This window comes from Gallinula chloropus (assembly GCF_964237585.1).
Source record: "Gallinula chloropus genome assembly, chromosome: 7".
Classification (NCBI taxonomy): Eukaryota; Metazoa; Chordata; class Aves; order Gruiformes; family Rallidae; genus Gallinula; species Gallinula chloropus.
In genome coordinates this window covers 22,619,440-22,899,086 of record NC_140092.1, presented here as the reverse complement: position 1 = coordinate 22,899,086, position 279,647 = coordinate 22,619,440, and the positions used below count along the sequence as shown (strand labels likewise).

Sequence of the window (279,647 nt, the reverse complement as noted above, 5' to 3'; positions counted from 1 at the left end):
TCAAAGGGACTTCAAAGCCCGTCCAGTTCCAACCCCCTGCCATGGGCAGGGACACCCTCCACTAGCCCAGGTTGCCCAAAGCCCCATCCAACTTGGCCTTGAACACTGCCAGGGACCCAGGAGCAGCCACAGCTGCTCTGGGCAGCCTGTGCCAGGGTCTAACCCCCCTCACAGGGAAGGATTTTTCCCTGGTATCTAATCTCAACCTCCCCTCCTTCAGTTTAAGGCCATTACCACTTGCCTTATCACTACAGAAACATTCCTTCTCCAGCTTTCAATCCCAAATACTTTTGTGCATGTAGAGTGATCGTATCTGAAAGAGAATCATGAAACCTAATTGTAACTCTGCCTGCAGAAACTACTGGTAGAAGCAGGACTGTTCCTAGTGTGGTAGAGGAGATCAGACTGCTTGCAAAAGCACTGCCATACAGACGGGCACGTGAGCGACAGTGAATTTCTGTTCTGTGCTTTGCCATGGTTTTGCACATTCCACGTGTAGGTCTGCCACAGGTTCAGGTAGGCTGATGTATCCATGCTGTAGCTTCCTGACGTTTTAACTTGTTTATGGTAAGATATAAAGAAACTCTCCCTTGACTCCATGGGAATTAATAATGTTTACAGATATTATCTACTTGAACCTTACAGCAGTTAAATCCAATTAATGAGCAATAATAATGGCAGCATATTTGATCCTTGTACCGTAGAGTGGGTGGCCCCTCTCCTTCCATGCTATGAGAAGTACAACCCCAGAGCTGTAGGAACACAGGAATGGAGGAAATCCACCGATTCCTCATCTGCCACCACAGGCAACCGTGTCATGTAATCACTTCTGTAAATGTGTGGACCCGGATCTTCAAATTAATTAGGTGTTCTGTATCCATAATTATGAGAGTGGCATTACAGGTGGGTAAGCTGCAATTTAGAAGATTGCTGATAGGATCATTTCTGGTCAATTTTATACCAGTTTCTTCTTGTATCAACACTGAGATTTTGCCGCTTTTTGTAGCGTTTGCTCTCAAGAGCCGGATGTCATGTCCCCTGCAGCCCTTCTTCAGGAGAACAGCGCTCTCTCATAAGGTAGGGATTATTCTGATGACTGTTTTGCTAATTTTGCTCTATGAGTTCATGCTTTATAAAGGCTGAATGACCAGAATGATATACAGGACTCGCGGTAAGACTCTGAACATTGCCTTAGACAGCTGCATGAAAGGAAGTGGCATGTTCTGGAGGTTGTGAGATTTAATTTCTATAGTAAATACCTTTTCTTCAGTAGTTAAGTTTAGAAGTTCAATTTTAAAACCTCATCTCTTTAACAAAAGGTTTTATTCTGGTCTTTCCAGATAATCTGTGTTCTAGCCCTGTTTCTGTCCAGAGCAAGCAGAGTACTGCTGTAGAGAAATGCAACTTGTTTTTTTTATTAATGCTCTTTTTGACACCAGTTTCTCTTTGCTGCTGCATCATTTCTTGTAGTAAAGACTGAACATTTACTTGAAAAAAACAGGTTCAGTGATTTTTAAATTTTTTTTTTAAGGTAAGCACAGATTTCTCATCCTTATGGGACAGTTATTTGTAGGTAAAGATATTTAAATGTTTTAGATATTCAGACCAATTATAACATGAAAGACCTGCCTAGAATTAAAATGCTTGGTAGAATTCCTGGTTTTGCAAAACTAAGATGCTGCCTCTGTATCTATTTGAGTGGAGAGTTCAGAGTGTAGTAAGTATCCAAGGAGAGCACATCAAGGGTTACTGGAGTTTATCACTGTGACTATGACACGACTCCCTCCTGGCTTCTAGAAGTGCGATCAACAAATAAACTGTAGCACAGGAAAACAAATTTCTTATTTTCAGGGCAGAAGGGGAGTCAGCCCAGTATGATAGCACTTTTGCTAAATGAAGTGCCTGTATTACATATATACACACACAGATGGTGCAAATGGAAACATAAATAGGGGAGGAAATACACTGCCTGGAGGTAGGTGACTTTGAAAGAGATGTAAAAATAGAATGAAAAGCAACCTGAGGAGACAAATGAGAAAACAAGACGTTGAGAAACGTGCAGGCAACTGAGGAGAAGCCACTTGTGATGTGAGATGGGAAAAAAATATAATGGTCAAAGTAAATGCCTCCAAAGAAAATCAGTAATTACAGGGAAGAGAAGGAACACAACATTTAAAAAGATAGGAAAATGAAAACTGAAGATGTTGAAGTTACAGTACGAATATAGAGAGCTAACAATAGTAAAATTCCATATAGTTTGAATAGACAGCTCCTAGAGATAACTTAAACAAGTTATAAATAGCATGCAGCAAGTAGGGACATTTTTTTTTCCCCACCAGGGAAAACTAAGTCTCTGGGCAAGTATTTGGAAGCAAAAATATTTTTCATAAACTAGATAATTTACTAAATCTGTAGGAGGATTCAATAACTAACAGCATTTTCCTCACATTGGCATTTACAATTTCCTGGTTAAAATAGTTTGCAATGAATTTTTTTGCTCCTTGACTTCAAACTGGAGAAGCATTTTAAGATTTCAGTTTATTTCAGCCTTGCCAACTTTAACACTTACCCACAAAACCAGGCAATGTATTAATGGATATGGAATGTAATTTACTATTTTCTCTGAAAATGGTGATCACTTTTGCAAAGTACAAAACCAGCAGGAAAGCAGATACACAGAGTTTTTCCAGACCTAACCTGCCCAATTCAATACAGGCAAAACAGCGTTTACAACTCTGTAGATTACCCTGCCACCCCAGTTCTGTGAATATTCTCTTGCAAGGAAGTCAATGGGAAAACTCAAATAAATTTATTGAACTCTGTATGTACATATCTGATAATGTAATGTGAAAGGCAAATTTGAAAAAGAAATCTAGGAACATTTGGTGATGTTATGTCAGCAAGTAAATACCAACCATCTGGTCTCTCCATTGCTAATCTGTCTCCTCTGAATTCACGGGTACCATACTTCCTGTGTGTGCAAGCCCAAGCCTACATCATTAAACTTTTGTGTTGATCTTTTTTAGTGTTTTAACAGAAACATTTAAATTGATTTGCTATATGGGGTGTGTGTGTGTGTGTGTGTGTGTGTGTGTGTGTGTGTGTGTGAAATTTTGTTCCTATGCATAATTTTTGAGGTTGGACATTTTTTGTTCTTCTACAGCTTACTGTAAGGTGTTTTATTGAAGCACATTTCTAATAAGGATTAATAATTTCAGGTATTTTCTTTGAAAAACAGACCAGTCATCTGCACTGAATGACATCCAGTTGTCTAGAGCTGACTAATTACTACAGAGATCTCAGTTTGATTCTGGTTGAAAGTTATGTCTCTGTAAAATATTTGCAATGTAGTGAAGGGTGTTGCCTGTATTCCACGTCTCTTGTTCAGTACTAAAATATATTTAAAGTGGCTCATATAAAAATAGATTTCGAAGGAGATGCCTTGTGTCATCTGAAAACTACTCCTTTTATGACTCTGTTTTCTTAAACTGCTTCTCCCATCAGGATCTAAGATTTTGGCAAATAACTCTTAATATGTTTAAGATGTTACACCATATACATCTGAATTTGGGTTTGTAAACGTGTTGCTAACGTTTTCATTGAAAGTCTGACTTCCAGGAGATGCCTTCCTAACTGTATGTTGTTATCTTAGGGGTAAGTTCTGGATTACTATGTATTGTAAGAAAAAAATGAGTTGGTGCATACTATTAAAGGTATAAAATTTGCTATGCACTTAAATGTTGAGAAGTACTTATCACAGCTTGAGGAAGGCTTGTTTCACTGAGGGAAGCTATAGGAATATCAATTTTCTATGAACTGCAAAGTAAACATAGTTAGAAAGTTAATTAAAAATACTTTAAAAACTCTTCATGATCCTCATTCTTCCCCCCACAGGTTTAGCTATAATTTATCTTTAATTCAATATAATTAGATCAAATGCAGTCTCCCTTATGGAGGCATAAAACCTTGCCCACTTGAAGTTGTGTGGTGTTAACTATTACAGTATACTTTCTTTAAATTTATATGAATAAGATTTTTATCTACTTATTTTTCAGTTAGCTTAACTTGGAACTTTACCAGATGAAGAGGAGATGCACCACTGTTAAGTCTTTCACAGAAAAGAAATGGTCCACGTAGGGTTTAAATCCACATCTCATCTGTATTCCAGGATTGAAGCCTCCTTAAAGCCGGGTCGCATTCGTTAACATTCAGTAGAAACTATGACTAAATTTCACCACAGTTGACATGACATAACACAAGTCAGACCAGTAATTATGCCACTGGCAAGAACTTGTTGTGCTTTGGTTTATGCATTCTCACACGAATCAAGCCATGACCTTATTCCTGGGAGGGGGCTGAAGAAGACACAAAATACGTTGACGAGCTCTGTTCTGAGGGTAGAATTTCCTTCCGTTTGACTGTCTGACCTCATGTGTTCATTTGTGCAATGAACGACTCCACGCAGCATCCCACATGCATCCCTGTTTCCTCACAGAAGGGTACCAGCATCTGCAGCTGAAGACAGCTAGCTGAAACATCAGGAATGGCTCAGCACCCAGTGAAAGCTTAAATTGCCCCAGCACTGGTGCAGCACTCCTCAGTGCTAGAACAAAATTCCTCTCTGATAGTCCTTCTGGTCGGTCATCTGTCTCCAGGTACAACCATGACTCAGTCCCTTAGCTGGAGACACAGAGAAGTCCTGGGATCTTGTCTTGCCCACTCCAAATAAAATGAAAATATACTTGATGTATAAGGTATGTGGTTCAGGTTCAGCCTCAGCCTTAAGAATAATACTGCTTATGAAAAAAAGCACAGGCTAATTTTCTATTTCAGGTGAAATTGGGATGTTATGCCAGGCAACAATTTGGACTAAGCCAAGGAAAGTAAATGGAGGAAAGTATGTAAATGGAGGATCAGCCATAATCAGCAGGATTTCAGCAGGAACCCCCTGCATCCCCTGGCTTGTGAAATGACTGCCACAAATAGCCTATCCTAAAAAAGGTGAAAGAGGAAGTTGGCTGCCACAGGTTCAAAGAAATAATCCATCAACATTCAAGTTTTGCCACTGAACAGAAATTTGAGCAGGAGACAAGACTTTAACCTAGTTCTGAGAGGGAACCTTGAGCCGTGCTGAGGGCACTGAGAAGACTTCCACACATGTCAAGGCCCAAATGGCTCCTAACAAATGCACATCATGGAGCAATCAATTTCTTTTAATTCTAAAATGTTATTTAGAATAACTGCACAGCTAGTCTTAACTGTAACCAAAGTTTTGGTGGAGTACAAAGAAATTCTTCTACTTTATGCAGGTATGTCTTAATGAGATTTTATACTAGTAAACACGATTTTTACCCAGAATGAGAGGGTATCTTCTAATCTTAAAAGCAATCCATAATCTAGTTATGAGGTGGAGGAATATGAAGTCAGCCTGAGTTAGGTAAAATTTAAGAGCCAGGGCGGAATCCTGTAATTCTGTGTTATTAATTAGGCATGGAAACTGTTAGCACCCCTCTGCCAAGGGGGACCGAAGCACTGTGGTCATGCCATGCCCTTTCAGATGAACTTTGGGAGAAGAGTTTACCACAAGCAGAGAGCAGAGCAGTGGGTCTGGCAGGGATCTTAAAGACAGACCTGGACTAGGTCCAAAAGGACCTTCTGCTTTCTCCAAAGCCTGGAGATAAAAAACTTGGATGAGGAAATGTGAAATTGCTTGGACTTGACTTTGTCACATCCCAAGTGGAGAAGTGGCAAAATGTGTTCTCCGATTCCAGGGTTAACTACTGGGATTAGGGGTTCCCTCATCGCTGCGTAGCTTGTCCTGGAGCCAGGGTCTTTTATGGGAGATATTATAGCAAATAGAGAAAATGTTTGCGTATTCTTATTAATCTTGTCACCTCTTCAGTGCCTCAGACTTCCATTTTCACTCAGTTTCTTTTCGTGCAATTATGTGTGAACTTGGAGAACACTTAGGTTTTGGTATATGAGTGGCACTAATTACTGATGTTAGTACCTCATCACTTGGAAATGTGTTTACCAATAAACTTGGCCAACAGAGTCCTGGTATGTCACCCTTGTACGGTGCATGAACCTGAGAGCCACACTGAAAATGTCTTCAAAGAGATGAAAAAAGGGAGAAGGGAGTAAAGCACTGGTAGATGTCACTCATGATTATAATTCAACTCGCTGTTGGGATGCAAAGACAGAGCTGACTTCCTCTGTGAGAAGCTACTGCTGAATACAATGAAAATGACTTTTGTTGGGATGGTATTTAGAGCCACGAGGAATGCCTCCATGAGGTACCCCTTTTCCTTAAAGCACCAAAAATAGACAGTGCTTCTTCAAACATGTAAATTCCACTGCTAGATGATACACGTTTTTAAGCCCAATGGGACTGAAGATAGTCTGCTTAAATGAGCCCAATGGGGCAGAAGACACAGTTTAAATGGAGTAGCAAGGCCACGGCAGGTTAATCAGTTGGGCAATTTTGAATTATAAGATTAGAGCTCTGAGGCTTTAAGAAGAAAAAACAAAAAACCCCCAAAAAACCCCACCACCAAACCAAACAACCCCTTCAGTAATGTCTCAGAGATCTCCATTCAGAGCAAAAACACAGAATGTAATACACTAGAAAATTATTTTTTGTGTATGTTCTTTAACAGCATTAGAAGGTGCCCATGACACAATATGAAATTAAAGGTTTAAAATCAGTCTGGCTCAGCATGCTATTCCTCAGGAACTGAAGAATTTAGGGCAAATGCTATTTGCTCCTAAGAAATGGTGGGTTAGAGGTTTCTGTGCTTCCACTGACACCAGTAGGCCAAACCCAATTCTTGGATCTCTGGGTCTTGGCAGAAGCATATTAGGCATGTTTGCGTACTTGAAGTTTTGATTATATATGTATTAGGGTTGCTCATTCAGCATTGGAGATTTAATGTGACACCAACTTTAATCACATGTGTTTATAAGTAAGAGAAGAAAAATGGAGATCAGTGAGCAGTAATTTGTATTTTCTATTTCTGTATACAACAACATGCTTAATTTGTGTCAGTGATTTTAGGAAAATCGATGCAACACATTCTATTTAGGGAAGAAAATTTTCTTAAGGTACTAAATAATTGTATTTATATTGCAGTGCAATCCAAAGGAACAGTCTAGATGTTCCTAATTTCCTATACAGGAAGATGTTCCAGACTGCTTACCTTGTCAGCCTTCAATTCTGCAAATGGTACCATACACGTATTTAAGAGCAAGGGCACACGAGAATCTTTTAACACAAAAGATTTACCTGTATTTTAATGTTTAATTAAATATTAGATAAGGACACAATTACAAAGCCAAGTAGATGCACAAGGTCTACAGATTAATCCTTTCATGTCTAAATAGGATTTGAAAGGATATGTTCTCTGTTGGCCTGTCAAGATTTAACAAGATCAAGGCACATACTGATGGCTGTGTGTTCACCTTGCAGTACTCAGTGTGGAAAACATGGATTGGACCCTGACAGCCAACTGCACAAGGACACTTGTGATTGTGATTTCAGGTGCGGTACAGTATTTTTAAAAAATACTCCAGAAATTCCACCCAAACAATAGTTATTTATGGCTTTGACTGGGGAAGATTTCACAGGGACAAGAACTGTGCTCCCTGAACAAAAGGTGGTGCTTTGGATTGCCATCTTTTAATAACCTCATATGCAAGCTGGGAACAATCGGGCTATAAAGTCTATCTGTCTTTTGCTGCTATTCCTGCTGCCCACGGTGCCTTGACAGATCTAGCATTGACTTGAGCTGCTTCCGTCTCTACAGATGGCAAGATTCCTCAACCAGGTATTTCAAACAGCCCAGAGGCATCGTGCTATATTTATGTTTTGAAGAGGAGGGACACTACAAGTGGCATTACTCTACTATTACTCCATGGCAGCATCATAACGCCCTCTGCACAGATACCGAACTGGTCCTGTTTATGATAGCCAACAGAACTGACAGGACTTTTGTAAGAGCAAGGGAGTATCTAATTAGTCTGACTTCACAGAAGACTTCTCAGTAGTAGAGCAGATTTTCCTGTGTGAGGATTGCTCAGGAAGAAGTGAACACCCAGACTGACATGGTGTGCTCACACAGCCTACCTGCAGTCACAAACACCCAACTCAGAGCCAAGGAACTCAGTGGTTTTCTTCAGCACTGTGGATATATAGATTACAACTTTGTGTTAGAATTTGGAACTATGGGATTAATGGCCCCTCAGAAACAGGCACAGGGTTTTAGCTTGTAACTTTTCACCACTATTTGAGACAATGAAGGAAAAAAAGGGTGAGAAACAAAGTGATAAGGATTTGTGGCTTTTGGGATGTAAAAGCTTTGGCTTATAAACCTAAGTAGCTTAATGTTGGGTGCAACAACATCTCAATCAGTGAGGATGGTTGTCACAAAACAGCTAAACAGATTATCAGATTTGATCTGAAGAGGTTTACAATGCATACTGTAATGAAACACCAGATGAGAACTCAGAAAACAAACTAAGTCCAACAAAATCTATATTTTTAATTGCAATTATTTAATTAGCTTGGTTTAAGAAATGAGAGCGTTGGTTACTCCAAAAGGTTTTATTTTAGACATACAAAAATATCCTCACATAAATGTCAGTTTTCTCATTTAATGTTTTCAAAGTGTTTAAAATAATGTAATTGTTCATAATGGTCATAATTGTTCATAATTGTCATCATTCTTCCGTGTAGACACTTCATTCTGATTTTCCTACCTTAATTTGGTTCTTAACATCAGGGAAAATTACATATATTATAGTTGGCTTGTGTTGGCCAAACAATATGTAGTTGGAAGCAAAATCCTTGTTAATTAGGAACTTACCTCATAAATTCAAATTTCCATTTTAATGTTTTGAATTTTTAGCCTCCTCAAAGCATCGATAACTACTTTTGGTGGACACCCTGTGCTTGGAGGCTTATCATTTTGTAATTTTACACTGACCTGCCAAGACGCCTTCGGTGGGGGTGAGGAAAAGAAATAATGCTTATTTTGTTATTTTCCCCTTCAGAAGTTTTGACTGTAAAACTTGGTGAAACAGATAACAAGATTGGGTTTTGACTTGCTCTGAAATGTTTCATGTTGGTAGAAATGTCCTCAGGACAGACAAAGAAAAAAAACCAGCAGAATGGGAAGGTGGACGTAGGAGTAGAGGAGCCGGATTCTGTTTTTCCAAAGAGCTTTTTCTTCTGGCCTGGCGTTTTTGTCCAGAAGACTCCTTTACACTGTAAGCATTTCAGAACGGGAAGGAGATAATGGCAGGACAAGGGGGAATGGACTAAAGCTAAAGGAGGGAAGGTTTAGATTAGATATTAGGGGGAAGTTTTTTTTCCAGAAAGAGTGGTGAGGTGCTGGAACAGGCTGCCCAGAGAGGTAGTGGATTCCCCGTCCCTGGAGGTGTTCAAGGCCAGGTTGGATGGGGCCCTGGGCAACGTTGTGTAGCTCCAGGCCTGGAGGTTGGTGTCCCTGCCTGTGGCAGGGGGTTGGAGCTCTGTGCTCCTTGGGGTCCCTTCCAACCCAGACCAGTCTGGGATTCTATGATTCTATATTAAGAAAAAGTTTCCTAGATTGGATAAAAATTAAACAGTTTACTGTAGTTAAACCACCAAGCCACAGTTTAAAATTATCAAAGGGTTTTTTTTTGCTGTTGTTTTGGGGTTTGTTTTTTTTTTTTTTTTGCAGGCATGCCAGCAGCAGTGAAATGTGAGAGATATGTATCCTATCCTGGAAACCCGAAAAGATAACCTTAAAGAACAGGTGAGCATCCGCCTACACCATGTGACTGGTGGGTTCAGTTTATTTCAGGTTCCAGTGCAGACATTGACCAAAGGGCCTCTGCCAGTCCCTGCTCACAATTAACGACCACAACCTCCTGCAAAGAGCGTGAGCTCTTCCCGGGTTTTGTAGGGAAGTCAAAAACATTTGGTTAACGTTCCCCTTGTTCTGGACCTTATGTTCCTTGGAAACAACTTCACGTTTACGTGGACCATCTTCCCCGCTTCTTCTTTTCCCTATTTAAAACAAGGTTTTCCAGTACCACCCTTTAGAAAAAGGCCCAACAAAAGCTGTCCCCGCGGTATTCTGAGCGCTCGCTGCCCGGGCCCTGCTCCATCGGTGTGGCCAAACTTCCCCTCCACGCGTTCTCTTGCGCTTTGGATGCCGAATTACTACAGAACGCCCGCCGGACGGGCTTCACGGTTGAACCCAGTGCCGCCCCGCTGCCTCCCGCTTTTATCTTTACCTTGTAAGGTCTGTCTCTCCCTCTTCCTGGGCTTCAAAGGCACGGCACGCCTGTTTGATGCGGCTCTGAGCGCCTCCCGGCCCGTCCTCCCTGACCAACCTGCCCCATCTCCTCGGTGCAGCTTCAGAGCCGCAGCCGATTCCAATCAGCCTCTCTCTCTCCCCGCCAGCTCACCGCGCAGCGCTGTTTGCGTGAGGACTGGCTCGGCTTTGTCCTTCCAACCCCGCGAAGAACCCAACACACCGTCGCTACCGTGCTATAACGAACGCTAAGTGCCCCCTCACACCCCTCCCGCAGACGCCGGGGAAGTCCCGTTCGAACGAGCGCCGTGAACCCGCGCCTGCGCACTCCCGTCCCCCCGGAGGCGAAGGGGCGGAGCGCCCACTGCCCACCGCGCCCCGGCGAGGCGGCTTGGGGAGAAGAACGAACTACGAGGCCCGGCATGCCCCGCGCGCCCCGCTGCCCACGGCCTCAGCGAGCGGGCCGCTCGCAGGGTCTGCCGGGAGCTGTAGTTCTTTGGCCATGGGTATTGTCTCTCCCCTTTCTCTGTCCGGGAACCCGACCGCCACCCCTGCCGGGTGAGCGCGGTGACTGACAGCTCTTTGCAGCCAGTGGCCGAAACGCTGTGTGGCGGAGCCCGGCGCCCGTCTCCTCGGTGACCGGGGGAGTTGGTGCCTCAGTGGAGTAGCCGGAGTCCTGGGGGACGAAGGTGAGTGGGTCTGAGCGGGGAGCGTCCATCCCTGCCGCCCAGCCTTGCCCTCCCCGTCGCCGCAGAGCGCCCGGGCCGGAACCCCACTCGGGTTGTGGCGGGAGGAGGGGGCAGCAGGAGAGGAGCAGAAGGGGGGAGGGGAGCGGCGGAGGGAGCTGAGGGGGAGGGAGGGCAGGCAGCGGCCGCGCCGCCCCCTCTGCGCGCCCCTCGGGCTGCGGCGCTGGCCACGACCCCCGGCGGGCAGCGCCGGGAAGGGCGGGAGGATCCGCTCGCAGGGGGGGGGTGAGGGGGGAGGGGCGCGGGCACTCTGTGCCCTCCCGGCGTTTTTGCCGCTTCACTTTTCAAACTGTGGCTGCGGGCTCAGGTGCCGCTTCTCCCCTCCCCGCAGCTCCACCCTCCTTGGTAGCGCCTGTCCCGCCGGGCGGTTAATGTGTAACCCCGCGGACCGTTGCTCGAGGCGGGTAACGGTGGCGCGGACCCACCGCCCGCCCCTCCGCTCCGTTCCGCGGCCTGCCGGCTCCCCCTCCGCCCCGGCGCCCGCGCCCCGCGGAGGGCAGCGCCCAGCGCCCCCAGGCGCAGGAGCCCTGCCCAGGCGGCGGGCTGCCGCTGGGTCGCTTCTGCCGCCGCAGGAGCCGGGAGCGTAACTTTTAGAGCGGCTCTCCAGCGCTGTCCCGGGGGTCGGACGTGCCCCTGCTGGGAGCGCCGTGAGCCAGACCGTCCCGAGTCCTCTCCCGACCGCTTTTATTCTCGAGCAGCTTTGTCGTGTCGCTGCTTCGGGCTGAAATGCTGCCCTTTCCCGCGGCGCCCCAACAGTTCCGAGCGTATTTGCAAGAAAAGAAAGGGGGGAAAAAAATCTCCAAGCTACCAACAAAACCTTTTCGCGTTCCTAAATGCAATCAATAATCAATCTGAGTTGTAAACACATGACTGCTCATACAATGGCTTCGGAAAACTTGGTCCTTGGTCGCATGAGCCTTGTCAGACAAACTCCAGACGTCCTAATTGTGCTCTTTACACTTCGTGAACTGCCTTCGGTGTGAGAAGGGCTTTTGTTAAGAGCTGGGTTTAGTCTGCTGATATTAATTAAACTCGGTATTTTTTGGAATGATTGTGCTAGGTCCACCTAATTGTTTTCTGGCAAAGCAGTTCTGGCAAAAACGTAGAGGTATGTTTTGCCAATCGTGACATGTCTCTGAAGTTCTCTACTGAAATATCGTCCTGCCCAAGTTCTCAGACAGCCGGTAGCTGCCTTCTACAGGTTGAGCTGTTACATTTCTCGTGTAACTTGTCTATATACATGTACCACATTTGAATAGTGAGTGGAATTCAAATTCTGTAACTTTTATTTGCTCTTTGTAGTGGCATGGTTTGTGGAAGCCAGCTCTGCCTTTAATGAGTGGCACCCATGCTGAAGAGTCTTTTACGCTACTTCCAGCCAGGTGCGAGGGGTGAGGGAACAGTCTCCCTTCTCTCCTGTGTGCCTGTCCACTTGGCACACTTCATGCTATTACAGCCTCGCTACTGAAAAACCATATGAAGCCAAACAGTTGTCTGCTTTTCAAAAAACAACGCATTAACATGGGTAATGTAGAGCTGAGTATCAGCTCATTTTCAAAGGCTTTTCAGAACTTGACGTGCTCCCCTACTGCCCGCTGTAGCTGTTAAGGTTATAGTCTAACAGGGACTATGCCAGGAGTATGCCTCCTGTTTCTGTTTGCTCTTTTTGTTGCTATGAGTTAGCAGGAGCAGAAACAGGAAACAAACCACCTCTCTCCCTTGAAAGTATGCAAATAAGTATTATTTTCTTTCTAGCAGAGAGCTTGAAAATGACATGAAAAGCTAACATGGGTATGTAAATACATTACATAAAGAAATGCAGTGTTTGTGGGATAAAGTACAAGTCCGCAGGAACTGGTGTTTTTGGTGCTTTATACTTTATACCACAAAGATAATTGATTGAAATGGTAGAAGCTGGCAGAAAAATTCAGATGTTTCTTTTTGCTTTGCAGTTCTGTGACAAAGCTGATGTATATGGCAAAATAATGTTATTTCACAAACTTGAACAACTTTTAATTTGTAGATGTTAGTGTTGCTGTCTGGAATGTCCTGTGAGGTATTTCGTAGTGATTGTTCTCTGTCATATTGCTAATCTGTGATGGTACAAATTGTGATGAAGATTCTGAAATCATAGTAGAAATTTTATATGTGTAATGTTTTTCAAAGGATAGCAGGAATTCTGTATTTTCAGTGTTTTTGTAAGTATCTTGAAATGTCCCAAAACTTGTTTAAGATTTAGTTACTATGTATTAGAAATTATTCTGCATCTACAGGCCTGTTTTCTCCTATAAAATGCAGATATCCGCCTGCCTGATCCTCACTCATGTGTTCTGCTCTTGTACAGACTTTCTTCGTCAAGGCTTTGTTTATCACACTTTAGGTTAGCAGAAAGCCAAAGTCAGCTTGGCCGTGTGTAGTATTGTGGCATAACTTTTTTCAGACCTACTCTATATGACTGAATGTAGCTGTGCTAGGAAGTTAATCAAATCAGTGCTGGAATTGTTAGCAGTAACTATGGTAGTATATTGTCGGTAGGCTCAGTAAGGTTCAGTATTTAATTTGTACTGAAAATCAACAGCTCAATTTTATCTTTGGTTGCTCATGACAATTATCACAGGTTACATAGTTCGCTAACAATTTCATTTTTTAGTAAGCAGGCAAACACCTGCAGAGCTTCGTATCAGTGCAAATGAAATGTTTCTTTCACTGGATACACCACACATTTTGTAATCTGTTACAGGAAAAGGATATTCAGCCATATGATTACGTTGAAACTGTGAAGTTTGTGCCATTTTGGTGCCATATGTTTGGCTCCAGGTTTCAAATCTGCGAAGACATTAAAGTAAAACTCAGGCAGTTAAATAATTGGATGATTTAGTTTTGAACTAGTTTTTTAGTGGCTTGTAACTCAACTAATCTATGTTGGAGTCTCTCTGGTTCTGAGAAACACTATTTTTGTGAATTGTTTTTTTTCCCATTTTGCTGTCATGCCATTGTTGCAGTAAAGCCTATTTGAATACTATGGGTCCTTAAAGAAAAGCTACTTTTGTCCTTTGTCTTGAAGCTTCCTTGATAAATATAGTGAGCTGTTATTTTTCATGGGTGTAATTGGCACAAAAAATGCACAATAATATTGAGCTACCGAGGGAGGGAGGAGATTGCTTTTTCAGTGATGTAACACAGAGGTGGTTGGGGTTTTTTTGGTGGGTTTTTGTATGTTTTTTTTTAATGTGTATAGATACATTAATAACATAAAACCCTTTAGTGTTGAATTACTTCCTTTACACTCACAAAATTACACGAATAGATTAATAGCTTGAAGTCTTTACACCTCTGGAAAGTCATCATTAGAGAGAAGTAACATATTAGCAGCCTGCTGGTTTGTTGTTATAATGGTCAGGTTTTGGAATAACTTTCCCTTATGGGTCGTTATCATCTGGAGTAAATGCCTGATGTGTAAGGGGCAGAGGTTAGGAAGGCAGATGGATTAATTGACTTGTGAATAGAGTGGAAAGAAATCCTCCAGTAGCAAATGTGGAATCATGAGGTAAGTCAGTGCTGGGGTTTGCTTCTTCCCAAGGGCAGCCTAACTACACTTTCCATTGTGTGGTTTTTATAGTTGCATTTAGGGTATATTTTATAGATTAGAAAGATAGTTGGAAAAAAATCTGCTTTTCTTGCCAGGCACTTCAACATCATAATATTTTTTGTAATTACTGCTTTTTATTGTATGTATTTTATCAGATTCTTTATGATCTAATACTCTAAATGTTTCTTTTCCTCATGCAAGGTAGTAGCACACTTTTAGGAGCCTGATACTGCAGTGCTTTATGTTGACCAGGTTAGCACAGTTTTGGAGGGTACCCAAGGGACCATCAGGAACAGAAATACTCACTGTGGGGCAAATTAAAATGTGTATATGTATATGCTCCTAGATAGCAGGATTTTATTGGCTGCTGGGCATTTGTTGGTTTATTTTTGTTGGAGAACAGTAACTTGAAATGTTTAATAATTATTCCTAGCAAGTACCAGACCTAATTAGAGATAGTTGAATGCAAAGCCATCTCTTGGTTCACAAGTTGAGCCTTATCAGAAGGTCAGTCTATGTTGAAGGCAGGAGACCTGAAGCAAGCTGATAGGGGGCTTCAAGGTGTGAGTTAAGCTAAGTGTTTGCAAAGCACTTCTTTTTTTTGTTATGATTTCCATTAAGTGTGAAGTTCCATGGCTTCTTAAAGCTAAGTTATTTTTCTCAAATGATAGGGGAACTGTTGCTATTGAAGCTAGGTAATTGATGTGTTAAAACAATTTGCAAACTCTGTACTACATAGAACAATCAGCTGCACCATGGAGACACAAAAACCTGGTGTCCCTTTGTTCAAAAGGTACAAACTAAAACCCAAAAGTCAAGCCAAGAGAATGTCTTCTGTAGTATCATGAGGGCTGTCCTATTTAGGATTTGGAAGGGTCCTAAGGGAATCCTTTAGTCGAGTATTTAGCAAAATATTCAAGAAATAAGTGTTTGGGTTTTTTTTTTTTCTGTTTAATTTGGTAACGAAAGAGCTCATGCTCAGTAGTTCAGACTTTGATCCTAAATTGTATTTTAGTTGTGTTGGAACTTTTGAAGTCGTGGCCCTTCTGTTTGTTCCGTCCCAGGCAGAAACACTGAAAGTACTGAAGATGCTGTGGATCGTGGCACATTTCGAGTGTGGGGTTTTTGTTACTTCTGAGAGCAATGTCAGAAAGGTTTCTTAGTAATTTAATACTTAAGGTATGAGAAATGTTTATGCATCTCTGTGTGTATATCTGTTTTTTATGTGTATCTATCTAAAACATTGTCTGCATTTTGCCCACATATGCACCATACTTGCTTTCAAGTACCTTATACAGTTTAAGTATGTTACACTGTGACTGAGTTACCAGTAAGCCCATAGACTAACTCAGAGAAGTAATTATTTTCAGATCAGTCCTCACTTGCTCAAACTGAGTTTATTGCAGTTTTATGTAGCTGAAGCCCTCCAGTTATTTCAGTCACCCTCCAGACCCGTGCAAGAGTTCATATCATGCAATGGGGGGATAGTTTCAGAAGTGGAACAAGTTGTCATTTCTGTTGTGCTAAAATATTTTTAATGCATTTTAATCTGCTTAGTGGAGGAAACCTCTCTAAAATAAAGGCATTTACCTTAGTATAGTTAGAACGAAACATCCAGACTTCAATGTTAACACCAGATTGTACTGAAATCTACTGTTTCTTGTTTTATTTTCATTCTCAAGTCATGATTAGATTAATACTGGCAGCATGTAGTTTCCTCTTTTTTCCTCTTTTTCTGGAAGTTTTTACTTAAACCAAAACACATGGATATTGGAATGACTGACTGACTGAAATGCATTTCTGTAGTGTTTGCTTTCTGACAAGTTATTTTTGAGTAGATAAATTGACGAGTGTAACAGCGTAAATCTGATTTGGATCCCTTTGGGCTAATACATGATCGAATGTCCATTTGGTGTTGCACACAGAATTGAAATGTATGTGTGAAAGTTAAACTTTGATATACTTATTTTAAGCTGTCCTTACTGTGAGTGGGGACATACAGGCAACACTCAGGGTAATTTTCTAACCTGGTTTACATGGATACATTCATACCTGTGTCTGTAGATTGAGTATAAAGGGGGGTGGGCTATAGCTGAGTTAGATACTCTTGAGCTCTAACTTTTGTGTTGCTGGGAAGGATAGATGAGCTTTGTCCAGAATGTTCACCGTGATGTAAAATGTGGTGGTATTGCACTGGTGCAGTAAGCCAGAAGTTAGCTGAATAGTAAGTGACATGGTGCAGTTGAGGAAGATGTAACATGCTGTATTACAAAAACACCAGCTGTACATCAGAAGACTTAGCTTCTGTTCTTAGCTTTACTGTTAGGTTACTTTGCCATTTTGGACAGCCACTTCATTTGCATTTGCTACTGCTTGCTCATCAGTAAAATTAAGACTGCGGTACTTGTTCTTTTCCAATTGTTTTGAGGGTTGTGTTCATTCTCTAGCAGTTGTTTTTGGTACAGATCACCAGGAATGTTTCTGAACAATAAAGGGAATACTGGGTACTAAAAATTTTAAATATGATTGGGAATTAATATTTTTCTCTTTTTTTTTTTTTTCTTTAGAGCTTAAATGGACGGAGTGATATTCTTGAAACAAGACTGAAAAATGGACTAATGAAAAGTTTTCCTATTTCAGGAAAACCCCCAAAATGTATAGGCCAGTGGAAACAGTCAAACGCCGACTCAACATGCATGCTCCTCCTCGGATAAGAAGCGTGGAAGTTGCTCGAGGCCGAGCAGGCTATGGGTTTACTCTTTCTGGACAAGCTCCTTGTGTTCTTAGTTGTGTTATGAAAGGAAGCCCTGCAGATTATGTTGGACTTAAAGCAGGGGATCAGATATTTGCAGTTAATGAAATCAATGTGAAAAAAGCCTCTCATGAAGATGTAGTGAAACTTATAGGAAAATGTTCTGGGGTCCTGCACATGGTCATTGCTGAAGGGATTAGTCATATAGATTCCTGTTCAAGTGATGAAGAAGTTGGTTTTTACGATGGGAAGGGGTGGCTGAAGCCCAAACCTGACTCGAAAGCTCTGGGTATAAACAGAGCAGAGAAGGTTGTTGAAGAAATGCAGTCTGGTGGCATTTTCAACATGATCTTTGAGAATCCTACTCTTTGTGCTGGTAACTTGGATAATTCTGCACCAAAACAAAGATCGTTTTCTGATTCTGCTGCTATTAAATTTGAAGCTGGAAATGAAAGTGTAAGCAATCCAAACTTACTGTCAAAGGGAGAAATATCCAAAGTCCTGAATGATGATTCAGTTTTTAGAATTGGACTGGAGAGTGCCGATGACTTTGGATTGGACGCAAGCATTTTAAATGTTGCCATGATTGTAGGGTACCTAGGCTCAATTGAACTTCCTTCAACGACCTCAAATTTGGAAAACGAGAGCTTGCAGGCTATTCGTGGATGCATGAGGCGTCTGCGGGCAGAACAGAAGATCCATTCCCTGGTGATGATGAAGATAATGCATGACTGCATTCAGCTCTGCAGTGACAAATCGGGTGTCGTGGCAGAATATCCTGCAGAGAAACTGGCATTCAGTGCTGTTTGCCCGGATGATCGGAGATTCTTTGGACTAGTTACAATGCAGACAAATGATGATGCAAGCTTGGCTCATGAAGATGAAGGGGTTCTGAGGACATCTTGCCATGTTTTTATGGTGGATCCTGATTTATTCCATCATAAAATTCACCAGGGCATAGCAAGGCGTTTTGGACTGGAATGTACAGCAGATCCAGACACAAATGGCTGTCTTGAGTTTCCAACATCATCTCTACCTGTTCTTCAGTTTATTTCTGTCCTGTATAGGGATATGGGGGAATTAATTGAGGGAATGCGTGCGAGGGCTTTTCTTGATGGTGATGGAGATGCTCTTCAGAATAACAGTACAAGCAGTAACAGCGATAGTGGAATTGGCAATTTCAACCAGGAAGAAAAGAACAATAGAGTTCTGGTGGTTGATTTAGGGAGCAATCCAAGTAAACACGTTCCTAACAGCATATGGGAAAATCCAGTAGGACGGGGACAAAATCAGCCTGCTTCCCATTGGAATGGCTTCTGTCATGAGCAAGAAGGAAACATTCCTTTAGAAGTAATTCAGAATGACAAGTCCCAAAACGTTAGCAAACACTTAAGTCCTTCTGCTCGTATTGAAGTTCCGCTGGTTTCCTCCCGAAACTCAGTACCCCCATCAAAGAAAAATGCAGCAGGCATAGGCAATCAAAGGTGGTTGCCTGTGCATGTGTTACAAGAATGGCAGCATGGAAATGCTAGTGACCAGGAGTCGTACACTGATTCCACAGATGGCTGGTCCAGTGTTAACTGTGGAACTCTTCCCCCGCCGATGAATAAGATTCCTGCTGACAGATACAGAGTTGATGGCAGCTTTGGTCAGCCACAGTTAAAATCTCATAAAAATGAATGGTCTAAGAAGATGTTTTGCATGCAGAACAAATTTGCCCCCCCGCACAGTATTAGGAAGTCTAAAGAAGATAAAAAGGTAAGACTATGTTGATACTGGTTTGTAAAAAGACATAAAACCCAACAGCCTGTGGTGGTATTACAGCATGATATTTGCATACTAAAATTTAGACCTGTATTACAGCATTTATACAATTTCAGATGAAGAACATAATATGGTTCTTTCTCCTGTGCAGAAGCTTTGCATATTCCTGTTTAATTGAGTGCAGCTCTGGAATTGTCCTGCTGGAAGTGTTGTCTGTTAGAGCTTTCTCACATTTCTTCTTGTCTCTTCATTGTTTCCAAATGCTGGAGTGGCATTGCAATGAAAAGAGACATGACATTCCAGCAACTTCAATTCCTTCTGACCTCCAGCAGCAAAAGAATGGAAACAGTCTGGTTTCTTTTTTACAGAATTCTGGCTTCCAAATGTTGTTATTTTACTGCTATCTATTTTTATAGAGAAGTAGTCTAATCATTAGTCAAAAACTTGTCTTATGCACTTTTAACTTGTAACTGAGTAAGAAAATTTTATTATCATAAAAATTCACCCCAGCAAACCTCTCAATACAAGTAGCGTTAAACCTATATTAAAGGCTGGTTGTTAGTGGTGATTATAGTGTCCACTTTTAGAGCACAAATCTAACATTCTGCCAGAAAGCTGTAATTCAGATTTTTTTCCCAATTACTGCTTCATCTACGTGTTTTGTCTACTATTGGAATTCTATAAACCAAACCAAGAAGCGTGGGACAGGTATCCAACATAATTACATACCGTTCCCTTTGCCACATACATGTTTTGCTGTTGAGGGAACTAATCTCATGGGAGTCTCTTGTTGACAACTGGGATGCTAGTAAAGTGGAGGTCATTGGTCTTACACTAAAAGAGTGAGTAGCAGAGTTGTAACCAAAACATTAGCTGACTCCAGAGAAAGAGAGAACGTTGTACTCCAAATCAGATTTCAAGAAGCATTGTCCTTCCATATTGCTTATATGATTGGTTCAAGTGTCCATTATACTATCCAAATGTGTTTGAAAAAAAATGTGGTTTTTTCACCAGATTAAAAATATCCAACTGCTGCTCAAGTGGATGACAGCAGATTCATTAGTTGTTTCACACTATTATAATCAAAAATCTTCACATTGGTATGACACTCAGGCATGGACTTTTGGGGGATTAGAATGCAGAACTTTGGGGCATTTCAGTTCTGATGTGGAAAGAGCAATTATTTTTTTATTGCTTTTCATGCATTGTGAGGCCAACAACTTTGATGTATGCTCTTCTGAACACTTTTTGTGCTGAGAATAAAAAAACCTGCCACAACTAGTATATATTAGTTACACAGTAGTCTATTTTTAAAGTGACTAGTAAGGCAGCAATGTTTTCCAGACCCACAGTAATGTATTAAATTTCAAATGATCTTAAATAAAATGCGATTCACACTTTTCGAAAACCAAATAGAAATTATCCAGACAGAAACACTGAATGTGTAAAAACTGCTTCCACAAACCACCTAACAGTCTGCCCTGAGGATCTCTTTGCTGATGGACCAAGGTTAAGGCCTCTTGTTATGCATTATGGATGTTGGTCCCAAGTGCTCTTTGGGAACTGGACCAGTGCTGTGGGATGTTGTTGAAATTCCTTGAGGGTCTCTGCAACAAGTTTGTCTTGGCAGTGTTTGCCATGATAGTAATAGGGATTTTTTTTTTTCTTTCCCCACCAGAGATTTAAGACAAGCAGAAATTTTTTTCAATGTTTGAAACATTTATTTCTTGTAAGTGCAGAACATACTAATGAATATGTCATAGAAAATTTTATACTTTAAGATGAAAGACATTCTATATGTGGGTAAACAAGTAATAGTATTTCACCTACTGTATCACTCAGTTCAGCATACACCAGACTACACATTCCAACACTAAATGTCTCAATCTTCTCTCTTAAGTCTCTTTACAAACAAAACAGGCATTTTGGTCTGATTAATAATAAGTTTGTTTGCAAGGCAAATTTAAAATGTTCGTGGCTTTAGCATTTAGTCTCCTCATTAAGGCTACAGAACCTCTTTTGCATTCTAATTTTGTTTTTCAGTGTCATTGAAGGCTATTGAAACTGATGAGGAAAGCTCATGAAAGCCTTGAAATCACTTGCAAGCATGAGTTGCAAGCACTTAGCATTATTCAGAGTAATTCGTAAAGATGAAGTAGTACTATGTTCTCATCCTAAATCTGTAATGAAAATAGTCAGGGGATGTCATTATTGATGAATGCACCTCTGTACGTGTTTAGGTACTGCAGAAATAGGGAAAATCCATATTTGTGCATATTAGAACACTAATTCATCTTCATAAGAGGATGATATTCAAAAATCCAGACTCTCTTTTTGCTTTGTGTGAAAAGAAGAGGTAAGACCATCTATTCCAAAACATTAGTCCTATGGGTTAGGTGCTGTGTTCTAGAGAAACTGTGTGTCTTCAGCTTCCCGTGACCCTTTTCGGTGGTTAGGTACTGATTTTACACAGCATGCTCAAGAGGCAGTCAGGGAATGAAGTATACAAAGAGTCCACCTGGGATTACAGTCATACTTTTACAACCTAGTGACTGAGTCTAATGCTTCATTTGCAGAGCAGTCCTTAAATTGAGTTTTAATTAAGGTGGGCTTTTTCTGTCTTCCACATTAATGCTGAAGGCTTTGTTTATCCTGCGAGCGGGAAGGCGCAGAAGCCACACGAAGGAGAAGAGGTGACCAAAGCTGGAGTGTTTTGTGATGGACTCTACACATCCATGTTAAGTACATCTTCCATGGAGCTTTTGTGACACACTGGGGAAGGGACGTGAGTCCCTGGATGCAGGTCTGATCTAGCAGAACTGCTGTGCAGCAAAGCAGTGATAATCACTGCGTGTAAGACAGGAAAATGTGCTCGACTGTGCAGTGCTCGTGGGGGGTAAAAGAGGTGCAAACTCTTTCCTGATTTTATAGCTGCCTGATAACACACTTGTGAATTGTATAATGTGCAAGAGCAGATGTGAGAAAGCTGTAGAGAACATATCTATTTAAAATTATACCTTCAGAACCCGACCTGGGAAGTGTTTCTTGTGGGTAGCAATAGATACGGTGTTTCACACTTCAAGGTACAAGGAAGTAAAAGTGTTTTCTGAGCTTTGTTTTCCCATTAGTGTTGTAGTCCCTTTTGATTATGTTTTCAGCTCACAAATCAGACCTCTGGTTAATTTTGTAATAATTGGTAAAAACACTTCATACTACAAAGCATTTTAAAGTTCAATGTAAGTGTGAATAGTGAGTTGTATTTTTCTTTAAAATGTTGTAAGGAATTTATCCCTAAATTATTGAACTCATACTTTCACAATTGCTGTATTCTTTAATTTTTATAATCTTTGTTTTTTAAAATGGTGGTTGTATGTGGGAAGAGAAGCAGCAAATCAGGGGAATTTTAATTCAATTCTGCCTCTTGTGATTGAGATTTACTGGAAGGTATCTCTGTTCCTGTCCACCTCTAAAATTGCTTTTCCTGTACACAACTTCAAGTTTCTTATGATTCTTAAAAGTTTAATATGAGCAGATCTCTGCTGAAGCATCTTATGTGACTTCTTGGGGTGTCTGTTTGGCTAGTGGGAGGTCTGATGATGTTGCTGAAACTCACTGAAAAGGAAGATGACGGGAGGACATTATTAATGTTTATAAATATCTTAAGTATGGGATGCAGGGGGAAATGGCCAGCCCCTTTTCTGTGTCTGTGGAGACAGGACAAGGGGCAATGGCTCCAAGTTGGAGCACAGGAAGTTCCGCACCAACATGGGGAAGAACTTTTACTCAGTGAGGGTGAGGGAGCCCTGGGACAGGCTGCCCAGGGGGTGTGGAGTCTCCTTCTCTGGAGAGATTCCAGCCCCGTCTGGATGCTGACCTGTGCAATAAGAGCTGGGGAGCTGCTATGGCAGGGGTGTTGGACCCGATGATCTCTTGAGGTCCCTTCCAACCCTTATGATTCTGTGATTCTATGATCACGGAAGGTGGTTTTGAATCTCAGAACGACTCAGGATGATTTCTGGCAGCGAGAAGCCTCTGAATTGCTATAAGGCTGATAGTGGTTGGGGGTACGTGTTCTAATGATGTCTACAAGACTAGCAGATGAAGAGACTGGTTATGGTTTTAGTGCATATGGAATAATTCCTGCTTTTTGGTTATTCCTTTTGCACTATACTGCTTCCTGTGCAATTGCCTGGTTATTTCTGCCTTCTTGGGCATCCTGCTAAGTTTCAGTCACTTACCTACACATCCTTTTGTGTGATTTTGGGTTACGCAAAAGAAAAGCACCATAAGCAATATGAAAACATCAGGGGATGTTAGGATTGGCAAGGGACTTGAGAAACTGCTGAACAGGGAAGCATTCCTTTCCCTCTGGACTAAATTAATCTAATACATTTCAGTTTTTTTACTCTGTTTTTGGGCTAGCGCCTGGCCAAAAATGTCTATCCGTTACTGTTTTAAATTAAGTTCTACTGGGAAAATACTACACTGGAAAGGTTTATTACAGTCAGTTTAGTCTTAGAATGTTCTCTCTACGAGCACAGAAACCTGGGCATTCACCTTTCTTTCAAAAAAAAAAAAGAAAGTCTGTTTTAATATTGTGGAGGGAAGTAAAACATTTATGATCACAAGAAGTTTTACAGCCCGAGCTTACTAACTAGTATTTGGGTACTAAGTCTATTCCAAGTGAATATGACAAATCTATTAAAGAAATAGTTAAAAAGCCTTTTCAAATTTTGAGTATTGATTTTTACAAACCCTTTTCTGCTTCATATTTGTTGTAAGACTTCTATCTTGAGCACATGAAGTGTGTGAGGTTTTAAACAGATTTGTAGATCTCAGAGGAAGAAAAAATAATCTCATTGTCTGAGACTCACTGGACAATACTATTGCAAATATCTTTTTTTAATATCAAATAACTTATCAACTGTTGTGTAACCTTTGTGACATAATCTACTGAAAGCACTGTAAAAATGTAGGTGAGAAGACAGGTAAGCAATCCTGTGGGCTTTGCTAATGTATCTTTCTGTACTAACACATTTCTGAGTTACTATCATTACTCTGTTTTGATCAGAACTTTAACTGTAACTCTGAGTCCTCTTTGTTTCCCAGGCATATTACTAACAAAGATACACTGTTCCAGTTAAAAATGGAATTTTTTTTTTGGTGAAAATTTGTAATTTGCTTCATAGCAAAGAACTGCAGTTTTTAATGTTGGCAACTGGATGGTTAACTGACTGAAAGGCAGAAATTTCGGATGCAAAGACAATGTTGAGAAAGCTGTGTGGTTCCCATATTTATTTTTTGTTGTATAATTACATGTTTTTTTCCCCTTTCCTCTACAATTCTGTTTGCTCCCTAGCTTAAATTGTTCCACCCCAGCTGTTTATAAAGCAGAATTAATGGCAGCTGGATTGCTATTCTTATGCAGTACGATTTAATGTTCACCTTCGGAATTATAGGCTTTGATTTGATGTACCTTAAAGAGAACTCAACTGAAATCCCAGATACCAAGCTGGATCTGAGAATGTGTTAATGTGAATTAATCCCCAAAGGGGCATTTATGTGAAATAGGCAACTGATAGTTTTTGCTATGAGAAAAAGCAATTATGTGTTTAGTAATTTCATGCAGCCTTTTCATATGTATTTCAGTTTATATAATTATAAATAATTCTTCAAAAAAATGGTCAGTTCTACGATCTTTTGAAATGTATAAAAAGCAAGGATAATGTTGGGTGCTTTTTTCTGGAAAGAAATTACATAAATGGTAGTAGAGCAATGCTTGCTTTGTGAAATTTTCTCATTTCAAATTTATGTGCTAGAAATTTAGAACTTTTCACTGTACCTGAATGTACAGGTTTTCTAGATCAAGTGTAGGTGTGGACTTCAATTAACACCATGACAACTGGGGGAGATGCAGTCATCTAAATATTTCTAGCTGGTTTTGAGTTGCAGAGTCACAGGAGAATCTTCAGAAACAAAGTGAAACAGAAGAAAACACTGTGGAAAAAATAATTAGCACAGAATGAATTGAAGTAATTAAAAGTGGGTTTAAGTTTTAAATATAGAAGCTTTGAGATAAGATATAAAATTATTGTGTGAGCTTTCCAATTGTATGAAGATAGAGACCAGTAGCTTGCAGTTGAGAAGATTTAGGGAAGAAAAGGAGCTGTAAAATACCAGTTCCACAGAAGAAATAGATCATTATGGAATAAAGGTCTTTAATTAACAAAAATAAATACAGAGTTGCTAAAACTTACCGAAAGCATTGAAACAGAAACATGGAGAAATGGAGCTTCAAGAGAAAGACTTGAAACATTCATCCCATCCACAAAATGGCCATTATGGCCTCAATGTTTGCAAGGATAGTTCCAGGGAAGGATATTCTGCGTCATCCCACCAAATTCTGACCATTTAAAGTAATCATGTGTGTCATGCCTTCTGTACATTTAGCAACTACACCTTTGGAAAAAAAGTGTTTGCACCCCAATTTCTACAGGAAACATATTTAATCACTGTTATGCTGTTAGAAACTTCTGGTTGTTTGCCAGTCTGAATTCTAATCATGGCCACCTTATGCCCATTTCTTCTGCTAGTGGGTCTTCTAGTGCAGGTGACTTTCATTTTTGTTTGATGTACAGGGCTTAGTCTCTCAGTCTTCTGGGAAGTAAAGTTTTCATTCTCTTGCTAACTTCAGTAGCTTTTTTCTGAAACTGATTAGCTTAAATGCTTGTTTCTTGGAGCTGGGTTACCAAAATTTTGTGCTGATACCCTGCTCAGGGTTTCGTAATTGTTGTGTACGTTGTCAGGTATTTCTTGTGAATAACTCATACAATTCCTCTTCATATATTATATACCCTTTTCATCGCTGTATAGCTGTGGTGAACCATAATAACCATAACCATTGACAGTTAATGTTTATTTTGTAATAAGTGAGTAATAAACATTCATGCATCAGATGAGGTATCCAGTATATATCCTATTTTGGACCGTCCAGGAGCAGCTGCTTAGAAGAACCATGGAAGAGCAGTGAAAAATGTATCATTGTAATCTTCAGCAGGGTCTGGTGTAAGGACTTTCTTCTGGTAGGGACAGCATGCACATCATTGTGCCTTGTGAATTTCTGCTCTTGAATTTGTTGTTTCTTAAGCTCAGTTGTACTTTTGACATTCCTGTTATCATTTGATTGACGTATTTTGCAGTTTAGTAAAGTGTAAAGCAAACAATACTTAATTGTACTTTCCATATAGTTTCATTTCATTCCTGCTAATATTTGTCATGAGAAGTATTGAACGATCTCACTCCCTATTTATTTCCTCTTAGTCACTTAATTTTATTGTAAACCTCAACCACAAGTCACTTATTTTTCAGACAGAACTGGGCTTTGTCTCTTCCCATACAAAAGTTTTTTCATAATTGTAATCTTCCTCCCTTCTATTATTTTTGAGATGAATTGACCAGAAGTGTAAGTAATCTTACAGTGTGGGCAGGAAATGTATTCATAAAGCTGATGTCTTGATTGCCCTTTCTGATGATTCTTCATTTGCCTTTTTGATTGTTAGTGATTATTGGGCCATACTGACTTAATGTTTCCAGCTAATTACTGCCTAATGTTCGAGGTGATTTTGAATCAATTGTTATTTGTGTACTTGTAATTTTCTCCACATTTTCCCCTAGCATATTTGGGTCTTTCTGCTCCTCTGCAATTTCCAACAAGAAACTATTCATGCAAGAAACTATTATCTGGATATATTGAGAAAATCATCTTACTATTCCATCTGCATTAATACTGTCGACACGTGTGAGGTTTTTTTAAAAGGATGTAGGATAGTGCTGAAATGTAGGTGGTCGCTGTTCTGTGCCTAGTGTCCTTCCTTAGTCCAGGAGACAAGCAGTAAATTATTTACTTGGATGCCCAGTGTGACAGGACAGCCTCTTTTCTCTTAGATGAAATTCTCTGTCTCTTAGACGAAATTCTCTGTCATTTTTGATTGTGTTATGGTCCTAACTGCCATTACAGATGTCACTGTAATGGTTTGAAGGCAGTGAAATGTGTCATTATCATCTGATTAGTAAAGAGGTATTCTTAAAAGTGATCAGACCATTGTCCAGTAATGGTGAATGCCACCATTGGAACCCTTTGTCGTGCTGGTGCCAAAAGAAAGATAATAAAAATCATGATAGGAATTGCAGTTATTATTAAAGCCTGGGGAAAAGCTGTCTGTGGTTTGAGTGATGCTAGACCTTTGTCAATTAACCCTCCCCCACCTAATCCAATTTTGCGAGGTGCTGTCAGCCCACGATGGTGGCAGCAGTGCATGGCAGCCTGAAGGGTGTTGGTTCTTCTTTTGTTCCATGGCATATGGAGCCCTCTCCCACGGTGTGCCTGCCTGTTCCCCAGGACTTACTGCCTCTGTACCTGTTATGGTCCAGAGAACTGGAGCACAGCAAACTCTTTTCCTGTTTCCCCCCTCAGATTCTTTTATGTCTTTAAGGGTGCGAGAGGTCCTAACCAAACATATCCCCAATTTTCAATCCATCCCATTCTCAGGCCCCACAGACCCTCCCTTTACAAGTCCTGCAAGCCTATGCTGTCTGGTTTTTGGATGGCAGAGCACGTGATGCTGGCTGACGGGATGAGGGATAAAGGCAGGTCATTGCCTGCTCTGCATTGCTGCAGTGGGGTGCTCACTCAGCTGACAGGACCCGTAATCAGGTGAATTTAGCATAGGGAGATGCCTACTAGTTGAACTGACCCTGGAGAAGGATGGCCAGTTGCTGTCTGGGCCATGATGGTTGCTGCTGTTGTAAGTGTGGTTTAGCTGGATTGTATAAGATTCCCCAAACTGTTGTTCTGGTGAATTTTTCTAATCTAAGTGACCACTATAAGCGTGTGTGTGGTTCTTTTGTGCTGATTTTCTTAAATGGTCAGAACAGAAGATTGTTTACTTTTCTAGCAGAAAAGGAGAAAACAATTGCTATCAAAATTATGGCATGTCAGTAACTATGTTTTTGTTTTAGAACCTCTAGAACTTTGTTCATGAGTTAAGATGACTTTCTTCTGCTTTTTTCCTCAAACGTTAAAAAAAATTCATTCTTCTGCCTGTGAATCTTGTGAGGACTTTCATTGTGAAACAGTTTTGAAAGCATCCTTCTATAAATATAGATGATCAGACCCTATAGTAGCATTTTTAAAACATTTTAGATTAGTTTCCTTTCTTGTATTTTACCACTCTCTCCTTGCTCTTCCACATAGCAGCCAAAAATCTTTGTCCTGTAAGATTCAGGCCCTTTAATTTCCCTTCAAGGTCACGAATTGTAATGTGTTTTCCATGAAAAGATTAAATTTGCTGGATGTTTTAAAGCTGACCTAAGCCTTACAGTTGTTTGGGGTTTTTTTTATTTCCACCTCCCACCCCCCCTGCCTCCTGCTGCCAGCTCCCTGTATTTTGTCATTGTCAAGGATCCCTGAACACCTAGCAAAAATCTCCCACTTCCTTAGCCTCTTGTACTTAAGGACTTGCTGCCTCCTTCCTGCTTCTTCAGCTTTCAAACTGTTGTGTCAGAGGAGAGGAATCTCACTTTTGGAGAGTGAGACAAAGACCGTGTAGTACCAAATGGAAATTTCAGGTTGCTATGATGATAATTTGTTAAAAAGTTACACTACTTGCTAAGTGCATTTGCTAGAGTATGGAAGAGCATGATACAGCTAATGCAATAGCTACGAATTTCTTTAGGCTAATTGAAGATGTTTTCTAAAGGTTTTCTGTTTCTTTGGGTTCTGAATAATTGATAAGGTTTCATCAACCTGCTTCTGTGCACTCATGCTGCAGGTCAGAGTGTCGTATCGACTGTCATAGTTTCACATTGCATTTCTTTGGCAGTAAAAACATAAAGAGTTCCTGTCGTGCTTAGGGGCCAGAGTTGGAAGTTAGCATCACCAGTTGTGTTATCATGACTGCCTGTAAATCCATGTTTGAAACAGGATTACTTTGTTTGTAAACTACAGTTCATTGTTAGTGGAGATGAGGGGGTGAGTCTGCTGCAGTTTGGGAGCTGATGTGAATGGTCAGATATGTGCAAAGTCCTTTATACCAACACAGATGATGAAAAAAAAATTATATAGAAACTAGTGCCTAACTTGTTTTGTTAGGTAAAATTATTTCTAGGAGCTCATCCTCTTCCTTTCTGTCTATAAGAACTAGATATGTGCAAGTCACCTTGTACTGGATCACTTTCGTTCTTTCTGTCCCTATGTGTGCAGTCTAGCATGAGTCGTGCTGCTTCATTCCATCCTGCTTATACATGAAATACAACATTTTCCACTTTCTCATTTGTACCTTTCTTGTACACCTTCCTTGTTATCAGACAGAGATCATTCCCACTTGCACACAGTCACAAACTTCTGCTGTATCGGTCTTCCCCTGATGACTTAGTCTTTTAATGTCTTTCTTTTTACATTTATTATCCACAAGGCCATTACCAAATAAGCAGGCTAATAAATAAATAAAAATATTATTTGAGGGGAAGAAAGACTATAGTTTGCTCAGTGACTGATGGTTATTTCAGGGGAATGTTTTTGCACTTGCCATTTACTGTTAGGCTAAGGAAAAGGGGTCGTCTACTAATATATTCAAAATATATTTATGCAGACCCATTAATTGTCCTGGTTTGGTTTTTTTCCTGCTTATGATTATACATTTAACAGGTATTTCAGTCCATGCTAGTTCATAATTTTTACTTTATTGTAAGAATAGAAGGAATGGATGTTTTTAGAGCATCACTATTTTAAATCCTTTAATCCTTTGTTGTTTTTCCTCTCCATCTGCCAGATCATATCAGGATAATGCTTTTAGAGATAGGTTCTTCTGTGCTTTCCCTGGAATAGATAGTAGTGGCAGGGTTGTAAGTGTCTGTATTGCAAAATGCAGAGGCTGTATTGCTGTATAGCATACTTTTTACTAATCAATTTGTTTTCACAGATTTCCGTGCTTTTCTGTTTGGTTTTGGGTTCCTAAAACAAGATGAAATATCAGATTCACTTTCTAAACTGTTCTGTGAGAGGATTTCTTAGATTTTCTTGAATATAATGGTATTTTTAGTTTTCTTTCATAGATTCAGCAACACGCTGATGATAGCAAATGGTTCTAGGCTTTATAGGCATTCTGTATTTAAAAAACCCCACAGCCCAGTGTTCATGGAGCAAATTTCAGTGGGTTAGTGTGGCAGCTGGCAGTGAATCAAACAGCATGTTGTTGGTCATACAGTATACTGTTTTGAAATCTTTTATGGTTCATTTATTTTTTAACATCTGTTTAATAGCATAATAGATACTTTTAGAAGTATGATTATTTCTTTATGGCTAACAGACTGCAAAATTTACATTAATGGCAGTCAATTGCAGTAGGAATCTCTCTTTGCTCAAATCCTGTGACTTTCTTTAGCCATGCCGATTACTGCATTCAAGTTGCAATGGCTGTTGTCTCTTCAAGTCATGGATGCTTTTATTGCCAGCCCTTCAGAGTCCCATGAAAAATACTTGTCATAATGTTGCTGCTGTTTGCTTAAGCTGTGTGATTATTTGTGTGCATCTCTGTATGCAGGGCAATTTTTTAAACTGGTAGGCAGGAGGTCTGCTTTCATAGTCTCAGTGCCTGAGCAGAGTCAGTAAAGGCTATAAAGTGAGTTTCTCAGCACCCTCCTTAATTTCCAATGTCTTCCTTAATTTCCTAGATTATTAATTTGATTCTTCAGAGCAAGGAAGAGATTTTTGTGACTGTTTCTTAAGCACTTATTCTCAGGGTCCTTTTTTTTTCCCTGCTCTCATCTTTACCATTCCATCCAGAGCTCAGTACTGAATTTTGTATAAGAATGTCAAAAACTGTAAAGAAAAAGATGTCTTGAATTCTAATTTACTGTTCTCTTTTCTACTACCACACAATTTGCAACTGGGTTTGTGTCCACTCTTTCTCTTTGTTATGTTTCTGACCAGAAATAGGTAAGCGGCATTTACTTCTAAATTGGGGCATCTGGTGTTAATTAATCTTATCTAGAATCTGCTTCTCAGTTGAATCTAATTAGATTTGTCTTTAGGCAGTTTGTTCCTCTTCCTTCAATTTGTAATGTTACTGGTTCAAAATGTTTTTTGAGCGTATGTTCTCTAGTTATATGCCTTAATGTCCCAGAATCATATATGGCAATCTCCACTATTTAAACATACACTGCACAGTTTATATTCTTTTCTGGATGAATTAGAAAGACAAGTGAAAAGATAGTTGTTATGCAAAATAGATGTGACTGCTATTGATAGCTTTTTTCCTTTGTTTCCTTTCACTAGTTTTCTTTTATGAAAGACAAAGTCCTCTGAGGGATGCATCTCATTTTTGAGAAATACGTGAGAGATGATGAAGCAGAATCTACACTGTAATTATTTAATTAGTTTCAAAATACTCACTGTGCTTGCGCTAAGGATGTCATGAATTTCAGTAGCCTTAGAATTCACTCAACTGTTCGTAGTCTAATAGTTCTTTCCACTAATTCACAGATTAAAAATTTTAAAATTGCAAAACTGGTGTGGTCGTACTTGACTAATGGAGAAACCTCATAGCTGTACACATGTATTCATGCTGCTTTACCAGGAGCATGTAGGAGGGGCCAAGTCAGTGTTTTGATAATTTATGCATTAAAAGTAATGGATACTGCTGAATTTAGGCAAGGGTTAATGTGGAATTCATTGTCTGACACAGATTACTGCCTTAGGTATAAGCTTTCAGTTTAGACTGGAACGACTGCGGGGCTCATAAGATATGAGCCAAGGGGGAACCACCTCAGTGGTACCTCCCTGGCTGAATGGATGACTTTAGAAGCTGCTCAGAAAGAGCAGAAATGTCCTTTCTATAGTGGGTGCTGTCTGTGAACACTTACAGAGACAAACTTGTCCACCTTCACATTTAGTTGTGGAAAAGCCGTTTTAGCTTGTTTATGCTGCACTTTTAATGGTCCCTAAAAAAACCTTAGAAACTAATTGCCAGCAGCTAGATTTCCAGTTTTCTGGCAGAAAACTGCCCAATTTTCTTCCCAACCAATATTAAAAAGAAAACTTAGGAAATTGAAAATTGTGAGGAAGGGAGATTTAATAAAAAAAATGATCAATTTTAACAGTGAATGGAGAAGCTCGAGTCTCAGCCTGTTGCAGTGATGATCCCTGCACACTGGATCCAGATTTTGTATATTGCTTTATGCCTTGACATTTCTGAGGGCTTGGAAATGGTCTGTTGTGAATATTGGTGATTGTCAGAGCCCTGTTGCTAAAACTGTTGACTTCCTAGGAAAAAGGAAACAGGCAGACATATTCTGTTGGATACCTTCTCTTTTATTGTCGTAAGGAGGCTGTAGAATATTTTTGATGCTCTTCTCAGCTTTCTATGAGTTGTTGGTAGCGTGAGATTATAAGAATGTGAAATTTATGATGGGTCTTCTGGTTAATGTGACGTGTATAGGCTTTCAAAAATGTGGAAAAAAAAAAAAGTATTTTAGAACTGAGGCCTCAGCAACTTGCCCAAAGGAAGAAACAAATGCAAATATAAAAATTAATAAACATTACAAAGCCGTCAATAAGTAATTATAACTGTACTAATAAATATATTTATAAGCTTACTGTGCTGAAGAAAGATGCTGAAATCAAATAGAAGAAAATGTACTCTGAATTAAACTCCGTTGCTCTCTGAAGTGGGAAAGCATCAGAAGACAGGGAGGAATTTTTCCCACATTGAATCCTGCAGTGAAAGGAATCCAAAATTTCAGGCACATAATCACAAGTTTTTATAATGTAGTGAGTTTATGTACATCTGCTTAGCACCAGTCACTGACTGTGTGCCTACTCTTAGGTGTAAATGTACACTTGGCCATTTGGCATAAACGGGGTGTGTACATGCTGCACTGTTGTAGCTTAACTGACATCTGGTGACTTTTTAAGGAGAAAGAGAATGATTATGGGGAAAAGAGAAAGCTGTTTGATTTAATCACTGCAGGACCAATTGTCATTGAATGTCATTGTCATTGAACGTGTGAGTGAGGTGGTTTCTTCCCTCAGAACAGAAGTTCCAGCATTTTGTACTGTGTGATTTAAGAAGTTGGACTTCACAGTACGAAGTCTAAAAAAAGCCCTAACAAACCAGTGGTGAAACTAAGATTTATGAAGTAGGAAGAAAGATTCCAAAAGAAACTGGGTGAGATGATTTCTAGGATGGTAATTTCCTACAGAAAGAGCAAATATTTTGTTGTTGTATTTTTCTAGTCAGGACAGTAAAGAGCTAGAATTGTCTTGCTTTTCATTAACCTCTGTCTACTAATAGTGACATGTAGCATGTGTGCACTTTAGCAACCTAACTGATGACTCACATTTATACAGTAACTTGGTGCTGAATATTTATGATATTTGACTTGAGACCGGAAAAGTCCTAACTTCAATTGTTTTAGTACATGATTTTACAGGGGTATCACAAGTGACCAACTGGTGTTAAAACTGTGGTCCTGTGACAGGTTTGCAAGTCCATCTGCTTGCAATTCTGTACCTATTGGTGGTTAAAGTTCAGATGCTGTCGCTACAAACAGCAACGTGCTAAAGAAGTAAAATAATGATATATATATTTGTTTTTTGTTTAGGGTGCAAAATTTGGACATCCCGTGGGATTAAATCAGGCTCCTCCGCCCCCTCGTTCTTCTGTTCGAAGATCATTTGGAAGATCTAAGAGATTTAGTATTACTCGTTCCCTGGATGACCTTGAGGTAAATAACTTTCACTTAAAACTTAGAAGACCTGGAGAGGAACTTACAGTAGTTAATGCTGATCACTAATGAAAGTAAGCAAGTAATACTGCTAGTGTAATAAAGTTACTAATCATCATATGACATTTATGTGAGAAGAATACAGGTTTCATGTATCACCTCACTTTTTCAGTGTTTCTTTAATATTTTACATTGGTGCCAGCAGAGTCTGTTCTTTTTGTGGGGAATTTTGACTTTATTTTGCCCATCACAGCTGGTCACATTAAGCAAAATAACAGTTTTGCTGATGCAAATGTTCATCATATCTTAGGAATCATTGTATCATGGTATCATGTAAAAAATCAAATGCTTGCCATATTCTTATTTTCATTCCGCTGATGATCACTGCATTGAGAAAATTTTGGGAGGTTACATTTGTGGCTGGACTAGGCTCTTTACATAACTTCCTAAGGAATGTAACTTACTGAGTATGGGAAAGTTTTTAAAGATATGTAAATAGGTTTTTCCTGTTTTCAGCAGTTGAGAAAAGGAAATTCTTTATCAACTTGGAATTGCTCATTGGTTATGGTGATTCTGGATTTTTCTGAATGTAACATCATAATACTGTTTCACATCTGATATAACACCAGCTGGTGCCTGGTCCTCAGTGGCCAAACCTTATTGATTTTGGTGAAAGGAATGAAAAGGCATCTGAATTAAAAAAGATGCCCCTCCTGCTTTGCTGTGAGCCTCCCTCAACCAGCTGTAGGAATATGGCTTCTTTGTATCTTCTGTTCAAGTGTGCTTCCTCAGGAAAACCTGACCCATCGTGATGTGAAGGTGAATAGAGGTTTTTCCTTTGCACCTTTATCATACTTATCTGGAAGAAGGATTGTGCTTGGGGAGGAACAAAAATATGTGCAGAGCTCTTGGCATAGAACCATGTATGATACTGCTCTTCAGCATGGGAGGGAATGTGGCGTGCTGATTCTTCTAAATGGGAAGGAGGTGTTTAAGAAGCGTTTTGAGATGGGAGGAGGAAAGAAGGAGATATTCTGAGTTTCTTGCTTTGAGAAAATGTAGGAAGGATGGCATTTCATTGACTCTGAGCTAAAGGAGAGAGAAGCTCGGTGCGCTGGATTTGGGGGTGAACAGAATATATGGAAGGAGCCTCTGGTGTGCTTAGGGAATGCAGGTAGGAACTGATGTTTTAATGCACACTTTTTGTTGTGGTGTCTTTCTATCATGTTATCTGAAGCTTTTAAGTGTCATTTTCTTTCTATTCATGGAAAATACTGTATTTCTTTGCGCTCATAACTTTAATACAGTAATTGCATAGCTTTAACAAACAGAGCAAGATCCTTTGGATAAAGCTGCTTGGGAACCATCTAGCCAGATCTTTCTGCATCAGAAAATGGTGATTGTTCTAAATTATAACAGCTTTACCAGTTTTGTCAGAATTTCTGGTCACAGTAAGAGAGAATACTCTCAGAATATCTAAGAGCCTAGTGCTAGTAATTCACATGCAATAGGCAAAACCATGTTCTTCCAGAGTCAGAAATCATAGAGATTTATGTGCACATCTCATTTTTGAGAGGGTGTTTTAAACACCAAAATTTCTGTTGTAGGAGCTGGTTTACATTGTATAAAATATTCACTAAAACAGGGACATAGTAGTTACTTTCTGTTAGTTTCAGAAAGATGTCATAGTCACTGGCCTAAAAAGTCCATTTTTCTTTCATTATGTCTTAGTTGCTACTCATTAGTGTCTATAAATTGAGTCCCACCAACAAGGGGGATTGAGAGGCTCTCTGTGTTACCCAACATCCTAAGTCTTAAAGTTTTTACTTTGGATGGGGAAACATGTTCTAGGTCACAGTTTGAATTGGATAAAGAAACAATCTTTTAAATTCTGTGTTTGGATGAATGCCCTTACTACATGTAGCTATTTGGGCGTGGACCGTGCTCTGTCAATTGCTTCTTCTCACTTTGAAATCCCTATTATTTTTCCCTCTACATGCCCTTAGAGAATGATGCCCTAGCCACCAAGAGAAATACCAACCCAGAGAAGAATTTCAAAAATTTCATGAGTCAAAGTAAAAGAGTGTTGAGGTGATTCAGTTTTGCTTCTAACTTTAACATTGCTACTGCAGCACTTTTCCCAAGTACTGTTACATGAGGTGTAGTAGAACACAATGTTGTTAGTACATGTTAGATTATTTCAGGCCATCTATTTAGAGTTGCTGGAAGGGGAAATAACAATACCAGGAAATTCTTAGAGACTCCACCTTTGGAATAATGATCATGAACATACTACATAGGCTACTCAGTTCCTTTGGTGTTCCTTCCAGTTATCTTAACAGAATAGATAAGGTACTAACCCAAACATGAAGTTTAAAACTGAGTATGCTTCTCTGAGCTTGTGGGTTTGATTCCTGCTGGCATCCAACTTAGTATTCTAAACTGAGCAGTATAAGTAGCTTCTATGCAATTTCTTTTCTGGGCATATGCTGAACACTGTTTCCTTATGGGCCTGAAGAAAGCTGTATTTGCATTCTTTGTGAAAGTATGAGCTTGCTCCCCTTGTCTTTGGAGCAGTGGTGTATGAAATACCAGCCATTTGTTTTGCTGTCTTCTGCCATAAGGTGGCGTGATTTCTTTGCAGTTTGTTTTATTTTTTTAAAAAGTCCAAGCATAAACCATATTTTTCTATGTATTATTTCAATAAATAAAAACAACGATTTCAAGAGAATATTTCAGCTTTTCTTTTAATTTTTAATGTTATATCTGGCTAGAACTGTGCAGACAGTATTCTTCTATCATTAGAAAGAGCTGTAATGGTACAGTTGCCCTAATAGAACCTGTATACAAGATCATTTTAAATCTGGAGGGATGAAAATAGGATGAGAGTGCAAAAATAATGGACACATCTATGCCAAGACTATGGCATAGAAATTGAAGAGACCAGAACACTGCCTTTGTAAAAATTTACATTAAGCAGAGTAATCCTTTTACTCATGAATGGTTTTGTAACCAGGTTCTGTTATGCTTTCAACTGTAGCTCATTCCATTCATATCTTAATTTTGAGGTCTATAAAAATGGGTTTCCCTTGCAGTATTCCCTGGAAGTCAACAAATTTAGGTTCCTCCTCTCCAAGGTGAACATTCAAAGCTGTTGTGTTGGCTGAAAATCATTGTGGCATTGGTGCTTGGTATTTGTCTGTAGGGCAGAATAATATCATGAGAGACATAGTATCTTAGGCAAACACATGTAAGCCCTTTGAGTTTTGTTAAATAATCTTTTTAATATAGAGATCTTTTTAAAATTAAAGACTAATTAATTCTTTTAACTCAATATCAGGACAAAAAAAGATGACTGTTGCTGTTTTTCTTTTTGTCCTCATCCTGTATTGGAAACCTAAACACTATATCCTATGAAAAAGAACATTTATTTTCTAGTGTTTAGTAATTTTTTCCAAGTTGGAATGTATCATACATTCCTTTTAAAAATCAGTGTGAGGAATTTTGTTAGAATGTTCTATCTTAATTATAACCATTAATAATGTAGTATTATTAGCTGTTATTATAGATAATAATGCCTGATTTTTGCCTGTTTTGTTAATTCCACTGAAGCAACTTTTTTGCATTTCATCTACTAATTGAAAGCATACAACACATCTCTTTGGTATGAGGTTTTTATACTAATGAATGACATGTCTCTGCTGGATATTAGCTTTGGCATCTGTGGGTGGCAAAACCCCCTAAATGCTCATTTGACTTAATAATGAGTTTTTAAGTGGGTACCTGTCTTTGTTTGACTGATTTAAATCATCAGACAAAGCTTACACAGGGAGATAATAGCTTATATTAGACCAACTAGTACACTAGGAAAATCAAGACAAGAAGAGCTAAACACGCCCCAAACTTTTCCCACCCTGTCAGTTGATCTAATACAAGGTATTAACTCTCCCTGCGAGGTTGCTTCACTGATGTTCTTGGATCATCACCATGACCACAATGCCACCACGCTAACATTACTGCTAGTATGATTACACAGTTTAAATTAACAGGCCTCTTCACTCTCAGCTTATACTTGTGAATTTAAAATTTTAAAATAATGTTTATTTTCATCTTAGGTTTCACCAAATCTTTTAGGCTGTGATAACTTGCCATGGGCTGCCTGTATACACAAGTTCCACCGTGTACTACCTTCAAGTATTGTATTTTTTTGCAAGTACTTATCTATTTTTATCTATGATGTAACTGACCAATTGACAGTTTTGCCATCTGCTTTCCTGAAGGTGGAGAAAAGGCCAGTTGTGAAATTAAAACCGCATCAAGAATAAAATCTCCATTTTTGTATGCAAGAAGTAGCTCTGTATGTTTAGCATGCTAACAAGAGACTTCTTGAAAGGGTACTCTGGTCTCATATACAGATATTCTGAAGGATGAAAGCTAACACAGTCCAGCCCCTAACGCTGCTGTTTTGGAAACCTCATGGAACTGTGACCACAGGCGAGGTTGTTTCTCCCTTCCCTTTGCCAGAACCTGCCTGGTGTTGCTTTGTGGAGTGGCAGTGAATGGCAGTGCCAGGAGGGCTCAGCTTTTAAAACAGCATGAAGCTTAAGATGTGCACTTAGTGATTTTACAGTCGCTTGCTGTAAAAGCCCAGACCTCTTGCTGAACTACAATATAAAGCTTTGAATAGTGTAAGTTAATCATGGCATTAAATATTGATTTATTTACCTTGAATTACTGTAGCATGTGTGATCATGGAGCTCATCAGTAAGGCTTTGAAAGCAGTCAGTGGCTTCTGCCAGGCATTCTTCTGCTCTGTTCATACCTTTCACTGTTAGAGTCCTGGCTGTGCTGCGCAGTGGCCGCACACCTGTGCCAGGACACGGGGTCAGGCAGCGGATGGCAGTGCTTGGACTGTCACATTGTTGGACTTGCCATTTATGTGGCTTTGTCCTGAGCCAACTGGTGTATTTTCTGAAATGAATTTGGGTGTGGTTTAGAAGTTAGCCATAATGGCTAGCATCACTGCCCTGCAGGCAGTTTGGATGCAACTAATTGGATTGATAGGAGGTTGTGAGAGAGCTTGGTGGTATGACAATGCCTAGAAAGCACTGGCTGTCTTCAGAACAACGCAGTAGCTTATGGCACTATTTATTTGACTAGTACAGACAGAGCCAGTATGTCTGCAGGTTACTGTCATCTTGTGCTTGATGGGTGCCTATGGTATCCCTTACTAGGTTTTTGGGTGGGGGGTTCTGACATCATTCCTAGTGTGCCTTAAACATTTCCAAGAGTATAATTTTTTCACATTTGGTTTTCTAGACTGCTCTATTAAGATTTTCAAACTCTTTTCAGCATACTCCAGAGGATCTTCTGCAGGCTTTTACTTTGGCATGTGTGACCTTATCAGGTACTTAGGTAGTAACAACGGATATAACTAAAAGAAGGACAAGGTCATGCTAGCAGTGTACATTTATTTATTTTTTCCACAATGCACTAGCATTAACCTTAAGTCTTTGATAGTATTTTATACTGTACCATAATTATTTAAAGGTTACTAATATGCACTCTGTTTTCCTTACATTTATAGAATTCATTATGGAAAGTTCTTATGCTCTTCACAATGTTTTGTGAAGTATCTGACAAAGGTGGCTTGGTCAAGAGATGAGTACAGTTGTGTGTAATCTCCATGTAAACAGCTTAGAATGTGCTGGGAGTTGGATCTCATCTCATCTTTCTTTGTGAGGTGCATATGGCAATGCTTGTCACAGCACTGCTTATCCCATAAATTGATGCCTAAGGAGAAACCAACAATGTTGTCTAACATGGATTCCATAGAGAATTAAGTCCTCATATGTGCAAAGACAGTTGGCACTGTATGGAGAAATTTCCTCTCGAGGAAGCAATCAGTACATTGTCTGACCTGCCACTTAAGTGCTCTCCGAGCCTTATGGCCTCTGAGTTTGGCTCTCTAACACAAGCAAAGTTCTGTCATGGAACCAGAAGCCACAGTATAGGCTTTCAGGGAGTAGATGAGAACTTGTGTCTAGCTTAAATCCTCAGACATCAGGCCTTACTTCATGGCAGTAGCTCATATTGACATTCTTGAGATGTATGATTAAATGGACACGTTTAAATCATAAGGTATCAACATCTCTGATGTTTGTGGAGCTACAAGGACTAGCCAGGGTGAACAAGTTAAAATAACCACCTGAAGCTACAGAGGGTTCACAGCCCTTAGTTCAGCAATGTGAGATATCAGACCTTGGTTGTGGCTCTGCTCCTTTGGTTCTGGCTTCTTTGTGTGACAAAAGTCTGTGCTTGCTGGATTGGGACACTTGGTAGGCAGGCAATCTCTAAGAGATGGCTTTCTCCATAACTTTCAGTACCTAGTGTTCTTTTAAAATTGGGCTTGCTTGCTTTGAACTAAGAGTCTTTGCTCTCCTGGGTCTAATTCATGAGGCATGTTAACTCCCTCACATTAAGGCAAAGTAATAGCTTACAGCACTGGGGTCTGGTACTGAAACCCAGAATTATTTGCTGCTTAAGGCTGGCCCTTGCTTCAGTTTCTTCTGTTACAGTTGTTGATTCAAGAGCATCTTTTAAGGCTCCTCCCAAGAAGGTGAGCAGTGAGGTGAAGTTACTCAGGGTAATAAGGACAAGAGCAGTCTCTGAAGATGAGAGCAGGCTGCTTTTATAATGCTGGATGACTGGACAACAAAATGGCAGATGAAAATGCATGCAGATAAATGTAAAGCAGTGCAAATGAGGCAAAATAGTCCTAGCTACATGTATAAAATTATATACATACACGTCTCTGAGCTGACTGTTTCCTCTCAGAAGTAAGGTCTTTGAGTTACAAGCTCAATACAGTAGCAGTGAAAGAAAATCTTATGTTATGGATTACTAGGGAAGGAATAGAGGAAAAAAAATGACATCATAATTCCATTGTATAAATCTATGATTTGCCCACACCTTGAGCGTTACATTCTGGTCTCTTTAATTCAAAAAGGTTACAATACAGTAGAAATGGAAAAAGTTCAGAAAGGCATAGCAAGAGTACAAAACCATGGGTGGCATAGGAAAAGTAGTTGGGATTGATTGCTCACCGTCTCCTTTGGGACAAGAAGTCGGCACCATTAATTAAAGGTAGCTGGAGCCAGGAGCAAAACAAACAGAACACGATTGTTCATGCAAGAGGTGTGTCGGTCTGTGGGACGCCTCACCACTGAGTGCTGTGGATGCAAGAAATTTGCATGTCCTGGGGGGAAAGTGGCCAAGTATTTGGAAGAGAGACCCACTGGGGATTGTTAAGAAGACAAGCCGCACCAGGTTCAGGAAATCTCCTGAGCTGAAAATACCTGTAGTCTGGGAGAATGTCATCAGGGAAAGGTCCTGTATGTTGTCCTGTGTGTGGCCACTACTGGAAACATAATACTGGGTTTGATAAACCTGTGTTCGGAACTGATTGTGTTCTTTGACTCATGGACAGACATTGCATCTCCTCAGCTTGGGGGTCACGGACTTTCCACGCAGGAAGCTGTGTTTCCTTTCACTTGGTGTAAATATGTCTGTTTGCAAAGCCTGGGGCTCGCTGCCCATAGTATCTCCTAGTGCAGCTCAACTGCCGTGGGCTCTGGGCACATTCGCTGCGTGTGCTCTGAGGGAGGCCGCACCTGCAGCCTTCCCAGCTAGAGCTGCTGCTGCCAAACAGGTCGCCCGTGCAATTCCCGGGTGGAAATGGGGAGCTGGGTGACTGTTTTTACACCTCTCTGTCCCTGCCCTCCCTTGCCTGCTGTTCCTGTTACCTGCATGTCTTTTTTTTGTCATGCCATGTGCTAATGGGGGTGAAGAGGGATTTCTGCTTTGTGAGACCCAGGTAATGTTAGGGAGTGAATTAAGGCCTTATTGAATGAACTGACTTAATATTTTGGAGTATAATCAATGAAGTGATAGCGCTGTAGCTATCCGAATTGTTCCTGACCCTGTCTCCATGCTGGGATTTTAGCTAGGAGTTGGTACCGTTTAATTTTCACCATCTCATGGCTTTCTCAGTCCAGTGAAGGTTTTTTGGGGGGGCAGTTTTGGTGGGTTTTTTTGTTAAAGTCACTTGTGAAGCTTTTACTAGATGAGCTACTGGTTTTTATTCAATATTAAATCATCAAAACATTTAATCTGTTTTTCTGATACTTAACCCCAGTAAAATTTCCCTGGATTGGGGAACTGCAGAAGGATGGTGTTACTTTTTATGCAGAAAGCGTGTGTGTTTCTTTCTGAAAAGGCACCGATCTTGCTGGTCTGTCTGGAGAATAGGTGTGGTATCGAAAATTACGTGAATCCTGTTTCACTTGGAACGCGATCCTTGTAAATGCCAGTGCTCTGCTTGCTCAAAAGAACACGGAGCGTTTTGGTAGGGTGAGATAGATTGCATAATGTGCATACATGTGATTGTAATCATAGGGAGACATGCACCTACGTGCCAGAAACAGCAAGAAATTTGTTGTGAGCCTTGCAAGGTATAATATTTAATTTTTTAAAAAACAGTTATTTTAGGTTATGTTTTAAGTATTTTTAATAGGGATTGATGGCCTAGTTCATTCCAATAATATACTTATCATGGGGGAATGCATTAAAAATGAGAATACTTTGGAGGAAAAAGAAACGTTGACTCAATGCTTAAACAAGTTAGTACAAACATTTAAGATGAGTGTGAATGCATGCTTCCCAAATGAGTTTTACTTTACCAGATTCCTCAGCAGCATGCTGTTGTCTTTACAGCAGCTGCATTGTTACACAGGACCCGCCTAAACACCAGTTTAAAAGCTGCCTGTTCCTTTTGATGAGAAGATAGGGAACCAGTATTGAGGGCGGAGAATGTGCTGGGGAGGGAGGAGAATGGGAGAGGTGTTGATAGGGCAACAGACAGAGAAGCGTCATTTTTTTACTGGACTCTGGAAGAAGTAAATATGTGTTCAGAAAGAGCGTAATAATTAAGTTGGAGGGGCTGTTTCTTAACAATGAGCTTTTAAACTGTTTATACATGGAGAAAACTTTTACTGATAGTCAAGTGTCTGTAAGTATAAAGTTTTGTTTGTCTAAAGCGAACAGAAAAGAGGAATATGGTTTAATGAGTAATCTTCCGAGCTAAGAAATCTTGCAGTGAAATATGATAAATAATGCTTCTAAGGATTCAATGAGGTTTTAAAGAGACAAAGTTCGTAAGTATAAGTGTTTAAATTGACTTTCTATATAAGCTCTGTTATGAAATTAAGAATACACATTTTTAGAGATGTGTTTTAAATCTCTCTTTAGCATTGTATTGCTTTTAAAATATAATAGTTATACAGGTACTTAGAGAAGTAAGCTTTTTTTATAAATCTTTCACTTACTTTTCAGTATACTTGCACGTGTTTCTGCAAAGCAAGAGTGCTATGTTCTAAGTTACCTTCAAATTGTTACAGCATTTTTAAGGTGTGCTTAAGTGAGGGTTTTTTCCTTCCAGCTGGATTTGTATCCAATAAAACAGAATCCAGATGGTATAGATTATTGAAGTAACTGAAAATAAATGAGTATTTATGGAATATAAAATTTTTGAGGTGTGGAGAGTTCAGACCAGTTTTAGCTTCTCGTTGCTCAGAAAACACATAATTTGCCAGTAAAGGTCCTAGCTGTATAATCAAATTTTGATATTATCATCTTATTCTTTATGTCTGCATATCTCAGAGTATAATTTGTGCTTTAATGCTAAAAGTACAGCAGCAAAACTATCAGTTTTTAAAATGAAAAGGGAAAGAAACAATTGTTAAAGGTTTTGGAAGATATTTGCATCGTTTACTTAAAAAATAATAGTTTTCATGCTCAGTTTTACATTACTGTCCTCAAAATCTGTTGATTCTTGGAGGCTGTCTGCAGTAGCAGAAAATTCTGAGTGGCTTAATGTGTTTCAGTGATCTGTCACTTAACCATATCCTTCTTAATATGTAATTTAATTTTAATTTACTGTTGGGCTGCAAGTCACCTTCCATCTGGGTGGGCAAGCTATGCTGTTTCTGCATGTTTTTATTAGTGGAAAGAATTCAGTTGTCTTAAAATGTTGATCAACAGATGGAAAAAATATTAATTTAAAAAAAAATTTAAAAGAAATGTATTTTCTATTGCCAGTACACAGTTTCTACAGAAGTGTTTATCAAAGTTTACATGCTGTTTTCAAAACCAAATATTTGTTTTTAGAGTAGCTTTCTGGATGGCAAGTCTTCCTGAACTTCATACTTTAAAACAGTCTCAGCAGTGTAGGCAGACACCAGAGGGCACTCGGAACAGCAGTTTGCATCCTGTCGCTTTGCTTCACTGAATTTAGTGTATGGGAAGTTTTGGTATGTAACAAGGAGGCTTGCATTTCAGTTATTTATACACAAACAAATACCAAATAGTTTGGCTTGACAAGTTTTTTCATTCGTATTGCCTTGGAACGGGAAGGACTTGTACTTTATAAATTACTAGAGGGAAACCACAATATTGGAAATAGGAGAATCGTCCTTTTGATCAGTCTTACATATGGGGTCTCTTATTGTCGAGCAGCTGACAAATCATTGACAAAAATGTATCTGGACAGATTATAGAAGATTTGGAGAATTAGGAAAAGTTCTCTTAATTTGTGTGTAGGCTTCTGATACTGATTTTTATTTCAGCAACTAGGGTCAGTGAGATAAATCACCTTTTTCACAGATTTTTTTTTTCTCCGGCTTACAGGCAAATAATAGTTACTTTCTTTAATATGAAGTAATAATAAAAAGGATACTTGATGAGATTTAAGATTTTTTTATGGTACATTCTGCCATTATCAAATTTACTTTAGGGATTTGTGTAACCACAGCTGAACCAGGGGATTGCCTCTTCCTAGTTGCCTGGCATTTTTTGCGTGTGTTTGTGTGTGTTTCATTTAAGAGTCAAGAATATATTAAATCCTATTCATCTTTTGACAAGTTAAAACTTATCCAGGCTTCCTGTCATTCTGTCTTTCTCTTCAGCTTTTTCTGCTCTGAAAACAAATGTACAAAAGAAAATAAGAGCAGGAAGTGAAGGGAGGGTAGAAGAGAAAAACAGATCAACCTTATCTGGGGTCTCTACCCCTTCCCACAGTTTTGCTTCTCAGCAGATGGATGTGGGTTTACAAATGTCATCTTTGGTATATCTGAATAAGGTTTTTAAAGCTGTCATGTCATATTTTAACACTTTCCATTAATAGCTTTGCAAATTAACATTCCTTCTGCGTTTGACCTTTGAACTTTGAGTTGCCTGCCTGGCTTACAAATATGGTACACCAAATCATAAGATTTTCCATCTGGCAGCTGCTGAAATAACCTGTGAAAATGTAAAGGGATATGAATTTTTTTTAAAGGGCTTTCAGAGTCACGTGACATTTCATAGCCATTATCATAAACTGGTACTAATTGCTAGAGCTTATTTGCAATGCTTGCAGAGTCAGTGTATGGAAAAAATGTGGCCATGCAATGCTTAGTTCAATGAAATAAAATCAACAACTCTAAAGGTCTGTTTAAAGTAAGGGATTATTAGGTTTATAACACCAAGTATGACTGCCTACAATGTATAAAACATTGCCCACACACATTGTTTGCAACAGTTGCTCCTGTGCTGTTCTTGCTGCTATGTCCCATTGCATGTGGGGCTATTTTCCTCCTGATCATTCTTGTGTTCTTGTGAATAACCCTCCAAAACTCTCCTGGTGCATTTGGTCTTTCTAGGTAATTCCGAATAGAACTGATAAAAGTCCTTTGTTGTGTTACCTGAAAGGGGTGCTCACAGGACAGTTTTCTAGGCTTTTCTGGTCCTTTTGTGCTTTTTACTTCTCCAATGTAAGGGTTATGCAACCTGGTCACCCAGGTATTTGCAATGGTGTTCCTGTTTGGTTAAGGTATTGACAGTGAAAATACATTCTGCATCCTACTTGGTTTAGTAGTTCAAAATGCATTATTTAAATAGCTCTGGCATGTTTTCTTTAGAAAAATTCTAATACTTACCCACACATAGTAAAACTGCTTTTCTGTGCAGGTAGGATAAGGCATTTGCTGCTTAAGTCCTCCAATAATGGAGGGTGTAATTTGTAAAACACATTCCTTCCTGTCTACCCACCCATTTGTTTCCATTGCATTTCTTTATGGTACTTGTAGAAGACAGCATTCAGAAGTGCAGTGGTGTGCCTTCTCAAACAAGTAATCAATCATAAAATGAACTTTGTCCATTGCAGTAATTTCCTTATGTCTCTGGAATGCTTGTTAAAATATGCTTCCTCCATTTTCATCTGCAATTAGCTTAAAATTTCTTCTCTGATCGCACTAAATTAAATTGAGAATATTGAATTTTCCTGTTAACCATCTGATATCCAAAAATGGGAAGATGTGCAGACTTGGACTGTCTTTTGCAAGCCAATCTTGCCATGAGATCTTGAGTAAAGGCTCTTAACTTCTTATTTACTCATTTTCTCTCCGTTTAAGTTCAGACTAATAATTGCTTTATTCATAGGGTTGTTATTATATTAGGGGCTCAACCTAGGAACTGTGTGGGTGTGGGGGATTCCACATGTCACACTGAACAAGGGAGAAGATTCTTTCCTGAACTACTACTAGTAAATTCCCCTTGGTTTTAAGGACATCCCACAAGCATAAAAATGCCCACTAATCATTCCCAGTTTTCAATCATGGTCTCTATTAGCAGAAAATTGTATTCCAATTGTTTAAAAATTAACAGCAATGAATGTTTTAGGACCTATCTCTATTTACTCCTGAGTAGCAGCTAACTTCATGAAGTCCTGTACTTTCCATATACAGTTTCTTGAAGACACTGCTGTCAGAGGCAGGTTAATAGCACTTCCCTCTTGTGCTGCAAGGAGCCTATTTTGCTCTCTGTTCCCAAGGCGCCGTGCACAGAACTGTCTTGACATCACTTGAGCACAGGCTCGGGTAGCGAGGAAGGAAGGAAGGGCAGAATATCAGTTGGTTTCTGAAAGGGAAATTTTGTCTTTAAGTGAGGATGGGCTGCTCCTAGGTTTAACCAAATATGCCAAGTTTCCTTGTCCTGCAGATTTTTGCATGTGATTTATAGCGTTAACCACTGAAAAGTTAAAGGGAATAGACCGTTTGAGGTCCTACTTTCTTCTGGCTTGCATTATGTAAACCTCTGAAAATAGTGGTTTACTATGTAAATGTTTCTATAACTAATGTCAGGGTGATTAATGCTTTTCTGAAAACTGTCTTGGAAATCTATTTTATTGAATACAGGACTATCACACAATTCGAAGTCATTTTATTTTCCTGATTTGTTACAGGAAATGTTTTAAACTACAATCAGTGTGATTTATTCAAAATGATCTATCTTTTCTGGTGAGAGATAATTGAGATCTAATCAGAATCCCTGACGAACCACAGCTTCCTGCATTGGCCTGTTGCTATGGGTAACATAAAGGGAGTAAAATAGAACTTCATACGAAATGCCTTTAAACTTTACTGGCATGTACAGGCATGGAACGGGGCTGAATTTTTTAGTTTAATCTTTGAGAAGCTGGTGTGTTAAGGAAATGCTTTCTCCATATTAAGTGAAGATGAATTTAGGAAGAGTACTGTTAGGAAAAATAACTGCTGTTTCTTACGAAGAGCGGGTAAGTGTTATGAATTATATTTAGCTAAGGCAAGGCATCGTTGCAGTGAGAAATTAGAAGAGGCTATTGTTATTGGCAAGAAATCAGAGAAGAACATTATCAGCTTCAGAATGCTTTTTGCTTAGCCTTTAAGCCATTTTTACTTTAAAGTATTTGAGTAAAATTCCTTTGGAAAAGCAAGCATTGGATTTTATTACCAGAGAAGAGTAAAGGGAATCTTATTGTGCCAACTAGCATTGATCAGATTTTGAGATGTATTTATGAACTGTGCCCAATTTGTATGAAGCTAAAAAGTCAGTATGTTTATAATTGCCTATTTTTTTTAATTCTGTGCAATGTATTTATAGATGCTTTCTGTACATCACTATTATATCTTTGGGCAAAACTGTATATATTTTGTGTACATATGTTTATCAAAATAATTTTAGGGATGGATTTGGCATTTATGGCACTGTTTTTTGGGATAAGATTTGTTTGTGGTAAAAAGTTGAACATTTATTTTTTGTAGGAATTGTAAATGTCATATCATTCACTCTTCATATGTTGTTTTTATAGAATTAAATATTTGACAAATATTTAACCATCAGAGAAGAAAGTGTTCAGTAAAATTATTGTACAGTAGATGTACTGTATTTTTTTTTCTTGGGAATTCTTTCAGCTATAATACTTTTGTATTAACTGTTGTAAATGCACTTTGGTGGTAGAGAATTGAAAAGATAAATTATGCAATAAATAGCTCTCTTTTAAGGGGCATTCTGAAGGGGCATCCTTCTCATAGAATTCTAAATTGCAATAATATTTTGAAACAAGGATAAAAATAAGATATTACCCTGATATTAATTTGAGAAGTAAATCTGAGATTTTTCCACTAGAATGAAAATCTAGCAATAATCTTATAAGTAATGTGGCTTTATCATTTACTTAAAATGTTAGAACGGTGTCTACTATATTTTGAGACATCATCTCCCTTCCAGAGATCATTTGAGTTCATGGCATTTATACAATGTTAATGCTGTAATGTATTTTAAAGGATAGAAATACGTGTATGTAATGTAAGTCCCGGAGGAATGTGACTGAAGATCTAGGGACCCACTCATAATTCATACCTTGGCAAAAGGAGAGTTGCTTCAGGTGATTTACCAAGGAATTTGAACAAAGCCAGATGCAAGCAGACAGTCGGCTGAGTGATGGGCTTTCCCTGAGCTAAGTGACAGAATGTTTGAAAGTTGGCTATTTGTATTCAGTCTGTAAATCTTCAGTGCTTCATCTCTTAAAGAGCACAAGTTTCCCAAACTTCTTTTGTCGACTGAAATCATGTGAGAAGATCGGTTGGGAAGTGTGGTAGAGCTAGGTATGCTATTCCAAGCTGAAAGGCTTAATTAGATAAGCTTTGGTAAAATCGTCTGTAGTGTAATATTGTACGAGGCGAGTCTGACAGATTCTGAAGGCAGCAGTCAGAGAATTCTTTGGGCACAGCAAAAAGTCGATGTCTGTATTAGAAGAAAGCGTGCTTTAGAAAGGACACACAGAGAAGTCATTTTAAATCCCTTTTTCTCTGAAAAAGAGAAACAGATCTTTCTGTTTAGTCTGTGCTTTAGTCATTGCGAGGTTGGGAGAGAGGAATACTTCTTCACTCTCCTTATAGATGTTATCCCTGCATCTCAGAAGGAGTTGGAAATATATATGTCTCTTTTTGACTCAGGAAGGCACTCACCCACATTCTATTAGTACAGGTGATTTCATGTTGCTTCATTTTATTGCTAAGGCCTGGCATTTCCTAGGTTGTATCACCCATCCCTGTCTTCCCTATTGTTCTTCTCAAGTACTTGAGCATGACTATACTTTGAATAACAAATACTGAAGTGTAGGTAAAGGGTATTTTTGTACTGTGTTACCTGGGTAGTCTGCACATGGATTTTTTTGCTCAGTGCAATGTCTGGGGTATGGGTAGGGTATTTTATGGGCTGCATCATGGTTTTATGTCAGACTTTGACAACACTTACTAAGTTTCCTGGCCCCTGACCAATGTAAAATGGGACTAAGTGGATTTTCTGGGTAAGAGTCTGAAAGATGTCATCAGACTAGTTTCATGCAGTGCTTCTCACTTCTAGCAGGTTATAGACCATGTAAACTGAATGATGTAGGGTGTTTGAACCTTATTGATTACTCTCCTTTAAGTCCTCTCTCCCTTTTTACCCCATAGTTGGTGCCAGGTACTATGTTGTCTATTTCTGTTCTGGAACAAAAAGTCGATGTAACCACAAAGTAGTTTTCTCCCTGTTCGTTGCTGTAAGCTATTAATACTCTCTTAGATTTGTTGCAAGAACATCCTGAATGGGACATCAAAAAGCTCATGGGCCTTTCTGGTTTTTCCACCTAGCAGAGGGAGATGGTGCAAAGAGAAATTTTACATGTTTTCTCTTAATCAGAACTTCATGCTTTCTAATACACGCTGAAGCATTTGCCAGTTTGCAGAGACATAGAACATCTTTTTGGTGCATAATAACTGGGAAGCTTTGCTGATCTCTTTGCCTGGATCACAGGGATCAAGATCTTGCCCTGAAGTCTAGGGAAGAGAGTTGCATCCTCCACCATTGAGGGGGGGCTGTGTGTCTGTTTTCTTTGGCTGCTAACCCAGCTAGATGAGCAAGCAGAGCTCCTGTTGAGAGATACACTGGAATACATTTTATTTTACCTAACCTAGATTTATTTTTTGAATTTTGGTAATTCGTTACCATCAGACTCCAGGCATATGCCATGTTTTTTTTCCTAAACCAATTTGGAAGTCAAGGTAATTTGAAGAACTAATTTGAGTTCTTATCTGTTTGTGAAATATTTGAGAGTCGAATACAATTAGATTTTATCTCTGGGTGATAGTTCATATGTACATTCACAAAATGAATACACATATGTCCTGTCATTTGGAATTCAATATTTAATTTTTTTTTTTTTTGTAATCTTCACATTAGCCCAGGCTGGCACTGGGTCATAAATGGCTATATGCAGGATCTGTTCAGTTTTATACTTTTTTAATACATATGGTTATAATAGGTAGTTCTTAATGCATATGCCGTAAGTCCTAAAATTCATTTAAAAAAAATCAAACTTTACATGTATAGTAGACCAAATTTTGTCCTGAGGAGCCTCCAGTGGTGGTGAGAACTGAAGAACAAAAACCAGCCCCCAACATAGAGTGATTTTTTTTTAATGAGATCATCATAGTATTTAAAAAAATCTGGTCTTGCAACTTTTACCCTTAGACAAATCTAGACAAGTTTCGTCTGAATAGTTTAGAAGAGAAACTCCTTTGTCTAAATGTGGACTATGTGCAATTTCTGACAGGTTTATATTAAGATTTCTAGCTGGTGGATTAAGTGGATTTAGTTTAGTTCCAAAGATGAACTTAAAGTCCTGTTCTTAAAATAAATTTTATTCTGTGATCTACAAAAGTAAACTGATGATGCTTGGAACAGGCAGGGTAGTTTTAGTGACACTGTATTTAAAAAAACCCAGAAAACATATCACTGGGATAGAGCAAAACCAAGGGGAAATTTGGAATATCTTAAAAGCACAAAAATAGGTGGTTGATATTTAGGTAAGAAATTCTGTTCTTCCTGGGGTACTATTTTTATTTTTTAAAAAATGTTTAAATATAATAATTACTAAGACCTTGCTTAGAATGTTTTTAAAGGTACTGATACATGTAATGTAAAGTGCATTTGGCAAAGCCTTTGAAATAAACACACAAAACCAATGCATGGTGCTCACTGAGTTAATTTATGTTGAATGGATTGAGGTAAAACTGTATCTCATTGTCAAGAGATCTTAATTAAGTGGTACGATTACTATAATGTTTGAGTTTTTCTATGAAATCACACCATTTTTCCTTTAAAATTATATTTTGCAGTTGTTACCTTCACAGTTTTTGAAAAGAAGTTGTGTAAATGTTCTTTTGACTATCATGAGAATCCTACTCATTTTACTTGATACCTTTCAAAATCATGGAGACTTGTATTTGATGTTTGATTGTAGATTCATGCAAGCTGCTGAGTAAATGTCCATTCCTCAAGTGTATATGTTTTGAAAGTATTTTCATTTTTTCTGTCTAATATGTAAACTGATATTACTTTGAGTCATCCTTCATTCTTTGACAAATGAGATTGAAATTGTTTATTCATCTGCTGTTCTGTACACTATATGAATAAGAAATTAGAAGCAATCATATTTATAAAACAGAATTCAGGAATGCAAATTAAATTTGCTAAATTGCAAGCATGAATTAAGTTATGGCTTCTGAATGCATAAGACACTTGCTGGACTTATCTGCAAGATAGAAGTAGAAATGATGTCCTAAGTCTCACTGAAGAACTGTACCCAAATCAGTACTTTTTGGGTACCTGGAACAGTGCTATTAAAAAAACAGTGAGGGGCTGAGATACACTTTGATTTTACTTATTATTATTATGCTGCACAGATTCAGAAGCATTTATTTTTGTGTACTTGAAGAAGTAGTGTTATCATTTTTTGGATCTTTTTTTATGAAAGATGTATTTATGTTTAACTGAACTAACAACAGAGGAATGATGTCAGTAGAGGTGAGTTTAGTCTGTGAAAGTTCCAAAATATTTGTATTAAAAATGAGATCAGATCCTCTGATGATGATGTGAATGGTGAGGAGGGTACAGCAGTTTGTAACAAGTGACGTTCTTCAGCTGTTATCATTAGCAGTGAGACCCTGCAGTAAAATTAAGAAAGAAAGAAAGGAGAAGCCTAGAATTCTTTGGGTTGGAAGGGACCTCAAAGATCATCTAGTCCCAACCCCGTGCCATGGACAGGGAAGTTTTCCAGTAGCCCAGGTTGCCCAAAACCCCATCCAACGTGGCCTTGAACACTGCCAGGGAGGGGGCAGCTACAGCTGCTGTGGGCAACCTGTGCCTCACCCCCCTCACAGGGATGATTTTTTTCCTAATACCTCATCTCAACCTCCCCTCCTTCAGCTTCAGGCCACCCCCCCTTGTCCTATCACTACATGCCCCCGTAAACAGTCCTTCCCCATCTTTCCTGTAACCTCTTTCAGTACTGGAAGGCTGCTCTAAGGTCTCCCTGGAGCCTTCTCTTTGAGCTGAACAAGCCCAATTATCTCAGCTTATCTTCGTATGAGACGTGCTCTGGTCCTCTCATCATCTTCACGACCCTTCTCTGGACTCGCTCCAACAGCTCCATGTCTGAGAGCAGAGTAGATGGGGAAAATCACTTTGATCTGCTGGTCAGAAGATACTGTTCTTTTAAGAATTACTAAAGGTTCCTTGTGGATTTTGGAGGGGAGAGGGAATGTTTGTTGCCAAGGCTGGAAAATACAAACTATGGAGAGATAGCTTTTCTCCAAGTTGTGTATATGTGTGTTTTCTTTCTTTTATGCATTTTCCATCTTGAAGAAATTGTAGATATGAGAAGACATCCTTTCCTAGTTTTTTAAAGAGCAGTAGAAAATAGTTCGTTTTAGAAGGTTGATTCAAGGTTTAATGGCACTTCAAGTGACCAAGAAAAGATTCCCTAAGTTAAAATACTAATAATTTTTAATAGCTGTTAAAAATCAATATAAACTTTAATCTAAAAACCAGCTGTCCTTCGAGTCTTTCTCTTTGAATGTCAGGATGCAAGCTCTGGAGAACATGTTTGGGAAATGGTCACCTACTTGGTTTTAGAGAAACGCTAGCTGCCTTGAGGTGATCAAAGGTGAGAACTTTAGGGTAGATAAACACATAAACTTCAAGAATTCACTAGACCTCAGTCCTAGATTATTGGAAACACTCTTAAATCCTTTTGGCTCTGTTGGAAGTCAGAAGTTGTCATCAGGGAAGGTTTTCAGGGTTATCTGACTTACGAAGTACCTGCATCTTGATTTTCTGCGTATTGCGGCAAAATAACCTACATAAGCTGGTGGTTCCACTTGAGGTTTTTTTCAGGACACTTCTAAGCTGTGTGGTTTCTCACCGCTACCCATCAATTGACTTTATCCGTCTAAGGAGGACTACTGGAAACAGTGCAGCTACTAGCAGCAGAAAGTATTTCCTCCAGTAAATATTGTGGGATCAAGTTCCAGGACAGTGGTTAAAAGGCCTGGGGTGAATCGCAGATTTCATGGTGGGGAGGAAACACTGTTTCTTGGTTTCTTTAGATTTTCCTCTTTTGTGTTATGTATTGTTAATAAGATGATAAAAGTAGCTAACACTTCACTATGTGAAGCATATATTTCTAATACCATGAAACTCAACTAACTGATTTCTCTCTTTCTTATTGCAGTCAGCAACCGTTTCTGATGGAGGTAAGCTGAAGTTTGTTTTTACTTTCATAATGAAAAAGAGTAATTTTTCTACATTAAGCAACACAATATGTGGTAAATAAGATGATGTATTACAAAGTGTAAGTCCAAAGTGGTGCAGAACTCTGTGACTTTCTTGGGAAGCGTGCCACATACTTTCACTGATTTATTTGCTTGGGTTTTTTTGGTGGCACATCTCTGTATGTATGCCTGGTTTTGTTATGACTAGGCTTCTTCATTCATAATAATAAAGAGGCAGAGCTGGTAAACTTTCATATCATTGGATGGTGCATAAAATCTTGTTCTGTGTTTTATGGTCCTTTACATACCCCGTTTGCTATTGAAGAGACGTTCTCTATCTCCGGTTGTAAGTTGCATTGGTGCATTTGTTTAGGTTGAAATTTCTTTACAGCGTGATGCATTTTGAGTAGGGGGTAAGTAATTTGACGTTTGCAAATCACAGCTTGGAGCTTTTGCAGTTCTGGGTTACTTCTAAGTAAGTTTCTTATGTCACCTCAGCTTGCTTGTTTTGATTTTAACATGGCTTTAATGTTTTAAAGGATGTCCACTCTTTGTTAAACATTAGAGGGTGATTTCTCTGAACCTCTGAAGTTAATTGAAACAGTTAAAGTATGCTTGCTTAATGGAATAAAGGAATTTGGATACTTAGAGTGTACAAGAGATGGCTTTTCTCACTTGTCTTGCTTGGCAGGAGTTTGTTTACTTGTTCCTGAAAAAAAATTCATACATATTATTACTTCTGGTATTCTTTGACAACAGTAAAAAGATAATTTTATGAAATAAAAAGGGGTCAAACTTGCTCTAACTGGTTCAGTGAAATTGAAGAGATATTTCAATGGTAAGGATAACTTTTGTTACTACATGCAAATGTAAATGCAAAACTGGCAATGCAATTCAAAAAACTACACTATGTCCTAACGTCTGATTCCTTGCAAAGCTAAAACTGCAGTTGACAGAAACATTACTGGTTTGGTCCTTTTGATAGAGCCATTTTCCAATGTCTGGCTGACTTTACCAGGTATTCTCTACTGCTGACAGAGTCAGCTGCTGTGACAAGTACTTCTGTCTAGATGAGATGATGGACTCTGTTTTATCTGTCTTTTCTACAAAGTGATAAAAGAATGAAACAGAAAATAATTGTGGCTATTCTGCTTTCTGTTTCTAAAATGTAGCCTATGTTTTATCAGGATTCTTTTCCCCCAGTTGTTATCTGTTTGATTTAAAAAAATCAAGACTAATCACAGACTCTTTTGTTTTTATATGTAGCTGAATTAAGTTCTGGGGCAATGGGGGGGGGGGGGGGGCAAAAAATTTGACTGACTTTTTTATGTATGGAATGTACATGCATAGTGACTCCACTAAAGTTCTTGCTACATGTTAATGAAAATTATTTTACTTTTGTTGCCTACCCAGACTTGGAGATCCCTGTGATCAATGATAGTAATTTTGAGCTCTTTATGCTTCCAGCTGAAAATTTATTTTAAAGATCTGACTTATTGTCAGTTTTCCCAATATGACTTCTGTATTTCATTCCAATTCCATAGTAATTCTGTTTTCACAATTAATTCTGTACAGTTTTGTGAAGTCATGAAATCTAAAGACCATCTAGGTTGCGGAGGGAAAAAACCCCAGACAAAAAGTAATACATGTTCTCCTGCTGGGTTGTAGAACCTTTTTTTTTTTTTTTCAAGTACTGCTAAAGACTTGACAGGGACTCTTCATTGCTGAATGCTACTAAAGAGGGGAGGGGTTAATTTATGTAAAAAGTGGTTATTGAAGTATACTGAATAATACTGAATCAGTGCTTAAATACCTTGGAAGTAGTTTGGAGAAATAAGAAACAGACTGTAACCAGAAAAAGTGAAATGAAATAAAATCCCAATTCATTTCATTTAGAGCTTCACTGAGTAAAGAGCTCCAATTCATGTCTGAATTACATTTTAAGACTTTCACTTTTATTGAATATGTCACAGCACTGAAAATTTTCCGATCTTCTCTAATCTTACTAATTCATTAATAGATCCATAGATTTACACATTTTAGGGCATGTCTAGATAAATTTGCAGCAGTGTAGCCATTAGTAGTAGTGCATACTTCCCTTCCTAGGTTAAATCTTAATAATTGTAATTGTACATACAAATATATTCTATAAATCCTGCTGTTAAGCTTTAGTCTGGGAAGGGAAATTTATGTGTAAGAAGTAATTATTATGTGTTTATATACATCCCTTCAGTGTAATAGGAGGCATAACAGCGCTCTCTACATTTTCTTTCCAATGAAGCATCATGTCATATGGCTTTTATTAGATTAGAGCCAGGCACTGGAAACCAACTACATCCTGTGTTGCATTTATTTTACATGGTAATTTAGCTTGTGCAAGGCTGGGATCTTTTCATTAGCCAAAACCGTGCGCTTGGGCTTTGCAAGGTAGGTAACATGTAAAATGTAAAAGTACTTGAATTAGTGGTGTTTCCAGAGATGCCGACCAGTAGCAGCTCGTAACTGTGATCGGTTTGCTTAATGAATTGCAGGCAATCAGAATGCAAACTGTAATAATGCTTAGATGCAAGATCTCTGCTCTAGATCAAATAATCCGCAGCACCTGTGCTCTAGAAAGAGCAGAAACCATTTAATGTTGCTATAATGACCCTCAATTAGCAGGTTTTTCCTCCTTCCCATCTCGTAAACTGTCCGTTCCTGCTGACTGTGTGAGTAGAGAGAGTGTGTATGCTGCATGCAGGCTGTGGCTGGTATTTTGGGCACTGTGCTGTCTAAATCATCACAGGGGTGATTGATAGTCCCCAGCTAATGTCTGGCTTTGGCTCTTGAGACCTAGATGGTATGTTACACAGGGAAAACTTCAAGGGAAAAGGACATATAATAGATGCATCATTCATATCCCAGACAGACAGGTGGTGAGGTGTTTGAGCTATTAAGAATCTTGAAGTCCATTTCTTACCTGCTTCTCTGTATGAAGACCAGTTCCACAAAGCTGAAGTCTTATTTCCAAATGCTTAAATGCAACAGATAAAATATGCTCATCTTTTTCCCAAGATAATACTTTGCTTTAGTTCCTGCTGAGTTTTTGTTTTAGTGTTCATTACTGGCAAAGAATTTTCATAAGGAAAAGCATTCTTAAGGCCTTCCTTTTTTGAAAGGAATCAGATGTTTACAATAATAAATAATGTAAACCTCTGTTTTAACGAGTAACTAAAGAAGGTAGAGCAGAAAAGTATGCAATGAAATAAAAAATAGTACAGAACAGTGCTGTTTACACTGTAAATACAGATGGATTATTTCCTCCTACAGGTATGTGAGTTATTTTTCAGTTATGTTGGCAGCGCATGCTTGTAGCTGTGTTCCACTGTAACATAAATAATTCAGGTTCCTTTAGCAGCAGTGGCAAAAGGTCTTTTCTTTAAATTATTGATGTAGCATTTTATAATGCTTCGTGTTAAGTATACTATTGCTTTCCTCTGCTTGAAGCCACGAGGATAAAGAATCAATTTGTTTAGAATGGTGTTAGAGGATACCAGGAACTGCTGGGGGAAATGCCCTAGCGTCCCTTATCCCAAAGTTGCAGAGGAACGATGTGCCATACTGTAAGACTAATCCGCACCCAATGGGTTCCGGGATGTTACAGCTGAACTTGGTATGGATTCAGAAGGATGGCTTTCAGTAAATGGCTGGAAGTATTTGATTAAGTGGCACCACAGTGGTTCTTACCAGCTTTATCCAGGTAACGTACTTAGTGATTAACTGGATTATTTTAATTATATGCATGTATGAGTTTTGATGATTACAAGGAGCATGTGTAGCTTCTCGCAGTAATGAAAAGTATTTGTAGGTTGAAAAATGCATACAGTTTTTATGAATGAATGCATACAAAAATATCCTTAATTAATTGTATTCAGACTTACTGCTTTGTATTATTTAGACCAAAACTTTCAAAGCCATCCTATCCTGTATACTTTTAAAGTTTTTAGCTAATTAGATACTGGCCTTTTCTAATGCTGGTTTTGTAAAACAAAGCCAAGAACCTCCACAGACTCTGTAACACAAAAGATGAAAAAGATTGTTTTCTGTTGACTTTTAAAAAACCTTCTGTGTCAGATGTCTGTTTGAAGAAGGTAATACATGAAATGGAATGAATTTGGACAGAAAGTGCTGCTTCCTCGCTAGGTATGGTGGCTCTCAAACAGAACAGAAATAAATTTAGTTTCCTGGGATTCAGGATGCTGAGTAAGGAGCCTTCTTGTACAGGTAATGCAAGATGAGTTGCTGCTTCTGTGTAGTGAGGGGCATTAGGGAATGCCACAGCACTGCTAAGTGTGCCGGACACCTGAATTGGAGTTTTCATGGTGAACTCATTAGGTATCCTGAGATTCCCAATAGATAATCTTCCCTTTTTAAACACTTGACAAGGAGGAAGAGGCCACTTTGCACAACAGACTTGCAGTTAGAATGTCTGAGGGTGGGAATCAAGGCTCTACACTTCTTCTAATGACCATCACAGAGTGATTATTAGGCAAAATACGTGACTTGGTTGGAAAGCTTCTCCATTCCTGCTTTCCACGGTGGGCTGCGTGTTCCTAGGAATGCAGGGGTTGTGAGTCAGGAAACCTGACACTGAGCCTTACATTGGAAACATTCCTCTGCAAGGGGAGCAGAGCAGGAGGTCCAGTTTATACAATTTTCATTTACACGAGATTTGGATAGATTGTGTGCTGGTATTATAGCTGGTGCGGCTTCTTCTTTCATCTGACCTTTCTTTACACACTGGTATACCTGCACTAGGCTGTAACTGCTTGAATTGCAACTGCTGGTATGTGTGGTAAAAGAGACTAGACTAACCATACCTTTCCTGGGAAACAGCCTTGTTCTGTCCTTTTTTCAGGTCTGCACCCCAGCAGAAATCTGTCCAGATTTTAAAAGCAAATTGACTGCATTTTTGTTTCAAGGGAGAACAAAGCGGTGTCAGAATTCAGTGTAATTCAAATAGTTCTTTCTGAAAATACCTGAATTAGTTAAATAACATCCACTAGAACAGAGATTTTACTGTGAAGGTGTAATCCCTTAATGCTGCTGACACTCTGGAGGACATGTGCCAGTAGCTCTTGAGAGTTGTTGAAAATGCCATCTTATTGTGGACCATTTATTTTTGTGGGACCTCCATGGTCAGCAGCATATCAGAGGAACAAGAACCCAATGTAGTTTAGAGCTGATATAACTGACAGGCTGGAGAGTGCAAGCAGCAGCTCGTACTCAGAAGAGGGAGGTGAAGCTGACCTGGTGAGGTCTGCCATGCCCACCATCCTGCAATCCCTTCCCAGTCCTAAGGGACTGTGACTCGCAGATGTAGAGTTGATCACTTTGTGTGCCTACTCCCTAATTTGCCTGTGTCATCCAAGTAGGTTTAAATGCTTTGGCATGTGGGGTGAGTTTTCCCATCTGATTTTGCCTGAAAAGAACTAGGACATTTTCATCATTCATCGCTGGAGAATACTGGGGATTGAACCGTCTGGGAGTGAGGCAGTAGAAGTGGGTGTCTGTTTATATCGTGGACTGTAAAATAAAACGTATTCACCTGCAGAGTTAAAGCAAAATACTTCTGATAATAAATTTAGATGTAATTCTTTTCAGATTCACATTAGCTTCTTTCACAATAGTTTCACCGTGGTGACAGGTATTCTCTAATGAAGCTAGCAGTTATGCTCTTTCATATGTCTTAAGGGAAAAAGTGAAAAAATATTTGTTATAGGAAAATTTGGCATTATTTGCAAACTGTTTTTAATTAGCTTTGATTAAGTTGGTGATTAGGCAATAAAAATATTTATATACCTGATGTTTTATTATGGTCCTTAAATGTTATCCTCGTTTAAAAGATAAAGTTATGATTTCATTCTTCTCTAATCTAATTTTCAGTCTTGTTTTGTCTTATTTTTATTAGAAACAATAGCTTCCCATACAGAAATTCTCCGTAGTTAACTGTTACATCTTGGTAAACATCTCTGAGCTACAGAATACACTTAAAAATTAACTTTCAAAACTATTTTTTAAAATCTTCTTATCGTTACAACTATTTTTGTAACTTTTTCCTATGTTTGTAAGTGTCTTTTGTCCTTTTTTAAAGTTCATACTTCCAGGGAAGAACAGTAATGTTTTGTAACAGAATTTGGAGATGCAGTGTGCTTTGAAATTTATATAATAGAAAAGGAGACCATGGGAGATCTTATAAAGTACTAATTTTGGTGAAATTGCTCCTTGTTTTAGTTAGTCCAGGTGATTAACCGAGGGAAATAAACAACAATAAAAATGTCCCTGTGATGAATTGGCCACTTCTTACTGGTGGTGAATTCTGTTTTCTCAATTAGTTTATTTTTATAGTGAGCTGTATATTTGCTTTTCCATTTAGCATAGAATTATTGAAGAAATAATCTGGTTTATTTAGGATATTATTTTCTAACATATATTATTACTAATTTTTCAAATAATTGAATGTCTGTTTTTTCTTGTATCCCTTCATCACAGAATCTCATTCAGTTTGGCATCTAGTGCAGCCTCTCCTGCTCAGAGCAGGGTCTGTTATGAGATCAGAGCAGGTAGCTCAGGGCTCCATTTCATTGTGTCTTCACAAATAATTAAACCTCAGCTCTGTGAAGGGGGTATTAGTGAGTACAACAATACCAGTTCTACATTTGTGTCAGCTGGTATTGATGGATGGAGATAGTAGTGATTTGTAAAAGGGCATGCAACAAATAATTGACAAGTTTGTGCATCAGACCATGTTGTATGCAGCCCCCTCTTTTACTTAGAACAGCCATTTCTTTCACCTTTCCACTTCTGTGAACAAGTGGTGACTTTAAGAACTCTTTTGTGTGTGTTCTGTTTACTGGTAATGTGACAAAGATGATCTGGGGTTAATACTTGAAATTGTTACACTGCTACTCAAGGTTGTGTTTTCCTGAATTCTCTGTCGGTTCTTTTTCAGAATACAAAAAGTACTTCTGTTTTTTCAAGACCTGCAGAATCTGGTTGTTTCTCAGCTTGGGGCCCTTAAATTATTGTACTACTTTGGCTCAGGTCTGGAAAGGAGTCACAGATCCCTGTTTTTATCAGGAACCATGATAAATTGAGGATATATGGTTTGATACTTGCCATGGATGAGGAAGAATTGTTACTAGCTCATTTTTCTTAGTATTTCTTTCCTCGGTTGACTTCTAAATTTTCAGCATTTAACAGGAATGTTTTATTTCCATGAAAAACTTCAGAGTCCTCATCTCTACTGATTTCAGAATACATGAAATTTTTCTGTCTCTGACCACCAAATAGGTTTTTCTTCACTTTGTGGGGAATGGGGGCTTCTTGAAGGTCTACTTTTCTACGGTAATCTTACAAAGGAGTGCAGTCGTTGGGGTGAAGAATGTGAGCCGAACATCTTGTCCAAAGGAAAAATACTTTTAAGACACTAATTTATTTTTTTTTGCAATGAAACATGAGAAAATTGAGAGATGTTTGGGGTTGATTTTTATCTGCAGGTGCTCCTCATAAAAATGGGGAGGGATATTTTGAAGTCTGCACCACTGTGAGTTTGAGGAGGAAGTGTGATAAATCAAGTAAATGCTTTTGAAGAGTAAAAGTGAATAATACTTTCTAGACAAATTAGTTGGCCGTTTCTTTTTTTTTAACAGAGCTGAATAGTACTGATTTAAAAGACTGCATCAGTGAAAACAGCCTCAGTAGCAATGCCAGTCTTCCCAGTGTACAGAGCTGTCGACGACTTCGAGAAAGAAGAGTTGCAAGCTGGGCTGTTTCATTTGAGCGTCTTCTTCAGGATCCTGTTGGTGTTAAATATTTTTCAGTAAGTATTGAGGGATGGTAAGAGGCCTTTCAAAATATCTGATACTGCTGCAGTAATTTTCCTGTATTGTTTTTTCTTTCTTGACACTATCCTGACATAGGACAAGAGATAGAAGTTGATTCTTGTGCAGTTGTTATCTGAGCACATTTCTGAGCTTAAACTGGTTCACAGTAGAATAGTTCATAGTATAACACTTAATACTATGCATTTCTGGATTAATGAGACTTCTACTGATCTGATGTTACACCCCACCTGAAAAATTCTGTAGTTTGTGGGGGTGCTACTAAAAGTTTGTCTTTTCCTAACTGTTAAGGAAGGTTTGGGACTGTTGAAATTTATTATGTGCACTTGCTTAGATTTATTTGCAATCTGGCTATCATAACTGTGCAGTTAGACAATTCTGCCAATATTCCAGAACACTGGAGCGTCAGCATCTGATTCACAATTACACAGTTAAGCATCTTGGTGCATTTGCTATTCAGTGTGCACAGACCTTTCCCAAGGACAGCTTTGTCACTGAGCAGGAATTACTCTCTAAGAAGAGGAGGTTTTGCATGCTTTGCAAATACTCACATTTGGCATAATAGTCTGCTGATGAAAGGAGCGATCCAGGAAGTGAGAGACCTGATTGCACATTCCTTCCTTAAGTGGTTTGGACCAACATCTCCAATTTGGTTCTCCCTCAGTGTGTAGCTACATATAAAATGCAGACACATCTCGTGACTATTTTATATGTCTTACACATTTGGTGTCTTAGGTTAGGTATTTTAAGAACTTCTAAATTTAGAGCTTCCTGGTGGATTTAGACTCCTTGTATTGTAGTCTATCTCAACTGATTTCTTACAGTTGGACTCCCTAAACTCTACGTAAATCTTGAAAACACAAACTAATTTAAGTTTTAAGTATTTCTGTGAAGGTTCCTGCTGTGGTGCTTTCTGAGACTGCCTTGTATGTTAAGGGATCTTGAGCAACACCAGTGTTAGACACATGAGTGACAGTTGTTGCTTGTGGGCTGATTTAAAATTCCCAATTAAACACTGATACTATAAAGTGTAAACAAGCGTTGTTCCGATTACATGAATGCCTAGATATTTTTTTTAGAGTACCAAGTTAATTCTTTTATATCTCCCTACCCCAGTGGTTAAAATACTTTCAAGAAACGTTGTGCTGAGAGAACATAAAATTATATGGATTTTAATCGGGGACAGTTTGTGGCTATGCAGTTTCCAAGTTGACAGGGTCCGAGTCTTCATTTGGACCTTTGGGTGCTATAATATAAACCTCCTGATTTTTGTATGTTGTACTGGGAGATTATGCTTTTTCTAAGAATGCATTTTCCAAGGAGAACCTGTGTAACCACATCAGCAAGGAGTGGCAAACAATTTTTTGTAATTGCCATGTGATGCAGAAAGACTCTGTAATGAATACAGAATTGATTATGAGCACTGCTCAATGAACAACTACTCTGTTATACTAGCTGGAACTGCAACTAAAGGCAGCTGATTTACAGTGCAATTTCTAAATGCAATTATAAATGATTTAAATTTTTATTACGAATTAAAATTAAAAGTTTACACATTGCTTGACAGGAAGTTTCAAACTTTGTCTTTGTACCTGCAAATGATTTGATTGTAGCATGAAGGATTCTTCTCATTTGTTTACATTTTACAAGTAATGAGACCGAGGAGAAGCGCTAGGCTTATATTGGGCACTCATTGCTATTTATTTTAGAGGAAAACTGGACTGTGAGGCTGATTGAAATGTTACTGTTATGCAAACTTTAATATTCTCATCAAGCATTATAAGTAAGTTGTTTGAAATGTCTCATAAAGAAAAGAAGCTAGTTGCCATTTATTTCTTTGTTTATTTTTTCCCCCAGGAATTTCTGCGGAAAGAATTTAGTGAAGAAAATATTTTATTTTGGCAGGCCTGTGAATATTTTAACCATGTACCTGCACATGATAAAAAAGAGGTAACTTCAACATTCTATTTCAATGTAGGCCTTTGCTTACTAAAAATAGTTACTTCTTGAAGATTGTTGAAATTATTCAGCTGTGCTTGGTCTTTGTACTGTGACCTCAGTTGCATATGTTGAGTATAGTTAGATGGCAGTGAAGTACAGACATAGCTCTGTAAAAACAAGCTACTGGATGTTGAAAAATGGTTGGCTGCAGTAGCCCAGCACAAGAGAGTGCAGAGCAAGTTAGTTGAACATGGCAAGAAGTGGTGAAAATTAGCCTTTTTTTGTGCTCTTTCAGCTAGACTGCTCCATTAGGCATGACAACTAACTTAGATATCTATAACTAACTAGCTTAGATATATCTGCTGCTGTAAGTGTAGTCATGTTTCTTCACAGATTATGAGAATCTGCATCTCATCTTTGTAGGATAGTCTGTGCGGGTTGGCAATACCTCTACACCACAGACAAATCTATACAGGTTTATGTTACGGAAATGGTTTCATCTTCCAAGTCCTTCTTGAATCTTTTGTAGACTGTTGAAGTATTTTTCCCACCTTCTTTGGTCTTTGAACAATCCATTTTCTGAACACCCCACTGAAGGGCTCTGAGCTCAGTTTTTTCATTATTTTCAGAATGTGGACTTTTTGAAGTAAACAGGTTAAAAATAGAACATGAATGTTTTCCACAGTAAATATTCAAATATCTGTTTATACTTTTCTAAACTTCTAGAAATTGAAGCTTAGAGGCTTAAATAGTAACCATTACATAAAAGGTCTAAAATATAAAAAAAATTTATTATCCCTCTTAAGACAGTGTTTAAAGTGTTTTGCTTTTATTATTTTCATAGTTGGATTATTCTAAGTTTTATTTTTATGGCAACAGATCTTGCTTAAGAAATACGTGATGAATATATGTCATTGTAAAGAAAAAAGACCCTATTTATATTCCTAAAATTAGCAAAAGCTATTAAATGAAAAATGCTTATATACTAAGAAAATGCAGTGGCTGTATTTTTTGTGTAAAAAAAAAAATACCTGTCTAAAAATACATTTGCAAAGCAAATACACATTTAGCATTTATTTTTTGTAGCTTTCTTACAGAGCTCGAGAGATCTTCAGTAAGTTCTTGTGCAGCAAAGCTACAACGCCAGTTAATATTGATAGCCAGGCACAGTTGGCAGATGATATTCTCAATTCTCCGCATCCAGATATGTTCAAGGAACAGCAACTTCAGGTAAACATAGAAAACATTCTTGTACATTTATGTTTTCCTCTGAAGTGCTTTAAAATCACATGCTCTATGTTTTACTATGCATAAAATGACAGAGAAGTCATGATTATATAGATTTTATTAGCAGAACAGAAAGAGGATGTATAACAGAATGCTTTCAACTGTTTTTCTCTACATTTGCATATGTGTGGAAAATCAACATTAACTAAAAATGATCTGAAAATCCCATTATTGAAACGAAGGTGTAGTGCAAGTAAATAATGCCATGTGGTATAACAACACTACATATGGTGTTTGCATATGGTTGCTTATTCTTTTCTTTAGTGGACAATTGTATACACAAATAGTGTCTAAGTTTGGTTAAAGTGGTTTGTAAAAGATGTCTGTTGTATTGTAGGTGTCCTTCCCTTGTGATTTACAGAACTGTTGAACAAAGAGTTTGATAAAACTGATGGTGTTTGAAGACCTCTGAGCTGGATGAATTTTAAATAATTTTTGATGTTCAGAACAGTTGTGTAATGACATTTCACATTTTCTGTAGAATTTAAGTTTCTAGGTTTTTTCTCCTAAGTAATCTCTTTAGTAACTCCTAACCTAATAATTTATTAGTAGACAATTTTGAGATCATGTTATTTAGAAGTCAAGCATGTTATTTAGCTATATCAAGGATATAGCTTTAACTGCGTAAATCAAGTGAATCACAGTCTTAGAGCAACCTCAGATTACATGCTTTTGGGGCAGAAAACCTGGTGGTTATAGGATCTTCCGCCTGTGACATGGAGACAAAAAGGTGGATTTAATTGCTGGTCTAGTACAGCAACCCCCCATGTACCTGAGGCTTCTGTGGGAATTACCAGCTGTCGTCTTCCCCGAGATTTTTTCATGCATTCCTCATCTTGACTTTATGGAGCCCATGTCTGAATTCCTCTGTCTGGTGGAGCAGATGGCGTTCCACCAGATGGGCTGATGTAGACTTTCTTCTTTCTTTCAAAATGCTGTGTCCTTAGGCTGGAGGGCTCATAAAGTGGGTGAAAATACTGAGGTGAAATGCTGCAGTGGGTCTAATCACAACTGTGTGGCCTGTCTGGATCTAGTCAGGTCTCTGAAATCATCAATACTCTGTATCAATTCTCCTGTCAGATCCCTCAGCCAGGCCCATTCCTCCTACTGAAAAATGAGGTGATGCATGATGAGAGTTATTTCTGCCAAAGTAAGCAACCTTGGAGAAGGGTGTGCCAGCTTGAGGTACTAAGGGTGTGTTGTCTGGCAGAGTTTGGTGCTGGGTAATCAGCTGCCTTGATGGCCCTTCATTTCTTGTTTTCACTAATTGGTGGTTCTGCAGTAGGTCAGCTTGTGGTCCCGATGGGTGGCATGACCTCGGGAACACAGTCCTGCAGGCTTGTGTAGTTGTTACAGCACACACAGACTTAAAAGGTTCAGCTCATGGTGGTGACACTGTCTTAATAATGCCAAGGCTTTGCATTTGGGTCTTTCAGAAGACTTTTGTAGGCTTCAACACTGAGCTGTGCTGATCAGTGTTGATCAGTGGTAGTCATTAGATGTTATCTGATGATGGGGAGTAGGGAGTGTTGCTGTAAGGCTGCAGTGGAGCTGTGGAAGTGTGGGAATGTGAAAGTGCCTTGTGAAGCACTGCTGAGGCTGTTGGAATGTGGGAATGCTGCTGGAAGTTGATTCTGTTCATATCCTGACACATTTACCCTTGTGCCTGTTGTCAGAGGTGGTATAATACAACAGTGTGAATGCAGCCACAATACCTAGTTAAGATTTCACGGTTTACAGTGTTTCTGGATCAAGCCAGCATAGGTCACTTAAAGCTACTAAAACAAGAATAAAATGTCATTTGCTTCATACAGTGTTTAAATGGATGTAAGGGTTTTTTCCTACTCTGCTTTATGTGTAAAATTCAAATTATGCTTTTATAAGCTATATTTTATTTCTCATTTGCAAGAACAAGAAACAGCATCTGCTAGATTTTTCCAAATAAGCAGAAGTCATTAGCATGTATAAATTAATATGCTAATAATGCTAAATATAGGAAATTTGGTATGTAGTGTGGGCTAGCAACATAGCAGGGCAGATGATGATCAGCCTAAGGTAAATTACTTAAGCTGTCATCACTCTGTCCAGCAGAGTTAGAAGGTTGGAATGTTTTTGCTGTATTATTTAATCTGCAGACTTCATCTGCGGTAATTCTCCTTGTGTCTCTTAGTTCTCTGCAGTATTTTCCTTTATTATTCCTACCAAGTGTGGAATAACCATTTTATCTTCTTTTGGTGCTTGATTCTGTAACAGGAAGTAACTCTAAAAAGCTTTGGTTTTCATTCTGTATGTGTATTACGCTGAAGTTGTTAGTGTTACCTGTGCTCTAGAATCGTGTCTTATATTTTGGGGCGCAAATTGCATTTAGCTTAAAATACTGTGATTTGTTGAGGAGTCTAATCTCTGTAAGTTTCCTTTCTGTCAAAATCTCCAGGATGGCTATTTTGTATTTTTCTGTTAGCTTGGTTTTTGCGTCTGCGTTGGTGGCTTTTTTCTGTAGCTTATCATGTAGAAAACAGTTTGTTAGGGGGCCCAACAAACACGACTGGTGGCACCTGAGAAGGAATGAGAATATGTGGGGGCAGGCAAGAACGTGGAAGTTGTCAGGCAGTTCATATTGGGTTTCTGTGACACTGCAGCATCTTGCTGTTTGGCAGAAAAGATTTGGGCTAATAATGCTTCTTGAGAAAGGTGTCTCTGCATGTTCTGAAAAATTATTTCCATCTGCAACTGGACTACTGTGGCTCACTGGTGGGCTTCCTTGTAGACACTTGGGAATGCCGTAACCAGTTGGTGGCACGTACTGTTCTTTGCTTTAGGGAATTTGTCATGGCCAAAGAAGGAGGCATTCATACTGGGCTTTTTTCAGATCAAATGAATCACTGGAGAAGATGCAAAAGTAAAACTACAAGTTTGCAAAAGTGGAACAAGAAATTCAAACATCGTTTAGCATTTAAGAAAGAACTTCTCTTCCTTTACTTGAGGAAATTTCTCTTTGGCTAAATTCACTGCAGGCATTTGCTCCAGGCCTGGTACAGAGCTGCTTCCTTCCAGTGGGAAGATAAATCTTGGTCTTGCCCAGAGCAGCTATTTTATGTAAACTGTTCTTTCTCAAGGTCTTGATTTTATGGTACCTTGATTATTGACGCTTCCAAAGGTACTGATTTTTTTTACCTTATGACTGGGCACTTGAACATTGCATAATACTGTAAAGGACTCTTTGCTCCACCCTACGTCATTAATCACCTTTGTGCATCTTATATCATTGCATAAATCTTTTTCTTGTTCATAGTTACCTTAAAACACATTTGTATAATTGAATCCTGTCATGTATTACGGTGAAGTACTAATCTTTAAAAAATACTTGAAATGCCTAGCTTGTGACGTGCTTTGCATAGAGTGTACAGAAACATAAATGCAATAAAAGACGGATATGAGGATGGTGTTGTCAAGACTTTACATCATCTCAGCTCTTCATGCACTTTGGACAAACCATGGCATTTTTCTGAACCTTTTATAAGAGAATAGATCAAATTATGTTTCGCTTTAAATTGGTGCAATTAATGTACCCAAGTCTAAACAAATCTATGTCTGCTGCTGTTTGCAGGTAAATGTCCAGAATTCTGTGGGAATTGGCTGTTGCAAAATAGCTTCATTTCCTCAATGTGTTATTTAAGCTTATGTAACCATTATCTGTTGTGGTTTAATTTCAGATATTTAACTTGATGAAGTTTGATAGCTACACGCGCTTTCTCAAATCCCCCCTTTATCAGGAATGCATCTTAGCTGAAGTGGAAGGTCGTCCTCTTCCTGATCCTCAGCGTGTTCCCAGCAGCCCCACTTCTAAACACAGTATCAGTTCGGAGAAGTCCAATATCTCAACACCGAAAAAGGTTACCTTTATGTTGTTGCTATCTGAAAACTGTCTTCTTAAATAATGTTTTTCAAATTCTTTAGAGGATCACAGATAATATGTGAAAGACAATTAGTTAGAATTAGAATTGCGAAATCTTTATGTAGTCAGGAAAAGACTATTTTTGAATACATACCTTTGAGTCAGATTTGTAGCTACTGATATCCTGAATATAATTTTAAATCTTTGTTATTATTTAAATACATGTGTACAAATAAAAAATGGGGATTATGTGAACACCTCAGTTCAGGAGCTTGAGTGAATATTGGAATTAAGTTGTGAAGAGTTAACCTTTGCTGCAAGCAGACACTTTATCAGAAGTTACTGGAGAAAGCTTAACCTAATCTAACTCATTTTTGTAGAAGGTAGTTTTTTCTTAGCCCCTAATTAACTAATATAAATCTGTGTAAAACAGATCCAGTTGCTTAAAAATTAGACCAGTACTCTTACTGATCTCCTAATATTATTTAGAGTTATTTTTTTCTTCATGTATGTAGTACCACCTTGGTGTTACATAATGGTATGGGTAAATGATGACTTTCCATTTTCATGTCAATCACTACATATTAGCCCATCTACTATTATGAATTTTTAAGACTAGTAACCTTTTCAAAAGTAGCATTTTAAAGAATTCTCTAACAACCTAACAAGAATAGTAGCTTCTTAAAAGCAAATTTAGTTTAATATCAAACATTGCTGACGTTTGTATTCTTCAGCACTAATAAATACTTTGATTATACTTGTAATATTAAACAGTACTTTGTCATTGTCTTTAAGTGCAGTTCATATTCAAGCCCAGCCTAGGAAAAATACCTGAAATACTGAAGTTATATTCTGTGTTTTAAAAGCAAGGCAAATGGCCTTTTCACATTAACTTAGGCGTTGGTGGTAAACTGTGGAAGGTTCTTTCATGTTTGCAGGAGCTCTCTTTTGATTGTTTCCAGCTTCTCTTTTGTGCTCCCTACCAAGCAGCATATTTCCATTTATATATTCTTGTTTCTACTGGTGGGGGTTTTGGGTGGGTTTTTTTGTTTATTTGTTGTTGGTATTGCTTGGGGTTTGTTTTTGGTTTTTTTTTTTTTTTTGATTGCAGCTGTGAGGGATGCTGGCATACACACTTGTGAGTGGGTTAAAGAAGACAGCTAACCTGACCTCCGTAGTCTCGTTTTGGGGAGGTGTGTGGGAAGGTTTATTTTAAATAATATACTTAAAACTGTCATCCAACCAATTACTTACTTGTGTTTTGGTGATAGTTAAGTGGTAAATCCAAGTCAGGAAGATCTTTAAATGAAGAGTCAGGAGAGGAGGACACTGAGAAGAAAAAGAGGGGAACTTTTTTCTCATGGTCAAGAAGTAAGAGTTTGGGAAAATCTCAGAAGAGAAAAGAAAATGGCGATTATCCAAATGGTGAGTATTCACATTCCACTTGGTTGCAAACTTGTTTCGGCAAGAGATGTGGCTAATCTCATCGTATTACCTTGGCATCATATTTAGTTGGCTCCTTGGGGTTGACAGAGGGAAAAGAAACTGAAGTCAGAAGGCCATAGTGTGTCTAGTGCCACTGGGAGGATTTTGGAAGCAGATATACAAATCAATGGGTAAAAGTATGAAAATATTTACATTTTTTTAATTGACTTCCAAGAGACTTTTTTTCTGCTTTCCAGTAGATTCACTGACAATTTTTTTTCAAGCAGAGGGCTATTATTTTTATAGGAAGATAATTTCAATCCTTTACAGAGAAGTTCTGGAGCTGTATCTACAAATTGTGCTTAGTTACAGATATGTAAAAAGTCTTCCATCTGCATTATCCTACCTTTCTTTTTTATATTGGTACCACACAGGTATGTTCAGTTTTGAACATACTTATTACCTGTGTTCACCTTTCCTGACTAAAATGAAAAAAGAAGAGTCAGAATTCTGAAAACCCTTTTACCCTTCTGTTTTGTTATTTAACTGTGTTTGTGATTTCAAGGAAGAGTTCCTCTGTGAAAACATATACATGGCCTCCAGAGGAAGAGTTTTGCTTTAACTCGTTCCATTGAGTTAAAAATAAGAAGAGAAATTCCGCTGAATACCAAATTCAGACCATAATGTTACCGTGGTTTCTTCTTCTCTATTTTCTAGTGAAGCCCCAGACCCATAAGGTATCTTTGATCTTATGAGATTTTAGGTGTTCTCATTGTACATCAGAGGCATTTGGTAAGGTTATAGACTTAAACTTCTGAAAGTGACTAGTGATTGCCTCAGATTTTAGTTTTCTAACACCATACTTGCATTTTTAAAATTATTTATCTCCCTTCAAAGTATCTTAAGAGCTAGATTAATTTTTAATTTTTTAAAAAGACATTTTAAGATTAAAAAAAGTTAGGATTTTGATATTTGGGGTTTTTAATATAGAACGTGGGTGTTATTCAAGGTTTACATTGCCAAGAAATACTTGACCAAATACTGTTTTGGTTTTCTGTGCTTCACTGCACATTATGAGGATTTGGTGATTTTCTTTTGTGAAAAAATATTTTTCTGACCACAAGAGCTAATATTTGAAATAGCTTTCTGTATTATAATAAATAATGAAAGCTTTTTTTTACTGATTGCTGATTTTTTCCACAAACAGATTCTATTCAGTCCAATGGATTATCATACAGACGGGAATCACAAGGTTCCATGTCATCAACTGCTAGTCTTGACTTGGTAATGGCCGGCTCTTAATAATGAAGAAGTGGGGAAGCAGTGAAAACAGTGAATTACTAATCTTCTAAGTAGTGTGAAGTAATTTGTTTGAAGTAATACTTTGAGAAAGGGTCTTTAAGTGATATAGTTAGAGGGCAAGATGTAATATTAAGCAATTTTAGAATCTAGAAATGTTACAAAGGTTCTGTTCTGTTATTGCTGCTTATGTTGTCCTTGTAACAGAAAGATATCCTTTCCATCTTGTCTGTCACCTTCAGGCACCCGTAAACTTGCAGAAAAAGTTTGCCTTTCAGAGGGAGCTTCTGTAGCTCTTTATAAACAGGTTTTTTTCTACCTAACAGAGCTTTGCGGTTCTGTTCTGAACAACCACGTTAAAGCTTTCGCTCTGCTTGTCCTGTGCCCCGGTTGTGTTAGGCTGATTTCTGTAGTACCAGTGTCTGTTGTGCTCCCTTCCTCTCCATTTCATTTGAAGTTGTTGGTTTTTTCTTCTTGCCATTGTGACTTAACTGCTCCTAAAATCTGAGAAAACAGACGTAGGGAATTTCATTGCAAACACTGATTTTGTCACAGCATGTAGGAAAATAATCACTGAAGACACTGATTTCTAATCATCAAGTTCTACCTTCACCATCAAGTTCTACCTTCACAGTGTAACACTGATGAAATGCAAAATTAAACCAGTATTAATCATAGAACATAAATGCAATGCTTTAACTACATTTGTATGGAGGTAGAATATGAAAAAAGAAATTTTTAAAAGTATATTGTAGTCTTGATATCCAATAGACCAAATTCTAGCAACTATGTAGTTTTACCTATGCTACAAATATTGATCAGGGAAGCAAGCATGAGTCGTGTTTATTTCTGTTGCAGAAAAGTCTTATCTTAGAAACAGAAAATGCAAAGCCTCCCTAAAATAACAACCCCTCTTTTCTCTCCCACTCCAACTGATTAAGTCAGAAAGTTACCGTGATCTGATGAGAAGCAGCAAGTTAGAGAAGAGAAAAAGCATGATGAGTACCCTAAAGACTGTTGAAAACAGTATTTTTGTAGTGTCCTTCTTGGTTATAAGTGAGCTTTTTGTTAATTTTTCAAACATACTTTTCATATTTTGTAGTAGTGTTTTAACTGTTCTACTCTTACTCTAGAATAAAGGTTAATCCCATGCCTTTTAGCCTTTAACCTTCTACTTCTTGTTCTCGTCAATGAAAAAAATCATATCCATTAAGTGAAATATTTTAAAATTTTAATTTGTGGTGTAGATGTATGTGTAGCATTCAGATTATGTTAAAAGAAGAGGAAATTTTGTTTGAGGAACCTGGTAAAAGCTGTTCCTTATCACTGAAGTGTTGATTTGTAATGTGTCAATGGTAATTTTTACATGAGCAAGTCATCATTCAGTGTAAACACTTAACTATTTGGAAGCTAGATATAATTTTTATTTCCTTCTTGCACTTTTTTGATAGGGAGTTATTTTCTGTAGTTTGAGAATTGCATAACCTGTTTTACACACTCTGTGTCTAAACCTTCATCTGTTCCTGAAATACATTTAGATTTGTGTAGCCCTCTTATCTTTATCTAAATGATGTTTTTCAGAATTTAAATTTGTCTGATATTTGGGATATACTAGCTAGAAAGCAGTAAACATGCTAGGAAGTAGGTTTCTTGGCTTGATTTGATTTGTATGGACTCTAAAAGTTTATGTGTGTTCATTCTTTTCTCGTTGGGCACTGACTTTTCCTTCTTTCTCCTATCAAGTCTGAAGCCTCAAGATTACCTGCATTTGCACCAGATAAAGAGAAGTCCCCCAAATACTGCTGTATAAACCTTCCAGATGGTTCATCCAGTAAAATGGCTGTTAAATCTGGATTTTCTATCAAAGAGGTGCTATCTGGGCTCTGTGAGAAACATGGCATTAACATAGCTGCAGTGGACCTTTTTTTAGTTGGGGGTGATAAGGTATTTCATATTCCTGTTCTTTTTTAAAGTGTTTTCATACTTATTTTGCTAATAAGGAATTTTGTTCTCTCAATAGTAATACATATCTCCTGGTTCAAATTATAGGTTTACATTGGCAGCTCTAGTTAATTGAAGATTTTTAGTGAAACTAGAACTGGTAAAATACTGTAGTTGTGGTATCTACATTACAGAAGGCAGAAGAGATCTTATGACAAGGATGTCCTTCTAATAAGAAGTAATTTAGGTATCTAGGTATCTAGTCCATGTAGTTTGTTCAGGGGAATGATGGGCTTACATTTAATTAAAAGTATCCACAGAGAAAATAAACATGTTGTAGCAGACAGTATTTCATTAAAGCAAAGAAACATTATGACATTCAGTTGTTTGAAGGTGAAATGAGAAAAAAATGATGTAAGAATTAAGGTACATGTTTTAATACTGAGGAAAATTTCTAAGGCAGCAGTTTACATTGGTGGGGAGTGATGGCTTTTATTCCAACAAAAGTATCTCCAATTCATAGAGAAGCTGTTGATGGGAAACACTTAACTGTCTTAAATTTGAGCTTTTGATCAATCTAGATGATTACAATGACAAAAAGTAATGAATGTGCATTGTATTGTGCCCATTCTGTTAAGTATTTTAACTTGCCATATTTTCTCATGCATCATTCTTTGTAATAATTTATTCAAGTTGAAGAACCCAGGCTTCTTTTAAAACACTCAAGTAAAGAAAACCTGCTGTGGCATGAGGTCCTCTCTCTGCGTGATGCAGGTCCTGGAGTGCCTGCTCCAATGTGGGCTTCCCATGGGGTCACAACCTCCTTTGGGCATCCACCTGCTCCAGTGTGGGGACTGCCACAGGCTGCAGGTGGATATCTGCTACACCATTATTCCTTAGGGGACTGTGGGGTACAGCCTACCTCACCATGGTTTTCTCCACGGCTGCCGGAGAATCTCTGCTGCCGTGCCTGGGGCACCTCCTTCTCCTCCTTCTGCACTGACCTTGGTGTCTGCAGAGCTGTTCCTCCCATGTCTTCTCAATCCTGTCCCTGGCTGCAATTGCTCCTGATTTTTTCCTCCTTAACTCTTTTATCCGAGAGGCGCTGCTACTATTTCTGATGGACTCAGCCTTGACCAGCAGCAAGTCAATCTTGGAGCCAGCTAGTATTAACTATATTGGACACAGGGGAAGCTTCTTGCTGCTTCTCAGAGAAGCCACCCCTGTAAGCCTCGCCATTCCCCCCAGCTACCAAAATCTTGTCATGCAAACCCAATAAACATGCTGGCTCCAGTGGAAGTTGAAGTTTGATCATTGTCTCACAATTAGCCAAAAATAAAATGTGTTTCAATCATGCTGCATATCGAAAATGAGTATCTACTAGAATGCATACAATTTCTGAGTTATCTGAAAGTTTTGTAACTACTCAGCTATTCTTTTCTACATATTTTTACATTAATATATTCTTTCCTCTTTTGTTCCTGACATGTGCTCTGTAGCCACTTGTATTGCACCAAGACAGTAGCATCCTGGAGTCTCGGGACCTACGTTTAGAAAAACGCACTTTATTTCGGTAAGAGTCACAAATACTATTTTGCTGTAGCATTTTCCACCACATTTTCCATTTTACTATTTGTAAGTGCACTAAAGTGTATTTCCAGTTACCTGTGCAGGAAAACAGTAGTTAATGCAGAAAAGGATTTGTCTCAATCCAGTAAAAAATCCAGGTAACCATGCAGTTGTGGCTGCCCCTGGGTCCCTGGCAGTGTTCAAGGCCAGGTTGGATGGGGCTTTGGACATCCTAGTCTAGTGGAGGGTGTTCCTGCCCATGGCACGGGGTTGGGACCGTATGATCTTTGAGGTCCCTTCCAACTCAAAACCTTCTATGATTCTTTCATTCTGTGAGTTCTAGGGTAAGAGTCACTGGGAGGCCTACAGGGGCATTTCAAACTGAGCAGACCAGAACTGATGAGTTTTAAATGTTGCAAGAGGAAGCTTTTTGAATTGCTGTCTTGGATACTAGTGAGATTTTGATGTGAGTGTTCCAGTTTAGGGACATTTAAATATCATTATGACGTCCAGCTGCTTGGGCTGAAGCAGTTGTGAATAAGCATCTTGGACAGATCTGCAAGCCTGGAGGGATCTTCCACATCAGGAACAGACATGTTTAGTAGGTTGAAGCAGCACAAGAGTGAGATGTAAATTAAATTCCAAGTGTCCTAGCTTAAAAAAAGGCCTTTAAGATTAGATGGATATATTTATTGATTACATATTCCCATTCAGTTACATCTGTAATTATGTGCCTAACTTGCTGATTGTATTAAGACTAATTATATAAATATGGATGCATCTAGGAATAGATTTATAACCCTGAATCTTAAACTAATAAATTGGACATTGTTATTATTAATATGGGTGTAATATAATTCAGTATGCTATTTATTTAGCATGATGTAATATTATTTTATAGTATACATGTTTTTTAAATCATCTCTTTCTATTCTTTTTCCAAGTGACAGAAAATGTTCTGATGTTCCTAAATTCTAAAAATCCAAAATCCAAACTAGTGCTATGAAATATTTCTTTCAGGAATAAGCAGTGGAGTAGAATATTTCTGTTCTAGTATGGATTTGTGCTTTTCAATTGAATAAAATTTATTTTGTCAGCCCCAGAAAGGGCTACTTCCTCTTTTGCAGTACTTCAGATTAATGAATAGGGTATAGTACATTCATTTTTGAGATTCAGATAGAGCAGTCCTTTATTAAGTGTGAGTTTGTTGAGTTTCCAAATTACAAAGGAATTTTAAGTAGGCAGTATCATATGTTACTTGTTTGTTAATTAAAATGGAGAAATGTTCTACATTAATTCCTTCTGTGGGTAGACACTGTGTAAACAAAAATGCTCAAATATTTGTAGTATTTTCAGACATAAGACAAATATTATGTGGATATACTTGGTGATCTGAACGTCTGCCACTTTGTCAATTACCAGCTACTGATTAAAACTGATCATTTCTATTTAGTAACTGTTGTAGCCTAAGAAAATACGAAAGACAAAGTTTCAGTTATTCAGGTTTCCTGTGAAAAAGTCAGTAAGACTTAACATCTTATATTTAAGTAATTTGTATTATTTCTTACTTCATTATTTTTTTGTTTTGCTGAAATGATATAAAATTGCAGAATACACTCTAAAGAAGGGTCTAGAAATGCCAACTGAATTGCTTTTCATCTTTTGCCTGTAAGTTTCTCTTATAGCAGTTTTTTGTGATAACAGTGGCAACTAGCCAGGAATCAGCATCACCTGGAATTCCACCATATTTGTTCCTGTGCTTAAAAAGGAAAATGCCTGTCCAATCCCACCTTAATTAATTGAACAGGATGCTGTGAGTCTCTCTTGTGGAAGTGGGAAGAAATATTTTTCTTGCATCCAAGGCTGCAGTGCAGGCATGGAAGCACTTTGGAAGCAGTCCTGGACCAGAATGGTCAGAGCAATCTCACTGTAAAGATGAAAGAGTTATGGGATGTCTCTAATTGGTCTGAGGATCACCATGCAATTAGAGAGGCTCATGGTTTCACTCAGGTCTGACGAGCGAAGCAGTGGAAGTTTTATTTGTATTAAAAGTGCTTTATACCTTAGGATAGCTGAGGATAGATTTGTGCTAGTGAAATTTGAGGGTCACTAGCTGTAAACTAGTATAACTTGGCTGTAGATCGGATTTGAGATATTTTACACATGTTGTTTATTGGAGTGTTTCGAACTTAATGTTACAATTGGTATGTTTCAGGCTGGATCTTGTTCCAATCAATCGATCGGTTGGTTTGAAGGCTAAACCTACCAAACCAGTAACAGAGGTCTTAAGGCCCGTGGTTGCAAAATATGGTTTAAATCTTAATGAACTTGTGGCAAGACTAGTAAGTATCTTTTGATGTAATTCAAGCTGCAGTACTTTTTGTCTGGAGAATATCATTAAGATAGTCCCTGAAATGATTCCTGTCCTTATAATTAGGCTTTAAGATCTGTACTTACAGCTACGTGTTGAGATGAAAATGCATAGTAGTCATAATCATTATGCTTAATAGTAACTACCTCAAAGCTTTAGTCTGCATGTGTTTTATACTCTCCTTCAGAGTAAGTCAAACATCCTAAATAATAGAACCCGAACATAGTTTCTTGCAGAGCTCAACTTTTTCAATTAATAACAAGGAAAAGTTCATTGAGAGTAGCTGTAGTTTCATTATCCTGGGAATCATGAGATTTGCCTTAAATTCCCATATAGAAAACTTCCATGGAAGCAGACTGATGCAACTTCTCTACTACTAAACACTTGGCTAGCATTTTCTCTAGTCTGTTGTGATGGAATATCGAGAAATGGAAAGTTACTTTTGTGGTATTTCTAGAACGTATAGTGTCTTGGCTGAACCAGTCCATGTATTTAAAATAACTGAAACACATGTTGGTATAAAGATTACTTCATTGAATAAAATAACAAAATTTACAAACAAATTTAGAATGTAAAATAATCTCAGACTTCCTCTGAAAAATACGATTTCCTGAACACACACCCTAGTTGTTCTAGAGCATTTGTACGTGCTTGCAACTTGGGCGGAACGTTTTTCTTTTTCTATCTTCTTTTCCCCAAATGCCATTCTCCTCAATTAAATGAGGTACACTTACTGTAATCAAGGTAATTGTATACATCTGGAATAAACATTTTTAGAATGGTGAAAGAAAGATATTTTGAGGCTACACTGATACACCAAAATGCTCATTTTCTTTCAAAAATGTTAGACTGCATAAATTTGTTCTGAAAACAGCTTTTTCCTCTGTTATATACAAACTGTGATCCGACTTTAGAATGGTGAGCAGGAACCACTTGATCTTGGTGTCCCTATATCTAATCTGGATGGTCAGCGGGTTGTTCTAGATGAAAAAGAGCCAGCAAAGGGTAGAGGTAAGTTGGCCTAAAAGTTTGTATTTATGATGTTAAGCCAGCTTCATAAACCCTGACTTTCATTAATTTCTTCTATTGATGCAAAGATGAGGTAAATGTGAATAGATTTGGATATGTCACATATATATCTTTATATGATACTACATGTTACTATATATCATAAGGAAAAAGGAGTGCAGGCCCTAAAGATTGAAGATTAAATTTATCTGTTCATATCAAGTACTGTACTATTGCTGTAAGAAACCTTTCACCAATAATACTTGAATATTCTACTTGAATATTCAACTGAACAGCTGATAATCTTTTGGCACAATTAACACACTAGATTTTTATGTAAGCAGCCTTAATCAACAGTTTAATTAGGAAACCTTTTTATAGATATAGAGCATTTAGTTTTAAAAATGAAATTAGATGTGGTTAAATTACATTGACTTAGAGATTCTCTTTGAGGAAGAACTAGGAGAATAAAGATGGAGGTATTTATTGAGAAGAATCAGATATGTCATTTTTATAGCAAATGGAACCAGTTGTCATTTTGAAAAAAGATATTAATCTAAATACTTTCACAGATAATTAATTACAGATTACAAGTAAAACTAATCCCTGTGTGCTGCCAGCTGCTATAAAAGCTTAAATCATAGACGATCATTCTAGCAGCAGGCTGATTCTGTGACAGTATACCAGTGAAAAAAGGCCATGATTCTTTGTTTGCGGCTCCAGTCTTTGATTAGTGTATTACTTGTAGGCAGATCTCATTTGAAGGAGCCACTCCAGTTATGTGGAAGTAGACAAGGAGGATATGGCAATATTTAGAAAACAATTGATGTGCAAAACAGGTGGAAAAGATTTAATATGACCTTTCAATGCTGAATTTTTTTAGCTGCTTAAATTCTAAATTGGAGAATTAAAGACTAAATTAGTAGCTGGGATATTAAAAGCTATCTGTTCTAAATCAACTAAAATTCATGAGAGCTTAAATAAAACCAGCATTTTTAAACTTTTAAAGTATTGCCATTATTAGGAAAGTGTGAAGTTGTGAGGGAAATGATGGTAGATTCTGACTGAAGAATGTCAGGGATATCAACTATGCTCCCTCTTTATTTTCTGAGTAACTCTTTGAGAAATTTTAAAGCAAAGAATCTGGTTTGTTCATCATTTTCACTTAAATATTACTTCTCTGGGAAATTATGAATTGTAGTTATAGAAGGTATGTTTGTGTTTAGTGTTTACAGATAAACAAAAAGGTGCATTGGTAAAACAGACTGCAACTGTAACTACTTCAAGAACTCAAGTATCTACTGTAAGTCTTCTGCAATGATTTTTGTCCCTTAGATCATGTTTTGTTTGCTCTGGAATTCATTACTAAAAGCTGAATTCATCCACGATTTTGAATCAACCAAATTATGTAACTAGATTAGCTATAGCTGTAATTCATTTGATTTTTTTTTTCCTTCACTGTCAACAGCATTTATTTGTGAAAAGTTTGTCTTCATGATGAATCAGATAGCTCTTTCACTGTGTTGTATTTGTTGTTTTGTGTCTCACTGGCTTATCTGTATTTGAAAATGATTGAATTACTCTGAAATTCAAAGGCCCTTTCTGTAATGTGAATTATCTAGAGTAAACAACACTCTATTTATACTTTCTTGAGAAGTGCTGTGGCAAATGTTCTTTGCAGTCATCAAGATGAAACTAAAGCATTTGTTGTGGTGGTGTTAGAGAAAAATGTTTTCAAAATAACTTTTTTATTCACATAGACCATTTTATGTACACAGTGCTATAGCCTAAATGTAAGTAGTACTTAACTTTCCTTCTAATGCAGGGAGAGGGAAGAACTCTAGGAAAGTCTAATTCTATCAAAATGAAAGGCGAAAATGGAAAAAATGCTAGGGAAGTCCGGCTGTCAAAGAGAGAAGACTCTATTGCAAAGATTGGGAAAAAAAAATGTCAGAAAATAAATTTGGATGAAGCAGAGGGTATGTGAACTTTATAGTTTATGTATTAACATAAGTAGACTTAGAAAAATGAGAATTTTGTGTCTGTGTAGGAAAAGGTACTGTGTGTTTAATACTGCATTGTGAAAATCATAGTCGTGGTCCTTATCTTTTTGTGTGATGCTGTGTTTGAATTATAAAGTCTTTGAAGCTGAAGATAAAATTTTAAGACTACCTAAAGATAGATGTAGGTCCCTGCTGGGATTTTCAAAAGCAAAAGCTACCTAATTCCAGGTAAAATAAATAGGAATTAGTTACTCAATTGCAATTGAATATCCCATTCGATGCCCTTTACAAGCTGTAGAAGCTTGCCTTTCTGTTCACCTTTACATAAGAGTCTTTACCTCAGCAAAAGGCTTTCTGCACCATGGTGTAGATCCGAATTTACTCAGGTAAGAGTTTTGAAAATTTTCTGCTAAAGTCTGTGACAGTCAGGGCACTACAGTCTGAAGACTGTGGAGGAGCTGTGATGGGCAAGAGTTTACATTCTGTAACTGCTCTGAAAAGGTTGTGAGAAGTAGAAATAAGCAAGGAATTTATTGGTAATCTTGTATATCACAGAATCACAAGGTTGGAAAAGACCTTTAAGATCATCAAGTCCAACCGTTCCTGTCCTATGCTAAACCAGATCCCTAAGTATCTGATCTACCCTTTTTTTAAACACATCCAGGGAAGGTGCCTCAACCACCTCCCTGGGCAGCCTGTTCCAGGCCCTGACAACTCTCTCAGTGAAAAATTTTTTCCTAACATCTAATCTGACCCTGCCCTGGCACAGCTTTGTGCCATTTCCCCTTGTCCTGCCGCCTGTCACTTGGCTGAAGAGACCATCACCCACCTTTCTACAACCTCCTTTCAGGTAATTGTAGGCAATGATAAGGTCTCCCCTCAGCCTCCTCTTCTCCATGCTAAACATCCCCTAACATATTCTGAGTCCTATTTTTACCTTCAATTGCATCTTGGTAGTTTTTTGGTGGTAAAGAATTCATAAAGAGAATTTGCTTTCTTAGAGAAAGATGTCCGTAGGAGAAAGAGGAATAAAACCGATATAGCAGCAGCAATCTTGACATACCACCTTCTGCCCTAAGGCATTAACTGAAGGAATTAGTTATGTTGTCAGCCCTACACGTTCCTCCCTATTTTCCCAAGTAGAAAAAAATCAGAGGACATATTTTACCCACAGATTAAAATGTACAGCTGATGTTACTTAATATGCTTATCCAAAACTGGGATATGCAGAGTTATTTAGCAAATGAATGACCATCTGTGAATGAATGTCCACTGACTGGAATGGAGAAAAATGCTCTGAGTGAAACTTTTATTGCAAAATAGATGCTTGTTAATATGTTACTACAAAATATTGCTGGATTTTAAATTATTTTCTGTTGCTTATTATTTTCTTAACTTGTTTTCCATATTTTAATATTTTCATTTTTCTTCCTAGGGCTGAGTAAAACATTAACATAATTTGAAAACTTCAGAATTCGAGGCTTTCACATTTTATTTTGAATTTTGTGAAATTTGTTCAAGTTCGGAAAATACGTACCAAATGTTGTAGACTGTTTTTTAATGAAAAAAACCCAAACAACTGTTCTATGAAGTTTGAAATTTCAGAAAGGAACATTTTTGTATGAGACATATTAGAAATGTTGCATGTTTTAATATGCATACTGCCATTTTGCAAAACTTTGGCAATAAGAAGCATTTTGAAGCTTCCATCTTGGCTACTTTCAGATTTTATGGCATTTGACAAAGCATGTTTTTACAAATACATTGCAAAGCCTGCCAAATATACCAGAACATTAGGAATAAGGTCATACAAGTGTTAAGCGTATGACTTCGTGTTATGCTAAGTTAAAGCTGATACTAACTTTTTGTGCTTTGTTTTGTAATGGCTCTTGCTTCAAACAGTATTTATAAGCTGGGTTGAAATCATTGTTTTTAATTCATCTGTTGGAGATGGCCTTTTTAAGCGTCTTTAATATTCAGTAGTTTCAATGCTCTCTTCTTGAAAAATTAGGACATGCAGAAACCCTATATTAAGAGTTACATATTTTTATATTTATATGTTTTGTACCAAAGAGTTTGTTTATTGTTGTGATGCTTCTTTTTTGAGGAGTGGTGTAATTCTTGGCTTAGGATTGACAAGTTTCTTGTTGCCAAGTTTTGAGACTTTCTAGAACAGTGGTGATTTACTATGAGTATTATTTATATAAAGAAACATACTAAACCATTGGACATCATTAAGGACATGATCAGAAATTCACTTCTAATTGTGTTAAGAACTCTCTGAATAAACCCCAAACAACTGCTCCATCGCTTTTCATAATGGTTGCTTTGGTGGCTATTGACTACCTGTATGCTACTGATTCATTGCAGTGCAAAGTTAAAATGGGGTTACTTAAATCAACATCTGATCATGCCATGCGATGGTAGTAGCCTGGGTGAAAACTACACCATGAATTGAATTTAAACTGTGATAAGATATTATTAAACTGAGAGAAATTCGATATAACAAGGAAGCTTGCAACAATTTGAATCTTTAAAAATGGCATGGCTGTTTTTGAGTTAAGATGGGTAAAAACCATCCAGAATATAAAAATGTGCACCCATTGTCAGTAAGACCAGAGCCTTGTTTTGTATAAAGCATTAAAAATCCTGTGTGTGTGTGTACAGATCTATTAACTGCATAACATAGAAGATGTGTTCAAGGCTCAGTGAATTGCAGCTGTTCTAAACTGCAGAACTCTTACAATAGCAATCCTGATGGTCTTAATTATAGTGATGCTAGCAAACACTGCTGCAATTGAAAAAGTTCCTAATTAACATGGGATCTTATTTCAAGGCAGCATTGAGAGAATTGAAGATCTTCATGGAAAATAAATGTGCTGAAAATTTACGTTTTAATGACATTGCACTTTCTGACAAAAACTTGTCAATTTTGGGTTTTTCCCCAATAGAATTTTTTGAACTCATATCCAAAGCTCAAAGTAACAGAGCAGATGACCAACGTGGACTGCTAAGGAAAGAAGACCTTATTCTTCCTGACTTTCTTCGTTTACCACCCACTGGTCCCGAACCATCCTCGTCTACTCCCACAGGCCCTAAAGGGCGAGTTTCAAAAAATGATGGCAAGGATGGATGTACATCACCAAGTGGAAAACAGGAGTCCCTACAAAACTGTAACGACAATTCAGTTAAGAAAGTGGGTTACTCAGAAAATAAACATAAATCTGCTTTGGCAGCACTTCACAGCCAGAAGACTATCAGTGTTCCTTTTAATACCCCGTTGTCTCCAATTCCGCATGCACAGGAAAACAGTGCAGCGATATGGAAAAGGCAGTCAAGAGAATTGCAAGCTGAAGGCATACAGATGGTAGATGATGAGAATGTGGCAGACTTGACTCTTGTGGCTGAAGGAGATATTAGTAGCCCTAACAGCACTTTGCTACCACCGCCACCACCAACACCACCGTCAGACATCAGTAAACTCACAGAAGCCAACTATCCACCCCCAACTCCTTTTGCAGGTAATCAGGAAAAATCTGGATATCAAAGATCCAATTCAGGTATTTCTAGATTTTAATAGTCTTTCCTTTTATGTAAAACTACTTTTCCTTGGCACTGTTGATCAGTATTTGGCACCCATTAAAACAAGAAAGAAAATTCTCTGTGCACCTTAGTTTTTTTATAAAAGGAGGAAAAGAAAAAAAAAAAAAAAGGATTTTCATTGCCTTATTCTGTGCTAACTGTAAATTTTCTGGTTGCCTTTAACAGTGAGCTTTTGTTTGGATTTGGCATGTGGCCAAAAATGGACACATGCAGACAAACCTTTAAAATCCATCCATCTGCTATAATTATCTCATTCTTTACCCTAGGAGTACAAAACAGGATATCAGCATTTTAAGCTGCAGAACACTGTTGCGTTCCAGATTTTCTGATCCATTTGTCATAATGAGATACATGATCAGGGTTTGGAAGCTTAAGTGCTTTAGTGGGAACCCTAATTATGTGTTGAGAACTGTGGTACCATTTGTGATTAAAATTTGAAATCGATAGACCTTACTTTAAAAAATATTCCTCTGATAAATTAGATATTTGTGCATAAAAATAAACATGGTCCAGGCTTTTTTTAACCCATACTTTGCTACACAGAGTAATAGGTTGCATCTATCACACTTTCTCCCAAAATATTCGCATGTGAAGTAGCTCTTTCTATTAGATAATTTTAAAGAAAATATGTAACATTTTTTAGGCTGTAAGTTTCATGGTCTAGCAATATCACAGAGCAATATTAGCCCAAGGCTGTAGTATGGAATTTCTTTCTAAACACGGACTCTAATCATAATTGCTATTCCCAGAAACAAGAGCTTGAAGACGCTGGGTGTTGTGACATTGACATTTTACAGTCATTGTACTGTACATTTTAATGTAAAATATAAGAAGAGGTATCTATGTGCTACATTTATTTTTGATGTTTCACAAACATATGGTGCCATAATTTGTATGATCACATTTCTTTGTGATGTGGGAATATACATTTTAATTATTTATCTTTTTACACAGAGTATTTGATACTGTTCTGTATGGTTGATGATTTGTAAATACTTATTTGGCTGTTGGATGCTTTTAAATAGAAGTGCAAATTATTTCATCCTCTTGGTATTTTAAATGCAAATTCCTTTATTAGTAGTATTTGAGAAATGTTCTATAAGCACTACCACTTAATTTCTGAACCTGAGTATTGAGCAGACCTGTAACCAGTGCCTACAAATAACGAAACCACAAAATGTACTTCAGACGTATTGATGTGCATATGCATAGATTTGTGTTGGTGTCTTTCTGATAATATGACAAGTGTACAACATAGGTATCAATTTGCATATTTTTCAGTGAGAACTGTTAAAAAACCATTTGCACTTAAAAAAAACTTCATGAATTTACAGTATTTTAATGCATGCCATACATTTCTGTGTAACCACTGAACTGTAGCTTTCCCTTTTCCCACTTTCTACTTTTTACTTTGTAGAAATCTTTGTGTAGTTTTCACATGTATTTTGTATCTTTGTTCTCTCAGGAGTAATAAATTCTAGACCTAGTTACACAAACTGGTTTTAAGCTTTGATTTTCTTATTTTAAAACAGTTCTTTCAGTCCCGGATTCAGAATTTTGATCGAAATTATCTTCTAATAAGAAACAGATTAATACATATGACAAGTTGACAAACTTTATATTTGCTAATAATCTATATATCAAAGGGCAAAACACTGTCTTGAGATGCTGATGGGTCACATGTGAAATCCATAGCATTGACATGTGCACCAGAAGCCAGAGAAGACAGGAGATTTCTTTTAAATGAGTCACAACAGGAACTCCTGAAAGGAGAGTCTCTTCTGTCTTTGGGTTCTTGGGCTAAACTTTGTATTCATTACTTTCCTTCTTATTTTAAACTAAAGCAATTCTTCCCTGGTCTTTTAAGAAATGAGCTGGTGATCTCAGGTCATTTGATGTGGAGTAACCAATATAACAACCTCTTTATTTGGTAGTCCTGGGTAGGAAATGAAAGGTTGGATGGGTTCTGAAGTCTGTAGTACTCTCTTCATTCGGGGAGATGGGTCCTATGTAACAGTACTGTGACGCCTAAGTAAAGAAAAAGTACTGCTGGGAAGCTTGTGGTGCTGTTACCTAGGCCTCATCATATTCTGGGGACTGAAAATGTCATTTTTCCAAAAGTCACTGTGTTCCCTCTTGGTCATGGGCTTCCATGAAAGAAAATGAAGCAGCTGAAAGTCCTGCAGCAGTTCCCCTTTTAAAATTATTCAGACTTTTTCATAACAAGTAACTAATATCCTACATATTTAGCATTGTAATTTTTTTTACACTGGTGATTGTGTTTTATTTTTCTGCCATAGTGATCTATGAGAGATCTCTAATCAAACAGAATAACTTTGCAAAACTAAAATTATAGTTTCTCTTAGCTTTGTGACAAACTAGACTTATTTATTTATTTATTTAGGAACAACAACAAAAAAGATGTTAAACACCTTCTGGTTTTGCTACAACCTTATTGTATACACTAGTAGAATAGTACTATTCTACACTCCTCTCACAGTATACTAGTATTCTTTGGGAACTGTATTCTAGAAAAGAACGGTGATTTTATGGAAAAAGTGTGGGATGAAACAAAACTTTCCTGTTTTCATGATTTCATAGTTTGCATGGAAAGACTCCTCAATGACATACAGTAATTGCAATAAAGACTGCTGGAAACTATCTCCAGTCAGTAATTGGTATTTCCAAGGACTAGATCATCAATAATGGTTGCTTTTTTAAGTGCTTTAATGGTTCTCTGTTCATAAGCTGCCAACGATGGAAAATGCATTTCTGATTGGTTTATTGAATTAAAATATTGGGATCAAAAGAAAACTAATGACTCCATAAGTTGAAGTGGTCTATATTCTTGGTTTCAGATTGGCATAAAGACAAATTACATGCATGCTTACACTCCATGTTGGGCTTTTGTACATCGGGTTTATATATGTTGGGAAATGGGCTGGGGGAATGGGATGAAGCAGTCCCTTACGTTCTGCAGGAGGCGATTCTCTAACCACGGACTGATGTAGTCAAGCCAGGACAATATTAATCACTGAAACAGGTATCTCATGGTTTTGGTTGTTTTTTTTTTTAAGATCTAGCAGTCAAAATATGAATAATGGAAAACAGAAAAAATGAGGTTTGCAATTGCTCAAAGCTTTTAGAAAAAATTTTCAAATCCAGATCTTAACTTTCTTAGATAAGTGAAACATCTTTATACTGTAGTAATATTTATGTATGAGGTAAATACCAGTTTGCAACATAAGAATCATTACTGATTCTAGTTGTATTACTCATCAAGAAAAAAAGGTCTTTATTTTTGAATGATCCTGCTAGTTCTGGAAGATTTCCCACTATAAAAATCAGAATCTGGAATCTGAACTAATTCTGAAATGCACTTACTGAATTCATGTCTGTATGTATAATGGTGTGGTACCCATCTGTGGAAGAAATAACTTCATTATTGTGGGGCAATTGGCTTGAAGCGGTCCAGTCATTTTTGAAAGTGTTAAGATAGAGATCTAATCTCTTTGGGGCTTTTTGTTTGCTTTGTAGTTGGATTTTTTTTGTAATTGGATGATATGGTCTATGGCCCAGGTGGTGAGGCACGTTCATTACGTCCACGTGAAAAATAGCTGTCGTGAGAACAGGGAGCCTTTCAGACCTTTAGTGCCCTCAAGAGCTGTGACTGTCAGACCAGAGGCCTTGCAGTAGCCTATTTATTCCATGGGGCCTGTTGAGTTGTTCATAGAGACTGTTGCCTCTACTACAAAGTAGGTGAGCATGTAGTTGTAGTAGCAATCGGGCTTTTTCAGGGAGCCCCGTGTCTTCTTTAGCTTTGACAGCAACCCAGACTGAAGGTGCACAGACTGTAGATTTGATTCAATCAAATTGTTCTTCCTTCTGTTATTAAAAAAAAAATTCCCCTCTTCTGGGTTTTTTTTTCCTTTTAGGATGAGAAATATTCTTAAAATTAAATTACAATTACAGCCAATGGAATTTTTGCCTTCTAAATAAGGTTTGTGGGGTTTTTTTCCAGTAGAGGATCCAGCAGTTCAGTTGAAAGAAGAGCTTATTTAAAACTCCCTTTTATAGATACATAGTGTAATTGGTTAAAGTAGAGAGCCAGCTAGGGAAAAATAAAAGCATGGTGATCTCTCTGGAATCATGTTTGAATAGTAAAGCTATGGAAGATGAAGGGTGAATTTAGACTGTAATAAACAGTTCCTGAATTTGTTCTGAAGATACCGCTTTGTTTCTGAAATAGATGGGCAATGGCAGCCTCAAAATAAACATTCTTCTCGTACTGGAAAGCTTCCAGAAATGGGATAGTTAGTGCCAGTTCTAGTGGGCTTTTTTTTTTTTCTCTGCAATATAAATTATGTAGAAACAAAAAGCAGGGTGGATGCTCAGAGCCTGGGGCTGGCTGTTGTTCTCAAAGATCAAACAAAAGTAATTCCCAACTGCTCTTTCTTATTATTCACAGAGACGACGCAGTACGCTACAGCTGAGGAGTAGAGATCAGAGAGTAGCAGCAGTATTTCTGTGACTACTAAATGGCTACTAAACTTTTCAGTTATAAGGGTAATGAATTCCATGTGAAATAAGCTTTGTGATAGTTACGGAGATCATGCCTGTATATTCAAAAATTCAAAAGGAACCTTTATTTTAGTAAAAGAATTGATAGCATTTTATGTAATTAGAATTTTACATAATCCCTTGATCACATTGCATATTTTTGAGAAAATACAGTGGTGTTTCCTATGTAAATCAAGAAATGAAAACATAATGAAGTAAAAATTTAAGAAGAGGAAGGGATTATGACTAAATGATGTAAAAAATCATATAAATCATTATTTTTAACAAAGGCTCTTGTCCTGCACTTAATTACATCCTTACTGTTACTGTGTAATTTTATAGAAGTTAATTGGATTCTGGATCAATATTAAGAAGTACTCGTGGGGATCCAGTAATACCAAGGCCAGAATCTGCTAATCCTCTTTTAATCAGAGCATGATTAAATGGGAGAACTACATGTAGTACATGACTGGGATCAATAGTAAACAAAGGAGAAGGAGTGTTATGTTAAGTGTAGACAACTGGGAAACAAGGAAGGCCTTAAGGGATAATGATTTGAAATGTAAGCTTATTTCAATCAAACAGCAAGATACACACTGTGGAGAGAATTGTGAATTTTATCACTGACTAGATAAAATGTTAGAAAAATTGCGGCTGCTTTTTGAAGCAAAGGCACACAGGCTAAACCCAGATCTACTCATATACATGGCTTTTATTTGGACAGTGAAATGAATTTAGTTGAATTATTAGTTGAAATGTAACTGGTAGCCCTGCTAAACCACATTTTAGAATTTCTTAATTGACAAATAGCATAATGAATGGCAGATTAAATTAAAGCTGATTCGAGTAATTCAATCCACTGTTTCCCAACATGATACTCCCCGCAATAATTAAACCTGCTGTTACTGACTACTGACGGAAAGGCAGACCCAACTTTAACAGTAAATGCTGGAAGATCAAACTGAGGGCTGAATGCTTGCAGGCTGTTGCAGAGGTGTTTTGTCACACCTAATGCTCGGAAAGTGTTTGGAAATTATTTCAAGGTTAGCAGTGGAGAAACAAAGTTTAAGCGAATTGGACAAGTGTATTGAGAGGGTGTGTGTCACTTTGGATCAAAATTCAAAACTTCCTATTTTACTTCCAGCATTCCTGGCTTTTAAATGCTATTGTGTGCAGCTCACTTCAGCAGCTGTTGGAGCCAGGTACATAAAAGGTCCCTGTCCCTGGTAACCAGTGTACAGTGGTTCCTTTTTTAATTCTATATGCCACTGGTGAGCAGTAGTAGCCTTACCAGCTCCTGACACATTCAGAATTTGTCTTTCCAAATAATGTTTTGTGCTTTGTTCTTATGATTGCTTTGGAGATGGCTGCAATGAAAGAATTTCTATCTGCCCTTCTTTTCAAAACTTAATGCTGCAAATGTATTCCAGCAATTCCCAGGACAAAAGTAAACAGATTGGTAGTGCAGAGCATTGGTGCTTTCTGGATTAATACATTTTCTAACTCGATGCCCTCATTGTTTCATGGCCCTGAGCCTATGCAGCAGTTGGGTGTTTCATCATGCAAGTGAAATATGGCGTATAAAATCAAATTTCCTTTGCATAAATTGGATAGGTAGGAGCATTTTATTAAATCCTCTTTCTCCTCGTTGTTGTATCAATTAGGAGATAAAAAGAAGGAAACTTTTGAAAAGAATTTAACTTGCGGAATTCTAAATCTTAAACGTAAAGTATCATTTTCCCTTCAGAAGCATAAATCACTTTGCAAACTTAAAAGGAAAATGCTTACAGTACTAACTGTAAACCAACCAGTGTGGAAATCATTTGTCCACCACTTAAAAGAATCCACGTCTGGGAAGTCTAAATTCTTGAAGTACCATTTCCCAATAGTTTAGGGCAGGAAGAGAGAAGTGTCTTTCCCAGAGCGAGTCTGCCAGGTTACATTTATCTTAAGGAAAAGAGTTGCTCATGCTGAAATATTTCCAGGACATCGAAGTAAACACCACTGTAGAAGTGACCATCACAAAGCTCCGTTTTTTAGAGTTTCATGTAAAAAATGCTGGCTCGGGCAGCAAGCTAGCACCTTAGGAGACGTTGTTGTATAGAATTGGAGATGAGAACAGGATCTGCCTGATATCCTGGACTAAGGAACACACCAGTCTAGGAATTCAGGGACTGAAAACGCCCGATGGCATTTGGAGGTGGTATATGCCAGTAAATAACCAATTCGAGGAGTCGTTCCTGAAAACTTGTGTGATTTTTTCACAAGGGTTGTAAGTATTATGAAATACTTCAAACAGACCCTTGCCTGTTGTAAGTCAGCACAAAACCATGAAACTGGAGCTCATTCTTTTTGACCGAATATCTGATCTTCTCTGACACAAGAAGTTGAATGCCTGGGACCAGCGGTGTTCCTGCTATCTCTCAGTAGCACTGAGAACCGTCTAAACAGTAAATGGGACTGACCAGAATGGTTGGATTTTAGCAAAGGTAGGAAGCGGAGGGGCTGGATCTGTGTGGAAGTGGTGCCTGTCTGTATGGAAACGGGGTTGGGGAAATTATGGAATAGAATTTAACATGCTGTCACACATGAAATCCACCATGTGTGTGCTTACAATAACAGAGCTCATCTCTTACATCATCTACTTTTATTTAAAAAAAAAAAAAGGTGCCAAAGGAGTGTTGATCACTTAAAAATAGAGGTGCTGATTTTCAGAACCGATTCAAACTACACTTTAATAAGTGAATAGTAACTAAAATTAACACATTGAAAAATAATGGATCTAATAACTACGGTATAGTAATAATACCATTGCAAGATGTTGTGGGTGGACCTTTAAATCCCAAGCATCTGCACTGAGTTATGGTTATTTGATTCGATCATCTGCATTTGACAGTGCTGCTCCTTGCCTTTGCCTGGAATTTGGCTAAATGCTCCCTTGCTCCTAAACTACTTGGAAAGCAATGTCTTCCAATATCTCACTTAGTTCTTAGAGCTCAAGGAATATTTTCTCCTTGTCTTCCTCTGTCAAGACACTTTTCCATAATCATAATGTTAAATTCAGAGAGCTCAAGGCTATTACATTAAGTCAAAGTTACAGGAAAGGAGAAATAGTGGTAAAGGAAGTCAGGAGATCAGCCCAGACGCTGCCTGACCATTTACCTTTTGAAAAACACTGACTGGTACACCCAGCCTTCTAAGCAGCTGTTTAGCTGCGAGTCTATAAAGCAGCAGATCTCCAGTTTACAAACAGAAGGTGACGTGCATCTACCCATCTTTAAACCAGCTGGAACATATTAATGGGATCAGATGCACAAGGCAATTCCCTTAGAGCTGTGTGGAATGCTTAGCGGGGGAGCTGAAGTTTGCCAATAGGCATGATGATGCTATTCCAGTCTGTTTGGAAATGAATCTCTGTGACTACTGCTCTAAGTACTGCTTCCTTCTCCTTCTGAAGTTAGGTAGGGCATTTGACAGGTTAGATTCGGGAAAACGTAATTCCTGACGTGCTTTATGTAAGGCCAAGCAATTGACAGAGATGGTCATGGAGGTTTTCATCGTTTGGTGCAAGAATATGTGAAGACAAATTTTATCTGTGAAAGCTCTCTGCACCTTGGGTGGTGCCCTGCATAGCAAAATTTGCTCAGGTATTTGTTACTCAGAATATGAGAAGGAGACCGGTGTGGAACTGTTATAGGCATCATTTAAGCTTCATTATAAATCTCCAGTGAGTACATGCAAACCTTGTTCTATTTTCAAGCTTGCAGGATACATTTATGCACAACCTGGTTTGGGGAATTTCTCCTATAGCTTTGTTTCATAAATGCTGTGTGTTTACAAGTTAGGAAGAAAAAGCACATTAAAATAGTTTTTTCAATGTAGTGTTAGTAGTGCAACCAACTTTCTGTTTGGTGTAGATGAGCCAAGATATTTTTTACCCTGTCAAGAAAAGAGTAATAATTTCCCCTGTGTCGTCCCTTAGTAATTCTATATTCTTTTGAAACAGTATTTTAGGTAAGACCTTCTCTGTTACTGCCCTGCCTCTAGTAGTAATTTCTTAGATGCTTGAGAGGGATTGCTTCTGAGAAGGGCATTAATAGAAAAAAACTGCCCATAGTACAGATTTACTTCTCTTCAGGTGGGGTTATGTCTTGTGAAGCCCAAGAGCTAACGCTGGCCTTATTTTTGCTTTGTTCTTAAGACAACTTCCAAGCCCAGTTGCTCTGTGTGGTGACTTGGTGACATCATAATGCCAATCCTTGATGACATTTTTCATATTTAGCTGTGGAAAGACTCAGCAAGCAAATAAATGCAGCAGTACCTGCAACTTCCATAGCATTCCTCAGCAGGAGTTTCCAGCTCTTTGATTTGTTGTATCCTATTAATATAGTCTGTATCTTTTGAACGTGGAAGGTGTTTCAGCTTAGTTCAAGTCAACAGAGAGATGAGACCTTACACCACCATGAAAATTATTTCTTTACATTTGGTAGAAGGGTGTCTTCTCAATGCTAGGACAACTGGATGACTTGTGCTCTCTCAATGCAACTATTTGGTGTAATAGATCATTAGCATGTGGGGTTTTTATTTGTTTTTTTTTTTTAATTATTGCATCTTTTAAACCAACACAAAAGGATAATCTGAGATTTTCCTCAACAGGCATAAAATCATACATTAAAAAGATCAAGAGTGCACTTTGGTACATTTGTGCTAAGATAAATGTTCTAGAATAGAAGAGGAGTGTTTTACACCACTGCCATGCAAACAGCAGTTGCAATTAAGCCAATGTTCAGCTGCAGTAGGAAGATGTAAACCTGAAGTGTAATACAGTCTAATTAAATGTTAGCTGTAATTTAGTAGGCTGGAGTCGTGCTGGGCTAGCAGGGCTGGGGAAGCTTACTGCCTCCTCTCTGCTATTGCTCAGCTGATTTTTTTGGAGTTTGATCTAATTCCTCTGGGTGTGAAAAAAGGCAGGCGTTACTGATGTGGAATAGCCACATTATTAATCTGGGGTTCCACTGTAGATAAAGCACTACAATAATATTGCACTACTTTTGGAGTATTAACGTATTTTTGATAAGTAGAAAGCTTTGACCCTTCAGAAGACCCAGGAGTGAATGGAGCAAAACATTATGAAATACAGTTTTTGGTCTTTTTCATTTGCATTTTCCCCCTGCTATCTATCAAAAAGTTCTTGATTGTGATGATGATACATTGAAATGTCTTTTTCTTGCAAAATACACTGTACACATCACTTTTTGGAGCAAACACAAATAAAAGATTTCAAAGGCAGCTATAGGATTTAACCACTGGTGTGGTGAAATAGGCTAGCGTGGCAAGACATTTAGAAATGGTTTAGGTAAGAGGTGTTGGACAAGACAGTATCTTTTAAAGAACAGCTGGTATAGGTTGGAAAAAGAAATGAAACGTGAAATGGAAGCCCTTACTCAGGTCTGCCTTTGTGTCTTCAAAGTCTTTCTATGTTTTTCTTGGATACCAGTTGGTCTAACAAAAACAGTTCTCCCTCAATGCAAATTCTTCTCCCTTTTTGTATCATTATGTTGAGGAGACCTTAATGCCAGAATCATGTTGATAACCATGGGGCGAATCATGACATCAGCTCATTCTTGTTCCTTTCTCATTGCCTGTTGCAAGAGGCAAACAGATGTATCTGCATTTGCATTAACAAGCGCCCAGCAGTTTGCAGTGTCATACCTAACACACAGCGACCTTTTGGGGAGCTCAGGGCTTTAATAGAGGGTTAACTTGGGATAGTAATGATGTTGTGGGTAGTTCTATGGAATAGGCCTAAATCGTAACGATTGTGATTGTAGAAGCACTGGACCAAAAAGAAACTTCAAGGTTAAAGAAAATAACCACGTCTCAGGTGTGTCTTGAGCATTTAAAGCCCTTCAGCAAATTAAGTCGTTTATTTTCTTCTTGTCCTCTAAACCATGGCCCAGAATTGCTTGGTTACAGTTTAGGACAGTGAACTGCAACTTCAAGTCATCCTTTCTCCATCTGCTAGAGAACTAATCTCTAGCCAGGTAAAAATAGTATCTGAGCAGGGACCTGGTACTGCTGGGCAGCTCAAGCCAAGGAACATCTCCCATTGTGCCCCAGTATTCTGTGCTCTGTATTCTCCTCCCTTACCTTTGGGTTTGCTGGTGAAGGAGTTTTTGTTCTAGAGGTGTGCAAATTTATACTAAGTGGTTATTTTTAATGGAGTCTTTTTAAAACCTCTGAAAAAATGCTAAATTAAGACAGATACATTAATATGTATGCATGTATCTTTGAGGTCTGCTGTTTAGTTGCCTACTTCATACATCGAGTCTCCTGGATGGGACAAAGGACTATCCCAGCTGATAATCTACCATTGAGACCTCAGAGGAAGCTGCAATATTGAAAAGTGCTGAAAGCCAGGAGAGACTTAACTCTTCTGTTTTGTGTTTTTCTTTTTAATTCCTCTGATAGGTGCAAACCACAGGAAGCAAAAAGATTTACAGGGAAACTCTTGCGAGCATACCTCTCACAAAGTGAAGACCAGCAGAAGCTTTAATCCTCCTGGGGTGAGACAGAACCCCAGTATGGAGCTCCCTGTGAACAGGATCATCGATGTGGATGGAGTCAAACTGGAAGACACCGGCACACGCTCCTGTGACGATTCTGAAGGGAACCTCAGCTTTGAAGGTTACATTTCTGAACTGAGATCTTGCCAAGGGAGGATGAGGACTGGAGTTTATAGGACATCAGACCTTCCATCCCTGATTACTGTCAAGAGTGAGAAGAATAAGGGCACTGAAAATCAGTATAAAGCTACTTTTGTTTAAATTGCTGGTTTTAATTAAGAGTTCTGGTATTTTTGCCTGGAATCAGCAGCAATGGACATACACCTTAGACATCTTTCTGCAAGTCATAAGTTGTTTTCAGTACCCATTGCCTTCAAGAAGCCTGGGAGACTGTCTCTTCTGGTATGAGTTAGAACCCATAGAGTGAAAAAAATTGTATTTCAATGAAAGCATTGAGCTATTTGGTTTTGCTCTCTTACCTTTTCTATATCATTTTCCCTGGGAAGATTCCATTGCACAGTGCAATTAAAATTATTATTTCCACACCTACCCTTCTTGTCTTTAATAAAGACAAACTCACTTTAAATTCCCCTATCCAAACTTTTTATTTAAAATAATTTCACTTTAATCTTTTAATGTTTTTCCTGGTCTGCAGTATTCCCTGTGTGTCAGCAGACTTTTGAAGTGGAAGTAAAATCAGTTACTGGTGTAAAAAGATTAGGATTCATTTCTTAATATCTTCTCATAACATTTGGGAAGAGGTCCAGGGGGAATTCAGTCTTGTCTAATGCACTGCCTGGATGGATATATGCAGTAAGACCATTGTAAGACAAGTAGTAAGAAGAAAAAAAAACAACCCAAATGCTGTGAATTTCCTGTACAGGGAATAATAGCTGCTCCTGTAGCCAACACTGGTGATGTTTCCGTACCAGAAACGTATATACTAATGACACAGTGGTGTGTGGGTCAGCCAGGTCCCTATTCCTCACTGCTCTTGGTTTCTTAGCTTTGGGGGAAGGGGGATTTTGTTACTGCTCTTTCAATAGGCGGTTAAGTGCCACTCATTCTTTTTGTCCTTAATTGTGGTTTCAGTTATTCTTCTAGCCTTGGGCAGAGTTTTGAGAAAGAAAAGATATTTAGGGAGTACTTAAACGTGTTACTTTTGCCACTCACTCCTTTCACCTTTCCTGTTTCCTGGGAAGAGGTGATGAGTCTGGACAAGGGAGAGGGTCCACAAAGAAATGAGAGCGTTGGACCTCTGCTCATTAATGTGAAACAATATTGAATGTATATTTTGAGACCTTGTGGTGGTTCACTGCTTTGAAATTATTGTGAGACCTAAAAAGTCATGTTGCATAGCCCCTAGACTGCAGATCCACACGGGTAAGTCTGAAGTCTTCCTGTAGTTATTCTTCAACATCTCTTTCTTTGCTCCTAGAGCCTACCAATAATTGTGAATTTTCTGAATAGCCAAGAATTCAAATCTGTAAGATGAGAAAGAGATACAGGTGATTTTATAACAGGAAAGTAAGATTCCTGAAGACTGAGAGTTCTAGATCAAGTATTTCAGTGATGTGACTGCGCACAGCACCCATTAGCTTTAATACTTTAATTCATCACTACCGCTAAGTGATTTTGCTCTTGATGTTGAGGAAGGCCCTTGTCAGCATTAGGCACAACTCAGTCAGTGACTGAATGAGGATATATCCTATGAAATAGATGTGCTTTAAAAAACTTTCAAGTTTAAAGCCAATTTGCGAATCACGCTATAATTATATAGTGGTGTAACTAGACTTGGGGAAACACAGCGGGCAGCAACTGGGATCAGAACTAGGGGTGAGTAAAGAGGCTTGGAAACTGTTGTTGCTGGGTACCATGGTGTAACTGCCTGTGCTGTTAAGACACTGCCGCAGTATGCCATGTGCAGGCTGACTTTGCAAGCACTCAGACTGTGCCTCTGCTGAGGATAAAGGGGAGAAAGCTTTTCTACTGATCCATATTGTATTGTTTTGCATTGTACTATATATAACCCGTGTGGGGCTCACCATAACAAAATGGTCATAGCCCAATGATGTGAAAATATTTAAGTCTCTACGTATTTTTAAAGCAGGGTTTTTTGGAAGTATTTTGCTAATATTTGCCCATGAAAGGATATTTCTTTACACAGATAAATGGCCACATTTGTTCCTATCTTCTGGGAAGTTAATAGCTGTGTTGTTCTAATAAAGACCAATATTACACCAGTGAAACTCAAAAGATGCCTTTTGGACCCATGATATGCTTTGCACTTTTTGACTGTCTCGGAAAATCAAATCCTGACTTCATACAGGTAGAAGCTTGAAACTGAAGTGCAATAATTGCAGTTTTGTTAATCTCTGATCAGTATTTTAGATGGAAGAAGGTTGCTTATCTTACATTGTGCAAATGTGCTTAAGTGACATTTTAGGTCTGAAAAATCTTGTGTGCCATGGAAGGGGACTGACTATTCACACTCTTTTCTCATATGAGAATTAGGGACCATCAGATGAAGCTAATAGAAGCCTGGTTCAAATCAAAAAGTTGGTTCTTCCCCTTGTCCTGTTTTCCTTCCATAAGCTGTTGTGCTCAGAAAAAAAGGGAAATGAAAACGCTGCTTCTAAATTCTGAGTATAACAAACTGGATTTGATTGTATCAAGGAGTCAAAGGGACTTTGATGGCATGGGACAGTCAAGCTGTGTACAGGGAAATGAAGGATGTCAAAGGACAGAGTTTTCTTTACCATAGGGAAAAATCTTGGCACAATGCCTGGAAATCCTGTAAGCAAAGGGACATGGGAAAACTCGCTCCTCCCTGTGCTGCACTATCGTGCCAGTTATTGGCATATTGTTTAAAACAATGGCCTCTTAGCTAGGACTCATGGAAATTCATTACTTAGACTTAGAAATAATTAACAATATTAGGTCTTCTATTCAATATCTGGTGAAGTATAAAAGCTAAACCTGCTAGGATCAGTTGCTACAGATCATGGAGTTAATAAAAATGAATGTGGACAGCCTGTCTCTGGCCGCTGTTTTCTAAGGTTTAACTAAGGATGTTGTCCAGTTTTAATTACTGCGTGACTTCAACATTATAATATGATTTAAAGTTGCCTCATTATACTGTGATTTCCACTACTAATGAAATCTACTTGCAATTGAAAAAGCAGCCCAATTGAAGTGCTGCAGGATAGCTTAATCCTTTATCTTGCCAGCTAGTTCCTAATCAGATTTTATGTGGTTTATTTCTCTTTTACTTTTCCCAGTTTTCCCCTGTTGAAAGTCCACATGTACAGAGATTATTCTTATGTCTCCTTAATGCCATGATGATAAAAAAAAAAGGGGAGTTTGGTCTCTCCATCCTCTTCTGTGGAAGAGAGAGATCCACTGCCCTGTGTCAGTACTTAAACCCAAAACTGTAACAACCAGTGACATAAAAAAAAACCCAACCCAGAAAATCCAGTATCATCCTAAATCTTATTTAGTACACCAGGTCTCTCATATTTCACTTGTTACAGTAGCTGATCAAAATGGTAGTGGTTTCAGGCTCACAGGCTCTGCGACAGTCAAGGTTCTGTTGGGTTTAAAAATTTTATTATTATTTTAAAGGCTCTGTGAAGAATAGAATGTATCTGTATAGGCAAACCTGCAAAGGGACTTCCCCTTAGCGTTACTGTAGCAGTGCCTTGTCACCAGCTTTGTGATACAAGACACATGCGTAGTAAATCACTGCACAGTTCTGCTCTGGGGGACTGCATGTTTTTTGAAGGCACATAATCAGGCTTTGCAAAGAGACTTTGCAAGAGGTTTACTGCTTTGCGGGAAGGAGCTGGTACCTGACTGTACCATGTCCCTTCTCATGGCCCTGAAAGTCTTCTGAGCGCTATTTAATGTCTTTAGAGGTTGTTGGGTCCTTCGTGCACTACTCTGCTGGAAAGCTTGGGCCTCTTTTCCTGCCTTTGCTGCTGCGCACATTGCTTTATTCCTCCTTTTCTGATGCTGGACTTTACTGTTCTTAACAGAAAACTGTTAAAAAGATGTGGCTCAGCCAGTAGACTCCTTATCTCATTGTAGAAGAGATAATCAGGATTTATGAGCTTATTTTGATTTTTTGGAAGTAGCTCGATTTTTGCCACAAAACTGCAATCCTTGCCTGTAGCTGTTTCTCAACAGTGGTGAAACGGCTCATCCCAGACCTCTCCAATACAGTATAGCAAATGTTGTCATTTAAAATTGTCTCCCCTAAGATATGCAGTAGCTGATAGACTGGGCGAGTATGTGCCGTGATGGAAATGCCCAGGAGCATATTTGCACAAGTTCTCCAAAATTTGTAAAAGTCAGCCACAATGGCAGTTCCTTATCAAGAGGTGTGAGAAGCCAAAGCTTTGCAGGTCTAAGGCAATCCTCCTAACTCTCAACCACAGCTCATTGTGCTGAGTTTAGAAACAACTGTGTTTTCTGCATCAACAGCCAGATTTCCAAGCTTTGTGGGAATGTGGCAAACCCGTGTGACAACACTGTTGCTCTGTAGAGAGTGTGGGTGTTTACCCTGCAGGCAAAACCCAATTGGCGCATCCAAGTACTTCTCTCTGCCTGTGTTCTTGGAACAGCATCCCAGACTTAGTATGGTAGGGTGCTGAACCACGGGGAGATGCGTGAACACTAATCCAATACCAATTGAAAGACAGGGAAAGCTTTCATTCTTCTCACTGTACTATTTCCTTGCTGTAGGTCAACTGTCACTTTTAGCCAGGTTGCTCTTTATTGTTTTCTGAAGACCTTTCTTCGCTGAGAGGTGTTGGATTATCAGGTGTCTGCACATCTTGCCTGCATTACTCAAAATGTTAGCAAATCCAATGTTACACGTGAACCAACTTGTTTTCGGAATCTTTGTGTGGAAGATAAGGAAAGAATATTGTTTATATCTTTTCATCCCAAGTGATCATTCTGTTGCACACTCTAGAAAAGTTGTACAGACTTTGATTTGTATTCTTGTTTTATTTGTGGTTTTGTCTTTAAACTTCTCTCTAGTGGCTTTCTAATAGGAAAACGCACATTGATTTTATTTCTCATGCCTTCTCTCCCCAAAATATTGAGAAATCCTATACTGCACAATAATGTTTATGGAATCTTAAGTGTGTCAAACATTTAAAATGTTATTGTGTATGTAGTAAGTAAATAATTTATAGCACTGGAACTGGTAATGTTTCACCGATCTCTAATTTCAACATAGGGAAAAAGATGTGAAAAAGCTTATTTCAGTTATTTTGGGACCTGCTGCCATTTGGACATCACGTCAGTGGAAGTAGGAGACAATATGAAACTAGCCTGCATTTCATTAGATTTTGTGAAGATGTCTTCTTGAACCTAGCTTACATAAAGAAATTCCTTTAAAAGATGATTGGTAAGAATTTCTGCTAAATATTTATATACCTTAAAAATAGCTCATCCTCTGGAATTTAATAATAGTGGGTTAGGTTTTTAGCCTTTAATTAATTCCTTTTGCTCTATTTGAGCATCACAAAGGAATTGCAAACCTGAGGTAAGCAGTAGCTGAATGCTTTCCAGGTACAGCGTAATCCTCCTCTGGCTTCCCTTCTGAACAGTGCTTGTGGGTTATCAGGCTCTGTTTTCTGAGTGGACAAATGCATCAAAACTGCTCTGGTCTTGCAGCAGACACCAGGAAAATATGTGAATGCTCTGTTGACCAGAGTAGAACAAACTGGGGGACCCAGTGGCTCAGTATCTGTGTATGCTAACCCAGATCAGTGGCACAATGCTCCTTAAAACTCTGCCAGAGCAAGTGGGGATGCAGAAGTTCGAGTACCAACAGTAGAAAATAGCAACAGATGGGAATGGCATGAAACGTAACCCTTCCAAGTCCATGCTGACACTGCATTTCTCCCCATGAGAATCTCATTCCAGTTTCCAGTGATGAAGCTGAATCCCACCCCTGCAGGTCCACAGAGCTGCAAAGTCACTAGAACGCTTCCAAATGCCCATCAAAACTCAGGGGGAGTGCTGTAATGACCATTTCACTCACCTGCCACACTGGAGAAGACCCTGAAGTCCAAGACTGGGAAAGGTATTCTTAAATGCTTTGTGTTTGCTTTGGCAGAACACACCGACCTGCCCAGCATTTGCATTCTCAGCCTGCAAAGATCTGCTCACAAGCTCGAGCCGTATGTAAGCCATTGTGCAGGCTAGAAATTTGTCTAATTAAAGCTAATTCTCTTGGAGTGGCATAATCTTAGATCAGGATACAAAAATGAAACTAATTCCTCTCCCTGTTCATGTGAGAGACAACTGGGATCTGTCTTAATGATCCAGGTCTTTCCTGGCAAGATGAAACCATGTGATGAGGGGAGACTGCCCTTCAGCTACTGTTCTTCCTTATTTATTGATCTGCACAAGCATCCTTTTCAGTAACTTTATTTGCTAGTATATGAACAACATGAACTCAGATCCCAGCAACATGCACATAACTTCAACCTTTTCTGTGCTCTTAAAATTTCTGGAGACAACACTGAAACTGGGATGAAGCAATGCCTGGCTGAGATCAGTCTTCTGTACTCAAAGCAGTTAGATGAAACTTCTTTGCAACCAGGAGCTCATTGGTGATGGTGGGCATGTGTCTTTGATCTTGTCCTTGCTCATTTGAGCATTGAGTAAAATGTGTGCATATGAGTATTAGAAAATCCAGAACAACGCATTCCACAACTTCAGTCTCTGGTGAGAGGGTGAAGGAGCAAACAGGCAGGTGTTCATCTTCCTGGTGGAAGGTGCTGGCTAGCTAACTGTGTAGTTATCAGGATTGGGCCCTGTTTAAGCAAATGAAAGCCTCATTGTTGCAGTTTTGTGTAGCTGTGCTGCTGAGATGGCTTCTGCAAGAAGCAGCTAGAAGCTCTCTGCAGGCTCCAGACACTAAACATCAGCCAATTCAAGGCCAAAGTTGCTGCTCACCAGGGCTGAGCCAATCGGAGATGGTCAGATCGCCTCTGGGAATCACATAGAGGAGAAAAAAACCTGCAGGCAGATGCATTTTGCCACCGGAGAAGGGAGTAAGATGATGTAACAAGCTGCACAGACACCAAGGCCAGGCCCGAAGGGGAAAGGGGAGGGGGGATGAAGAATGAGGTGCCAGAAAGAGAGATTCCCCTGCAGCTTGTGGTGAAATTCATGGTGAAGTGGGTGTCCCCTCGCAGCCCATGGATGAGGACGGGGAGCAGAGACATCTATGGCCTGTGAAGAGGTTGATCCACGCCACAGCAGGTTTGTGGGGGACTTTTGACTTTGCGGGGGACCAGGCAGGGGGAGTCTGAGCCTGAAGGTCAGCACCCATGGAAGGGACTCCTGCTGAGAGACCTGCGGTGAGGAGATGACTCCCCGGTAGAAAGAACTCACGCTGAAGAAGTTGGTGGATATGACTCTCACATGCGTGGTGCTGCAGGGAAAGTGTGTGTGTGCCATTTTGGGGGGGGAAGAAGTTTATCTTTTAAAATCGTGATGAAGTTTAAGTCTGCTAAGAAGGGAGGAGCAGGAGGGTGAAGGTGCTTTAAGACCTGGCCTTGCTTCTCATTGCCTGACTCTGGTTCACTGGGTGTGTAGTTGTAGTAGTGATAAATCACTTTTCTTTCTTTTATTCTGTGTTGAGTTTTGCCCATTGCACTAACTGGAAAGTGAGCCTTCTGTCCCTAAGCCTCCTGACATATATTTTCTCCCCTTTTTGGCTGAAAAGAGGGAGTGAGCGAGAGGCTTGGTAGGCATTTGGCCTCTAGCCAGGGCCAAACCACCACACTGGTTTAATTAAAAATAGACTTAAGAGAGCTGATCTCAAAAGTCATGATTTCTCTTTTAGGAGAACCCAGCCTGGGATCTTCTTGCCTCAGTTTAGGTGTGTAATCTAACCCTGCCGTTGTATCCTAAACATGGGTGTTGCTTTATATATTTGTGAGAGATACAGTTAATGCTGTGTATGGATATAAAGACTTACTTGTTTAATACTGTCCATAGGTATAAAGTGGTTTGTTTCATCCTCAAGTTGAAACATACTTTTGGACAGGTGACTTGTACCTTAATTTTCACTCTTCTCTCTTTTCTAGGCCTTCATTGCCTATACCAGGGGCCTTGATGCCTACTTCAGATGTACATATAGATGTAGCAGGTCTCTGAAGCTAGATAGGGTGACTCTGATCTGCCAGTTTCTGGTGATGTGTGAACAATGCAAGTCAATGACAGCTCAGATTGTTTCTGCAGCAATTACCCAGAGCAGCAATTACATTTCTGCAGCAATTACAGGGAGTGGCACTGGAGGTACAGGGAAAGGAGGGGGGAAAAGGAGAGAGAGGGATATGTAGTAGGGATGTTGGCCACCTTTTGAAATGGTTACCTGAAGTGGTGAGATAGCGAGTGGTTCATACATCACTTCTGAAGCCAGGATTGTGCAGTGGGGAGAGGGCTGCTCACCAAGAGGGACCCACACTTCTTCCTGGTATGTCTCTGCCTGCCTTACTTCGGGGAGTATGGGGAAAAGGCCCTTTAGGTCTGGCCAGGGGCAGAATCACTATTTATTTGGGGAAGAAACTGCAGCAGTCTCCAACAGATGAGACCACAGACAGGTGAGAGTAGGGGGAGGTAATAGAGAAGAAGACCCTATGAGTAGTGGGGTTGTGTATGTAGCCAGAGGGGGACCCTGGTAAGGGAAATCCGTGTCCTAGCTTCCAGAAGGCAAACTTAACACTCTGCCTACCAGTTACATCCCCAGCTCTCCCAGACACACCCCAAGGCATGGGACTGAGGTCCAAGGGTCCTGCTTCTGGGTAGGAACAAGAGCTCAGCAGCAGGGAGACCAAGGCAGAAGGCTGGAGGAGTCCCATGGAGGTTTGCCTCCAGATCTGTCATGCAAACATCCCTCGGGAAAGCCTAGGCAAACACTATGTTGGATTAACAGCTGACAATACAGATTGATAGATCTAAGGTGAGTATCCTTATGGTGACACTGCAGAATCCAGTGTCCAAGGACTCTTGCTGGCCCTGTGCAGCTGCCACAGGGACACTGAGTGACAGGAGCTCTCCCTGTGCCCCATGCAGGTTTAGCAGAGGGCGCCTCATCATGTGGCTTCCCCCGGTCACCATAGCCAAAAGGCTGCTCAGCTGGGGTCACCTGGCACTTCACCCTTGGCGTATGAGCTACCTGCAAAGCAAAGGGACATCTGGTTCCCATACACATATATATGGAGAAAAATGCCTATTTATGTGCCTGTATCTACAGGCTCATATACAGGATGTTATTAGGTTTGCAATCAACATTTAGAGCACTGTTTGTGAACTCTGCTCTCCACTCTGCCATGGGAAATAGCCCCTAAGTCGAGGCAGGCGGTGGGGCTGTCGTCCTTCCCGTGGGGCTGGCTCTGCCCATTTGTGCTCTTTCCCACTTGGAAAGGGAAGACTTGAGCTGCCTTCAGCTGCAGCAGTGGAGCCACCTTCCCTCACACATGCCTGACTTATAGACCATTTTAAAGTATGCCATGGGGGCGTCTAATATGCTAATGAAGAAAGTGGGTGGAATAGCAGGAATTTGAGCACAGCTAAAAATGTATGTGCTTAACAATTGCAAATCAGCCTGTGCTGAAGATACCTAAATGGGTTGGCATCGGTGGAAGGTGGGTGCCTCTACACCTCTTCTTGTCAGTTTTCAGTGAGTACACAGCTAAAAAAAAATCATACGCCTCTGTATATGGGCCTACTGTTTCAGCCAGGGTTATCAGCAAAGGTTTATATGAAAGTCCTTGAAAAATACAGTTACCTACTTTCCACTCTTATTCGTACTGTAGGAGGAACACTGTCTTCATGCAAACACATCCTAGACTAGTTGCAAGCATAGTATTTTAGGTATGTCATGACATCTGGGTGTACGAGGAGAAACTAAGTATCATCTTGAAATGGACTTCCAGAATCTTGGTTATTTTCTGCAAGGAGATCCATCTCTGGGATATGTCTAAATGAAAGTTCTGCATACCATGGCTTGTAGCAGAGCTTTAAATCACTCACAGACTTGTGTGATTAGGAGTATAAAATCACAGTCTGGTTTTGTTTCTGCAGCTCAAGTCCAGCTCTTCCATCGCTACTTTTATATGACCTGATTTTTAAGATGAGAACTAAAATTTTCTGGATACATGAATGAAATGTTTGTAAGAACAACTGCAGGTAAAACGTACACCTGCAACTGCAGTGGCTGAATCTTGCTAAAACTATGGTTTCACAGAGAAGAAAGCACGAAGCCCTTACAGAATCAGTGCCCTCAGAGGTGGTCAATTGAAAGGAGAAAGTTCGCTGGCAGAATATTGTGTCATTCTGCATCCTGCCAAGACAAAGTCACCCATGCAGATGGGAAAAAGGATCCAGGAGGTTGTGCTTGCAGAGTTGCATCCTGAGAAGTATGCCTCTTGGAGAAAGTAAGCATTAGCAGGAAAGTGTGGTAGGGAAATGGCTGAAAGGGGGCTACATCTAAGTACAAAACCACAGGGACAGTCTTCTTAGTGCTGAAACTGGAGGAGGAGATGCCATGGGTGTTTGCTGCTGCTGCAGAGAGCTTGTTTGAAAGGCTGCGTCTTCTGGGTGCTGTGCTGTGGAGGGTCCTGTGCCTGCTTCTGCTGGATGCAGGCGATGACGAGCTGTGAAGCTCTGTGCTAGGGAAGGAGGATGAAGACAACCCTCTGACCAGGGAGGTCAGATACTTTCAGCCAAAGGTAGGTCTAGTGCTGAGTGCAGACTGAGTGGTATGGGAAGAGAAGCTACTAATGGAGAGCAAGACCAAAGAGGCCACCTCCATAGGGTAACAGCGCAATAAGGGGTAGAAATGGTAGGTAAGCACCGGGATGTGGAGTTTGGTGGTGAGTGATGTTTAACAAAGCCATGCCAAGGCCAACAGAGGAACCATGGGTAGAAAATATGGAGGTCAGGGGCAGATGCATATCCATGGGGAGCTGTGATGGTAGTGTGAAGGTCTGCAGAATTGCTGAGGGAGGGCTCTAAGCCCTGCAGAAGGCAGATGCAAGGGGAGAACCCAATAATGTGATGAGACCTGCTCATGTGTGGAAAGCAGGTGTTTGCTTTGCTGTCACGTGCTGGGGAGGCAATGGAGGCCACTGACAAGGCTGTGGTGCAGGATAGGATATCCATGGCCAGCATGTTGCAGGGGGGCAATGGTGGTGAGGGAGATGAAAAAAAATAGCATCATAGATCTGAGAATTGTTTCAGTCCCTGAAGAGAAGAAAAGGAAATCAGTGCAGAAAACCCCAGTGCTGTAAGCTTGTGGGTGAGGGAAGCCAGAAGAGCTGCTAGAGACGCTGGAGGGATGTGGGAGGTGAGAGGAGTGAGGAGGAGTAAACATTTGGGTGAAGGCGTATCTTTCTGTCCCAGGATTATCTGCTAAAGTGCAGCAGTGCCAAATCAGCATTTGCTGGATCCAGCTGCCCAGCAACCAGCCTGTTGCTGCTGGGCTTTTACCAGCTGCTGCCTCTGGGAGAGGCAGGGATGGTTTCTCAAAGGTTGTGTTGGCTTTGTTAGGGTATAGCAGAGGTTATGCGCAGGTTGGGGGCTGTGAGTATGAACAACAAAGTCTGGTGCAGGAGAGTTGAACTGGGACTCCAGTCCTCTCTGAAAGCCAAAACCATGTAGATATTTCCCCCTCACCCCAGGATTTCAGAAGCTCCCAGAGATATGAGGGGGTGACACCCAGAGGTGTTTGTGTTTGCAATGTGTCTGTGTGGAAAACCGTGAATTCTGGGTGCTACACTGTTTAAGGTCCATATGAATAACTCAGTTTTTCAGCTTGATTTGAGCAAAAGCTTTTGTTTTTTTCTAGTGGAAATGAGTGAACAGGCAAAATGATCTCAGTTTTCCTTTGCACGTGACTTTAACGAGATGAAAGCCATGGCTTTTCTCTAGAACAGAGAAGAGGAGGTAGAGGCTCATTTCTTGCTCAGTGTTGAAGATCCTGGTTTTAGGTGTGAGTGGCCAAATTGAGATTGGACCATTTCTAAGGACAAGTCTGACCTGCACCCTCCCACGGGTTGGTGTTAGAGGGAATGGAAGGTTTCCTCATGCAATCCCAGAGCTGTCCTACCTTATTTTAAAATCTTTAAAACCTCACTAGACTTGGAGCCTGTGAGCATTAGTCTCAGTGCTGGTGATCAGGTATTTATTAAGTAACAGGGACAGCTGGGTTTTGGTAAGGGGTCCCAGGACCAGAGGATGGGAATGACCTGAGGTGAAGAGAATCAACTGAGATGAAGGGAATCCCATCTGTCAGTGGCAGCAATGTCTGCAGCATGGCTTGCAGCTTCCATCAGAGGAGAAGAAAGGAGGGTTTGGATGTTTGTCTCACATGGGCACTGAGTCCCTCGCTGATACACAAGGAACAGAATTGCCATGCATGACTGCTTGCATCCTACCCCTCCCTGAAAGAGAAACTGAAAGTTGAATTTTCGTGCTAGAAATATTTCTAATTACTTCCAATTCACACGCATTCATCAGGTTCTATAGATATCTTGGACACAGTAGTCTTCCAGAACTTTATGTCTAGCATTAGTTCCTTATGTCAACGATGCCATAGCCTGTAAATGTCTCCTTACCCACGGAGGTGTGTCTGGGTTTTGTAACAATAATATCAACTAAAGCGTGGAAATCAGATCATCTCAGGAGGCAACACAGCCCTGTTAGTTGGCTGCCATATATAACTTTCACAAGGGATGAAGAACCTGGCTTTGAAAGAAGAAATCCCTATTACCTTATTACTATGAAAAAAGCATAGAAGGTTGCAAAAATATATGGGGGGATCAGTTAGGCATTAGAAAAGATTCTAATCTGTCTTCAGTTTTGCAGTAGCTGAGTGGTAGATTTCTCAGAAATATTTCCAATGGCAGGAAATAACAGACAAATGTTCATCACAAACAGTGATGGACTCGCAGTCATGGGACAACCCTCCCCCATCCTAATCGGTAGCTGATGTACAGGAACGAGTGTAAATCTGGTGTGTGTGTGTTTAAACCTGCCTTTTCCACTCATGTCTAGTGAACTAATTGATGAAAAAAGAAAACTTCTTATTTCATATCTGTGTCTTATTCAATTTATTTTTGTTGATATTTAATGGCTTAGGATGGTTATTAATATTATTTCATTATTACAAAGTAGTTCAGAGCCTGGGCTTTCATCAATTATTGTTAAATTTACAGAAGTAAAACATACTGCAATGTGGGAAGTGAGGAAAAGGCAAGCCTATGAGGCAACATTATCAACGTTATCAGTATGGGCTGTACCCCTCCAGCAAAGATTTCTGTCTCTTTCTGTTCATTTGTTGTGTGTTTATTTGCCTTTTCATTTTTCCATGATGATGTCAATATAAAGGGGAAAATGATTACTGAAAGTGAGGGATTTTAGCCTTTGATACAGAAGGTTTACAGCCTGCAAGCGTGATGAAGACTTCCTAGTCTTATTTGGAAACCTTTTGTTGACTACAGCAGTAACAGAATCTGGCTCTAAACACATTTGGATTCTGTGTGCTCCACAGGAAATGCTCGATATTATGTGCAGCAAAGTTAATAATCAGAATGTGCCTTTCTTTAAAAAGGAAAATGAAATTTAAAAAAAAACCCAACAAACAACAAAAGAAAGCAAGAACCAGACTCTAGCTACAGTTTTGCTGATGGGATGAGCTGCAGTACAGACTCCAGGCGTTAGGAGCCCCAAATATTCTGTCAAAGGCCAAAGCCAGGTCTTCCCTCTGGCTCCTATTTCCAAATTTCTTCTCTTATATATATATGTACACACACACATACACTTTTTATATGTATTTGTATACATGTTTATATCTTTATTTCTATTTCTATTTATTTAGTGTTTTACAGACCCTCATTTGAAATGAATGCTAAATGAAGTCTGAAATACTGTGCTAGGGACTTTATCTTCAGTGCCATATAGATTACTTCCATATCTTTGCTGGTTTTCTCATTGTTTTGATGGCATTTGCTCTGTACACACCTGAGTGCTTTCTCCCTTTATGGAAAGTTTCCTTCAAAATGCTGGAAATAACAAGTCACAGGTGAAATGATGTGAAAAAGTGAAGGAGAGCACTTCTGTGGGCTCATTAGCCTGACTCACTCATTAGCCCTACTCTACTCTTGTGGGTAGAGCCTTGGCTCCCACAAGCTGGAGGGTTCTTATCTGCAGTGATATAAACCAAATAACATCTCCTCCTTACAGCAGAAGACATTTCTCTCATGTTTGGCATCCCCAGAGGTCTTAACAACATGCTATCTGGCGACATCTGAATGTGAGAGTGGCTTCTTGGTCTTTGGCAGGAGCAGAGGGCTGCTGTGGGTGCAGACCGTTCCATGCTCTGCCTGCTGAGGAGGTGGCTGTATGTGTGCACCCGTTCTACTGTTGTCTCTGGTGAGTACATTCCTGAGGTCATGCTGTGATTCCTGTAAACCAGAGCAGCAGCGATTGCAGCAACGGTGTCCATAAGTAAATAAAAAAGCTTGTGCTTGCTGCAGCTCCCCAGAGACTGTGCTGCTTAGTTTTCTATTGTTTTTATTATCTTCACAGTGGAAACCTGGCCACAGGCATGAACATGTGTTAGGGGAAGGGATGGCCTCCCTGCTTGGTGCCTCTCTGCCTTTGGGGGTCATTCCCAGCTCACCCAGGGCTCTGCTGGTGCGTGGCTCTATCTGGAATGGCATAACACTGGACCAGAGCAGGGAAATCGTGTGTCTCAGCTCTCCTTGCCCAGGTTTGCTCTCCAACTGTCCCTCCATGCACACTTCTTGTGCTGCTCATGGCCAAAATCTTCCCATGACGACACACAAACATCTGCAGCCAAGACCTTGTTCTTCACCCTTATGAACTCCCAAGTGCCCAAAGACCTGAGAAGTTTATAACAATTCAGTATCAAAATTGAATCTTCAGTTGTCTGGGTAGTTTCTTGACAATGAGATAAAATGTTTCTCCAAAAGTTGTGCCATTTTTACTGGATCTAGGACAAGCCCAGTGAAGGCAGGCAGACTTTCTTCTAGTTATAAATAGCTGAAAGAATCACTGATCATTTAACATAATTTACAAAAAACCCACACCTTAAATCCTGCCTTTTCTCTGTGGCCATAAGGCCTGTTCAGACATATCTCTGCAGAACCAATGCAGGCAGCATACATGTAGTAGCTAGGATTTTTTTAAATGATTCATATCTGTCTGAACCCTGAAATCACTGTTCAGTCGTTACTCAGACCTTACTCAGGGGTAATTCCCATTACCTGGTGGTGCTTCTCTGGCAGCTGTTGCAACTCCTGGCTTTGATGTCTTTTTCCTTTTGCTTTGGTCCAGCCCCATCTTAGCAGCTGAAGTGGCTCCTGGTGTTGGTGTTTCTTCCTTTTTCTTTTGTTGAGGAATTGGTTTGAGCTAGAAGCTAAGAGTTGTGACACAGACACTGCAGCTCTTGCTTGTAGTTCAATGCCCACACACTGCAGCAATCAGGAGCAAGCATGTGAACACAGAATGCATTCTTGCTTTTCTCCTTTGTTACTTTGGGTATGGGAAAATGCTCTCATACAACTGCTGTGGATACTGCAGGAATACAGTGTTTCTGGCCCTGGAAGTGGAGAGTTTTTATACTGGAAATGGGTAGAAGAGGGTATTTCTGCAGCTTTGAAGCTGTACGGTATCTTTCTCCTTCTCACTGTCCAGTCCTCACTCCCCCACTCATCCCTTTCCACAGAGCTTTGGGGAACTCTGAATGAAATAGCAGGTAATGACTTTTTTTGGGCTTGCTTTGCACAATTTCAGGGGCCTGGATGGTAAGCAGATGTTTACAACCCATTGTAGAAGCATTTCTGGTTTGAAGCCTGATGGCCAAAGTCAAGAATGAGAGTAGGAAATGGAAACCTGCGTGCCACCTTTTCTAGGTGTCTCCAGGCAGATCAGACTGCTTGTATATCCTATTTCCAAATTTGAAATAATGAGTGAATATGAGACAAATCTATTCCACAAGTCTATTCTGAACTTTATTTCCCTTAAATCTTCAGTCAATAAACAGAACATAGAGGTGAAGATTTTTTTCTGCTTGTTTGCTCTTTGCTGGATTTTGGGGGGAGAATTCCCAATTTACCTAATTCCCATTGTTCCAAAGCCATGATTAGAAAGTTTTGTCCATAAACCTCTATATGCATGATTGTATTAAAAGGGGCTGTTGCTGTGATGATAGACTCAGAGGCTGTGATGATAGACTCAGAGGTGTGGTAGCAGAGCCAGCAGAAGTCCCCTCTGACTTCATGAACCATCATGGCAAACTTATACTGGTGTAACTCCCCTGCATGCTGGGGCCCTACTGGGGTCTTGTTGGGTTTAGAAACAACAAAATCATATCCTTTACGTAGCTCTGCTGGCGAAACCTTAAAGGGTAGAGCACAACTTAAGCAAGGACTACAGTGTTCTGTCTGTTGTTGTGGCTCTGGGGATTTTGGGTGTGAGGAGGTGTGGTCCCTGATTGACAGAACATGGCTGGCAAAAGCCTCAAGCATAGACACAGCTGTATACCAGCCAAACCTGTGGATTTTGGTTGTGGGGCAAGGTGGGGTTGAAATAGACTCCACTGGTGAAATCTCAGTTATAGCAATACCTCTGCATCCCTATTAGAAATGCTTCTGCGCTGGAACTGCCCCAGCCAAGCACACACAACACACAGATGGGTTTGCTCAGGCTGCTGCAGAGAAGCTTTTTGGTACACTAAATATTTTGTCAGAGTAATGCCTATTTTCTTCCTCTTTAATTTTCCCAGTCTCTTACTGAAAGGCTGCTTTTGTAAGTCACTGCTGGGCAGGTAACCATCTGTTAATGAGTAATTCTTGTTTCTGATATCAGCATTGATCTGGTCTGTATTTTGCAATACAGTGCCATCTCCTGAGTGGGCTTGGAGCTCCTTGTTATTGTTATGCCATGCTTTTAATTAGCTCCTGAAGGAAAAGAGATGGGAAACTTCTGGATGATAAATCATCTCTGATTACAAACATCATTGGATCAGCTCCTCTGGGGGTGCTCTTAAATGCTTGCTGAGTACACCTGTGATCATCTCTGAGGGTCAGGCACTTTGCAAACTCTTCACTCACTGTGGTTTGAGGAGAGTATCTCACTACATGGCATTCCCATCTACCCACAAAGACATTAATGATTAACAACGATAATGGCTCTGCTTACATAGAAAACTAAAATACCCTGAAGTCAAGCAAATCACAGTCCCTTGCGAAAGGTTGTTGCTGATTCACCCTCCTGCTTCAGCCCAGCCCTGGAAGTTTCCCCCTGTCAGGCAAAACCTTCATGAGAGGAGAGCAAAGATGAAAGTCTGTGCTCTTTTCACTGTTGTCTTGGCTCTGACTTTGAGCAGTGACTGTGCAAGGATGGTAAGTCTGATTCTTCTGTTTTGGAGTGATGGATCACCTACCTGCTGGCTGGCAGGACAACGCTGCCTTGGGGTTGGATGAGGGAAGCCACTGACCGGACCCAAGAAAGGGCACTTCAAATGAAAAACAAGAGATTTGCTAGATGAAGGCTCACGCAGTGCTGACTAAGCAGGGGGACCTGTAGGGCAGCTGGTTCCCGTTTGGAGAAATTGTTTACATCTGTGTCCTGCTAGGGAGGAAGAATGGGAGGGGAGAAAGGACCAGAAAAACTGAAATCCTTTGAAAATGCATCTCAACTGTGTTGGCACAAGCTGGTACCTGCAGTGGCATGGAAGGGGAGTGCTACCCCACCAGGCTTCGCTGGTAACTGAATGTGCCAGCTTAGGTAACCATTTCTTTCCCTTCAAACCTCTCCCTGTTTTCATGCCATGCCTTTCAGTACTTTCATTGTGTGCTTTGTGCCTTGTTTTTTTGGGTATGTGCATAAAGCAACCGCAGCAGTGCTGAGTGTGGCTGTCACTGTTTGGCTTTGCTAGTTCCTTTAAATCTCACCACGGCCTAGCATCTGCCATGCACTGGCAGCCCCAGTTGTGTGGCTATATGATTAACTTTATTTCACTAGCTAGATTGAAACTAGCTCAAATGTACGTAAATGATGACCAGCTCAAATATCCTTAACTGCTGCTATAATCCTAACTATCCAAGTGAGGAGCAGAAACTTCCACTTAGACCTTGCAGGTGGGAACAGAGGAACATTCATGGTGCCTGGGAAAAGGTCAGTCCTGGCTGAAGCCCCCGAAGACTGCTTGGTGCTGGCACAGCCAGTGTGAAGTACAAAAACTGTTTCTGCCTCAGAACTGTTCAAGCCCTCACTTATATATCTTAGCAACAGCTTTGTCTCTTCCCTTGCTTATTATATGTCCCCTCTCCAGTTCTACATTCGTGATGTGCTGCTTCCTTGACTGCTTTTGTGATATTTCGATTTTGCTACAGTTCAGCTGTCAGCACCTTTGGTGGCAGCAGCATTTTATGTGTGTTACCATTTTTTATTATTTCCTGTGGCTCAGCCTAGCGCTCTTTGCTTGCTGATCAGCGAACCCAAATAAAGTAGAGGTTGCTCTTTTAACTAAAGCCCTGGGGATAATATGGCTAAATGGCAGGAAAAGTCAACTGCTGGGCTATTATTTGTAATTGTGAACGTGCCCCAGAATGCATATATGCTTCCTGCCATGAGAAACAGGAGCTGTGTTCCTTGGCAATAAGAAGATATAATGGAGCAGAGATTTGGCCTTTTTTATGCTGCACTGGGTTTTCCTGATGTAACAGAGATGTTTCATGAGCCCAGTGTTGATCTACCTTCTTTCACCAGGCTGTGCCCCTGCAAAAATCACACTGAAATATTGAGATCTTTGCAGAAGCACTGGGAGAAGCACAATTTCAGGGCACCCCGGAAAGCCTGTTTGTCTCTATGGATGGTTCCCAGAGTGAATTTGTCTCCAATCCACATTTTTTTTCTTCTCTTTGTAGCACTACAAATCTGGGGCAGGAAGAGGCTCAAAACATGCGTTCCCTCGCCCACAAGGTACAAAGTCAAACCCAATAGGTTTCATGACAGTAATAACGATCTGCCTGTGTATCCATGCTGTGCAAGTCCACAGTAAACCTGTCTTTGTTTCAACATGAATAAGGATTATGGGATGGTTATGCCAATATTAATTTCATGTAGAGGGGAATTTGGGATGAGCTCAGGAAACTCCGGTAATTTTCCTTCGGGTGCAGATTAATGGGAAGGTTCTTGATGGGGTTTTAGTTTGTCTGAGCTGGAGTAGTTTATATTCACTCATAACACAGTGTGGCTGTAGATGTGCAACTCCCTTTATTTTAATCAGAGTGGCATCTGCCCTGTGACTTTCAAGTATGTATGCTCTTTGTGTATATAGGTTCAATTTCTGCCACAGCCCTTGATCTCCCTGTGGAAGAAGGGATTTTGCTGGCCTGCATTTATTTTGATGGCACCTAAACAATCAGACATCCTGGCTGTGAGCAGGCATCGCAGACTTCCATTTGTAAAGCTTTTGTTGTCCTGCACTTTCCCTGTTAGGGATTACATGAATCGGGCCATTAGTGGTGCCTTTATAGCTTAGAGCAGTCTTTAATGGCCCGTGGGATGCAATATGTCTTCTGAATGGATGTATTTTCACAACTCTCTTAACTGCTTATAGCTGAGAACAGAGAAGTTGAATATCCAAACGTTTGCCCAGTTCAGGGAATGAATACCAGGCTTGGAACCAGGATAGCAGAGGGGCTGGCAGTAGCTACTTCACGTGGACAGATAAAAGAATAGTCAGGGCAAATGGAGTAACCATAATTTTAACAGGTTAGGAAGGGTTTGGACCACAGGGACAGATTGGTTTTTTTCCAGAATGCTAATAATTGGGCTCAGCCACTCTTTGAGATGATGAGACTGGGCTTGTGAGAGTTAACAGATATTGTAGGGGTGTGCAGGAGCCCCAGACATTGTGGAAGGGAGTAAGCTCAGGACAGGGAGCAATCAGTTGTACACTGTCACCAAGAAATGGGAATGTGCTGTGCTGCCAGATGGGTGTATGCCCCATTTCTCTCCTATGGCAGTGGCTGGCTTCTCATTCACCCTCCCAGCTCTCAAAACTGTTTTTAGTTTAGTGGCTAAAAATGCTCTGAGAGTTTTTCATTGCCTTTATGTTCAGTCTCTTTCATTCTCAAGACTCATCTTGAAGAAGGTTTTTCTGCCAGACTCCCACCACCCTTCCTTAGGCTCCCATCAGTGACATGGTGAATGTAAAACTTGCCCTTTTGAGACACCAGTCCCATCACTTTCTCCCCACTTGTAAGGACTCTGCTTATGCCAAGTGGAAGGTGGTATAATCAAAGTTTTCTGTCTTCCCCCAACCTTTAAAACCTTCCTTCTCCTGACTGTTTCTATTTCAGTCTGTGCTGTCTGGTGCCTTAATTGTTTTAAACAGATGTTACAATGTGATATAGAGCCTGAAAGGATACTACTTCAGAAATCAATTTAACGTGCTATTACAATGCTACATAATTAGAAATGATAATTGCAATTAATGAATATAATTGGCATTTGCTGTACCAGATATTGCAATATATTTTCAACTGAAATGATCCAAGATCTTTATTCTACCACAGAGCCTATGAATCTTTGTTGATTCAGTCATTGTGTAGGGTTTTATGGCTCTTCTTGTGCACTAGAAGTTGTAGACACAGAGCCCAGAGTACAGCTGAAAAACTTTGGAGATATCTATCTTCATAATATCATATAATACATATACCTGCGGGCTGGATTTCAGCTGCATGATGAGGTTTTATTTTGTTACTCTTGTATTTCAGTGTTTACGGAGGATGGAAATTTATGCAAATTTCCTTTCCGGTACGGTGGAAGGTTCTATCACTCGTGTTTATCAAATGTATTTTCCAGAAAGAAATGGTAAGTTAACATTGCTCATAAATTAAGACAGCATTCAAGTGTAAATGTCATATTTTTAGTGCTGTAATCTTGTTTTTAGAATAATTAATTTCAGCTTGATATTGTGCCCAAGCAGTTCTGCTGGTAGGCATGGCCTTCAGGTCAAGACTCATGTTCAGATGGGAGGGAGCATGTGCTTGGGGTCTCCAGAGCCACAGAAAGCTCTGGAACAGCAGAAAAGTTTCTTCCTTAGCCTTCACATTGGAATTGCAACTTATAGGAGTGGCAAGAGCTTGTACAGAAAGGGCAGGACAGATGGAGCGAGCTGGTAGAAACCTTCTGCTGGGAGACAGGAGAGACACAGACACCTGTGAGAGATGATGCTTGGTTAAGCAATGGTTTGATTTCTGTGGGCTGTACTTGTACTGCAGCAGAGACCATCTGACTGTTGAGCAAAGTTTGAGGGTTTTTTCTTTCTTTCCCCCACTTTCTATCTCTAATTTCTATCCACACTGGCACCAGGCTCCTTTTGTATTAAGAGGCAAGATATTACTCCCGTTACTCTTGTTGAGTAATGATATTTTCTGCTAGTGTGTTTAAGGACAGATCTCCTTATTTGGGGCAAAGGTTATTCTTTTACATATGTGTAAGTTGTTAGAAGTATTCATTATTTGTTTTGAGGTAGGGGCAGTCAGGAGGGAACCCTGCTGGGGTTAATCATGTCTAACTTTGTAGATGAACCTATCCGGTGGGCATATATTAATAGAAATCAAAGGCAACAAAGCAGGGCATATATGGGTAGCAGTAATGTAAAAACACATGCCCAGATGAGCTATGTGAAAAGCACATGCTAGCCTGTTTTCAGGGTGGAAATAATATTTTATAGCTTAATTTACTCACCCATGCAGGACAGAACTCTCATTTTTTTTACACCTGTCTAACTTTTTCATAATCTGTATCATCTTTCTGATGGCACATCAGGTTTAGGTGTAAGTGCCAGTGTAATGTAAGCAACACAAAACATGCCTTCTTGCACAAACAGACTTAGAGATTCAAATGAGAAGACTATTTCTGAATTTCCCCAACATCAAGATAGAACCCAAACAGAAAAGCTTTAATGAGCATGTGCCAGACTGATGCTGAACAGCTGATCCCAGGGGACCTGGCAGGCAGCAGGCAAGGCAAGGTTTGTGTCCCTTCTGCTCCTCCCTGCCCACAAGCTGCCTGTAAGGATGGAGATGATGGGAGGCTGGATGCAACCTGCCTCTGTGGAGGAAAATACAAGTTGATCAGATCAGGAAGAGTGTTGGATTATGCACTTAATGAGTCCATGTCCTTAATCCTCAAGTCATACAAAGACAGGACTACAGACACAACTTTATAGTGTGAGCCAAAGCCTGCTCCAGTTTTCTTTAATTTTATTATGTTTTCTTATACCACATATGACACAGATATTGTGTGCTAACCCATTATATGAAGTTTAATAAAAAGATAGTCCTCCTGCAGAAAGCATTTAACATCAGTGTCTATCCTAATACAGAGCTGGACATCTCATTTATGAAAGCTGCTGTGTTGATTCAAAGGGCTAAATGTGGCAAGGCAATCAAGCATGACCTTGTATGTTTGTCACATCAAATGTTTCAACATAAATCAGAGTCCTGACTGCAGAAACCTTTCCCTACTTTCTCTAAGAGCAACAAACAAGTTGTGTATAAATGTTTATTGAAAATAAGACAAAGTAATGTCAGCATTCAAATAACAAATTTCCTTTAGCAGCATCCTGTATTGCATTTCCCTTTAATTATAATCTGTTTTCGTAGAAAAATTCTTATTTAGAAGCCTCTTACCAGATACTAAAGATACTATGTAAATTTTCCTTTTGTTTTGAAGAAAAAAAATTAGCTGGAACTGTTGCTGAAGTTTATCAGTATCTCCAGAAAGACAAAACTGGGGGACAGACAAAATGAGAGTGAAATGAATAACCATGAGAGTAAATGGGATGGGTCATCCAAATTGCAGCCAAGCTGTGGCTGTGGGGATGCAGCAACCCATGGTGGGTTCTCCTGAGATCCTGCTCAAGAGAACAATGGGATTAAATTTTGGCTTGGATCTTGGCTTTGAGTTGGAAGGTGTTGACTCCTACCCTGGAGAAGCCTTGTCCTGCATTTGAGTGCTGTATGTGTGGGTCCTCACTGTGTCAGGTTGCAAGGGCAGGCTTTGGTCTGTGTAGGAAGGACATAATCTTACAATCTTCTCTGGAAGCAGAAAGTTTTCATACTTTGGCCACAGACTGAAAAGAACAAAAAGGAGGGATTTTTAGCCAGCTGGATTACAAGCTGGAGAATTTATGCCATTCCTGGAGAGAAGAGGATGGAGTCAGGAGATACTAAGAATCAGGCTCTGGAGGTTTCTGGTGTTGGTGATTGCTCTGGTTTTGTCAGGCAAAGTCTGGTCATATCTCATGGTTAGGGTGACACCTAAAAGGTGTCTGAGGGAACCTCCAGGCACTGAGCACAGGACAGCAAAGAGCCTGATGGCAGAGCTCTTTCCTTCCAGAAATCTAACTCTAGCCAGAAGCTTTGCTTGCTCTCTGTGTTATCCAATCATTAAGGCCCCCAGTGCTCTTGATGGGTAAAATAGCCTGCTCTCCACTTATCCTACCTACCAGTCAGGCCTCATCTGTCATACACCATTTTGTATGTCCATTCCCATGTTGTTTACCATGCATGGGTTTAAAATGCTGTTTAAATCAACCTCTAGTAGTGGGCTTTTCTGGCGCAATTAATTCAGTATCAATGTGTTTAAGTTTTCACTTTTTAAATAAATTTGTAACAGTTTGATGTAAAGTTATTTGATACCTTGTAAGTTTAAAGAGTGGAGTCATATACAAGTAGCAAAAAGAAATAGTAAGCCCCTTTGGTTGGTGTTGCTGCTGGAGATAATATGCTGTGAGACCAAGTTTTTGTCCCATTTTTGGTAAGCCTCTCAGCAAAGAAGAGATTTTAAAAAGAAAAGGAGTGAAACTAGTGAGGTAGCTTTGAGGAGGTGCTGAGCTTCTCCCAGACAGTGAGAGATATGTGGTGGAAGACAAAAGGTTTATGTAGATGTGCAAGAAGCCTGGCACTGAGGAGGCAGCCTGACATATGAGGGGAGGACCAACATCTTTGTAGTCACTGTGAGGTGACAGAGAAGGAGGGGACTGGCTGTGAAGAACATTGGGTGGGGACTGGCTGTGAAGAACATTGGGTGGGAGGACCAGTGAGTTGTGGGAAGCTGGTGGAAGAAGCCTCTCTCAGAGCCTCTGTTAACAAAAAGCATTTAAGGGGGAAAAAATTGTGTTTGCTTAGAACTTGGCTGCCACCGGACAGATTCCAGAGAGTATTCATTTGCATATAGATTGTTTTTCTCCCCCTAACGATCAGAGTTTGCTTGAATTCTTTAGGTGTGTACAGGGCCTTTTACATTTGTCTCTTCCATGCTGCCCAGTGTAACATCACTCTGCTAAATTGTTAATTATGTCAGTCAGAACAGTTAGAAAAGTTTGGATTCTCCTTTCTCGTCTTTGCTGGCACAGATTAAGTGTTCAGTCAGAGGTAGGTTTCCCAACAATGACACAAACAGTGCACTGCTGAGAACCACTTTTAACTTACTCCTCCCCTTAATCCTCACACTTAATAAGCCATCCTTTAAAAAAGCACCATCCACTTCCTACCAAAGGAGCACAGAGAAGTTTCCATTAACTCCCAGCAGAGTCACACTGGCCTTAATACCTAGGAGAAATACCATCTTTGGAAAGGAGTCAAGTTAATCTGCAGTAGGCTACCAAGCACCTTTCTTTCTGTGCTTGTATAATTGAGGTCACCAAACTTAATATGCATGAACTATTCAGATGCTCCATAGGAGTTAAAGCATTTTAAATACTGCATAGCATCTAATTAATAAACAAAGTAGGGCAGTTAAAATGGTAGACATATTCTACAATAAAATGTCAACCCAGCTTGTGATGTCCTAGCATGAAAAAACATTTGATAACACAACTGTTCAATGTATGATAAAAGCACACATAAAAATAGATTATCAGGCATGTTAAATAAAGTGAGCTTTATTCCAATGCTATGTAGCCACTCATGTTCCTGTGTAGTGCCAGCTGATATTTATCGTGCTGCATTAGAACTCGTTGGGGAGGATGTTTTGGTGGACAGTGCATTGGGGCACAATATGGACCTCTGAGGTCCAGCCTTGGTTCAGCACCACGCTTCCCATGTGGCCTGGAGGAAGCCTGTGAGTCTACCTCTGCAGATGGAGAAGAGTAGCTCAATGCTCCTTGGAGTGCTATGAGCCTCACGTATAACAGACAGATGAGGGCAAGGAAGGTGTGCACTAAGAGTTATTAAAGTTTGTCTTGGTAGGACTCCCACAGGTGGTGTGGCGTGCAGGATTCAGCCCACTGCTCTGCAAAAAAGAGAGGTTTCATCTGTGGACTTGGAAATCACCCCGGTGTCAGTTGTTTCCTCATTTCGTCTGGCAAGTTAAAAAATAGAAATACTTTAAAGGAACTGAGTACAAAATACATTTGCTGCTGAGAGGCAGGAAAAAGCCCCTCTGTGGACAGTCTCCTGCCTCCGTGGCATAAAAAATGGGTTGGGTCCTTTTTTGTTTGTTTTATAATGAATAAAGGAGTCATAATTTATTTGCATTGGTTTGGGGTTTTATTTCTGTATTTTGTTTTCTAATCTTAGAAATAGAAAGAAGGTTGGGTTTTTTTGGAGGCTTTGTTGGCAATCTCAGGTCCTGCTTCCGCATCTCATTCTTAATCTGTATTTTGTTTGAGAAACAAAATGGTGTTAAGAGATTTTTGAATGAAACAGGTGATAATTAGGGAAAAAAAAAGATTATTTCCTAGGTTTCTGAAGAATAAAGGCCATGTAGTTTCAGTGCAAGTATTCAGGTTGTTTAAAGCTGCACTAAACTGCACCTTTAATTCTTTTCAGGTGTTCAACAACACACAACTATGACCGGGACAGGAAATGGGGATACTGTGCTTTGTTGCCCAAAGACCACTCAGGTAAGACAAGCCCTTGCTGAGGTGCTCCAGATACCTGTCTCCTACTTGGCCACCTGCACTAAGGAGGGACACTGTCTACGGTGCTACTTTTATTTGGTGTACACAGATTAACCCTTACACTAGATGTTTCCAGGATCTCACTGAGACTCTGCATAATTATAACATTGGACTGTAAATGCCATGCAGTCTTTAATTCCTTCTCTGTTGACCAGCTTGAAGTCATGGAGATAAATTGTATTAACACCAACACAGAAATTTGAACTCCTGCTGGAGCTGAGCACAGAGGTGATAGTCTCCTCCCTCGTGGCTTGGATGTGCCTTTTAGTTGTCCCCTCATTTAATCATCTACACTTTGACCAGTTAATTTTTTAGAGGGCACAGAAACACTTCAGACCTTCTACAACACATAGCCATAATTTTCAGCTGTTCTTCCTTAACATCTCAGGGTAAAGAGCAGACCTTCAAAACCAGGCTTTCTTGGGCTTTGGGTTGTGTCAGAGAAGACAAGAAGACAGATGCATTTGCTGCAGGAGAACCAAGGGACAATGAAAGTGTTACTTGGCTGAGCAGTGATGCAGCTTCATGTGCTCACCACACTCCCATGCTATAATTAACTCATTGTGAAAGTCTGTCTAAAAAGGGAAGCCAAGGTCTGCAGCAAACTCTTCTTTCTATATACGTCCCTTTAATTAACATATTGGGTGAAAGCATCATGTCTCAAGTGGTTCAGTGGGGAACATGCATCCCTGTCCTCAGCAGTACCTCAGTGGCTGGCCCTTGCTTGTGTCTGTCCCCCAAACTTGGTGTTTCATCAGCTGGGTGCTAGGGAATCTCACTGTTTAAGGAAGAAGTATGTACTGCTCAAGTTATATGGTGACAGACCGGCACTGGAAAAATCAGGTGTTGCACTGATGAGACTTGGTGACCCTGAGGGCTTTTTTTGGATCTGTGTCTAAATGCTGATCATGTTCCTCTTTTCTCCTTTGGACTGCTACCAAATGTGAACCGCCTTGTCTGGGCTGCGGGATACGACCGGATGCCCTTAGATGTTTGCTTCTCACTTTTCAACAAAGGGCATTTTCCACCATCCCCTTGCAGGGAGTTCTCCATCGTGTCAGGAGACTCATTGCCAGACTGATTACAATCTACCAGAGCACTTGAAACACCAATGTTAGCTGAATCATGCTGCGAGTCTAAAATTAAGCAGTGCACAGCATCATCATTTAAACTTAAGAACTTCAAATTATTTTCCAGCCTGGCTTTAAACAGATTAACAGTAGATCAGAGGCAAATGACCTAACCCCAAACAAGCAGCAATGCATGTGCCTTTGTAATGCAAGTATGTCAGACATTAATGTAACTTTATAGACAGTTCATGCTTAGAAGAGTCAGGTTATGAGGGCTGAGTTTATTCATGAGTGCCCTCCCAGAGTTTAAAATGTCGGAAGAGGTACCTCATGTCTGCTTTAATCCTCCATTGAAAAACTGACTCTCACATTGGTGTCTGGCTGACTCAAAGAAGCTCTTCCAGTAGCTGAAGGAGCAGCTCTCCAAGCTAAGAATTGCATTTTTGGGGTGTCTTGTGCACCCTTTGTCCTCTCAGCCCATTGCTGTGGCCCTGCCAGCCCCACGTGCAGCCATCTCTGCAGTGAGCTGGATGCTTGCAAACTCTTTTGAGCTTGCTTGCTCTGTTTTGCATGTTTACTCACCGCTGCATTGGATAGGTGGTTTGCAACAAGAAAGACACCCTGTCTGCCTGCCCCTTGCTGAGGGTTATCTCTGTCAACACACCCTAAAGCCAGTAAGGGCTTGCCCGGGCTACTGTATTTTCTCCAGTAAAAAAGCTCTATGTGTGAGAGAGGAAAGAGACAAGAAGATGGGGTAGCTGGAAGAGATCACTGCTGGCTATATTTCCTGAAGCATTAAGATTATTATAAAATTAAATAAAAGTTCTTTAGTGCTTTGTTGATATAAATATTTAAAAATTTTGAATAAATATTTTTTTTAAAGCAGCAGGCACTGTATTTGGATTTGGAAAACACATCACCAGCCATAGCTCAAAGAGAAAAGGTTTATGGTGAGGTTGAATGGAAGGAGCAGCATAACAGATGAAGGGAATTCCAAGCAAATGGGAGGCAAGTTTGCCTCCTGGGGAAAATAGCCAGGCAGAAAGAAGCAGAAAAACTGAATAATTCTGATCTTTAAAAAGTGGAAAATATATGATTTTATTGTGAGGAAAAATCCACCAAAATCTTTGGGGGAATCTCAATAACCTTATAGATACTTGAAAAACAAACAAGTAAAAAAAAAGAAACTTTAAGGGGAGGCAGTATCCTTTGGCCATGAGAGTTAGGACTGAATGTCTGGAAATGTTGAACAAATGGCAAAAACCCCAGGGAAGCCCAGACTTGGGAGGAAAGCGCTTGAAAATGAGGTTTTTAAAGAGACTGATATGGAAAGAAGAAGTAGAGTGATGTGGGCTGTGCAGGCAGGAGGAAGAGGCATCATCCCGGGGCAGCCCTGGGGAAGAGCAGTCCCAGTTCTGGGAAAGGTGGGTGGCAGAAACAGCAAGTTTTTGTGGGAAGATAGGTTCAGAATTGCTAGACAAGGCCACTGCTCACTCAGCAGAGCCTCAGTGAAGCTGAAGTCTGGTTGATTGCTAGCAAGCATAGAGTGTTTTTACCATGATGTTGGGGACATACTGCTGGGTGGCTTTAGACATCATCTGAGCTAGCAGAGACTTGACACTCCACAGTTAGTGACTAGTTAATGGTGGGCAGGATTCCCTGCAGGGATCTGTGGTGTGTTCATGTGCTTATGAGTAGAAATTGTTCCTGGACTCCATGGAAGGTAGGGAGAGATGCAGGACATACCCTGTGGCAGTCAAGCTAGAGTACTCATGGGATATGGTGAAGGACTCAGACTGGGAAAGGAATGGAGGGCTGGAGCAGACAACAAGGTACCAAATATTACTTTGGCACCACTGTAGCGGCAGATGACCTACATCTAGTTATGGTTTGGATGTGATGGCAATAAAAATACAGGATTTTCCTTTGAGGAAACATCACACCATTAAAAGTTTCATAACTATCAAGTGGCAGGAACAGCAGGAATGCCACTGCCTTTACTTGCTTTCTCCTGATGTTATCCTGGAGTGAAACTACTAGTGAATACACCCAAGCCTGCTATCTGGTATCAATTACATCACACTATTCTGGAATAAATATTTTGATCTGTGCAGGGGAAGCTTCACATGCACACTGCTGCAGGAAAGCTCAGGATGTGCCTTTTGTGTGTTGTTTCTATGTTGTATGTGCTGTTTCTACATGTTGCATCCCATGCTGAGGACCCCATGTTCAAGCTGAAAGGGTGCCTGGGTTGAGCAGCTCTACAGCTGCTCTCATAGTAGTTTGACTAGCATTAAAAGAGAGGATCTGAATGCAGGCAAGCTCTTGGGCTAGCTCTGCAAATAGGTGTAAAACGTGATGTTACTTGATTTCAGGGGAGATATACCCCCTCGACTCTGCCTCAAGTCAGGAACAGCAGGTGGCCAGCAAGATTACACCTCCTGCCTTGCAGGTTGCAAAGTAAAGCTTCCATTGCATGGATGAGAAAGTTGTCCTGGCACATCCCTTCCTCTCCCACCCTATTTTCCCATGATTGAGAAAATTCCTTATAAAGCAGAGATACACTCTACTGGTCCAGTTTAATCTTGCTGGGCTTGATTTACTTGGACGTGCCGTTGTTTTGCTTCGTTTCTCCCCTGCTTTGTTCCAACTGTCCATTCGTTTTAGACAAAATCCAAAAAAATCCATAGCGAATTCTTCTGTCGAGGGTTGACCTTTGTGTAATTTGAAATAGAGATACATAATCCCGGTCACTGACGTTGAAATGTGAAGCATGCAGGGCAGCAACCCGGGCAGAGGCAGAGCTGCAGCCTTCCCTCCACAGTGCAAAGGCACAGCTCCATCTTGTGGGCATCGCTCCCGCCGTCTTCCTCACCACGGTGGCAGCTCTGGCAGCCTCACACGTGGGTGGACCTGCCACTTTCCCAAGTTACTCTGGGGAAGACGGTTCAGCTCAGTGATTTACTATATGGTTTTAAAAAGCTGGATAAATATAGCTTCTGTACAGATGGAAACAAAACTGACGCGGATCGGTTGGATAAGGATTGTTTTAGATTAATAAAAATCTAATAAAAGTAATTTTTTAATAGAAAGGGTGTTTTGGAAACCCTCAGGCATTGAACCAAAATGGTTCACGTAACCAAGCACCTAAGACAACAAAGCATGTCTTATCTGGCACCTATTAACCAACAACTTCTTCCATGGCATGTCTAGATCACTGCGCAAACAACCCTTGCCAAAACGGAGGGACCTGTTTTCTTGCTTCTGGCCACAGGATGTACCATTGTGCCTGTCCTGAGGAATTCATGGGTGAGGACTGTGAGATGAGTAAGTATCTTGATCTATGAGTGTTACAGTGTGAAACATGAGCAGTAGGTAGAGCTTGTTAATGTTTCTCTAATGAAAAGATAGTGCTGCTGTGATGAGAGGGACCACTGCAGTATGAATGTTTGTGTAGGCGGATTTCCAAGTGGCTGTGACAGACAATCCATTATAGACAGGACAGATGAAAATAGCTTAATTATACAGTTATAAATCCAAGCATGCTCTGAGCGAGTGAGGTATTAAGCTATGGTAAACACAAAGAGCCTGTTTTCCTCCCTTTGCTGTTTTTAAGATTTAAATATCCCTTATGTGTTTGGAAATTGTTAATAATATAATCTAGTAGGTAGGGCAGGGAGACATGAAAAAGCAGGAAAATTTCAGGTGATGCCTTATCCCTTATGCATATGCACACATGGGTCCATTATGACTTTGGGTCCATATCAGCTTTGCGCCTGGGCAGCTACTCCACCTTCAGGGTAGTTATTTTCAAAGGAGGAGACTCAGGCCAGAAGGCTTTGTTTGGTGGTATCACTCCCAATGTACAATGCTTCAAGCAAGGAATTAGGCTTTTATGGTGAGAGCTTTCAGTTCTGTGTGTGCTGTTTTTAAAGAAGGCTTTTCATAGAATCATTTATGGTGGAAAAGACCCTTAAGATCATTGAGTCCAAACATTAACCTAACATTACCAAGTCCACCACCAAACCATGTTCCCTGCAGCTCTAGACTTCTCCCTCATCAATAAGCAAAGAAGCCTTTTTCAGTCCTGGACTTCCACAATCTCTAGCAGAGCCCATCATCTGTGGATGATGCAGTAAAGCAAGTATATAGCACTGATTTGATTTTTGTGTTTGCTCAATGAACTTCTGCAAGGGCCTAAGGAAACGGTGATGCTGTCATGCTCATAGGGCTTTAGGTGAAAGACACCTCTGCCTTAAGCAGGGAATGATGGAGATTGTGGTCCCATTCCTCACAAGAGGTAACCTCAGAAACTTGTGTTGTTTTTCAAACTGTCTTTCAGAGAAATGTTTTGACGACACTCTCTACATGTTCTTTGATGTGGGAATGAGCTGGCCAAGAGTCCACCATGGAGCTGTGGAGCAGTGCAGATGTGTCAATGGCCAGATTGATTGCAATAGTGTTGAACACAAAAGTAAGGCACTGTTTTGTATTACACCTATTGGTCTGCATGGAGTAGGGATAAAAGACAGCAAGGATATCAAACACTGAGCGGTGTTTTACACAGTAATGCTGCTCTTGCAGCTCAGATACCCTCCTCAAAAGAGAACTTTCTGGCTTTCTTTTCTATATGTGAGCAGTAATGTTGACCCAGGAAATCATTTCAATCTGTCCATGCTTATTTGAGAAGGCAGTTATATGCATTAAGCTGAAAACATCTCAGTGTATTCTTTGAGAGGGATGTAATCCTGAACTGCAGCACGTAAGAATATGCAGCAGATTATATAGTAGAAGTGATAAACTTTCTCCTCCAAAACTGTAACATGTCTGAGAGGCACACCTTCCTCTACTCTTCCCTGCATGCCAACAAACACTTCATATTGCTGTGTCACTTGTGGGTTTTCTACTCAAGCCTATCACACTCTTGAGCTGCCAGTATGTAAACCCTACCTGTCTCCATGACCCCCGAGTCACCATGACTTTTGCCCAACATCCCCATTCCTTGCTGGGGTGATGCTTATGTTATTGTAGAATCATAGAGTGGTTTGGGTTGGAAGGGACCTCAAAACCCATCTAGTTCCAACCCCCTGCCATGGGCAGGGACACCCTCCACTAGCCCAGGTTGCCCAAAGCCCCATCCAACCTGGCCTTGAACACTGCCAGGGACCCAGGGGCAGCCACAGCTGCTCTAGGCAGCCTGTGCCAGGGCCTCATCACCCTCACAGGGAAGGATTTCTTCCTAATATCCCATCTAAATCTCCCCTTATTTGGGTTAAGGCCCCTTATCCTGTCACTCCCTGCCCTTGTACACAGTCCCTCTCCAGCTTTCCTGTAGCCCCTGTAGGTATTGGAAGGTTGCTCTAAGGTCTCCCTGGAGTCTTCTCTTTTCCAGACTGAACAAGCCCGATTCTCTCAGTCTGTGTTCATAGGAGAGGAGCTCCTGGCTAGATATGCTATTACAAATTTTAATGCAGCTTGGGCAAACTTGGAACTGGCAGAACCTTCTGTACAGAAAGAAATGCTAATGCTGCCACCATCACCACCAGTAATAATAATCACCACCCCCATTTTACTTATTGTTCATTGATAGTATTTTTCAATAGCTAGGCTGACGCTATCCAATAAAAGTAAAAACAATGAGACAGACCTCAGTGGGAAGAAATCAGCAGTTTCCTTTTTTTCAATTTGTATCAAGTTCAGGTCTGAAAATGAGTAAAAAAGAAAAAACTTCCTCAAAATGTATATGCACAGGGAAGGTGTACCAAAATGAATCGATTCTCTTGAATAGTTTGTATCTTTGGTTTGATCTTTGGTTTCTGCTTGTAGGTTGTATTCATGATCCTTGCATGAATGGTGGAGAATGTAAAATGGTTACCTTCAGTGGGAAAATAGTATGTGATTGCAAAGAAAATTATGCAGGGAAGTTTTGCAATATTGGTAAGTATAACAACCTACCAGCGGGCAGAGAATTTAAAATTTTCATCTAGGTGTGAAGCTGATGGGTTTTGCCTCCGTGTTGTGCTCTTCCTTGGCAGACATTTCTTGTCATAACTGAAGAGTTGCACAGAACAAGTGTTTAATGTATTCCTCCAGTGTAAAACATAACACACTCTTCACCACCGAGACCCTGATTCTAAAAATATTTGTTCATGTCCTCAACTCTATGGAAAATTAAGCACAGAAATTCTAATCCAATTACTCATGCCAGCAAAAAGAGTGCGTGCTTCCCTTGTGCAGGATCACTCACAGTTCTACTGCTGTGCAAATGCTTCCCCACCGACCCGTGCTTCTTATGCTGTCCCCTCCTAAAGGGGTTTTGCCCTGACAAAATCTAGCAGCTGACAGTATTTGATAGCACTAGATTGTTGTGGGAAGTAGACAAAGATAAAATGCACACCCTTTGTTTGGGTTACCTTGTACTTATTAATAGCCCATTTAGCCCAGTACAGCTTACCAAAAACCCCTTACTTGCACCAGTGGGTTAGGGCAGAGAAATCTGCTTTTTGGTGCCTACATGTTAGTTCTGTGTGGCTTCCTATTAGATCTACATGCTTTTAGATTTAACATTTCTTAGTGCATGTAACACTTAACAGGACTTATATCCATTCATAAAGCTTTACCTGCATGCTAAATCCTTAAGTTATGCTTTTCAAATATAGCAGGTTTTAGGCATATATTATAACAGACCTTTAGTCATACTATTCTGTGTTCCCATCAAGTCACTGCTTATGTCTTTCTGAGTACATAAATTCCAGGGCTCATCAAAATTGCAGACAAGACTCCCACTAGCTACAGTGGGCATCTGGTTGGTCTGAACGGGTGGTAGGGTAAAAAGCTATGGTAGTGACTACTGGAATTGGTCTCTGGTATTCTTTTTTTTTGTTATTCTGATGGTTACTAAATGGCATAGCCATCTAGTCAAGCTGGAAAAATAAGTCCATTTGGGAGACCAGCGATACAGCTGGATTAACATATAGCAGGAGTGAATTTGCAAATTGAATGGTGAGTGAACTAGTCCTGAATCTTCACTCACCGGGTACTTGTTGAATCATATGAAATGGGCTTGAGACTCTTTTAAGTCCCCCCTGAGGAGCAATATTTTGACTCTGTCATTTTGTCCCTTAGATGCCCTACTGAGATTTGTCCCAGGCTTTGCAAATGCTGCTGTGATGATTTGGGCAAGGGGCTACATGTGCATGGCACCCGGTGTCCCAGGGAGGACTGAGTGCTGCTTCTCTTCAAATAAAATTGCTTTTCAGATTCTTTTTTTGTTTTCAGCTTCCCCTGCCCAAAGCAGCAATGCTGTGCATAAACATCCACCCAGCACGGCCTGGATTATAAATATCAGGATGACAGTGTTATAGCTGTAATACTGCTTTCTGTCTGACTAGCTTAGAATAAGAAATAAGCAGGTGCTCTTTGATTACTTGAAAATAATAAAGCAAACATTTGGTTTGCTAAACAAATGGCTTTAGATGCTTCCAATCCATCTGCATTCAGCTGCCTAACACCCCCACATAAAACAGGAACTGGAGGATTGTGAAACAACCCACCCCTCTTTGCCAGGGTTTAGTCTTATAAATTAACACAAATAAATTACTGCTGGGGTCTATAGACCTGGTACTGAAATCACACAAGGGCAGTGGCATTCTGGTGAAAGTATTGGGAGCTTATATTCTCAGAGCACAACCAATTTTTAAATACCACAGAATCATAGAATCACAGAACACCAGGTTAGAAGGGGCATCAAAGATCATCTGGTCCAACCTTTCTTTGCAAAAGCATGATTTAGACAGGATGGCCCAGAGCCCTGTCCTGCTGAATTGTAAAAATATCCAGTCTTGGGGCATCCACCACTTCCCTGGGGAGATTAATCCGGTGGCTCATTGTTCTCATGGTGAAAATTTTTCCTCTAGTGTCCAATCAGAATCTTCCCTGGAGTAACTTACCCCTTGTTTTTTCCATGTGACTCCCTGTAAAAAGGGAGTCTCCATCTTCTTTGTAGCCACCCTTTAAATACTGGAACATGGTGGTGAGGTCTTCTTTTCCCAAGACTGAGCCAACCCAATTCTCAGCCTTTCCTCATTCAGCAGCTTTCCCAGTCCTTCAATCATCCTGGTGGCCATTCTCTGGACCCTCTCCAGCCTGTCAACATCTTTTTTATTTAGTGGGAACCGAAGCTGAGCACAGTATTCCAGGTGTGGCCTAACAAGTGCTGAGCAGAGTGAGATAATGACTTCTTTATCTCTGCTGGTGATGCCCTTGTTGATTCAATTCAGCATCCTGTTGGCTTGCTTTGCTGCTGGCAAAGAAATGAATCCAACATAAATATATGTTGGATTAATATTTTCTTCAACCCTTCAATTTGCTGCTGTGAGCACAGCTGGCTTTTTTCCTTTGTTTTCCTTTTTACTGTCTTGTATAGTTTCCCTTGTCTAACAGTCAGAATTGCGATGTTACCCTTTAGTCTGAATAGCTTATGGTTATAATGCTTGATTCAGAGAAAGTTATTTTCTCCAAAATATTCTAAATTATTCATTTATAGAGGCATCACAAGCTGTGATACAAAAATATCTTCTTAAAAAAAATCCCAACAACAATTAAACAGTAAGAACCCCAAAATGTTATTGGGCTGTGATGTGTTTGACATCTCTCTGACGTCCTCTGCCCTTGACTTCTACAAATAATAACCAGCCTTTGTATGTTCCTAATGGAAAAACAGCTGATTTATCATGATGTCACACTCATAAACATTAATGAACAAAGTCCCATCCTGGGTCAGATCACAAGTTTAAGTAGTGCCATGACTTGAGCACTGGCAAAGCAGAGAATGACTGAGGAGTAATGTAATTAGCAGGAAATTGCTTAAATTTTCTTAGCAGATGGCTGGACCATTGCATTTGACAGAATGTTACCTGTTTTCCATGAACTTGTCTAAACTCTTCAGAACTCCTTTATGCTTTTGCCTTTCACTGCATGCTGTATCAAGAAGTTCCAGTATTTAAATAGATGTGATGAGAAACAGTATTTTCTATTGTTAGCTTGAAACCTACTGCCTGGTAATTTCATTGCCCCCCTTTGAACAGTGAGTAACAGAGAATAATCATAACTTTTGTGATTTTACAGATGCCTATTTATCTGTCCATTAGTTGTTTCTTTTTTTGGACTATAGGGTCCCTGTCAGTACTCAAAAAAATCATCTTTTCACTGAACTTAAAATTCTCTTTCAAACAATCATTATATATATGTATATATACATATGTATATATATATAATGGCCATGCAGCTACTGGCAAATTATGAGCTGACTTAAAAAAATATGTGATGTGATAAAGGTAACATAGGAGTTATCTATAACAAAGTAGATCGATGTACAAAAGACAGTTTCTAATATAGATTTCTATTCTTTGTGGTAATACATTATTTTCTAGGCCTGAAAGAACCCTTCAGTACTAAAGAAAGAACTGCCATTTTAAAAAATGTTCTAGCACAGTTTATATGCAGAAGATTTCAGTGAAGTTTAATTTCAAAGGAAATTAGATACATCACCCAAAAAATCCCTTCCCAAACAGATGTATTTTAAATTGTTCAAGGATCCATTTTTAATTAAGTTTAATTCATAATACTTGTCCTTATTTTCAGGAATAAGGATTTTGTATCAAGACAGTAGCTGCATTCCCTTTGAAGACAAGTTCTTGCTGAGAGACCTCTGAATCTATGCTTTAGGTGAAGATTCAGAATTAATTGTCCAATCATGAATAGCAATAACTAGCATCTTCTTGTACAAAGATACAGAAACAGCCCAGACCCAAACACTTCGGCAGTGATAAATATGAGGAGGAAGAGAAACCTGAGAAGGATGGGAGCACACTGTATCTGGCCTAAGTTGGTATAGGAAGTGAAGAGAGAATTTTAGGGAGAGGCTTGACTTCAGATATTTATCTATAAATGGAAGGTGATAACTTATGACAAACAGTTATAAACATGTAGTTATTAAATTAATTTATTTAATATTTCTTTGAACAGACAGGAGCCACAGTAGAGATGTTGGTTGAATACAGAGGGACACGCAACTAAAGAAAGAGGGGGAGTTATTTGACCAGAGGACACATAATTCATTACAATAAGCATTTATGCCAATGTGAAAGGGAGTTAGAGGGTCAAGGAAGGTCATGTAGAATTTTTTTCAAGGGATTTGTGCCTTTAGGTCTCTGTGGTTGAAACTCTACCAGCCTTAGTTGATATGCAAGTTGAAACTAATACATGTTTTGCCCCATTCCCTGGGCAAGAGCACTTCTTTCTCCTCACTGTTGCTTTAGTACTGTTATTGGGTGTGGGTTGTTAGTAAATTTGGGGGTCTCATTTGTATTTAGGTTTATTCTTGACTTACTGGAGGGTATGTTGGTGGAGGATCTTTATTCTGTTTAATGAGATGCCAAGCCTTCTCCTGAAATACTTAGTATCTACAGGTGGCTTTATTGTGTTACTGCTGATTGGAGGAATAGCTGGTTCCTATGTGGATAACCAAGGTTGGGTTAAACACTATGTATTTCAATGGTTTGTAAGCTTTCAGTGGATTTTTAGGGTTTAGCATTACCTCAATCATTGGTTGGTACATTATTTCTGACATCTAGCTGGGATTCTTTTCTTGCCCATTTGTTGTATTTGTGAAAATATGATAGCCATGTAATGAATTATATCAGTAGGATGGATGAATTATACCAGATTTTGGAGTTTTTTGTGATTAAAATAATGAAGAGGTAAAAAGCAGTACTTGCAAAGTCTGTTTGAAATTGTGTCACTGAGGTTGTGGTTTACAGTAGATGGTAGGTTTGAGTGTATTGGGAAGACTGCACAGAGGATTATATGCTTTGAGTTTTCTTTGGATAAAGTTTTAGGTGGCAATAATAATTCTACTAGTAAATTGGTCATGATGAAGTATGAAGTTGTTGAAAGCGTTTTTGAAAACACTTTATGTTTTCTGTTGTTGGGGTTGTTTTTTTTTTCTGAGGTAATGGAATTAGAAGGGTACCATGGCTTTAAAGAAAGTATGAGTTGGAATGCTAATTCTGGAAGGCTTATGGTTATATAAGGAGATGTGTTGTTGTATGTCAGAAGTAGATTGAAGATTTTTAGAAAAGGAAGATGACAGAATAACTGAATATATAATTACAGGAAAAAACTCTTGGCCACATCTTTAGGGGTTAAACTGGGGGAGTTTGAGGTTATAAAAGAAGTAAAAAAGACAGCAAAGACACCTTTTTAGTGGTTGTTTTACTGAAATAGGGTGTTTGCAGTTTTCTACTAAAAAAGGTATCTTAGTAAAGGAAATTCAGCTATGGAGGCTGGAAGGAAAGTTTTAAATCTTTGTCTTTTGAAGTAAACTAAAGAGAAGATACTGATTATAACCTTTCAGTTCACATTTACCAATGTTATCTATAAATTACTAGAATGTTATTTGGTTACTGTTTAGTTTTTTGTTTTCTAGGATCCTGGGGGAAAAAAAGAAATAGGGTGATGTATAAAAACAGGGCCATTTGGCTGCCAATGATAAGTGAGTATGCAGCCAGTCAGTCCCCCACTGAGTTTGGATAAACAGGTCTGCTACTAAGAGTTGAAGTTATTTGTAATTGGGCCTGAGATGCTGCTTGCTGTTTGCACGTATGGAGCATTAGAATTAGTAATATAACTGGGGCGGAAAAGAATAAGGTTAGTATCCCTCCATGGCTATGGAATAAGAGATAAAAAAGCAACATTATGGTTTGATGTGGTTTGGAGAGGATTATGTTTCTTGCAGGCGTAAAGTTTTATGGGTCTCGCCTGGGAGATTGCATGAGGGTAGGGCAAGGGTTAATCAGGCAAGGATAATGAAGAGAAAGCCTAAGGCATCATTGCAGAAATACTAATAGGGGTTGAATTTTCATCAGATTTTGAATTATTTCAAAATAATTCAAGTAATGCTGGAGTTACATGGAGAAAAACGAGGTCTATTAGACTATTGCCTGCAATGCTAAATGGTAGGAAGGACTGGAAGAATTGAGTGTGTTATCAACTAAGAACCCACCTCTGATTCATTGCGCTAAGTGCCAAAGTAGGGGATGGTGAATGGGAGACCAGTGATAACTGTGGCTTTGCAAAACAATGGTTATGAGTTGTTATTTGTGGAGGTGACAGATGCAAGCAAAAATAGAGGTGACTCTAATCTCCCACATTTCTCTATAGAGGTAAGAATCAGAATAAATATTTTGGATGATATAGAGAAAAATACAAACAAAGAGGTGTTCATAATTTGTTTGGAGACTATGGATTAGGCATTTGCATTTGATGCCTTGGCAAATATGGAATAGAGAGAGGTGAAAGCTAAGGATCTAAGTCTGTAAGGACTGAGTGATAAAGCAACTACAAAGGAATAGGCAAAAATTTCTCCAGATGGAGATGCAAGTAGGTTGGGGATGAACAGATCAACAAAGAACTTTTACTTATTTTAAAAATACATACTTTTTCCATATGTAGGTAGGTACTAAAGTTTCTGTGGTGACTTCGGTGTTTCTACAGTGGTGCATTTCCAGATTACAAGTCTTTGTTGTAATCCTAGGATAAACTAATATGATTAATATTAGCAGCTGCTTAGTCCTTACTCTTATGATAGGGTGCCAAATTTGGCAGCAGTATTAGATACTGGGTGCTGACTAATTCAAGATCATAAAGGTGATTTTAATCCTATTTTTTATTTGAGATATGACAGTGGTATCGATTAATTATGTTTTATAGAGGGCCTATCTTATCTTGAAATGTGAGGGGACTGACATCTCTTGATCCATACATTCTGTTTTGCTGTGTAATTTTCAGTTAGGAAGGTGATTGAAGGCAATATGTAACAGATGTTGTACAGCAGTGCACTGGCTTTCACCTCACCCTTGGATTACTGCAGAAATCCCCATTGCATGGTTTGACTCTCCCATTGCCTGCTTTCTCTCACCAACCCACAGTGGGTGCGTCAGGTGCTCCAGAGACCCCCCTGCTCATTACTGGCTCTCTGCAGAGTGACTACTCATCTATACACCATCATTAATTGCTGGACAGTCTTGTTTTCCTATCCAGACACCTATGTTAGGCCATAATCTTAACACAGATGGACCTACAGGTATATACTCTGAAAAATGAAGGCTTTCACTGTGATTTAGGTGCCTAGATACTCTTGAAAATCCCATAAGCTAGTCTGTGCAACGTGTTGCTTCCCTGCCATAGTAATACAACATTGAGATTTGCTTGTTGCTGCCACAATTTTTTTCCCCAACCTATGTCCTGAATGTATTGCTCCTTTTTGCTCTATATACTCACCTATTTGATTGTGTGTATGGCTCTGTGAATCATAACTATTGTGCTAGAATTAAATATAATCAATAGACAAATGATGTGGAAAAAGAGACAGTCCTTCTTGTGACTTAGGATATTAGTTTTCTAAGCTATAAGAAAATACTCGCAGAGTTCATTGATTTCTGGATTTGAACCCTTATATGAAAGAATTCAACTTACTCAAAAGGTAGATTTGCAGATTAAATTTTATAACAAACAAAAAAATCTCTTCAATTTTAGCTCAGTTGATCTAAGTATTAGCAAGTACAAAGCTACTACTTCCTGGAAGAAGAAATATAGTAAAAAATAAGTCTAGTTGCTGTGAATGGAGTGTGGCATCCTTATTTTAGGCTGCAATTTAAAGACATCTTCGGTGCTATATAAATCACTTTGTTTTCCCAGTCTTAAATCTATCCTTGTTTTACATGCTAAGTTTTTATTAGATTTAATTAATTACAAAAGGATGCCAGTGTTTCCACACTTCTGCCTAGGTTTTGGCGCAAATGGATTGTTTCTGTGTTTCATAATCAGGCTGCAGCTTCAGTGGGGATTTATTTCAGTGTTACATGTTGTCAGTCCAGAGATTTTACTGCTATTTGACAAATGAGAAAGCAGCACAACTCTTCGAATCAATTATTTGTTATAAATTAGTGACATGCAGTATCTGCTGTTGTATTAAATCATAAGCCCACACAGAAATACAGAAATCTAGATAAATATTACGTGCATGTGATTGAATTATAACAAACATAGCTATAAAGAAATACAACTTCCTTTATACATCAGTTGTGGTTTACGCTCATTAATTTGCAAGCTCTGAAAGCTACAGTGGGTTCTGTTATTCTCACTTTCATAGACAGGTGCATGAAAACGTGAAGCAATTTGCTTCAAGCCAGGAGCAGCAGAGTCCTGGTGCTGCTGCCATGCAGTCTTCTGCCACTGCTCATTAGAGTTCACGTTTTCCCCATGAAAGAGGGAAAAAGATGAACAGTGCTTTCTTCAGTGCAGCCTGGCCACTGTCCTAGATGCTTAGAGAGTTTTTCAGCGGCACAGTGGGATCAGTGCTAGGTTAATGTGGATGGTTTTCAAAGCTTCCTACAAGGTGTTGGTTTTATTTTGCCCAGAAATATCTGCCTTACTGCTTTCAGAATCTCTCTCTCTCTCTCTCTCTCTCTCTCTCTCTCTCTCTCTCTCTCTCTCTCTCTCTCTCTCTCTCTGTGTGTGTGTGTGTGTTTGTGTAGAGGGGTCAGGCAGTGCTTTATCTAACAAAGTGAGAAGCCTGTAAAAACAATCTCTATGAATACTGGAGACTTCTCTCTGTCACGTTTTTCACTAGCTAAGACAAGTGGTTAGCTGCATTTGCAGTGGGGGAAGTGCAGCTCCCAGAAATCACTTTCACACTTTACATCTGTGCCGGGATCTCATCACTACACAGGAGAGCACATCAGGGAACTTCAGGGTGAATCAAGAAAAGACAGATCCTTCCCAGCCTGACCTCATATAGGAAGGCAACTTGATTTATATACCCTTGCAAAGGGAGCCTTGAAGAGCAACACATCCTGCGATGGTGAGCCAGTGTAAGCAGTAAGCTTATGCAGAGCCATAAAATGTCATTGTTCATTGTTATTCATCTTAATTGTTAATAGAAGAAAGATGATCATGTGACAACATAAATTGACAGACACATCAGAAAGGCTTCAGAGAGATGTGAATGCCCTGTCTTGCAAAGCCGCTGCTGTCTTGTGAGTGCTGAAGTGCTGTCTGACCAGTGCAGGGGATGTAGGGTGGGCACTCAAGCCTTTGGCTCCAGAGACTCCTGAGGCACTGCAACAGGAGTGGATATGCTCCAGGAAAGCCCTGGGTGGAGAATGTTCTCCTAATTCCACCAAGATTTTTCCTTGGTTTATGATTTTCTAAAGAACTGATAATTAAGACACTGGAGAAGACCTCTTGTAAAAGCAATTGTAAGCTGAGAGGGCACTTCTGTACTTCTTGTTTTCCCTCCTCTCTCTTCCTTCCATCAGCCGATACAGAAATTAATCTAGCATTATACTTCATAAAAGCATTACAGGTTGGTCAGGGATAAAACAAAACATTACTGAGCAACATGAACGATGGGGTTGCTTAAAACTATCCTGTCCCAAGATTAGGACCATCAGGGGAAAAATGTATTTTTATTAACAGAATGAAATGGATTGTGCAGATCTGGAAGGAAATGCAGTCAAAGCTCAAAAATTTGAGGAAAATTGATGATGAGACGTTTTGGGGGAAAGAAGATCTAAAAGATATGTTGTTCTCTATGGAAAGACTTACAAAAGAAACTCATAAAATCATTCAGGTATGTAACTACAGAATCCACAATAAGTTCTGATGACAAAAAGTCTTGTGAAATGTTTTCAGGAAGTGAGGAATTAGAACTGGTTGGATAACTGTTATTTCAGCTTTTTACTGAAAAATCAAAAGGCAAAGAATTGGTATGATGTGCTGATAAAATATGCCATCCTAACACAACTAGAGTGTTTTATGTGATCTCCTTAAACCTCCTGAATTTTAAAAATAAAACATAACAGAAAATTATTTCTAGTTTTAAATTTTAATTTTTTTTCTGAAAAGAAATGAATAATGGTGATAGTGGCATAGGTTTGTAGAGTAACTTAAATCTGCATTTGCATCAAAACTGTCATAATCTGAAATTTTAGGCCATTGCTACTGTTAACATAGTGATTGGCAGTACCACTGGGGATTGAATGAACAAGAAAAATACGTATGTTATACCCTCCATTACTTTCTTCCACATAATAAAATAAATATTTTTCAGAGTTATGAGAAGTTGCAGAAGCTATAAAGAACTGAGAACGAACAATTCCCAGCCAGAGCAATCCATTAAGAACTGCTGAAAGCAGACCACCTACACACCATTTCTGACAAAGAGGGAAAAAGAGTTTTTTTTTTCAGTGCTGTAACAGTTCAAAAAAGAGCATTATAAGCAAAATATCTATATGACTGCAATCTTTGCAGAGATTTTTTTTTTTTTTCCTGGAAAACTGTTTGTCCTGAATGATAGGTGATAAAATATATTAGGCTTTGCATATACTTCTTAATAGCCTTAGTTATACTGAATTCCATTTCTATGAGTGGTGCTGTGGGCACCATGGTGCTACTGCAGTCCAGTCAAATAAAGCTTGCTGGAGTGGAGAACAGATAGAAAGCTACTAATGAAACAACAACCGTGTTAGCCTAGGTGCTCCTCCCCAAGAAACAAGACTAGGTCGCTTTACTCCTGTGCCCAAAATACTCCTTATAAAACCAAAAAGAAAGACAAAATTGTCTGAGAGATACTACTGCTCCTTTCAATAAGTGAAATATGCAATCTGAACTTCTTAGTTACAGGAAGGGAACATGAGAAATGATTTAGAAAGGGGCCAAATTTTTCCAGTTATATTCTTCTGGCAGCTTTAGCAATGACTGGCAGACCTGATCAAACAGAGATGCATTGGATTGTGAGCCTGAGAGGGATGAGAATAACTTGTAAACACCATCTGCAAGATGTCCAAATGATTGGTATTGCAGAATACATCCCTGGTTCCATACTGAAACAGAATCTCTTGTTTCATCCTCAGAAAAGCAGTTAACTCTAAATCTTTTCTGAATGTAATAAATACAGTGCAAATAAAAACAGCACCTGGCACTTCCCTGGATAAGTGAAAGAATTCAGCATACAGCATGATGGTGGTATTTTCATTGTTTCAGGCAAACAAAGCACTGCTACTTGCAACTTGCCCAGAAAATATGGCAGGATTGCCAAGAGTTGGTTACTATTGCTAGCACTGCAAATGATGGGCAACTTCTTTTCTCTGAGCTCCTAGATAATGGTTGTTACAATATGAGTTTGATTTAATGTTATATTAATAGTTATTGAAATAAAGGGAATTTGACTCAGGGGACGTGTGAGAGAAAATGTTGTCTCATCACCTCAGCAGTGTCTGCCAGGCCAAACTAGAAAGCCAATTTTGCAGTTGTTTGTATGCCAACTCACACGAAAGTTCTTGCACCAAACTTCTTGCTCTCCAAATTTATGCTGTATGCTTGCTTGTGATTTGGAGATCTGTTGCTACCCTGATGATTTGGAAGGATAATTGACATCAACAGTTCATTGCTGTGATTTGCTATTTCAGTGCTGGTTGTATGTCCTCTGGTTCATGTGTCACTGTATTCTGTCAAAATAAATAGATCTCTGGCAATAGCTGTCCGCACTGTATGGTGTGAGAGATCATCCTGACAGTGTGTTTTTCAACAGTAAATGAATATCATGATGTTATACATTTAAGTATGTTTATAAGAAAATTCCACTAGTCTTGCAGATGTCAAAGATAAGTCACACTCATATGGTTGGGATATAAAAAACACTCTGAGGTTTGGTCACAATTAATCCTCTTTGTACATTAGGTAGTTTTGTGTTTCCTTTAGGATACTCTGAGCTGCAGTTTGAGGTGTAGACTTTCTGCTCAATGTAGCTATTTGTATACAGATGCATCCCCATATGTTTTTCAGCCATAATTCTGGTATGTGCTGTTGATGGAACTTGGCAGCTGAGTATACAGGTAATAGAATATGTATGTGTCATGCCAAGCTGAAGAAATAATGCGTGAGCAAGTGACAAAGAGATGAGTTTTGAATAGGAAAATTTGACCTTACTAGTTCAAATTTTGCAAAATGTATATATTTGCAATATGTCGCTACGTATATATTCTATGCATGAGCACATGAGCATAGTGTCTGTATATATATATGGGTATATATGACGCTATGAAATGAAGTATTTTCCAAAATCAGGCCTTTTCAGCACTTGCTGGGAGGGCAGGATTGCTTTCAATACTTTACAACACAGATATTTCTATCTGAGCCGGTTGACTTCAGCTCCTTTAGTTATCAATGGAGATTCAGGCAATGCCGTCAAGAGTACATGGCAAGATTTACCTCATCCTAAAAAAGTCACCTCAAACAGGCCGGATCAGTTTGCTGCTGGAAATGCCTGTTTATCTTAAGTGACTGAAAAAGGAGTCTCCAGTGATGAGCTCAGTTGTGTCTAAAATTAGACGTGAGGAATCCCAGCCATATTGCTGACTTTGCTGCAGATTGCTGACTAAAATCTTCCATATGCAGTATAAATTTTAGGTCTAATTTTCTGCTGTGCTGCTTGTGAAGTAGTTATTTGCGTATGCCTAAAGCAAGGCTAACTCACTACTAATTTAAAACAGAAGTTTTAACCACTTGGGGTTTATAATGAAAAAAAAATTAAAAAATCCTCATTTGATGCAACGGATTGCTGTGGAAAGTGAAAGGCTTTATACAGAATGGGGCCCGCTGGCTCTCATTTGGGACCTCAACTGCAAAGTAGGTATTTAACATGTAATTAGCATCAGTTCCTGACCAGTGTCTTATGTTTTGCCAGTTCCTAGCCATCGGTGCTATGTTGGCAATGGCACAGCGTACAGAGGTACAGCAAAGGTGACCATTTCTGGACACAGCTGCTTGCCTTGGGATTCAGATTTGCTTTACCAAGAGCTTCATGTTGACAGCGTTGCAAAAGCCATACAGCTTGGCTTGGGGCCGTTCCCTTACTGCAGGTGAGAAAAGTTCCTATTTACCTCGCATATGTAAATAAGAGAAGGATGCATTTTGGAAGGGAGAAGGGTCAGGAATGTCAAAGCAGGTGTTATCCCTGTCTTGGAAAAGCTAGACTGACTTTAACAGCCTGAACATGAAGGATGTAAGTGTGCAGAGGACCAGATCTGGTAGGCAGGCTAGATTGAACAATAACTGGGTCTGCCAAGAGAAGCTCAGACACAAAATAATGTTGGAAATTCCAAGTCCTTTTTTTTTCCTGGGGATTTTTTTTTGTTTTCAAGTGAAACCATAGTACAAAACTTTGGAAATTATTCATAAGTAACTATCCAAAAGGAGAAAGAAATGCACTAGCCAGATTGAAATGGTTAGCTTTTTATTTTGAATTCTTAAATGGTGAAATGTGCAACATCAAGGAAAATATTTTCAAATTTGAAAAGTTATTTAAAAATGAAAAATCAAAATAATGTATAAATGGGATGCCAAATGTCTTTCCTGGTTTAACCCCACCTGGCAAGTAAGCACCAGATAGCTCGTTCCACTTGTGGCAGGATGGAGGAAAGTGTTGGAAGAGGAAAAGTGAGAAAATTCGCGGGTCAGTTTAATAGGTAAAGCAAAAGCTGTGTGCACAAGCAAAGCAGAACCAGGAATTCAGTCCCTACTTCCCATGGGCAGGCAGATGTTCAGCCAGCTCAAGGAAAGCAGGGCTCCATGACCCATAATGCTTACTTGGGAAGACAAATGCCATCACTCCAAACATCTCACTCCTTTTTTCTTGGACCTTGACAAGCTTGAGACGTGGGCCTGTGCAAACTGAATGAAGTTCAACAAAGCCAAGTGTGAGACCCTGCACATGGGTCAGGGCAATCCCAAGCACAATTACAGACTGTATGGAGAGTGGGTTGAGAATACCTCTGAGGAGAAGGACTTGGGTCTGTTGATGGGCAATAAGCTCAACATCAGCCAGGAATGTGTGCTTGCAGCCCAGAAATCCAACTGTCTCCTGGGATGCCTTAAAAGAAGCATGATCAGCAGGTCAAGGGAGGTGAATTCTGCCCCTCTACTTCATTCTTATGAGACCACATCTGGAATAGTGCATACAAATTTGGGAAGGACATGGAGCTGTTGGAGCAAGTCCAGAAGAGAGTCACAAAGATGATGAGAGCACTGGAGCACCTCTCCTATGAAGACAGACTGAGAGAGAGTTGGGATTGTTCAGCCTGGAGAAAAGAAGGTTCCGAGGAGACCCTTAAGGGGCTTACAGGAAAGTTGAAGACGGACCATTTATAGAGTGATAGGACAAAGGGTGATGGCCTTAACCTGAAGGAGGGGAGCTTTATGTTAGATACTAGGAAAAAAGTTTTTCTCTGTGAGGGTGGAACCTGTATTATCTGCATCATTATTATCATCCCATCTTTTCAGCACAAATCCAAAACACAGCCCTGTACTATCTACTATGAAGACAATTAACTCTATTCAAGTTAAAACCAGTGGTCTTGGATTTCTTCCAAAGCAAATTTATTGCAAAATAAGATTTCATAGTATTTCAATTTTGATTGAATCACAGACATATAATAAATTCAATTTCTGTTAAGTTTTCTGTTTAGCTATAATGAAAATAGTTTGTGTTATACAGGTTTGTGCTTTCTTCTCAGTCACTTTATGTTGTTCCTCTCTCTGAGGCCTTCATAAGATCCATGGACATCCACAAATAAAGGAAATATTTCCATTTAGAAAGAGTCCTGGAGATGAGCAAATATTAAAAAAAGGCAAAATTTAGATTCTTCTCTATAAGTTGCTATTTGATGTGTCTTTTTTTTTTTTTTTTTTTTTTTAGTGGAAGTTAGAGGAGTATTTCAGGAAGATCAGAATGTACTGCACTTCCTAATTTGTTTGGTGATAAAAAGCACATGTGCATGGTGAAAGTAGCTCCTCTTCTCTAACACAAGCTAATAGACAGTTCCTATGCCCTCCCTTAGCCCAGATCAGCTTGCTTTCCAAGGCTTGGTCCGTGTTCGCACACTTCAGCATGAGATTCATGGTGTTCCAGCACAGCATGGTAATTTCTTTGGCACATGCTTTATACTTTGATGACTCTTGATCCCTTCGATTTACATCATTTAAGCACAATGTTCACTTGCAGATTTGAAATGCGAAGAACGAAATGGTGTAGGAGCTGATGTGTTCATGTTCTGGAGGGCTGAGAAAAAAGCTTTTCACTTTTTTGTCAGCTTGTTACAATTTCTGGGGATATCTCTGCTACACTATATAATCCTGCAGATATCTTCTTCTTCAGATAGTCTAATTTAGAAACATTGTTGGCGGAAGATGACTCAACCTGTGTTGCTTCAGAGAATTTGAAAGTGCTTTAATCTTTTTTTGAAGAGCAGTCAGATTAAAAGGAAAAAAAAAAAAGAAGAAAAACCATAAAATAATAGGTAGTGCTTCTGATAAAGACATTTGGCCTACTGAAGGTCATTCTAGGTCTTCAGAGTTTCCCTATGTTCTTGGAGGAGTAAACTGGGAAAAATTCTGGTTACTTATAAAACATTGATAAAGACAACTAGGCTGTAATGTGGAAAAACTTTAATGGAATCAAACCAAGACCAATTTAACACTGAAGTAACAAAACCTCTTTTGATTCCAATATTCCTTCCCCTCCCCAACCACCTTCTTTTTGAAGAATACAGTATTTTCTTGAGGTAGTCTTTCATTTCCTCAGACTCTCAAGGGAATGTGACTCTGAGCTTCTCAAATTCATTTTTGCTAGCTATTTTTGTTATGGATTTTCTATGAATCTACCTGTGTTGTAATTTCCTTGCGTAAAAAAATAATCTAAAAAAGGAATCTCTCCTATGGGATTTAGTCCTGAAAATAGCTGAGCTGATATCTGTTAAAGTGCTTCAGTGTGGGCTATATTTAAACCATGTGAGCATGCTCATGCATCCAAATACTTGTAGGCAAATTTTCCTGGTGTTTAGTCATGTGTCTGTGTTTCAGGTTTTAGAGAACCTTTGAATTGGTTAGCTTTAAGCATGAAGAACACAAGTGAAAGGTTGCTCGCCCATTTAGGAGTTAGTGGGTGCTTCCATGCTTTGTCAGATGGCTCAGAACTGGAGAGTCCTGTCAGTCCTATGCATGGTGCAAGAGGAAAAAGCAGAGAACCTCTAGGAAGCTTGGAACAAACACTGTGGTTAATGCTTGTAATCCACTCTCCCCCTGCATTAATTAGAAATCCAGATGATGATGAGAAGCCATGGTGTTACATTATGAAGGACAACAGGCTATCTTGGGAGTATTGTGACATTCCATCTTGTGGTATGTAAAGGTTCTCTTAAAATCTATGTTATGAATGAATGAAGAAAGATTTATTGATACTAGAACAAGCTTTCACTATATAATTTTGAGTGCTCTAGTGTTCCCAGGAGTATTGAATATTTTACTGTTTGCAGTAAATCAAATCACAACAAGAAGCTGCTTTTGCATTTTTTTTGAGTTGTGATACAATCTGTGATTTTTGTTTTGAAATTCTTTATAACAGCAGTGTCACACTACTGCTTTCAGTCAAAATCATCCCAATATCGCCAAATTTTCTCCTAGAACATGCAAAATGTCAGACATGATTGATGCTTTCGTACAAATTGTCATCACTCAGGGAATTACAGGCCCAGAGAAGTGAATGGGCCTCTGTAAGCAATAAAGAAAGGGATCCTTGAGATGGATGAGATGCAGTATTTAGTTCCAAAACATAAAGATCCTGCTATTCCCCTAAATTAATATTTAGCTGTTGTTAAAGTTGAAGCTGACCCTGAGAACAGAGTTGTAATCTGAAAAGTCAGTTTATAAAGTGGTCCTTGCTATTTCCTTTTTATGCTGCTAGTGTGTTTGACAGGTGATGTTAAGGCAAGTGCTCTAGTCCTTGCTATTACAATGGCAAAGCTCAGGCTGCAATCCAAACCTGAACTTTTCTCATGCATTCTTTTGTGCTTCCTCTGGTAGTGAAGGTTATATTTGTACTGGTAAATGAAACAGTGTCCAGGAATGTTCACACATGTGTTTAATTTACACTAGTACATGTGTAGCCAGTGTTGGGAACAGGCATAGCTTTCAGACTTGCAAATCTCCTGAGGAACTGAACGGACTTCAGTTCTATGTGAATGTTTAATGATAATTTACTGAACTTTTAAAGACTCCTATAAAAGCTGCAGTCCTTAGAAATCACAAGGTTTTATCATCTAATGACATATCCCTTTATTTCTCAGCAAGCAGGGAAAGGAGGCCACCAGTTCCAGACAATGTAGATACTTTTGCAGTTACCAGAAGACCGTGTGGAAGAAGACATAAAAAAAGAAGTTTTGTGAGACCCAGAATTGTTGGGGGATCTTCATCTCTGCCTGGATCTCATCCCTGGACAGCAGCAATATATATTGGAGAGAGTTTCTGTGGTGGAAGCCTTGTTCAGACTTGCTGGGTTGTGTCAGCCGCACACTGCTTTGCTAACAGGTAAACTTGTGTGTTAGTATGACTGTAAGTCCTTGTCCTGGTTCTGACCAGCCCAGTGCTAACCTCCCCAAGCAGCCAGTCCAGGTGAACTGAGTTAGCCCAGGTGAGCTGAATTAGCCCTGGCTGTTTCCACACCACCTGACTCCCCCATAAAAGGGCCTGGTCAGGGAGGGGCACTCTGGGATGTCTCCAGAGCAGTTGAGTGTAGCCAGGGAGTTGGGTTGGTCCTTGTGTCATGCAGTGCTTTGTTATTGTTGAGTTGGTAAGGTACTCTGTGTTATCACCAGGTGTGAGTCTGATTTGCAGTGGGCTGTTACTGTTCCCCTTTCACTGTGATTTTGTCAATAAACTGTCCTTATCCCAACCCAGGGAAACTCTGTCAGTTTTTCCTCTGGGAGCCACTGCTTGGCGCTGAACCACTACAGTCCTCACCTCCTCAGAGTCACAATCTGTCTGTGACTCACAACAAACCTGAACTGAGACAAGTAAGAAAGGAGGTTCTGGCAATAGGAATGCTGTTCATGAGCTAACAAATAGATTGGAGTCTTATTACCCCACAAGCCCTCAACTTGTTGCTTAGGGAGTCTGCAAGAAGTGAAATGATCCAGCTAAAGGAATAAGGGAGTACTGAGCAGGGCATAGAATGGGAGCATGTGCAAGTACCTGTAAAGGGATATAAGTATGTAACTTCTTCAGTTACCTTTCTGAACATTTATGACTTTGAGGTGTAACAGAGATGACTGCTCTCCGCTGTGTTTTATTAAAAAAGGCTGAGACAGCCAAGCAATGGTTTATTAGAGATAATAAATTACCATTGGTTGACACAAATACAGTGGGCTGAACTTTACCAAAGGTCAAAAGGAAGAGCTGAACTTTTTGAGGCTGACTTCCTTAAGAGGTGTTTTGGGGTTTTTTTGAGGTATTTTTGTCCTCTAGCTGTGAGACACTGGAGAAAATATTGACTATAGGATACTCTCACTTTATTCTGGGTATTCCATTTTCTACAAATGCTGAACACTTCCCTTGATTTCAGTTTGATCACATTGATGGGAAAAATATTACATCATTTCATACCCATTGTTCCTTTGCATAGTAAAGAAGCCAAGAGAAACAGAAAACCTTGTGCCAGAATACATACACTGATAGCTTGTGGAGCTAATAATACCATTGTGAATGCTGTACTGAAGCATTTGGAGCTTGAGCCACAACGCATTTGTTTTTCAAATGTTGTGAAATAGCTACTAACTTTGGCAGCTATTCAGGACATTTCCACCCACTTCCAGCTGGTGGTTTGGTACATACAGATTTCCCATAATTGCTGCATTGTAATATGTACTCTTCTGTATGTTTAGTACCTCTAGGTTAGCCACAATTTCAACTGTATTCCACTAGGAGACAATAGATACCTGTGCAGCTAATTTGATTTTTTTTTTTCTTTTCTGTAACCCCTTCTGTTTTATTCCTTTTCCTCAATGAACCACCTGTAACTCAGAGTAGACACGTTCAGTGCCTTTAAAATATGTTCTAAATATTTTCCTAGGAGCAAAATTCCCCTTTGTTTTACCAGCCCAAAACCTGATTTTCAGGGGTGTTGGTTTATAACTGAGAAAATCCTTACATGTTGACCGAAGAACATTTTATTGTCATCTTGTTTTCCAGTCATGGAAAAATAAACTTTTTCCTTTGTTAATTATAAGCATAGTTACTGTTGCAGGGTAGCTGCTGGCTCTCTGTGCTGCAAGTACCTAGAATTTCTTTCCTCTAAGTATGTTACTGTTGATTATTGCTTTGTGTTCAGTACTGGAGAAGACTCGGTGGTGCTTTTCTATCTGACGGGCGCTACTGATGCTCAGAAACATAACTAGGGAAACTTTGCAATGGTGTTGATGACTCTGCATCTGTGTGTGATGTGTGACAGAAGATACCTTGTGCTCCTGAACTACAGAGTAACATGAGTGCTCTGATGTTGAAGACACTTGCTAACTAAGTTCATCGTAGACTTATGCATATGCAGATTGAATTTTAAAGCAAGAAATTTAAATTCTGTTGCTTTCAAAGCTAGAGAATTTACTGTCTTTCCTAATGCTTCCTGATTATTCCCAAATGTCCCTTCCCAGCTGTTGTACTGGTTCTTACTAGTTGTCTATCCTTGGACACTGGATATGAGAGGTCTATTTAATATAAACAACTGGTAAAAGATGGAGTGAATTACAAAAACTGTATTCTCCTCTGAGTGTGGTTTTTCATCAGTGTGCTGTAGGGACCTTCCTCCACCAAATGGCTTTTGATTTTAGACAACAGGCTTAACATAGTGTTGTGGATGGAGTCATGCACTTCACTTGTAAGAGAGAAGTAACAATATACTTTACTGATATAAACCAGTGCATTAACGAAGTCAAATGGTAAATGTGACAGTGGTTTAACAAGATTTGGTGGCAAGATGCACTTAATTATTTATTGCATAGAGGACAAGGTCAGAGACAACTGTCAGGGAGACCCTCCCATTGAGTCAGAAAGGACACCCGTCTTGGAGAGGAGTCTAAGTGCATCTGATTGCAGCCTTAGTCCCAAACTTGATCAATGGTTTATGTCTAAAACATTGTATATGCACAATCAATCCTTTCTATCACTTAGCTAAGCTTTCAAAGTTTAGCATGCCATTAGTCCCTAATCAATCTGTTAGAGCAGATCTCTCATCCTCAAGGTATAATCTTGTGAGGTGTCCCTGCTTAGGGGAAGATCCTGGCGTGCAACCTGCTGCTGTGCAGAAGAGCTCAAAGGGCTCTTGGGCTGCTGCCTGTTTATGGAATAAGATGATTGACTCATATTTACGTACTGACCACAGATGTTAGTTTCTTTCAAATTTGCCTTGAGCCAGATGTTGGACAGCACTGTGGTTAGGTGGGTGGACTGCCACAGAATGGCCCTTGACTATTGTGTTGTTACCTGCCTTCCCTGCATCCACTTTGAGCTTGGGTACAGCCATAACAACCAGACGCATCCATCACAATCAATACTTGGGGTTATTGCTTGAACAGGGCTACAGGCAAAGGTCAAGTCGGGGAGGAGGCTGGTGGTGAAACACACCATTACACATAGATCAATCTCATCTCGGAGCAGAAGTGGTGAATAGATCTTCGGTGGAAGCTGCCCAGATGTTCCTGAGTTGTCAGTCTGCCAGCACCTTTAGAATCCTGACCCACGCCTGTAATATTTCAAGAACCTGGTGTCCCAAAGAAATGAGATATCCACCACTGACTAATCTTTTGGTACCTTATTTCTTCCCCAGTAATTTTTGTACTCATTGGCACAGTCTGGTTGAAGTTGACTCAGTTAAGTTTCTAGAACAAGAAGTGCTTGCAGCCCCCAAAGGTGCGTGTCAGGCAGAGAGTAGCTGGGCCACAGTGCCTGTGCTTGCCTTTTACTTCTGTCAAGGAGCAGTAGCCTTTAATTAGGCTAATCAGGACCCACAGAGCCTCAGGATCAGTATAACATTAGTCATCTTTTTCCTGGTCCACAGTAGGTAGGAAGCTTAGGAGAGAAGTCAAGGCATTAAGAGAAGATAAATACTGGATTTGGGGGTGGGGGTTATTACAGTTCAAGGGGAACAGCCACTGGAAATTAGGTTTTGCTTGACCTGTGAATCACAGAATTGCTTTCTCTCTTTTGTATTACAGTCCACTAAAATCCACTATTAAGGTAGTTCTGGGTCAGCATATATTTAATAGAACAACTGATGTGACACAAACGTTTGAAATAGAAAAATACATCCTGCATCCTCAGTATTCTGTATTCAACCCTACTGAACATGATATTGGTGAGTATTTTTGTTCTTACACTTTTATTTTCTGTTTGCTCAACTTAGCTTCAAGCTTAGTTGATATGTCAAAAACTGCCTTTATAGTGGAAAAATTGTAGGCATTAGGAGAGGCTTTTGAGCATAGAGATCTACCAGGGTTATAACACCATCTGAAAACTAGACAAATTCAGGTGAGAAATAAATAGCAAATTTTAAATAATTATGGTAATTAGCCTTTGGAGCAATTTACCTTGATGTATGGCACATTTATCATCACACCAAGTCTTTGTGGAATTAGGCATTTTTTCAACAGAAGCAGAAACTGTGGGCTTGATGCAGGAATTACCTGGTAAAATTCTATTGTCTGTATTGTATAGAGGATCTGACTCGATGAATATAATAGCCCCATCTGCTCTGAAAACTTATGTTGCTAAGAATCATTTTTTTACACTGAGATAGATTTAAAAATCATCTGTCTTATCAGTCAAAAGTTAAATGCCCCTCTGATTGACCTTATGAGTCAGAGTGACAATGGAACAGCAACTCAGTTATTTTCTGATCTGCTCTCGTGGAAGGTGGCATGTCACCCTGGGGCATCAAGTTGTGTGAGCACTTTGTGAGACTATTTAAGAGCCTGACAGTGGGGATATCTTAGGTCAGGCAAGTGCTGGGGTTTTTTTTTTTGCTCCCAGATGGGGAATATTTTCTACTCTGCGGGAAAAAGCTTTCAGATTCTGTGTTGGTGGGAGCTCTGTCACAGCATACCAGGAGACAAACTGGGTTTGCTACTCTGCTATGAAACGTCCTGGTGTAAACCACTGTTTACTGGTACTTTGACATCCGCTAAGTTTTTCTATTACTCTGAAAGACAACGTGCCTTGCCAGTGTGCAATGTCCAGATCCAGGTCAGATGACATGCCCTAAGACATGCCCTGCTGCAAACAAACAAACAGGTGGAAGCTTGGAGGGGGTGGGGGAAAGATGTGTGGGCACTTTCTGCCCTTTTAATGATTTCTACTGATACAGCAGGGGAGCTATTTCCTGCTGAAACAACTATTTAAAAGGAAACAAATCACCTAGTAAGTGTTTACTCAGAAATTTGGGGCATTCAGAAACTGGCAGAGTTGGTGGGGAAGAGCAGGAGGGAAAGGAAGGACAAGCTGCTGCATGTTGGAGCACGGTTTGTGTGGGCTTCTCAGCCTGTGAGATACTCTTTGCATATTCCATAAAGGCCAAAAATGTAGCCAGGAGAGAAATAAGACTATCCAATGGGATCACTTCCTTATCACTCAAGCTCAGAAAACCTGGAGCTTCCAAAAGGTGTGATGTGAAGCTTTAATAGGTGTGTCCATGTTACATCAGCTCTGTCCTGTGCCCAGATCCCATGCGCTGCCCTTGTTGCACCCAGCACAAAGCCCCTCAGTCACTCTACAGCCAAACACGAGGTGGGGAGGGAGGGTGTGTGCTAGAGGGGAAACAAGATTTCTGCTACTTTTGACATCTTCTTTTTGTGTCAAGCTCATGATGCTGCACAGTTCCTTATTTACACTGTTTTCAGCCCCATGAGAATATAGTAAAGGTTGTGTAATTTGCTGTAGCATTCCAGAAGCTTGGTTTTGAAATATCCTGGGGTTTTATTCCATAATTTTCAAGATCTTGAATTTTGCTGAACCCAGTAATCATAAAGAGTATGAAATACACCAGGTCTTGCAGTAATTAAGTTTTTAAATCAAATTTGAATTAGGCAGGTGGCCAGACTTTCAGAAGCAGTGAACACTTGCACATCCCACTTATTTCAGCTGAAAGTTGTGGATATGTCACTGTGGTTTAACTTTAAGGTGGGAGGAGAAATACGTATTTTCTATCTTCCCCCTTCTCTACAAAGGCAGTGAAGCAAAATCTGCTCAGCGAGTGCAGCATAAAATAAATATTCCCACAAGGGGAGTAGCTGAATGTTTCAGTCTTCAATTTGCTGTAAAATCAGGTGCTGTTGAGATGAGTCTGTCTGTCTTTGATTGAAATATCTTAATTAAGAGAAGCTTAGGGGATAATTAAAGTTGTATCTGAGACCCATTGCTGCCAATCCCCTTAAAGAAAGGGAGCAGACACTTTATTCCTCCTATTTCTGTTCTGCAGCTTTGATTAAGCTGAAGAAGAATGGCCAGCGTTGTGCTGTCAAGTCTCAGTTTGTTCAGCCCATCTGCTTGCCCGAAAGTGACATGGTTTTCCCTGACCAGTTCAAATGTCAGATTTCTGGATGGGGACACAGGCATGAGAGTAAGTAAAATGAGAGTTGATGTCTGTAGAAAAGAATTATGATAATTAAAATGTAATGCTCAAGTATATGTTTTATAACTTATAGTTTGGCAAAATAGTTTTCAAGGGACTTCAGGTGAGACTCTTTTAAATACCTTTAGATATTTAAAACATTTACATCTGAAATAATCATCCTGAACTTCCCTTATAGTCCTTGGAATTTGGAGTGTTTTTCTCTTAACCAATGTTTGTGTCTATTTGTGGATGAGTCAGATCCCCATGGACTGAGAGGGGAGCAAGTAGCAAGGGGAGCAAGTAGGTGCCAAAACCATGACAACTTACTTGAGTGAATCCTACCCTGAGTAATCTGGTCTACTGGAGGGTGTCCCTGCCTGTGCCAGGGTGGTTGGAACTAGATTATCTTCAAGGTCCCTTCCAACCCAAATAATTCTATGATCAAAGACTGAAAACCAAACACAATCAAATTATTAGTCTGTGATTGAGAAGAACATTCCAAAGTTTCTTGCTGATGAAAGTAAAGATCTACAGTAGAGAGCTAGGTAGACTTTGGACTAAGAAATGCTTGTCCAACTTGAGAAAGGTAGAAAAATCAATCCTATCCCTTCAGATGAAGAATTTCAGGATTATGATACTTGCTCACATTGCTTTCATGTGGAGATAGTACAGACCAGTGAAGATGGATGAAAAGGATAGGGGAGCTGTCTGTCTCATTTTGATAAGAGATATACTATAAGTAAATGTTGTCCTGATCTAAATATGTAGTCTAAAGGCAAAAAGAGGTCATTGAGCCTCTGATAATTTGATGATTTGATGTTACATCTGGAAAGGGGAGCGGACAGGAGTGCTGGGGAAATGTCTAAATTTCTAGGAAATAAGACAACCCAAAATGGATGAATGTCAGGAGATGGCATACTTGTTTTGAAGGGCAAGGAGTCTGACTGGTGGAGCAAAAACTGATCTGATTGCTAGAAAAATTATTCTCATGTTAAGACTTCCACAACATGAATATTGCTGAGATGTACTGTGTGTTTATATGTTGTATTATGTATCATGTTTCCATCTTATACTCTTCATGTTCTATAAAAATTACTTTCTTGAATTTTTTTTTTAAGATATATCTGGTTATTCAGATGTCCTGCAAGAAACACTGATTCCAATTATTCCTGAGGAGAAATGCAAAAGCCCTGAAGTTTATGGAACAGAAATGACTGAAAACATGTTCTGTGCTGGCTACTTTGATAGCAAATCTGATGCTTGTCAGGTAATGTGAGTCATCTCCAGGCAGAGACTATAAATGTATATCTTTGCCAGAAATGTTGCAGTTTTACAGTGCTTACTTTTGACATTGCATTGTTCCTAAAGAAAAGAAACTTATGTAACTGCACTGTTTGCTTCCACCTCCATTTTTTTAACCTGTTCAATGTCAATTAAGTTCTACAGAAGGAGAGAAACCCTCCAGGGTGTTTTACTCCTCTTACCTTCCACTGGAGGGTATGTTGCTTAGCTCCTGGATGAGCTTCCAGCATGATGCCAATGGTTTCTTGGCCAGCTGGCAGAGATGCACTGACAGGAGAATCAGCAGGTACATTGCAGAGCCAAATCTCTGAGCTGCTGCCTCTTAACTAATGGAAATAAGGATACCTGGGTAGGAGGTGGGGAGGAGTGGTGAGGGGTGGTGGAGGAAGGAGATGAAGTTATTGTAGTGAATGGGATTTAATGGTGTAGAATAACAGTTAATTGGAAACTGTGCTTTGTGACTTCTGTCCTTTGTGGAATGACCTCATGCTCTTACTGCTTTGCATCTTTTTTTGAATTATGTCATACCTTGGCTCTCAATGTGGATACAGAATTGTCAGTGATAGATGAGGCCATTTTTAAATGAAGGGTCAAATTATTCTGATATAATCTTCAGATTTTATGTTCAGTTCATTTTGAAGGAAAGGGTTGTGCTCTAAGAGCATAAATTTGGGAGCAGGCAGCCTGTAATTTATAGTTGGCAATGAGATTAAGTACAGCAAAGAATGTCATGTATATAGTGTGCTGGAACCCCGGTAGAGAACGTGAAAGTTTGCAAAGAAAGGTGTCAAGAGTGAAATGGCAGCAGCCAGTGATGGCTCAAGGCTTCCAGGCCAGGGCTGAGAACCAATGTAGTTATTGGCTGCAATTGTTCATACTAGCCAGAAAACTAGAAACCACCTTCCTTGCTCAATTTTCCTTGTCTTACCCAGGCAAGGCACAGCATTCCACCTGGTTCTCACTCCCTGCCTTGGAAAAAGGGAGTTGATCAGGAATGAGATGGAGAAAGGAGTGGAGGGAAGAAGAAAGGAGCTGCATAAAGAGAAGTGGTCTGGAGAGAGTTACAAAGTCTGAGAATAAGTGATTTAGAGACACAGATGTCGCTGAACAGCAGCGCTCATGACATGGAGTCATTACTATTGAATCAGTAATTCATTTTTTTTCCTGTTAACAGACTTGTAGTGTGGTCTAAAGAGAAATAGTGTAGACCTCTTAATGTCACAACAAATGCAGTTGATCTCTGAGTTTTCTTGATGTATGCTTAGGAAGTTAAACTCTAAACCATCCATTATGTATAAAAATATTTCAAGACCAAGAACCATCAAGTAGATAAAGTGCTCTGGTTGATTATTTTTAAAAGATTTTCTTGGATTTTTTTAAATCAGTGTACTGATAGCAAAGTTCTGGGAAGTAAATTGATCTGAGATATGAGATTTCACTTGGTGTCCCTCATTTATTACAGAAAACTCATAGTATAAAATCAACACAATTTTCCTACCTACTTTGAGCTCAAATAATTTTTTTTAAATAGGAAATATATATTTTTCCTTAGCCTGAAATAACTAGAGGGGCCCTCTCTTTCACCAGTACTCTTTACTGTGTTATGTTTTTATTTTAATTACTAACATTTTCCGTATAAAATCAGTCTAAGAATAATAAAAATAAATCTATTTCCTGAATGCTTGTAAACTTTTCCATATGTAGAAGTGTTCCAAATTCATCCTTGCTGTAGTACATCATCAAACATTAGTTTGTTTTTTTTTTTTTTTTTGTTTGTTTCTGAGTTTAATGATAAGGTGAAGGCTCAGTAGCAGGAAATTCAACAGATGCAAAAACTCCTATATGCCACATTAAATTATAGCATCCCATTGTCACATGGGAAAGCACTTATGTATGAAATACTTTTCTTTCAAAACTTTCATGATTCCTAATATTTGCAATAAATTCTGTTGAGAAACTCTTCTAATATCCATCCATGCAGAGCCCATATTACCACACAGTGTGTCAAAATCTTACTTACCCCCATGGAAGGTGACCCATTTCATCCATGTTCTGCTGTAGGTTTCTGCATCTAAAATAATTTCACTTGTTTTAAAGAAAATCGGATATTTTTGTACTTCTGTTCAATGTGGAATTAAAAAAAACCCAAAAGACAAATATATTAGAGGTATGATTATAAAAAAAAAGTTTCTACAATGAAGTTTCAGTAGACCATTGCTTCCATGTGAATTTTGGGTGAGTTGTTTTTTTCTTTTAGGTTAAAACTCGCACGTAAGCAATCTTATTTTGGGACTTTCCCAAACCGATCTTTTCCCAACTGCTTTTTATCAAATGAAATACTCATTCCTTACGTTTAATGCAGGGAGATTCCGGTGGACCTCTGGCCTGTGAGCAAGAAGACGTCTCCTATCTCTATGGCATTATCAGCTGGGGAGATGGCTGTGGCAGAGTCAACAAACCTGGAGTATACACACGGATTACAAACTATGTAAACTGGATTAATGAGAAAATGGCCCCCCGAAAAACTCGCTGAACAGTTAAATATGCTAATGGTTGATGTAGGGTTCAGGAGTCTTTTGGTTACATTAAAGTGGCATAAATATTTTTGTTATAAGCTAGTATGGAACCAGTCATGGTAATTCTTGGCAATTCAAACCAGACCACCGAAAGTAGGCCTAACCCATTTGATGTCAGCACGTTTGAACTAGAATTTTAGGGCTTTGGATTGCTCAATACACAAAACTGTCTTTATTTGGCTTAATAAAACAAGCACCTTGAGACTGCACCAAAATCTACAAATGTTTGTCTGCTTGGTGGATTACATAAAAAGTTATGTGACTGTGCAGTTTCTGGTGGAGCTGTCATGCCCTAAACCAATCAGTGACAACATTGTCCTTGTATTCTCAGATGAGATAAAAAAAAATAAACAGGAAGGGCACCAAAAAATTAAATTCCTTCCCCCTCTCAGGTGATCTCCTGAAGTTCAGAGTGAGAGACACCAGTAGAGCAATGTGGGTGAGGCTGCTCATCAGCTAACTGTAGCAGACTGTTTCTGGGGAAAAATCAGTGGCTTTAGGGTTAAGTGTGTAAGCCCATTTTTATGTTACCCTGACATAAAATTAGGAATGTGCCTCAGAGCTCTGCAGAATCCGATGTGCAATTTTCCAGCAAGCCTAATGCAAAATCTCCTGAGAGCACACAGTTTCTTGCTGAAACATGTTGGAAATCAGCTCATGCAGTTAGGGACCTTTTGCAGACCGCGAGCTGCCCCTCACCTCGAGGAGAACAGCGGAAACACTTCACCTTGATGATAAATGACTGAATGTTTCTTAAATTTGACAATGTTTGGAAGATGTCTTAGGTTTTGTACTAACAAATTGTTCACCTGTTTAGATAATTCAGAAGGGAGGAGCTTGACATTTTCCTTGGGCGTTTGGTGATCTCATAAACCACAGGCTTTGCCGTCATGGTCTACGGAATTGTTATGGGAACAATCAAAGAAATTATTACAATATATAGCTGTTTGGAGGCTGTGGACTCAGATGTGTAAGCAAAACAGAAAATGATTCAACCACAACAAAATCTAGTCAGATAAATAAGAATGGAAAATTACAAGTTTAGGTTTATTTTTAATACAGGAAAACTTTAGCTGTGTCAGGCATGTACATTTGGAAGTGTTGATGTGAAATGTTTTTCTTCTCAGATAGGGAATGTTTCTGAATTTTCTTAAGTGTCTTAAGCAAAGCTGTGCTTTAAGGTACAGAATTTTAAAGAGGTGCCTGGATACTCAGATATGTTTTGGTTTATAGTACTGGCAGCGTCTTCATGATTTCTTAGTTGTGGTGAATGATGTTGCCAGTTAAAAGAAACTTTGTAACGAAAAATAACTGAAACTACTTAACAGTGCTAATCTAAATAAATGATGTAAACTGTTAAATAGAAATGTTTACCCTCTGTTTGATGGACTCAGTCTGTTATGTATTGAGTTACAATTAAATCTTTGAATCCCTCTTTTGGTTCTTCAAGAGGTTGAGAGCTGGTAGGAAAATGAAATAACACTTCCCTGGGCTGGAAGGCATCTGAAAAGCTCTGTGTAAGGATCAGTTTCAGCTGGTGTGCTCTCGGTTTTATACATGTAGCACAAAATTTCCAGGAGAGAATGCTTGAACACAATTTTCAGCTATGAATTACTACTAAGATTGAAGTCTTTCATTTATTTTCCTGAAGCATCAAACACTTGCTTGAAAGATTAAGATCGACCTCTGGAGTCTTGATTCCAAAGCAAGGTGAAGACTCTTGTCTGGCTTTGCCTTCCTGGCTGTTTTCAGTACGAGTCTGAGTAGGTGAACTCCATGAAATGAATATGACTGTCTAACAAAACTAATTGTACCTCCTGCTGAAAGACAAGTCCTAAATCGGCATGAACGAACTATTTACCCTTCTTTGGAAGGGGTTCATTTGGAACAGATTTCCACACAAAGGTTTTGCTGTTCAGAACATTGAAATCTGTTCTGGGACTTCAGTTTGATATTACTGTCCATCTACATGGTGTGTGGTACTTATATGTTATTATAGATGTATTCTCTTGGTCTCCTCTTGCTGTAAGGAAGGTGGTGGTTTGGTAGGAAAGGTGTTAGACTGGTGTTTCTGACAATTTCTGTAGAGCTTTCTACTTGTCCTGTTTTTAATCTACCCTGCTTGTATCAGTACACAGCGGTTACATAACCCATCAGTGAAATTTTTTTTAAATATTGAATGTTCACAGGTGAAACAGTCTATTTTCTGCCCCCAAAAGTCTAAATGATAAATCTTCAGTTGATACTGTCATGCTTTGAATGCACCAAAATTAACTTGTATCTTTCAAAGCAACCCGTTTGTCCACTGTTATTGCATTGATTTGGTGGAACTAAATTTCATTACTGAATATCTGATGTACTAGCACTGTATTAAACACAAAAACCCAGACAAGGGGTGGCAGAGAAAGGTCTAGGTTAAGCAAGAGGTCCTCACCTGCCTTCTCATGCCCCTGACACTGGTCACATCCCTATGCGGCGCTCCAGCCCCTTCTGACTCCTGCCTTTGTGTTGAGTATTACCCCATGGAAACTCATCCCCCACATTTTTCTCTTAAAGTGCTTATTGCTTTGGTTAAAAAGAAAATCCAACTTAAATTTACAAGTGCAATTTTATCTGATGTTTTTCTCATCATTTATCTTGAAATTGAATTAGAATGCAAAGCCAGTTGAACAAGCACGTTCCTAATTCAGTATGAAACACACTTAAAGGTGGTTTTATTAAATTACATGTTCTTCCATGCAAACTGACCCATTCAAAGGGAAGAAATAAACGCAAACATCTAACCCCCCCCCCCCATTATGCTGTTGAAAGAAAAATGTGCTGTGGTGCTGGTTAAAAAAAGCTGAAGGAATAATTACCATCAAATAAGATGCAGTAGGAGTATTTTTAGCATAATGGACTCTAATTAGTCCATTGCTCGTTGAAATAAATCTGAGGACGTCATTAACACATCTTATTCTATTAATTGTAGCCGCTCTGGCTTGGGTGTAAGTGGTTGTTATCTTCTGACAGTTGTACTGCAAAGAGGAAGAAAAAGGGTATTTTTATCCGGGGTAGCTGGCTGCACGTCTGGCAGCCGAGGGGAGCGCTAATTACACTTTCTGAAAGGGGAACCGGGGCGTTATACTGAAGCCGCTGTTACTTTCGGGGCCTGGGGAAGGGCGTGATTCGGTCCGCCGGAGCCGGGCCTGGCTCCGCGCGCAGGGCGAAGAGAATCCGGTCCGGGCTTTCCCGCCTGCCTGCCCCGGCCGCAGCGCGGCCTCGGCGGTCAGCTGCAAAGCCCGGAGCGGGAATGCGGGAGGGGTCTTCGCGGGGTCGCGCCCGGAGAAGACCCGCTGTAGCGGCCCGCGCGGGGCTGTCGCCCACCGGGTGTCCCGGCTCGGCCCTCCCGCTGCAGAGACGATGGAGAGTAAAATACTATTCTTAGAAAAAACACCCCCAAACCCCAACCCCAAACAGCACCGCAATAAAACGCGTGAACAAAGAACCACTGGAAAGCCTCCCGAGACCTCCTTTCCCCAAAGGCGAAGCCGCCCCGGCCCCTGCCCGTCCTTCTGCCCGTCCCCCTGCCCGGTGGGGCGGGGGGCGCCGGGGAGGGCCGGGCCGCGCTGGCCGCTCGCCCGCGTCGCTCCCTGTGCCCGTGCGGGGACCTAATAAAGCTATTTTGAAAGTGACCCCTCGGCCAGAGCGCGGGGAGGGAGCAGCGAGCCGGGCGCAGCTGTCCGGAATCATGACTGAAGATGACGGATTCCGTGGTGGTGGAGGGTCACGTCAAGTTGAGAGATGGAAAAAAGGTCCCCGCTCCCGGCGACCCTTCGGTTCGGCGGGCCGGGGCCGAGGGTCCCCGACCGACGCCCCACTCCCGAGGAGGGGAGAGACCCCGCTCTTCCCTCCTCCGGCCCTGGCTAACCCTCTCCTTTTGCCTCTCGTTGCAGTGGAAGAGTAGGTGGCTGGTGCTGCGCAAGCCCTCCCCGGTGGCAGGTAAGAGGGGGGGCCCGTCCCGAGGGGAGGCAGGCGCCAGGCGTGCCTCCCTCCTCCGCCCGGCGGACAGGGTTTGGGGCCCCAGGGGCAGGGAGCGTACGGGGCTCCCCTTGAGAGTAGCGGCCGCCGGAGATCACCATCGGCGGGGCTCTCCTCAAGCTGCACTTTATTTCATTTATTTCGTTTATATTTATTTTATTTTATTATTATTGTTGTTTTAATCGGGGAAATAAATTACCTGGCAACGGACCAGGCGGCCAAAAATAGGAGACGGCTGGCGCAGGAGCCCCCGAAGCGATATGAACGCGGCGGCGAGGGGAGGGCGCGGAGCGGAGCTGCGGGGCTTCGCCTCTCCTCCCGGCCCGGGGCTCGGGACCGCGCTTATCTCAGCGGAGGCAGCGGCCGGGGCCGGGGCCGTGACAGACCCGCCGTCCCTCACGGCTGGCGGCAGCCGGGGCTGCACCGCTGAGGCTGACTGCGGCCAGTGCCCGGCCGCGGAGCGTGTCCGCCCGTCGCGCTGCCGGCGGTGCCCGGTCAGCGCTCTCGGTAGTTTTATATCGGGGGCTGACTCAAGCCAAGGGTAAAGGTGACTTCTCAAATCGCAGCTCCTTGGGTTCGGTTCCTGTTTAAAATGCCATTTCTTTTTACCTTTTTTTTATTGTAAAGAATTATTTAAAATTATTATTATTCCCACGGGGTGATTGGTAGCTGGGGGGGTGTGGAGCTGGCATTGTAAGCTCGGTAGTTATTTTTGATCAGTGTTTTGACATAAAATATCACTTCAATTTAAAAATAAAATGACACGTTGATTTTCTTTTCTTTTTTTTTTTAATCATTTCCATGCTTCTGAAGGGGAAACTGAAAATGTTATTCAGAATCTAGGGTTTACTGCTGGAGAAGGAAAAGTAGGTGTCAGGTTTCCCCATTGTCCCTTAACAGGGAAAACACTCTGGCCCTAAAGCATCCCTTCCCAGGGCTAAATGTTTCCTACATCCCCACAGAATGGGTTACGGCACCTTTTCCAGGTTGCTGCTGGGAGACTGTAGGTTTCTAACTGAAGCTCTTCAGACCTAAACTGTCCCTTACCGGAGCTGTTACGGGTTATGTGTTGGTTAGATGCCCGTGTCTCTGGTCAATCTGTTCAGTTTCCCTGCCTGAATGGGCAGCTGTTGATCTTGGAGCTAGCATCTAGATATGGGCCTGGATATTTCTAACATGAGTAAGCTGGGTTTGAAAGGGGGGATGAGAGCTTGCTTTGAAAACTTACTGATAATGTAGCTTATTCTTCAAAACTAGGATTTTTGTTCTAGCAAAATTTCCCAGGCTTAACAGAAAGAGCCTCAGTGATTTGCTTTTCTTGGTCTGTAGTTGTTCCCTCTTCAGACATACAAGTGTATTGCCAAATGCTTAAATACCACAGTTGCAGCTGTTTTTGCTAACAGGTGCCTGAAAACAATTGGGCATCCATGCAGAGCTCTGCTTTAGTTAGCAAATGGTTCAGTCTTTCAGTCATTCTTCACCTCTTTGGAGATTTGCCAGTCCTTTGCCCAGATGAGAGCCCCAGGGCATCTCACAGGGACCAGAGAACTCAACCCCAACACTCATAGAATGGTGCATTCTCCTTCCTGGCATGTCAGCTTCAGCTGTGGATGTTGGTTGCAGCTTTGGTATTGATCGTTAATTTAATGCATAGCTGAATGCTATGTGATAGGAAGGGAACCTGGAGGAAGAGGAGTGCTCTTGTTCTGAGTGCCAAACGTGGGAGAGGGCTCTCCCCTCTTCCTTGCCTTTTGGGATTGCTTGTGAAATGTGCTTTTCCTGTGGGACCGTGGCTTGAAGTACATTCTTCTGTTGCATGGTATGTAATAAACACCTCTAGGAAGGGGTTAAAAACAAATGGTGACACAAGCAAATATTTAAAATTAAAAAAAACAGAAGGTGTGGCACATAATGATTATTTAGCAATGGCTACTGTGTAACATTTAACTGGGAAACCTGAGCTGACACTAACAGTCTGGCAGGGCAGCCTGCTCGCCATTTAGTAGTTGAGTAATCTGTGAACTACTGTAAGAATTTCATTTGTGGTTCAGTATGTTCTAATGGAAACACAGATGACAATAGCCTCTCAGTCTCCAGCGTTTGTAATGTGAACAGCTATTGTAGTGTAGCTTCTAATGTTCAGCTTTGGTGAGTCAGTCCTTTCCAGACTCAGGAGAGGATCTGAAAAGCCACTGGATTTTTGAGAAGTATAATAAGGAAGGCTTTTTACTTGCCTCCTTGTTTCTGAGCCTGCAGACTGCCCTTGAAACATATCTTCAGTGTTTGCTCCTTGTAAACAAGGATTGCAAACTACTTGGGGTCTGGAAAAGGAAACTGACACTGACCCTGCAGTCGTCTCAAGCACCTTTGTACTGAAGGAGAGCACTGTTATGCTCTGTGTTCTGCCCCATCATCCCTGACAGTTTTTCTTCTTTTAGACTGTCTGCTCATGCTGGTGTACAAGGATAAATCTGAACGAGCAAAAGGGCATAAGGAGAGGAGCAGCATGACCTTAGAAGACATCTGTGGCTTGGATCCTGGGCTCTCCTATGAGGGCTTGAATCACACCCTTGCCATCATCTGTCTCTCTCAAGTTGTGATGCTGGGATTTGAGAACAAGGAAACAATGTATGCGTGGGATGTACGAATCCGCTACAGTTTGGGGGAAGGTAACACTTGTCTTCTCACACTTTCCTTTGCTTTCCCCACATCCCCTACCCCCCTGCCCCAAAACCATAGCTACAATGCAAATAATGAAGTACAGATAAAGAAAAGACTGTCTCTCATTTGAGAGTGAAGAGTCTGGTCTTTCTCTTACATCTTAAAGTGCATATCCCTTATCATAGGTTTTGGTTACAATACTGCCCCATACTGATGGCTAACTATGAGAGGTCTTGCTTTGGTTTTTGATTTTGGCACTAAAAGTGTGTAACTTTGAAGCAAATTGATCAGACTGCTACATATGTTCCTGCAATTTACTTAGGGATTTGGAGTGATTCAGAGGGAATCTGAATTTTGAGAAGCAGAGTCCTGAGTAGAACTTGGCTAGTTCAGCCCCTGCTTTTTGTGCTGCCTACAGAGTGTGTTGCATTGATAATGCTTGTGGCTACTAGTGTCCCCTTTCAGGAAGAGACATCTTGCAATAAGGGGTGTCATCAGGCACAGTCTTTCCAGCTAACTTCAATTTTATGCATCCTTTTATTTCTTCAGTTAGTAGCTCTGAAGTGTACAGTGGTGAACTAAGAATGATAATATCAGTAATCCACAGTATCTGTCCTATGTTTGTTTAGTCATAACTAGGGAAGGAGGGTAGGTGTGTGGGAGACACACATTAGCTCCCTTAATCATATCTTACATATGCTTTGCCATCTGTTGCCTTTGTGGACTTGTTTGTTTGCAGTACATACATAGAAAGATGGCCCAGGAATTTTACAGTAATAAAATGTAGAAATAACAGAAGAGAGATGTATGGATGTACCCCTTGGTGCTAACAAATATGAAGCCTTGCCTAAGGGGAAAGGTTAGAGGATGTTTCTGAACAGTACAGGCATGGGTAGCTGGTGTGCTTTGATGTGTCTGTATTGTGCTCCAGTTCTATTTCTTTACCCAGATTTGGGATCCATGTACAGCATAGACTTGTCCTAAAACCTGAAAGAGAATTTGAGTTTGAGAGGTTCAGTCTGATTTTCGTGATCTTGCACTGATGAAGTGTTGGGGTGGAGAAAGTATTTAATCTCAATCTGGGTGTGAGACTGTGATAGGAGGAAATGTAAAGGAAGCAAAGTTGGGTTATTTAGTCATTTTTGTTGCCTGTAGTTTGGTGTTTTTTTACAGGAAAGCTGTGGGCGAGGTAGGAATAGAGTCTAATAGCTGATGGTATGTGCAGCCATGGAGAAAAGATGGAGCAGGAGAGAAAGTGTGTGGAGGTGAAGAAATGAAGAAGTAAAAAACGAAGTAGTTGAACCAGGAATAGTCTGTAGAATATTAATTGCAAAAAAGTTATATAGACTGGAGTATGGAATTTTTTTCCCAGGATTTTATCTTTCAGTGCAGGTTCCATTAAGAGAAAGAAGTTAAAGTGAATCTAGTTTGAGTAGACAAAACTAGAAAAGAGTGGTGTTTTAGATGAAGAGATGATGGTGAATGATGTGTTTTTTTTTTTTTTTAAAGCATAGTAAGGGTGCCATCCTGTGCCTTGGAAGTAATGTGGCTGGATGATAAAAATAGATTATAGGCAGATGACCTCAGAGTCTGGGAAGCAAAAAAACCGAAACAACCAAAAACCAAAACTCAGAACAGTGAAAGGAGTTGAAGCTGTTCTTGAATGAGGATGACCAAATGGAGGCATCTGCACTGGAGTTCTTGGTGTTTCCTCTCTGTTTTCAGCAGATGAGGTCGCTGTGATTCCTGGAATAAAAGAACTGGGATTAGAGAAAACAGTGGAATCAAGTGAGTTGAAGGTGTGAGAAGAGTGCTTGAGCCCACAACTCACTCTGAGGAAGTTAGCATAATACAGGTCAGTGAATAGTTTTGAAGAGGAAAAGATAAGCTAAAGGAATGAGGAACTTAAGTAACACCTTTTGCTTATGGGTATATTCAGGTCTATGTTTTTTTTTTAAATTTTATTGTTTTTAAATTCCCCAGAATAGAAGTAGATGGCCGGGGAGAATTTTGAAAGGAATTCCAATTTACCAAGAAAGCAGCATATGGCAAAAGCTCCATCTCCAGATCTGTTTTTTCCTTTCCTTTACCTTTGTTCAAATTTGCTTATGCTGTTTCTTTAACAGTGCTCTAGAATCTGAGGTCCAGCTCTTTGTTTCTGGCAGCTGTTGTAACTTACAAATGATTGTGTGTAGAGCATGTTCCATTCCTCATTTATGAGGCAGTAAGAAGCCTGATGCTTCTGTTCCCATGGTTTAACTGCCAGAAAACTACTGGACAGAGTTAACTGGATAGAAAGGTCCAAATGATATTCAAGATTCCTTACTGAATGTTACTCATCAAGATGGCTTTGGTATCCTTTTCATAGTTTATGTTTAAGCAGCTTGTGTAACAACTGCATGCCCAAAAGGGGACATCGTGTGACTGCTGATTTGCTCCCTAGCAGCACTACTGGCAAAGCTGTAAGTAGAGCTGTGGTTAGTTACATCTATCTCTGTCTCCTTGTACATTTCACTCGAGTGACTTTGTGGCTAATTCTGCTGGAGCCTTAGGGAACTTACCAATGCACGTCATAGATGAGGAGTTGACTTACAGCTAAGATGGTAACTAAGAATATAGCAAGTATTTAGATGAGAAGCAAGACTCAGACCTAGCTGAAATTCACGATGCTTGAAGTAGCATAGGCAAGAAACAGGGAAGAGTGGTTGTAAGAAGTGAAACTACCTGTAAGTTACCCTGTAGATTTCATAAGCAAGTAGCTGTTTGTATAATCTTTGATGGATAACCAAAAACTAAATCTCTGTTGTTCTTGACAGATGATCCACTGGATCATCATCCTTACCTGGAAATATAACAGTCCTGATGCTTCTTTGTGCCATGACAGATTTTTTTGCTTGTTTACTTGGGGTTTTTTTTCCTAATCACAAGATGAAAGAAACTAGAGGAATAGCTTAGGTCAAAACAGTTGTTTCAGAATTAGGTTCTTGCTCACATAATTGTGAGTATTACTTAAACTGTTCCCTTTTGAAACACTGTGAGAATTGAGCCCTTCAAGTGCTTCCAGTAGCTTAGTATTCAGAATACAGCAGTTTTGGAGGAGAAGGTGAGACCAGCCTAGAACAGCTGCTACTTTGGACAAGGACTCTTGCAATACAGGGAATACTGGAGTCAGGATTTGAACCTGGATTTTGTAAACTTGAGGGAGGCAGGTGTATCCTTCTCCCCCCCCACCCCCCCCCCCCCACTCTTATGAAGCTGAGGCAGTGAAATACAAAGAATTAATTTATTGCCTATGAATCACATAATTTCCTGGTCATTTTAAATGTCTGGGCATCTACCATCACCAACTCCCAAAAGATTCACTAAGGTGGGAAAATGCAGTTTTCTCCACTTTACTGCTAGGGAAGGAGTGAGGTGGTTTACTAAATGCGTCAGTGACAGAGCTCTGGTTAGAGCTTGCCTACTTCTTTGAGCCTTGGATTTTGGGCTCCTTGGGCACTGTGTTGTGTGTGTGTGTGTGTGTGCATGGAGGAAAGGAGACCCACAGGATCTTTAGAGAAAGAGACAGAAAGAAATCCATGTAGTGATGCAAAGACAGAAAAAGTAATTGAAGTGTGGGCTGGATAACTGACTAATTTGAGACAGCGAGTAGCCTGGAAAACAGCATAAAAGAATGTAATGTTACAACTTAAGCATTTGTAGTGTTAAGCCAAGATTTTTTATCCCTCTCCCCCCACACACTTAAACTGGCACAATGGAGAGTAATGTTATGGAACAAAATCCAGCTGGAGGCCAGTCACGAGTGGCGTCCCTCAGGGCTCAGTCCTGGGTCTGGTCTTGTTCAGCATCTTTATCAATGACCTGGATGAAGGGATCGAATGCTCCCTCAGTGAGTTTGCAGATGACACTAAACTGGGAGGAAGTGTTGATCTGCCTGAGGGTAGGGAGGCTCTTCAAAGGGATCTGAAAAGACTGGATCAATGGGCTGAGACCAACAGGATGAAGTTTAACAAGGCCAAGGGCAGAGTGCTGCACATGGGACATAACAACCCCATGCAGCGCTACAGGCTGGGAGTGCTGTCAGGAAGAGAAGGACCTGGGGGTGTTGGTCGACTGCAGGCTGAATATGAGCCAGCAGTGTACTCAGGTGGCTAAGAAGGCCAATGGCATCCTGGCTTGTATCAAAAACCGTGTGGCCAGTAGGTCTAGGGAGGTAATTGTGCTCCTGTACTCGGCATTGGTGAGGCCACACCTTGAGTGCTGTGTCCAATTCTGGGCTCCCCACCATAAGAAGGACATTGAGGTCCTTGAGCAAGTGCAGAGAAGGGCAACCAGGGTGGGGAAGGGGCTGGAGGGCAAATCATATGAGGAGTGGCTGAGGGAGCTGGGGCTGTTTAGCCTGGAGAAGAGGAGGCTGAGGGGAGACCTTCTCCCAACCTACAACTACCTGAAGGGAGGTTGTAGAGAGGTGGGTGATGTTCTCTTCAGCCAGGTGACAGGAGATAGAACAAGGGGAAATGGCATGAAGCTGTGCCAGGGCAGGTTTAGATTAGATATTGGGAAAAAAAAATTTCTGAAAGAGTTGTCAGGGCCTGGAACAGGCTGCCCAGGGAGGGGGTTGAGTCACCATCCCTGGATGTGTTCAGAAAAAGGGTTGATGAGGTACTTAGGGATATGTTTTAGCATAGGATGGGATTGGTTGGACTTGATGATCTTCAAAGGTCTCTTCCAACCTTGTGATTCTGTAATATATTTACTGCTACTCATGTGGGGCTGTCTGGGCTTTACTTAAAATCTTCATGCTAGAGCCCTGTGCTGTGGGCAGGGCTTGGGCCACATACCACAGCTGAGCAGAATGACTTCTGCAACATAAGTCATGGTCCTGACGTTCTGTTTTCTGTAGTAATTTTTCTTTCTTCCTTATCTGATAGTTCATAGATTTCAAGTTTTTGTAGCACCTGGCACTAAACTAGAGAGTGGGCCTGCTACCCTGCATTTCTGCAATGACATTCTCGTCCTTGCGAAAGACCTCCCCCCTAGTGTCATGGGGCAGTGGAAGCTCTCAGATCTGCGCCGCTATGGAGCTGTCCCAAATGGATTCATCTTTGAAGGGGGTACCAGGTGCGGCTTCTGTAAGTACAAACGGAATGTGTCTTCTAAAAGCTGTTTGGAATTTTTTGTGGAAATGGCGATGCTGGTCTTATTCAAAGTGGAGCTTGCAGAACCGGCTGTGCTGCCTTGTCAGGCAGGCAGCCTCATAGTAGAGGATCTGTTGTGCTGAGTAGATTTCTGCAGGCTTTAACTCTGGCGTTCAGTAAAGAATGTGACTGTGTGGAGTTCTGACTGAATATTGCCCTGCGATTGCCCTGCCCACAAGATGTTTAGTCAATTGTTGCCATTGGTCACAGAGCAAAAATAAGGTAATGAAATTTTCTGGCTCGTGTCATGCAAAGAATACGGCAAAATGATTTAATGTTCAGATTATTAAATGATGATTAATTATTTTGTTGTTTGCAGAGGGAAAATGGTATGGAGCCTTGAGGTTACAGGTGTCATCAAGGCTCTCACTATGTAAATGCTAATGTCTAAATCCTGTAGAGGACTTCTAGCTCCTAAATTTAGGAGCTTCTGCCTGTTCCCTTCCCTTTGTCACTTTATGGGACTATGAGATTTGTGGGGTCAAAATAAAAGCACGGAAGCAAGCTGGACTAGTTCTGTAGTGTAGTAGCTAAGATACCCCTGTAGATGGGGAGAAAGCTCTTGTTCTAATGCCCAGTTAGGACTTACCACATTTTCACATCAGATAAAAAGCAAAACTCCTATTCAAGACCCAAAAAAGAAAGATGACTTATGTGGTGCTATAATATGTACATTACTAGAAATTATAAGGCTTTAATTTCAAAAGCAGAGTTTGAAGCCACTGATGATCTGTGAGTGCAAGCAGGTATGCAGATCACCAGTTTGGTTGTGAAGCTGTTTGGCTTGCACACTGAAATGTGGGAATGATGGGTTTCCTCAATTACCAAACTGAAGAAATGGATGGTTTGAGAGTTGACCCAAATCCAAAGATATTCTTTCTTGGGGCTTTTGGCAACATTTAGGGAGGAAGAGGAAAGAGTTTATTTTGACTGCTGAAAAGCACAGAGCTGAGTTAGAACAATGGTAAGTATGGACTCAGCTGTTATATCCTGGTTCTTGATTTAAGACACTTGTTTTCAGTGGAAGATTCTGGTTCAAATCTTTCCCTGTCTGATTCAGAGGTTGGGGATAAAGAAGGATTTCCAGTATCTGAAGGAATGGGGCTATAGGTACAGCCTGTGAGGAAACAAATCTGTTTTCTTTTAAGGTTGTTCATTTTCAGTCAAAAACTGCTACGGGAACTGCAACTGAAGTGTTTTGTTTCCTAGTGCTCTGGTTTAAGAGTGTGAGAGAGAGAACTAGTATAGAACATAAGGGGGAGTCAGCACTGTCACCTTTCTGCCAGCTCTCTTGTAGATGATGCAGTTGGCTCAGGCTAAAGTTGAATCTGCAGCTTGGTGTAGGTCTGCCAACACCTGCAGTTTTGGTCTGAATGGGGCTGTGCAGAATAAAGCAGTTTGTTCATGTCTCTTTATGCAAGTACCACTTTAAATGCAAGCTGGACTTGAATCAAATGTGTGCACTACTATGCTGACATAATTTGGGACTGCTTTTTGAATTGATCAGCTGAAAATAAAAACCTTAATTTTGAAGAAAATATTCAGAATACTTACAGGGAGACAATTTCCCTAAGTTAAACCACAGTGTGTGTGGGGTGGTTTTATTTTCTCTTAAAAAGCTGCTGCTCTTTCTGGAAAGTGTACAGTACTAGTTTTTGAATTAATGAAATCTGAAATAATTGTGGAAAATTTATGTTTAAAATAAATACAGGGAGCTGGAGTAGAATTGCTAAGCAAGCTTAAAGTAAGAGTAGCAGTGATTAGGTCGATAGATTACACAGATTATATAATTTATCAATGGAATTTCTCAAATGAGAGCATATAAGGCTTAACTATGTAGGTAATTGGTAGCCCTGAGGCTCTTTAGGGAAGTGGATCCTCTTATAACTTTTATTAAGAGGTGCAGCAGCACTGTGATATGTTGGATTTGTTTTTTCCTCTGAATCTTAATGCAGGTGCCTCAAAGGAAGAAAGCTAAATTCTTACTAGTAAGGGCTTCAAATAATGGCTTGAATTTTGGGGTACATAGCTGATTGCAAGTGACCTTTGAATTCTAAGCATGCATTTTATGCAGACTTTCATCAGAAGGAGATAAAATAATTTCTGGTGCAAAATGATACAGGTGTAAAAAGGAAGAGATATCATCCCTTATCCTCCAGGGGGAACTTCCCTGATTCCAGGAAGATATTCTGCATTTCTTGATATGCCATTAATTAAAATGGTCTTTGAAGTTGTGATAAGGTATAAACAAGTAAAGAATCTGAATTCTGAATGACTGTCAACTGTTTCTGAAGGTCCAACACTGTTTTGAACACTGGTGTTGTAATGACTTTCTAATCCTTTTAGAAGAATCAGAGTATGAATTAGGCTTAAAATGTGGCCTTGAGTTTTGTAGATCTTTATATCTATGATCTTTTAATCTTTTTTGAGATTTCTGATCTAAATTTATGTGTTCTTTTGTTCTAGACAGTTGTACCAACGTTATCCTTTACTGTAATGTTCTCTCTCTCCTTGATGCTTACCTCCTTAAATATTTATAGAGCATTTATTTATCCTCTCTGTCACTTTTGCTAGGCTAAACAAACTCAGCTGCTTATCTTTAAGATACAGGCGCTTACCAGGAGCTCTCCTGTGTTCCTGTTTAAGTATGAATCTTTTTGTTTTGGTTACAGGTGACCAGAATTATAGTGGGACCCTTTCCAAAATACCTGTAATGTTGAGCATTATATTAACGTCTCTTTTTTTTCTTTAAAAAATGTCTGTTTTGGTAGTTGAGAACCTTCAGCTGCCGTAGAAGGGTGGTTTTGCCTCCTCCCCTGCACATGTGCTTTCAAAGGCAAGAACAGCATGTTCATTTTGGTACAAAATAGCCTGCAATGATCAGAAGCTCATTACATATTCAAGTTCAGGCTTATCTTGTTAAAGGAGTTGATGCCCTTAACTCAGCACTTAGACATATCTGCAAGCATAACAACATTTAAATATGTGTTTTGTCTATATATCTGATTTAATACTGCCATTAGAAGAAAATGCTATCTTGAAAACGTGACCTACATGAAAATGTGACTCTGTTTATTCTTAACAGAAAAGTGTTGGTAAAGGAAAAGACCATTTTGCTTCAGGTATTTGAGTCTTCCTTCATTCCTCTATGTTCTTGAGGAATAGGGCAAACAAGTAGTGTTGAAGAAAAAAGCCCTGACAAATTACTATTAGAGAAGTTGTTTTAATTCCAAAAAAACCACCACTTTTCGTTATCCTGTCATAGAAACATCATATGATACTATGCAGGCTTTATTATTGTTAGTTTCCTATAGGTTAAACACTCTCTTTGCTCCCATTCTTCCAGTGAAGCTCTGAATGCAAAGGGTCAGTGAATTTAAGTTTTTATTGACAGATTCCATTACAATGAATTCCTTACTAAAAGGAACTGATAGTCTTGTGATTAGATTGTGTTCCCTCTCTGTAAAACAACCCGTATAGCCCCACATAGAAACAGAGCTTACTTTTGGATATTTCTGTGGTAGAACTGAGGTGTAAAAGGTTTTGGATCTGGTTTAGTTCTCTGTTCCTTGTTTTCTCACAAAATGTTTCCCAAATTGCTTAGTTATGTTTTTGAACTAGATGCTTGGTACAGTTTTTTTTCACCACTGAAGGCTTTGCTGCTCAGTCTGGGTAGAGGGAGACTATCTGTGATAATGCTGACATTTCAAACATTAAATCTAGCTGAATTTTCAAGATGGGTAACACCAGTTTATTCATAAACAGGAAAAGGAGCATTTGCATTTTGAACTTCTCTTGCCCCACGGAGAGAGTGAGTGAGCTCTTCAGTCTAGTAAACAGCTGCATGGTATCAGTGATGCATACCACATATTCCTGGGCTTCCAAATGCTTTTGCACCATATCTGTTCAAACACATGACTGAGATGTGTAGTTTCTAGTAGCGAATTTCTCTGCTTTCTTGAGAAAGCAGAAAACAAATGTAATTGATGCCTTTCACATATGCTTTTAAAACATAACTTAAGTTGAGCCTTACCTACTCATTTGAGTCACCTGATGTCTTTTGCAAGGAATCTCAGACTTCTTTCTTTCCCAGCAATCTAGTTCTACCTAGGAAAATAGGAAAGAAAACACTTCCTATGAGAGTCCAGCAGTGATTACAGTGATGACATGAAGAATAGAACCTACATTGAAATATCTTATGCATATGTGTATATTGGATTTGTATATGCGGGCACATGTGCATACACTGTTTGCACTAGCTGTGTGAAGGCCGTCACATGTGTTTGTGGAATTTCCAAATGTGTGATAATGCTGTGTAGAAATCATCCTTTCAGTTAAACAGCCAGCTCATATGCACACATTTGCTCCCCCCCCCCCCAAAAAAAAAGGATGTCAAGAGCTTGTAGACCCTCTTAAGAGATTGAATAAGACTCTTGGCAATAGTGATAAAAGAACAAAGTCATCCAGATATAGTCTTTATGTACAGAAATATTTGTGCCATCTTCTTTTTTTGAATGGCAATGTGAATGTGTAGGGTTCTACTAAATTATGAAGCCATGTAGTCCATCACTGTGCTTGAGATATGTATGTCTGTTATTACCTTGTCTCTATATCCTACTTGCTTATTGTGTGTGAGATGGGAAGGTCGTGTTCAGAGCCCAGCAAAGCCTTCTGCTGCACTGCTTGCAAGAAATACGATTTTTTTGGCATTGGTATGGCTCTTTAGGGAAGAGTCATGACACTTAAGATTAGGCAAACTGCTTTCCCTAGGATCCCTTTACACTGTGGGGGAGGAGAAGGCAGCTCAAAGGAAGAGGTGAATTTCAAATAATTTCTGAATCCAAACTTTGCACCAAGTTTTTTCTAGTGCTGTGTTCCCTGGCTGCTTGGCATGTCTTGGGGTAGAGGAAATGGGACAAGACTGTGAGTCACCACCAGAAACTTTCATACATGTCAGACCACATGATTAGTGTTGTAATGGCCTTGATGCTCTTTGATACTGAAGTCAGGGTGTGTATATGTGCTGTAAGGAAATGTGGGAAAAACTTGTTTTTAAGAACATTAATAGAATGCAATACCACAGAAGTGTGCAATTAAGTTTCATGAGGTAGCGTGCGTTCATCTTTTCCGTTGCTTAAACGTAGCTTAACATTTTAATATTTGTCTATCCTCAGTCTCAAGTAATATGCTTGAGACCTGTACTCTGGAAATAACTGGCATGCCAGGCCTTAAAGATAAATTTAACTTCTACCACAGAGTCAGTTCTAATTCCAGTGGAATTTGTAGCAGTTCACTGAATGAAATAAGCTGTGCTGGGAACAGGATTTCTGTTTCTTTGGCTGGAGAAGTTTTGATCAGTAAGATCTGAAGTGGAACAAATGTGGTGAAGTGACAAACAATGTTTTGAAAATGCTGCTGACATTGTTGTGTTGAATAGATTTAAGCAGAGCAGGAAAAAAATTATATATGACATAAATTGAGAATGACAAAAGAGTATGGACCAGAAGATGCTTTTCCTAGGTTGGTCAGTTTACTGCTTTCTGGCAATACCTAATTTGCTAAAACAGTTAATTTTGTTAACCACGCTTTATTACCCTCTTTGCTGGAATCCCATAGCCCTTTGTCAAACAGTCAAAAATAAGTCAATTTCTTAAATGTATTGTAAATATCCTGCGAGATATGACAGGGCTTCTCTGTGGGAAGTGGTAGGGATGCAGTCATTCTGATCAAGACTAGCTCTGCTGCTTTAAGTAAAAATGTCAAAAATACATATGCCACCAGCATTGGCTAGAGGCATGCAGAAGTCAAACTTATGTCCAGATTAGGGGCCCAAGTCCCTAGGAAGCTAGTATGTTAACCGTACTGCAGGTCTAAGATTTGATATTGTGGTTTTCTAGTGTGCATGGCTGTGGTGAACTGGCAGCACTTCTTCAAGCTCCATGTACTTATATAATTTCTTTTTGTGTTTTGTTATTGCATTTTTTTTTTAAGTCACCAGTTACTGGGGTGGCTTTTGCCTGGTGTTTTAAGGTCATCAGAAAGGTCAACTAGACTTCATTTTCCTGATATGAATAATATTTGGCCTGACAATTCTCAAGTAAAATGTTCTGTGGAGCACTTCTAGTCTTGTGTGCTGTCCATGTAGCCACATACACAGCTCAGGACTTGTTTGTTTATTTAGTGATTCTCATTCTAATTTTGCTTGGGGCTATTCTTAATGAATGGAAAGCAAAATATCAGAATAGAGCAAAGGGTAAAGATCTGATGACAACCTGAGGGGTTGTGTTACGTTCTGTTAATAATAGACACATAGGATTTAGTCTAGGAAAATTTTAATATAATCCAGCAATACAACCAAATCCTGATTCCCTGGGATATAAAAAGCTACTCTTGGTTATAAGTGGGTAAAAGTAGAATTAACTTGGTTCATTTAGATGAAGACACAGTAAGTATACCTGCCACTTGCATAGCTAAGATTTGATCTACAAAGTTTGATGTACAAATAAGAATAAGACACAGACAGCTGTTGAGCATATGGCTTGTATTTTGACATTGCTCTAACTGCTTGAATCTCAGAAAATTAGCATAAATGATTAGGTAGCTATCCAGCCTGTGTGTAGATTACTGATAGTGTGTGTGTGCTGACCTGAATTTTTTCTTTCATTTGTTTCTGGAGAATATGCCTTGTTGATTTCTTTTCAGGGTCTGCACTCAGTACTGTTTTGATGGCTGTATTAGAAATAGTTTCAGCTGTAATATATCCAGGTGAAAAACACATGTTTATGTTGTGCTTTCTTGCAGGGGCTGGTGTTTTTTTCCTTTCTTGTGCTGAGGGAGAGCAGATCAGCTTTCTGTTCGACTGTATCGTCCGTGGCATCTCTCCGACGAAAGGCCCTTTTGGTTTGCGTCCAGTCCTACCAGGTTAATATAGGAAGTATAGAGTAACCAAGCAAAGTAGGAACTTGCCATGTCTACCACTTATCCCTGTGATTATGAGAGCAGCTTGCAGACACTAAGGGTGTAGAAAGTGCAATGTGGTTTTGATTCTGAAATGTCACAGTACATATTTATCCATTGCATGTACCCAGTGTCTCCCTGCTGCTCTGGCTCATTCATACTTCTGGTGATCTTGCTAACTTTAGCCTTGTATAATTTAACAGTACTAAAATATGGCAATCTGAATTGAAAGGAACATTAACCTTTCGTTTTAAGCTTACACAGCTCAACTTGGATCCACATCTGCATTACTATTTTGATAGATTAATTGAAAACTTACTTCTGGGGCATTTTGAGTTCATCCAAAATGCTTAGTTCTAGCTCATGCCAACCTTAGAAAACTTTGTCAGACCTCCATGTCGCGTTTCAGTTTTGCAGCTTGAGCTTCTTTTCTGATATGGAAGGATTAAACTCCTTTTCCTCTTTCATGGTAAATGCTGCATGTGCTGTAATGCTCAGAGAGGAAATTAGATGGTGTCATAAGCCTGGCTCCTTTTTGACTTTAGCAGATGAAGAAATACAATGTTGAGTGAAACTACAGTGTCAAGGCAAGAGCGTGGAAATGAGATTGCAGAAAAACATCTCTGAATTAGCAGGGGGATATAGTGGGAATAGGCTATAAGAATGGTGAGGGATGAGGTGGGATTTGTGGGAAATACTTAGAGTTTCTGTTTAAGTGTTAGGCAGTTAATAGGCGTTTGACAGTTTTTTATTGCTGTTGTAAGATTAACATAATTGCAGGAAGAAAATGTGATGGAAAAGATTAGATCTGGATGTGAAACTTGTGAAAATATATTATGAAAATTTAGTTAAGATAAATGCAGTAGACACAAGGCTCAGTTCATCTCTTCTTTCCTGTAGTTGTAACATCAAACTAAATAAAATAATCAAGCAGAATAGTGGGCAATAAAGCCTAGTTCTTAATAATAGTCTGTGTTTGCATCAGCTTATTGGAGTGTTTAAAAAAAAAGCAAACACCCCAGCAACAGAAACACCAAAACCAGTGATTATACTTAAAGCTTTGCTATTGAATGTATATTTTTCTGCATACCTAAAACTGTATTACACATACAACTCAAATCTTTCATTTAACAAAGAATTATGTCCAGAAACATAAAGTCTATGAGGAAATACTCTGTTGTTGTACATAGCCACATAACATATTCCCTTCCCTCCTTCAGGAGCTCTGACCTCACTGAAGTGCATAAAACGATGTGGAATATCCTGGGGGTGATTTGGTGATTTTTGTAAGGGAAGACCTCCTTTCTAGGTCTTTTTTCATTTGTCTGCTGTGTTAGATGAACTTTTTGCTAAAATGAGGTGAACGTGTCCTCAGCCACTTGATTTCCCTGGACAGAAGCAATGTTTTGTAGAGAACTGTGCTCACGTTCTTGCAGACTCCTTTGCAGCCCTTTTCAAAGCTACTTTGACCCCTCTAACTTATATTTCATGTATCTTTGCCATTGATCTCTTCCAGTTTGTTTCATGCCCTATGTACACGCCCCTTCAGAGAAAATTTTCATTTATATTCTCCTTCATTTATTATCCCATGCAGAAGCTTGCACAGACCTGTTTAAGGCACATGCACGTGTACAATACCAGTGATTCATCCATAAACTAATTTTCCTTCTCAAGTATGCTGTTATGCAGAATGTACTGTATTGTTGAAAAGGTCAAGTCTCTACCAGCTGCATACTGTATCTGGCAAGAGTACTGAAGTTCACCCAACCTTTTGAAAGGTTAAGCTATTACATAGATTAATCATCTGCACACCTCAGGTAACTAGATCAGAACTTCCAGATTGGGAATTCTACCAAGAAATGTTTAGTCAATGCTTCTCATATTTACTGCAGTGCAGAATACTACAGAGCCTCATCTGTGCTTTTATATGTCAAACGTTCTGCTTTTGTGTAATTTAAAAGCTTTTATGGAAAGCAGCCTTCTCTCCACAGTTTGCTTTTCAAATTGGGTTTCTTGCTGTTGCCTGTCCCTTTCCAACTTAAACATGAAATATGCTTGAATAACTCAGGTATTTTCAAGAAAGGAAAACAGGCAAAGGGCAGCTGTGTAGCAAAACCAATGTGTGGTGGTGAAAAAGATGCCATGTTTACAGTGTTCTTGGACAGCAATGCCCACAAAACAAACTCAATGTAGAGACACTGCAGTCAACCTCTGCTTAGTCTTCCTTTGGAGATAGGGTAATGAGTGAAGCCAGTGGCTTCATGCACAAACAGGTCAACCATATGGTTAAATGGTGTTCTGAAAGGGAAATGACAGAAACTGGCTTGAAGAGGACTGGGGAATGACCGGTTTACTTACTTGCCATTGTCTCTCTTTAAATAAATTAACACTCTGTAGGATCCAAAAGGAGTTTGTAAACTGCATGTGCAAAGGATATTTATTCAAGTACAATATTCACTTTTTTTCCACCAGAATTGTAGTTTTAAAAAAATATATCCTCCTTAAAAGTGTGGTATTGTTGTAACAGAGATATATGGTTACTGTATGTATTTTGTCATCTATAAAATATATAATCATAAAGCTGTGCAGTGGAAGTGGTAAATTTGACTGACTGTTGCAAGGTATCAAAATCTGGTCTAATCTCTCATAGCTGACCTGCTTGGATCAGTTAGTCTAGAGCACTCCTGAGATCCTTTCCAGCCTGAATTACCCATTTCTAAAATGTCACAGAATATCAAATGAATGCAAATATTCTGATAATAAAAGTAATTCTATTATGTGCACATCCAAATCAAAATGGAAAAGTCAGTGTAGCATTTTAAATAAAGGACCTGAGGGACAGGATGTCTTTGGATGACTTGTTTTCCCCAGCTACTAGTTGGAAGGTAATTGCTGTTAATTGGCTGCTTGCAAGTTGCCAGTTTTGGTTTGTTTTGTTGTATTGCTGGGGGTTTTTTTCTTGAGAAGGTATGTAGAAATCAGATCTGAGAATTTTTTTCTTTTCTTGTCTTGACAGAAGTCTAGGTATTGACAGAGTAATGAATCACTGATTGCATGCTTTGTAATCTATACTGAATTTGCATGCGTATTATTTGAGAAATGTTTGTTTATCAGGTGTGTGTTGAATTCTTTCTTTTCAGTAGCAAAATTCATCTTGAATGCCAAACATGAACACAGCAAAAGCCCCAGAGCCCATCAGTGGTATCTTTGATCAGTGGGCAGATCAGTACTGTCTAAATCTGGCTAAGGCTACAGGATAGTCTAGTCCTGCAGCCTGGAAAGACACCAAGTGTAACGTTGATAGTCTTGATGCTCTCTTTTAATTTTGGAAGCTTTTACAGGCTGCTTTGTGACTGACTGGAGAGTGTGCAGTGCTGATTGCTGAGGATCTATCTGATGCTCTTTCTTTTTGTTGAAGCTTGATACACCTTTGGCCATTGCAAGACAGCTCTGTGACTGCCTTCTGCAGTAGCTGTTTCAAGTGGACCCTCCTCAAACTTTTAGGACATCTTTTCATTCCTCCAGGCATCTTACAAGGTGTGGAGATGTTAGCATGAAGGTGAGGGTCCAGGCCTGATTTGCAAATGTGCCTGCAGTTACAAAGAAAGAAAGAAAGGAGAGATGTTCAGCCTAACTTATCTAACTTTGTTTAATGAAGAAATTAACCAGTGTTGCATTTTAAAGATGCATATAATCAATCATATTTTAGATACCTGCTGACTTAATTTGATGCAATAATTTTTTTCCTGACAGGTGCTTACTGAACAACTCTGGAGCTTTGAATTACTGTGGTGCTTCCTTCATACATTAGCAAAGTATTGAAAATCTCACGTTGCCCATGATGACCAACTGATGTGGCTTTAATAAATATCCACCAAAGTAACATTAAAAAACCCTCCATCCGAGGCATTTTTAGTCCAGTCAGACTTGATGTAATCCTTTCCCTATGCCCCAAAGCAACATTTAAGATTTCAACAACTGTCTCACACAGAAGGTTTTTTTCTTCACAACAAGCAATTCATTTTTGTTTGGAAAATGATAAAACACTTTCTTAATTGAAAGACCAGAGTGAAACTAACTGCCTAGATTCCATGGGAGTAAACCATGTTATAAGATACATTTGTTTAGAGTTTGGGAAAGGAAGGCACTAATTATTCCTAGAGTTGGAGTTACTGTAGGATGTTGTGTGGGCAGAAGCTGTCTGAGCTTCCTGGATAGCTATCTCAATACCGGTCATGCTGCTTCTGTCCTCCTGAGTTAGTAACATGGTAATAGTTATTTAGAGGCTTTTTATGTACATGCACAAGGTACAGGATGATGCCAACAAATCTCACTCTTCTGTTGGGAAAACAACCTGGTTTTCCATTTTTTAGGCCTTTTCTGCACTCACGTAACAGGAGAGCATAGGTTATGCCCTCCAATATGGACTAGTCTCTATAAGGTGGCTTCAGTGACTTCAGTCCTTAGTCTGATCTTGTAGCAGAGCTTTGTGATTAGAACTTGGAAGTTTGTAATCAAAAAAACCTGTAAAAGAATCTACTGCTTCTGGAGAGTTTATGTTTCTCCACACAAATTCTCTTTCATCTCTGCTATTGCTTAGTAGCAGAGAAGATTAAAGGCAAAACAAAGACTGCAATAAGACTGATGAACAATTATTTTTACTCTCTGCCCAAGAGAGGTCTATGGTTGTTTGGAAGGTTTTGAAGATGTTTCTCTCAATATTTCCTAGTATTTTGTGAGAAAGGATTCTTCTAATCAGCCTTTCACAAAAACTGGACAAGAAGAGGTTACAGAACGTAACTATGAACCCAATTTGATATGCACCTTTTATACACAGGCAATCCTTAAGGGAAAGTTTAATTAAAAATAATATCAGTCCTATTGGACAGACAGTATGCCTAGAGATTTTGTGTTGTCACATTAAACCTGTTATGGTCTCTATCTGTGTAGCTGATGGGGAATTTGGTTTCTAGAAGGAACTGAACATGTGAAATGCAAACTTACTGATTTGATTCAACTCCCCTCTTACTTCCCCACCTTGTATTTTATTATAGGCCATATTTGCAAGATCAGTTGCTCAATCAGGTTTCCCTTTTATTGTTTATTTTGCTGTCTGTAAGATGGATATCAGTTACTAAAAAACCTAACAGTTGTGTATGTGTCCTAGTAACATTCTCAAAAATCGATATTTACCAAGTAACTATATTCTGAGGAAATTGGAAAGATCTTTCCTACTGACAGTTCTTTGCTGTGGGAAGGGTTAGTGTCTGTTGCATCTTGATTTGACTAATTTGCTGGTCTGCTATGCTAACTTTATACTCAGAGTGCTTGTTGAACATCTTTGTTGAAAGTTTTGGACAGAAGGGCATTTAACTAGATACAGCAGAGTAACTGGAGCAGAGGACATTCAAAAATAGATTCAAGCAGCAGCCTGTAACACTGTATGTCACTGAGCAGGCCCTTGCATAGACCTGTCTGGGTTGCACCATAGGTGCTGGTGGCCAAACCTTGTACTTTCCTTTGGCAGAGATACATACAGGAGCATTGGGGGTTTTGTTTGAGTAAGCAGCTACGCAGGTTTGTACTAGTCTGTGCGTTATATGAGTTGCATTGCCGGGGACGTAGGAATGGAGACCTAAAAGAATAATACATGTGACAGTCCTCTCTTCTGTTCTTAAAGTTCAGTTTGGAAGGTGTCAGGCACAGAAGTCACAGACCCTGATAGTCATATGCATTGTTCCCTTGTCCCTGTTAGAACATCTTGGATTTCTAACATCTGCTGCTATAGAAGGACCCTATATGTGTGTGTGGCTTGTTCTGCTAATCTTACCCAGATTGCAGATGGCTGAAGGTGGAAATGATTATGTTTTTGTGGTGTGCTGCTATCACTACCCAGTTGATCACATATACAAAAGCAGCAGTTGTGAGGAAACTGATTTGTTTTACCTGACATTAATTCCTTTCCCTATGCAGTTAATAAGAGCCACTCAAACTTTCGATGATGAAAAAGTTAGCAGACCGTATCTTTTGCAGCTGCTGAACATGACACACTTGTCAGTGCAGTTTGAAGATATCTCTAAGATTCTCTTGGGATAATGGTTATGATTACTTCCAACATCTGGTTTTATTGTTGTGCCTGGCTGGAACCAAAATGGTTTAGAGGCAACTGGCCTGTGTTAATGCTGAAAATTCTTCTATGTTATGTATAACTTTTGGTCTTACTCTTTCTGTTGGAGTTGAAGGAGCATTCTTCCATGAAGTAATTTCATCTGGCATGCAAACTCACTAAAATGTATGGGGAAATCCCCACAGTGTACTACATTTTCAATAATTCTTACCATCCTAACTTGCCTTGTACTAAACATGAAGGCAGCCACCAGGTTGCTCATTTCATCTCTCATTTCTGAGCTTAATGACCTTCTGAACATCAAACTTGAAAGCAATGCCTTTGTAAATAAGTAATCTGGATTGGAAGGTAGCAGATAGTTTAATTACTATGACTAAATTTATGATGTAGATTTATAAATCTGTAGAAAAAAAAAATCTTTCTTGAGGATAGAATTCCCAATGACTTCAGTGAAATCAAGACATTTTACAGGTCAATTCCTTTAGACCTGTTGGATGCAAGTTATCTCTGTAGCTGTTGCCTTTGGTGCTGTGCTCTTCAGGGCTCTGTCCCTGGTGGAACTCTTATAGACTTTACTTATAATCTCTGAAAATCTCTGACACTTAAAACTATGATTTGTTATGTGGCATTTCTCCAGTATGTACTTGAAGACAGATTGTCCCATACATTTTCTGATCAGCATTTTCCCTCTCCTGCAGTAGATCAAATATAAGAAGGGTGTCTAACATAAGAATGTGTTTGGTTTTCGTTTTTCATCTTTGTATTTTTTCCATGTTTCTTCTTTATTTTAAATTTTATTTTCTGTTTCTTTTTAAAGATCCAAGTACAAATCCAGCCTATTCAGAAGAAAGATTGGCTCATGAAGCTTTGCAATTGGAAAAACGCTTGAGCTTGCTGTCGCATACAAGCCGCCAGGGCAGTGGTGGTAAGGACTGTCTTTAATTAGAGAAAAATAAATGGTGTCCATTCCTTCTCAGGCTTTAGAAATGAACATGTGTATAAATGTGATGCTAACCTTAAAAGAAAAATAATATAGAAACTGTCAATATATTTTATTTGACTGCTGTTGCTTGTAAGTTCTTTCACAGCATTGTCTAAAGTCTGTTGATGTAGAGCGGAGCTTTTCGACTGAGCAGAGTGAGTTTTGGATCAAACACTATTATCACAGGAAAACCCTTTGGTATGCTGAATCCTACTGAACTTGTGCATGTGCAACTTCAAAAGAATTGTCTGTGTCAAGTTTGGTGTATGATTAAGTACTCCATCCTGTGAAACGAACTGACTTGTGTAGTTCACATGTGAGGCTTACAGCAGATTTTTGTAGTAAAAGCCAGGACTCCTATGCTTTGGTTCTAAGTGTCATTGTTCTTGCTCTTCAGGGCAGTATCGTCCCTTCTGGAGTTGTTTGTGTATCAAAGTATAATTTGTGTCTAGCACTGGGTTTGTAAAAGGGCCTATGCCCTCAATTGCCTTTTGAATTGTTTAGTAACGGAAGTTCAAATCAACTGCTTTGTTCTTGGCTTGAAAACCTACAGGCCTAAAAATGGTTCTGTGGAGATCTTCCAGAGCTTACTTAGTTGCTTCTATACAATATCCATAGCTACTTTGGTCTTGACACTGCTGAGTTATGTGGTTTGTGACTAAATTCCATTAAGACTTCCTAGGTTTTTCTTAGACTAGACTTGACTAGATTGAAGGAAAACAAATGATAAAGAAGCATGGCTGGATTATTATTTTATTCCTTACCAGGTGCAAGACTCTACATTTGCTTTGGTTGAACCTCATCTGGTTTCTCCCTACCCAGCTCTCCAGCTTGTCCAGGTCTTGCTGGATTTGGGGTTACAGGAAGAAGGTTTTTTTTCAGAGCATTCTCAGCTGTTCTGGACATGGGACTTTGTGACTATTCCCTATGATAGATCTGAAATAAAGCCAGTTAACTGTATGGAAGTGACATAGGATTGAAAAGGGGAGAACTTGGTGCATAAACCTTAAAAGTTTAGCCCTGAAAGCAATATGCTCCCTAATGTAGGTTTATGGCAAGGTAACATGCTATTTTTATTTTTCCTGTGGTGACAGGAATTATTGCAGGAATTCTGGTTTTCTTTAGTTACCCTTACAAAAGCAGATGGAATCTCAGGGGCCTGTTTGTACATACTTGCCGTGCTTCAATCTGTCAGTTGCGTTTTAAATGTAGGTTGACTTGTTTTCTTCTTTTCTAGGAGACGATAGAAGTCTTTCAAGCTCATCTTCAGATACCAGCCACTCGGATGTTAGTGTTGGGAGCAGACTGACAATTTGGCCTGAACAGTCTTCAGCCAGCACTTCTCAAGAGAGTCATGGATTGGCAGCTGCAAAGGTCATTCATCTTGGTGAAGAAAAGACTCTTCCAGATGGTGCACGTAGCACCACTAAACCACCTCCAAAGCCCCTCCGATCCAGACAGCTGCAGGAAATAGGTCGTCAGAGTTCTTCTGACAGTGGGATAGCTACTGGTAGTCACTCTTCTTACTCTGGAAGCTTCTCTTCCTATGCTGGGAGCTTGGACATTGGCCATGGTGATGAGTTTGGATCATTGCTAAGCCTGCCATTGAACTTTCCTTCGGATCAAAATTTATGTACTTGTCCTCACACTGAGCCCCAGAGAGGTGTGGGTTCAGAGTATCAGATTCCCAGCTCTCTCAGACGTATTTATGATATACCCAGGAGTTTGTTACAGGCAGCTTCTAAAGATGTGCAACCAAAAAGTGCAGATTCCACACTACCTAAGGACCAGGCCATGTCACTTCAAGGTGCTAGTGACCCAAAACTGCTACTACCACACTTGGAAGCACAGAGGGTACCTGAGCACAGCCAGGACAGAGGGAGGCCTTCATCCTTACTTGCAGAAAGCAGCAAGGACTCAAGTGATGGGACATATGTGGATTTTGTTTCGAGGTGGTCAGACACAAGACCACAAGGACAGGTGTCAGACTCCAAAAGTAGTGAGTTGTCACCACCTAGTGGGGCCTCAGCTGACCCCTATGACACATGTAGCCCCCATCTTGGGATGACAAGAGCTCTTATTTCAGCTTGTCCAATCTGTGGTGGACTAAAGGTAAATACCTAACACTGAGCAGATGCTAACAAGCCTTACTTAATAGAGCATGATTAACTTAAAATGACTTAAGTTCCAAGTCATAAATACTGGTTTTTTCCTTTATAAACTGAATAAGTAATAACTTTTGTGTGGTTTGTGCTCAAGTTGAGACATGGTTTCCTCAAAATTCGTGCCTGATCAAGAAAACATTGAATTGGGCAATTTTGGTTTTGGATCTATGAGAGTGGCTTACAGAGACAGAAGCTTTACAGGCACAGAAGGATGAATTTGTCATATAATAGTAATTCAGCATTAAGGACATTAATCTGTTTTACTGCTTGTATTTCAAAATAAGAAAGAAGGGAGGTCAAGTAGTAGGTGCTGCTCTTTTGGTGACCACAGTAGTGTTTTTTTTATTGTTTTTTTTTTTTGTCACAATAGTTTGAGCGTGTCTTGCACAAGATGCCAGATTAGTGAAGTTTCGCACTGGGGAAAAATAAGATGGTCAAGTTAGCATTGCAAATCCGCAGCACATCAACCAATCCAGTATTACATTTATAACTAACCAAACTTTAGAGGAGTTGTACAAAAATCTCAGTAGTGCTGTACTGCAAGGACAGTGTATTTGCAGGAAAAAAAACCCACTTTGATCACCAGTCAAATAAAGCCTTAAAGCCTGAATCATGGACATTCATATGCCTGTCTAAACACATTGGTCAGTGTCGTTCCTATGACAGATATTCCCGTAAAGTTCTTTTCAGACACTGCTAAATTCTTGGGGTTTTATGACAGTAAGCTTTATATGTTAATTTTACATTGCATGGAGGAAGTATTTCTGGTTTTATCTATGCTAGAGAAAACTTTTTTGGTGAATGTGTTTGCAAAAGCAGAAGAAGGTAAAGCTGTTTGTGTTGGTGAGGTGTTGAAAGCCTGGGAATGTTAGAGGGAGTGCTCAAATTAAGGAGTGTGTGAAGGAGGGCTTCAGCAAGAGAGACTTTTGTTGGAAGAATTAAATATTGCCATTGAAGTCTACATTTTAATTGAGCTTGTGGGATTATATAAATCACTGCTATGAAAAGGGCTTGAGTGTATTGTAAATTATAAAAAACATAATTATGACTTTAAAGGATTATTTTATTCTCACAGGGTATTTTATACATTTGCATCATTGAGTGCCTTCATAAGTGCTACAGAAAATGCTGTCTGCCTGAGGTGCTTGTATAGCCTCTGTAACAGCACCTTGGGCATTATTTGTCAGGTACTTGCAGCATTTGGGTGGTAGGGAGGCACTGGTGTGACAGGCTAAGGTGTGTCTTCACTGATCATCATGATCAATGTTCTTCCCAGACCATTCTTGCCAGCGTTGTGCATCAAAGACCCTCACTGGCCCTCTTGTCTGATTCTGAAAGCTTGAATGGGTACAAGGGTTTGAGAGAACCCCCCAATTTGTTTTTTTCTGCAGTGTTGGCAGCGGGGTGCACAACTGGCATCCTGTGTCTGCTGCCTGGAGTTAGAGAAGTTGGGGAAAGACTGATTCCTAGCAGGGATCTTCTCTGGGATCAGAAAACTCCAAGATGTCTTTGTTAGAGGCAGTGAGGAAAGAATTAGTTAAGGTACAGTTAGCTCACATGGTCTAAATGTTTCTGGGTGATCTGGGTGGTTCGGTTTACATAACTGTGGTAGATGGGAAGCTGAAAGTGAGTATGTCTTCAAAGCCCTTATGACATCACTCCTCGTTTAGCTGCCTGTTGACCCAACAACATGTACATCTTTTATAGAAAATTGCTGTCAGGTTTCAATGGTGTTTCTAGTTGCCCCAATAATATCAGTTGGCAAGAATTTCAGAAATTGTCAATATTTAAACAGATTTAGTGAAAGAAACAGTGGTGCAATACTTACTGCCTCTTGTTTTAGCATGAGATATACACGGCTGTTTCTCATCTTCCTTTCCCCTCCACCATTTGTAAGCATTTGGGAAAGAAGACTCATGAAATGGCATGATTCATGGGTTTGGTGTTACTTTTGAAAGAAAAATAACCTTTTTATACCTTATCCTGAACAGTCAAGATGAGTTATTTTTGCAGTATTTAATGGACACCATCTTCAGGTTTTCTCTTGATGAATACAGTGAAAGCACAAATCTACACTGTAACCAAAAAATAGTTCTTAGTCCTTGTGCTCTGAAGAGAATATGTTTTAGACACAGTTAGGGCCAGGAGGAGTTGATTTATGGGTTTATGAAGACATCAGGTTTTCACATTTATTCAAATTTAGTGTTCAGTGTTTGGAGTTTTGCGATTTCAAGTTAAGCTGTTAATTAAATCGTGTTAATAGTTTTTAAATACCCACTATTTAAAGTGAGTGACCTGAATAGCAGAACTGTCTATAGTAGTAATAAAAGATATAAGTATCGATTTGTTTTCTTCCCTGTATATAAACTTTGGCAAATCAAGGTTAGATTTGGGCATGTTGTCTCTGTGTGCGTTGTAGTTCAGTATGTGAAGAGTTGGGTACAGGTTGCAGGATGAAGACACATGTATGCGGAAGACATGGTGGAGTTTGTGATTAAGATTGACTTGGTTAAGAACCACCTGCTCCACTAATGACAAGCTGATGTTGAACATAGGGAGAACATACCCTGGGAAAGAGTCAAGGTTCAAAAAGAAAATAGGGCAAGGAAGACTTTCTGTTTCTCTCTGGATGAAGAATAGAACCAGCACGAAGAAAGTCACTAAATATTGCTTCTAATATTTCTATATTTTATTTCTTATTAGACACTGGGGATTAATAAGCAAGCATGCAGGGTATTTTGCTTTCTGTTGTGTATGTTATTGTGGTGTGCTCAAGATGTTCTCTACAAACACCACAAGGTGTGCCTTTGCTATGTAATTTTTGTCTAGGTGATTTCAGTGCTATAGATGATTGCAGAGATTAATTCTTTGTATATTCTTAAGTGTATTTTAAGCCCAGAATGTTGGATTGTTATGGGATTTCTGAGTAAGTTGTAGAGATATATAATTAGGCTTACTACATTTTTGACTACTTAGCTGATGCTAATTTGATGAATAGCATTTCACTTGTATGCTTGTTGCTCTGTAACTTTATTTGATGCCATAGCTTGAGAAAGTATGTCGAACTTTTTTATAGGGTGTCTTTTTTTACACCATCATTGTTTGTAAATTTTCTTAGAAGTCTGAAAAATAAAAATATTTTCCAACTGATTTTGTCCTTTTGCATCTGACAAGTACTGGTTTTAGTTTTGCTTTGCTTTTTGTCCCCTGACCTTGATATTTTTGCAAGTTGAATAATATGGAATGATTATGGCTGTCTCTTCACACTACTTAGTGTTATACTCAAATCATTGTTGACAGCTTGAAATGTGCCTGTTAGTAGGAATGACTTTTTTAAATTTCTAGCTCACCCTAAACTCATATTAATGTCAGTGGGAGTTCTTATGTATGTAGAAATATAGGCTTGATTACTGTTTTGGTAGTTTACTGGCCATGATAGATGAGAAGAGGATGTGTCAATTTGTGTGTGGCTGCTATCATCAATCCTGTATTAGTATTCAGTCATGTACTTCAGTTGGTCATTTAAAAATACCAAAACCTCATTGGAGACAGTCGACCCAAATTAGAAGCCAGTCTACCCAAATCCTGATATGAGGTATTTATGTAGTTCCCGCTACCACATGAAGGATATGCATCAAACTTTCAATCTCCCAGCATGTCTGCAGTAAGCAGAAATAAAGAAATGCTGTGGTCATGATGCACAAAAGAGCTTATGGGTTTTGTCATGTAGCTGGATCCACAGCTCTTGAGTGGCTAAGAACACTTCCCTACACCAAACAGGGAGATGCGGTGCCTGCTTGAGGGGGATGTGGCTCTCTGTTTAAGTGGGGAGTTGTTTTGATTAGCTGATAGGAAATTAATCTGTCTTAGTTTGTTCTCTAGAAACTGCTTTATTTTGCACTCCAACCTTAAGAGAAGGTATGTATGTGTCTGTACTGTGATCCATGAGCAGGCACTTCACTTGCAGCACCCTGTCCCTGCCAGGCTTGCTAATCACATGCAACCTTCTGTGAGTACAGAGCCTCTGAGTAGATCTAGAGCTACTATGAATATTTTTGTTTCTGTTGTGCATTGTAGACCAAGGTGGGACAAGCCTAGAGAGAAACAAGTCTGCTGTATCTTCAGGCAGAGAAGGGGCTTGAACTCTAAAGAACATGTTGCACTGAGGTCTGTTTTGTGTTCTTGCCTAAGCTGATTTAGCCAAGGTTGTGAACAGCCTGTAACTGGATTGGGAATTTAGCCCTCGTCTTCCAAATCTTGTACAAAGTCCTTAAGCCTGTATTTAGCTGGCATGTCTCCTTTCATGTAGGCGTTGCTCTTGAAAGTGAGTGCTTTGAAAGAGGAGGCATATATGGCAGTGAATTTGTGCAGTGAGACCCAAGAGATAGTGGCTGTAGACTACATTGCCACAGCCACGTAGCTGATAATGTTTCCAATATTTTTTGGCTTTTAATCAGATCGTTTTCTAATGTATTAAAATAGATACTAAAGACATCACAATATATTGTTATGTACAACTTTCATGTAGCTTTTCTGTTGGAGTAATTACCTCTTTCCCCATGAGACTGAACACCTTATGTGTTTATCTTGCTTTCTTTGAAAGTATAGGAACATGATTATTAGTAATTACACACCTTTTACATCTCTTTTTCAGAGGTTTTTAGGTTTTTTTCACATTATTGATGTGTGATGCTGTAACATTTTATGCTTCCTCCCACCTTCAGAAAAGCTACAGGCTGTCTAAATTCTCCTTTGAGAACGATGCATTTGTCATCATCTGCAGCATTGCTTCTACTTGTATTTCTGCTCTAATTTCAAGCTCTGGGCAGTGATGCAGCACACACAGAGTCAAACTATAATAGGAACAGTTTGCATACGAGAGGCATCTGGAAGTCAGTCATCAGTGGTACTGACCCGAGTGACACTGTGTTCGTGAGGTTCTCATATGCTTTGATGACGATGGATTCTGGGTGCTGTTGGCTTTTGGCATGAATCAGAAAAGTTGCATTTGTGCTCTCTTCTAAGATTTAATTCCAATTGCTTTTCTCTAATTCTTGACTGTGAAACATAAACCTGCAGTGAAGTGATGTATCACCACTAAATGAGGTGGCTGCACTGGGCAATGATTTGGCAATCTGTCATTTTAATTACCTTGCCGTTATTGTAAAGAGCTCTGTATTTTTTACAATGCTTAGTGTTATCTGGGGGGGAGGGGGCTTTTCACAGATTCAAAAGTATCTTTAAAAACGTCAATTTTCTTACAACATCTTTCTGAAACAGAAGAAATCCGTGATTGTTGCTATCCTTGACAATAAAATGCAGTCATTTCTGGAGCTGGTTGTGCCAACAAGAGCACATGGCACTATGCAAATCAAAGATTGGAGCTAAAGTATGTTCTGCAGTTGAAACTGGAAGAGGAAAGGGGCATAAAAGAGGTGGGTGTAGTGTCAGGCTTAGAGCTTGGTTTGGTTCGTTTTCCTTATTGTAGTTTTGGCCAGAATACCAAGTCTATCACAGATCTGACTCTCATCCTCTTTCTAAGGTGCTGTTGGGTCTGCTTATACAGTGAGTTAAGATGTTGCTTATCAGCAGGTCAGAGGGGAAGAGTATTTTGTTTTGGGTGTTTTTCTTCTCAGTTTAAAGCTGTCATTTTGTATAATACTATAATGCTGCTTGGCAAGTGGCTTTACTCCCAAATAATCAAGAAGAGACCTAGCTTCCTTTTACTTTGCTTTTGCTGGCAAGGACTCATAAAAGTGACCTGGCTCTTCCAGACCTTTGTGCTGAGAGTAAAGGTTCTAATCTGAATTTGGAATAATAAGAATTAAGGTCTCAGCATTTCTTGATGTCAGGCACTAAGTGGAAGCAATGTGAATTTTGGAATAGGAAAAGAAGTGCCTGCTCCAGAAGCACTGGTAAGCAAAATGATATTAATAATGTCAAGAGAAGAGAGCACTTTCCTACACAAGGGAATGTTGACAACACACCTCAACAGAATTAATTCTTCTTTACTAAACAGAAACATTGCTGCACTGCTTTTCTGTCAGAGAGCCAGTGAAGATATTGATAAACCATGGTATTGATCTTTTGTATCCATCAGAATGAACAAACAGGAAAGTCTAGTTGCTCCCTTAAATACAATCAAGCTGGATAACAGCTTTTATAATTACTACAACCGATGGCTACTTCTTCCTCTGTTGGAAGCAGTAGTTTTTCTAAAGAGAGAGAAAGAGATGTTTTGAAAGAGGAGGATCCTCATAATAAAAGCTGGAAAAAAATTGCTGCCTTTGGAATGTAGGGTTTGTGGGTTTTTGGTTTTGATCCAGTGGTCATCAGATTGCTTGGAACGTGACCAGTGAAAAATGGAAGGGTGTTTTTCTGTCTTTTTTTACTTCCTCCACACCCTCTCTCCCCAAATAGAAATAATTATTTTTTTTCTGAAAAACAACAGAATCTTATACAGTATTAGCAGACACATTCTATCTTCTTTTTGAAACAGGAGAAAATAGAATTCACCTGCAGAGGAAGAAACTGCAAAAAGACATAAGGAAAGCATTGAGCCAAACTCAGAAGGAAGCAAGTAACTCCAGTGGCAGCCCTGGATTACAATTCCTAGATTTGGTTCCCATGTGGTTCATTTCCTTCTGCAAGAGTATAAAAAAATCTTACTTGAAAAATATCTCAATTCCTTAACTTGCATTACTGCAAACTGTTTGCAATGTCTACCAACACCATATTTTGATGATCACTGATGAAAGAAGGCTATGCAGAAAGTATTCTGTTTCGATTAATAGTCACTAATATCAAGGTAATTGTGTGGCTCAGAAAGAATTGGTGTGTCAGTTGGATAGCAATCATTTGGATGTGATGTCTGGAGGGTTGACAGCAGCTTGCTGTGAGTAGATGAGAGGATTGAAAATAGATGCTCAGTAGGGGTGCAACCTTTCCTACCAACCCTTTTTGACAGTCACTTAAAAATGGATGTATGCAAATTAGAAGGATGAAATGTGTTCCATCTGAATTACACAAACTGTGTTTAAATTTTCCCACAACTCATGACAAGACATATGAGTCAAATTAGTTTTGGTAATTCAAGATGCCAAATATTACTTCAAGATATCTATGGGAATACTTGCAGTCTGGCTAATGTCCCATGAAGTCCCCCTGGACTTGTAATCAGATTAGATCCTTAAAGGATCAGTCATGTAGAAGTTGTGATGTAGGCAAATTCTTAGTGTTTCTTATACCAAGTTGTATTACTTTGTATGTTAAGAGCAAATATTTTTTCTTAATATCAGATTAGTAAAGTTTAAGGGTATGGTAACAACATCTTCACATGGGTAATGGAATTTTGGCCTTTGTTCACAAGAAAATGGCTAATGTGGCAACAAATTCACTGACTAGAAAGCTGTTTATTACCTGTTCCACAAAAAAAATAATCACTGAAGACAATTTGAGGAATGAATCACTGAAGAATAGAACAGAATGAATACTTCTCATAGGCTGGAGACTTAGAAAATGTGGCTAAGCCACTCTCATAGAAAAGCTTGCCAAACAGTTTTCAGGACGAACTTTTAAAGTTGCCTTGTGATGTTTTGTATTGCTTTATTATGCATAGTTCTGAACACTTCTGCTGAAACCTAGTTTTGTAAAATGTGTTTGATGCAATGATTTTCTTTCATCTATCTGTCTATCTATGAAGTCTAAAACCATTTTTCTTTAATAGAAATTAGGTAAAACTATGAGCTATTCCCCAGCAAGACGTATAAGAGCAGGTGACCACAGGGAACTTTTGGAGCAGTTCAAGGATCTGCAGATAATGATTTCAGCTAGTCAATTGACCCATCTTAAGTAACTAGATATTCACTGCTGAGTATCTTTGGTGCTGGCTAAACTCAGATCAAAGTGTAACAAACTCTGGGTCAGAATCAGAGTGTTGCAATGAAACCTAAAAGTTCCTGTGCCTGAGCAACTGAGGAAACCTTCTGTTTGTGGTGCAAAAAGTGCTCTTTACCCCAGTTTTCACTAGTTGCATACAGCCTTTTCTGGTTTGTTCCTAAATGACATTGTGGCGGGAAGGACCTCCCTGCATTCTGGCCATCCTTGCTAGCATAGTAACATGTTGACTGTTGACTGGTCCCTTGAAAACATCTAACTTGCTTTAGGGACTAATTCAACATATGGATGCAGGACAGAGATGTGAGGGATTAATGTTATGTGGAGCTACTGTTGCTGTTCCATCCCCTTTGCTTCAGCTCCAGTGGACTTTGGTGCTTCAATTTGTAACATCACATCATGTCTGTGTGTGTCTAAAAGTTAGTTTGAGTTTTCTCGGGTGGGTTGGGGACGATAAGATCAAACCAAGTAACTGATAATGTGATCCATGTGATAAATGACAGCCAGGTTGGGGTGATTGAATACTGGAGCCTCATGTACAGATTCTAGGCTGCAGTGAAGCACCTTCACTGCATACAAGCTCTGCTTCTATGTCTTCCTTGGCATTATCTATTATGTATTTGCATGTTTCCTTTCCTAAAGCAGGGTATGCAAAAGAAAGCAGTGCTTGAGACTTTCTCTGAAGCAGTTCAATGCCGCACAAGTCCAAAGGGTAGATGGAAAAGGGGCTTTAAAGTTGACTTTATGCTCTTAAGTCTTGTCACATGAGGGTATTGGGCTATTCACAGTATAAACTGCAGCAGCCAGCTGTCAATCAACTGAAATGACTGTTTCAACAGCTGGGAATCAGTGGGACATGAACTCTGGCTGTGTTCCTTCTCCCCTAGCCACATCCTCTTCAGTAGTCTGGATTCTGTGGAATCCTATGCTAATTCAATGCTGATTGGAAGCAATTTTGAATGCATAAGAAATTTGATCCTGGAAAATATTAAGGAAATATAAACCTTTTCCAGATCTGGTTTATTACAAGAACAGAAGTGTTAAGTGGGCTATATCAGGGCTAGTAACTATATACTGAGTCCTCTGTTGCACTAGGAAAACATTTCCAGATGAATTTTGCCAATTCATGTCATTCCTTGAGACACAAAGTCAAGCAGAACGCACGTGCTATGGAGATAACGGCTATAGAAATCTTTGGAAAACTACAGAAATAATTATACCTAGTAATTTATAGCAGTGTTCTCCAATATAGGAGAAGCCCATGAGCAGCCCCCATGCATAGTTAAGTATCTGTATCCTTTGAAGCTGAGCAGCTTAATTACAGTTTCATTACCTTTGACAAACCATAATTTTAGTGATGGGTTGGGGATAAAGGAAAACACTTGTCTTTATCGTACTATTTTGAGCTTTCTCTCCCTTATTTGTCCTTAATTCCATCTATTTCTTTCAAATGGTGATCATTGATTATCTTGTTAATAATTTTTTTCTGGGAGAAGTTGACTAATTTTAGCTGTAACTGTGAGGTTGAAAAAGAAGGAAAACAAATGTGAAGATGATATTGCAAGGCTTTCATTTTTGTTCTTCATAGGCTCATAATTAAGCCCACTCTAGTTCTCTCTGTGTGGCACAGGATGCACAGGTTATAACAAGGATTCTTTTCTTCATGTCTTTATGTGGAATGAGCTGGAAGGAAGGAATCAAATAACTCATCTAATGTAAATTGGCATAGCTCCATTGGCTACAAAACAGGCCCAAGTGTATTTTTAGTGCAAGCACAAGCAAAGCTCTCGCTGTGGAACAGCTCTCTATGGGGGAAGTAGAAGAAGGAAAAGATTTTTCTTAGGGCAATCTCTAGGTGAATGTTTCAAAATGGTAATTACAGTTTAACATAAACTTTCTTCATCTCTAAGAATTTATAGAGGTAGGTTTAATTCATCTCTAACGTTTGAGATTTCACTTCACCAGCTTTTGAAATGTTTCCACATTTGAACCCTTGTCTATCTACTGTTTGTCACTGTAGCTGTAGAGTTATAGTTAAACTCTTTATATGCCAAACAACAAAAAAATCCCTTTTCTTCATGAATAGATGACTTGAATTTAATGCTTTGTTGCAAGCAGAAACCTTGAGTGAAAGGGATACTTTATGCAACTTTGTATAATTGGTGGAATTACTTTCCTGATGGTCAGAAACTTTTTGACAAGAACAGTTGTGATAAAGGAGGATACTTCTCAGTACAATGGCAGAAGAGCTATTTTCCACTGGAAATCGTATAATATCTCTTACGCATGTTGTTTGAAGCTCATCAGAGAAGGAATGGCTCTGTGTGAAGAAATGAATGGATTATTGGACCTTCTGTTTTACGTGTCTCTTCCGGTGTAAAATTGCCGTAACTCACTCCTTTGCTCATCAAGAAAGGAAGGATATCTGACTCCTTGTGTGAGTAGATGAGGGAATTTGTGCATCCATGAATGATTGTCCTTTTCATTTATTTTCAGTCTCTGTAAGCTTCCTGCTACGCAGCACTGTTGTGTTGACTTTTAAAATCTTGAAATGGGCTGATGCTCCCATTGCAGCAGAACTCTGTTGTTTCTACCTGAGCATGCTATTCTAAGAAAATGTAGAACAGCACTTCCCATTTGTCAAGCCCTCCTAATTTCACAGGTATTTCTGCAGTACCGAGTGGTGGCACAGTTAGTCTTGTCTACCTGTGGTTTACTACTTTACTTTCACTACTTTAAAATACAAAAGAAATGGGCCATGTGAGGTGTTGTGGACAGTCTACCTTCACCTTGCCTCTCCCATTTCTTTTACGTGCTGAACAAGAAAAATGAGATGAGAACACCACACGGTTTATTATCTGCATGGCAGAGTCCAGTCTGCTGTCATGCAGGCCCTCTTAGGCCCTGGCTGAGCGTTTAGTGGCACAGTAGTTTTGCTGGAGTCTCTGCCTTGAGTTTTCACTTGGTGCAGAACAAGAGGAAAAGAACACATTTGTTGTACAAGGAAGCTCAGACTGGCAAATGTGGGGAAACTGAGAGTATTTTAAATATCAAACGTTCTTGTAGTAGTGTAATGCTACCCCCTGTTGGAAACTGGAATATATGGACTATAAACCAGAAAAAGAGAATTGAAGAGAATTTGTGTGCATTACTTTGTTTCCAATGCAAGTGACAGGACTTTAGAAGTGCCAGTCTCTATTTAAAAAAAAATAATAATAAAGGAAAGGAAAAGATTTTTTGTTATAAATAGGGAAGATGTTTCCCCCTGGTTATCAGAACTGAATTCAGTTTAAACTAATGTTTGTGTTAAAATACAGCTGTAGGCACAGATATCCACAATTTTACTGCCTTTTTATGAGAATAAAAATGTATAACTTATAGTTAATGTTGATTTTTATTGTTCATAAACCTATATCTTTTCATAAAGGCCTTACCATCTCTAAAAGAGAAACACAGCCTGTCTTTTTGCATGGCTAAAGCTCCTGCATACTCTGTGATTCATCTGCATGCTGAATTACAGCATTTGTACCCTCTTGTGGAAATGGGAATGGTTAAGTCAGTGCTGTGAGTGTGCTGCTGAACCTTCAATGATCAGGACAAAGTTGTGTTTGAACTCTTTAGCTTAAGCAGTATAGCCGGAGTCTCTGTCTGTACCTTAGGAGGAGCGGTTTTACCAACAGGAGCCTGGCTGATCAAGGCTCTGAAAGAGGGAAAAAATAAGGTAATGTTGCTATGAAAACATCTCTAGAAGGTTGACAACATTACCACGTATTAGAAAATCTGCTGGCTGTCTTATGATTAAACTAAAAATTGTTCCTTCTCATAAAATTCAAAAAAAAATCTTCCACTGGTGTAAACCATGACAGCTCCCCTGAGGAGGTGGGGGCAACGATGTAGCTGAATGCAATTACCTGGAGGCAGTGGCTGTCTTTTCATCCTAGGACTATACGGTGTGCTGAACTTCAGGCTGTATCAGGGGTATCTGCCTGGACTCTGAGACCTGAAATTTTCTGAGGAGGAATCTCACAGTTGGAGAAAAAGAAGTTGTAATTTCTGAGCTGAGTGTATTTGATGGCTTATTTTAATGGCAGTGGAGTAAGGAATCCTTCACGTCCCGAGTGGCAGTGATTGTTATGAGGTACATCTAGTGAAAGATAGGCAGTGAAGGCTAATAAGTTTTATTAGCAATGATTCACAGGTTTATTTCTTCAGGGTTCTGTGTTCTGAAATCAAGAGATGCTACGCCCCAGTTGTCATGTTTGATGACCATACCCTATGATGTTTGCACACGGTATATTTATTTTTTCTGAAGAATTGTTTTTAGTTCCTGCCTTCTAATTTCTGCACCAATTCTGGCCACGATTATCAAATACATTGAATGAAAATTGGTCTCAGAGGCAATTTGCAGTGTTTGGCTTAGCTATTTCTTTTGGCTGACTGAATTTGTCAGCCCAGTCTTGTCTCCTGCTATGAAAGTCCTCCTGTATCATGAACTGGGAGTGAAAAATATTCTGATCATACTCCAATGTCTTTGTGCTATGAGGTCTGTCAGGAAGCTTAGATGTGTTCATCTGTTCAGTAATATTCATAACCCTTAGAGTTCACCTTTTCTTCTGAGTTGCTTGTATAGATGTATCTAGAGGGTTTGCTACCATAGTGTGTCTCTGCAGTTTGTCACTGTATCTGCCTTTACCAAACCTCCATGAAATGATGAAGTGACTCTGATTGTTACTTGTTCTCAAGCAAGACAGGCTCTCAAATTCACAGAAGTATTTAATAATTTTGTTTGATCTGGAACCACGGTACCAATTTTTTTGAAGAACCACAAGAAACTCTAACCTTATGAAATTAGGTCAGAAAATTGTAAGATAAAACCAAAATCTGTATTTGAGTGGGGTGGCAGAGGGTCTTCATTTTATTTATGTGTCTTAAGTTGTGGTTTTGTGCATTTCTCTTTAACCATAAGTTGTCTGGCTGATACTGGTGTTAGGACTGTTTGTGATGGTTTGGCATTGTGTGCCTTTAGACTTTTCCATGTACTTGGGGTGAGTGTTACTGCTTTGGGGCAGCTGTATGTGCTGTTGACTTTTTTGTCTAGCCTAGAAGTATGCACAGTTGGATTGTAATAGTGTCTGGAAACAGACATGAACTTCACTGATGTGTTTACACCAGTTATTTTATACGTACGGGGTGGAATTGCATAGCTGTTTCCTCTAGAATTCTGTCTGAATACTTATGTACATCACGAGATACGTACGTGATGCTAAAAGGATGTTATTCAGGTTGAAAAGCCTCCACTGTTAATGAATTGACAGATTTACAGTTACTCATACCATCTTGATTTTGCCTAAACATGAGTTCATCTCATGCAATGAGCGAGGCAGATGTCCCATGGAAAAAATGTGTGACATGATGTCATGATAGCCCAGTTGTACAACACACTCCTAGTGTGACTCTTTGCTGTGTAGTAATTCTAGGTCTGCTTCTGAAGAGCAAAAGATGAGCAAATCATGTTCCTCATTTCCATGCCAGCTTGCCCGTGTCTTCATCAGTAGCAGAGCTTGAAATGTGACCCTTCAGCACTGTGCCAGAGACTCCTACAATCTGAGTTTCAGGGCTGTTGGGGGTAGCTGGCAGCTGGAGATGGTTTTTATCTTGGGGTGGATGCTGGGCAGCTGGATGCAGGTGCTGGCTTTTGTGGTAGCTGTGGCAGAGGACTCAGCCCAGCTCTCCTCTCTCTCTTGAGTAGATTGTTTCAGAGTATACTGAAGGGAAGTTGTGTAATTTTTGGAGCCAATGGTCACATTCTGATGCCAGTGGTAGTATTTTGGATTGGGTGACAAATGGCTTGTGGCTGCACACAGCAAACAGCAAGAAGCAGAATGTCCTTCTCAACAGAAGCATACTGCAAAAACATGAGGGAGGGAGGATGAGTACGCAAATCTGGACTAGAGCTAAACAATACTTTTCATTCTTTCTCATGTCCTTCTGTTCAAACAACACCTGTAGCTCATGAGTTGACCTGGGGATTATCTCACAGGTTTTAGGAAGCATATTTTAATGTGCCACAGAGCATAGATTGCCGGTGCCACTGAAATCACCAGCTTCATGCTTCAGAAAATAGCTGATGTTTGGGCTTGGCTGAACAAACTGAGATGTTTCTGAACTGACTTCAGCAATCTTTCTGTAAGCCGACAGTTGGCTTGTGACAGATGAAGCTGAGTAATCAGAAGTTTGTGGCTGAAATTGGAGCCCTGCACCTGAAGCATGCCATGGACAGGAGTTTCTGTTTCATTTGGAGCTGTTATGAAGGATCATAGTGTTTAATATCTTTTGTTCAGAATCTGATCAACAGCTGGGCATTGTGAAACAGCCCATCAAAGCAGATGATGTTTAAATGTTGCTCTATGTGACTGTATTTATTGATCTTGCCCTGAATGGTTTGGTTTTTTTTCCTGTGGCAGGAAAACATTCCAGCATTAAACTTTCCTGGTAATTTGCTCCAAGAATTAGCGATATCCTTGAATTCTTATCAGGAATGTACCTTAACTGTTAGTTTCATTAGGGACTGGGTGTTTAGTTTTTTCTTTTCCTGAAATATTTGAGCTTTGCAGAACTTCAGATGTGTTCAAGAGTTTTTATTTTCCATTTTCTAAAGGCTGTTGACATGTTTTTCTACTGCTGTGATGCTAATTTTGAAAACTTCAGTCAGAATTTCTCATACCCTTTGCCCTTTTGTGGAGTTTCTGATAGTTCATGATACTATTGTCATAATTGATATAATTTAACGGTAACCTGCTGCCTCCCTCTATGTACAAACCACATGAAGCAGTCAGAGGGATTGTGATGAAAGGCCACCAGATATATGCAGCAGGCATTAGAGTGCTCATGGTTAGAGAAGTCCGTTTCACAGATTCCACTGTTCAGGGAGCATCCTCTGGATTTTAAGTCATGATTTTGCTAAATGTTCATGGAAAACTGGATGTTTTGTAGGGTCTTGAAACTGCACAAGAGCTTTAAAATAGGAGAAGAGAGAGGAGAGGAAAGAAAATCTAGATCATATTGTGACAGTTAAGCATCTGACCAATGTTGCAATCTATCCTCTCTGTTCTGAGTGCAGTTTTGGTATGTGCTGAATAGAAATCTCACAGTGCAAATAGTTCCTTCTATTACAGTTTACTTTTAATTCCTTTTTCATATCAAGAAGAATTGGGAGCGTCTCATTTATGTTGAATCTTTCTTCTTCCTGCCTGAGGACCCAGACTGGGGCAAAACTCCTAAAGCAAACAACACTTAAAAATCATAGAATTATGGAATGGTTTGGGTTGGAAGGGACCTTTTAAAGGTCATTAATCCAAACCCCATGCAATAAGAGGGGATATCTTAAACTAGATCAGGTTGCTGAAATCCCCATCCAACCTGACCTTGAACATTTGCAGGGATGGGGCATTTACCTCCTCTCAGGGCAACCTGTTCCAGTGTTTCACCACTCTCATTGCAAAAAATGTCTTCCTTATATCTATCTGAATCTACCCTTTTTTAGTTTAAGACCATTACCTATTGCCCTATTGCAACAGGCACTACATAGAAGCCTCTCCCTATCTTTCTTATAAGCCCCCTTTAGATACTGGAAAGCCACTATAAGGTCCCCCCTGGAGCCTTCTCTTCTGCAGGCTGAATAAGCCCAACTCTCTCAGCCTGTCTTCATAGGACAGGTGCTTCTATGGTCTCATCTTTGTGACCCTGTTCTGGACTTGCTCAAACAGATCCATGTCTTTCCTGTACTGAGAACTCTAACTTCTACAAGGTTGAAAATAATGGAGCTATAAAAAGCTGCCAAACTTAGATGAGCTGAAAGAAAAGCTTTATTTCTAATGATACACAAAGGGAATGACATAAGCTGTGACTGATGAGGTGTGTCTGAAATGTTGACAGTTATCAGGCAAATGGCATTTCGTTCCTCTTGCCAGTGATGATGGAGCCCAGCTCAGCGTTACAATCTACAGAAGCCGATTTATTTTTTCTTGGAAGTGTGGCTTCTTCCTTTTTAGGAGGAAAACTATGAAACACAAATATTTTGGTTTTTTGAAAATACATGTTTTATATGGAACAGCTATCTGTCAGTTCCTACCCTTAGAGCTAGCAATGGCTAGTGTTAAGGTAGCGTTTTCCATCGTTTTTTCTGTGCCTCTGACTCCCAAGCTCTTCGATCCTTTTTACACCATGGACATGAGCTTACAAAGCAGTTGTGATGCCTCTTGGCATGTGAATCTGACAAACTTCTTCCAACAATAGGAAATTATGCAGTACAGTAATCTCTGCTCATTGCTTTGGAGTTTATACTGAAAGATCTGGACTTAGTGATCTCATGTCCAAAGACTAAAACTTCCATTAGCAGCAGGTAAATCTTATCTTTCATTAAATTTAAAGTGAATGAAAGCTTGAATGAAATCTAATGAAACTTTAAAAGAAAAATAAAAGGGGGAGAGAAATGCCAAATGTACAGCAGGGTGGTAGAAATAACTTTTACTTTTGATTGTGAAAAGGGTTATGTACTGTGTTGGTTGCTTGTGCACACAGAAATAAAAGCCAAGGTTTAGGTTCTGTTTAGCTGTTTAGGGCAACAGAGCTAATTTATCCAGCATGTCAAACCAGTGGGTTCTCCTAACATCTATCACTGAAACCTGCACGAGGTATTTGGAAGCAGAACATCAAAAATGAATGTCATCTGACAGCAGCCAGATCACTACCAGAGTTAAAATAGACTTGGACATGTAGCTCATGATGTGTGATATACAAGTGGTACGTATCCATTTACTGTGGGTCTTGTAGTGGTGAGGTTGTTTGAACTACCAACCATGCATCACATACCTCAGCACTCAGCTCTTGGGTCACAGATAAAAGAATCTACATTAGAAAGATGTTTAACTTATATTTTTGAGTAGTATTATGAGATATGCAGGATTTAGATACTTGCTTTGTTACCTACTGTCTGAATATCCTAGCAGGCATAACAGAAGTATTTAATTTAAGTGAGGTCACTTACCCCTTTTCTTCATTGGTGTGATCATATGGGAGGTTGAGATAGGTAATACACTTTGCTTTTGAACACCATTTACATTTGTACACGATTATATAATAATTTAAAACATTTCTCCTATTAACAAGACCACATCTTGTCTGAGTCTGGTAGAATTAAAAAAGATAGCTCTAGCTTTTAAGTCTGATACCATTCTTTCCACTGAGTTGCCTCTCACAAAGGATGGCAGGAGGACTCAGAGTTGCAGAAATAATAGAATCTGACATACTGACACACAGACAACAACTTTATAGTCTGGAGAAATCACGTGATAACAAAAGATTGATTTTATTTTTGTTATTCTCTCGGACTAATATTTTTACCTGATCACATCTGATTCTAATGTTATTTGCTGTCTTTCACTTATTCACTAGAATTTCAATTATATCGGTGTCCCACGTATGATGTCATTTCACACATCTAACTTCTGTTACCCATTTTGCATCTTTCTGTGTCAAGTATAATTGAATCTTCTAATAAGACTCTGAAAGTGTATTTATTTGATGTGATCTGTCTAGCCTTTATCAAATTTATCATCTTACCTAATTTGTAGGGTTTTTTATGGAAATATTGTAAGAATTTATTTTATAAGAATGGCTGGGAATTCCAGGCCAGAAATAAAACTCCAGTGTTGAACAAACTGTGCCCACGTTAACAAAATGATCTCTCTAATTTTTGGGCTATTTCCATGCCACATACGATGTGCAGAATATGCACAACTGATGCTCTGAATTCTCATAGTCAGAGGTCAGAAAGCCCCACGATTGACATTAACTTGTGTTAAGCAGCACATCACCCCCAAAATGTTTCTGCTGCTGGAAGGTTTTTCACAGTGTGGCATTGCTTTCTTTTTACTCCTCATTCTTGCAGAAGTGCTGTAAGTGTGCAATACTGAGAAGAGGGGAAAACCCACAAAGCTTAATTTGCAAGTAAATCAAGAGGCTATTACTTGAATTTACCGGGGGGGGGGGGGGGGCGCGGGGATCAGAGGTGTTTAGCAAGTAGGAGTGTATGCTGTTTTGCAAATAACTTTGCTGTCCGGTGAGAACAAAAACAATCATTATAAAGATACTCAGTTTATTCGATGTTTCTCTGAATTGCTGCTGCTAGTAACATCAGAAATGATAAAAGAGAATTCCTCTCTGTGAGATTATGTATGAACAAAGAACCAAAACACCATTCTTTCTTCAAAGAGCTTTCAATCTCCTTTCAGTTTTTCTTCTTTCTCTACTTCAGGCTTCCAGTACCGAAAAAGGCTACAGGAAAGCTGGAGAGGGGCTGTTTACAAGGGCAGGGAGTGATAGGACAAAGGGGAATGGATTTAAATTGAAAGAGAGCATATTTAGATTTAATATTGGGAAGAAATCCTTCACTGTGAGGGTGGTGAGGCCCTGGCACAGGCTGTCCAGAGCAGCTGTGGCTGCCCCTGGGTCCCTGGCAGTGTTCAAGGCCAGGTTGGATGGGGCTTTGGGCAACCTGGGCTAGTGGAGGGTGTCCCTGCCCATGGCAGGGAATTGGGACTAGATAGGCTTTGACATCCCTTCTAACCCAAACCAGTCTAGGATTCTATGATTTATACTTTATTTCTATCCATGTTTTTGCCATAATTTAGGATACACTGATGTGTAATGCATTTATGCAAAGAGAGTTAGTATTTTTCTGACTTGCTACCTTGTTTTATGCATCAAGCCCATGCCCTGAATGAAAGCAAGGCTGTGCAGATTGAGGAAACTAGAGGCAAAGGTGAGGAATAGAAAGATTTTTTCCTCTCCTTAAAAAATTTTGACTGACTTTATGAACTAGGTAACATAGAGCCCCTCATACCCCACAAGTTAACAAAAAGAAAAGCTTTGACTTTAAAATAGAAAAGTTGCCAAAAAGCAAGATCCTTTTTCATCAGCAAGATTCGATTTTTATGCATCTCAGCACTGCAGTCTGCCAGTTTCTATTCCATTAAGGAAACTAGTGGAAGCTACCTGCAGGGACAGCAGAATCTGCTCTGTATCCACAGACATAACCAAAGTCAGGGAAATAAATTTTTTATACTCTCTGTTGTTAAACCCCTAATAAATTACTGGGGGCAGGAAAAAAACATTTATGTCTGCTATAAATAATAGTAGCAAAAATAATATAATTCTATTGTAATTGAAAAACTTTGTTATCTAAATATACAGAATAATACTCATAATGGACTCCAATGTCCTCTGTCCTTTATCTGTGGGGATACTTCTGCACATTCCCCACATGAAAGCAGCATCTCCTGTGGTGGCACACAGTAACTATAGTAACAACACTTACTGTGGTTAAATTAATAAAGTGCTCTTTTTCTCAAATGCTGTGGGTTGTTATTTCTGTTTCAGTAATGAAACCTTGGCCATGTTGTTGATTTCCTCCTCTTCCATTCTACTTTGACTCTAAACAGTTGCTCAAATTCAGTGTCTTCTATATTAAAATATATAACTAGGATAAAAACATAAGTAAATTCTGAAGCTGTAGGTTACATCACAGAATCACAGAATTGCAGGGGTTGGAAGGAACCTCCAGAGGTCATCGGGTCCAATCCCCTGCCAAAGCAGGGTCCCTAGGACAGGTCACACAGGTCAGTGTCCAGATGGACAGGATCAGGCAGAAACATCCCGGGTGTCATATGTTATTCCACTGTTGAAAGTTATGCATTGCAGATTCCAAAACTGTATTTAAAAAAAACTTAGACCCCTCCCTGAAACTGGCCCAATTAAGCTCTTTTAATGTATATTTTATTGGCTGAAACAGAATTAGGGTGATGTTTTGTAATCTTTTTCTTTTTCAGTGCGAGGTCCATCAAAACAAACAAAACCAACAAAACCCCTTTCAGCTACTTTAACTGGATCTAGTCACTAGCTCTGACGTTTTTTTGCTGCTGGTCACATGTAGTGAGCCTTATGTCTTAACATGTTTGCCTTAGGAAAATGTGGTGCAGGATTTAGTGAGACTTGAACTTCTATATGGGTAATAAGTACATCATCTATTTTGTCTGCTAGCAAGAAATTTTCAGAAGTCAACACAGTGACTGTGTAGGGGGAAGATATATGTAATGTATATGTAAAGTCCTAAGTGCATTTGAAAAGCCACCACTTTGGAAGAAAGTATAGGAAATGTAGAGTTACCACAGGTTACAAGTCTGTGTCAGGTGTCAATATAAAATGGAATTCTACTGCTTTGGAATTAAGCTGTGTTATTGCTCAGCTCCAATAAGTATAAAGTGTTTTTCCACTTCAAAACCCAGAAGACATGTTTATTTATCACAATGAATGGATCATGATGATGATCCCACCAAGATCACAAAAACAGAAGCCATGTCTTTGGCACGGTGGTGGTCAGTAGCATGGATTGGACTCGATGGTCTTTTACAAGCTAGTGATTCTGTGGTCAGACTCACTTTCCAGCCTGCTTTGATGCTGCTTGCAGGAGCAGCCTTGGTACCACCTAGAGACAGAAGTGCCAAAGTGTCCTCCAGACCAGCTTTGAAAGACATAGATAATATAGCTGGGGAGAAACTTGGCCTGCAAGAATGTTTTGGAACATGCTTACTCTTAAACGGGAAGGGGCATTGGTGCTCTGTGCCTCACAGCTTTCAGGTGCCCTGTCAGCAATTCTTATATTATGTAAAGCTTCTATTTCTTATAAAGATTTTTAATTCTAAAATTTTCTGTTTTCTTCAGGGAACAGCAATGTTACAGTCTGGAGTCTTACCAGCTATACCAGGTAGGAGCTATTTAGTTATTTGCTTTGTTAAAGAATAATATTTAAGTCCAAATTGTTATGAGAGAAATAGCAGATACATGGAAGCAGAACTAAAGCCTATATTGAGAGATACCCTGTTTGCGGTTGTCTTTGCTGCTGCAATTCATAACTGACAATTACAAAATACGTTGTAATCTGTAATATTATTTGGTTTTGAAGATAAATATATTTATTTTTCCCTTCCTTTTGTAATCTAAAGAGGTTCAAAGTTATCAGTTTCCATTTAAGATTCTTTAGTACTTTTCCTGCTTACATCATTGAAGAAGGCAAATAAAATATTCTCTTTAGGCTATATTAATACCAAGGGGAGACTTAATTTATATGTTCATTGTGTATACCCAGTTTTCTAAACAGCACAACTCCCCAGGAACTGATCCTTTACCAGCAGCAACAGGGAGGTGCTTCTCTCAGGCCAGTGGAATTCCTGATTTACCAACAAAATCAGTAAAGGGAGGAAGCTGAGTATTTGGCCTGGAGAGATTATTTAGGCAAAGGTAACACACTGACTGTTTTTGCTTTATGAATCTGCCTATCAGTAGAACATGTTGGTCATCTGGAGTCTGATGTAGCCAACTGGTCTGGTATCCTTTGTATCATCATTTTACTTCAAAGGTAACAATTTGTAATCATTTGTGTTTGTGTACTATCTCCAGCTTGCTCCTTTCAGAGGTCTGTGCAAAGAATTTTTTTACTATCTTAAACATCTTTATATTCCTTAAACTGTTTATGTGATTATTTAGGAAATCCATTAAATGTCTCAGGCTTCCTGCTCTTCATCCTTGGGCTTCTTACTTTTAGAAACCTCAGCAAATATGTAACGTATGGATGATTGATACTTGTCCAAACAAATCCTGTGATACTTGTGTGAATAAGTCCAGTAAGACACCTAGGAGCAGGAGGTGTCTCTGGAGAAGGTCATAAGTAACTCTACTCCTTTGTCTTAGCAGGAGAAAATGCAGAAGCATTTAGCAGATCTTGTTCCTAGTTATTCCACTCGAGTCAGTGGAATCACTCTTGATTTACAGAGGTGTAAGCAGAAGCAGAAATTGGATCATTAACTCTAATTTTATCGTTCCTTCTGGTACTCAGGTTTCTAGTCCTCTAATCAACCCAAGGAAACCAGAGCACTTTGGATTAAAGTGTTTGTAAATGCAGGGGAACTTGGGTCTGCAGCTGTGTGTGGTGGGCATAATATTATTTCTGCATTAATTTCAGTGGCAAATTAATAATGAATGTAAGAAATATCTGACAAAAACTTGATCTCAGACTATTCACACAAAAGTTAGGTCTTTTGATAAAATCTGTCATTAAGTAAATTGGAAGTGTAGAAATTCAGGACAGAGTTTTAGATCAACAATGAGAAGATATAAGACTGAACAAATTTGAGTGGGTGGGTTTTCATGTCTGGTATACTGGGAAAATATTATTTAAGGAAAGAACTGAATACTGGTTGGAGTAAGTATAAATGCTCTAGTAAATGCAGCATCTAAAGCCAGTACTGCAGTATTTGTGAGAGTACACAAGAAACACATGTTTTCTTGGTCTCATTGTTACTTTAAAATCAAATACCTGAGGGTAATAAAGTATTGCCTTTTATTTGAACATTTCAAGTATAATTTAAATTGATGTTGCAAAGCTGTAAGAATAATACTGTAGCCTTTGAATGTTTTGCTTCCACCACCTTTAATCCAAGCCAATAACTGAAGGTCCCTGGGTGCTGAGCAGTGACTCAAACGGTTCTGTTGGACTGAAGCAACAGCATTAGAACTTTTCTATATTTCTCTATTATGATTTTTTTTGTCTACTGTTGAGGATAATTTAACTGCTTTGAAAACCCATTGTGTGCATGTACATGGCAAGATACCTCTACTAGCGTGAATGTTGTACAGTGACTCGATACACAGTTATAATGTTTGCTAGAATAGCAGTCCATTTAGTCATAAACATGTGTCTTTTTTTACCACAGAAAGAACTGTATTGTGTTTTCATTTAAATATGCTGTATGAATGCAAACCCGACTCTTCTATCTGTGTGCTACAGGTGCCCACATGCTCTGTACAATATTGTTCCTCTTGAATGCTTCAGTTCTGTAGCAAGAAATGGAGTTCAAGAATCAGGAAAAATTATTTAAATATTTTTAAGTTTATTGGTAGTGAATGTGGGGTGACGATATTCTCCTCCTGTTGTTATATATGCTGAGCCTGTGTCTCAGCAACTTCAAAAAAAAATCTGCCTAGTTTTAATGGCATGCTGAAAAGTGTTTATAAATCTGGCAACAATTTGAATTGGATTACTAGATGGGAAAAAAATGTTGGGGTGAATCATTTTGTTCTGGTTTAAATAATTTGGTTGCCTTAGTTATAAATAACTTTATAAAGATTGATTAGAGAGGCTGAATTAGATGGCTTGCATTTGTAGGAGGAAAGTGTTCCCATTGTTATCATAGCTTTTTACTACAGATCAAGGTAAGGGATTCACTAGTGTTATATGATGAAGGTATGCCTGATCTTCAGTATAATAGACTGCATTTATGGTTATTATGGACCTTAAAATAACATGACAGGATAGAGGTTCAAAAATATGATTCAGATTTCCTGATTTCTGAGACTCCTGGATTCTGGATGTACATACATTCTAAGATGGTCTCATGAGACCTATACAGAGTTTGTCATGAATTTTTAGGAGATTTTGTTGCATGATGTAGCGGGTGCAATTTCAGAGAACTGAATGTAGGTCCTTTTCCCAGGAGCTCCTTACGTGTTTGGAGTTGAGATGCACATTCAATGTTGACAGAAAGAACCCAAAACCCACACTTTTCTTCACAGAATGGTGAGCTGAAGAGCTCATCATCTTGTTTATCTGTCTGGTGCTATAGATCAAAGTACTGCAGGAAAAATAGGCCTGCAGGGATTGTCTAGTTCAAGCCTCTGCCCTGAGGTTAGGATGTACTACTTTGTGTGTGTGTCTGACAGGTGTCTCTGTAGTATGTTCTGCGACAAGAAGCCTTAATCCACTTTAAATAATCTGAAGTCCTTCGCTATTCTTTACATTTTAAATGCTTTTCCTAACAGTTGTGGTGTTTCTTGCTGTGATTTAGACTTGTCATTTAAATCTTGTTCTCCTTTTTAGTTGATTGTATCAGCTTAGATAGGAACTTCCAGCTCTTACTCATAATGTCTTCATGCTCCCCTTCCAAATATTTCAATTTTCTTGCTTGAGCAGAACTCAACAGCTCTCCTGTTTCATCATTGATGTTTAAAGCATGGGGCTGTTTTGTGTGTGTGGGGAAACGCCACGGTTTCTGTCCTTTGTTGTCTACCTTCCCAAGTGAACTGAACAGTCTGAATCTCAAGGCTCCTATTTAGAGAAGCTAAGCTGAGAGCTGGAATGGGTTTGCACAAGTCCTTAGGTCCCTGTACAATCCCTGGAGAAGGCATTTCTGTCCTTCCTGTTAGCTACAGGGAAGCTGGTTGCCTTGGTGTTCCCAGGAACCAGTCCCTTCTATAGTATAGACAGACTTCTATAGTGGGAGGTCTGAACTCCTTGTACATCTGTGCTGCAGGCTCTGGTGATACAAAAATCAACAGCTGAATGGGCAAATATGTCACAAATATCCTCTCATGGAAAGAGTGTACTTTAAAAATATTAGAATTTTGTGACTTTTAACTTCTCATGTCTTTTATTTTTGTCTGTGCAGTTCCATATTTTCTGTGTTCCATAGGAGCAAATTAATCAGCATTGCAACAGGCACTCTTGCTATCTGACAGCCTCTTTGCTTGGAATATCAGCCCTACACAAGGCTTGGTGGGACATGTTCTGGGAGGATGAATTAAGGAATAAGCATAAAACAATGTTGTGGATCAGAACTCAGCTGAAATGTCAGCTGAATGCTGATTATGAACATTGTATCTCTATTAAATTATTCTTAGGTAGAGAGTCAAGGTAGGGAGATAAAAAGAAAGAATAAAATTAAGTTTATAGCAGGTGATGGGTGCTCAAAATGTACTCAGCTGTCTGACGGCTCAGCTTTTATGATGGAAAAATAGGCTTTCTTTCATGCATTTTTAAAATTTTTATTGCAAACTGATGCAGCCTGGTACTTCTATTCCAAGTTTGGAGTAAGCTTTCAAGGAGTTAATTGAGAGCAGTGAGAAAGAAGAATCTGGGCCATACCATGTTGGTTGTTGCTGTTCAGGTTTAAAACAATTTATAATTCACAAGTCTCTGGGGTTTTTTTTTTCAGGAAATGTATTGTCAGCTCTTTAGTACGTGATGATACTTTTAGTAAAGCAATAAAGGACTCTGTGGTGAACAGTGTCCACCATAAATGTCATATCTCATAGGATTACACACTGTAGTAGAAGACTGTTATTATAATAAGAGGCTGATTAATAAAACCCTGCCATAGCATGATGTGCTCTTTCTTGATTATGCTTTATTTTATAAGTGCACTTAAAAATAATTCCATAGGGGAAGAAAAATCGGAGCTCAGAAAGTGTTTTAAGTAAGGTGATTAAAATACAGATTGCGTTTGCAAGCTAAACCTTGGCCTTAATGACTCTCTGAATTACTAGGGGCCTCAGAGGGGAGGGGGGAAAAAAGAGTCACTCTAGCAAAACCATACTCTAATGAATGATCCAAATGCTGCTGCTTCATCCTTTGGGCTGAGTAGGTCCAACAGGTTCCTGTTTCCTGGTTTTGGGGTGACAGAAGGTGATAAATCCATACCAGAGTGACCCTCTAGTCCTCTCTTTTCTGTTTTACTTCTCCATGAAATCTGGGGAAATGACATATTTCCAGCATTCTAGAACACAAAGGTGGGAGCCTTATTTGCAAACAGCAATTATTTCAGCTCTCTTTTTTTTTTTTTTTTTTTTTTTGATTAAGGAAACACATCATCTGACCTTCATTCTTGGTCAAGGTAGATTCTGAGCTTCAGACTCATCAGTACTTTTGAAGAAAATATTTGCAAAGCATCTTTCAAGGCATATTTAATAAAAACCCCAACCAACCACTGAGTTTCCTGGTATAGGAAAATGGTGATGATTTTAGCTTAACAGTTTTGCATTTTTAAGTATGGGAGGTTGGGCTGGAGTGGCCCTGCAGCATGGGAAGGTGAGTAATAGCTAGAAGCAGTTAGATGCTCTGTGATTCTTTTGAACACACTAATCGCTTTGAAAAGGGAAGAGCAACAAACTCAGGGAAATTTTATAGGGCAATTATACATCACCAGGAAGTCTTTTATTACATTTACATGAAAAAACCTTCTGAAGCACTTGTGGTATTTCTCCCCTCAATCAGTAGTAGCTTGAGGCTTTGGATGTTCCTTGAAGCAAGGTATCTGTGCTCAAAGGTAGAGAAGGGAATGTTGCTTCCCTTCTGAGGGCTGAGAGGATCAAAGTACTTAATAATAAAGGTAGTTTTAATTCAGTAAGAAGCAAGAATGTATTGTAGAGGATAGTGTTTTTTTCTGTCCTGATTCCTTGTCAGCAAATTTAATAGCTCAGACCTGCAGAGTTTATGACCTACACTGTGAAGGCAAAGTAGAAGCTGGGCAGTAAGAAGCGATCACCTGGTGAATGCAGCGCGGTGCTACATGCGCCTGCTCGCTGGCTGTGTAATGATGGGTGACAGGATTGGAAAATGTAAACTGTCTGGGCTCAGTTCACAACAGGTATTCCAGCTTCCCTCTCGTTTGTTGACTTTTTTCATGGCTTTTTCTTGCAGCACATGTGCTGTAAAACTCTGCTTATTCTTGAAGAGTGGTCATAAAGAAATGGCTATGAAGTTAGAAAAATGTTTCAAATAGTGATTGTCTTCAGTGAGCTACATTAGACATTCAAGTCTAATCGTGTAGGAATGCAAAATATTCTGCAGCATGTTTTAATTTTGTCACATTTTGAATATCGTCTTCCTCTTACAAGCTGGAGAAAGTAGAACAGAAATAACTCTCTTGATGAGCTACTCAGTTTTAACAGAGACTTGTGTAATTCTGCCACACAGAACTGGATAGCAGAGGAAACTGAAAAAAATATTCTTAACAATCCCTTATAAGATGAAAAGAATGATGGAAGGGAGTGTCTGTCTCCTGCTGGATGCTTTATATGTTCAGAAATTTATCTTGCTAACTTGTTTTTTCCATTCCTGCAAGTGTTATCCTGGGATCCATAAAAGAGAAACAAACCAGTTTATATGGTAGCTGTAAAGAAGGAGGAAGAAAATATCTAGGTTGATCTCTGTTCACATGTGTTTATACAATGCAGTTCAAACCTTCAGAAAAATTCCATGAGAGATTTGACTATGTAAATATTTGTTAGTTGCCAGATTTGAAAATGAGGGAAATGCAACAGGTCAAGTCCTGAAGCATTAACATAGTTCTTTTAAACAAGCTTCAAATGAGAAAACTTCAACTTGACCATAAGTGGACTGAAATATCTTGTTGTTATGAATCTCCTTTCCTGTCCTGTCTGCTTCTCACAAATCCTAAAAGTGGTGCTTAAAACTGCACTTTTCCTTAGAAATGTTTTCTACTGAACTATATTAAGTTTTCGAGGAAGAAAAAACCCCAAACAACAAGACACAAGCTTTGGGATGAAGCTGCAATTAGCATAAAGCTGTAGTCTTCAAAGTAAGGTAAAACTTTCTGAGGCAAGAAAAAGGAAAATCAGTTACAGTGAAAATATATGTATATCAGCTAGTTCAGGGCTCTCCTATTTTTGCATTGTTTTTATCAGCAGAATTGTTAAAAATAAAACTTCACATAACATTTTTAGTGGTTAAGTCCTTACTGGAATATGAGATCTATAATCTGATCTCATTTGTTAAATACAAAATCAGTTTCTCAGGATGGTATGCTATTTTAAACACATTTTGCAGAGAAATGTCTCACCTGCTCAGAGACTATTCAGCAATTTCGAAGTGAGTGCTAATTTTATACCTGATCCCCAACATCCAGCAGCACACAGCCCAGCAGCCCTGCTGCCAGCGGCAGGGTTACTCATAAGCACAGCCTCCTACCTTATTTCTGTTCAGTACCAGTTACCTGTACGAGAAGTTCCCTTGAAATTATTTATGTGAGGCAGGTAAATGCCTCTCATCTCGATTAAGGTGCCCAGAGTGACAGCAGTAGAGACAAGACGTTCATGGCTGAGTAGGGATAATGTAACTGCACATGTAGGTATAATGCTGATTAGTTTGGTGGTTAAAGGAGGGGTACGTGTACATAGAGAAACCGTGCTACATACCTACCGCCCCGTTTCCGAGTTGCTAGCTCTTGTTTCCTCAAACTTCCCTAGCTAATATTGTGCCTGATCCTGCTGATCTTATAAGGGCTAGGGTAAGGAGACTGACTCTGCCATCTGACGTGCCCTCTGCAAAGCTTTCCCAGTTATAATGCGTGGAACGGTATTTCACAAGAGGCAGAGATGACCTGGATTCACACCCCATGGAAGCTAGATCCTTCGCCTACCCTTCACCCTGTCTCACTCTGTGCATATCTGAAACTGGACAGCAGACTTCTGAAGTGTGATGCAGTCCTTCCCAATAACTTTAATAGGGTTTAGATCCAGTCTGAAGAGATTTTAAAGAACACTTTAAACTCTGTGGTTGCCCCAGCTATGTTATGGATTGCAACAGCAGCTCCCCACTCAGCTTTCATTGTCATTTTACTTCTCATTTCAGGATGACTATGTCTGTGAATAAGGTTGTACCTAACACAAATTCAGAGCTCAGTATCCTGAAAACAACAAAATTAGATTATAATGTCACAATCTCATGATAAAGAATTGGGGTGGGGGGTGGGAGGAATGGTAAAACACAATTGTTTGAATGAGGAACAATGTCTTATAATTCTTACTGAATTTTTTCTTGATGATTCAGGGACATCTAAAAATGCTGATGCTCAGCAGATATCCAGTAATAGCAGGTATCTAGATTTAATGTGAATCTCTCCCTTTGAAAACAGGTGTTGCTTCTGTCATGGCAGCTTCTGGGTCTTTGAAAGTACATAGAGGGCACAGCCTCCAAGGTGGTAAGTATAAGTGGTTATGAGGTATGTGTGTGCATGTTAATTTAAATTATTTAATTAAACATAACTTCAGAATATTTTAAAGGTAATGTATGACTTGATTCCCTATTGTAAGACTTACATATGTCTTTGGGTTTTTAGCTTTGCAGGGGTTTTGTTAGAAAGGCATTGACAGATGGGATAAGTTTAGAAGAGGCAGTGACAGATGAGATAAGTGTCAGAGCATAGGCAGAAATCTTATTCACAGCAGTAAAATGCTGCCAACACTTTAACAAAGAGCACCCAACAAAAAAATCCCACCTCAGGCCATGAGAAATCCTGTACCATAGCTATGACGTGGTAGGAAACCCCCCCACCACATTTAAAGACATTTCTTCATGGTAATTGAGAAAAACCCCAACTGCAGATAAAATTAGAAGTGTTTAGCATTCAAAATTAATCCAAATATGTTTGCTCTATGGGCATAGCTTTATAGCCTGTCTTGTTCAAAGTGGGGTGGAGTGTGATATGAAGGAACCTGGGAATCTTCTCAGCTTAGTGCTCTGGAAGCACTGGTGCTGCTGTGCAACCTGCCTTCTTGCAAAGATGATGATTTACACTTGGAAAGCAAAGTTATCTTCGGAAGGGCTAGTTTAAGAATTTTATACAGAGCTTTGTCAGGAATCAAGAAGTTATCCATCATGCTGGAGGTGGAATTTTAACAAGAGTCTTCCAGATGCTCCCAAGATCACCCACGCACCTCTCACTGATTCATGCATTTAAGACATCTTCGCTCCTCCATCGACATCCAGCAAAGTGCAGTGTTTACTTCAGTGTCTTTCAATGTCCTAACTTTTACTGCCTTGATTTTCTTGCAGTTGCACTCATAAAATACTGGCATCACCGCCACAGAAAAGTAAACGCTAGCCACCTGCTTATACTTTCTGAGATTAGAAGGTTACAAATCAAACCAGAAAAATCTTATGCTTTGTTTTCATTGTGGAAATTCCTAAATCCAAAGCTGTTGACAGTGTTCCTGTATTCTAGGTCCTAAAGGTGGTTATGAGACGTTGACAATTCCTGCTGAACTGGGAACTCCTACTAGCCCTGAGGAACCTGGTGAGTCAAGATATTTGCAGCTAGTTCCATTAGAGGACACTAGGATCTCCTGTTTCTTTTTCCATTTCCTTTTTTGTTGTTATCTCTTCTCAATGTTTAGTTTTGGAGGTGTTGCCCTTTGAACATACCAGCTCTATATGTATGCTGACACGTGCACACACACATACACAGACACACGCTTTTCTCAGGGCTGTGCTTACGTGTTTATCCCAGATTTCTGAGAATGGTGCCTACCTAGGGTAGAAAATATCAACTCCACTTGCTGAAAGAAAGGCCAGTTTCAAATTTAATTTCATTCTTCCCTCCCCAATTATATTATCTTTTCCTTCCTTTTCCCCTTCATTTCAGTGCCCCTGCATTTTTACTTTTCTCCCATTATTTGCTTAGCTATCTTTTTTTTAATTCTTCCTACCTTCTCCTTTCTCTTCAAGCAAGCATGATATCCTACCAATTATTTCAGAATGTTGCAACCATGGGTTTTGGCCTGGTTTTATCTCAAATTCTCCTTCCATAAGGGTCTCAAACACTGTGCCTCTGACCTCTCTTGAGTATCTTCTACCTCTGTCTCCCCAGAACAGACTGCTGAAAGCAATATCTTTGTCCATGGTTCTCTGTGTGTGCCTTGTTTTCTTAGCAGAAGCTTTTTCCTGTCTTGTGCTTTTCAAATAAACCTGTCTCTTCAAGCAAATATAAACCAGTTTTTCATGTCTAATGAGTTGGCTTTTTTATTTGAAGGAAAAATGAAACCCAAGTTTTTCTATGTTTACAAAGAAAACATGTTTTCTACTAAGACAGCACAGACTAAACAACAGAAGAGTTTCTTTTCCTTCCATACTACTGTGCCCAGATTTGTTCTTGGTTTGGTTTTCTTATTTAAGTAGAATATTTGACTGTTGCCAGTGCTTCTTTGTTCTGTGAGTTTCTTTTGCTTTTCTTGCACAATGCCCTACCAATTAATATTTTTCCCCTCCATGGGTGTTATTTTAGTTCTCAGGAAAATCACTTGGCTTGTCTGCATCAGGTATGACATTCTGCTTCCTTTCAACTATTTAGCTCTATAAAGAAGTTCTCTAATTTTCATACTAGCTAGCTTTGAGGAGATATCACTTAGGCTCTTGCTGCATCACTACAACAGCATATAGGAAGACTTCAAAAATTATCATTTCTTTCATAAGTGTTCTTGACTCCATATCAGTCTCTAAGACTGCCATTTCCTTACAGCTTTAACTATTTGGGGTGCAGGCTGTCAATACAATGGTTCTGCTGAATGCCTTTTGGCACATTCAGACAAACTCCTTTGAAATATTTTAGAGAGAATAATTGAGAAAAAATTCTGAGAATTATGTTTGATGAAAAGACAGAAATTTCTTCTGTGTGACTTTTTTTTTAATTATTATTATTTATTTTCTTTTTGCTCCTAACACCTGGCTTTGGAAAAACAACTTGAAGTCTGACTGTTAAAAAAGCATTTGGTTACTTCATTGGTGTTCCTATGCTTGCTTTATAAAAATCTGTCAGAAAATGGGCCAAATTTCCAGGCTTTTAAAATTTTGGACTGCATAATAGAGTCTTTTGATTTAAATAGCTTAATCCTGGAAAGATTCTGTTATCGTGGAACTTGCTGTAGCCTCTGACAGCTTTTACTGTTGCCTAACTTTCTATGAGCTATGTCTGCTATTCATAATACAGTCCAAGAAGAAGAAAAAGTCTCCCTTCATGGTTATTCATAGCTGTTATTGGTTGGATATAAGAAGTCATTTTCTCTGGTCTCTAAAAATCCGTCATCCCCTATTGCCTCTCCATTCACACCTCATCTAAATGTGCAGAAAAGAAAAGTAGTGGTTTGGGCAAATGAAGTTTTGATATGAGTTTTGTGGCAGACAAGGGCTTAATGGGAAAACTTCAGGGAAAGGGAGGACCTGATAGTGATAGCGTTTTTCCTCTGCACTTCTTCATCCCAAATTGGCTTAACAGCAGAAAGTGTTTAAGGGTAAGAGCTTCAGTTTAACTGGACAAGCAGATGACTACTAAGCCTGCTGAGTAGGACGACAAGAATGGGACTCAAAGCCTTGCCAAAGCACAGAGGGAATACAGGTCTGTATTTGGGTCTCCTTAGTCCAGGTAATTCTGGGAAGTCATTTGGTATTCATAGATTGAGAAACTAGGTGTAGATGCCTGATATCAGTTAAGGCTGAAATGTCTGGTTGGCCAGAGGATGGACCTTTTCACCTTCTCTCTTAGTTTCACTTCTGGTAAGATTAGAATAATTGAAAGCAGGGCTAGAAGGGATCTTTAGAATGCATTAAGCGGAAAAAAAATTATCTTTAAGTCAGAATCACTTTCTAGGAATCTGTTTGATAGTAGGAGTTAGTCTGTCTCTTAAAAAATTTAAAGATGCAGAAATTCTTCAGCCTCTGTGGGACCTCCTCCAGTGTTCTTGTGACCTTCACAGCTGGAAGGATTTCCCACTGCCTAATATTCTACTTTTTCTCTGCAATTAAAGTCTTCTATTACTTGGTCTATACCTACTTGACATCGTTCCTATCTTGTTTAACACAGTATAAAGAAGCTGTCAATGTTGTCTCCTCAAGCTTGCCTTCCCCTTGCTTTCAACAGTTCTGTAGTCCCTGTTTTAGAAGCATACTATCTGAACTTCTAGTGATTTTGGTTGCTCTCTTGTGGGTGATATAATAGTCCACATCTTCCCAGAACTGGTTGCTTCATGTAAGGTTTTACTAACTCAAGTTAGAGCTGAAAGCCTTGTGAGGTCGTGTTGCACACATTGCTTCTGTTTGAAGATTTCTGCATGTTTGCTTTCTGTCACAACACAGTGAGATCACTGGATGTGGGCTGCAGCCCTCTGCACAGATCCTGACTTGATCAGGCTCTGAAGATCATTTTTGTAGAAACCTTAGAATCATAGAATCATAGAATGGCAGGGGTTGGAAGGGACCCCAAGGATCATAGAGCTCCAAACCCCCTGCCACAGGCAGGGCCACCAACCTCAGGTCTGGATTTACACAAGGTTGCCCGGGGCCCCATCCAACCTGGCCTTGAACACCTCCAGGGACAGGGCATCCATTACTTCTTTGGGCAGCCTGTTCCAGCACCTCACCACTCTTTCTGGAAAAAACTTCCCCCTAATATCTAATCTAAACCTTCCTTTCTTTAGTTTTAATCCATCCCCCCTTGTCCTGCCATTGTGTATCCTTTTAAAAAGTTGAATCCCCTCCTGCCTATAAGCAATGAGGTCCCCCCACAGCCTTCTCTTCTCCAGGCTGAACCAGCCCAGCTCCCTCAGCTTCTCTTCGTAGGGCAGGTGCTCCAGCCCTCTGAGCATCTCCGTGGCTCCTCTGCCCCCTCTCCAACAGTTCCACATCTCGTTTGTATTGGGTCTCCTCATGTCCCATCTACACCTGATGGTATAGATGTACTGTTTGGCAAGATAAGCTGTTGTTGTTGAACAGCTGTTTGCTTTCAGGACATTCGATGGACCATTGCTTATTTTATGAAATGCATCGTTGGTCATTGCAAACAGTGTCTGTAATTGTGTAACTTATTTTAGAAGGGGCAGTGGGTTATTCAGCTGATGTCCCTGCATCTGAGCGACCCCACAGTGAGACAGCCACCTATGTCAATATTCCTGTCAGTCCTACTTCCAAAAAAGAACTTCATTACATGGAACTGGAACTCCAAGAACCTAGCACGAGCATAAGAGGTAAGGAAGTCTGCAATACTATTTAAACAGCAAAGGAAGCAGCAATGCAGAGTGCATTGGGACTCTTAATTCCTTATCCACCCATAGGCTCTTGCTAACAGGGGAGTTGAGGTACATTTGTGAAGCAGTTCTTGGAATTGCCAACTCTTTTGGAAAATATTTTAAAGTAATGACTTTCTTTAAGATGTTGCATCTCTCTGACAGGTGCATTGTATATGCACTCCTCCTCAAGCGTGCACTTCTGTGGCTGTGGAGTTTGACAGAGAGTAATTTTCATTGCACATATCAGGACTACACTTAATTTTTCTTGCTTGGCTTTAGGAACAGGGCTCCTGGTGTAGGTGTACAAGGCTGCTCCTGCAGATACTCTGGAGCCATGCAGCAGATGCTTAAGAATAGGACATGGTGTTCTGTCTGCTCTCTGTGAGAATGTGAGGAAGGGCTACAGAGAGGAAGAGAGCCCAAGTATTTGTTTGGATCTGGATCTGGGTGTTTTACTTCTAATGATTAACTTGGATAATTAGCTCAAAAACATACACTACAGCTACTATGCATTGTCTTTCAGAGATGCCTTCCTCTTTACAGAAGCCCTTAATCAGGATCTGATATTTAAGTGCTCACATGGTATTGATGGGTTTTCCTTCTATAGTTTTCAGCTCTTGAGATTTTACTTTTTATGCTTCAAATTTCAGCAAGTTTATTAACTCTGAAATGTTCACACTTCTCCCATAGGTTTTTTTACTTTTGGCTTTTGTTAAGTAATTCCAAGCTTCTCCCAAACTTTAATGTATTTCTCTGTACAACACCCTGCTGAGATATAGAGATATGTTTTATCTTCATTTTAAGACAGGGAACCAAGGCATTAACAATGACAGGCAAAATTCCATAAACCGAAATAAGCTTCCCTAAATGTCAACCTCAGGCTCAACTTGTATAACTTTGAAGGTGCTTCTAATGACCATAAATACTTTACGTTTTTCATACAAAAGTCTTCCCAGCTTCCAGAGGTGTATTTCTGCATCCATACAGAGCCATACTGCTCCTGAACAGTCCAAGCAGTTCTTATCTGCCTTAGTGACGATGATTGGACTAAACTGCCATTCTGTCTAAAGCTGAAGGTGGTTGATCTGGTAAATGTTCACAGAGTGCCTAGTCGAGACAATGAAGTATCCCTGCTGAGTGCCTTGCCAATAGCGTTTTCAAATACCAGATGCTGCTCATTTACTGACTGATGAAGCTGATGAAGCCTCCCAGAAGTGGGACATTTGAGTTCAATTTTGTCTTCTGGGAGGAGTAGGAGTGGAGATTCAACCTTGGCAGGAATACAAGTGGTTTATTTGCTTATTTCAAGAAAACCAGATGGTTAAAATATGTATAGAAAAAAGCTTCTGAGGGTTGGTTGGTTTTTTTTGGGGTGGGGTAGGGGGATGGTTGTTTTGTCTTTTTTTTTTTTTACTTGTGATTATTATCTTACTCCCTTTTATAGAACTTGCTTTAAGACCAAACCAAGATTGTCTAGGAAATCTGTGGAAGAATTGTCTCAAAAGCTTAACCATGGACCACTTTTTCCCAGCTATATATGAGGGGTATAGACTTTTACACGATTTCCTTTGGTATTTCAGGGAGTGGATCATCCCGATACGCACAGATTGACATTGCAGCCACCGAGACAGCTCACAAAGTGGGAACGCAGCATGCTCAGTGCCGGGAGGAACGCTTGCAGGAGCTAGAGCAGAAGAGGAAAGGGGTTCAGCAGTGACTTCTCTAGGAAAGAACTCTTAGCTCAGCATAAACTGGTATTAATTTATCTTCCAAAAGATTCGCATTTATGGTAAAAAAATACTCGTACAAAAACTGCCATTGCTTATTGCATTTATACCAGATTCATTCCAATATCTTGATTCCTAATTGGAAAGCTGGTAGCATGAAGGGGGCGTGGGGGGGTCTTTCTCTTTATTTTAACTTTGTTGCAGTCCAGACTTTTTTCTTTTTTTTTTTTTTTTTTTACATATACAATGACAGATGTAAGTTATCTTTTTCTATCATTACAAAGTCCTGGAAGAAACCTGGAGCCAATTCCAGGGGCATTAAGTTGTGGCATTTTCTTTAAAAATAAAGAACTTGAATGTGTGCAGATAAGGGAATGTGAGTGTGTGTGTCTGTGTGTGTGGTATGTGTACACATATGGTTGCATATGTATGTTTGTGTGTAAGCACACATTACTGAAAAAATATATGTATATATCTGAGTGTATAAAATGTGTAAAACCTGTCTTGATATATTAATGTCTCCTAAAAAAGCAAGAAAACTCAGTGCCTGACTTTTTGCAGGCACAGTTTTGTGCAATTTATATGCTTATTTATGGACATGCTTAACTTTACCTATGAGCAATTCCATTTTATACCTCACCAAGAGTTTTGTAGCTTTGGCTAAAGTTGCTCAGACTGAAAAGCTGCTGTGCCAGGGATGTATACGTGTGTGTATACAGATGAGCACACACAGACAAGTTATTTAAGTATGCCAATAAACTAAAGTAATTTGAAGGGACATTTTAAGTGCTTCCGTTCCTTATGGTTTTAGACACTATAAGCTTTTATTTCACAGTTGTTGAGTACCTGTAATTCTTAGTAATTTTCCTGGAGCTGAACATACATATCACTCCGAAAATCAGATCTCAGGTTTCTCCTCTGTAGCATATCTTAAAACCAGGGATCTCCAAAGAGATCCCTTCTGAAAACCAAGTTCTTTATTTGCATCTCCAAAACTATGCCTCATGTAAACCAGCATCAGCATCAGAATATCCACCCTGAGGCTAAAACTTTCATTGGATAATTCTCTGCTGTCCCTAAATAGCATAAAACCAGTTCTGTGTAAGAGCACGATGTCTTCACAGGTGCTACAGAACTGAGGCACAACAGGATGATCTGCTGCAATATAAGGTTATCCACAAATCTTTGTCATCTTGCTTTTGTATATTAAGACTGTATGATTCAAAACTCGACTTAGTTTTTTGTGTTGCATTGTCTACGTAATTCTTGTGTTCTACATATGTGTCCTGATACAAGATGTTATTTAAATAAAATGTTATGGCAGTGACACTACACTAACAAAGCAGTGTACTTGTGGGGGGGGAAAAAAAATTTGGCCTGCAATAACATAGCAGCTTTGGTTTCCAGAAGTTATCAGGAGTGATATCTTTGGGTATCGTGATTTCTTGATGTGTACTCTTAAGATGAGATATCACAGCCCAGTTCTGTTTTTCAGATATGCATTATAATTCATATTGCTGAGTGAACTTTTTATGCCCATGAGAGTTTCACTAAGCAACTGGAAGGACAGGTGGGTATTTGTTTCTGAGGCAGAATTTAGCCTTTAAATTTATTTGAATGTAGCTTCAATAGTGATGTATATCTCTGAAATAAAAAAGAAAAGCATCTGAGAGCTGACAATTGCCACTGTCATCTGTCCTGTGGTGAGATGCACTTTTCTGTTTATCAGCCTAGTGTGTTTCTGATTGGAAAAGAAATATTTCTTACTAGATTACCAGTTTAAAAGATTTTTTCTTGCTTGGCCAATGGGCAGAAAACTGCTCTGTAAACATATATTCAGTAAAACTGGAATGGCTTGGACTTACAGCTCCTTGGGAACAGGCTTATCGAACTGAACTGCTATTCAATTCAGGATCCTCCACTAGAGGACTTGCAGGGGTCAATCGCTTGCTATGTGCCTATTTACATTTACTATTCCAAATGAGCATTGCTTGCCCGATGCACTGAAATGCAGTGTTTCCCATCATGATCTACAGCACACCTGCAATAGTTCTATCCTAAAAGTCTCTTCACCACCCAGGTTCTCTAGGAAGACTCCCTCTCTGGACTTCACTCCAAATGGCTTCCACTGAATCCGGGACTTACAGCATGGGTAAAGCTTTTACACAACAGTAAAGGCCATCGAATCACTGCTGGTTCTTACAGGAGGAGCCACAACCTGAAAGAGATGTTTTTCAGGTTGAACTGGGCTGTGGATCTCCCTGTGCACATGTATTTGTGTATGTCCTAGTAACTTCAGCTAGGATTAGCTAGATGGCTAGACATAAATTTATGCTTATAGCCTTTGTTAATATTAATGTAATTATCCTATAAGGCTTTCCACACGTGAAGTAATTAACTTTTTAGACTTCTGTTTCTCTTTTTGTACTAAGCTTGAATACAACAAATGGAAGAGATGACTTCCACTTATTTATTTAAATTCACAAATTCACTCTGTATTCTCATGCACTAAATTATGTTTAAGAGACTGAAACAGGAGGCCAAACCTTACTGTTGTATTTATTAAAACTGGATAGTTGTTGTTTTTACAGTACCTCTCAGGCCTCTACTCTCAATTACAGGCTTGACATTTCTCTTGCAGAAACCAAACTTTTCTCATTTGAGAAAAGAGGAGCTCACAGAAATTGAAAACATTATTTTTTAAAATAAATAAAATAACATGCCTTCAATTTCCAGTGGTGAACTTGGGGAAAATGGAAGTCAAACGATAATCCTACGAGGAGGCTTGTGTTCACCATCTTGCTTCCATGGGTTAACGTGAGTACCACTGTTCACATAGGAATAGCCAGGGATTTATTCACATACCTTGCATAAAACTTGTGCATAAGTGATTTAAACCAGATTCAGAGCTCTTTGCAAAAAACCCAGAAAATTTCCCACGCTTTGGGAGAGAAGGGTGGTTTGTAGCTTCTGCTGGTACAAAGGCTTGGATCATTTTTAATTGAACATTCTACCAGGGTCAGATCTCCTCCTGCCCTCACCAGGAGCATGAGGAACTAATTAACAGAAGATCAAAACAACAATGTGATGTGGCTGATAATTTTCAAATGTTCTTGAAGTACTTGAACAAGGTAGAAGAGTTCTCAGTGAGGAGGCAATACGCTGACAGCACTGTTTGGGCATGACCATCAGTGTGTTGTGTGGGTACCTCTCAGTCCTATTCAGTAGGTTACTGCCAAATGTAACTACTAATTCAGCAGGCTTTATGGCATTGTTCATAAGCTGTTATGGAACCTAATTCTATGGAAATATTTGGGTGATGGAATTTCTCCAAGTTACCATGTGTTTGCAGGATGGAGGGCTGGAGGCATTTAATTGCCCAACAATGCAACTAGTTGTCTGGGTTTTAATAATCCTGAAAAATGCTAGCAGGTGTCTTCAGGCATCTTCATGTGTGTGAAAATCTGCTGCAAGAGGTTTTTTTAGCGATGAACTTGGAAAAATTCCTCATTTTCCTTTCTGCTGTAAATGAGAGTTTTAATAACTACAGCTTGGAAAATAATTCTCAAATTTGAGTTATGAGCAATTACTTTTTTTTTTTTTATAAAGAAGGTGCTGAAACATGCACCCTTCAGTAAGTACCTTCCCTATCTGTCTAGGGTAAGACATGTATTCTTTGCTAAAAGGACCATAGGAAGAAGACAGAGTTCTATGGATTGCTGAGCACTTGTTTCAGGTAAAATTCTGCATTTTTTCAGATGACAGTGCTGTATTATATTTTTATGCCACCTTTTACCTGGGAAGACATTAAACTCTCATTCAGCCAGTCATACAAACATTATTTTCAGTCCAGGTTGAAAGGCAGTGTTAATTTAACATCACAGAGCAGTAGGAACAATGAGAGAAGAGTAAGGGTGGAAGAATTAGGAGTCATTAAATGGGTAAGTAGCAGCTCTGTAAACTTGTATATTTTCAGTGTAGGTGAATAGAATTAAGGAAAAGTGACATTTAAAAAAAAAATCTGGATGTGTACTGGGAACTTCAGTTTTATGGTTTTCCCGAAAGATGACAGGCTTCAGGGTAGTGTCCCTCTGAGGCTTAGGGCTCTGATGATCAGTTGGTTAAAAACAATTCTTCCATGGACTTTTCTTTGAAAGGCAGGAACCTAAATCATAGGAAAATACATGTAATTCATGCCCTGGATCCAGGTACAATAAATAGCTTTATAAAGCAGTGGGCAGGTCTGGGAAAGTGCAACTGCCAAGTAAACTTTTAGTAAAAACTTTAAGGTGAGTGAAAGTTAGCTTTCAAACATTTGTCTTTGTCAGAGCATCTAGAAATAAATCTGATTTCTTATCCCACTGTGTACACAGAGGCGTATGTAACCACCATTTTACTAAAATAATACGTGTCAACTTATTTGAGGAATGTGCAGCGGGGGGGTGGGGGGTGTGGGGTTGGGATCAGAAAGCAGATGTAGCATGACAGCAATTTTTCTCTATATTACATTATACTGTTGTGAAATCCCTAAAAAAAAAAAACCCCACCTAGTAAAAAAAAAAAAAGCCATAGCATCTGCTATTGTGTAAGTTAAATTTTACTCATCTGTGGGCAGAGCTGGCAATTTATGGATAGTTCATATACAGAAAATAGAGCAGATTGCATGGTCGGAAGGGAATCTGGCTTTTGGATACCAACGTTTGATTATGTAATGAATTGCTCAGACTCATCACACATCGGTGTCCCTGCTACAGTTGGATGAGGCACCCCATGGGCTGCCTTTGCCTGCTGCACCGCTCTTCATCCTTTTCGCACCACCAGCAGCACTGGGAAGCGCAGAAAAAAATCCTACTGGGAGTTTGGAGAAGTAGGTAGGTGTCAGCAGAGAGCTGGAAAGCAATAGTTGTCCTTTGCCAGCTTACACTGACTGAGGGGCAGTGAGGGAGTGACAAAGAAGTATTTGAAAATGGTAGTTTGGGCTAGTGCTGGAGACTGACTGGAGCTTGTTGCTTCTCAACAAAATTGTGTAAGCATCTATGTCAGTTTGGTTCAGATTAGGAACAAGATACACCCTGAAACCTTCCTTACAGAAACAGTGAGTGCATTTCCCACTGCCAGCTGCCTGCTGTTGAACCGACCAAGCAGTAACCCCCCATTCCCAAGCTCTTGCCATGGAAGTTGCCTCTTGGAGATGTCATTTTGTGCACATAGTTCTTCTCACTCCCCTTTTTGAACTTGAAAATGGAGCCAATACCAGACTGTCAATGGCCCGAGGACCTGCTATGGATTCTGACTGGACACAATCGGACTTGTAACTGGGAATCCCAGGACTTGTACCTGCACTGAGGTTGGAGAAGGGACCCTTTCCCCATCGAAGGGATGCCTGGTTAATGGCTCACATGTCTTCCTGGGGACAAAAGTGAGATTTGAATGTAGAGGTTAAGACTCCCAGATCCGGTGCCAAGCAGTGCAAAATGGTGGGTTTCACAGGCAGGTTTCAGTTCCCAGTGTGCTGCTTCTGAAAATAATGTTGCTCCCTTGCCCCATTAAAATAATTTGCACAGAAAATTGTAACTGCAGAACATTAAATAGCATTTTATTTTAGTGTGAGGCTTATTTCAAAGTGATTCAACATTCACTTGCCCTACCAAAATCATCCAACTGTAATTGGGTTGCAATCATTGCTGGGCCAAATAACTTGAAATGCTCACTGCAGATGAGACTTTGCAAATTTATTTTGGCTTGAGCAGACAGGTGTTATGAACACTTCTAGTTTATGGCTGTGGCTACTAGTAAAAAAAAAAAAATAATCCAGTCGTCTTTTTGGTTTTTTTAGATTTTTGTAGATTAACAACCTGCTTCCCAACAGGCGCTGTGTGAACGGTCTGACACATGTTAACTGGGTGCTGTACTCAGAAATGTTGATGCTGGTGCTTGTAAACAAACTGGTGTGTGTTAGGTAATGTGATGTGGAAGGAAAACAACATCTTCGTCTTTCATAGTTATCTGTTCCCTGTTGCAAAGGTAGGACTGTTTGCACTGAAGGCAATGGTTTATTTATTGCTTTACATTTAATGACTTTGAAATTTATTTCTCATATTCTTATTAAATGCTATGGAAAGAAAAATTGTATTTAAAAATTATTTTAGAACTGTCTCTGTACTACTTCATGGTAGATCTTTGTATGTGAAATGGGACGGTTTAAACAACCCCCCCCCCCCCCAATCACAAATGTCTCTGCTTCAGAGACAAATGATGGCAGGGAAGGGCTGTGGATGAAGAACGGATTGTGAATGGAGCACATGAAGGGTGCCTGGGTTAGTCCTGAGCCAAACGTTGTACTTGGGGTCCCGACACCTGCTCCTGGGCGAGGGGCTGCAGAGGAGCGCTCAGCAGCCTGGCTCCCAGGGCTGTTGGTTCTGGGCACTGCAGCATGCTGAGTCCTGGCTGGGGACCTGTGGTCTTCCATGGAGTGTAACTGCACTCATTCACCCCAACTCTTGTGTGGAATAAATGTCAGCACTGAAAACACGGTGAGTTAGGGCCCAGACAGAGGCCTTTAGGGCTGCTGGGAGAGATGTCTGCTGAAGCAGAGCTGGAGACCCAGCGTGCTGGATCAAGACAGGGTACGCAGAGGTGGGTGTCGTGTTCTGGAGTGGGGTGCTTGGAGCTGCCTTCTGCTTCCCTGGACAGGGTGCAAAGCCCTTCGGATGATCAGCCAAGATCAGCTGTGGAGGCAGCCGTGTCCTGGAAGCCAAGCTGCTTTCAGCCAGTCACCTCCTGAGCAAAGGCTGCGCTTCCATGGCTGGAAGGATACCCAAGAGGCAGCCCCATGCACAGCAAGCCTGAGGAGAGCCCCACCAGGGAACTTGGGTGGCAGCTCAAAGAACGTACATGATCTCTCCCTGGTGAATTTAAATTAGATCGGCCATTGCCCGATCTATTACGCATCAGAATCCCTTGGGAGGGGAGGGGAAATTATTACAGCAATACATATGCTGTACTGGCTGTTCCTTATTTGTCTCAGTGGAATGTGAGCTGAGCTACTCTACCAGCTCGTTTATTTTAAGACTTGGTTATTTTTGTTGGTTTTAGTGCCTTGTGTTTTTCTTTCCCTCTCATTTCTACCCCCAGCCTGGTTAATAAATAAAAATCCATCCTATGTGCAATCACCAACACATTTATTTAAATTGAGGTTCTTCTCCAGGGCAGAATTTGACAGACTGTGTAAAACATTCTGATCGATTTTTTTTTTCCCCTAAAAAATGCAGCAATTTCCTCTTTCTTCTGCTCCCACTTTTGTATTTCAAATTGTTTTGCAGAGTGATTTGAAAAACTTGGTAATTTGAATATTTACAAAAGGCTCAGACAAAAACCAGTCAGGGAAGAGAAGGTTCAACCGCTGTTTAAAAGCTGTTAGGTCTTTCCCCAGGCTGGGAAGGGGCTGGAGAGCAAATCATATGAGGAGCAGCTGAGGGAGCTGTGGTTGTCTAGCCTGGAGAGGAGGAGGCTGACCTTATTGCTGCCTCCAATTACCTGAAAGGAGGTTGTAGAGAGATGAGTGTTGGTCTCTACACCCAAGCGACAGGTGATAGGATGAGGGGGAATAGACTCAAGCTGTGCCAGGGCAGGTGACTGACTATTACCTGTGTTTCTTGTGCTGGTCACTGATTCTCTGGTATATAAATAACTGTTGGCTCACATTAAAATAAAAAGTTTTAAAAAAAGAAAAAAGGTTACTGCTTCAAAGCAAACTCTTCAGAATCTCCAAGTACGACTGCTACCAAGGCTTTGCTCCACATCACTTGCACATTATGAAATAGTCTTTACATACAGAACTACACTATGGTTAACCCACCACAAATGCAGAACTGTGTAAGTAATATTTCTATGAGCAGCTGATTCTGACTGAACAGTTCTCTTCAATATTCCTCTTGGAATAGGTATGGCAAGCAAGGCTCAAGGACAGCTTCCTCATACGCTCTGACTGGTGAGTGACAGAGCTTCCTAACCCAGCAGCTGTAATGATTTACCTACATGAGGCCTTTGCCTAACCCGTTCCTGGAACAGTTCCATGTGAAACTCTCCTTAGCCATGAAGGGTCAGCGTTGTTATTACAGAAATCTTCAGCCCTGATGGCTAATGTTTGCCAAAGTCCTGATGTGCAACAGAAAAATCTGGTCTTAAAAGGGAAAGCAATAATAAGCATTACTGGAGATTGTACTGGAGTATGTGCTCAGAGAGAAGGTGCTTCAGGGAGCCTTCTGTCTATTCAGGACACAGAAACAAATTCTTGTGGTGCAAAACTACCCCTCCTGTTTTAAAAAATCTGTGAGTGAATTTCATTTTAAAGGAATAAGTAACATGCTCAAAAAGCAGGTCTGGTTACTTCCTACTAAGTGAGAAGGAAGAAAAAAAAGAGCCTCACCAGTACCTTGTTTGGATTTTTTTAATGACTAAGTGTAGCAAAGCCAAGCAACCATGAACAAGGTAATTGAACGTGTACATTTAGTAACTTCAGATGTGTTAGTCTATAACTAAAGTGTATCAAGTGACCTCAATGCTTGTTCCCTCCATATTCTTCCTCCCCCTCTCATGTGGAAGATTCATATACAGTGCAGCTCTGAGCCACGGCTCAAACTCAGTAGAAGTATTTTTGTTACCTTCAGTAGGAAATGTATTATGACAGGCATTGAAATAAAAGACTTCTGGCCTCTGTTTTAACTTCCCGCACTTCTGTGTTTGCTTTTGTGGATCAGAATACCTTTCCTGAATATCAGATTAGTATTACTTCACTAGCAGGAATCCTCTGAGAATTCACATATGTTTCCTTTTGACATGAACCCTTATTTCAAAGGCTGTTACTTGATTCAGATGTAAGATTTCTATGATCCAAGATAACGCAGCTTAGACCGATAATCTAATCATTTCATTTGACAGTGCAAATACAAAACTGGCAATTAAGTGGAACAGAAAAAAATATTTCTGTACAGGACAACTCTGTTCAATCCTTGCTATTTCAGAAGGACTCCTTAGTAAATCCTGTTCAAAACCCGCATCATCTGTTTTCTGTCAACAGATTGATTCCATGAAGGAGACCAAATTTTTATAATTCATTGTGTTGAAGACCTTGAGAGATTCTGCTGGATAAGTCTTGCAAGTGCTTCTTTACCTGGCAGGAAAACACAACATTTCAAACAAATTTTAGTGAGACAATGAATTATCCATATCATAATCCAGATCTTGCTGTCAGTGACAACAAGAAAAGCAAGGACCAGGGAGGTTTATGAATTTTTTATAGAATTATGTCTATAAAAAAGCTGGCTATGCATACCTTGGACTATTGAGTACAGGACTATGAGCCTGAAACACCCTCTCTGGAAATCATTCAACTTGCGTGAAAAGCACATACCCTCTCCTACCTGTTAAACTTTCAACATGTACTTACACTGGATTTATACAAACCTTATATCCTAGTTCTTTGGTCTTTTCTTCCAGCATGGCGTATTTCTCTTTCTTTCTGTTCAGATGATCCTTATCTCCAGTTTCCTCTACATGCTTCAGTTTCTGGTGTGAAATCTCTAATTGTTTCTGATAGTGATGGTGTTTTTCAATTTTTGCTTCAAAATGTTTCAGCTCCTCCTAAGAAAACAAATACATACAGCTACATAGGATTTTCTGTCCAAGGCTTCCTCTCTCTTTCTCACCAAGACATCCCTAATACTATTTCATTAAGTCAAGCACAGAAAGCTTTTCGGCTCCCTGCTTCTCCCCCATGTCTGGACAATACATTATCATCACCAGTAAGACACCTGATTTTGAAGGCAGGTGCTGAAAATGTGCCACTGTGAAGTCCTCAAAAAGAAACTGCTGATGGCTGTGAGGTGTAAGGAGATGCTAGCAGTGTATACCAAACGTTTATACACAGAAGAATGGACTGGGGGGAGACAGACAATTTTTAAGCTTATTTTCAAAATCAGTTTCTGGATTTGCTATTTTCTGCTCAGACTTAAGTGTTTTCTGGGCTTGCATTCCACTATGATAAGTCTGAAATTAATTAACAAACAAAAATCGCTCGTAGTCTGCACCAAAGCCAGTGGTCATCAGATAACCTGGTACAGTGCAAGGGAAACCAAAGAATTAATAATGTCTCTACCCACCAAGGCATGCTCTTGTTTCACTATTTCAAGGGTATTTCAATTCAGTTTCTCTGTGTCTTAGAATATGTCCTCTATGAAGAGGATAGGAACAGTTCAGGCTTTCATGCTCCTTCCAACAACAGTTCTATGCATTACATCTGAAAAATTCAGATAAATCCCACTATTCGACAGAGCCCACTTAATTTTGGTCACTGGTGTGTTTCAGTCCTGGTGGCTGACAAAATTCCTCTTGTTTCTAGATAAAACCAAAAATAAAATCCATCATTCTAGTAAGATCTTTAGTTTTTAAAGCAAAGAGGTTTTGGTGTCAGCATTTCTGACAAGAAAATGTTTTCCTTTTGCTGTAGAACGTCTCAGCCTCTTTTATATACTCCAATTCAGGATCTCACTTTGGGGTTTTACTGCTCTCATAAATCATTTCAGCTGCTTCTCTCAGATGATGTACCAGCAGAGCAGCACTCGTGTCTTTCATTATGAAACCTGTAAAGAGGCTGATACTGTGTCCAGCAGAAGACTCAACTTCAGCTGCTTAAACGAGGCTGAATGGAATCCGCACACAATCTCTTCAATTCCATTTTCAAGAACATTTTAAATAGGTAAACGTTTCTCTGTGATCCTTACTGAGTTTTGTTAGCATGTCTCATCACTCAAAGTAACAAGTCAGGTTTTGTCTGGCAAAGAGGGTTTGCATGAATGAAGATTTCTACTAAAACAGTAAAATTAATAAGCCAAAATGAGTTCTTGCCTATGGAATTGGGGTTTTCTTTTTCACTGCAGCAGCTATGAAAGCCAAATTTACTTCTCATGCAATTGTACAGTCCTGACCAAATGCTCCAGTGAGGTCAGCAGAAGTCTGGTTGCAGGCTTCAGCAGACTTTCCTTTGACACTCTTAAAAGGAGGGCTGCTGAAATAAGTCTATTAAAATGTTTGCTTCCTAAGAGAGTCAGGCTGCATAGGAGTAACACCAAGTGTTTCTTTATGTGGGACAATTTCTTTCCATAAGACATCTAACAGGAGTCCTACTTACCCGAAAAGACTCAAGCTCTTTTTCAGTGAAATTGGCTGATTTGGCCATGTCCCACAAATCAATCACTCTTGGTTCTTCAAATTCTAAACAAACACACATCATTAAATGAAAATGCCTTCAGGCCCAGCTTCTATGCAAGACAAGCATGCTTTCACATACACATACACATAGATACATTAAGCATTGCATTACTATTCCACACCCCCCTGGGCAGCCTGTCCCAGGGCTCCCTCACCCTCACTGTGAAAGAGTTCTTCCACATGTTGGTGCCGAACTTCCCGTGCTCCGACTTGCAGCCATTGCCCCTTGACCTGTCCCTACAGACACTGAAAAGGGGCTGCCCATTTCCCCTTGCATCCCAATGCTTAAGGTATTTATAAACATTAATAAGGTCCCCCTTTAGTCTTCTTTTCTCCAGGCCGAACAGTCCCAGCTCACTCAGCCTTTCCTCACAGGGGAGATGCTCCAGACCTTTAATCATCTTCGTAGACCTTCTCTGGACTCTCTCCAGGAGATCCCTGTCTTTATTGGGAGCCCAGCACCGGACACAGCACTCCAGGTGGGGCCTGACCAGGGCAGAGTAGAGGGGGATGATCACCCTTCAACCTGCTGGCCACGCTCCTCCTGATGCCTCCCTGGATCCCATTGGCTCTCTTAGCCACCAGGGCACACTGCTGGCTCATGGCCAACCTGTCATCAACCAGGACCCCCAGGTCCTTCTCCACAGAGCTCTTCTCCAGCAGGTCATCCCCCTGTACTGATTCAAGCAGTTAATCCAAGTACTTAAGATGATAGTGTTGCTGCAGCAAGTATTTTTTGAAAAAAAAATCCTGAGGAACTGAGTAACAGCACTGCTTGCCCTGCTTGTCACCTGACTCAGCTGCCTTCCTGGGGCTGAAGGTATAACATCCTTTCACACGTGGGCATGTAAAACAGAAGTATCCTCTTTACAGGTTGTCCTTATCCTTTCTTTAAACTTCTGCAGTATTGGCTTCTGAATAGAACAGGCTGGCTCTATCTCTATAGCCCACTGCAGTCACACGTCTACTGTGACACTGTGGCTACATATTACTACTTGCACACTGATTTAATTTTTTTTTAAATTAAATGAACCCCAAATAAGCATAAAACCCACTGTATCATACCACTGGTTGTGTCATATCCCTGGTGACTGACTTTACGCAGACGCTCAAACCCCTGATTGATGCTTCTCAGCTTGTCTTTGAGTTCTCTGTGTTTGTTGTGCAAAATTTCTTCTTTCACCAGGTTCTCTTCAGATGGGTTGATAACATTTTTGTGGATATCTGTTGAAGAAAAGTAGTATTGTTTGTGGGCCAAATCCTGATAGGTCAGAAGCTCCAGAAATCCATGAAATTTGAGGTGAATAAAAGATGGTAAGTTCTTAGCATTTGAGCTAATTGTAAATAAAACATCAACACCACAGTCTAAGAAGCAGTAATTTCTTTCGCAGGTCAGTATTAAAATCAGTGCCCCTCAGAGCTCTGGACAGTGATATTACAGAACTGTCTTTTAATTCCTGCTGGCCACCAGCCAAAATTTTAGTAAGGAAATGTTCTTATTTTCCTAGGTTAGCAATACCCCAAGAAAATAGGATAAGGATGGCTGATGAGTCCTGTGCCCTCTTCCCTGGACATTTCATGAACCAACTAGGACATCTAATGTTGAAATAACTTCCAGGATCTTCCAACTTGGACTCCACAATGCAAACAACAAACAGCCTATAAGTTTTAGAATACTTTGGCTCTAACAGTTTTAACTAGGATTAGTACAGCAAGCAGGGTTCAGATCCTTGAGGCTTTAATACACCTCAGGCTCAGTGCCTAGGATCTTCAAGTATATCCTCTTGGGCTCCCAGCTGCTGAGATAAAACATGAATATTCTGCAGACTTTAGGACCACACTTTGCAGCAGTGGATCTATATGCTTGTTGCATAATTTCCATTAAATTACTATGGCCATCATTGCTAACCTGATGGTATCTTCCCTGCTTGAAACGCAGGCAGAATCAGAAAACTGAAATGGCAACATTTTCCTTAGTGACAAGATTTTTGGCAGCTAATGCAGAACCTAAACCCAAGAAGTGTCTGGAAATGCCAGCATCTGCAAGCAGTTCTGACAGAAATGTCAGACTTCAGGAGTTTCAAACTTGGAAGCATTGGAGGCAACAGGCAGAGAAAAGAGTTGTACCAATCTTGAAATATCAGAGAAATGTTCAGGCACCTTCTGTTCTGCTCACGGTCTCTAGCAGAATATTGTATTCATGAATCTTTTCCTTGTGATGCTTAAATTCTCGCCAAAGCTTATCCAACTCCTCATCAGAGAACTTCCCAGAAGTCTTGGCCTGTGAGAAACATGAGCTCATTATGCTTCCCCAGCTAAGAGTTTTATAGGGCACTCAACTGCCAGAACTTTTTACCTCTTTCCACCACACTTAGAAAATTCTGAAGTCCAGCTTTTCCTTAAGGTTTTTTGTTTTAAAACCCATTATATTAAGAGGCAGGCAGGGGTTAGATATCAACAGAAATGGTGGCTTTAATCATGTCAAAAGGCAGTTTGCTTCAGGCTTATAAAGCTCAACTTGCTACAGATTACCCAGTGAAGAGTGTCGGCCACTTCAAATTCTTTCTGTGGGAAACAATTTGATACAGAAATAAGGGCCACAGAGCTCCATATGTAACTGTAAGGGGACTGTCCGCATGAGGAACGCAGCCTGAAATGAAGCACAGTCTTTACTCAAGAAACCTTACTCTACTGGCAAGTCAAGATGTTATCACTACTGTGCATTTTGTCTGCAGTGATTTGTTTCTCATTGGACTACTTTTTAGCAATTAGGAAAGCACTGGTCAAGCAGCTGGAGTACTGTCCACAAACCTGATGACTTACTTGCTGCAATGCATGATCAAAAGTGAATGGTTTTGGGGTTTTTTTACACCTATTCAGACCCAACAGTTTTTCTGCTTAGAGAACATTTCTATCTGATGCACTTTACTGTTCCCCAAAGCACATGACATCATGTCCCTTGCCAGAGCTATATCTAGTTACAGTAACATTTTAAAACTCAAAACATTTTTTTTCTCTGCTTTACCACCACACTAGACTGCTGCAAGAATTCTTTACCTTACCTGACTACTTGTTTCTTAAAACCTGAATTATTTAATTTTTGAAGATCGTGACTTTGCCAGTTTTAACTGCCAAGACCCACAGTATGTTTTCCCCATTTTTTCCCCATTAATGCAAATCCTGGGCATTTTCACTTTCATACCAGGTTGAGAAAATCCTTATTGAACATCCCCCACTATACATTTAATTTTTAAATGCTCTATGAAACAGTTTGATTTTAAATGCATCTTTTTTTTTAAAGACCAGAAACAACAATTAGAAAACCAGGAAAACCAACAATGATATACTACCAGACAACCTAACAGTCAGACAAAGGAAAATCTCAAGTTCACTGAAACATAAGGAAAAACTGCCTTTGTGCTCAGTGGAACTGGGTCTTTTCCTCCATGCAGACCAATGTGGGCATTTTCTTTGGCAAAGAGAACCTGCTACATCTGGTGAGCTGGATATAGCTAGGACTCTTCACTGCAAAAGACATGAGCTACAGAGCACAGCAGCTTGGCCAGTACTTAAAACCAGAGTAGTATAGCTATTCAATTCCAAGTCCGGGGGCTCGCAGAAGACACAGAAAATAGTTCAATAAAGAAACATCGAGTTCCTACACTCCAGCTCCTGGAAACCTCACCCACCTTGCTCCATAATTTTTCCAGTCTTGGATCATCTAGTGTATCACTTTCCATTCCATCTTTAATGTAGTTGGTATCAACTAGTTGACTGTTCTTCTTTCCATTCATTCCATATTTAGTCATAATGACTGCAGAGGAAATAGAAGATAACAGAAACATTAGAACCAACTATGGACATAAGGAAAATGAGAGATTGGTTACACTTTAGACTTGTAGAGCTGGATTTTGCAGCTCACAGTGGAAAAGCTACCAGTTTCAGACACAGAGGTCCCAGATTTAACTCAAGGAGCAAAGGAATCTGTTAGCCTCCTGCAGCTCCCTAATGATTTCCAGAGAACTCGTGTGTGCTCAGTGTCTGGAAAGCACACACTTGCTATTCAATAGGTCAAACACAGGTGTCTAACCACGCAAGTGTTTGATGCAAAGTTTAACGACCTTCTGCAAAGATATACCAAAGACATATCAAAGATATACCATTTAAGTTGCATCTATGTTTGGCCTCTTTCAAAGATATACTTTACCATCTAAGTTGCGCCGAAGTTTGGCTTCTTTCTCTCCATCTTCATCAAGACCTTCAGCCTTTAGTTTTTTCCAGCTTAGCTCATCCTTTTCTTGTATTTTCAGGTCACTGTGCAACTCTGCCAGTTTCACAGCAGAGAGATGAAGCTAACAAGAACAGAGAAAGGTTTGTGTTCAGTTAGGTGGAGTCACCTCTTGCTTCAATGTAACTTCAGAAGCTGCTACAGAAGCCTACCCATTATAGCACAGCTATAATGATGGGTAGCCACCTGAATTTTTTCTTTAATATATTTTTTTCTTTAATGCTGGGTAGCCACCTGAATTTGAGGACCTTAATATATGAGCCACTGTATACAAAACGTCTCTAGCCTCTGAACATGGCAATGCCCTCAGAATACTAGTGTTAACAAAGAGTGATCATGCAACCATCTCTCTCAGCTCTTCAGTTAACTCGGGCAACAGTGAAATTACTGATGGGTTAAAATTTTGTGTCTTTCAAGTAATATTTAAATGAGATTTCCCCCACCCCACATTTAATGGAATCATCCTCTAAAAATTATTCTACCTTAAAAACGTCCAGTACCAATAACAAAGAATGTTAAAACTAAATAAATAAAATTCATTTTCACTAATTCACAAAAGGCTTTAATGACCAAGCTTCTCAAACAATGCCATTGCCATCACGTATGCTTTCTAGTGGACCACCAACTAACAACACAGTTGTAGTGAGTCAATAAATTTTACTTGTCAGGATGGTTTTGCAGACTACCACGACACTGAGGATGGCCTTACCAGTGAAAGAGCCACTTATCAGAAACTTTTACTACGATCAAAGGGGAAATTTTCTATGATCACTTCTTAACATTGTTTTTGTGCATTAAAAACATTCAAAACACGTAGAGGTGCTCCTGTCCTGCAGATCAGATGTTGAGGCTGACGTGACGAGAAAAAAGATAGGTCAACTTGAAATTCTGTGAAATGCAGAGAAAACAGGAACAGAGACAATGACAAATGCGCAGTTGGCTAAGCAGCACTGCTGTAAGAGGAAGACTAATCTTTTGAACTTTCAGATTCGGACACCTCCCATTACTCAGCTTAAAACAAAACATGTGACAATTCGTATTAACACTTCAGAACTTTGTGTGTGTGTGTGCACATGCATGTTCATAACAGTCAGGAGAGATACAGAAAAGCTGAGAGAAGAGAGGTGATCAAAAAATATGTCAGCAGTGTGACATCCAATACAATTCTGCCTGAGCTGTTGGGACTTCTTCTACCTCAGACCAGTGAGGAGCCAGTTCCTGGGAGATTAGACCCACCTCTGAAGCAGCTGGGCTCACGTGTCCAAGGACAAACTTAATCAGTGGAGGGGTTTTTCTGTTATCATCAAGATCAGATTACAGATTATAAAATTTCTCATTTTCAACAAGAAAGCGATTTTTTCAATAAGCAAGAAAGCAATATTTTCAATAAACACAGGCTCAGAACTCATTACTTTTAAGCATCAGAACGATACTGAAAAGATTCAGCCATTTGAGTGTCAGCAGGTAATTTGAACATAACTAGGACAAATATTATTATTCTGAGCTAATGCACTGAATCCTTATTGATGGGAATATCCTTTGAATGTAAAAATAAAAGATGAATGTAAATATAAAAGATTAGACAATGTAATTTATGTTGGATACTCCTCTGCAGTTAGTGCAATCTCATAAACACATACAGTTTTATGTTTTCTATCAGTTTCAGAGAAGATTGTCAGAACTTCTCAACAGAAAGTTTGGAGACATGTTATTACAACATGAAATGCCAGAACTGCACCAATGGCAATAAACATAGCATGGTACATTGGTAGTGACTTGCAGCCCAAAGCACATCCCTTGTGAAACCTACGCAATTATTTGGCATTGGTTCAAATAACTACAAAATTAGGGTCTGAGGTGAATTCTTGTATTAAATAACTTCTTATTGTTTTTGTATAAAACATATACCTATAAAAAAGATGCTGGAGGAAGCATTCCTCACTCAGGGTAACAGGAGGGAACTCTGGCTTGGCAGCTCCTGGTTCTCACTAAGGGGCTTTCTGAAGGAGTGCTCATCCAGCTGTGTGCTGCAATCACAGAAGATCCTGAGTTGGAAGGGACCCCTAAGGATCATCAAGTCCAACACCTGGTTCCACACATGGCCAGCCAAGTCAGAGCATGTGACTGAGGGCATCATCCACATGCTTCTTGAACTCAGTCCAGCTAGGTGCTATGACCCCTTCCCCGGGGAGCCTGTTCCAGTGCCCAACCACCCTCTCAGTAAAGAACCTCTTCCTAATATCCAGCTTCACACTGTTCCCTTGGGTTCTATCCCTGGTCACCAAAGAGAGGAGATCAGTGCCTGCCCCTTTGCCCCCCCCTCTCCAGGAAGCCATAGACCATGATGAGGTCTCCCCTCAGCCTCCTCTTCTCCAGGCTGAACAAACCAAGGGGCTTCAGCCTCTCCTCCTAAGTTTTCCCCTTCAGACCCTTTATCATCCTTGCTGCCCTCCTCTGGACACTCTCCAGTATTTTTGTGTCCCAAAGTGCACAGAGTACTTGAGGTGAGACTGCACCAGTACAGTGTAGAGGACAATCACCTCCCTGGACCAGCTGGCAATGCCTTGCTTGACGCAGCCCAGAATACGATTTGCCCTCCTGGATGCCTGGGCACACTGCTGGCTTATGTTTAACTTGCTGTCGAGCAAGACCCCCAAATCCCTCTCAGCACTGCTAGCCTCCAGCACCTGATCCAGCACCCAGTCTGTATGCATAGCAAGGGTTGCCCCTTCCCTGGTGCAGAATCTGGCACTTGCCCTTGTTAAACTTCATGCTGTTGGTGATTACCCAGCTCTCTAATGTGTCAAGGTCTCTCTGCAAGGCTTCTCCACCCTCAAAGGCATCAACAGCTCCTCCCAATTTAGTGTCACCTGCAAATTTACTTAAGACACCTTCTAGTCCTGTGTCTGGGTCATTTATGAAAATATTGAAAAGAACTGGACCTAAAGTGGAACCCCCGAGAACCCCAATAGTGACTGGCTGCCAGCCAGATGTAACCCCATTTACTATCACCGATGCAATGCTGAATTGCAGTATCCCTCTTTTATGTAAAAACAAAGTTCTTTATTTTCAGTACTTTCTCTACCACAACCAAAATGAAGGACAGATCAGCATTAGCACACATAAATATTTCAAAGCAGGTGTAACACATGGGCTGTTTTCCTTTTATTTCAGACCTGACCCAGACATACTGAAAAATCACTTTAAAACACAGGCCAGGTGTGTATTGTACTCAAAAGTGAAACTTCTATGGTGGCAAATCTACATCAACTAGATGCTGCCTTTCTAAAATCTGGCTCACACATAAAGTTACTAAACCTTACTTTTTTACCCTGACAGAGCTAACTCCATTTTACTGTAATTCGACAAGACTTAATGTAGATGATGTAAAGCATCTCAAATTCCAAATTTCTCAATTTCAGAAGATTCATGTATGAAAATTTTAAGACTGTAATTGGAAAAATAAGGGACAAATTCAACACTACCATTATAATTTATTTCTAGACTCCATGTTGTTTCTCCTCCAGCTCTCAGTTCACAGCTTGAGTTTCATTATCCCACATTATTTTAGCAACATCATATTCTTCCTCCATTAAGGGATGGAGTATTTATGATACTTTCTTTTGGCATGTTAGGAAGCTGGGTATAACTACACAGGATTATAGCAGGGGTTTTATTTTTTTACAAAAACCAGGGATGTCTTGCCTCAAATCTGATAGCTCAGGCTGGGGAATGTCTATCCATGATACAGGAAATCCAGGATTAGTATTAACTACATTCCTTTGCCTGAAAGAACTGAACCTTTACCAGCCATGACTTCTACGCTCCACAATATTCTCCTGTTAGAGCTGTTCTGCTTTGCTGTAATTAAATATTTCCACTGTAATTAAATATTTTTTTACTGTATTTTCACCCCCCCCCCCCTTATTTTTAGGTCAGAATGAGAGAAACACAAGTGTCACTGTCAAAATTAAGGCTCTCATCTGGGAATGGTGATACCTGTTTGCTGGTCTTCTCGCATGCGACTACATCACTTGGTATAAATGAAATACCATAGGTCACATAAGCACCAAGATGGGCGGCTTCTTACTTTCCTGTGCAGTGAGCTCCTGTCTTGTGGGCAGGACTAAAACCATCACCTTCAGACAGATGAGGCCATCACACCCCTTGACAAAAGGGCTAAAGCATTCAACCAGCTAGAGCCAGTCTCTGACCCTCCTTCACTCTCTCTTCCATTTCCTGGGCATGACTTTTAACTACCAGATTTAAAATGGTGAGATCCACACTTCCCATGATTTAGGTACACATAGCAGGAGAGGGTTAGGAGATACCACCTCCTGAGATAACACTTTTCACAGCACTGCCGTTCCCAGCTGCCTGTGGGGCTCCCAGGGAGCAGGGCAGCCAGACTTGCAAACCAAGCCACGGCTGCCCGGAGGCCCAACACCGAGCCGGGGCCTGTCGAGACAACGCCAGGCAGAGCATCGGTTTCTCCTCACACCCAAATTCCCCGCTCCAACCGCTGCCCGTCTCCCGCCGTACCCCATCTCCCGACTGCTGACAGACAATGAGGGTCTGAAGGGGCCAAGCCCGATCCCAGGTCTCCCTCCGAGCTCTCCCGGAGCACCCTTCCCAGACCCACCACCATCTGCCCCGCTCCTCCTGCTCCGCTTCACTCACCCGCTGCGCCTTCTCCCAGACCTGGTTCAGCTTCACCACCCGGAACTCCCCGCTCTCCCGCTGCTTGGCGCCGGTGGCCGCTAACCCCTCGTTGGCCTCCCGAGAATATTTGCTGGCCTGGGCATCAGCAGCAAGAAGGAACGCGACACCGAGAGCCGCCAGAGCCCGCAGCGCCGCCATGTCGACTTGGCCAGGGAACTACAAGTCCCGGGATGCCGTGCGGCGCCCTGCCTCTGGGATAGGCGTCCTTCTGGGAGAGGGGGTGGGATGTGTTTGTTAGGAAAACAGTTTGAAAATCCAGTTTACAGTCGCAAATTGGTGTCTGTTCTCAGTGCTTACTTCACAAAATGTGGAAATATGCGGAACGTGGCAGGTTTGGTAGTGTGTTGGTTTGGGTTTTGGGTGGGTTTTTTGTTTGTTTGGTTAGTTTTTTTGTTGGTTTGTTGTTTTTTCTTCCCGCAGGCTGTAGTAGCTGCAGCAAACACTCCACGTGTACCTTGTGTGTCTGTCAGCGAAGTGTTACTGTCAACTCTGCAAGGACAGGAGGACACGGTCTGAACAGCACCCCTTGGGTGGAACAGAGTTTTCAGATACCAGCACCGTGTTTGAGCATTCAGAAAAAAGAAAAGGCAGCAGAAGGGCAGAAAGCAAGAACAGGGATCAGCTCCCCAGTACTCCCTGTGAGGGGAAGAAGGACTCTGTCTCCCCTCAGAGGTGGTAGTGGAGGACACCTCTACCCAGGCTTTGGTGGACTGTGAAAAATGTAATAACGAGTGGATAGGTTGTTATTGAGAGGTGAACTATGGGAATGGCAGAGATTGGTTGGTGGTGTGCTGAGAGTGCTGCTCTTGGTAGAGGTGTCCCATCCTGCATGTCACCAAACCTCCCTTTGTAGTGAGTGCTTCCTCCTCAGGTAGGCAGCCAAGAAGTGTTGTAGGACATGGGGAATCTTTGGAGTATATTAAGTCAAGCTGTATTAAAAGAAACAACCACCATGTTGCTGAGAAAATAACCAATATTTAATCCAGGGTTGATATATATCCTTCCTGGTTTTAAAATAAAATCCACTAGAATTGAAACATTACTACGAAGGAAGTGTGGGCAATGCAGAGCACGTTCCATGTGGGTGTTTGCGAGGGGAAGGTCATGAAGTGGGCTATTCCTTCTCTTCCCTTCTTGATGAATCCTCTTCTGCACACTGCAAACCTTGTATAGAACAAGGTCTGTGGCATAGTTGGGCATTTCCATGCTAAGCTTGTTTAGCGAGGTAGTGGTGGGGCTCTTTTCCTGAGCCAAGCAGGTGGTGGAGGCAAAGGTTCGCTTCATTTATTCACCTCAGTAGTAGCTCTGTAGTACTGTCAACATCAGGCCTTCATGCATTATAAATCAGTCCTATGAAAACAGATTGCCTAAACTGTAATGAAATTTCTGAAAACAATGCCACAGGGAGGATTTTTACTGGACTGTCATTTTGCCTTGTAAACAATATAAACTTCTCGTCCTTTCTTTCTCACATTTTCCTAAGTCAGTGCAGAGATTCTCAGTTATATACACATGAAGCTCTTACTTTATGACTAAAAGCTGAAGTTATGACTAAATTGCAGAAGTGGGCAGAAGTATTGTAGCATAAATTGCATTGAAGAGCAATTATAGTGAGCATTGTATACATTGCAGTATGGTAAAATGGTCTTGTCTGTCGTTTGGAGGATACTCTCTCATGAGAACAGAGTAGAGGGTGAGAATCACCTCCCTTGATCTGCTGGTCACACTTCTTTTGGGACAGCACAGAATATGACTGCTATATCAGTTCCAATTTAGTTTGTAACTGAAAACTGAAAAATAGAATTCTGCAGAATTCCATCGCCCTTCTAGGTTTTCTAGGTATACAACATCCATCAATTTAAGTTTAAGAAGCTGTCATTTCCCCCTTTGCTCCTAGCCCAAGCCTGAATGTCATGTTTTATACTTTTTATGAGATTTTAATATAATTATCAACTCTTTTTATCACTCCTTCTCTCTCATTGTTTCTGAGGGCTTGAAGATCCATGAATAATGCAAGTTCTGCTTTCCCAGTTCTCTTTGTTCCTATTCCTGTCCTTAAACCTAACCCCAGTTATAGGCTTAAATACAAACTAGCATATCCATTGTCTCACACTCTTTACTTTTGCAGATATGCATAATTCACTAGTGAAATGAAATTATCAGTGCCTAATATCCCCAAATATACTATATACTATAAGAAAGTCCTCATTTCTATTATGGCAGACTTCTTTGAACAGATATTCCATTAATATATTTTATAGTTGATGCTCCACTCCATACTGTTGTGGTCTGAGTAACTTGAATTCTGCTAATGTTCTGCCTACTCTTCTATATTTAAAACCATGGATAGTTGTTATACATATTTAACAGAACCTTAAACATAATCTCAAGACCACTGTAAAGACCCAAAAATGAAAGTAACTATTAGTATCTGTAGACCCTGATTTTTTCCTTGGTTTTGTAAGTCTGCAGTCTCCCAACATTATATCCAAATCATAAATGAATATTTTCCTAAATTTTTTATTAGACAACAGCATAAACAAGATCCTGAGCTAGGAGACCTGTCACTGTTCCAAAATTGATTTAATTACTTTAATATGATATTGCCTTGTCTCTACTGAGAACATCCAGTAGCATAGTGGGAAAAAAATTATGCTCTTCTTTAAGCTGACACTAATTATAAACCATCACTAACCATCTCCTTAAACACTCTCTTTCTTGTCTCTCCTGGTAAAAAGTATATTTACACTTGTCTTTTGGTTCTAATTCAAATAAATTTAGGATATTGTTATGTGGGGGTGCAAATAATTTAGAAATTACATTATCTGGGGTTTTTTGTTTGTTTATTTGTAGGCTGCTTTTGAGGCCATGTTGCCTTTTAGTTAAGATATAAGCTGCCCTTTAACTGAACTTTTATCCTCATTGATATAATAAATTGTGCTTATCTAAATTTGATATGCATGTCCAAACTATAATAAGTCCAAGCAATAATAATTGGCTCTTGGCCAATATATATATATTTATATATACCCATTCAGAAATATGCACCTCAAAGCTCAGTGAAAGTTTTGAGAATGACAAACATTTGTGAAATTAACCGCACCATAGCAGGTATCTTGGTCAGGTGCTCAACCAAGGACTACCTTTTCTTTCCCTATCCATTTGGAAGAGAAGCAATAGTAGAACGCTTTACTAAAGAATGTAGTGGCAAACATGAAAAATAAGCTCAAGTACTGTCTAATTCAAAGGTTCCCTCAGTTACAGACTTCTGTGCAGTTGCTCTCATCTATGAACTCTAGAATTTTCTGCTTTTTGGGTTTTTTGAGGCATCAGTTTGGATCTTATGCATCCTTTTTCACAGAGATATATAGTTCTGTATACTCTAATTCACCTTAAATTAAAGGGCAGTTACTCAGGTGTGCTTTAGGTTTTCCAGTACAAAACAATCAGAGAGATGTATCTGGACTGAGCTGAAACCCCTTATCAAAGACACAATCCTGTTTGTCAAGGGATTATGCCTGCTCCTTCACTGTGTGCAGTCTGTAAATCTCAAACCAAGGTAAGACTCAGCTTCTAAGCATCAATTTTGACTACTTCAGCAGGGCTAACAGGCGCTGGATTCCTCTGATATTGCCTTAAGGAGACTGTAATAACTCACTGCAAGGAAAATTCAATGTTGTTTTAGAAGCACTGCATGTGCTCATTCCTTAGATGGCCCCAAGGCTTACAGCTGTACCCAAAACATTGTTTTCAACCTTCTCTGTGCAAACCCCATTTTCAGCTAAGAGAAGCAGTCCTCATCACAGCATCTGTCTCTCTGATTCTCTGCACAGGTGACTCTCAGTGGCATGTCCAAACAGGCACAGATAATGTGCCCTTTTCCAAATCTGCATTGTTCCAATTCTTAATCATAGGAAAACTACTCAGCTGTAGTGTGGATAAAAGTGTTTTGTGTTGTGATTTATTTTTTTTTAAATAACTTTTGTCCATTTAAATTAAGGTAAGCCATGTAACTGTTCTCTTTTCCTGAAATAGCTTCTTTTCCTTGCATTTAATTTCGTGCATTCAAGCAGAAAGTTAAACAATGTCAAACTGAAGAAAATTAATTGCATAACATGCAGAAAAGATGAACTGGGAAAATGTTTGTTTTTATATTAACTTCTTACCTCTATCCTTAAATGAATTACTGGAATGTCAGAGAGAACTAATCAGTTTCGAGTTTATTTTTAAATATGTATTCTCATAAAGTGGATCCTTTCTTCTATGCACTTAATTCTAGTGAAAGCAAGTGCTGGTATAATATTATTGCAAAACATCTCTCTGCAGCAGTTAATTCTAATAACTGGTAACAGCTTTCTATTGCCATTATCTTACTGAAATTGCTTCCTTAGCTAAACTGTTTAGGGCTGATGCTAAAGATAAGTGTATGAAAACCAGCTTATGAATTCAGGCCTCTGATCTTTGCTGCTGATTCAAGTGAATCTTGACTTGTTTTTTGAAGAAACAAAGTACTCATCAGCATTCTTGGCTCTTTGTTTCAGTGTTTCTGACTCCTGGCTGCTGTGATGAATCCAGCATTACCCAATTCCCAATACAGGTTTTTACAGGTTCGTTATTTCTTTCTTCATAAGTGTGGAGGGGATTATAAGGATTTTGTAGGTGGAATCTTGACTTGTTTCAATAAGACAGAGTCTAGGTAGTGAATTAACTCAAGATTTTAAATGAGAGGTGGTTTGTCAAACACTCAGAATCCCAGAAATTGTTTTATAAACCTGGTACCAGCAAGGACTTTAATGTTGTGAGACTACTTGCAATTTTAGTATTCAGTATATAGGTAAGTTTTTTTAATAGAATTTGTTGCTGTAAATTATTGGTATAAAATAAGTAATGAACATAAAATAAACAAAATAATTGGTAACAGATGTCTCACCTGCCGGTGAAATGCAGCTCCTTTCTGAGATGAAGCCCATCAGTGCAACTCAGTTGTGTCTAGTCTGATAAAAGATGCAAGAGCATTTTTATGAAGCAGAGCATGAAATAGCAAAAAAAATAAATTAAAAAATGCCAACTCCTACATCCTTGAACACCACATATTTAAGTGCTTTCATAAAACTCTTAGAAATAATTGATCTAACTCTATTCCTCCTGAACGATCCTTTCTGGAATTCAGCAGTGCAGTAGAGAAAGAAAACTGACAGATGTTCCTTTGTACCATTTTTTTGTCTGGGTAATTGTGTCCTTTTATTTTTTTTTTCTTTCCCAGGAATTTAGTTAAGGACTGCTTAAAAGTATTGTTGCGGCTTAAGCTGATCCTTGTTTCACCCACAAAAGTCCTAATGGCTTCCAGGCTGCTGATGGTCACTATGAGACGTGACAATAGGTCTTCAGTATTGAGCAAATAGACATGTGTGTTCATGTTTGGCTATGCTGGCACCTTGAATCATTTCTGCCTCTTGCCACTCTGCCTCTCCTGCTTCTTCTTCCTCTTCCCAACTGACTTTGGTCTATGTTGTTCCTTGTTTGAATACCATCATGAACTTCCTTCATTTTCTCCTTAGCATTCACATCACAACTTTCTAAGTATTCCTGCATAATACATGGTTTCATCCCTTTATTTTCGTTCCATTTCTCCTTCATTGCATATGTACTTTTCCAACTTTACCAAGCAATACCTGTTCCTTTCAAAAATTACTTTAACTTCTGGCACTTTTCCTAGGTGCACAAGGAAGTCTTGCATGTCACAGTTCTGTGTTATTTAAGTGTGGCTCAATGTAATGTTTATATCTGTTGAGACATACTGAAAACATTTTATTTTCAGCTATATATTTTTAATCAGGACTCTTGAAGAGAAGCAGCAATATTTTTCAAGTTCCTCCTATATGAGAGATTGAAATTTTAGTGAGCAGCCTTCAAAGGTGGCTTGGCATTTTAAAATGTTAGAAACTCTGAAAGTATAAAAGGAGTCATTTTCATTCTCATTAGTGTTCTTGAGGTTTCAGCTGGTTTAGGCAGAAGAAGGGTCATGGGAGCTGTAGAAAACCAAGCCAAATAAACAGATGGGATCTTCTAGTCCATCTGAAAGAACAGTCCTTCCTGTGGAAGGTTCGAAGAGGGGTTTTCAGACCTAGGGAAAAAAATCTACATCACTTTCTACATCAAAGTTCTCAGTGCTTGTCAGTGCATGTCACAGGGGAATTCTTCAAGGAGGGAGAGACTGCAGTTGAGTTGGAGAAGTCCAGACAAGCACTGTTTTCAGGGTACTTTTTTGTCCTTATTAGCTATAAGGCATTCAAATGTAAAAAGTCCAAGTAGCTGTGGTCGGACATCTTCTTAGGAGGAATGAACCCAACAGGATGATAATTGTAGAGGGAGAAGAGGTCACACCAATCCCAAGAGTGAGAGCCATTTCCATTGTTTTGTCAGCTTGCGGTGTTATGACAGCCTGAAAAATAACTACAAGCCAGAAGAAAAGACTTGCTCCTTGCCTGAAATAGACACTATCCAAGTAGAGACGTGCTTTGAAAAAGGAGTGCAGGCAGGGTTATACAACAGGGCAAGAAGTACTGAGCTTACAAATTTAAGATAAATGGTGAATGTGAGCTATAGAAGGGATGAGGAAGTGGGTTTCTTTACTACGGTCTTGGTCAAGAAGCAAGAGAGACAGACAAACCTGTACGGACTTGTGGCATCCTTCGGTTGTACCCAGTTGTTTCAGTTGGAGTCTGTTGCTTCTGCAAGATGGACTGCCAGCAAGGAAGAGATCAGTGTAATTGTCAAGAAAATTATTTTCTGGGAAACAGTGGTTAAATGAAAAGAATGGTTCTGGTAATTGTGGCATAACTAATATCGAGTGCTACAGATGACAAATCTACCAGCCAAAAATATAAATAAATGGAAACCTAAATGTGAGCCACTTAATCATTTCTCTTTGTTTTTCCTAGATAATATCCAAAATAAAAACTGTTCAGGAAAGATAGAAAAATGAAGTGAACAATCCAAAATCTGCTGTACTTTTGAGTGAGTAGTACACTTGTGAGTGTTTGCTGCCACTGCACTAGGAAGAAGGAACACAACAGAAATGGAGGATGTCTTTGGAATTCCCAGAAGAAATCTGAATGTCTGTCTATCTTCACCTGTGCTAAAGGTGATGTTGCTGAAGGATGTGGCCAGTGAACATCCTTGCTGAAACACAATGGAGCCTAAGCTGAAAAAATGCTGTGGTATTTATACCCCCATTCAGAAGATATTGGTGATCTTCCCAGTTAAACCAAATGCTAGCAAGTCTAATTTCTCTAGTGTCATCTTGAGTGGCACTTATATATTGTCAGTTATTACACAGAATGAATGAACAAGTGAGCAGTGCTCACTGTGACCTTGTTAAAATCTTTTAAAATATTCTCCTTCCAGTCTGCAGTTCTGCATGCTTGGTCTGCACAAAATGTTCTTGAAAGGAAAGCCAAGGTAAAAATCCTTTTCATATATTTCCAAGAGAATGAGAGTTATTCCTTATCCTGCCCTGCCTCTATGTGTGCCTACTTGGGTATGTAGTCCTCATTTTCCATTATGTCTGGTAGACCATTCTGGATGCTGCTAAGCAGCTATTTTTTCTCTTGGCATGATTATTACAATTAATTGATCAGAAATAAATCTTGAGCAGCAAGGAATATTTGCCATCAATACTTATCTGAAAGAAAAGTTAATTTTATTTTAATCAGAACAAATTGTGTCATTGGAGACAATACACACACACACTGCAGTGTGCATTGTTAAGTGCTTTCCAGTGCGCTGATAAACTACAGCTATGGAGGAAGTAAGTTAGTTGTGCCTCAGGGTTCTTATTCGTCCTCTGCTTTGGGCTGTATGATTTCCAGAAACAACTTAGACTACTTCTGCATATTTGGAGCACAAATGTGCTGTAAGGATTGTTTGGTAGTGGGTTCTCCACCTTGAATGGAGGACACTGAAGTCCTGGTGTAGGAAATACTGAAACATATGTATAAATTGAAGTGAAACTTGATTAAAATCACATGTTGCCTTGGAGCTGACCCTGATCTATTGAAGTTCATAAGGGACTTCCTCCTTATGGACAAGGGGAAGGCTCTGAATGTAGTCTACCTGGACTTCAGTAAAGCCTTTGACACGGTTTCTCACAGCATTCTGACTGAGAAACTGGCTGCCACTGGCCTTGACAGCAGGGTTAAAAACTGGCTAGTTGGATGGGCCCAAAGGGTGGTGGTGAATGGAACCAAATCCAGCTGGATGCCGGTCACAAGTGGTGTCCCCCAGGGCTCAGTCCTGGGTCCAGTCTTCTTCAAGATCTTTATCAATGACCTGGATGAAGGGATTGAATGCTCCCTCAGTAAGTTTGCAGATGACACTAAACTAGGAGGAAGTGTTGATCTGCCTGAGGGTAGGGAGGCTCTTCAGAGGGATCTGAACAGACTGGACCGATGGGCTGACACCAACGGGATGAAGTTTAACATGGCCAAGGCCAGAGTGCTGCACATGGGACATAACAACCCCATGCAGTGCTACAGGCTTGGGGGAGGTTGGGTGGAGAGCTGTCAGGAAGAGAAGGACCTGGAGGTGTTGGTTGACTGCAGACTGAATATGAGCCAGCAGAGTGCTCGGGTGGCCAAGAAGGCCAATGGCATCTTGGCTTGTATCAAAAACAGTGTGGCCAGTAGGTCTAGGGAGGTAATTGTGCCCCTGTACTCGGCATTGGTGAGGCCACACCTTGAGTGCTGTGTGCAGTTCTGGGCTCCTCACCATAAGAAGGACATTGAGGTCCTTGAGCAAGTGCAGAGAAGGGCAACCAGGGTGGGGAAGGGGCTGGAGGGCAAATCCTATGAGGAGTGGCTGAGGGAGCTGGGGGTGTGGAGCCTGGAGAAGAGGAGGCTGAGGGGAGACCTTCTCTCCACATCCACTGCCCTGCCAGGAGGGTGCAGAGAGGTGGGTGATGGTCTCTTCAGCCAGGGGACAGGAGATACAACAAGGGGAAATGCCATGAAGCTGTCCCAGGGCAGATTTAGATTGGATATTAGAAAAAATTTTTTTACTGAAAGAGCTGTCAGGGCCTGGAACAGGCTGCCCAGGGAGGGGGCTGAGTCACCTTCCCTGGATGTGTTCAGAAAAAGGGTAGATGAGGTACTTCGGGATATGTTTTAGCATAGGATGGGATTGGTTGGACTTGATGATCTTCAAAGGTCTCTTCCAACCTTGTGATTCTGTGATTATCACCAAGGCCTGAAGATATCATAAGTCAGTTGTAGAAAGTGGGTCTTTGCCACATTTTTAAAAATTAGTCAGTGATGATTTAACTCTTTTGCAGTGTCTGGGATATTGATCACATGGGTATATTTCTGTTTTTCCCTCAGAAGAGCCACAAGGGTCAGATCTGCATATTCGTGGTTAAACCTGTAAAATTTAATCACTGTAATTATTTTGAATATATTTAAATTTGTTGCAGCACTGACAATGTCAGTGACAAGACTGTCAGAAAAAGAGACCTGACCATCTGTGAGAAGGAAAAGGTAAATTATTCTTGCACTGCATAGCTGGCAATGATAAAAGAAAGATAGAGATGCTTATCCTCATTTCTCCAGCCTTGACAGCTGGACAGAAGAGCTGAGTCATATTAACTGACTATTGGCAGGTAGAATAGATCAGGTCAAGCACATTCCATGGAATATGTCAAGTGCAATTAATCTTCACAGAAACTGTAACTTGATTTCAACAGCACTTTGACATAATGATGAAGAATTTAGATTGCTTTAAGTTACATTAATCCTGTCATTTATATAAATCCTTTATTGTAACAATTTTCTATCAGGTGTTTGACTGATCTAGTATTTAAGAAGTTTTTATTATCTCCAAGTTGTTTACCCATGTAAAGGCTGTAATTGTGTTGGTTAAACTAAGTTGTGGGGATATCAGAGAGTACTACATGTATTCAAGGGTCAAATGATCTCCTGCTTTGTACATAAATTCTGTAGGCAGGGAAACCTTGGTTTTGCCATGGGGAGCTTTGTGTCTGTCCCTGATCTACGTTGTAATCTTTGTTACTGCTCTGTGTGTCTGCAGACTCTTACATTATGCCTATGTCACTAAGGACCTGATCCAAAATGACATTTAAGTCAGCAAATCTATTTATGTGGGGTTTGGGTAAGGTCTGGAAGGGCCATGCCTGCTCCTGGTAGAGGATTGTCTCTTATTCTGCAAGTAGGTGGGATACGGTTCTACTTTTGGAATAGTAAAAAAGCCATAAATCTAAGGCAGAATAGGACTGATTGATTGATGGTGCACAGAAAGAAATGCTGTCATTATTAAACTTAACTGCTGAAGATGAGCACAGATAGTCATGATTTCTGGTGTGAATAACGTCATCAAGGGAAATGTAAGGAGCCAGAGAATCTGACACCATATCTGCTGCTTACTTTTTCTGCTCAGCTGCTGTGCCATAACACACCAAACCCAGGTTTGGTTCTAGGGTTTGGAGGGGAGTTCCTTTCAGAAAGATTGCCTCGTGTGTCTGAGGTTGTGCATGAAAAACTGACAAACAAATAAAGGGGAACCCTTGTAAAATTTGTTTCTTTAGAATAGTCTTTGGCCACAGGAGGGCAATACCGTTCTATAAAAAATTTGACATACTTTATTCATTGAAAATCTGGTTTGCAAACAGGCACCTGAGGGGGGAATGGCATTGATCATGCTTAAGAGTCATCAAAATCATATTGATCAGAAAGTGGATTTACGCCTTCAGCTTTGCTTGCAGATGTTGCCCAGCTAGTCCTCCCAAGACTGCTGTGAATATCATCCTCCTTTTAGAAGAGCAAATTGCAACACAGAAACTGAAGGCTGCAATGAGATTTAAGGCACTGCTGTTTCTCCATCTTTGGTTTAGATTGCTGCTGGTTTATGCCCTCCTTCCTTCCACAAACTGAATTGGAGGCCAGAACCAAGAGGTGGCCTGTGCAATACGATAGTGAGTATGGCAGCCCCTCATGGGTTCTTTGTTCCTTGTCATACAGCAGTTTCAGGCTGAAGTAAAGGGAGTTTTAACTGAAACTCGTGAGAGTCTGAGAGTGTATGACTCTCACTAGTACTGGTAGGAGTATTTAGCTGGGGAGGGTGGATCTTAGTTCTCTTTTCTTCCTTAAGAAAGTTTCTGTGATTTCCCCAGCGGCCGAGGGCATGTTCTTCTTTACTAGGACTCAGAGACACGGGACTCTTAACTTATTAGGTTATTGATTCATGCCCTTGCTCTTAGCTGGTCAGATAAATCTTTCCTGTAAAGTCTTCTAGGCTTACTAGTGAAAATATTCTCCAGAGAAGCAAGTGTTGTGCTCTTAGATGAATAGGAGGTAGCACTGTTGAGTCTTATGAAAGAAAATGGAAACTTCACTGTGTTCTCTATGAAGATTAATCTGCCAGGAGTACTTTGGGACTAGTGGATTCAACCGTTAAAGGGAGGGAAATACTTGTTTTATGCAGACTGAGAGTCTAGTGGGAGAATGGTGTTTGGCATAGTTAGAAATGCGAGGACATTTGAGTCCTTAATATATTATTTAACATAGTTCAAGTACTTGAACATTAATATGAAAGTAATATGTAGAGTCCAGGTATTTCCTGATTTTGGAGACAGCTAAACTGCCCAAAAGAGGAGAGAAGAACAGAAAGCTCATCTATGAGATGATTGACATAGGTGAGAGAACAGTTGTATTGACATAGGTCAAGGACATTTAAAGCATCTAGTGCTCAACTGCATGAACTAAAATAACTTCTGACAGTCTGGAGAGATGCTATGTACCCTTTGGTAAGGCTATCGTTCTTGGTGATAATTTTGTCTTTTTTTCCAAAGTTTTGTTTTTGTGTTTGTTCTTGTTTTATTCTTTCATTTCATTTGGTGATGAAAAAGCACACTGTTTGCAGGACTGTTCCCCAGCTCTAGAAACATGATAGCACTTTGCCACTTTTCACTTACACAAGCCACAGTGACATTCAATCTGGAGAAAAAAATCAGATTCCTTAAAATTGGGGCACATGAATTACAGATTATTATCGTTAAAAGGACAAGTATACTTTAGCCAGTCAGCTGTTCATCACATCAACTTGAGAGATGAGAGAGATTTTCAGTAATGTAGCCAGCACATATTGAAGGAGCAAGAGTTTTCTTTTGCTTTCAGCCTCCCTAGAACTGCTGATATTTTACAGTTAAAACTTCAATTCATGTCTTCAATTCAGTTGTTAGCAGAATATTTATTATTAGTTACTAAAAGTTACTGAACCTGGATGTCTTTGGCTCCTTTGGAGTCAAAATTAAGGAGAAAAAAGTAGGACTGATCACTTGAATTGGCCTCACAGAAATTAAGAGACTCATGTTCTGTAGGTAGCCTTGTCACTGACCTGCTCTTTACCTTTAGTAAATTTTCTCTTTCCTACAGTTGCCTATGTAAAGGGCGAGCCTTTTGGGATTGGAGCCCTCTCACGTTATGTAGTTTGGTCAGGCCCATTCTTTTTTGAGGGATTCTAGGTGCGTCTATAAAATAAATGTTAACAGGAAGCTCCAAGGCTGTAGAGACACACAACTCTCTTCTCTTCTGCAATTGATTTTTTTTTTCAGGTGTTATTATCATCACAAGATGCAGCAAATGGATCCAACACCATGTCAAAGGCTGCTCCTTGGTTATATACTGCAATATGAGGTACTTATTTCTATTTATTAGTTGTTCCAGAAGGGGCAAAAAAAAAAAAAAAGCAGCTTATGTTTTTAAACCTATTATGCAGTATTCCAAAAGGTCAAGTTGCTGTTCTTTTTAATACAATTTAATTGAAAATAGACAGTAGCCTGAATCTTCTTCAGGCGTAATGAAGCAGGCTATTGATATGCACCATGTGTCCCTGATTAAAATCAGAAGGCTAGGAATGTCCAGCCAATTAAGCAATTTGTAAGACATTGGCCCAATTAGTTTGGGACTATGGAGAAGCAGGTACATGGAGTATTCCCTGTAAACAAGAAAAAAACCTACAAGGTGAAGAATGATGTCCAGACTAATAAAGCCAATTAATTGGCTGAAATCTCTTGTTGCACTTTATTTGTCCCCTAGAAAGCTTTGAATTAGTAAAGAAAGTCACAGTGTATTCAAATATAACAGTAGCAAAACACAAAGGATTTTTTCCATTGAAGGAAATAAGTGTTCAGCTGGTTTACACATTAGGGTTTTGCTCTAATGAACATGCTCTAAAAATGAAGACCCAAAGACATTGGTGAAGTTCCTTGTGCTAGACTATCAGTAAAATTAATTTACTTATAGCTGTGGTATGATATAGACAAGAAATTCCTATTCTTGCTGCTGGCTGTGCTGCATGTGTTGTATCTGCAGACAGAGAGTAGAAGTTACTGATTTTACTGAAAATAAGCAAAAAGAGGCAAAGTTAAGTTTTCGGGAGAGCATAATAAAAATACCTTAAGGCTTTACTCTCTGGAGACAAGCAGAAGGTTTAAAAGTGTGAGCATTGTGTATGTGGAGAAAACACAAACTCCCAACACAAACAGTTTATAATGGAGTTTGCATCATCTCCAATGATCATGCTTGGCTTTACTGACACCCCAGTTCCTGCTTCAAGATATTAGTCAAAGACCAGAAACCAAGGGTATAGTTTAACATCTGGAAAAATCCTCAAATTTTGTTCTGCAGTTTCTGAATGGCTCATTTTACAAGTCCATCTCAAAGCAGGTGTCATTGCCTGTTTCTCTAGTTAGAGGAACAACTTGTTTGAAGTACAAGTGGCCTGCTGGACCATTTCAAGCAGGAAATGTTCATTGTGGAAGATGGTTACAATCACAGTCAAGTAACTCTCCATATGTTTTGTCTTTCTGGTTTTTCAGAAATGGCAACTTGTACCTACTCTTATCAAGTAGAAAGGCACATCCAGTGAAGTAATGTTATTTTGCAAGAATAATAATTCTGAAATATCAGAATTCTCTTTTTTAATAGATATATTTTATTAGAGGAAAAAAAAGTATAATTACTTCTAGTCTAGGAGACACATACAGAATGTTCATCAGACTTGCCAAACCTGTCGTTTCAAAACCAAAGAAAATATTGTTTGTCACAGGCAAATAAAGATGGGATAGCTAGCAATTCAATCTCCACCGTGGAAAAACCCCACCACATTGCAAAGGCTTTAACCGAAAATTAAACCTTCCCATAGTTTGCTTAGCTGGTGTTACAAAACATGTGTTTCACGGCTCCTCAGTGTTTGAAAAATAAGATGATTTAATCATGGACTCAGGGGCTTTATGCACATGGGCAAGGGAATTAAAGTTCAGCTACTTTGTTGCGGGCTAAACATTAATCCCAGGGTGTCTGGTACTGAGGTGCCTAAGAGATACTAATCAATTACTGAAGGTGATGAAGGTTTTTTGGCAGCCTGATGCTATTCACTCCATTTGTGCTGAACAAGGAAGCAACTGGAACAAAAAAAATCAGGACCATGAATCCTTCAGGGAATGTATCAAGCCAGAATTACAGGGCTCACTTCTTTTGCTGGCCAAAAATTTCTATTGGAAAGGGTGCTTCTCATAACCAATGCAGCTGCAGTGTGCAGTCCGACACCTGTCAGTATTTGTATTGCCAGCAGGAGCAGCAATATATAGGAGAGTTTACCTATGTCCCAGTTCTGTCCCAGCAAAGTCGAGTGGAGTCACTGGCTGTCTGGGCAGAGGATTGTGTGGCTTTTCTGCAGGTAGCTGCTCTGTGCTGGGAAGTTGAAGCTGTAGTACATGAGTCCCTGAGGAGAGCAGCAGCCCTCGCTTTGCAAGAGCTGTCCTGACCCGGGTACAGGGCATAGCTCTCAATTCTTCCTGTCGCACTTCCACTGTATTTAAAATAAAGAATTGCTTACTAGGCCATGGCAAATAAATGTGAGAATGATTTTTTTAGCTTAGTAGCTATGGTGTTTCCCTGAGAGAGGTCAATGCTAGACTGAATACCTAATGGAAAATACTGGGAACAGGCTGGGTAAGGGTCTCCTTTTTTCAACAAAATTCTGAATTATTCTTTGAAAAGCATCAGTTTATTCAGAGGATTGGAAGAAGCCCTTAATTTCTAAAGAAATGGTGAATTGTGTTTTAAAAGTATCTTCATACAGGGGTGGGAAAGGAAAACAAATTACTTATAGTTTACGTGCATACTGTGGCAGACCAGTGAGTTAACAGACACTGCATCTTTCTCTGGCTCATTTTTGTTATTTGACTGGTTTTATTTGAGCGTATAAGCCATACTGGGGGCTGTGCTACACTGTGAGCTGAATGGGGCTAAGAGCTGGGATAGGTACTTACCTTCATGTGTCCATCAAGACATAGGCAGTCGTGGCCATTTTTAGTGCTTGGGATAAGATGAAAAGTGAGCAGGAGTTTTGAGAGGCCAAACTTTGGAAGAAAGCATCTCAGCCTTTTCATAGTTCCATTCCCAAAGTGAACATAGGGAATCTGTCACAAATCTATGAACTGCTTTATAGTTTCCTAACTTCAGCTTTGTACCATAACCATCACACTATTTTCCTTTCATAGCTCTGGAATGCAAATCACGCTATTTTGCCTCACCTAGCTGTAGTAATGTTAGTGATGGGACCTTCACCACCCTTTTTAAGTGTTCCACAGTGTGTTACTCATACCTTTGGACATTTTGCTTTTATGAACCTGCAGTTTCTCTTAGATCAAGTCCCTGTGGTACGGCTGATTTATACACTCTGAATCAACCTTCTTGAAGAGATTCTTCCTCAGGCCCCTGGAAGCACTGATCTCTACCCCAGTTTTTGCAGTGGGGCAAGAAATAAGTGACTAAATATACTTTTCCACTCCTCCATTGTCACCAAGACATGACTTGGTTTTCTTGCCAAAGGGGGATGTGTTGTAACTTTATTAGCTTTACATATTCTCTCAAGACCCAGCAGGTATAAGGAAGAAAAGATGATGCTTGTTCTAGGAAAGAAAAATGTTAAATTGCAGGTTATACACACAGTTTTAGAATATATTTAGCAACGTAAATCATCATGAGCTGTGCCTGTGTCTTCCACACAAAATTCTAAAACCTCATAAAACTATGTCTTAGGTGGTAAGCTACAGGAACTCTTCACTATGCAGTTTGCCAGTTGTATCCCACCTTTGGGTAAGCACCTCAAAAATATGAGGGTTTCCTGTTCCCTCTAAATTCAGCTGTGGCAGTAGAGGATGTATTGGGAAGATTCCCTTTGCTAAAATGCTACCTGCTAATCAGAGTCTCTGCTTTGGGTAGTCACTAATACTGTAATTTTGAAGGCTGTTTGGATGCTTAGGAAATATTCAGGTATTAACTTGGCTCGTATTTTTGGTATTTTCTGGGCTGTATAAGCTGTCACTGACCCTTCTTGTCTGTCCTTTTCACTTCCAAATGAAGCTGTACACTAAGCTGTGTCTGTAACTGCTTTCTCCCCATTTAGATATTAGATCACACTTTAAAAAAACCTTTTTAGCTTTGCAGTTAACAAACATAATTAAAAACCAATTCTGCAGCATCGTATATATTACAGTACCCGTGAGATTCTTATACAATCACTGTAAGTCAACAATGGAGATATTAGATTAGGTTAGATAACAGCAAATTCAGGCAGCCTTCTCCCTTCACTCCCATATTTTGTTTCTGGTGCCATGGAACAGCTAGGTGAAGAAAAGAAGAGCCCCAGGCAAGTCTCTAACTTTGAGTGGTTAGGAGAAAGCGGCATGCAAAGCAGCTGAACACACAAAATACAAGTAGGCACAGTAGTGTACACCTTGATACATGATACAGGTTGTCCAGTCTGCTGTTACTGTTTCCCTGGAATGTTGTAAAACATCGAAATGCTCTCTTCCAAGCAAGAATCAGATTTCCTAAACGTATCTCACAGCCAGGGGCCTCACAACCTATCCATTTAACAGGAATGAGCACCAGCACTCATCTGTGGGTGGCAAATTCACATATTACTCTGAATCTATGGAAGATCCTCTTGTGTTTTAACATGTGGACTCTTTCTCTTGGAGAGTCTAGCGGAGAGCTACAAAAATGATTACAAGCCTGGAGCATGTCCCCTACGATGAAGGGTTGAATGAACTGGGGCTGTTCAGCCTTGAGAAAAGAATGGTAAGAGGGGATCTTATTAATGTTTATAAATATCTTAAGCGTGGAATGCAGGGGGAAATGGCCAGCACCTTTTCAGTGGTCTGTGGAGACAGGACAAGGGGCAATGGCTGCAAGTCGGAGCACAGGAAGTTCCGCATCAACGTGTGGCAGAACTTTTTCACAGTGAGGGTGACAGAGCCCTGGGACAGGCTGCCCAGGAGGGTTGTGGAGTCTTCTCTGGAGATATTCAACACCCATCTGGATGCCTACCTGTGTGATCTGTCCTAGGGAGCCTCCTTTGGAGGATTGGACTCGATGATATCTGGAGGTCCCTTCCAACCACTAAAATTCCATGAATCAGTGAATCTGTGAATATCTACCATATCTTTTGCAACATGAATGATGTTTCTCCAGGACTGGAGTCTTAGGTCCTTCAGTAGCAAGTGCTATGTGAAGCTGGAGCATTTATGAGTTTTTTCTGCTTTGCAGATATTCTGTGTGAGATCATGGCTTGTACTTCAAGAAATTGTTCTTCTAGATACCTATTTTTACAACAGTAATTTTTGAAATGTCAACTCTTCTTTTTTCTCTTAACAGAAAAATGACCAGCAGTGCTACAGTTTATTAGGGAAGACACTCAGACGATACTATCACATAGGTCTTATTTCCAAAGCAAATCAGTCAAAAAATAGACGTGAAGTGTGATTAAGAATGTTGAAGTTCCAATTTCCTGTTAGAAAACTAGATAAAAAACCTAATCAATGCAAGTGCATGAAGCTTTGTTACTAGCTCATGGCATAAAACTATTAAATTATGTCAATAATATTGGCTGGGGTACTAAAAGCTATGTTTATTTCTACAAGTACATTTCAAATAGATATCCTAACTAGTTTCAGACTGTCAAATCCTTTTATACTTTCTGCAGCTCAGAAAATTTTGTCAATTTTTGTTATTGGTGATACAATCTTACTGTGTGGTCATTGTGTTTTGTTTGAAATTTGTATTCTGCTTATTTATAGAATCATAGAATTTTTTCAGTTGGAAAAGACCTTTAAGATTATCAGGTCCAACCATTAACCTAACATTTTCAAGTCCATCACTAAACCATGTCTCTCAGCACCACATCTATGCGTCTTTTTAAATACCTCCAGGGGTGGTGACTCAGCCACTTCTCTGGGCAGCCCTTTCCAGTGTTTGACAACCCTTCTGGTGAATTTTTTGTTCATAATATCCAATCTAAACCTCCCCTGGCACAACTTGAGGCTGTTTCTTCTTGTCTTATTGCTTGTTATTTGGGAGAAGACACCAACACCTGGCTAAAAGCTCCTTTCAGGTAGCGAGCGAGAGGGTTTCCCTTCAGCCTTGTTTTCTCCAGACTAAACAGCCCCCGTTCCCTCAGCTGCTCCTCACAGGACTTGTTCTCTAAACCCTTCATCATCTTCATTACAGGGCCCAAAACTACACACAGTACTCAGGAAATGCCGTCACCATTGCTGAGTCAACAGGGATGATCACCTGCCTAGACAGCACTGGTGAGGCTGCATCTCAAGTACTGTGTTCAGTTTTGGCCCCCTCACTACAAAAAAGACCAACAGAGTCCTGCCCTGTATCAGAAATAGCAGTCAACATCCCTGTCAAAACTTAGGCTTTCTCCAATTCCTTAGTAACGTTAGAAATGTTGCCACAATTTCTACATCTCAATTTTAAGACAATATTATGGGCTTTGCACTGTATTTAGTGCTTTACAGAAATATTTGATCTATTTTATATCTTATTGTGAAATTCTTGGGTCTTAGCTCACAGCCCCAGATCACCTTTACTCTTCTAAGATACCTGCCACTTACCAAGTGCTTTATGATTTACCTTGATTGTAGTCCTAAACTGAAAAAGTGTGTGATTATTTACCAAAGTTAAAATGTTATTCAAAGGAGAAACAGTAGCTTTCTTTTCTAGAAACTGTAGGTTCAGTCTACCAGATAATCATGTGTTTAGGGTTATGATAACAGATGCATAGTGTCTATGAGTCACCCATATTTTTATGTCAGATCCAAAATTATAGCTCTCTCTTGATATTTTGTACTCCAGAGTCCTTCCTCCAGTGGAAAAAGGTGAAAGAACAGCATCTGAAAATGAAATACCATGTGGAGAATATGACAGTTTGTCTTTCCTGTCTTGGAATTAGAGTTTAATTACAATCAAAGAACCCTTCAACCTAAATTGCAATTGCAGATTTTACAGCCACGTCTGATGCTTCATGTCCCGCAAGTAGTTTCATAGAATGACTCGCATCCTTGGTCTGGTAATAATACTTCTCTAAGAAAGGCTGAGGTGACGGGCAGTGATTTTGAAATCCCCAGGGGCTTTGCTAGTTTGAATTTGTTTCTCTTCCAGTTTTCAGATATGGTATTGTCCCACAGCTGTGCAAGCCTGATAGCAAAAGTCTGCTTTCTACTTTTCTCGGTCAACCCCATTTGGAAAAATCTGGAACTGTAGCTTCAATTGTCGTAACAAATGGTGCATTTTATCTAGACAAGCAGGTCACAAAGTACGTGCGCTCTGTCCATAAGAAACCTGCATGATTCTTCTTTGGACAAAATGCCAGTGGGGTATGACATTGATATCAGTCTTTCCCTGCATCAATATGTTATAGTTTTAGGGTTTTGCTATGAACGTCGCTGAGTTTTAGCTACTTGGCCAGCTGGAACTGCTTCAGCTCTGGATCTGGGGTATTAACCCAAATTAGGTACAGCAGGAAATGTCTTCTTTTTTTTCTAAAAGCCAAAGATTTAATAAAGAAAAGACTCTCAACCAAAGAAGGCTAGGGAACAGGAGAGAAAGCATCAGCAGGCTCAGGTAGGATTAAAAATAAAAAGTAGAATAGCGACTATAGCAGGCTGGTATCATGTAGCAAATAAAATATCAACGAATCCAGATTTTTCAGCCTCAGATACAAGGGAAAAGCTAATTTTTGTTTGCATGTATTGCGAAAGTAATTATAACTAATTTTACCCAGATAATACCCTTCTTTCTGAAATTCAGGAAGAGAAATCCAAGCCTAAATGTTTCATTTTTTCCACTGTACCTTTGACTTCATCTGAACATGTACTTGCATAACAACATTGATAGAGAGGTATCCTGGTTATATAAAGGACACTATATTCCTATAGTGAAATGTAAACTGAGCCTCAGCTTTGTCTTTTTCCCAACTTCAAAACTGGCCTAATACTTACTTCTTTTCATAAGGGTTGATGAGTAATAACTGATAGGTACTTATGTAACACTTCTGGATCCTCATGAAGAAAGCATGAAAGAAGGTTATCCCCTAAACCACGTTTGAATTTCCTCTGTTGTTTAACAATTTCAAAATTTTTTATGAATTTTGTAAGTCGATTACTCAGAACATGGGAGATTATATCTTGTTTGAAGACTGTTTGAAGGGAGAGCTCATTTGCCCAGCATTTTGTCATATTCTCTCCATGATGGGAAGTATATAGAGATAGCCCAAGTCCTAACTCTTGTTAGGATGTGCTGCCCATCACATAGTGCTTTCTTTACATGTTTTCATAGCAGGTGTGCTTAGTGATCCATCTGGTGAATTTTAAATTCAAAATGAATATGTTTGCTTGGTTTCTTCTTTCAGTAAACATCTCCAAAAGGATTAGTATCACCAAGATGACCCTAAATGACTCCAAGCACAAAGATAGTATGATTTGGAGGCTCCAATTTTAAGATTGACTTAGTAACTGAAAGCTGACCACATCCTGTCGCGACTGCTTGTATAGCAGTACACAACAAATGCTGTCCTATTACTTCTCCCACCTGTTGATGTGAATGCCTCTTTACAGCAATTATCCTTTATACAAAAGCAACACATTTCAATGCCCTTACTTCAAAGTGAATGCTGCCAGAGAAAACACACCAGGATGAATACTTAAATTATTATATGATGGAATAAAGAGTTTAAATTAAATGCATCAAACAATTCTGATTTCTGAGATTTTTTTTTTAAATTTCCTTGCAGACTATGTGTTCACTTCAGTTTACATCAGTGCAGCATTATATCAGAGGGGTCAGCACACAACAGTGATTGCTCTCTATGTGCCATGGAATTTTGAGAATACCTTTCAAAGATTTGAAGGGTGGCAGCAGCAGTTTCGAGTGAAGTTTCTTAATCAAACACAGAAAATCCAACCCAAGTTTCCTCCTGTTTAAGCTAGTGACTATATCATGAAACTGTATAGGGAGCCTTCCTCCAAGAAATGCCATAAAGACAGCTTTTAGAAAACTGTATTGACTTTTAAAAGATGATTCAACTGTGTTGAAAATAAGATACATTAATGTATTGCTTTTTCTCTGATGCTTCAAAAATACAATTTCCAACCTCTTGACTGGAACAAACCTGCAATCGTTTTGCTTCTTATCAGGTCTAGGTTTCTGTCAGATGTCCTTTAAAGAGGCTATTTGGCAGATGGGTGAAACAACACATAAAAAATCTTAAAGGTTTCCGGATAGTGTCAGTAAACTATGTAAGCTCCTGATAAAATGGGCAATTGCAAACATTTTGAGGCACATTGTACATTTGGTTGTATCACTTCTGCATTTCTACATGTAAAACTATACCCCTGAAGAAAGATTCAGGTGTATGTGTTAATATCCCTTGCTCTTAAAAGAGAAGCTTTGAGCAGCAAGGGTGCAACCCACTTCCATAACCGGGTTCAGAGCAAAAATGTGGCAAAAGTAGGTTACTGACGCTTGGTATGCATTAAGAGATATTAACTTTACAGAAATATTAAGCATGTCCATTAATTTGTAATGAACAGTTGCCCTCCTGCTAAGTCATCCATTTTTCCATTTATTGTATTCTGTCCCAGCCATATTACTACCAATGTGCCAAAAATCATCCTGGGCAGAAGCTTACAACTCGCAGAAACGGGGCCTCTCAAATTGAGAGCTTTGGAAACCAACCTGAACAAGTCTAAGCATGTCACAGTTTCAGAAAGGCAACCATCATTATGATTTCATTTATTACTATCTAACCAGTCAATAAGTGAAGTCTTTTGTAGATTTGAACTTTTCACAAGGCTTTAAATTGTACTCTCTTGTAGATAACAGGCTTTACGGAAGATCCACATAAAAGCAAATGTACTTAAGATTTACACCAAAGAATTTGACTTCTGGAAATGTTTAGAGATTTCAGAAGAGAGAAGTTACAATGATAGCACATTAGATCACAATAGCTGTTCTGTATTGACAGAACACACATTGGTCTTTTTGTGGTTGAATTGTTAAATGTCATTTGCAGAAATATGCTTTAATACTTAAAATATGTACATTGTTTTATAGTTTCTTTTAACCAATTCAGGACCACTTAGGTATGCCCATCAGTAACTATACAAATATGATGGTTTACAAAAACGTAATTTATTTCTTCTAATTTGGTATCACAAAGATGAAAATTCTATTTGGAGTTTTAAATAAACATCCTTTTTGTCATTAAGTAGAATGGAAAAGCCGAATGTGTAAGATTCAAAGCACACAGACAGAAGTTTCATGAGATAATGCTGTCTAGTAATGTAATTTTTGTCAATTCTGCCAGTCCGAATTAACAAATTAGAAAATCTGTGTAATATAAAATTCTTCACCCCTGTCAATAGTTGTTACTGTAATTCTGTTTATACTTTCTCCTAGGCTTTTGAGCCTCTCACTTTGGTATGCTGTTTTTGCCATCTTGAGATTCAATCAATAAGTTCCCAGTGAGCATTGCTATCCTGTTAATGTATTTAATTATCAGATATTTGTTATTTCCTTCTCTAAAAGGATTGATTACAACAGTACATTTCTTCTCTGAGTGTATAGATTTTGGATTTTAGTGGATTACATAATTCTTTTAGAGGAAGTATTCAGATAATTTAGAGCAGTTAAAATTTTACAGTGATTTGCCACATGTTCCTCTATTAAGAGCAGGTGTCTATTTTGGCTCTCGGATACTCAGTCTCCTAGTTCTACTGCCTATATAGCAAGCAAAGAAAAGAGCAAATCTGTGTAGATGCCAAGACCAGCTCTCAGCACAAGACCTCTGCATTCCCAGGCAATGTTTGCTGGGTTCTGGCAGTAGGGGAAGGCAAAGTGAAGGATTTTTTTTCCTGTAATGTGACTCTGGCCTCTCCAGACACAATGTGCTATAGCTCCACAGCCAGATTTCATCCATTCCCATTTTATTTAGTCTTGAAGAAGGCAGTGAGAGTGCAAGGGACTCCTGTTTTGGAAGTCACAGAGGCTGCTCCTTGTACTTCCGCTCAAACACCATTGACTAGCCACGGCTCTTCTGTCAAGCAGGCAAATAACACTGCCAGACCAGAAGTCTGGAGGTTTGAATGTAATTCCTTTGAGGCTAACTATGAGGATCATTGCTGTGCTTTGAGGAAGTATGTGTTTGATTTTCAACAAAGCAAATGAGGGCAGCTAGTCAGTAGAGCAATTTATGAAGTGTTTATGGAGTCCCCATCACTGGCAATTCTAAGTCAAGAATACTGATTTTCTGAAAGCTGTGCTCTGCTTCGGTGGTGATTAAAAACAGGGAAGTTTGTTAGTCTGCCTTCTGCAACAATTTACAAGTTGATTTCACAAAGGCCCTTTCTGGTCTTTCAGAGTAGGAGCACCTTTTTGTTATCATTAAAAGCAGAGCGATTTCGGTATCATAATAAAGTGATCGTTTATAATGTTAATTGCTTTGGCTCAGTGTCTAATAAACTCCACCACTTTCAAACTTGTAACTGCTATCCTGTTCGTAACAATTTGTAACAACAATAATATCATCCGGGATTTTTATTTTTGGCTCTCCTGCAAGCATCCTTATGTGACTCCATTAACCATAATTCACATGTTTTCAATCAGTTTGATAAAGACAACATTAACTTTTTATGTAGTGCCAATTTTTAAAAATCAGACTGCTACATGGCATTAAGTGAAATGCTTTTCAGAGATGTGAGCATATTATGTCAACACAATTACATCTATCAGAGAGATTGAAATCTTGTCGGGAAGCCTGCCTTCTATCAGATTCACGTCTTCTAGCTTTAGTGAGGAGAAAAAAAATAATCAATTCCAGTTAAATTCTTAAAGTCAACTGAAGGATTAACATGTCCTCCAAAAGGTAGGCATTCATTTGTAGGCCTATATCCGTTGCATGTTCATTTTCAGGACCTCAGACCTTTTTATACTGCTTCATTTCTGACCGATGAACTGGAAGTTAGGTTTGATTTCACATACTTTAATAGTATCACGGCTGTAGGACCATCCAGCTTGCTACCTGAAGCAGAGGAATGGTGCATGCTCTCATTAATACCTGTCAAAAGTTTTAATTTATCACAAAAATTCCTGATTCAGAAACAGCCTGCTGGATTCTCAGAGTTATAGAGTATGTATTTGTCCAAAATCTTTCTAAAGCAGATGGAAGTGTGTCTGTTTCAAAGCTAATAATTTTTCTGGCTCTGTGAGCAGTTTCTGCTGTGGTAAAGGGACACAGCACAATATGAAAGATTTGTGTTCAGATAGTATTCTAGAGCAACAGTTTGGCTTTTGCAAGTTGTCAGAGCTTAATTGACTTCAGCAGCATTGTTCCAGTTTACACTGTCTGCATATTTGGCTCTGTTTCTGATTGCACTTCTTCAATCTTTCTTTCTTCCCCCTCCACCCCCCACCCCCCCATCCTTCAAACTGCAGGTGTGCAAATGCAGGTATTCTGAACATTCAACTATTTGCTTCCTTGCACTGAATCCTGATCTCTGAGAGGAACTCACAGCAACTTGTAGTATTCCATGTGTAATGCAGAGATACTCTGCTGCATTTTGTATATTGCAATGTCTAAAATTTACAGGTTTTTTTTTAAATCATTATCACATAAGCATAAAAATATCCAGGTTGAGTTGTCTGCATTTGTCTGGGAGATTCAGACCAGAAGGATTCATATTTTCCTGCATCTGTGCTGATGAGTACTTGGGAGATACAGGGATTCTCAGTCCTTGCTTGCTTAGCATTCACCACAATCTACATGTTTTCCGTTTACCATTACTTATGTAACACACCCAGAAAGGCAGATGCATCCTTGCTGTCTGCTTCCCCATACCACAAAAGCTACTGATTAATAAAAAAGAAAGCTATATTCTCTTCATAAGGGACTTCATTATCTGGATTTCAAGCAGAATGAAAAATGTAACAAGAACACCTCTACAAGACAGAGGAATACAAGACACACCACAACCCCCTTCTGTCTCAGGAGCAAAACTGTCATAAACACTCTTTCTTCCCTAACCCTAAACACCATGTCAGCCAAAGATTGAAATATTCCTGTGTCCTCATCTTGCAAGTAAAATTAATTGCCTATGTGATCATTATTAGAGAAGAAATTATTAACTCCTGTGTAGCTGAAGGTAGAATCAAGTCTAGATAGCCTTCAAAGCAGGAGAACAAGTCCAGGGTGTCAAAGACTGTGAATACCTAGGTGTTTTTTTATAAGCCAGTGGGAACTGAAAGAGTTCAGCCCCTCTGAAAACCAGATTGTATTTGCAGAGGGCATGAATCCTTCTGTTAACCAAGAAAATTCAAACCCTTCTGCCATATTTCTCCACTGGGAAGATGGTGAGTTCAGACAATCCTGTTTGTTTAATGCCAGTCCATCCACCATCCCAAGTCAAGTTGACAGTTTCCTAGCAGATGCTTGTCTAAGTTTTCTAAAGAACCTCCAGTTTCCCAGGCAGTCCTTTCCAGTTTTTAATTATCCTGAATGATAAAGCAATTTCTCCTTTGCAGCAATTTAAATTCATTACTGCCTGTCCTCTCCTCACTGGACATGAATAACAGTTTGCTGTCTTCATTTTTGTTGCAATCTTTAACAAGGTAGAAGACCATTAAGTTTTCTCATCCTTGTCCTCTCTATGCACAACCAGCCAATCCTTTCAAGATTTCTTTTTCATGGCTTATATACAATGCTTCTTTTTATAAAGTATGATATTTTCACAATAGTATGTTTGCCAGTAAGGTGGCAGCAGGCAAACAAAGTCAAGTGCATGGAATTACTAGGAGAAATCTTGCTAATTGCATTTTGATGTTCACAGTGTATTAAAAAGCTATAGCCAAACATTTATGCATTCCCAACAGATTGCTACTGGGGATTCTTATTCTTGTCACCTGGAAAAGGACATGAACAATGTGGTTAAATTTGCAGAAATAGTAAGTTATTCATGGTAGTAAAAGTGACAGCTGACTGTGAGGAGTGATGGAAAGAACAGATCTGAGTGTCCAGTCATCAGAATGTCAGATAGAAATCAGTGTAGATAAATCAATGAATGTAGGAAGAAGTTGTTTGAATGGCACCTAATGGGCTCCAAATTGGTGTTACCACTTGATGAGGAGGTCAGGGTTTGGTGTAACCAAGTTCAGGGAAGGTAAATAAGGATCAAAGGCATGACATGGCATCTGTAAAAGGATCAGTTGTGTAAATTGGGAACCTTCTGACTGGAAAAGTGACAGCTGGGATGGGAGCCACAAAATCACAGTGAACATGGAGAAATAGATGGGGAATTTTCTCTATCTCTTGATACGAAAGAAGTAGGAGTATTCAATGAAAATAATGGGAACCATGATCTAATCAGACAGGAGGAAGCAGTTTATCTTATGGTTGGTTGTAGACTTGTGAACACCCTCCTCCAGGATATTGTAGCTGCTGAATTTAAATGAATGTACCTTGGGCTCAGGGAGACACTGGACTGTTTCATGGAAGACAGCTTCACTGACAGTAATGAAATACACAGAAAACCACACACAGCCCAGGAATACTCTGAAGAGGAAACATATTGTAGCAAGTCAGGGTAAAGCATCCTTGTACCGAATTTTGGCATTAGTGGTTCATGAGACAGAATATTAAACCACATGGACAGGCATGTTTGCCATGTGCAACCAATATTTCTTCTTCAGAAGAGATGAATATGAAATTCTGGACTTGACAGGCAACTTTCTCATTGATGTCAATAGATGGGCACTTCATTCCATGAGCTTCAGCCAAAATAAATTATCCTGGAACCAAACACTGGAGCAGAGAAGCCTGCCAGGATGTTGAAATTTCTGAGAAGATAATGCAAACTAAAAGGTACAGAACAGTGTTAATCAGGTTATCCCAAATGCAAAGAACAATGTGTACAGAATGATAACTGTCACAGAGGAGGGTATAACTAATGTATTTAATATTTAAAATTTGAGGTTTTATGTTTTTTCTGACGAGCCCAGAAACATTCTTCTAGAAAGAAACATTTTTTGAAAATAGAACTGCTGTGACCATACCATGGTAACATTGTCTCATTCCTGTTTTGAATTAGAGAAATTGAAAGAGACTGACAAGAGACTAGTCAAAAGTGAAAACTTTAGGGCGGAGAATGGTGGTTGATTCTAGAATGTTTTTCAGAGAGTTGTCGCTGCTGCCCTGTTAATGGTTTTATTCTAGGAGGTAGATATGATGTTACATATGGAGAAACTTAATTAGAACTTTAACTTTATTTCACTCTAACCACCCTTTCTCTGTTCCTGAGGTGTGACAGACTCATATGTTTGTTCTGATTCTGACATTGATCACTGCAGTTTCAGCTACAATCTCCTGCAGAGCTGTAACCAAGTTTCCCTCTAAGGAAGGAAAAAACAAATGTGTATAACTGTATGGCACAAATGCTGCCTCACCCATCCCGTGGGTATACTACTGGGGTCCAAATTCTGTGTGAAGTGTCACAAATGGTGCTAAATACAAGAAAGCGCTGGCTGGTGACAATTTATATGCTTTGCAAAAATCTAAACCGTTATGGAACTATAATGAGATCACATCACTTCCCAGTCAGGTCTTGGATTGAGTACTTGAGCTCAGTCCTCAGAGTAAGACTTTAATTTTCCAGTTAATCCTCCACACAGAACCATAAAGCCATGATTTATATGGTTAAGTATGTAAAGTGAAAACATGTAAAATAAGGTGCTTTTGTTATTTACTGCGTATTCTATAACAAATGTTTAGTAATCTACTCAAGGGGCAGAGCTTGGTGTTTGAGAAGCAGTTTATACACAAATATCAGGAAACTTGATTATTTGGAAAACAGTGAGTATATTCCAACAATTTTTTTTAATAAATTGCTCTCTATTTGTGTTTGGAAATGTAGTTGTCCTTTTAAAATAAGAAGGTAACATCAGTTAAGAAAAAAAAGTTTGTTTATTACTTGCTGAACAGTTTTGAAGGAAATGGAAATACTGCTAAAAAGTAAAACCATCTTCCAACAGCTTAGCAATATACTTCTTATGAGGCTTCAGAATTCTGATTCCCAGTATAGACAGCCATCTGCTTTCCTTTAGATCTGCTATGGCTTTCAGCTCCTCACAGAGATTCTCATTCCAGATTTTAGTTTTTGACAAAGTGACAAAGCATAACGTTGGCTTCCGTGAATACGTATTCAAATGAATGCAACTCCAGGTCGAAGTGCACGAAGCCAAATACTTTTATGAGATCTGTCAAACCTAAAATCCTCTGTTGACTTCGGTGTGAGATTGTGGGAAAATAACAGAAGATTGGCAAGGAGAATTGTAAACATGCTCAAATGACTTGCAGCTGAGGTGTCAGAAAGCACATATATTGTACTAGTTGTTTGGTTTTGTGTGTTTAGATAAACAGGCCTGTGACAGACTTAGAGAGACCCTACCAAACATGCTTGAGATTTCTGTCCTCCTGTGAGAATGATCACAGTGCACTGGTAACTGCTCAGAACCCCGAAAGGGGTGAAAAGAGCAGGCTCAGTTATCCTCTTACATGAACTGAGCTCCGTGGTGCCTGTGTCCTCAGTTGTGTGCCTCTGCCTGGGTGCTGTTTCGGTTACCTCACCCCCATTGGTGAGGTAATGAAAATAAATTTCCTCTTTGCATTTAATCTGGGGCTTTATGGTCCTCCCCGTGTCCCATCTTCGCTGACTTACACAGAGATGAATTGGTGTCTAACATGGCCAGGGTTGATGGGGCCCTGGGCAACCTTGTGTAGATCCAGGCCTGGAGGTTGGTGGCCCTGCCTGTAGCAGGGGGGTTGGAGCTCTATGTTCCTTAGGGTCCCTTCTAACCCATGCCATTCTGTGGTTCTATGATTCTATGGGAAACTGATGTATATTTTCAATACAGGTGTGCTTTGTATATAAGCTTGAAGAAGCAATGTGATGCATGGTTCTGTGACTGCTAAGCGGCCAAGATGATGCTCCTTTCCTGTGATGTGTTTTATACCCAGGGCTGACACAGATTGCTATTCCTGGGGCTTTTTTTCCAATACTGAAGATACTTTTGACTTAATGTTCATGACATGTCCAGTGGGATTCTATCACACGTTTGTCAGTCAAGGACTTTGCTATAGTGGTGTGTCAGCAGTTTACGGGGAGAGACAAGGCCCATCATCCTCTGTTGGGAAAAAGGTTAGAGTCAGCTTCAGTGGTAATGGGGCAGAAAAGAACCTTGCAGCCCTTTCCACACCGGTGAACTGGGGCTGTGCATGTCACACCAGTACAGGAATAATGGACCCTGTTTTCATAATGAACCTCTTTTTAATGATCTTCAGAAATCACCTTTCATTCACCTTCTTTTACAACTTCACCTGATCCCTTCGCAATGTATCAATTCACAACAGCTGTCTGTGAAAGGACCCAGAAGTTCAGACTATTCTATTTAGAAGGCTAAAGCCTTAATTAGTGTGTGAGAAGCAGACTGTAGACAGAAGCTCTTCAATCTAGCAGAGAAAGGTATAACAAGGTCCAAGATTTGCAGGGTGAAACTGGATGATATCAGGCAAGAAATAAAGTCTGGTTTGTAGTTGTTTATTTATTTTAACCTGTGAACAAAGTAGCTCCAAGGACAATTTATGTAAGTAAAAGTATTTCTTTTAGCCTTAAAGTTGTTAGCTGTGAGACTTACATCAGCAGTTATACAGAATAAGTCGCTCTTGTCTTCTTGGATTTAATTGTAGATTGTGTTTTCTACCATATTTAAAAATTATTTTTGCAAAATTTAAAGTCTGTAAGTCTATCAAAATTTCCTATCAATTCTAATCTCTTCATATTTAATCTTGCCAGCACATTCTGCCTACTTCAGCTATTTGTTTTTTTGATATTAATTTTTAAAATGTACACACAGCTGCTAAGTAGAAGTCCTGGTAAGCATACTCTGGGCTATGCATAAATAAGATAGAGGCAGTAGAACACAGTTCTTTGAGTAAATACATGCTTCAGAGGGTGAAGTGGCTTTAGTTAGAAAACCATGACCAGAGGACACTGGAAGAGACAGGGCATTGCATAGGTAAAGAGGAAGATGCAATGCCACAGAGCCTTGGTGGCTTGAAATCATGTAGTTAATGTGAAGAAATGTAGTGTGGAGTAGCTAGAACAGAACATGGTTTTTCCTACAGCCGTGGCTATCAGAGCAATGCAAGTGTTTCTAATAGTTCTGGCGACCTATGTGACTGCTATATGAACTGTATGAACTATAGGAATAGTTCTATTCACTTTTTCTAGCAGCAGAGCATATCACTGCTCCTCCATCAGCCACAGGATTATTGTGCTTTCTGCATGCTGTGGCTTCTGACAGATTCTTGCTCACAAACACTACCCTGATAGGAATCTTGAGCCTTGGCACTGTGCTGGCTGGCTGCTAATTAAAATGATGCATCTTCCTTCCTTCTTTCTTTCTTTCCTTATGCGAAATTTAACTCTGTTGGAGTCTGTGATGGAACATCCCACAGTAGGAGCTTATACAGGTGACTGGGAGGAGATAATCCCATGGAGATGATTGTCTCCATGCTGTACACAAATATCTACCTGCTGGCCATACTTCAGTATATCATGTTGTATCTAGATACCTAAGTGTATCATGGTATGTAATTGATGTATATCAACTAGGTATATCATCATGATATAGCATCTTGGTATATCACGCTGTAGACATATTTTAGTCTTTAATCTGAAGGCTCTGAAACAAATTTGCAGGGGGGTTGGACTAGATGACCATTAAAGGTCCCTTCCAGCCTAACACATTCTGTGATTCTAAATAAACTCCTTCCAGAGCAGTGATGCTGGAAAAGATTGATTAATGGCCTGGCAGTTCCTAAATTCTCCCTTTTAAAATTCTTTTGCAATGAATGTTTTCTATCAGACATTCACTGATGTTAGTTTTTTATCCTATTGAAATTCACATTCTGGTGTCCCATGCAGTAAGTTTGCTGATCTTCAATGAAAATCATATCTGAATGCAATATGTTTTCTCTTTCATAGCTGTGAAGAGGTGCACGCTCTTTACTGCAGCGTAGCAGTGTCTTACAGCCTGCCACCCCCAGAAATAAGTGATAAGACTCACATAATTCCCACTTCTCCAAAGTCATTTGTCCAAACCGATGTGTAGGCTTTAAAAGAAAAGTTATAGCTGGTAGGGTTAAAATTTTATGAGCTTCATATAATTCACTTTTCATAAGAGACATAAGGTTGTGAAGATCTGTTTCTGTGCCAGTGTTGTACTGTGTACCTCATGTGCCACTGCTCCTTCCTACCTCCATTCCTACATTCATATAAGCTGTTTTATATGAGAATAGAAATCACCAGATGGGATCTCCAATGTGTATTAAGACAGGGACACACAATTGAAGACATACAGAGGGCATAAAGTGATGGCTGCTGAATTTAGGGCCACATTTATACTCAACTTGAGGTAGCCAACAGAAAATAACAGCAATGACACCTATATTTTATCCAATGCTTTCTGAGTAAAAAGCACTTTACAAAGATGGTTAGCAAAGCCATAACAGAAACTGCAGCCACTCTTCGCCTCAGTGATTTGTCCACCCAGAAAAGTACTAAGAGTGCAGTTCTGTGCCATGAACTAAGTCACTCTCTGTAGTGGACTTGCTGCATTTCATCTGGAAGAAAATTCCAGGTGGGAGAAAAGAGTAAGACATGAACGATGGAACAACTGAAATAGTCAATTGTAACTGGTTCAAGTAGATTTTTCCCGTCAGCCTGCCTTAGTACCACATATATGACAGTTTAAGCAAGCACCAAACGTAGGTACCATGGTGAAATTATGCAGGTGATGGGAAAGATGTTATTATTCTCTGGAAAGTGGATGCATGATTGGGGTATTTCAGAAGGACGTGCTTTCCCCAGAGCACAGTAGATGTGTAGTTATCAGGTGCCTGGTTACTTGGGAAATTCAGATATGGTTGGAGTGGAGGTGGGTCCTAATTTACCAGACCTTCCTGGGAAGAGGATGTACCAACTTTCCCAAAACCTCCTCTTCTGCTTGGCCAACTAGGAACATCTAATTTGTTATTTTGGTTTGGTGACCTTTGATTGTTCTGACAAAATTAGCATCCCACTTGAAACCACTGCAGCCCAAAGACAGCCAAGCAATTGCTAATGAATAATGCATAAGTAAATGTAATGTGCATTTGCAAACCAGTGAAATGTTTCCTTCTTTTGTTTTTTTTTTTTTCCCAAATGTCACAGGTTTCAAGTCCTAGCACTGCAGGCACTTAAAAAAGTACACTCCATGCTGTGGGATCTTTTCACCAGGAAAAGTTTTCGTACCAAAGTGAAAGAGAAACCATTTCAGAAGCTACATTTTTCTGGTTTTTTTTTTTTTAATTATTATGAATAATTTTCTGGTCATAATTTTAAGATAAAACTCCCCATTGCTTTTTGTCTAGATTAAATAACTCGCAAGTTTAAAACATGTTTGCATCCATCCTCTGTGATATCTTCATAACTCTTCTAGGACTACCTTCCAGTGATGACAAAATTTCATTATATATGGTGATTTTATTTTCTTAACACCTTTTGCTTCCAAATGTTTAATTTGTCTTCTTTTTGTTTTTCTCTCCATTACTTCAAGGTGGGTGTGGCCTCCATGTCAAGTTTCTTTTCAGGTGCTTTCACTGTTGAACAGAGGTTTCTACAAAGCAGCAGTTTATGAAACAGGATCAGATTATTAGCAATATCCTAAACCTTTTTTCCTCAGTCCCTAATTAAAAAAATACACTTTTTTATATAAAGATTTAGTACCTTTGCAGCCCATATTATCACAGACTCATAGACTCATAGTTCAATTTTTTTGACTATTAATTTACTCCATTTTTCAGACCTAGAATATTTGTAGCAGAAACACACAAGTAGACACTCAGAGCAAATTCATTTAGTTCCCCATGGCAAGGCTACAAAAGGAAATGGCAGTCTTTCATATCCACCTTGATGGGCTTTGATTAGGCTCTTCGGGAACTTATTTCTGTAAGATTCATTCAGTTCTATAATTTCTATTTCAGATTAATAAACAGATCCAGAGGGACAGAATTCACACATCACCCACGAAATATCTCATTCAGCTGTTTCTAGAAGTTGCTGCATAGCCTTTGCTTTCAGCTTCGCTGTTAAATTTGAAGTATTTTAAAATGTCATTACCTTCTGTGGCACTAAGAATTTTGCAGTAAGCAAAATGCCATTGAGTAGGTATGTGACTTCCCTCACATACTTGCTTTCATGCCACTGATGTAGGCGAGTTCACTCTTCCTCTGTCAACTATGCTTTTTCTTTCAATTAACAAGATGGTTAACTATCAGGGCATAAAATCCCCAGATTTTTTTTTCATGTGGCTCATTGCCTCTCTTGTCTGCTAATTAATAAGGTTAAGCAAAGTTTCTGTTGATGAAATGCAGCCATGGTATTTCATTCTGCAATTTTAGAGAAGTTTCCCCAAAATTCATTTATGTTTTGTATTAATTTACACTAGCATAGCCTATAAACTCATTTTGCACTAACATACCAAACCCTATGATCCTTCCTGGAGCCTGGAAAACTGTCTTTGATGATCAGGTCTATGGTAACAGCTTGTTTTGGTCTGTCCATCTCCCTATGCAGGTTTTAATTTTCAGCTACTCACAGCTGTATTTGCAGAAACCTTGATTCTTGACTTATTTCATGGACACTTTTCTTACCCATGTTGTGATTTTTCTAAATGATTGTCATGTATCTGCCAGCCCTGTAGTTTCCTTAGCTGTGTTTCTAACATGATGTTCAGAACTGATTGCTTGCACCAAGTTGCTGGTGAGTTTTGGAATTTAAGATGCCCCTAATTAAGTGATTCCCAGGGACCTTTCATGAACACATCTCAACTCTTTATTCCTGAAACCCACCACTGGCTGACAGACCATCCATTTGTATCAGGGGTGGTTTTGTCTCATTTCTTATAGAAACATAGAAGCACAGAATCTTTTAAGGTTGGAAAAGACTGTAAAAGCCTGTCCAATACCACCACGTCAATTAAACCATGTCCTGGTGTGTCACATCTACAGGTTTTTTGAAGTCCTCCTGGGATGGTAACTCCACCACTGAAACAGTGACCATTTTTCCCTTTTTAACTGAAGACCTAGAAAAGGGGAGTCCCAACATATCACCAAGGCTACTAGGTGCAAGATGATTTCATGCAAATAATCTTGATGCAGTGCTATACAAGTACTACATAAAAGGCAGACAAAAGGTAGTGATATATGTATGCCAGTTCAGAAAAAAAAGATGTGTATTAAATATAACAGCTTTCATCCATTTTTCCAATCAATTCAGATTGTTCTACAGTTGTATTATTGGATTATTCACTCTTAAACAGCAGACAGATGTGCTTTAAATAACAAAAAAAAAATTTTGATTGGAATCAAATGAGACAGAGAAAGATCCATAATGGAACTGAATTGTTTCAATTAACATCTATCTTGCTCAGACAGTGTTATTGACAGAAACAGGGCTGGAAAGTTAAAAGTGTCATTTTTCAGTAAAGCTGGATCAGTGGCATCCCATCCCAAGGGCTGTTCTTGCTGGCATTTCTTTTCTTAGCAGGAGCAGGGCTTGGCCCAGAAAGTGCTGACTTTTCACTTACCAGTCCCATAATGCTTCTCAAATTGCTTTTTATTTTTTTTTCAGGGACACACACAGAGCTTCCAGATTCTTTCCTACCTCTTTCATCTCTTTGATCGGACCAGGAGAAGCCCATCCTTGCCTCAGGTAAGGGGCAGCTGTACAACACCTTGGCAGCACCAAGACTGGGAATGTATTGTTGCATCCTATCCAGATGTGTGAGCTGCAAGGGGATTCCTGTCAGAGCAGGGGGGTATCAGGTTTGCAAGGAGAAAATCTGAACTTCTAGCAAGTCTTCCTTCTGGGCTGCCCAAGTAAGTGCTGGCTAGCAAGCTGTGAAGCTCTGGTCGTTGTGTGGCCGGGTACCAGCTCATGTAACATTTGCAGTCAGGCTTTCAAAGCAACTCTGCAGGTGTGCAGCACATAGTACAAGGACACCAGAGTCCTGGCTGACAGTACATTGTAAAAGTAACAAAAAAATTTACATATTAGGCCTTCCTCTGTGGTATATTTTATCATATGTTCTCATCATGTGCAGCTTCGTTTTACTTGATTGCATTGATTTTTGTTTGTATTTTAGAGCAGAGGGTATTTTAGATAAACTTCTTTTTCTTTTTTTTTTTTTTTTTTTTCCCCATGTGGTATTTCACTCTGATTTTAAAGATCTTGGCATCAAACCAGAAGACAAAACAAAACTCACAGGCAATATATTCCCAGTAAGAAAGACAAAGCTCTCTTAGGAAATCTCAGTTAAAGAGCTGCTTTGGCCATATGGAGAGATTGTTGTTACTCCCCCAGCACAGAAATAACAAGGTGTAATAGCTAGCTGAAATGACAAGTTCTTTCTGTGTAGTATTAGAGAGAGATTCTGCATTGATGGTGTCTCCCTGACCGTGCTATTAAAATGGAGCAGGAAATAAGAAAATGGAAGTGATAAAAAGCACTAGTGCTTGTAATCCGGAGCCCCAGTGTTCTGTGGAAACAGGCGTAGCTCCACTTGACTTCAGAGAGGGTTGCATTGTGTTGGCTGGTGGAAGGATGCCAGTGCACTGTATTATAAAGTTTAGAAAGGAGCCTGTGACCTTTTTAAATTACTACAAAACCACAGCAGATTAACAAAATGCCTTAGAGTGGAAAAACTTTTTCAATATTTTATGTGTTCTGACTTACACCCAAAAATAAATCATTGCATGTTGTAATAGACTTTAACTTTGTTTTCTAGGAGCAACCTGCATCCAACAAACTATAATCTAAATGGAAATATCGAGCAAAACCTAGAAAAAGGTATTAAAGCTTCATGTGAAATGCCAAACAGGGCATTGCTGACTTCCTTTCTATTTGTTTTCCTGCAAAAATGATATTGGAGCAATAATAGATGTAAGGCAATAATGGTTATAAGCAAAGTAGAAAAATTCAGAAAACCAAAGACAACATAATTCTAATAATTCTGAGGAAATTATGGGCCTGATTCTGTATTTTACATATATTGGTGGACAAAAATCAGGAGTGTCTCCTTAGCTACCAGTGAAGTCATCTGGGAGTAAGTGACAGGAAAAGCAGTCCTTGTACCTTGTAGGAAGAATGAGAGACTGTAAAATATTGCCTGTGTTAGTTCAAATGTGAACAGAATAATGAATTATACTGCAAAATAAAGGGTGTTAATCAAAATGAGCACATATTACAGCAAGGGTTAAGCCATATTTGAAGGATTTTTGAGGGGCTTAATGAGGTGGGGAGGGCTACCAAGGTACTCTATTGCTTGTTTCTAATTTCTCTAGTTGTCACTGCGATGGGTAGAGGACTATTGTTCTTAGAAATTAACATTTTACAAATGCTCTTTATTTGACTGAGCAGAAAAGCTCATTTGTGAAACAAGAGGGGATCATCAGGGCTGATGCAAACAGATCTGATGTTGTCTGAATAGGTGTTTCACAACATGAATACTGCATAAGCCTGGTAGGTTAGGAGAGGGATGATATGCACAGGGTCCTGGCCTCTTGGTCATGCTGAATCTTTTAAAATATGATGGGGTGTCACCAACTAAAGATTATCTTTGTTGTTTTGTAATTCCAATAAACAGCTTTAGTGATTGGTTAAATTACTCAGGCCATTTCAATTAAATCACAGCTGCTGTTTAATTTACAAAGCAGTTAGGATCATCCCCTAAACCCATGGGCTTTTGAGCAAAATAAGCCCATGTGAACACTTTCCCTCTTCCAGGTAGCATTCAATAAATATTGCTGTATTGCAGCTGTCAGACTGTAGATCAGTAGCATGCATTTAAGTAAATCAGTTGATAGGGTTGTATATGTAAGAATATCTGTCTGACTTTCATAAGGCACAAACCTTTTTTTCTCTCAAGATGTTAAGACTAAAATGAGCACATTGCAGCTTTGCAGAGGCACAGTGTTCTGACAAGGCAATGACATTTGAGATTACCTGCTTTGTGTCATTACTTTGATGTGTCCATTCTCAGGCAGTGCTGTAAGATGTAAGAGAGTCCAGCTGAGACTAGTTTTACATTGGAGTTTTCAAAAGATGGATTAGTGGATAAAGATCGTATTTATTTATTTCAAATACAATTATTGTGGGTTTGTACCATCTGCAGTTGTAATCCCTGTTGTCAAACTGTACTAGACAACTGGGCAAGTGCAGCTCTGCCATTGCCAAATAAATGTATGTCTGCTCTGTTGTGTAACCATCAGCTGGGAAAGTGCTAGGAATGTATGGACTGAGCACAAGGAGTTGTCAGCTTCTGAGATCTGATATTGGGACTGGAACACACTAGACACTTAAATGTTGCTGCAGATTCCACACAGTTTGGCTGCTTAATTGTGATGAATACATGAGGGCTGGACTTCCAAACTGTTGGGGGACTCACCGTGCCAGGAGCACTGAGGGGGTAACATGGGACCTGAGTACCACCTAAAACCAGGACTTGGCATCCCTTGTAGTGTAAAGATGAGTTTCAAAATGTTATCTTACTTTTTGCATCTGTTGACTTGCATATTTGAATGTACATTTTTTAATGATTGAATTGCCAGAACAACTGGTATGTTGAGGTATAACTATTGCTTCATGTGAAGAATTATTAATAAATATGCTATCATTGATTAGTACTTGTGAAGTCAGAGAAGACTGAAAACGAAATGATTTTCAGATGAGGACTGTAAAAAAATTGCACCATTCCAGTTTCTTCTAAAGCCAGGAGGCCTTCCTCTTGATGAGGGACAGAATTTTATTTCCGTAGCACCAGTGTTCACCTTACTTATGTTACAGACAGTGAACCATGAATAAGTGACAAAATCATCTGTCTGTCATTGACTTTCAGCAATAAAACCCTTTGGTAACTCTGACATGCAAATACTGTATAACTCACCATGTGTAGCCATGATAAATTAGACCAGCAAGTATTTTGATCTCTTGTTTTTTGTAATTACTGTTCGGGAGTATTAAGCTGTAGTTTTAAGATGTAGTTTTCACAGAATTTGGCAATAGCAGTCTTTCACTAGAGGATCATTCCTCATGGTCAGGTGTGAATTATATGCAGAAAAAGATTATGGTAGGCAGCCGTGATGCTGTTAATGATCTGGTGTACCTTAAGACAAAGTTGCCATCCATATCTTTTCCTAGAACTTCGTTTCCAGGAGACTCAGATATGCTTGTCTAAAGGCACAGAGTTAATTTTTCATTTAAAATGGACGTGACTGATTTCATACCTAATTAAATTGTCTTTTAGTTTGTAACTTGTTCGTTATGTGATCTTCCATTATTGTGTCCGTGAAAATGTAACATTTTAAATATTTATTTTCTTTTTTTTTGCTGAACCTTTAGGTCAAATATATTCTGACAACAGCTGCATTGCCTCTGTCGGAAATAATTTTGCTACTCGATAAAACATGAGGAACCTGGGAAGTTCCTTGAACCTGTGTGAAGATGGAAGTAGAAGCTATTTTGATTCAAGATGTCCTTTCCCCTGTGATCCTGCAAGTCTTGGAAGTTATGCACCTTTCATACACACACTCAGCTGGGACTTGCAGTCTAGACATGTTTTTACATTCCATGGCTTCATTTTCTTCTACCATGAGTAATATGAAAGAAATACGCTTTTATTTTCTATACTAATTCTTGATTTAGAAACCTACAAATAAAAAAAAAAATAATTCTAACCCCACAAGACATGCAGGGTTCCCCAATCTTGCTCCATTCTTGTTGCCCCATTCAAGTCAGAAAGATCACAGATACCCCCAAACTCTACAAATTAGGACTTCAGTGCCTTCACTGGCAGGTTTTTTATATATTTGTAATCAATTTGTTTTTTCTTATGTCAGTGATACTGAAATACAGAGGGCTTTTTATATATGAAGATCACTCAGAAAATAACCTTAATTATCTGATGGATAGCTATAAAAGAAAGTATTGTTTTGCTTTAAATAAATATATTAAAATATTTAAAGATGACAAAGAAACTTAGGATATTCCAGGATAAAAATCACTCATGAAAGCTTAACTTGGCTAATGGCAGCATAGTTATGGTGACACTGATTTAATTATTGTGATCATACTTTTTTTCACTCTTCAACACATTTGCCAGTTTCAACAGCTATTTGTCAAGTTCTATCATTTTCATCTTACTTTGAGGAGATTCCAACTTCTGTCCTTAGGGGATGTATCAGTCAAGTGATTGGACTGGGATATCCTTTTCTGGAAATCTCATATTTATGGGTTTTTTTTATGTTTTTTTTCATCTTTCCTTTAATTCGTGCCTCTTGGAACAGGCTTTGTGCAGCATTGGACCCTGTAGTGCAAGATCAAACCTCTACTGCCTAAAACCACCAACCTCTGGGCACTGTTTGAACGTGTGGCATTGCCTCCACTACCGTACAGAGCCAGGTGGGTGAATTGTTGGGTGGCATTAATACCTCCCAATAGGGAGGACAGAATGGCAGCTTGCCTCAGTGA

General features: G+C 39.6%; 4 protein-coding genes and 2 long non-coding RNA genes across 7 annotated transcripts; 5 read left to right on the top strand and 1 right to left on the bottom strand.

Moving 5' to 3' along the window:
• Window positions 1–17,289: 17,289 nt before the first annotated feature.
• On the top strand, window positions 17,290–95,560 carry RGS12 (regulator of G protein signaling 12; the record flags this gene model as incomplete). 2 transcript variants are annotated; one of them, XM_084266619.1, is made up of 17 exons in its annotated part: window positions 17,290–19,146; window positions 33,814–33,936; window positions 53,909–53,930; window positions 61,640–61,809; window positions 63,689–63,781; window positions 64,859–65,002; window positions 68,773–68,952; window positions 70,226–70,379; window positions 71,587–71,663; window positions 73,422–73,622; window positions 75,119–75,192; window positions 77,404–77,530; window positions 78,474–78,570; window positions 79,803–79,870; window positions 80,393–80,546; window positions 83,522–84,130; window positions 95,205–95,560. In XM_084266619.1, 17 exons carry the CDS (start codon window positions 17,290–17,292, stop codon window positions 95,558–95,560), a joined length of 4,506 nt encoding a protein of 1,501 aa, XP_084122745.1. The 2 variants fall into 2 exon arrangements, with proteins under 2 accessions (XP_084122745.1, XP_084122744.1); XM_084266618.1 differs by having other exon boundaries at window positions 79,794–79,870.
• A 17,135-nt stretch (window positions 95,561–112,695) lies between these two features.
• Window positions 112,696–157,274, top strand: HGFAC (HGF activator; the record flags this gene model as incomplete). The annotated part of the gene is made up of 14 exons (XM_084267031.1): window positions 112,696–112,761; window positions 114,289–114,343; window positions 116,146–116,242; window positions 121,213–121,286; window positions 125,627–125,740; window positions 126,756–126,887; window positions 128,240–128,350; window positions 141,222–141,396; window positions 144,627–144,712; window positions 145,657–145,897; window positions 149,575–149,714; window positions 151,833–151,973; window positions 153,086–153,234; window positions 155,632–157,274. 14 exons carry the CDS (start codon window positions 112,696–112,698, stop codon window positions 155,800–155,802), a joined length of 1,752 nt encoding a protein of 583 aa, XP_084123157.1. The 3' UTR covers window positions 155,803–157,274.
• Window positions 157,275–159,585: 2,311 nt separating this feature from the next.
• On the top strand, window positions 159,586–219,422 carry DOK7 (docking protein 7; the record flags this gene model as incomplete). Its single annotated transcript, XM_084266783.1, has 12 exons — window positions 159,586–159,639; window positions 159,781–159,826; window positions 162,304–162,534; window positions 167,458–167,658; window positions 174,526–174,645; window positions 181,626–181,733; window positions 183,028–183,902; window positions 204,632–204,674; window positions 212,677–212,742; window positions 213,766–213,837; window positions 217,403–217,555; window positions 219,178–219,422. 12 exons carry the CDS (start codon window positions 159,586–159,588, stop codon window positions 219,312–219,314), a joined length of 2,106 nt encoding a protein of 701 aa, XP_084122909.1. The 3' UTR covers window positions 219,315–219,422.
• Window positions 219,423–227,768: 8,346 nt separating this feature from the next.
• On the bottom strand, window positions 227,769–239,740 carry LRPAP1 (LDL receptor related protein associated protein 1; the record flags this gene model as incomplete). The annotated part of the gene is made up of 8 exons (XM_084266606.1): window positions 227,769–228,496; window positions 228,790–228,966; window positions 230,513–230,595; window positions 231,658–231,816; window positions 232,753–232,873; window positions 234,282–234,406; window positions 234,800–234,944; window positions 239,561–239,740. The coding sequence occupies 8 exons, from the start codon at window positions 239,738–239,740 to the stop codon at window positions 228,431–228,433; spliced, it is 1,056 nt and encodes a 351-aa protein (XP_084122732.1). The 3' UTR covers window positions 227,769–228,430.
• Window positions 239,741–239,867: 127 nt separating this feature from the next.
• Window positions 239,868–252,243, top strand: LOC311193965. Its single transcript, XR_014617423.1, has 3 exons — window positions 239,868–239,933; window positions 244,144–244,209; window positions 252,225–252,243. It is a non-coding gene; the product is annotated as an uncharacterized lncRNA (long non-coding RNA).
• A 4-nt stretch (window positions 252,244–252,247) lies between these two features.
• Window positions 252,248–275,918, top strand: LOC311193964. Its single transcript, XR_014617422.1, has 3 exons — window positions 252,248–252,306; window positions 274,752–274,832; window positions 275,908–275,918. It is a non-coding gene; the product is annotated as an uncharacterized lncRNA (long non-coding RNA).
• Window positions 275,919–279,647: the final 3,729 nt, after the last annotated feature.